The sequence below is a fragment of the Saccopteryx bilineata genome, chromosome X (genome assembly GCF_036850765.1).
Source record: "Saccopteryx bilineata isolate mSacBil1 chromosome X, mSacBil1_pri_phased_curated, whole genome shotgun sequence".
Classification (NCBI taxonomy): domain Eukaryota; kingdom Metazoa; phylum Chordata; class Mammalia; order Chiroptera; family Emballonuridae; genus Saccopteryx; species Saccopteryx bilineata.
Genome location: NC_089502.1, coordinates 67,539,702 through 67,828,059, shown reverse-complemented (window position 1 = coordinate 67,828,059; position 288,358 = coordinate 67,539,702). Strand labels below are relative to the sequence as shown.

The 288,358-nt window shown below is 38.1% G+C and overlaps 1 protein-coding gene and 1 pseudogene across 1 annotated transcript; both read right to left on the bottom strand.

Annotated features, from left to right (window-relative positions):
• Nucleotides 1-54,153: 54,153 nt before the first annotated feature.
• BRWD3 (bromodomain and WD repeat domain containing 3) lies at nt 54,154-186,653 on the bottom strand. The gene is made up of 41 exons (XM_066248791.1): nt 186,413-186,653; nt 186,230-186,288; nt 186,005-186,034; nt 185,529-185,588; nt 171,979-172,129; nt 170,316-170,414; nt 138,958-139,118; nt 137,648-137,869; nt 132,527-132,627; nt 131,948-132,018; nt 130,191-130,291; nt 128,636-128,676; nt 126,302-126,406; nt 125,365-125,518; nt 116,599-116,733; nt 115,442-115,570; nt 114,307-114,532; nt 112,616-112,783; nt 110,766-110,949; nt 108,748-108,841; nt 106,417-106,566; nt 104,895-104,971; nt 104,144-104,312; nt 101,691-101,804; nt 99,368-99,475; nt 97,348-97,472; nt 96,513-96,595; nt 94,860-94,971; nt 93,755-93,816; nt 93,502-93,657; nt 92,427-92,547; nt 91,239-91,364; nt 91,076-91,154; nt 83,859-83,915; nt 82,216-82,356; nt 80,443-80,517; nt 78,609-78,761; nt 77,205-77,368; nt 76,391-76,488; nt 75,666-75,824; nt 54,154-58,128 (listed from the first exon to the last, which is right to left on the bottom strand). The coding sequence occupies exons 1-41, from the start codon at nt 186,441-186,443 to the stop codon at nt 57,377-57,379; spliced, it is 5,403 nt and encodes a 1,800-aa protein (XP_066104888.1). The 5' UTR covers nt 186,444-186,653; the 3' UTR covers nt 54,154-57,376.
• A 98,853-nt stretch (nt 186,654-285,506) lies between these two features.
• LOC136317175 (large ribosomal subunit protein uL23-like) lies at nt 285,507-285,990 on the bottom strand (annotated as a pseudogene).
• Nucleotides 285,991-288,358: the final 2,368 nt, after the last annotated feature.

Here is a 288,358-nt window from a genome sequence, read left to right as displayed (position 1 = left end):
TTTTTAACAGTCCCAACTAGTAGAAACAGGCCAAGGCTGTTTGCCAGGCCAGCATGCAGCAGAAGGTAACGCTCTAAACCCCGGCTCTTGTGGCAACCCTGAGACCAGCAGAGCCACCAGTAGCTTGCTTTAAGTGTGGCAAGCAGGATCATTGGTCCCGCCAGGGCCCCTGCCTGCGGCTTCCCACTGAGCCCTGCCCTGACTGCAAGCAGCCCAGTCACTGGCGGAGCGATTGCCCCTTTGGGCAACAGGTTTTTCCTTAGCGCCTCTACGTGGAGGACAAGCCGCCCGAATGGGAGGCCAATTCAGCCAGGTGGGTGCATTGTTCAATCTCCTAGGACATGGCCTGGACATGAAGAACCCAGGGTATGCTGCAACAAGTGAGTAAGTCCATCTTATTTCTTGTGGACACAGGGGCTACCATCTCTGTTTTGCCATCACACTCTGGACCTCTGATTCCCTCACAGGTCTCAGTTATGGGAGTGGATGGGACCCTTTCCATTCCCCTTCATATGCCACTCCTGGCATACAGTTTTGCCTCAAGCTTGCCTCCTTACAGGACCACTGGCAGTCAGAACCACTGGACTCCATCCATCTCCAACTCACCAAAAGGCTGGACCCTACAAATCCCCTATTACTCCTCTTTTTTTTGAAATCCTTACAAGACAGCATCGGCGAAGTTTCTCAACTCACAGCCACACAGATGTTCCTCCTGACACCCCTCAAAGCCACCACCTTCCGATCTCCCCCTCCCCACGATGCCCCTAATCAGCAGGAAGTAGCCAGACGAATAAACAGCACCCCTTTTCTATTTAACACAAAAGGTCAGAATGTAAGGTCAGTGGATAATGGGGGATGGTCACGTGGGGAACCCAGACCAGTGACCCAGACCCAGGTCCTTTGGCTAGGACCACCCACAACCAAGCAAGCCAAAAGAGGCTTTGCAGGAACCCTTTGGAAAAAGCAACCGTCTGCCAGCCAGTGAGATTTCACTACATCATATTAGCCCGACTTCCCTAAAGGACCCCTTTAAATATCTACCACAAGGTTTAATCCTTGCGACTTCCCTGGCCTCCATCTGGCCTACATCTTTCCTCAGGGCCAGGGAACCTTGCCGGGCAGGGGATGTGTTGTACTCAACAAAGCCTTTTGTTATTCCACACTTCGTGGCTCTGGCCCCTTCTTTCCTTCTCCGCGGGGAAAAATACCTTACAGTGAGTATCTCCTTTTGAATCAGTGATTTGGGATTCTTAGAATATATTCCTAAAACTGGAAAGCTGGGTCAAAAGGCAGTTCTATTTTTAATTTCTTGAGTTAACCCCAATACAGTTCTCCACAGTGGCTGTACCAGTCTGCATTCCCACCTGCAGGAGGGTTCCCTTTTCTCCACACCCTCGTCAGCACATATTATGTGTTGTTTTGTTAATTAGCGCCATTCTGACTGGTGTGAGGTGATATCTCATTGTGGTTTTAATTTGCATTTCTCTGATAATCAGTAATGTTGAATAATTTTTCATATACCTGTTGGCTGTCTGTATGTCCTCTTTGAAGAAGAGTCTATTCAGTTCCTTTGCCCATTTTTAAATTAGATTTTTTACTTTCCTGCTGTTTTTTAAGTTCTTTATAAATTTTGGTTATTAACCCCTTATCAGTTTTATCAACAAACATGTCCTCCCATTGTGTGGGTTGTCTTTTTGTTTTGTTTTATTTTATTTTGTGCAAAAGTTTCTTAGTTAGATATAGTCCCATTTATTTATTTTGTCCTTTATTTCATGTGCCCATGGAGATATAGTGGCAAAAATATTGCTACAAGAGATATCGGAGAGTTTACTGCCTGTGATTTCTAAGAAGATTTTTATGGTTTCAGGACTTACATTTGTCTTTTATCTATTTTGAGGGTTTTTTTGTACATGATGTAAGTTGGTGGTCTTGTTTTATTTTTTTGTGTGTACCTGTTTAATTTTCCCAACACCATTTATTAAAGAAATTGTCTTTACTCCATTGCATACTCCAGCCTCCTTTGTTAAATATCAATTGACCACAAAGGCGTGGGTTTATTTCTGGGTTCTCTGTTCTGTTCCATCGATCTATGTGCCTCTTCTTATGCCAGTACCAAGCTGTCTTGATTACAATGGACTTGTAGTATAACTTGATATCAGGAAATGTGATACCTTCCACATTGTTATTCATTTTCAAGAATGCTGAGGCTATTCAGGTTTCTTTTGGTTCTGTATAAATTTTTGGAATATTTGTTCTAGGTCTATGAAGTATGCCATTGGTATTTTAATACAAATTACACTGAATCTATACATTGCTTTGGGTAGTATGGACATTTTCATGATATTAATTCTTTTTATTCATGAATACACTATATGCTTCCACTTGTCTGTATCTTTCTCGATTTCTTTATTCAATATCATAATTTTTTGAGTATGTCTTTTATCTCCTTGGTCAAATTTATCCGTAGGTAGTTTAGCTTTGTTGTTGTTGTTGCAATAGTGAAGAGGATTGCTTCCTTAATTTCTCTTTCTGACAGATAGTTGTTGGTATTTAAAAATGCCACTGATTTCTTAATATTAATTTTATATTCTACCACCTTGCCTAATTCATTTATCAGGTCTAGTAGTTTTTTTGTCTGAGACTTGAGGGTTTTCTATGTACAGTATCATGTCATCAGCATATAATGACAGTTTTATTTCTTGTTTTCCAATTTGGATGCCATTTATTTATTTATTTATTAAATTATTAAATTTTTATTTATTTATTTTTTTACAGAGACAGAGAGTGAGTCAGAGAGAGGGATAGACAGGGACAGACAGACAGGAACGGAGAGAGATGAGAAGCATCAATCATTAGTTTTCCATTGCAACACCTTAGTTGTTCATTGACTGCTTTCTTATATATGCCTTGACCACGGGCCTTCAGCAGACCGAGTAACCCCTTGCTGGAGCCAGCGACCTTGGGTTCAAGCTGGTGGGCTTTTGCTCAAACCAAATGAGCCCGTGCTCAAGCTGGCAACCTCAGGGTCTTGAACCTGGGTCCTCTGCATCCCAGTCCGATGCTCTATCCATTGTGCCACTGCCTGGCCAGGCTTATTTTATATTTTGTCTGATTGCTGTGGCTAGGACATCCAGAACTATGTTGAATAAGAGTAGTGAAAGTAGGCACCCTTGTCTTGTTCCTGATATTAAGGGGATTGCTTTTAATTTTTGAGGGGGGGAGAGGGAGAGGGAAGAGGGGAGGGGGAGGGGCACAAAGGGAACTAGATAGAAGGTGACAGAGGACAATCTGACTTTGGGTGATGGATATGCAACATAATTGAACGACAAGATAAACTGGACATGTTATCTTTGAATATATGTATCCTGATTTACTGATGTCACCCCATTAAAAAAATAAATAAAAAAAATTAAAAAAAATTTTGCCCATTGAGTATGATGTTAGCTTTTGGTTTGTCATAGATGGCCTTTATTATGTTGAGGTATCTTCCCTGTATTCCCACTTTGCTGAGAGTTTTGATCATATATGGGTGCTGGATTTTATCAAATGCTTTTTCTACATCATTGATATGATCATGTGATTTTTATCCTTCCTTTTGTTTATGTGATGAATCACATTTATTGATTTGCAAATATTGTACTAGCTTTGCCTCCCCAGAATAAATCCCACTTGATTATGATGTATGGTTTATTTTTTATATATTGCTGGATTCAGTTTGCTAATATTTTTTTGAGAATTTTAGCATTTATGTTCATCAGGGATATTGGTCTATAATTTTCTTTTCTTTCTTTGTAGTGTCTTTACCTGGTCTCCTAAAATGAGCTTGGAAGTCTTCCCTCCACTTGAATTTTTTGGAATAACTTGAAAAAAATAGGTATTAGTTCTTTGAATGTATTGTAAAGTTTGCCTGTAAAGCCATTTACTACAGGACTTTTGTTTGCTGGGAGTTTATTGATAACTGTTTGAATTTCATTTGTTGCAATCAGTCTGCTCAGATTTTCTGTTTCTTTCAGATTGAGTTTCAGAAGATGTCATGTGTCTAGGAATTTATTCATTTTACTTAGTTTGTCCAATTTTTTGGCATATAAATCTTCATAGTATTTTCTTATAATACTTTATATTTCTGTGATTTTTAGTTATTTTTTATTTCTAATTTTGTTTGTTTGGGTCCTCTCTTATTTTTTCTTGATGAGTCTGGTTGATGGTTCGTTAATCTTGTTTACCATTTCAAAGGACCAGCTCTTGATTTCATTGACTTTTTGTGGGTTTTTTTTTTTTTTTTAGCTTCTATGTCATTTATTTCTTCTCTGATTTTTAGTGTTTCCTTCCTTCTACTTCTTCTGGGCTTTATTAGTTGTTCTTTTTCTAGGTCTTTTAGGTTCTGGATTACATTGTTTATCTGAGCTTTTTCTTGCTTCTTAAGGTATACCTCTAATGCTATGAATTTTCCTCCCAGGACTGCTTTTGCTGTGACTCATAGTTTCAGGTTTGTTGTATGTTCATTTTCATTTGTTTCAAGAAAAATTTTATTTCTTCCTTTACCCTCTACTTCATGAGTCTCTTGGTCAGGAGCTCAGTATGGGGAAAGTAGCTCCTACTCCAGAGCCCAATCTCTCAGCTACTACTGGATACTCCAATTCTATCTCTCCCCAGTGATATGAAAAGCAAGTTCAGATTTTGTGGGGCCAAGAGTCCCCTCTGCAGAAGTTCTTCCAGCTGGGGAGCCTCTGGTCTCATGGGGGAAGACTGAGAGAGTCCTCCATTGGGACTGACTGTGCCCCCCAGAAAGTGGGTAAGCTCCTCAACCAGTCCCAACAGTAAGCTCCAGGGAAACCTCACTAGGAATGTCTGTACTCCAAGCCTATCTCCCTTCCCCCTATGGAACCTAGCCCAACCAGGCAGGATATCTATGACCTGAGCCAGCCAACTATTAAGCTCCATCCTGTCCAATGTGCACAGGAGCCACTATGCAGGTGCTGACCACAAAGAGTGGAACTCTGGTCTCATCTCTCCAGGCAGAGTAGAACAGAAGCTCCATCTCCACACATGCTGCAGATGGCTTTTCCAGTCTACCTGAATCATTACCAGCTAGAAGCAACTGTCATTGGGACTTGGACGTGAGCTGCAAAGTATAGAATTGTGACAACAATTCCAGTGCCATGTGGACTTTTCCTGGATGTGGACTTTTCCTGGGCTCCTGCTCCTTGTGACAGCTCCTAACGGACTGAACTGGGGTTGGGTTGCATTTGCAGGGATTTGGAATGGTGTTTGTGCCAACTTGGACTTGATGAACATGTTAAAGACACTACTCTTTTATGGATTCTTGCTGTATTGGCCAAGGGTTTGCTTAAAGGCTTTAATCACTGTAAAAAAAATTAGAAGACTGGATAAAGAAGATGTGGCACATATACACCATGGTATACTATTCAGCCATAAGAAATGATGACATTGGATCATTTACAACAAAATGGTGGGATCTTGATAACATTATATGGAATGAAATAAGTAAATCAGAAAAAAACAAGAACTGCATGATTCCATACATTGGTGGGACATAAAAACGAGACTAAGAGATATGGATGAGAGTGTGGTGATTATGGGGGGGGGGGAGGAAAGGTGGAAGAGGGGAAGGGGCACAAAGAAAACTAGATAGAAGGTGAGGGAGGACAATCTGACTTTGGGTGATGGGTATGCAACATAATTGAATGACAAGATAACCTGGACATGTTTTCTTTGAATATATGTACCCTGATATATTGATGTCACCCCATTAAAATTAATAAAAATTTATTTATAAAAAAAGAATGGAACTCGCTTCAGCTGGGCCTGTTGTCCAACGAACCCTGCCTTTGGACACACCACCAGCAAGGGTCATTAGGTCCTGCTCCAATACTCTCTGCTGCTGGCCACTGGATGTGCCTGCCCTAGGCCTCCCAGGAGGGAACCTGGCACAGACTAGTGCAGGATCTTGTCTTTGCCTGGCCCTCTGCAACCTTCTTGGAGCTACAACAATACCAAGGTAGTAGCTGCCTCTGCTGGGCCCAGGTGCACACAGTACTGAAATACCAAGCCACACTCCTAGGCTGGCTTTTACCCCCACTGGCCCTGGGGGAAGGTCAGCAAAAGACTGAGGTTCCCTGAGTTCTGCCTCCTGCAACCTCTGTCTGCTGGCTGTTTGTTGGGCTTGGCCACTGAAAAAACCTGTGGTAGAGTTCAGAGCCTAGGCAGTTCAGGGATTAGGAAGGGTGGTGGGTGTAGCTCCCCTCTCAGGGCCCCAGGTGTCAGTCTGTCCAAACTATTTTCACAGACCTCAGTGGGTTCAGCCACCAGGAATCCAGTGGGTATGGCCTCTGAGACCTATAGTGTGGTCTGCCCACAGTCCTGACAGTTTCTACTGAGTTGGCCATGAGGTGGGAGCACCAGTCATAGACTCAGGAGCATGTGGGGAAAGCTCTGCCCTCAACACCAGAAACTGAGTCACTGATATGCCCCCTGCTTCCTGGCTGACTTCTTAGCAGGGCCCAGTCTCTACAGAATGGGGCAGGAGAGACTCCCAGGAGTTGGGCAGCCACTTTCCCCCAGGCAGATGCCACATGGAGAGGATTTCTCTGCCCAAGAAAGGTGGCAACTGAAGTATTGGAGAGTAACTCAGCACAAGGGTTCCACTGGCCATCCCCCACAGTGTCTCTTCCCAGGCCACCAACTTCACACTCTCCTCACACGACTCTAGTCCTCTCAGCCCTTCTTCCACCAGAGCCCTGCATAAATGGCTGTGAATGAGATATTTTGCACTGGCCCTTTAAGTCGGAGCCTGTGTCTCTGAGAGCACCCATCTCTTTCTCACAAAAACCTCGCCTCTTTCACTGCCACAGTCTGTGTGGGCACCTCTTCCAGGCTCTGGGGTTCTAGGCTAGGGGCTGTGCCTGGGGCTCAGGACCCTCCCCTCTCAGAGAAAACCTCCCCACAGTGAGTCCTTCCAGCCCTCAGTTCCACTTGCTCCTGATAGCCTGGCAGCCCTTTACGCGTCTCCACCCTTCCTGCTGGTCTTGGTATGGCTTCTTCTGTGATCCTTGTCATGGACGCCTCTTCATTTAGTTCAAAGTTGGATTTTTAGGATGAGTATTCTTAAACTGTAATCCAATTTGGCCCCAGGTGGTGGCAGTTGGAACGTCCACCTACTCCGTCGCCATCTTGGAATCAAAAGAAGTCAGTTCTTTCTCTAACTTCTCTGTGAATTTTTTTTTTTCTGAAGCTGGAAACAGGGAGAGACAGTCAGATAGACTCCCGCATGCGCCCGACCGGGATCCACCCGGCACGCCCACCAGGGGGCGACGCTCTGCCCACCAGGGAGCAATGCTCTGCCCATCCTGGGCGTCGCCATGTTGCGACCAGAGCCACTCTAGCACCTGAGGCAGAGGCCACAGAGCCATCCCCAGCGCCCGGGCCATCTTTGCTCCAATGGAGCCTTGGCTGCGGGAGGGGAAGAGAGAGACAGAGAGGAAAGCGCGGCGGAGGGGTGGAGAAGCAAATGTGCGCTTCTCCTGTGTGCCCTGGCTGGGAATCGAACCCGGGTCCTCCGCACGCTAGGCCGACGCTCTACCGCTGAGCCAACCGGCCAGGGCCAACTGTGACATTTTTCAATTAGGGGAGAGATTGATGAGATAAGACCATGGGAAAATAAAGGTAGTTAATCTGTAGAGTATAGAGTTGAATTTGTATTGTCTGTTTTCTTCAGGCTGAGGGAATAGCATGAGCCAGGTAATGGGGGTGAAAAGAGTGGTCCAATCAAGCTAGAGAGTCAGAAGAGCTTAATAAAAATAACTTTAAAATAAGGAACAGTAAGCCCTGGCTGGTTGGCTCAGTGGTAGAGTGTCGGCCCAGCATGCGGAAGTCTGGGGTTTGATTCCCAGCCAGGGCACACAGGAGAGGTGACCATCTGCTTCTCCACCCCTCCCTCTCTCCTTCCTCTCTGTCTCTCTCTTCCCCTCCCGCAGCCAAGGCTCCATTGGAGCAAAGTCAGCTGGGGCACTGAGGATGGCTCCATGGCATCAGCCTCAGGCACTGGAATGGCTCCAATTGCAGTGGAACAATGCCCCAGAGGGGCCAGGCATCGCCCCCAGGTGGGCATGCCTGGTGGATCCTGGTCAGGTGCATGTGGGAGCCTGTCTCCTCCCCCCATTTCTCACTTCAGAAACAAAAGAACAACAACAACAAAAATAACAGTAAAAGCTCTATCAGAAAAAAAAGTCGGTCTCCTTTAGAATATACATATACTTGTTAAATGGACTCCACATTTCTTTCAGCTCCTTTTTAGAGATTTCTTCCCTCCTCTTCCACACATACAATGATACATAAAGGTGCTGGGTATTTAATATGCATTTCATGAGGAATATCACTCTCTAGCTTCAAAGGGAGACTGAAAACTGCTACAAATGAGAATGGTAATAAGTTATAGTTAAAATATGTAGTTGGAACTGATCATTTTTTCTAGGAATACTGTGATTGAAATAAAATACTGGCTGAACTGAAAAGCATTACCAGCTAATATTAAAGAAAATATTTAAAAAGTGAAAGTCCTCTGTGAGTAGTTTTATGGGAAGATAATTATCATATTCTCGTAGGTTCCTGATGCCTTTGTAGGTCCTAAAGAAGAATCAAAACTCACCTGAACTATCATCCGGGTATCTTCTTTTCAAAACTCAAAGATCACTGTCTCTGGGATGTTGACTTCCTTAATCTACCCAGATACCTAAATGCAATAACTTTAAACTCTGCCCTGGGGAAGCCATCAGGGAACTTGTTAGGTATGGCTTTGTTGCTCCCTTTAAAAGACTCAGGCCCCTATGCATTTGGCTGCACCTTAGTACTCCTTTCATCCCTTCCTCCAGATCATACACGTGCACATCCTGACATGGTTTCTCTTTCATGGGCTGTATTCTATGTCCTTCCATTAATAGGTTAATACCCCATGGTATTATAATCTCTTGCCAATCAAGTTAATTCTTTAAATTGTCCTATATGATGTGAAATGTCCAGAGTGAAGTCAGTAAAAGTGATGGCATAAGAAGTTCCAAAAACTCAATTATTGATAAAAATCAATGAAAAATGCAAATATTGCCAGAATTAACTTTTTCAGAACTCTGGAAATTATCCAGAGGCCTGCAGTAATGTAGGGGTTTGTTGGGGGGAGGAATGGAGCTTTATGGCTTTGTTTTTTAATTCTTAATTTTTAGAGCAATTTTAAGTTCACTGCAAAATTCAGTGGAAGGTGCAGAGAGCTCCCATATATCCCCTGCCCCTACACACGCCCAGCCTCCCCCACTATTAACATCTCTTCCAGAGTGATAGGTTTGTTAAACTCACTATACCTACTCTGACATCATCATTACCCAAAGATATAGATTATATTAGAGTTCAATCTTGAAGATGTACATTCTATACATTTAGAAAAAATTTAAATGACATGCTCCTGCCATTAGGGTATCATATATAACAGTTCCACTGTCCTAAAAATCCTCTCTACTGTGCCTATTCATCATCCCTCCCCCAACCACTGGCAAACACAGATGTTTTTGCTGTCCATAGTTTTGTCTTTTCCAGAACGTCATGTAGTTGGGATTTTACAGTATGTAGTCTTTCCAAGTTGTCTTTTTCCACTTAGGAATATGTATTTAATATTCTTCCATGTTCCTTTGTGACTTGATAGCTCATTTTTTATTAATGCTATAATAATATTCCACTGTCTGCATATACCATAGTTTATCCATTCACCTAGTGGAGGATGTATTAATTCTTTCCAAATTTTTGTACTTATGAATAAAACTGCAATAAACATTTGTGTGCAGGATTTTGAGTGACATATATTTTCAAAATATTTGCTTGTTTAGAACTTTTTGTTTAGGAACTACCACTCTGTCTTCCAAACTGGCTGTACTATTTTGTGTTCCTACCAGCAATGGATGAGAATTCTTGTTGCTTCACATCACTGTCAGCATTTGTTGTGTAAGTGTTTTAGAATTTAGCTATTTTAATTGCTGGGTAGCTCAAAGTTGTTTTAATTTGCAATTTTCTAATAACATATGATATTATCTTCTCATTATTATCAGAAAAGATACCTGACACGACTTCAGTCTTCTTAAATTTGTTAAAACTTACGATCTATCGCGGAGCATATTTTGTATGCACTTGAAAATGTGTATTCCACTGCTGTTGAATGGAATGTTCTGTATATATCTTTTTGATCCATTTAGCCTAAAGTTAATTATTTCCTTATTGATTTTCAGTCTGGATGATTTATTTATTGTTGAAAGTGAGTTATTGCAATCCCCTACTATTATTATATTGTCTGTTTTTGCTTTCAGATCTGTTAATGATTGTTTAATATATATAACTGTTTCTATGGAATACTACTCAGCCATAAGAAATGATGACATCGGATCATTTACAGCAAAATGGTGGGATCTTGATAACATTATACGAAGTGAAATAAGTAAATCAGAAAAAAACAGGAACTGCATTATTCCATACGTAGGTGGGACATAAAAGTGAAACTAGGAGACATTGATAAGAGTGTGGTGGTTACGGGGGGGGGGGAGGGAGGAGAGGGAGAGGGAAAGGGGGAGGGGGAGGGGCACAAAGAAAACTAGATAGAAGGTGACAGAGGACGGTCTGACTTTGGGTAATGGGTATGCAACATAAGTGAACGACAAGATAACCTGGAGTTGTTGTCTTTGAATATATGTATCCTGATTTATTGATGTCGCCCCATTAAAAATAAAATTATTATTAAAATATATATATATATAAGTGTTCTAATATTGGTTGTGTATATATTTACAATTGTTCTATCCTCTTGAATTGACCACTTTGCCATCATATAATAACCTTACTTGTTTCTTGTTACAGCTTTTGACTTTAATTCTATTTTGGTTCTTGATCTCTTGTTTTCCACTTGTATGGAATATCTTTTTCTATCCCTTCACTTTCAGCCTATGAGTGCCCTTATAACTGAACTGACTCTCTTGTATACAGCAGTTGGTGCTTGTTTATCCATTCCAGCACTTCATTAATATTAATTTGAGAATTAAAACCATTTACATTTAAAATAATTATTGATAAATAAGGACTTACTATCAGCATTTTCTTGATTATTTTATGTTATTGGTGTTTCGATTTAAATACTTTTTATTGTTTTTTCATTAACAAAATATTATGGCTATAGTTATTTTCAACACTTTTGCATTTTAACCCATATTCTAGAGTTAAAATGAATTTATGTTCTACAATTGTATTATTTTGAATTCAGCTATCAAAATTTACCAGTGAATTTTATATTTCATGTTTTTTTGTTACTAAAAATATTAATTTCCTTTTATTTCAGCTTAAAGAACTTTTTTTTTTTGTACCTTAATTTTTTTTTTTTTATAATTTTATTTTTTTAATGGGGTGACATCAATAAATCAGGATACATATATTCAAAGATAACAAGTCCAGGTTATCTTGTCGTTCAATTATGTTGCATACCCACCACCCAAAGTCAGATTGTCCTCTGTCACCTTCTATCTTGTTTTCTTTGTGCCCCTCCCCACCCCCTATCCCTCTCCCATTCCCCCCTCCCCCCCCGTAACCACCACTCTCTTATCAATGTCTCTTAGTTTCACTATTATGTCCCACCTACGTATGGAATAATACAGTTCCTGTTTTTTTCTGATTTACTTATTTCGCTTCGTATCATGTTATCAAGATCCCACCATTTTGCTGTAAATGTTCCGATGTCATCATTTCTTATGGCTGAGTAGTATTCCATAGTGTATATGTGCCACATCTTCTTTATCCAGTCATCTATTGATGGGCTTTTGGGTTGTTTCCATGTCCTGGCCACTGTGAACAATGCTGCAATAAACATGGGGCTGCATGTGTCTTTACGTATCAATGTTTCTGAGTTTTGGGGATATATACCCAGTAGAGGGATTGCTGGGTCATAAGGTAGTTCTATTTTCAGTTTTTTGAGGAACCACCATACTTTCTTCCATAATGGTTGTACTACTTTACATTCCCACCAACAGTGTATGAGGGTTCCTTTTTCTCCACAGCCTCTCCAACATTTGCTATTACCTGACTTGCTAATAACAGCTAATCGAACAGGTGTGAGGTGGTATCTCATTGCCGTTTTGATTTGCATTTCTCTAATAGCTAAAGAAGATGAGCATCTTTTCATATATCTGTTGGCCATTTGTATTTCTTCCTGGGAGAAGTGTCTATTCATATCCTCTTCCCATTTTTTTATTGGATTGTTTGTTTGTTTGTTGTTGAGTTTTATGAGTTCTTTGTATATTTTGGATATTAGGCCCTTATCTGAGCTGTTGTTTGAAAATATCATTTCCCATTTAGTTGGCTTTCTGTTTATTTTGTTATCAGTTTCCCTTGCTGAGCAAAAACTTCTTAGTCTGATGTAGTCCCATTCATTAATTTTTGCCTTCACTTCTCTTGCCATTGGAGTCAAATTCATAAAATGCTCTTTAAAACCCAGGTCCATGAGTTGAGTACCTATGTCTTCTTCTATGTACTTAATTGTTTCAGGTCTTATGTTTAGATCTTTGATCCATTTTGAGTTAATTTTTGTACAGGGGGAGAGACTGTAGTCCAGTTTCATTCTTTTGCATGTGGCTTTCCAGTTTTCCCAGCACCATTTATTGAAGAGGCTTTCTTTTCTCCATTGTGTGTTGTTGGCCCCTTTATCAAAAATTATTTGACTATATATATGTGGTTTTATTTCTGGACTTTCTATTCTGTTCCATTGGTCTGAGTGTCTATTTTTCTGCCAATACCATGCTGTTTTGATTGTCGTGGCCCTATAATAGAGTTTGAAGTCAGGTATTGTTATGCCCCCAGCTTCATTCTTTTTCTTTAGGATTGCTTTGGCTATTCGGGGTTTTTTATAGTTCCATATAAATCTGATGATTTTTTGCTCTATTTCTTTAAAAAATGTCATTGGAATTTTGATGGGAATTGCATTAAATTTGTATATTGCTTTGGGTAATATAGCCATCTTGATTATATTTATTCTTCCTAGCCAAGAACAAGGTATATTCTTCCATCTCATTATATCTTTTTCGATTTCCCTTAACAATGGTTTATAGTTTTCATTATATAAGTCCTTTACATTCTTTGTTATGTTTATTCCTAAGTATTTTATTTTTTTTGTTGCAATCGTGAAGGGGATTATTCTTTTGAGTTCCTTCTCAGTTGTTTCATTGTTGGCATATAGAAAGGCTATTGACTTCTGTATGTTAATTTTGTATCCTGCGACCTTACTGTATTGGCTTATTGTTTCTAGTAGTCTTTTTGTGGATTCTTTGGGGTTTTCGATGTATAGGATCATATCATCTGCAAAAAGTGATACCTTTACTTCTTCTTTTCCGATATGGATGCCTTTTATTTCTTTGTCTTGTCTGATTGCTCTGGCTAGAACCTCTAGTACCACATTAAATAAGAGTGGAGAGAGTGGACAACCCTGTCTTGTTCCTGATTTAAGGGGGAAAGCCTTCAGTTTAGTGCCATTTAATATGATGTTAGCTGATGGTTTATCATATATGGCCTTTATCATGTTGAGATATTTTCCTTCTATACCCATTTTGTTGAGAGTCTTAAACATAAAATTGTGTTGTATTTTATCGAAAGCCTTTTCTGCGTCTATTGATAAGATCATGTGGTTTTTGTTCTTTGTTTTGTTGATATGGTGTATTACGTTAACCGTTTTACGTATGTTGAACCATCCTTGAGATTCTGGGATGAATCCCACTTGATCATGATGTATTATTTTTTTAATATGTTGTTGTATTCGATTTGCTAGTATTTTGTTTAGTATTTTAGCATCTGTATTCATTAGAGATATTGGTCTGTAGTTTTCTTTTTTTGTGCCATCCTTGCCTGGTTTTGGGATGAGGGTTATGTTGGCCTCATAAAATGTGTTTGGAAGTATTGCTTCTTCTTCAATTTTTTGGAAGACTTTGAGTAGAATAGGAACCAAGTCTTCTTTGAATGTTTGATAAAATTCGCTGGTATAGCCGTCAGGGCCTGGACTTTTATTTTTGGGGAGGTTTTTAATGGTTTTTTCTATTTCTTCTCTACTGATAGGTCTGTTTAGGCTTTCTGCTTCTTCTTGACTCAGTCTAGGAAGGTTGTATTGTTCTAGGAATTTATCCATTTCTTCTAGGTTGTTGAATTTAGTGGCATAAAGTTTTTCATAGTATTCTACAATAATTCTTTGTATATCTACGGTGTCCGTGGTGATTTCTCCTCTTTCATTTTGGATTTTGTTTATATGAGTTCTTTCTCTTTTTTCCTTGGTAAGTCTTGCCAAGGGTTTGTCAATTTTGTTGATCTTTTCAAAGAACCAGCTCCTTGTTCTATTAATTTTTTCTATAGTTTTTCTGTTCTCTAATTCATTTATTTCTGCTCTGATTTTTATTATCTCCTTTCTTCGGCTGGTTTTGGGTTGTCTTTGTTCTTCTTTTTCTAGTTCCTTAAGGTGGGAAGTTAAGTGGTTCACTTGGGCTCTCTCTTGTTAAAGAACTTTTTTTAAGCATTTTTTAATTTTAATTACTGTATCTTCTTTACCTTGCTCCACAACCCTTCCCCCTTCTCATAGATGTCTGTTCTCTGAGTCTGTCTCTATATTGCTTGTTAGTTTATTTTGTTCATTAGATTTCCCATATGAGTGAAATCATATGGTACTTGTTTTCCGACTGGCTTATTTCACTTAGTATAATGCTCTCCAGGTCCATGCACACTGTCGCAAAAAGTAAGATTTTTTTGATGGCTGAGTAGTATTCCATTGTGTAAATGTAGCACAACTTCTTTATCCTTTCATCTACTGATGGGCACTTGGGCTTCTCCCAAATCCCGGCTATTGTAAATAATGCTCCAGTGAACATAGTCTTGCACATATTCTTTGAAATTAATGTTTCATGTTTTGGGGTTTTTTTTAATTTATATATTCCCAGAAGTGAAATTGCTGGGTCATAAAGCAGTTCCATTTTTAATTTTTTTGGTAACTCCATAATGCTTTCTACGGTGATTGCACCAGTCTGCATTACCACCAACAGTGCATGAGGGTTCCCTTTTCTCCACACCTTTGCCAGCATTTGTTTATTGATTTATTGGTGATAGCCATTCTGACAGGTGTCAGGTGATATCTTATTGTGGTTTTAATTCTATTTCACTAATTATTTGTGAAGTTGAGCATCTTTTCATATGTCTATCAGCTATATGTGCATCCTCTTTGGAGAAATGTCTATTCACGTCCTTTTGCTATTTTTAAATAGGGTTGTTAGTTTTCTGGTGTTGACTTTTATAAGTTCTTTATAAATTTTGGATATTAAACTCTTATCAGATATATAATTAGTGTATATGTTCTTATATTCAGTGGGTTGTCTTTTCATTTTATTGATAGTTTCCTTTACTGTGCAAAAGCTTTTTAGCTTGATGCAGTCCCAATTTTTTTACTTTTTATTTTGTTTCCCATACTCGAAGCAATATATCAGAAAAAATATTGCCATGAGAAATGAGTGAGATTTTACTATGTTTTACATTTTCAAATCTAACATTTAAGTCTTTAATCCATTTTGTGATTATTCTGTATAGTGCAAGAATATGGTCCAATTTCAAGTTTTTTTCAATTTTTGCATGTATCTGTCCATTTTTCCTCACTATTTATTGAATAGACTTTCTTACCCATTTTATTTTATTCTTCTTTTGTCAAATATTAATTGATGATAAAGGCATGGGTTTATTTCTAGGCTCTCTATTCTGTTCTATTGATCTATATGTCTGTTTTTACGCCAGTGACATGCTCTTTTGATTACTGTGGCCTTGTAGGATAGTTTGATATCAGGTAGTGTGATTCCTCCAACTTTGTTGTTCCACTTATTTATGAATTCACTTCTTAAAATTCCCCAGCCCTGGCCATAATATCTGGGATATTCTACCCTGAGCTTCAAGGGTGACAGCCACCAGTGCCCCTGCCCTAGATACCCAGCAACTACACAGAACTTGTCCCTCCAACAGAAGAAAATCACTTGTATACTTTTCAAATTACCCATTGGCATACATAAAAACTTTTTATGGTTTCCATTGACACTGGCACCTAAATTACAGAGCTTGCTAGGAACCCCTTTAAATTTAAGTGGAAGACACTCTTTAAATTACAAGGTATGCCTGGCCTGTGGTGACACAGTGGGTAAAGCATCAACCTGGGATGCTCAGGTCACCAGTTTGAAACCCTGGGCTTGCGCGGTCAAGGCACATAGGAGAAGCAACCATTATGAGTTGATGTTTCCCACTCCTAACCTCATTCTCTCTCTCTCTCTCTCTCTCTCTCTCTCTCTCTCTCTCTCTTCTCTTCTCTTTTCTTTATAATAAATAAGTAAAACCTTTAATTAATAAATAAATAACAAGGTATTACAGGTGAGATAGTAGAAGACATTCAACGTTCTTTGTCACTATTAGAACAATTTTTATTAAAAATATTTTAGTGATGAGGACTTCTTTGGTTTTTTTTCTGTTATAGGTATGAATGCCTTGATGCACCACTATGCCATTAGGAACAAATTCAAATTCCTGCACTATCTTGTGGCAGCCCATAGGACTGCCACTGTCCATTAAGGAAGTAAATACCCCTCCCAATATTGACTATGTCAGGTGACTGAAGGATCGTGACCCATAATTCAAGAATTAAGAAAGGCAGAACTCATTACACACATTTCTCCTTTCAGTTCTCATTTTTGTCTAATATTAAAGCTATCTTCTAATGACTGGTGCCTTATAGTTGACTACCAAAATTTAAATGGTCAGGTGTCTCTTGTTAAGGCTCCCACTTCCAACATTGTCCACTTAAGGACACCCAAAGGGTTCCATAGGTTTATCTTGCCATGACAGATCTAATATGTCTTGTTCATTATTGATGTCCAAGGAATCTAAGCCTTAGTCTGCTTTCACTTTCAATTATACCCAATATGTATGTTGTATATGGGCTATCTTAATAACCTGGATATTGCCCACTGCCTTTGCTGGCAAGACCTGGATTCCCTTACAATGTCCCCTTGAACTACCTGGCACCATCTTTATGACACTGTAATCTGGGGCCTGTTGGAGGATGCAGTGCATAAGGCCCCTCATGGCTCATATAGAGCCAACATATATAAACTTAATTTTGTCAGAATACTGATAAAATTAGCTTAAACATAAAGTTATATTATTTATACTTTTAAAAATTTAGGAGCATTAATGTTAGCTTATTCAATAAAAAACCTGTATAAATTCAAAGACACATAACCCAAGTAGAATAAAAATCTATATGATATAATTAACACTGATTATCAGAGAAGACATAGATGTTTTTTTATCTTTTTTTATTTTTTTATTTATTCATTTTAGAGAGGAGAGAGAGAGACAGAGAGGGAGAGAGAGAGGAGAGAGAGACAGAGAGAAGGTGGGGAGGAGCTAGAAGCATCAACTCCCATATGTGCCTTGACCAGGCAAGCCCAGGGTTTGGAACCGGCAACCTCAGCATTTCCAGGTGGACACTTTATCCACTGCGCCACCACAGGTCAGGTGACATAGATGTTTTTATTAAACCAAATTATTATACTAATCTATTTTGCCAAATATTTACCTAATTCATGTGAACCTGGATTCTTAAAATATTTCTGAATTTGGCCCTGGCCGAATAGCTCAGTTGGTTAAAGCATCATCCCAGTACACAGAGGTTGCTTGTTGCATTCATAGTCAGTGCACATACAGGAACAGTTTAATGATTATATATCTCTCTCTCCCTTCTTCTCTCTCTAAAAATCAATAATAATAATAAACATTTATTAGTTTGTTGCTATAAGTTTAATTTTATTTTTTAACACATTGAAACCATTGGAAGTTCAGTGTCCTTATTTTCTGGGAACTTTAGAAATATTTCTTTTATATAAACACTTATTTATCATTAAACCAATCAGAGTAGAACATCTGGAGGTAGGAAAATATTATACACAACACAATGAGAGGTTAAAGCCATTCTGAATTACATACACAGAAACAAACACACACAAAGATAAAAATTATAGAACTTCAACTCCATTTGAGCCCTGGGTCAAGAGTAAACATGACATTAAAAATTTTACCAATCCTCACCAAAAGCCATTCCCTTCTCAGTGGGTAAGAGTCTAACTGATTTGAGCTCAAAATAGATAAATAGGCCTGACCTGTGGTGGTGCAGTGGGATAAAGCGTCGACCTGGAACACTGAGGTCGCCGGTTTGAAACCTTGGGCTTGCCTGGTCAAGGCACATATGGGAGTTGATGCTTCCTGCTCCTCCCCCTTCTCTCTCTCTCTCTGTCTCTCTCTCTCACTCCTCTCTCTCTAAAAAAAATAGATAAATAGAAAAACTGAAAAAGACTAACAAACTACATCCCCTGTCATCTTTCACTTAACAGAAACAGGATTACTATGAACCATTAATTCATTTACAGAGATCTATGAATGGCCAGACAAATAAATCCAGAAGTAACTGGCATCAAAAATGAAGTGAGTGATGTTTTTGGTGGAGTTTTTGGGGTTTGTTTATGTTTTTTTTTTGTATTTTTCTGAAGTTAGAAGTAGGGAGGCAGTCAGACAGACTTTCACATGCACCCAACTGGGATCCACTCGGCATGCCCACCAGGGGGCAATGCTCTGCCAACCAGGGGCATTGCTCCGCAGTGGCCAGAGCCATTCTAGCACCTGAGACAGAGGCCATGGAGCCATCTTCCGCACCTGGGCCAACTTTGCTCCAATGGAACCTTGGTTGCAAGAGAGGAAGAGAGAGACAGAGAGGGAGGAGAGGGAGAAGAGTGGAGAAGCAGATGGGTACTTCTGTGTGCTCTGACTGGGAATCAAAACTGGGACTTCCACACACCAGGCTGATGCTCTACCACTGAGCCAACTGGCCAGGGCAAGTGAGTGATGTTTGACCAGCAGTGGTGTATTGGATAGAGTGTTGACCTGGAAAGCTGAGGTTCCAGGTTCAAAACCCCAAGGTTGCCAGGTAGAGTGCAGGCTTGCCAGTTTGGGTGCAGTGTTGCTGGCTTGAGACCAAGGTCATTGACATGATTCTAAGGTTGCTGGCTTAAAGCCCAGGGTCACTAGCTTGAGCAAGGGGTCACTGGGTTAGCTGGAGCACCCCCCCCAGTCAAAGGACGTATGAGAAGCAATCAATGAATAGCTAATGTGCCACAACTATGAGTTGATGCTTCTCATGTCTCCTCTCTCTGTCTCACTGTCTCTATCTCTTTCTCATCATAAAATAAATAATAACCCCCACAAATTTAGAAAAAAATCAAATCCTTATTGAGTTACCAGTGGAGAATAATCTGGAACTGAGAACCAAGAATTGGACACACCATTGGATACCCCAATTACCAGCCAGAATTAGAGCACAAAGAGCTCTGAGATGCGTAATTACCAGAGTGGAATAAACAGGGATCCATTTGAGTTATGGCACCAAACTGTCAAAGACACTATGCACTGTACAAGACATAATATTATTCAGGCTCTTGCAATAGAAAAAACATATCAAAGAAAAGAAAGGGCATCCTGAGATTAACAGAGGCAGTTAGACAAAGGAGTCATGAAGAGAGTGGACAGTGAGGCTTGTCTGAAGGGTTGAGGGAGATCTCAGAAAACAGCAGCACAGAGTAATCCTTTGTCATTAGCTGTTTAGAACACAAAAGGGTAGGAGTACTTCTTAACTGTCCCTGCTTTCTGGGAACATAGACCTTAGATAAAGTTCAACATTGCCACATGATGCCATGCCAACTTTCTCCTTTTTTTTTTTTTTTGCATTTTTCCGAAGCTGGAAATGGGGAGGCAGTCAGACAGACTCCACATGCGCCTGGCCGGGATCCACCCGGCATTCCCACCAGGGGGAGATGCTCTGCCCCTCTGGAGCGTCACTCTGTTGCATCCAGAGACATTCTAGTGCCTGAGGCAGAGGCCACAGAGCCATCCTCAGCGCCCGGGCCATCTTTGCTCCAATGGAGCCTCAGCTGCGGGAGGGGAAGAGAGAGACAGTGAGGAAGGAGAGGGGGAGGGGTGGAGAAGCAGATGGGTGCTTCTCCTGTGTGCCTTGGCCGGGAATTGAACCCGGAACTCCTGCATGCCAGGTCGATGCTCTACCACTGAGCAAACCGGCCAGGGCCCCAACTCTCTCCTTTTTAAAGGGAGGAAGACACCTGACCAGTGGTGTCACAGTGGATAAAGTGTTGACCTGGGAAGTTGAGATCACTCGTTCAAAACCCTGGGTTTGCCTGGTCAAGGTACTATATGGAAGTTGATGCTACCTGTTCGACCCTCCTTCTCTTTTTCTTTCTCCCTCTCTCTCTTCATTAAAATGAATAGAGTCTTTAAAAAATAAAGCAAGGAGAGAATGGGAGAACATTCTCACAATGCCTCAAAAGAGAGACATTAAAAACCAAACTACTTATATACCCAGAGATGCTAGAGAAACAGACAAAACTATTTCAATTTTTCAAAATGTGTTATTAATATTTCTTTTTCCTATAAGTTCCAGAACTACTTCATAATCTGGAGTGAATATAAATTTAATTAAGAAACGAAACTTGAGCCTGACCAGGCAGTGGCACAGTGGATAGAGCATCAGACTGGAATGCAGAAAACCCAGGTTTGAAACCCCAAGGTCACCAGCTTGAGCGCGGTCTCATCCGGCTTGAGTGGAGGTTCACCAGCTTGAGCACAGGGTTGCTGGCTTGAGCGTGGGATCATAGACATGACCCCACGGTTGCTGGCTTGAGCCCAAAGCTCTCTGGCTTGAAGCCCAAGGTCGCTGGCTTGAGCAAGGGGTCACTCGGTCTGCTGTAGCCCCTTGGTCTAGGCACATATGAGAAAGCAATCAATGAACAACTAAGGTGCCACAATGAAGAATTTATGCTTCTCATCTGTCTCCTTTCCTGATTGTCCCTATCTGTCCCTCTCTCTGACTCTCTCTCTGTCTCTGTCAAAAAAAAAGAAACTTGACAATGATTTACTCACTCTTGTCTGCTCATTTTCTAAAGAATCCACTAGTAAATCTATTTCTTCTAACTGAGCAAATTGATTTCATTATATTTCCCTCAATGAAACCTTTCTTTCAAAAGGTCAATACCTTATACAACCTTAAAGAATGTAATTAGCTCTAAATAAAAGTGAAGTTTTCACTTGGTGATAAATTGTCAATCATACCTCTCAGCTCTGTACATATATTCATGTTATCTTCCAATCAAATATTGTGATAACTGGATCTCTTAAATTGGCCGAATATCTGTAGGGTAATTAAATATGTTGAAACAAAATATATAAAAGCTTAAACAATTTCCCCCGTTTGAAAGAGTTCCCAGAACATATGACAGGAGGATGTGAACATATAAGAAATTAAACAGATATAATCATTATTCTGGCTTACAATTCTTTTCTTTAAAAAAAAAAGTTTATAAAACTCAAATTTGAAACATCATAAAAACAGATCCTAAATGAATGGAAAACAGTCACTCATATGGCTGTATGTCTAGAAAGATTTTGTGGTTTTTTGGTAATTGCAAAAACGAAAGAAAGGAGTAGAGTATTTTCTTAAAGAAAACCATTGTATAAACAAAAGCCATATGTAGTCTTTGAAACATATAAAACTCTGTTTATCAATATATCTACTTTGTACAGTGGCTAGAACAATGTATACATATATGGTTATATAGCTGACTTGTCTTTTTCCCAGTGGTCCCACTGCCTTCTACCAGGATGACCTTTCTTAGACAAAATAGTTTCAGACAGACTTCAAAAGAACACAATAGCCCAGAATCGCAGGTCCAGAACCCAGTTCTCATTAAAATTTGCCTAATCTTAGCGGCTCCTTGACCCATATTTCCTGAGCTAAGTTTAAAATCAAAGGCCTTAGGCACATTAGGTGAATTCTTGGGTTTGTTTCTTTTTTAGAAAATTTATTTGTTGACAGAAGCCTAATGGTTAAAGAAAAGAAGCTTATGCTGAGGCTTAGATGTCATTACACTCTGAAGAATAGGCTTGATGCAGCATAAAGATATATATCAGCATAAAGAATTGGATTTGCTGATGCAGCCAGAGCATATTTAATTGTGCTTTGCAGCTAGTCATGGTACTGCTCAATACAGTGGGTGGAGGGGATACATATCTAATATGGATTCCATCAGGTAGTGATACTTCCCACCAAATGAGGAAGAATAAATGAAAGATATAGCAATCCCACCTGACTCTAGATTCTCCATCCCCACAGCATTTTAACAGCAGAGACAAAAGAATGGTGAGAGGAACTTAGGAAAAGTCACCCACGTTAGAGATTCTCAGAACCAAAGAAGACATGAGCTGTATCCTTGATTAACAAGAAATGGAAGTAACAAAGATTTTGCATAGAGTATTGAAAGAAACAAATGTCTTGAGAAAACCAAATGATTCAAAAATATGTGCTTAAACTTTTAGGAATCACTAAGTATTTTGAAAATAATTTGCAAATTACCTAAACAAGTCTAACACAAATATTTGAGAAATAAGAAATTAGTACATGTAAATGGTTCAGGAATATCAGGGTAAAAAAGATTCCAGACTGGACCAGACATGCATTATTCTCTTTGTTATATAAGCTTCAATTTTTATCAGATCCTTGTTGAGGAGGAACTGGAAGCCCATTTCAGAACTGTTGTAGACTGCAAGTGACAAAAAACCTTTGTAAATTCGAGGCTTAGCAAAAGGCTAAATTCTCCCCCCTCCACCTTCATATTAGCTATGATGCTGAGTATTTGCACCCACTTCACTTGCTTGCTTAAGTTGCTGAAAGCAATTTACATGCCCTTCCTCTCACTCTTGGTTTGTTCAGATGTTGGTTGATTTCACTTATGCATGGTAGTGGGATTCCTGTTTATGCCTTGGGAGAGTTCCTGTTTTAGCCTCAGATGTGTAACTTTGTATCAAGGACTTCCTTGATTTGCATATGGCTATATAATAAAGCAAACTAGGGCTATGGGGCACTCGGATATTGCCATCAGCATCGAAGAGTCCTCGGATGCCATCTTTTTCTCTTAATAAGTCTGTTTTCTTAATTCTGCACCGTTCTCACTCAAAATCCAGAATTAAGAGCCACACTGTTTTGCAGCAAGTGGCACCTGAACAGGGACTTGAATATGAGCAAACTAAACTGAAGGCAGGTGACAGAACTCCCCAAGTGTGCACAGTGAGTAAAGAAAGTATAGTTGGGAGTAAAAAAATTAAGGGACAATTAGGGTCAAAAGACATTTTTGTAAGAATAGTTATGCAGCTAGAATGCTTTTTGCGATATGTTCAAGACGTGTGCCCCTCGTTCCCGGAGTAGGAAATGGTTATTTCTGCTACAAGGGGAGCAAGTAGGTAAAGTTCTGAGAAGGCAGTGGTGTGAGGAGACTATGATAGGAGGAATAAAAGTGGCAGTCTCTCTGGCAGTTGGTGCTGTACTTTGTGGCTTGGGGGCCGAGTAACGTAGGCTGCCTCTGGTTCTCTCTGGCTGCTTAGTCTGCTGCTCAGCTGAAGTTGAGGTAGGGGAGCAGCACAGAACTGCACTCAGTATATGACTAGTGATTAAAATTATACCTATTTCATCTAGTTAGAATAAATTGTAACTAATTCTCACTCAACAGAAAGTTTAAGGTATGCTCTGAAATTTTTTATTGTCTTCATAAAATTTCAAATAAAGAAAATTCAGAGAGACCAAATGGGGGTAGAGTAGGTGAAAGATATACTCACTTCCTCCCAGGACTAAACTCGAATTACAACTAAAGATCAGTAATCCTGAATAACCAACTGGAGACTATCTGAAGAGGAGTCTTATAACCAAAGATTCACAAAAGAAACCACCATCAATACTGGTAGGAAAGGTAGAGACAGGAGAACAGCTGGCCCCAATTCAATGGGTAACTTTGCAAAAGGGATCACGGGGGCTGTTCCTTCAGTTGTCTCCTCAGAGCCACACACCCCAGTATTTCCACACGACTCTACTCTCTCAGCCATCCCTCTGCCGGAGTTCAGGGTAAAATGCTGAGAATGAGATTTTGTGCATTAGCCCTTTAAGAGGGAGCCTGTGTGTCTGCAGTCTCCTGTCTCTTTCAAACAGACAGAAAACTCACTGCTTTTCAAAGCCAGGTGTTATGTGGGTGCTTCTTCCCAGGTCTTGTGCTCTGGGCTAGAGAGTCCAGCTTGGGGTTCAGGACCCACACTTCTCAGGTAGAACCCCTCCTCACAGCTGAGATATCCCTATGGAACCACAGCCACAGCTAGTAGGAGTGGGGCCAGCCTTTTTTACATCTCCATCCTTCCTACCAGTCTCAACGTGGCATCTTCTGTGAATCCTTGGTTATGGACGCCTCTTCATTTAGTCTTCACTTGGTTTTTCAGGACGATTTTTCTTAAATTAGTTGTAACTCCACTTGGGTCCTGGGAGGAGATGAGTGTAAAATGTACCTATTCTGCCATTTTGGATCTTTTAATCCATTTTTGAGTTAATTTTGTATACAGTGTAAAATAGTGGTCCACATTCTTTCTTTTGCATGTGGCTGTCTAGTTTTCCCAACACCATTTATTGAAACAGTCCTTTCCCCTTTGTATACTGTTAACTCCTGTGTCATAAATTGATTGTCTATCTCTGTGTGTGTGTGTGTGTGTGTGTGTGTGTGTGTGTGTGTTTATTTCTGGGCTCTCTATTTTGTTCTATTGATCTATGTGACTGTATTTATGCCACTATCATACAACTCTGATTCTTATAATTTTGTAATATAGTTTGAAATCAGGAAGCATGGTACTTCCAACTTTTTTGTTCTTTCTCATAATTGCTTTGGCTGTTTACAGTATATTTTGGTTTCATACCAGTTTTATATTATTTGTTCCATTTTTATAAAATATGCCATTGGGATTTTTATAGTAATTGCATCAAAACTGTAGATGGCTTAAGGTAGAATATTAATTCTTCCAACCCATGAGCATGAAATACCTTTGCATTTATTTGTGTCTTCTTAAATTTTTTCATCAATACATTGTATCTTATAGTTTTCCATGTACAGTTCTTCTACCTCCTGGGTCAAATTTATTGCTAGTTATTTTATTCTTTTTGAAGCAATTGGAAATGGAGTTGTTGTCTTTTTTTTCCTGATAGTTTATTATTGGTATATAGAGACCCAAGAGATTTTTGTATATTGACTTTATATCCTGCAACTTTAGTAAGTTTGTTTTAGTTCCAAAAGTATTTTTTGTGAAACATTTATGGTTTTCTATATACAGTATCATGCCATCTATAGTGACATTTTCACACTTTCCTTTCTGATTTGGACACCTTTTATTTCTTTTTCCTGACTAATTGCTCTAGCTAGGACTTCGAATATGATGTTGAATAAAAGTGACCTGAGTGGGAATCTTCATGTTGTTTCTGATGTTAAAGAAAAAGCTTTTAGCTTCTCACCATCCAGTATGTTAGCTGTGGGCTTGTCATATATGGCCTTTATTATGTTGTATGTTCCCTCTGTACCCACTAAGTTGAGATTTTTATCATAAGTGGATGTTAAATGCTGCAAAATGTTTTACTGCACCTATTGAGATGATCATATGATTTTTATCTTTCATTTTGTTAATGTGGAATATCACATGGACTGATTTTCAGATGTTGAACCATCTTTATATCCCTAGAATGAGTCCAACTTGGTCGTGTTGTATGATCTTTTTAACATATTTTTAAATTTGGTTTTCTAATATTGTGTTGAGTATTTTTGCATATATGTTTATCAGAGATATTTCCTTGTATTTTCTTTTTGTGTGTGTGACATCCTTTTCTGGTTTTGGTATTGGGGTAATACTGGCTTAATAAAATTACTTCAAGTGATGAACTTTATTTTTAACTATAACTTAGCTCTAGGTTGTCACTCAAACCTTTATAATTGTTCAAGCAGCCTATTTTATTTTTAATGGTTTCCAGTAGTTGAGTGTGCCATGATCTGTTAAGTGTCCCAAAGGGGAGGATCTAAATCAGCCCCTTGATTTAAGGTGATTAGAATCCAGATCATCAGACAGCTACTTACAATATATGCAAACATATACAGTCTTATGGGATGCAGGTATCAGCCCTACCGACCACCAGTGTTAAGCAATCTAGAAGTGTCCCCTAGGTGGTAGCAGTTGCAAAAATTTGGGGTCCAGATGAGTGTATAAACCCGTGTCTTGGACATACCAGTGAGCTGTAGTGAGGCAGGGAGGGGAGTATAAAGATGGAACACACTAGCCTACATTACCTGAGAGTACATTCATAGATGTCTGGACATGAGCCAGACTTGAAGCCTCCTCCTGAGGCCAGAGCTACGACAAAAAAGTCTCTTTCACAAAAAGACTGAAGGTGTATTTCACTTTGTTGTCTGTGCAGTGTCCTTACCTAACATCAGAAACAACATGAAGATTCCCACTCAGGTCACTTTTATTCAACATCATATGGGTATTCTGCAAAGAACTATATATTTTTATGATTGCTACAGTTCCATGGGACCCAGGAACACAAGACACTCCTGTTGGCTACCAGATCCAGGTGAGTCAGGGGCATTCTCTGGGCAATAGTTACAAAATCACAGTGCAAAACTAAAAACAGGGGCACCAGACATGTGTAAAAGTTTTTCATGGGAGGTCCTGGCATTTTGTAGCACAACAGAGGGAAAGAAAAAAGATGGCATCAACCCTCTGAGATCTCTGGGGAAGTTTATAATCAGTCCTCATAGCTTAAGTTATGAAGTTAATAGGCTTCTTGCAAGAGAACACTGAGCTCCTTGATATATGACCTTTTCCGTGCCCTGAATGTGGTAACCATTTATAAACTCTGTATCTGTCATTTACAGCACTGTGGGACCAAACAGTGAAAGCCCCACTGGACACTAAAGCCAGGCAATGTAGAGCTGTCCCCGGGCAGCAGCTACAAAAACTGGAGCACCGATCTGTGTAAAAGCTCCCCTTTGGGAGTTACTTGCATCCTAAAGTGCAGGAGAGGAAGAGAAAAAAGATGGTGTCCAGTAGCTGGAGTAAGCCAAAGGAAAAGTGCCAAGATGGTGCCTACCAGTCTTTTTCATGCAAAGCATACCAGCAAGGCCCCCGAATTGTGTCAAATTAGATGTCTTCCCCTCAATCAATTAAGACAAGCAAATGAGCCTCTTCCACACAAAATTTAGGTGGTCCTTGACTCACTGCTTCCACATTGGGGTGGGTGAGTCTGAGTGTGTGAGCCCTTTAAGGGCCATTTCCCAGATCGCTAGAGTGTTTTGGGTCTCAAGAACATAAACCTTATTGGTTTTTAAAGCTAAATGTTTTGGTGACTTGTTTCTCAGGTGCAAGTCTTCAAAGCTGGGTGTAACCAGTGTGTGGTTTAAACCCTTAACTCCTTAGGGAGAAGTTCCATTTTTTTTAGTTCCCTCCAACCGTGCCAGGGGTGGGATTTATGATGAGATTATGTCCCAGTTTATTACCTTCTTTTATGTAGGACTTCATGGTGTCCCCCCACCCACCCAGAGGACACTGTTCCATATGTGGCTGTAGATTTGTTGTTTTCATAGGAAGAGGTTAGTTCAAGAATCTCTTACTCTGCCATTTTGAACCAGAACCACATTTCTATTTATCTTGCTTTTTTTAAATTTTTGCTTCCAGTATTTATGCATACCTCTTTTATGAGGTTTAGAAAATTTTTAGTCATTATCTTTTCAAATATTACCTCTCTTATACTTTCTTTAATCTTTTCTTCTGGAATAATATAGTAAAGCTTAATATTTGCTCATCAAGGTTATACATTTTTTCAAATTTTTGTTTTCCTTTCTCTGTTGCATTATATGTAATTTTATTAGAATGATCTAGTTTGCTAAGATTTCACTTCTATCTATTTAGCAATGTTGTGCTGTTTAGTACATACATTTATTTTTTAGCAATTAATTTTTTCAATTTATATGTTCCATTTGGTTCTTTCACAAATTTTTCTGGAGATTTTATATATAATTTTGTTGTTTCCTCATTTTTGGATCTCACTCTGTATATCATAAAACAGTTCATACACAGGTATTTTATCATCTTTATCTGACTATTCCAACAACTGAAGGAAATGTTAGAGAATGTAAATCTGTTGTTTGTTTTTTATCTATTGACATTCATAAGGGTTTTCTCCTTGTACACTTGTGACTTTTTATTCTTAGCTCATATTCTATTGTTCTTCATTTATGGGAATCCAAAGAGTTTAAATTGAAAATACAAACAAAGAAAAATAGGCAGAGGACATGCACAGACACTTCTCCCAAGAGGGCATACAAATAGCCAACAGATATATGAAAAGATGCTCATCTTCACTAGCTATTAGGGAAATGCAAACCAAAACTACAATGTGATACCACTTGATACATATTAGAATGGCTATTATCGACATGTATTAGTGTTGGAAAGGTTGTGGAGAAAAAGGAACCCTCATTCACTGCTGGTGAGAATGTAAACCAGTACAACCATTATGGAAGAAAGTGTGATAGTTCCTCAAAAATTAAGAATTGCCATACAACCCAGAAATCCTTCTACTGGGTATCTACCCCTAAAACTCAAAAACATTGGTAGGTAAAGACACATACACCCCCATGTTCATCCCAGTATGATTCCCAGTGGCCAAGACATGGAAACAACCATGGTGTCCCTTGATAGAGGATTGGATAAAGAGGATGTGGCACATATATACAATGGAATACTACTCAGCCATGAGAAATGATGACATGCCTGACCTGTGGTGGCGTAGTGGGATAAAGTGTCGACCAGGAACACTGAGGTCACCAGTTTGAAACCCTGCGCTTGCCTGGTCAAGGCACATATGGGAGTTGATGCTTCCTGCTCCTCCCCATCTCTCTCTCTCTCTCTCTCTCTCTCTCACTCTTTCTCTCTTCCTCTCTCTCTCTCCTCTCTGAAAAAATATTAAATAAAGTCTTTAAAAATGATAAATAAAAAAAGAAATGATGACATATCACCATTTATGACAACATGGATGGACCTTGAGAGTATCATGCTAAGTGAATTAAGTAAAAAAAAGTCAAGAACCAGATGATTTCACTCATATGTGGGATATAAAACTGAAAGCAACAAATGAACAAACAAAAGAAACAAAAACTCATAGACACAGACAACAGTAGGGTGGTTACCAGAGGGAAGAGAGTGGGGGTGCTAACAGTAAAGGGGGACAAATATATGATGAGGAAAGATTTGACTTTGGGTGGTGGGCACACAATGCAATATACAGATTATGCATGATAGAATATGCACTTGAAACCTATATAATTTTATTAACAAATGTCACCCCAATTTAATCAAAAACACTTTTCTCCAGATTTGCTTACTTCTCCGTGTGTTCTAGAGTTAATTATTAACCTGGGACCACATTAGCTCCTTTTTGAGTAGGACTTAAGGTCTACAGCCTTAAATTCAGTTCCCATGCTTTATGCTAATGCAGTTAGTCTCCTGATCTACTTCAGTATTGATAGTGACATATTCCCTCATATTTAAACCATCTTTCTGCTTGCTTTTTACCATATGCTCTGGTTTCAGGAGGGTGTCTCAGAATTTTGTCCTATTTTCTAAGTCCAGCAATACACTAAATATTTGTTTTATTCAAGATATAATTGATGTATTATGAGAAAGTCTCTCAATATATCTACTCCACTATATTACTGTAAATTATTTTAACATTGTTTCTTCAATTCCCTGGAACCTGGCTTTCTGTGCTCACCTTTTATCTGAAATTGCTATCACAAAGATCAGATAAGAGATTCATAAAGCCAAATATAATAGATATTTCTGTCCTTGTCAGCATTTTACCTTCTATCAACCTTTGACTCTCTCTTAGTTTCCTTTGTAAGTTCTTATAACACCTATTCCTTAACTGTTTATGTTCCTTGGGATTTTCACTTTAATCCTTTGCTTTTAAACCCACTAACTTTCTATTATCAATCTGATGTTTCTGTGATTCCAGCTCCCACTTATACATTGAAGACCCCCAAACACTTTGTTTCCTTCCTAGATAAAACCTATATATTCAACCACCTGCTCTACTTGAACATTCCATAAGTTTCCTTATATTCGACATGTAAAAAAAATCCTTTTCTTCTTTTCCAAGTGAGAGGAAGGGAGATAGACAGACTCCCACATATGCCCCAATTGGGATCCACTCAGCAACCCTGCCTGGAGCAGATGCTCTGCCTATCTAGGGCCATGCTTGCAAAGAAGCTATTTTTAACACCTGAGACAGAGGCCCCACAGAACCATCTTTAGAGTCTGAGGGCAATGCCCAAACCAATCTAGCTATGGCTACAGGAGGAGAAGAGAGAATGAGAGAAGAAAGAGAGAGAAGGGGGAGGGTGTGGGTTAGAGAAGCAGGTGGTCGCTTCTCCTGAGTTCTCTGACTGGGAATTGAACCTGGGACTTCCACATGCTGGGCCAAAGCTCTACAACTAAGCCAACTGGCCAGGGCATAAAAATCTAAATGTGTTATCCTGATTTTATACTCTGAACTACATCTTTATTCTGTGTTCTCTATCCAAGCTGTGTAAGTCAGAAACTAGACTGTCATTCACAGGGACTCCCTCTATCCAAGCTTTCACATTCAACAAATCACCAAGTCTGACTGTTTCTACATCTCTGGATCCATCTAATTTTCTGTAGCTTCAATGACACTGTTCTAGCAAAGATAAATAACTCTCATCTCTTGTTTAGAATATGGCGACAGCCTTTTAACTGGTTTCTCTATCTTCTTGAATCCTCCCTTCCCCACCACCCAATCCAGCCTCCATACTATAGTGAGTAATCTTTCTAAATTCTTATCATGCCATTATTTTGCTTAAGCAAAAATTAGCTATTGACTACAGGACAGAGTTCAGTATCTTCCAAGGTCTTTCAAAATCTGGTCTATGCATATTGTCCAGGCTCATCCTTCTGTCATACTACATTCCCCTTTCCTCGCTGCCACAGTACTTAAGGAATACTGAAGAACTTGCATTTTCTCACATGTGATCTCTTAATAGAAGAGCCTTTGTACTTTCTCCCCTCTCTCTATAGCCATTTTACTTGATTTCTCCCATGCTTCTTGGGTAAGGTGTTCCCATAACACCAAGAATTTTTAGTTGTTTATATCATATTGCATTGTACATATCTTCTTAAAGAGTATGAGCTTCTTGAGATTGGCCTATGTCTTATTTATTACAGGACCTAAATATATCAGGCAAATATTTTTGAAGGGGAAAAAGCAGAAATCTAACTTGTATCCTTAGCTTTAAAGGTTTGTCAATTGTGTTGATATTCTCATAGATTCAATTTCTGGTTTCATTAACATACTCGATTGTTTTTCTATCCTCTATTTCCACTCTATTTTTTATTCCCTCCTTTCTGATTGCTTTGGGTTTAGTTTGCTGTTCTTTTTCTAATTTCCTAAGTTAGAGGTTAAGTTATTGATTTGAGAGATTTCTTGCTTTTTTTATATAGGTATTATACCTATAAATTTATCTTTGAGCACTGCCTTTACTCATCTCATAAATTTAAGTGTCATTTTATTTTTATTCATCTCAATGTATTTCCTAATTTCCCTTATGATTTCTTTTTGGAGCTATTGGTTATTAAGAGAGTATAGTTTAAATTCCACATAAATGTAAATATTCCAATTTCCTCCAGGTATTGCTTTCCAATTTCATTCCTCTATAGTGGGAGAACATACTCTGCCTGATTTCAATCCTCTTAAATTTATCAAAACTTCTTTTATGGTTTTGCATAGAGAATATTCTGGAGAATATCCCATGTGCACTTAAAAATGTGTATTTTTGCCCTGGCCAGTTGGCTCAGTGGTAGAGTGTCGGCCTGGCATGCAGGAGTCCTGGGTTCGATTCCCGGCCAGGGCACACAGAAGAAGTGCCCATCTGCTTCTCCACCCCTCCCCCTCTCCTTCCTCTCTGTCTCTCTCTTCCCCTCCCACAGCCAAGGCTCCATTGGAGCAAAGTTGGCTCGGGCGCTGAGGATGGCTCCATGGCCTCTGCCTCAGGCGCTAGAATGGCCCTGGTTGCAACAGAGCAACGCTCTAGGTGGGCAGAGCATCGCACCCTGGTGGGCATGCCGGGTGGATCCTGGTCAGGCGCATGCGGGAATCTATGTGACTGCCTCCCCGTTTGCAGCTTCAGAAAAATACAAAAAAAAAGGTGTATTTTTATGTTATTAGATAGTCGTATGTTAGATTTAGTAGAACCATAGTGTTGTTTAAGCATTTTATATCTTTGTGTTTCTTCCTAGTTATTGTACCCATTGAAAGTAGGATATTGAGTCCCTAAGCATTATTTACTATTTATTCACTTCTGTCACTTTATTGTTATATGGATTTGGGGCTGGCTGTTTCTGTTTATATTTATCTTTCTGAGGGTTTGTTCCTTTTACTATAAAATGAACTTTAATAAGTTTTTATCTTATAGTCTACTTTTGCTTATATTTTCTATAACTTTTCCACCTTTGGCCATCCATGTAGTTTTTGTCCAGCATATATTCCTTTTAACTATATTGTTTAATGCATTCACATTTAATGTTATTTATATAGTTATGTTTACATTTGCCTTTTGTTTTTATTTTTTCATGTCTCATGACTATTTTGTTGGAACTTTATACATTTTAAAGAACATATTGCAATAACTCTGAGTACTGATTTCCCCTACCCAGGGTTTGTTATTGCTATTTGCTTATTTGTTTAGTGATTGGCTGGATTGTTTTAGTGAAGTCTTTCTCCTTTCACAGTGCTAAGTCTAATGTTGCTCCTCAAGGAGGTTCAGCTTGTGATATTCCCACCATTACTCTGGGATGACAGAGGTTTGTGAAGGAGTCTCTTCCTTTTCCCCTGACTTTACCCAGCTGTTAAACTGACTAATTACAGGCTGATTCTTCAATTTTGTTTTCAACAATGCCCTGTGCCATAAATTGCTCTACAAACTACAGTTTCTTGAGGCCCGTGTTTGATATTAGTTCTAATCTTAGGAGGGCTTCTCCCAGATATCTTACTCCCTGATTCTCTCCTACAAATGAGCTTGCCTACAGTTTAGCCCAGGGGTCCCCAAACTACGGCCCGCGACGGCCTTTTACGCGGCCCCAGTTGCACTTACGGGGATTCAGCTGGTTCCCTGATTCATTTCAATTGTAAGCGCTCTGGCGCTTACAATTGAAATAATGCGCCTGCCGCTATACAGGAACTCTCTTTCCTGTATTGCGCTCTGCGCTCACTGTCCTACCTAGATGATCACGTCGCGACGTTGTAGCACGCGACAGTATCTAGGCCCGACAGACTGAAGGCCAAGGCGCCAGGTCCACAGCGCGGCAGCGGCTGCTGCACTAGGTAAGCATATTTTTTATTTTTAATTGGATTTTAAAAATGGACCTACATTGTGGGCAGAGACCTGAACCTGCATGGGAGGCAGAGACCTGGATCTACATGGGGGGCAGAGACCTGGACCTACATGGGAGGCAGAGACCTGGACCTACATGGGAGACAGAGAACTGGACCTACATGAGGGGCAGAAACCTAGATCTACATGGGGGGGCAGAAACCTGGACCTATATGGGGGCAGAGGGCATGGACCTACATAGGGGGCAGAGGGCATGGACCTACATGAGGGGCAGAGGGCATGGACCTACATGGGAGGCAGAGACCTGGATCTACATGAGGGCAGAGACCTGGACCTACATGGGGAGCAGAGGGCATGGACCTACATGGGGGGGGGGCAGAGGGCATGGACCTACATTGTGGGCAGAAACCTGGACCTACATGAAGGGCAGAGAGCATGGGACCTATATGGAGGGGCAGAGAGTATATATATATATATATATATATATATATATATATATATTGGTATTTAACTATTATCAATTTGGAATCCCTAGGAAACAATGACGTCAAGAAGGAGAAAAATTGACTCAGAGTGTATATTCAAAGAACAGTGGACTTATGATTACTTTTTCATGCAGTACAAGGAAAGAGCTGTGTGTTTGATATGTCAGAATATAGTGTCTCCACAGGCAAGAGAAGTGAAAGCAAAAATTAATGAATGGGACTACATCAGACTAAGAAGTTTTTGTTCAGCGAGAGAAATTGATAACAAGATAAACAGACAGCCAACTAATTGGGAAATGATATTTTTAAACAACAGCTCAGATAAGGGCCTAATAGCCAAAATATACAAAGAACTCATAAAACTCAACGACAAACAAACAAACAATCCAATAAAAAAAATGGGAAGAGGATATGAACAGACACTTCTCCCAGGAAGAAATACAAATGGCCAACAGATATATGAAAAGATGCTCATCTTCTTTAGCTATTAGAGAAATGCAAATCAAAACTGCAATGAGATATCACCTCACACCTGTTAGACTAGCTATTATTAACAAGACAGGTAATAGCAAATGTTGGAGAGGTTGTGGAGAAAAAGGAACCCTCATCCACTGTTGGTGGGAATGTAAAGTAGTACAACCATTATGGAAGAAAGTATGGTGGTTCCTCAAAAAACTGAAAATAGAACTACCTTATGACCCAGCAATCCCTCTACTGGGTATATACCCCAAAACCTCAGAAACATTGACTTGTAAAGACACATGCAGCCCCATGTTCATTGCAGCATTGTTCACAGTGGCCAGGACATGGAAACAACCAAAAAGCCCATCAATAGATGACTGGATAAAGAAGATGTGGCACATATACACTATGGAATACTACTCAGCTATAAGAAATGATGACATCGGATCATTTATAGCAAAATGGTGGGATCTTGACAACATTATACGGAGTGAAATAAGTAAATCAGAAAAAACCAGGAACTGCATTTTTCCATACGTAGATGGGACATAAAACTGAGACCAAGAGACATTGACAAGAGTGTGGTGGTTACGGGGGGAGGGGGGAGAGGGAGAGGGAAGGGGGAGGGGGAGGGGCACAAAGAGAACTAGATAGAGGGTGACAGGACAATCTGACTTTGGGTGATGGGTATGCAACATAATTGAACTTTAAGATAACCTGGACATATTACCTTTGAATATATGTATCTTGATTTACTGATGTCACCCCATTAAAAATAAATAAATAAAAAAAAAAAAGAATATAGTGTCTGTGTTCAAAGAGTATAATTTGCGTCGACACTATCAAACTCAAAGATAAATATGATTGGTTGGAGATGTGAGAAAAGATAAAATATTAAAACTGAAAAATTCATTGTCAACTCAGCAAAATACTTTTGTGAAGCAGAAGCAGCTAAATATTTCATCACTGCAAGCAAGTTTTCAAGTTGCCAAGCTAATAGCGTGCGCTGGCAGACCATTCGTGGAGGGAGAATTTGTTAAAGAGTGCCTTATTTCTGTTGCCAAAGAGATGTGTCCAGAAAAGGCAGACTTATTTAGTACAGTTAGTCTTTCAGGATCTACAATAACACGAAGGATTGAAGAAATGGGGGACAATTTGCATCAGCATTTGCAAAACTCTGCGAGAAAACTTTCTTATTTTTCCTTGGCACTTGACGAGAGCAATGATGTTCGTGATTCTGCACAACTTCTAATTTTTATTCGTGGGATGAATGACAATTTCGAAGTCACAGAAGAGCTTGCTGCACTGCAAAGCATCAAAGGAACAACTACGGGAGAGGAAATCTATGAAAAGGTTTCCTAAACTGTGAAGGATTTGGAGCTGGACTGGGCTAAACTATCCAGTGTGTCAACTGATGGTGCGCCTCATATGGTGGGGCCTAAGAAAGGAGTAATTGCTCGCATTAACCTAGAGATGGACAAACGTAACCATTCTCATCCAATAGCCATACACTGCCTCATCCACCAACAAGCGTTATGTAGTAAATCACTGAAGTGGAACTCTGTTATGAAAATTGTGGTACATTGTGTTAACTTCATTAGAACTAATGCACTAAACCACAGGCAATTTCAGGAATTTCTGTCTGAGCTAAATGTGGCCTATGAAGATGTTCTGTACTACACCGAAGTCCGTTGGCTGAGTCGAGGGAGAGTTTTGAGACATTTCTATGACTTACTTCCACAGATTACAGCTTTTATGCTTTCAAACAACAAACAAGTACCAGAGCTCAATGATGCAGAATGGAAATGGCACCTCACCTTTCTGACAGATGTAACAGAGCTACTCAACAGTTTCAATGTGCAACTTCAAGGAAAAGGGAAGCTCATCTGTGATATGCAATCACATGTAAAAGCATTTGAAGTAAAATTAGGCCTCCTTATTAAACAAGTGAAGGAGGAAAATTTCTGCCATCTCCCCTTAACTCAAAATCTGTTAGCAGAAAAACCCTTAATTGCATTCCCAAAAGAAGTATGTGTGGATTCACTGGAAAAGTTGCAAAAGGAGTTCCAATTTAGATTTAAAGAGCTTCATCTCCATGAACAGGACATTCAGCTTTTCCGTAACCCATTTTCTATTGACATTGAAAATATGGATTCAATTTACCAAATGGAACTGGCTGAACTGCAGAATTGTGACTCTCTGAAAGATGCATTCAAGTCAAACAACTTGCCTAATTTCTATGCCTCTCTCTCGTCAGAGACATATCCTAATATCAGGAACCATGCTCTTAAAATGTCAACAATTTTTGGCAGCACTTATGTCTGAACAGACATTTTCTAGGATGAAAAATTTAAAATGTCCAACCCGATCTAGACTAACCGATGAACACTTGCATCATTTGTTGCGGCTAGCAGTGGCAAATATGGAACTGGACATTGACTATCTGATTAGCCAAAAGCAAGCCCATAGTTCCCATTGAAATGTTGGTAAGTTTGTTGATTAAAATTTACTTGTTATTTATTTTAAATATTGTATTTCTTCCTGTTTTGTTTTTTTACTTTAGAATAGGATGTGTGTGGTGTGCATAGTTTTTTAGTCTGGCCCTCCAACGGTCTGAGGGCCAGTGAACTGGCTCCCTGTGTAAAAAGTTTGGGGACCCCTGGTTTAGCCTGTTCCGTGTATCTTTCTCTGACTGTACTTTCTCCACAGTCTCTACACTGTTCTATTTTTGTATTTTTCTGAAGTGAGCAGCAGGGAGGCAGAGACAGACAGACTCCTGCATGTACCTGACCAGGATCCACCCAGCATGCCCACCAGGGGGCAATGCTCTGCCCATTTGGGGCATTGTTCCATTGTGGCCAAAGCCATTCCAGTGCCTGAGGCCTGGTGCCATCCTCAGTGCCTGGGCCAACTTTGCTCCAATGGAGCCCTGGCTGCGAGAGGGGAAGAGAGATAGAGAGGAAGGACAGAGGGAAGGGTGGAGAAGCAGATGGGCGCTTCTCTTGTGTGCCCTGGCTGGGAATCAAACCCAGGACTTCTACACACTGTTCTTAAGAGCACTCTTAGGCCTGTCAAATAGACTTAGTTCCTTTGGCTAAGAAACTAAAAAAAATGTTATGGTCAGTCTGCTTCTTCCCCCTGGAAAAATTTCAGCCAGGGCTCTGAAGCTGGTGGTGGGGACAATGGCAAACTTCTCTCTGAGTGACATCTTCACTCTAGGAGTTCTATACTCAGTGGAGGGAGTGGTGGCAGACTGAGGTTTTCTAGCTTGGAACCATCACACTATAAGCAGGGGTTGACTAGGGTCTGTTTTCCCAGTGCACAGCACCGAAATAGAACCTTCATTCCATGAGAGGGCTGGGTGGAAGAAGGGAGCTCCTTCTGTCACCCTCACTCATTGGGACTTAGCTTTGGTAATGCATAGCTAGGGGAAAGCTAAGAAGTGGTGATGTCCTGCACTACCTGAAAGCCCTTGGCCTGGCAGCTGGGAGGAGAGGAAGCCTGTGCACTCTAAAGTGTGGTCCTGACTCAACCTGGGATAGGGTAGGAAGAGAGCAGCTTTAGTCTTGATTCAAATACCATGGATTCCTCCATAATGTTCATATATTGTCTTGAACAGATTTTGTTTTTCTATCTGCTGTTTGCCTTAGGAGGGCCATTTCCAGAGTTTTAATTTTTTTAAATAGTTTTCACCAGTTACACTGAGAAGTGAGTTAGTGCAGATCCTCATATGTGATGCTAGAAACCTAATTACTTTTTTACACTTCCTAGATTGTAAGCCCCTCCTTAATGAAAACTGAAACTTCCTAGAGCAGCTCATATGGGGACATTTGTCTCTAAATGAATAACTTTAATCAGGAGGATATAGATTTTAATATGATTCTAAGAAAAGTGAGGTTCTAATGGAAGTATGTCTTTGAGATTAGGAGGATACATAAAGAAAAGATACGAAGAAGTTAAAAAGAATAGAATCATAAGGGTCATAGAAATAACTTAGCAGTCAATTTCATCTTGTATAGCTAAAGAGAACTGAAATGAAGGCGGGAGGTGGGGGTGTGGAGAACTTGAACAAAGCCACTTCAGCAGAGCTACAGCTAAAACTAGTCAAACTGGGAAGTGACATGTGCAATAGGTAATCACACAGGTTTTGGAAACTGATCTGAGTATAAATCTTGTCATTGATTAGCAGTGTGATTTTGAGCAAGTTTGTTTTTCTATACCTCAGCAATCTCATGTGTAAAACCAGGCTAATAATATCTTCTCAATAGGGTTTATCTCTCAAGAAAAATTATCACTACCGACATGGCAAATCTGACATTAAATCCCCACCATCACCACCAACCATCCCTTGCAAACCCTGTATCCCCCAAAAGCAAAACTTATGTGGGGCTTCCTGTTTGAGGCTGTTGTGCTTGAAGGCATGACACCCAAACCCTGAAAACCAGGGGATTTTATTCATTAACTCTCCAAACCCATTCCTCTCTGTCCTCTAGTTAAGATGGATCTTAGAAAGATCTCTAAATTCCCGTCAGCTTTTCTTTCTCTCCTTACCTTCCACTATAACCACAGTACCTGACTCCACGTCAGCCTACTTCCGTCTAAAGACAGGGTGTCAAGCATACAGGCCAACCACAACATAAAGCCCCACTCCACATTTCTAACTTTTATTCTCCTAATACAAATAAAGATTATGTAGATAATTAGTTATCCAAATCCGACTTTGCTCTATCTAGCTAGAAAAATAAACTTTCCTAATTTAAAGGCCAAAATAAAGAAGAACTGATTTACTAGAAATTAGGTAGCAAGACCAGAGAAAAAGAGTATACTCTATTTACTGCTCCCTTTCTGTTTGATTTTTCTATCAATCTTTGTTTACAGAAAAACTCAACAGTCTTTCTCATCTGTTATAAACCAACGTTAGTGTTCCTTGGATGATGATTGGAATGAACAGTTGATTAGAAGAGAAAAGATGGCATTGTGAAATATGAATAGGATCAGTGTAAATGCCATGAGCAGAATTCAACTTGGGCAGTCCTAGTGGCTTTTCAAAGCCCATCGCGAAACCCCATTCCGTAAGAATAAAGAGGGGAAATACATAAGTCATTAGTTAAATTACTTGATAAATTTCCTGCTACTAACCACATATACTAGAATTGTTATAAAACTCAAATTACCAGGGGTTCAAATTTAGTTTTATTGTATTTATAGGGTTATTCAAACCCCACCAACTACCATACCACTCCAATGTCTTAATCGGTGGTGGGGGGACCACTCTAAATCATTAAAACGACACCAAAGGATTGGTATATAAAAGTTGAAACAGTAAATACTTTCTTGTTGAAATTATCTTATTTTCCCCGGACATTTTGGATTTGAATCACATTTTTAAAAGGAGGGTGGGTGCAAGGAAGAGTGACTAATTAGACAAGTAAAACTAAGAGGTTGTTCAAAGAATATTAAAAAAAAAAACCCTTCCCAAAACAAGAATCCTAAACTTAAACCCATGGGCTTAATCTGGAGCCCTGTGTCATTCTCTGAGAATTATACCTGTATAATTTTTTTAACCAGTATTAACTTGTCCTAATATGTTCAATTAATAAAATTAAAAACAAAGAACTGCACATGAAACCCAATTAAATTCAGAAGGAAAACAGTTCTAGATTTTATAACTGGCAAGAGAGCATACATAACATATGGAAAGTAGCAATAACTGATAAATTTGGTATCATGCACTGTAAAGCACATTTGTGTACAATATTAGGAGGACTAATCCTCACAAGACAGGAATGAATTCTCTACATTTTTCTTGTGCATTTACTCTTGTGTTAGTTTGCATAAGAAATGTACTTTAGGGTGACGTCACGGAAATGGCGCCGTGAGAAGCGCGTCCGACAGCTCTCCCCTAAATCACAACAAATTTATCAACTAGAAACAGAAAAATTTATCCTCGGAGAATTCCGGAGTTCCACACAAACTGAAAGCAAAAGGACTGTTATCACTTGAATCTGAGAGACGAGGGTGTGGAGGAAGCTACCGCAGCAGCGACGCTCATTCAAGCCGCCAGGGAGTGCGCCTGCGGTGAGTCAGCCCATATACTTGGGAACCGCGAGCTGCCGCGAGCCGCCGCCGCGAGCCCGGTCCGGTTGAGCACCGCTGACGTTCCCAGCGGCCCGCACACTGTGAGTGGGGGTCGCCGGCCACTGGTGCCCAGAGCGCCCCATTCGCGCGTGTGCCTTGGGCATTCCATGCGCCCAGGGCGCCCTGCTGGCCCGCACACCCAGGGGGCTCCATTATCCTGCGCCTGGTGCGGTCCAGCCGCCAGCGGCGGGGCGAGCGGGAGAGGCTTGGGAGATTCTCTCCGTGGGCGGGGCACCTCACCCAGCCATTCAAGCTAACAATCAAGCGTTGGGGGAGGGGCGCGCGCAGGCAGCCTAAAATACCTTCGGAAGCACAGCTGCGACCCAATCACTGAAATTAGCTTAACCCATAAAATCTGTGCACCCTCGGTTCTAATTGATAAGATCTCTCTCAGTTCAGCGATCCAAGACAAGAGGCGTGATATTTTTTAGTGCCTCTCGCTAAAGGGGTGGGGGCAACTTCTGATTGATAGAGCCTCCATATTCAGGGATAAACGCTAACAAGAAGGACTTGGCAGATAATAAGGTCTATACTACACTAGTCGTAAGCAGAGACTAGTGCCTCTTCTTCCCTGCAAAAACAGGCTACAAAGTGTGGAAAGCCTGGGTTGAGAGGTCCAACTAAATGATAGGCGCTGAACAGTCACCTTGACAACAATTGACTCCCACCCCCGCCTGATTACACTGGAGGCCCTGACTCTCAGAGCCTTTCCCAAAGCCTTGCACTGAGTGGGGATAGAGTGGGGATTTCCCAGCTCTTTGAGCCTCTTACTCCCCAGGCAGAAGCAGTTGCAGCCTTATAGCTGGATCACCAGGCTGCTAATTCAGAAAGGGGGGACTAGGAGAGAGAATCCAGGAAAGCAAACTCTCTCATCGTTGGACCCTGCAAACGCCAACAAGCCTTTACTTCCAGCAAGACTAAAGCCAATTATATGACATTGCCATAGAATCCCATCAACTGCAAATCCCTACCTAAGAGTGACACAGGGGCAGAGCCTGGGGTACAGAGTCACCGACTAGGAAGAGGGAGAGAAAAGAAAAAGGAAGAAGTTAACCTCTCAAAATCAAGAAAAACCCACAGACTTTACAACTTGATCCACTAATTTTTGTTGTTGTTGTTGTTGTTTGTTTCTTCTATCTTTTTGCCTTTATTTCCTCCACCTCGGTCCTTCTATTCTCTGCCCATCTTATGCTTCCCCTTTCTTGAACTACACTATCCATGAGTGTTGCATTTTATTTTTCTTCTTCATCCTCACCCTCCTTTAAGGTTATACTCCAAAACACTTAACTCTCACTCTCTCCTCTTTTGTTTCTTTTTGTTTTGTTTTTTTTTTGTCTTGCTTTATTTTGTTTTTTTCTCGTCCTATTTTATTTCTTCCTTTGTTTTTCTCTTTTTCTTATTTTTTCCTTTCTATTCGTTTTTTCTTTTCTCATTTTACTTTCCTCCCATATAATCCTCAATCATGAACAAATTAGTTAATGTGGGACTCAAGGCTTTTTTTTAGCTTTATTTCTCTTTTTTGCTTTTGTTTTTATTTTTATTTTTTCTCTTGTTTGTTTATTTTTGTGGCATTTTGGGTCCTCCCAACCCAAGGTCTCCATTGTATTTAGTCTTCGCTCCACTTAATACAACAGATTTTTACTTATTATTTTTATTTTTTCTTCTTTATTATTCTTTTATGGTCCTTTTTTCTGATTCCCTCTTATCCCTCTCATTATATCTCTTAGTTGACCATCACTTACAAGCAAATCATCTTATGCTTGTCTAAGATTTTCTTCCTTTTTTTTTTTTTTTTGCATTTAGTAGGTCCCTACTCCCTTTTTTTTGCCCCTTGAACTCTTTACCCCAAATCAGGCCCTCCATTATAGGCACGATATTTCCCTGAGGAGGGGAGAGGAGGGAAACAGAAGAGAGAAAAAAAGGGGGAAATAATAAATTATTACTGTTTTTTTTTATTACCCTTTTTTTTTTCTTTTTACTCTTTATTAATTCTAATTAGTGCTATCAATAAGACCACCTTCAGATGCCAATAAGACAGAGGAAATCGAATATTATGGATACAAAAGAAAGAGAGGTAACACAAATAGATGTGGAAAAATCTATGGAGAAAAGACTTAACATATTGGAAGCCTTGGAGCTAAATGACAGAGAATTTAAAATAGAAATCTTAAAAATACTCAGAGATATACAAGAAAACACAGAAAGGCAATATAGGGAGATCAGAAAACAACTCAATGAACACAAAGAATATATTACCAAGGAAATTGAAACTATAAAAACAAATCAAACAGAAATGAAAAACTCAATTCACGAGCTGAAAAACGAGGTAACAAGCTTAGCTAACAGAACAGCCCAGATTGAAGATAGGATTAGTGAAATAGAAGACAAACAACTTGAGGCACAACAGAGAGAAGAAGAAAGAGACTCAAAAATAATAAAAAATGAGAAAGCCCTACAGGAATTGTCTGACTCCATCAGAAAGAATAACATAAGAATAATAGGTATATCAGAGGGAGAAGAGAAAGAAAATGGAATGGAGAATATACTCAAACAAATAATAGACGAGAACTTCCCAAGCCTGTGGAAGGAACTAAAGCCTCAAATTCAAGAAGCAAACAGAACACCAAGTTTTCTTAACCCCAACAAACCCACTCCAAGGCACATCATAATAAAGATGACACAAACCAATGACAAAGAAAAAATTCTCAAGGCAGCCAGGGAAAAGAAGAATACAACATATAAAGGAAGGCCTATTAGATTATCATCAGATTTCTCAGCAGAAACTCTACAAGCTAGAAGAGAGTGGACCCCAATATTTAAAGCCCTGAAAGAGAGGAACTTTCAGCCAAGAATACTATACCCATCAAAGCTATCCTTCAAGTATGAAGGAGATATAAAAACATTCGCAAATACAGAAAAGATGAGAGAATTTATCAACAGAAAGCCCCCACTCCAGGAAATACTAAGGGGGGTTTTCCAACCATATTCAAAGAACAAAAGAAAACAACACCACAAGTAACAGCTCCACCAAGAACACAATAAAACCAAACTGAAACTGTGACAACAAAGGAAAAAAAGGGGGGAGAGGATGGAGATTAACAGTAGCAAAGGATGATGAAGTGCAGAAATACTTATAAGATAGGGTACTACAATGAATATGGTAGGTACCCTTTTCATTACTTAATGGTAACCACCCTTAAAAAAACTACCACAAAAACACTTGACTTAAAAAAGGTAGCAACAGAGGAAAGAAGTATGGAACACAAACAAACAAAAACAAATGATAGAAAAACAAAAGAGAAGAATCAAACTAGATACAAAACTAACAGAAAGCAATTTATAAAATGGCAGTAGGGAACCCACAAGTGTCAATAATTACACTAAATGTAAATGGATTCAACTTACCAATAAAAAGACACAGAGTAGCAGAATGGATTAAAAAAGAAAATCCAACTATATGCTGCCTACAAGAAACACATCTAAGCAACAAGGATAAAAACAAATTCAAAGTGAAAGGCTGGAAAACAATACTCCAAGCAAACAACACCCAAAAAAAAGCAGGTGTAGCAATACTCATATCTAATAATGCTGACTACAAGACAGAAAAAGTACTCAGAGACAAAAATGGTCATTTCATAATGATTAAGGGGAAGTTGAATCAAGAAGACATAACAATCCTTAATATATATGCACCAAACCAAGCAGCACCAAAATATATAAGACAGCTACTTATTGACCTTAAAACAAAAACTAACAAAAATACAATCATACTTGGAGACCTCAATACACCGCTGATGGCTCTAGATCGGTCATCCAAACAGAGAATCAATAAAGATATAGTGGCCTTAAACGAAATACTAGAACACCTGGATATGATAGACATCTACAGGACACTTCATCCCAAAGCGACAGAGTATACATTTTTCTCTAGTGTACATGGAACATTCTCAAGAATTGACCTTATGTTGGGCCACAAAGACAATATCAGCAAATTTAGAAAAATTGAAATTGTACCAAGCATATTTTCTGATCATAAAGCCTTGAAACTAGAATTCAACTGCAAAAAAGAGGGGGAAAAACCCACAAAAATGTGGAAACTAAACAACATACTTCTAAAAAATGAATGGGTCAAAGAAGAAATAAGCGCAGAAATCAAAAGATATATACAGACAAATGAAAATGAAAATACGACATATCAGAATCTCTGGGATGCAGCAAAAGCAGTAATAAGAGGAAAGTTCATATCACTTCAGGCCTATATGAACAAACAAGAGAGAGCCCAAGTAAACCACTTAACTTCACACCTTAAGGAACTAGAAAAAGAAGAACAAAGACAACCCAAAACCAGCCGAAGAAAGGAGATAATAAACATCAGAGCAGAAATAAATGAAATAGAGAACAGAAAAACTATAGAAAAAATCAATAAAACAAGGAGCTGGTTCTTTGAAAAGATCAACAAAATTGACAAACCCTTGGCAAGACTCACCAAGGAAAAAAGACACAGGACTCAAATAAATAAAATCCAAAATGAAAGAGGAGAGATCACCACAGTCATCATAGAAATACAAAGAATTATTGTAGAATACTATGAAAAATTATATGCCACCAAATACAACAATCTAGAAGAAATGGGTAAATTCCTAGAACAATACAACCTTCCTAGACTGAGTCATGAAGAAGCAGAAAGCCTAAACAGACCAATCAGCAGGGAGGAAATAGAAAAAACTATTAAAAATCTCCCCAAAAATAAAAGTCCAGGCCCAGACGGTTATACTAGTGAATTCTATCAAACATTCAAAGAAGACTTGGTTCCTATTCTACTAAAAGTCTTCCAAAAAATTGAAGAAGAAGCAATACTTCCAAACACATTTTATGAGGCCAACATAACCCTCATACCAAAACCTGGCAAGGATGGCACAAAAAAAGAAAACTACAGACCAATATCTCTAATGAATACAGATGCTAAAATACTAAACAAAATACTGGCAAACCGAATACAACAACATATTAAAAAAATAATACATCATGATCAAGTGGGATTCATCCCAGAATCTCAAGGATGGTTCAACATACGCAAAACGGTTAACGTAATACACCATATCAACAAAACAAAGAATAAAAACCACATGATCTTATCAATAGATGCAGAAAAGGCTTTTGATAAAATACAACACAATTTTATGTTTAAGACTCTCAACAAAATGGGTATAGAAGGAAAATATCTCAACATGATAAAGGCCATATATGATAAACCATCAGCCAACATCCTATTAAACGGCATAAAACTGAGGACTTTCTACCTTAAATCAGGAACAAGACAGGGTTGTCCACTCTCTCCACTCTTATTCAACGTGGTGCTAGAAGTTCTGGCCAGAGCAATCAGACAAGACAAAGAAATAAAAGGCATCCATATCAGAAAAGAAGAAGTAAAGCTATCACTTTTTGCTGATGATATGATCCTATACATCGAAAACCCAAAGGACTCCACAAAAAGATTATTAGAAACAATAAACCAATACAGTAAGGTCGCAGGATACAAAATTAACATACAAAAGTCCATAGCCTTTCTATATGCCAACAATGAAATATTAGAAAACGAACTCAAAAAAATAATCCCCTTCACGATTGCAACAAAAAAAATAAAATATCTAGGAATAAACATAACAAAGAATGTAAAGGACCTATATAATGAAAATTACAAAGCATTGTTAAGGGAAATCGAAAAAGATACAATGAGATAGAAAAATATTCCTTGTTCTTGGATAGGAAGAATAAATATAATCAAAATGGCCATATTACCCAAAGCAATATACAAATTTAATGCAATTCCCATCAAAATCCCTATGAGATTTTTTAAAGAAATGGAACAAAAAAATCATCAGATTTATATGGAACTATAAAAAACCCCGAATAGCCAAAACAATCCTAAGGAAAAAGAATGAAGCTCGGGGCATTACAATACCTGACTTTAAACTATATTATAGGGCCACAATAATCAAAACAGCATGGTATTGGCAAAAAAATAGACACTCAGACCAATGGAACAGAATAGAAAGCCCAGAATTAAAACCACATATATATGGTCAAATAATCTTTGATAAAGGGGCCAACAACACACAATGGAGAAAAGAAAGCCTCTTCAACAAATGGTGCTGGGAAAACTGGAAAGCCACATGCAAAAGAATGAAACTCGTCTACAGCCTGTCCCCGTGTACTAAAATTAATTCAAAATGGATCAAAGACCTAAATATAAGACCTGAAACAATAAAGTACATAGAAGAAGACATAGGTACTAAAATCATGGACCTGGGTTTTAAAGAACATTTTATGAACTTGACTCCAATGGCAAGAGAAGTGAAGGCAAAGATAAATGAATGGGACTACATCAGAATTAAAAGTTTTTGCTCAGCAAGAGAAACTGATATCAAAATAAACAGACAGCCAACTATATGGGAACTGATATTTTCAAACGACAGCTCAGATAAGGGCCTAATATCCAAAATTTACAAAGAACTCATAAAACTCAACAACAAACAAACAAACAATCCAATAAAAAAATGGGAAGAGGACATGAACAGACACTTCTCCCAGGAAGAGATACAAATGGCCAACAGATATATGAAAAGATGCTCAGCTTCATTAGTTATTAGAGAAATGCAAATCAAAACTACAATGAGATACCACCTCACTCCTGTTAGATTAGCTATTATCAACAAGACGGGTAATAGCAAATGTTGGAGAGGCTGTGGAGAAAAAGGAACCCTCATTCACTGTTGGTGGGACTGTAAAGTAGTACAACCATTATGGAGGAAAGTATGGTGGTTCCTCAAAAAACTGCAAATAGAACTACCTTATGACCCAGCAATCCCTCTACTGGGTATATACCCCAAAACCTCAGAAACATTGATACGTGAAGACACATGTAGCCCCATGTTCATTGCAGCACTGTTCACAGTGGCCAAGACATGGAAACAACCAAAAAGCCCTTCAATAGAAGACTGGATAAAGAAGATGTGGCACATATACACTATGGAATACTACTCAGCCATAAGAAATGATGACATCAGATCATTTACAGCAAAATGGTGGGATCTTGATAACATTATAAGGAGTGAAATAAGCAAATCAGAAAAAAACAAGAACTACATGATTCCATACATTGGTGGAACATAAAAATGAGACTAAGAGACATGGACAAGAGTGTGGTGGTTACCAAGGGTGGGGGGGAGGGAGGACATGGGAGGGAGGGAGGGAGAGAGTTAGGGGGAGGGGGAGGGGCACAGAGAACTAGATAGAGGGTGACGGAGGACAATCTGACTTTGGGCGAGGGGTTTGCAACATAATTTGATGACAAAATAACCTAGACATGTTTTCTTTGAATATATGTACCCTGATTTATTAATGTCATCCCATTACCATTAATAAAAATTTATTAAAAAAAAAAAAAAGGAAATGTACTTTAAAAGCTCCATTCATTTTTCTACTTCTAAACCCAATACCTTTTAAAATTTTAGCCCCTAACTAGCACCTCCTTAAAGTACTAAGGGTCCTCATTTTAATGATCTTAGCCAGAATCAAAAGAAAATGGGATCTTCAAGATACACATGCATGACTTTGGAGTCTCCATTTCAAGAATGAGGAGGAAAATAGAACCAAACATAAACCCATTAGTAAAATATAAAAACTAAAGCGAGAAGCTTAGAAGCAGCTATTCTGGATGAATCAAGGTTAATCTGTTAACTAGCTGTGTGACCTATGGCAAGTAACTTAAATTCATTGAAACTCACTTTTTCTGACATAAAAAATTACATTTACTGGTGATTGTGAATATGTGGGTTTTGAGTAGGCCTATAAACTGTAAAGCTCTTTTTAAAATTACAGTGCTTATCATATAGAAGGGATTTAATATATTTTGAATAGAGGAATAAGCAAATAAATAAGGCTGGCAAGAAATAAACTCGTCTTCCTTTAGCCATCCGTTATCACTAATATAAAATATATATACAGGCTACAAATTCCTGCTGGCAAATATCTTCTACAGAGATCCTCATATGTATTTAGAGAAAGAAAATAACTAATTATCTCAGACTGTTCTCTCATAATTTGTTTGCATAATTATAAGCAAAGCAAAAACAGATTAGGATTACTTGGTAATATGACTATGAGACTCTCAAGGACATGTATTTTTTGTTCCATAGGATCAGACTAGACAAAATTAACTTTTTTATATATAAAAGGCTTGCTTTAGCCTGACCCATGGTGACACAGTAGATAAAGTGTTGACCTGGAATGTTGTGGTCACTGGTTCGAAACTCTGGGCTTGCCTGGTCAAGGCACATATGAGAAGCAATCAATAAACAACTAAAGCAAAGCAACCAGGAGTGGATACTTCTTGAGCCCCACTCTTCTTTGTAAAAGAAATAAACAAATAAATAAATCTTAAAAAAATAAAATGCTTGCTCTAATTTATAAATTAATATTTAACAAATGGAAACAATTCAGACTCAACAGCATTTCATTATTATTTTAGATGAACAATACATAAATGTAACAAAATATCCCCCTAAAAATGACCTATTATAAAATTTGGGCTTAAAATCGTTTTAATAGAATATTCTTAATTATTTTTGAAAAGGAAAATGAACAAACACCTTAAGACAGTTTTACTGCCTTAAATTATTTAACAGACTACTCAGTATTTGTTACTAACATAAGTTAACATACTTCTATACAAATTCTACTTAGAACTGTAACATGACAACAATCAAATACTTTTGCTTAACCCCTTCACCTTTGAGTTACTCCAATAAATTCATTAAAACTTTTTGAAATATCAAACACAGAAACATAAGCAAAAAGAATAAATTCCAAATAGTAACTTAAATCAGGCAATTTAAAAAGTTTTTATTTTGGGGCCCTGGCCGGTTGGCTCAGTGGTAGAGCGTCAGCCTGGCCTGCAGAAGTCCCGGGTTCGATTCTCGGCCAGGGCACACAGGAGAAGCGCCCATCTGCTTCTCCACCTCTCCCCCTCTCCTTCCTCACTGTCCCTCTCTTCCCCTCCCACAGCCGAGGCTCCATTGGAGCAGGGATGGCCCGGGCGCTGGGGATGGCTCCTTGGCCTCTGCCCCAGGCACTGGAGTGGCTCTGGTCGCGACAGAGCGACGCCCCAGAGGGGCAGAGCATCGCCCCCTGGTGGGCAGAGCGTCGCCCCTGGTGGGCATGCCGGGTGGATCCCGGTCAGGCGCATGCAGGAGTCTGTCTTGACTGTCTCTCCCCGTTTCCAGCTTCAGAAAGATACAAAAAAAGTTTTGATTTTGGCCCTGGCCGGTTGGCTCAGCGGGTAGAGCTTTGGCCTGGCATGTTGAATTCCTGGGTTTAGTCCCCAGTCAGTGCACACAGGAGAGGCTACCATCTGCTTCTCCACCCCTCTCTCTCTTCCCCATACAGCCATGGCTTGATTGGTTAGAGCAAATTGGCCCCCAGGTGCTGAGGATGACTCCATGGAGCCTCCACCTCAGGTGCTAAAAATAGCTTGGTTGCATGCATGACCCCAGATGGGCACAACATGGGCCTCAGATGGGGGTTTCTGGGTGGATCCCAGTCAGGGTCCATGCAGGAGTCTGTGTCTCTATCTTCCCCTCCCTCAGTTGGAAAAGAAGGAAAAAATAGTTTTGATTTCTTTATGCATTTACTAAAAAACATTCTCTGAAGAGAATCATAAAGATGGGATGAGCAGGCAAGCTGATAATACAAAATTTACAGATTAATGAAAGGATATTAGCTTTAAGAAGTTGTGTTTAAAATTTCCCAATATCAAATTTAACTTTGTTAATAAGCAATAACTTAGTTAAAATTACCTATTAAATGTTTGTATCTACATATGAGAGTTAACTTTATTAAGGCAATTGCTAATACAAATATTGATTGACTTACGACCTATGCAAATTACAACCATTTGACTTTATGACCACAATCGCTAGCCACGACTGCTCTGTGTCTGGCAGCACAAGCATTGCCCAGCTGGGCATAGGACACTGTGGACCAGCTTCCGGCAGCACTACCATCCCCGCGTGCACCATTTCAACTGTTATCCCAGACTCGGTACAGCAATTTGTGTTTTTTGTCTTGGATATTTTTCATCAAACCCCTCCCAAGATGTCTACCAAGAGGAAATTGTCTTTGCAAATATTAAACCAGTTGTACTGGTAATGCAGTGTTTTACTTAAACCTGACGAATGTAAAAATAAGAAAACAAAATGGTGTAGAGATTATACAAATGGCATAAAATGAACAAAGAAAATTATGATATATAATAATGAAAGAAAATTATGATCAAATATGACTTAAAGATTTTTATAACATCATTTCACAGTACTGTACATATAGCCTACTCAACTTACGACCAAATCGTGTTACAGCCAGTCTTTTGGAACCAATTGTGGTCATTAAGTCACCCACCGGCTATACTGGTAAAGGAAGATATACTAAAAGTTACAAAGAAAGGAAAGAAAAAAAAATGTTTCCTTACAACTTTGGGAAAACACTGACACCATAAAAAGTTCATTTTATTTAATGTTATATTTTGTTTGCCAGTAATATGTAGCATAAAAAAAAAAACTTTAGGTATTTATATCCTAAGAGAGCAATTGTAAGTGTATGGGCTTGAATATTCCACAAAAAAACAACTCCAGAGGCTCAATATACTTGTTTCAATTTCTTTTGTATATGTTTGGAAAGCAGCTTTGAAATATCAGGGGCATGTAATTGAGAAAGAGAGTAGAGAGCACTTATTTTGTTCTTGCCCTTTTCAGGTAAGGAAAAAAAAAAAGGATCTTCTGAATACTGCTCTGATACGTTACAGAAATTATTTATTTATTCTATTTAAAAAACCTAGCAGATGAAGTCAGAAAACATTAAAGCCTGTCAAGAAAGAATTTTATTGTACACCTTTATATCCTTTCAAGAGGACTATGTTTAATCAGTCATAAAACTAAACACAAAAGCAAACAATAGAGCCCTATCTCAGTCTCCAAATACTGTGAAAATTTGGGCTACTACTTTCATAGGCAGAGGATATAGCAGAAGACAGTGGTGATACTTTTTTTCTAAATACCTTATTTCTTGGTTCTAAATACACAAAACAGACAGTGTGTATGTAAAAAATGCAGTCCAGTCTTTGGTCAACTTACTTGCCTTGAACTGACTGAAGTTCTTGTCATTGGGAAGAAAATTCTGGTTTTATTTATGCACCATACAGGTGCATAAATAGGATGAATGTTGTTAGGGCTTTCATTCAGTTCCTGGTTCAGAAGTTAACTCCCACCTTTTTTCTATTTCTCCTTACTTACCATGAATTAAGTCCCTGTTTATAATATAGTTAAGCCTCTGTGATCAATTATACTATAAATAAAAATGTCAGGGATATAAAATTCAGCCATTAAAATGTATAAGCTATAAAGACATTAGAAATCTATTCACTTCAAAAAGCTATATAAAAAAAATGTTGACTAAAGTCTTTGCAGGCTGTTATTTAATGCACCAAGCACCCATATTTAAAATGTTAACATATTACTTAAAAGTGACTCAGAAGATCTTTATGGACAAAGGCAAAAAAAGTTCTATTTTTCTTTGATAGTAGGAAGTACCTAGTTTCTTATTAAAATACTAAGAATAAAAAATACTACACGACAAAAAAACAAGAACAGACCCAAGAGTTACATGTTATAATCTGTGAAGCTGGCTGGTGAAAAAGGAACTCCCCATTTCTTTCCTCTTGTTAATTTATCTCCAGTGCCTGAGTTAAGGGACAAAGCAGCAAGACTGCAACTGATTCCAAACAACTTGGAATTTTATTGTAAACATCCCATAAAGAATGGCAACAAATTAGTCCAGTTTTTGTCTTTGAAGATAATTGCTTATAATGACTTATAACTGCTAGACAAAACATCTTTTATAAACCAAGCCAGTCTAGTTTACCTTTCTTTACTGAATTTTAGTTTAATGGACATTTTGCCCATATACAACATCACATCAACTATGAACTGCATGATTTTCCATCTTAAAACTTATGGATACTAAGAACAAACAGAAGGTACAGTTTTGTTAATACTTTGGAAGGGATTACAAAAGACAAGGATGATAAGTTACAGGACAAAGAAATAAATTACTGATTGCCATCACCACAGTATTGTTTAAAGAACTAACATTAGTAGTACTGTCTAATGTGTGTCTGTTGACATATGTAAAAATACATTTTCCAACTGGGTTTCTAAATATTTTTGTTTGTGAATTTAAAAGTCAATTATCAATGGTGACTTTAATATGTATCAATAGTTTTATTTGTTTAGAAAATATTTATCATGCTTTTATATGTCAGTCTCATATTTTAGACTTAATTAAGGTAGGAAAAACAAATGGGCATACATATAAATACACACACTTGAACTCTAAACTGCAGGGTTTTCTACTGTGCTTGTCCCATCAATGAATTATAAATTACCAGTCTTGTTCAAGTATTCTAACTTAAGTCAAGTCTTTGCTGCAGAAAGAAGAGTGAGGATAAAAGCAAGCAAGAGAGGAATGAAGGAAAAGGAAACAATCAAGAATAAGACTATTTAACAAATGTCAAGAAACTGAGGGCAATTCACGTTCCAAAAAATACAGCACCATGAAAAAAAAATTCAAATTTACATTAGAATTTCATCAACACTAGGTCAACTTGGTCATTAAAACTTGGTAAAGAAACTTCACTAAGAGCTGAAAAGCAAAAAAGCATGAAAATATTTTCACACTAATTTTTAAAACATGGCTTAAAAGCTACCTTAGAATATTGTCTTTTCAACAGAATTTTCACATAGCTTCATGTACCACAAAAATGTTGGGGATGGGGTTAACATTTAAAACAATAAACCTTCAAATGTCAAAAGTTTCATTCCTTTCCCCAGAACTAAATGGCTGGACATCAAAGTAAATTAAAAATTATACAGATGTAAGTCTCATTTTTGTGAACATGAAAGACTCCAACTTTAAATATTTATATATGTACCAGTTGGTAAATGTGCACAAAATAATTTCCAAGAATATAATCATGTTTAATATAAGGTGTTTAATCCATCACTACCACGAACATACAAATTTTGAAAAATGCTCAAAAGTTTTTATCAAAAAGTGAGAAGCAACATTCACATCTTTTCCTTTAAATCACTGTTATTGTCTGATGACAATCTATACGATTACAAAAAACAACAAAAAAGATAAACCACTCAAATTTACTTCAAATTATCGAAAGGCTGAGTTAAGATATCTGAGCACACAGTTGCACGATTGTGATTTAGGAATTTTACTCTGGGAGAAACAAAGTGCTATAGGAAAGAATTCTAGCACAAGCCTGATCTCTGGTAAGGGAAACAAACAAACAAGAAACAAATGAAGGGCAAATTAAATGGAAAAAAAAAGAGGGACACATGTACACAACAAATTTTAGATTGTTTACCTAAGAGGTATAATGAAATGAATGATCAAGCCAGATATATATATATTACATATATATATTATATATATATATATAATATATATATAATATATATAAGCGCTTTACAACAGAGGCAAAGATTTGGTGACAGTGAACACGGCTGTCTTACATACAGAATATTCTTATTTTTATGTCTGATATAAAGTGTGCCAAGTTGGAAAAGAAAATCTACATACACACACACACGTGCACGCACACACACACACACATAAACCAATTTAGTCACTAGGGTACAGGCTAGTGAATGTTTTAGAGAGCACTGGCTTGCTGGAAGATATACACACAGCAAGCCATAGAAAAAACACACAGTTCAGTTTTCATAAACGTATTCACATGCTAAAATCTTAAAGCTGGGAATTAAAACATTATTAAAATTCATGAGAAATATTACAGTTCACTGACTATTAATATCTAGCATAGGATTAGGCTTATACATCTATCTGTATGCTCTCAGAAACCTAAATATAACAGTGGTTTTTTTTTCCTTAGCAATTCATTTAAGATTTAGACATCTCTTCAACATTCTTAGTTCATCTTCTACTTGCTTTGCTATGGCTGAACCTAGATCTTATTTAGGTTTAAAGAGCCTCTAAAATATTAAAGCGATAAAATATTCAATGTGATACAAATTACATCACATTCACAGGAGTCAGCGTTACAAAAAGAGCAAAGTATAAATTGGGGTGAGGAAGTCCAGATATAAAAGTAAAAATACATCTTCCAAACTTTTATTTTCACAATTATTAAAATAATTTGCATGCAAACAGAAATGATCTGTTTGTTTTGTGATAAATGATGACTATGCTCATCTAACACACCCTGGCGACTAACTCTTTAAATCTTAATAACTGAAATCAACATCACAGCAAAATGCTGTCACTAGAATTTTCACAGTATTTCACTACATATAAAATATGCTTAAAATGTCTTTAGCTTTGTTATTCTAAGTATCTAAACCTAGAAAAATCTTAACATTTGGGGAATAAATGTGGCATTTTTATTTTTCAAAATAAATTATAAATAAAGCTTCAGATAGCTAAAACCACAGATGGCAATTCTTCTATATTTCAAGAGGTCAGCTCTTCATAGAAGAATGTCAACAAAAAATTATCACACTAAAACGATACAAATGAAATTCATTTGGGTATATCCATGAATTTAAGTAACTATGTTACTTTGATTAGGGTAGGCCAAAGTGTTATTGATTTTAGGAAAACACAGGCACAAATTCAGTCTAAATGCCCAAGATGATAATAACCAAAATAGCACATTTTATCAAAAATCAAATATACAGTTTCAAATATGAACATTTCTGAATCTATACTATGGTTAAAAGTGGCAGTCGAGTTACAACCAGAAGTAGTTTTGGTTTAGAGAAAATATAACTACAAAAAAAAATCAACTTGATCTACTCTCCAGTAACAGAATTTAGTGCCGTGAACAGTTCACAACAATACTTTCTTAAAGCCTGAACATTTCTACTGCAAGTGAAAATTGCTGAAAGATGTTAGTCCAAGAATAACCCCCACCTGACCCAACCAAAAAAGCAAAGTTATGTGTGTACGTCCTTCCCCTGCACTTAAGGATTTTCAGATGCACGAAATGATTGAAAGCGTGAGACAAACACATTAAGCTTAAATATCCTGGGATTACTAGGCATACATTAAGAAATTTCATTTATCCCATGAATCTGATCTAAGCGCAAGAGATCTGCTGTTACAAAAACAGAGATCAATACATCCCCCCCACCTCAAAAATCTAAGTATCTAACAAATTAGCGAATTTGTATCCTCTTGAATTGGAGGAGTAAAATTGATCTTGGAACTCAAGCTCAGTCACAGAACCATGTGCACTCTACCGCTGTAAACAAGACCATAAGGGTTAAAAATCTTTTTTTCATCTATAATATAATAACTCAAAATATCAGTGTGCAGTGCAACGAGGTTCTTTTCTGAAAGATTGTAACAGAAGAACCTTTTGGAATGGTATGAGCAGAACCTATTAATGTTGATTCAAAATATTAGCTAGCCAAAACATTCCAACTTAAACTAGGTGTTTTGTTACATTTTGAAATTCAAATGAAAACCAGTCACTCATAGCTGTTAAATAGTAAGTGGTAGCAGAAATATATAAGCAGTTGCCCAAGTCTACCTACATAAATACATTCTAAGAAAAGTCTAATGGAGAGCATACTATACGTATACAAGTTTGTTAATTACAACAATTAACTTGAGTGCCAATATGGTTATTAACAACCTCTCAGCTTATAACTTATGAATATTCATTCCCATCAAGTTTGTTCTGTTTCTTCTTAGTCAGTAATGAATTACAGCATCTATTTTCGTTAACATTTCCAGTAGTTGTAGTTAATAGAGGTAGCTGAGCTACTATTCAAAGACGTTATATTTTTGTGGATGAGGAATTTTCAAATGTTTACGTTATTCTTTTAGCTACACAAGTTCTATTAATGCAATAAAATATAATATGAAAAAGAAAATGGATGCAAGAAACTTTTGCATTTGGCACCTTGTCTAGATTGATACCTCAAGTAATCTTTTTTAATAAAGTTAATGCACACATCAGAATACACCACAAAGATTTGCTACATATTTACAAGGCACCAACCCTTTCTCACCTTTAATGTGAATTAAGCAAATCAATGAAAAGCATATCAAGATCCCCCCACCCCCCCAAAAAAACTGTAGTATAAATATATACTTCAGTTCAGTACAGTTATTGAAAGTTTGGCCTGGGAAGAGTAAAATAATCCAGATCGTTCTTACAATATAGAAACTGTAAACATTTAATAGCTGCCTTTAGGATTGGTGTATTGTGCAAAAGTTATTATTACTGGGTACAGGAATCAAAATGGCAAAAACAAACTATATAAAACTCTGTAAGAAGGTGCTATACTTCTGTGATACAAAAGGAAAAGAGGGATATTCTATTGAGATAAAAATGACATGCTACTCTTAAGAAGCTGAATGCTCCTTTAATGTAGTAAATATGTAGTGTGTCTGGTGTGTGTGTGTGTGTGTTTGTGTGTGTGTGTGCGTGTGCAGAATTTTTTCTCTTTAATTTAAGGCCTAATGAGTAAGGCTTGTTTGAACAAATGCAGTGTGGAGATCAAAAGTCTTGAAACAAATGTGTACTGGCATAATGGAAAAGCACCAATGTGGAAGGAAGCGTAAGTTCCCACACAACTTGCTTTGTAGATTTCCTGGTAAATTCCCTGCAGTAGAAGGCCATTGGATTTTTTAAATTATTCTAAAATTTATTAACTGTTAATAATTCCATCCCATGAGATGGCTCACCCTGGCTTTTTCTGTCATTTTACGCACTCTGCCTGATCTGGATGTACCAAGATTCAGAGGATCTTCAGTGGACACAAAATTGTCATTATCGGAATCATCATTATATAAAACAGTCCTCCTGCCTTGGTTTCTTGTTTTAATTCGAGGCAGTCTACTGAAACGTCCTGAAAACATGGTATCAAATTCGTCATCTGCAATACGTGCACGTTTGGCTCTGGTGGCTCCTCTAGAAGCACCTCTCCCACCTCGGCCTCTCCCTCGCCCTCTGGTGCCACCTCCGCCTCTCCCTCGACCCCCTCGTCCCCTGCCTCCTCGTCCCCTGCCTCCTCTACTCCATCTGCCCCACCTGCCCCACCTGCCCCTTCCTCCCGTGCCTCTCGTCTTCCAGTTTCTTTTGCCATTGGCATACTGCTTTCTGAGTTTTCTTTTAGGCCTGGTTTGTATGAATTTGCTATAGTCATGGTCTCCATCTACATAATCTTGATCTGTTCTGGAAGTTGATTCAGAATCAGAATCAGAACCGCAGGTACTTTCAGAACTTAAACTGGATCCTAACTCTCCACTCTCTGAGGAGGATAAATGTGATTTCTCTTTTGTTTCTTTTTTCTCTTTCTCTTCTCTTCTCATGCTTTCATCCTCTTCCGACGTAAGCAGTTTTCTCTTGATTCCCGTTCGGGGCTCTCTGCCATCACTGTTTGCTAGCGGTCCATCAAGGGAGTGATCTAAATCAAGATGAATGATATTCAAGTTAAAGTTAAGCTTTGACATTAATGAGATGGTTATTCAGGTTCAAAGTAATATAAACAGTCTGTTAAAAAAAGCATTTAGACTCAAAGATGGAGTAAAATCATGGATAGTGTGGGAGTACAAATTTAAATCTATTGGAAATGGAAGATACTAAAGTTCTGATTTTTATCTGATTGCTTTTGGGGGGAGGTGGAGGGATGGTGGGTGGTAAGATGGCTGGGAAGACTGAAAGGCTCCAGTGCCCCAAAGGGGTCTCATAGGATGCCATCTGGGTCCTGCTTCAATAGTGGAAAGGAAGGTCATTGAGCTAAAGCCTGCCAGGCTTACACGCCTCTGCTGTGAGGAAACAGGGACACTGGAAGGTGGGCTTCCCCCTCGCTCCTCTAAGGGAGGGTTCAGTCTCTTCCAGCCCTGCTCCAGCCACCTATGACCTAACCTTGCCCAGAAAGCTGGGGTTTGCCACTGAAGGCTGAAGGTGCCCAGGACTATCGGCCCCATCTACGACACTGTGGACGAGCCTAGGGTATTTCTTCTAAGAAGCAGGTAAACTGATCTCATTTGCACAAGGGCCACTTAACTATGTTTTGCCTGAATAGTCAGGTTTTTAATTCTTCCCTCAAAGATCTCTGTTGTGGGTGTTGATAGTCCTATGTTCTGCTGCTCTGCTTAATATATAGTGTTTCCTTTATCCCTCCTATCTCAATGCCCCACTCATATTTCAGGCTGGGACCTACTCCTAATTTAGAGCTCTCTTTCCCCCTTTTGCCAACTTCTATTATGAATCTACCTTTGCCACCCAGCTTAGTGTATCCCAAGGTTCTCTTTACCATGCCACAGTCGCAGAGCTCCAGGGAAAAACAACCTGGTCTCATCTCTTCAGGCAGAGGAGAACAGAAGCTCCATATCCACGCATGCTGCAAATGGCTTTTCCAGTCTACCTGAATCATTACCATCTAGAAGCAGCAGTCATTGGGACTTGGACATGAGCTGCAAAGTATAGAATTGTGACAACAATTCCAGTGCCATGTGGACTTTTCCTGGCTGTGGACTTTTCCTGGACTCCTGCTCCCTGTGACAGCTCCTAACAGACTGAACTGTGGTTGGGATGCATTTTTCAGGGATTTGGCATGGTGATGGGGCCAACTTGGACTTGGTGAACATGTTAAGGACACTACTCTTTTATGGATTCTTGCTGTATTGGCCAAGAGTTTGCTTAAAGGCTTTTAATCACTGTAAAAAAAAATAGAAGACTGGATAAAGAAGATGGGGCACATATACACCATGGTATACTATTCAGCTAGAAGAAATGATGACATCAGATCACTTACAGCAGAATGGTGGAATCTTGATAACAGTATGCGGAGTGAAATAAGCAAATCAGAAAAAAACAAGAACTGCAGGATTCCATACATTGGTGGGACATAAAAGCGAGACTAAGAGACATGGACAGGAGTGTGGTGGTTATGGGGGGTGGGGGGAGGGAAGGAGGGAGAGGAGGAGGGGGAAGGGGAGGGGTACAAAGAAAACTGGATAGAGGGTGACGGAGGATGATCTCTCTTTGGGTGATGGGTATGCAACAGAACTAAATGACAAGATAACCTGGAAATGTTTTCTTTGAATATATGTACCCTGATTTATTGATGTCACCCCATTAAAATAAAAATTTATTTATAAAAAAAAAGATGGCTGGGCAGAAATTGAAGGGCATGAAGTCTCGAAAGAATTATCTGGGAACATGTATCAGAATTTCATTCACTCATTGAATAAATATTTACTGATTATCTACTACAGGGGTCCCCAAACTTTTTATACAGGGGGCCACTTCACTGACCCTCAGACCGCTGGACGGCCGGACTATAAAAAAACTATGAACAAATCCCTATGCATACTGTACATATCTTATTTTAAAGTAAAAAAAAAAAACAAAAACAAAGCTGGAACAAATACAATATTTAAAATAAAGAACAAGTAAATTTAAATCAACAAACTGACCAGTATTTCAATGGCAACTATGCTCCTCTCACTGACCACCAATGAAAGAGGTGCCCCTTCCGGAAGTGCGGCGGGGGCCAGATAAACGGCCTCAGGAGGCCGCATGTGGCCTGCGGGCCATAGTTTGGGGACCCCTGATCTACTATGAGCCTTGCTTGGAGCTTGAAATATGGCAATTATTAGACAAAGTCCTTACTCTTTCAATTTATACTTTAGTAGGGAAAGAGTGCTAGACAATTCAGTGAAAAGTTAAATAATATAATTTTTAAGGAATAGTACATGTTAAAAATAAAAGAGTGTAAAAAAGAGTGTGGATGTATGTTTGGGGGGTATTTTGTATAGCGAAGACTTTTCGGCAGAGGTAGTACCTAAGAAAATAACTGAATGAAGTTAGATCTGGGGAAAGAACATTCCATCAGAGAGAGAAATCCAATGAAACTAGCATGGAAGAGAAAAATGTAGTAGTGACTCCCAGTGAAGGGCTGAAGAATGACAGGATCTGATTTATGTTTTTAAGAGTGCTATGGTTGCCGTATAGAGAGCAGTTTATAGAAGGGGAAGATTGGAAGAGATCAGTTGTGAGTCTATTGCAATAGTGTAGGTAACACATGATGAGGAATGTGACAATAGAGGTAACAAGAAATGTTGGATTTGAACCCTTTTTTTTACTTGAGAGGAGGGGAGATAGTGAGGCAGTCTCCCACATGCTTCCCAACTGGGATCTACCCGGCAACCACATCTGGGGCTGATGCTTGAGAACCGAGCTATTTTTAGTGCCTGAGGCTGATGCTCAGACCAACCGAGCCACTGGCTGTGGAAGGGGAGGAAAGAGATAAGGGGGAGAGAAGCAGATGCTTGCTTCTCCTGTGTGCCATGACAGGGAATTGAACCTGAGACATCAATATGCTGGGCCAATGCTCTATCCATTCAGCCACTGGCCAGGGTCAGATTTGAAATATTTCCTTCTAGCAGTGTCACCAGAATCAACATTTATTTTTAACATTCCAACTGACAGAAATAGCTGCTGGGTTGGATGTTGGGTGTTAAACTAATAATGAAGGTCAACTACTAGGTTTTATAGCCTGCAATTTTATGAATGTAGAGATATTTCTGCTAAGTTGAGAACACTAAAGGAGGAATAGGTTTGGGCGAGCTTGGTAATAAAATAAAGATTCCAGTTTCACTAAACACTACTAGAAACATAAGATATTAAAAAAAAGAAAAAGAAGAAATGCTGGTGGATATACCATTTTAGAGGCTCAGGGGAAACTCAGATAGAGTTAGAGATATAATTTTGGAAAACTTCAGTAAAGAGATGAAACTTAATGTCAAGATAACTGAGAGCTGGGGACCTGAACATGGCAGTGGAGTAGGAAGATGCACAGACTCCCAGCTCACACCACCAAACTGGATTACAAATTAATTTAGGAACAATTAGTGTGAAAAACCAACTCTGGACAAGAACAGCTCTCAAAAACCAAGTAGCAAAGAAGGAGCCACACTGAGCCTGGAAGGGAGCACCGAGGAGTGGTGAGTCTCCCCTGCTTACAGGAACAAAGAGGATGTGAGGCTGAGAGCCCAGAAGGGCTCTCAATGCAAGGAAAAGAGTAGTAAATATCGCCCACAGCGAGATTGCCTGGGGACCTGGGAAGAGGTGTGTTGAAAGGGTTGGCTTATCTACCAAAAGGAAAGGGGGGAGAGAAAAAGACAGACAGTGACTGGCAGAGCAATGCATGGGAGGACCTGAGAAGCTGACTCATCCAGTGCTGGAGGCAGCCACAGCTGAGGGAGGGGTTGATCCTTCCACATAACACAAGACAAGTGGTTCCCGGTCACCCATCTCAAGACATCTCTCCAGCTCCAATCAGTGCAAGAAGACACAGCTAAAAACAAGGAGCGGGGAGGAGGGGTAGTAACTCAGGTCTCCATGGAGATCTGAGATACACATCCCCCTACTGAAGCAGAGAAAGCACCAAGACCCCAGAGAGAGTAACTGGCAGATAAGGCTTTCAGAGTCACAGGTTATACCCACCACATTCCTGGATACAGTTTCAAATAAGCCCCCTGCTGAGATCAGTAAACAAAACTACCACCAAGACAACTGAGAAAAAAACAAACACATCAAAACTTCAAAGCAGCTCTACTAGAAAAGCCAAACCTGACAATGGATTACAAACAACAGCCAATGCCAACCCAAGAGGACCTAGAAATAACACAACTGAAAACTGGAGGCAGACAACACCAAATTTAGACTCAACCAGCCCTACAGACAACACACGCAAACACACAGACATAATGAGAAGACAGAGAAGTGAAATCCAAATGAAACCATAAGAGAAATATCCAGAAAAGGAACTGAGTGATATGGAAATTACCAAACTGCCAGATGCAGAGTTTAGAATAATGATTGTTAGGATGCTTAGGGATCTTAGAACAACAATGGATGGTCATTACAAACACCTAAATAAAGAGATAGCAAGTATAAAAAAGGACATTGAAATATTAAAAATAACCAGTCAGAGGTAACAAATACAATATCAGAAATGAAGACCACAGTGGAAGGAATTAAAGCAGGATGGGTGAAGCTGAGGATTGAATCAGCGAGTTAGAGGACAAGATGAACAAAGGCATGGAAGCAGAGCAGAAAAAAGAAAAGAGACTCAAAAAGTCTGAGGAAACTCTGAGATCTCTGTGACAACATGAAGAGAAATAACATCCGCATCATAGAGGTTCCTGAAGAAGAAGAGAAAGATAAAGGGATAGAGACTTTATTCAATCAAATCATAGCTGAAAACTTCCCTAAATTGATGTAAGGAAGGGTCTCACAAGTTCAAGAAGCACAAATAACTCCATTAAAGAGAAACCCAAAGAGACCTACACCAAGAAACACATTTAAAATACCAAAGCTAAGCGATAAAGAGAAAATATTAAAAGCTGCTAGAGAAAAGAAGGCTATCACCTACAAAGGAGCCCCCATAAGGATGACATCACACTTCTCAACAGAAACACTTGAGGCCAGAAGGGAATGGCAAGAAATAGTCAAAGTAATGCAGAACAAGAGCCTACAACCAAGACTACTCTATCCAGCAAGGCTATCATTTAAAATTGAAGGAGAAATAAAGTTTCCCAGACAAAAAAAAAAAAAAAAAACTCAAGGAATTCATTACAACCAAACCAATGCTGCAGGAAACGTTAAGGGGCCTGTTGGAAACAGAACAAAGGGGGAAAAGAATATAGCAAAAGAGGAATACAGCTTTGACGAATAAAATGGCAATAAACAACTACATATCAATAATAACCTTAAATGTAAATGGATTAAATGATCCAATCAAAAGACATAGGGTAGCTGCTTGGATAAGAAAACAGGACCCATACATATGCTGTCTACAAGAGATACACCTTAAAACAAAAGATACACACAGACTGAAGGCAAAAGAATGAAAAAAAATTCATGCAAATGGAAATGAAAAAAAATCTGGGGTAGCAATACTTATATCACACAAAATGGACTTTAAAACAAAGACTATAGTAAGAGATAAGGAAGGTCACTACATAATGATAAAGAAAGCAATCCAACAGGAAGATATAACCATCATAAATATCTACGCAGCTAATATAGGAGCAATGAAGTATATAAAGCAGACCTTGATGGATATAAAGGGTGAAATCAACAGCAATACTATAATAGTAGGATATTTCAATACCCCACTAAAATCACTAGATAGATGCTCAAGAAAGAAAATTAACAAAGAAACATCAGACTTAAAGGACACACTAGATCAACTCGATTTAATAGATATCTTTAGAACCTTTCACTCTAAGGCACAAGAATATACATTCTTTTCAAGTGCCCATGGTACATTCTCTAGGACAGACCACATGTTATGACACAAAAGCGGTCTCAACAAATTTAAGAAGATTGAAATCATATCAAGCATTTTCTCTGATCACAATGGCATGAAACTAGAAATCAACCACAACAGAAAAACTGAAAAATACGCAACACATGGAAAATAAATAGCATGTTATTATATAAGAAATGGGTTAACAATGAAATCAAAGAAGAAATAAAAAAAATCCTAGAAACGAATGATAATGAACATATAAGATCTCAAAATTTATGGCACACAGCAAAAGCAGTCCTCAGAGGGAAGTTCATAGCACTACAGGCATTCCTTAAGAGGCTTGAAAAAGTTCAAATAAACAACCTAACCCTTCATCTAAAAGAACTAGAAAAAGAACAGCAAGTAAAGCCCAGAGGTAGCAAAAGGAAGGAAATAATAAAGATCAGAGCTGAAATAAATGACATAGAAACAAAAGAAACAATACGGAGGATCAATGAAACCAAGAGCTGGTTCTTTGAAAGGGTAAACAAGATCGACTAACCTTTAAAAAGACTCACCAAGAAAAGAAGAGAGAGGACTCAAATAAAATTAGAAATGAGAGTGGAGAAATAACAACTGACACAACAGAAATACAAAATACTGTAAGAAAATACTATGAAGAACTGTATGCCAAAAAAGTAGACAACCTAGATGAAATGGACAAATTCCTTGAAACATATAATCTTCCAAAAATTAATCTGAAAGAATCAGAAAACCTAAATAGGCAGATTACAACAAATGAGATCAAAACAGTTATCAAAAAATTCCCAACAGGCCCTGGCCAGTTGGCTCAGCAGTAGAACGTCGGCCTGGTGTATAGGAGTCCCGGGTTTGATTCCCGGCCTGGGCACACAGGAGAAGCGCCCATCTGCTTCTCCACCCCTCCCCGTCTCCTTCCTCTCTGCCTCTCTCTTCCTCTCCCGCAGCCGAGGCTCCATTGGAGCAAAGATGGCCTGGGCACTGAGGATGGCTCTGTGGCCTCTGCCTCAGGCAACAGAATGGCTCTGGATGCAACAGAGCGACGCCCCAGAGGGGCAGAGCATCACCCCCTGGTGGGCATGCCAGGTGGATCCCGGTCGGGCGCATGCGGGAGTCTGTCTGACTGCCTCCTCGTTTTCAGCTTCAGAAAAATGAAAAAGAAAAAAAATTCCCAACAAAGAAATGTCCTGGGCCTGATGGCTTCAAAAGTGAATTCTATCATATATTCAAAGAAGAACTAAGTCCTATCCTTCTCAAGCTATTTCAAAAAATTCAAGAGGAAGGAAGACTTCAAAACTCCTTTTATGAGGCAAGCAAAATTCTGATTCCAAAACCAGGCAAAGACAACACAAAGAAAGAAAATTATAGGCCAATATCCCTGATGAATTTAGATGCTAAAATCCTCAACAAAATATTAGCAAACCGGATTAAGCAATACATGAAAAATATTATACATCATGATCAAGTGGGTTTTATTCTGGGGAGGTTAGGATGGTACAACACTTATAAATCAATTAATGTGACTCACCACATAAACAAAAGGAAGGAAAAAAACCCCGTCATAATTTCAATAGATGCAGAAAAAGCATTTGATAAAATCCAGCACCCATTTATGATCAAAACACTTAGCAAAGTGGGAATACAGGGAACATACCTCAACATGATAAAGGCCATCTATGACAAACCCACAGCCAACATCATACTCAATGGGCAAAAATTAAAAGCAATTCCCCTAAAATCGGGAACAAGGCAGGGGCGCCCCCTTTCACCACTCTTATACAACATAGTAATGGAAGTCCTAGCTAGAGCAATCAGACAAGAAGAAGAAATAAAAGGCATCCAAATTGGAAAAGAAGAAGTAAAACTATCATTTGCAGATTATATGATACTGTATATAGAACACCCTAAAGTCTCAGTCAAAAAACTACTGGACCTAATAAGCAAATTAAGCAAGGTGGCAGGATATAAAATTAATACACAGAAATCAGAGGCATTTTATACATGAACAATGAACTGTCAGAAAGAGAAATTAAGGAAACAATCCCCTTCAATATTGCAAAAAAAATAAATAAAGTACCTAGGAGTAAATTTAACCAAGGAGGTTAAAGACTTGTACTCAGAAAATTATAAAACATTGATAAAAGAAATCAGAGAAGATACAAACAAGTGGAAGCATATACCGTGCTCATGGTTAGGAAGAATAAACATAATTAAAGTATCTATATTATCCAAATCAATTTATTAATTCAATGCAATACCAATTAAAATACCAATGACATACTTCAAAGATATAGAACACATAATCCAAAAATTTATATGGAGCCAAAAAAAAAACAAAACATGAATAGCCTCAGCAATCTTGAAAAAGGAGAATAAAGTGGGAGGTATCACACTTCCTGATATCAAGTTATACCACAAGGCAGCTTGGTACTGGCATAAGAATAGGCATATAGATCAATGGAACAGAACAGAGAACCCAGAAATAAACCCACATCTTTATGGACAATTGATATTTGACAAAGGAGGTAAGAGCATACAGTAGAGTAAAGACAGTGCCTTTATCAAATGGTATTGGGAAAACTGGACAGTTACCTGCAAAAAAATGAAACTAGACCACCAACTTACACCACTCACGAAAATAAACTCAAAATGGATAAAAGACTTATATGTAAATCGTGAAACCATAAGTATCCTAGAAGAAAACATAGGCAGTAAGCTCTCTGACATCTCTCGCAGCAATATATTTGCTGATTTATCCCCACAGGCAAATGAAATAAAAGACAGGATAAACAAATGGGACTATATCAAACTAAAAAGCTTTTGCACAGCTAAAGACAATATGAACAGAATAAAAACACAAACCACACAATGGGAGAACATATTCGACAATACATCTGATATGGGTTAATAACCAAAATTTATAAAGAACTTGTAAAACTCAACACCAGGAAGACAAACAATCCAATCCAAAAATGGGCACAAGAAATGAACAGACACTTATCCAAAGAGGACATACAGATGGCCGATAGACAAATGAAAAAATGTTCAACATCACTAATCATTAGAGAAATGCAAATTAAAACCACAATGAGCCTCACCAGGCGGTTGCACAGTGGATAGCGCATCAGACTGGGATGCAGAGGACCCAGGTTCGAGACCTCAAGGTCTCCCGCTTGAGCGCGGGTTCATCTGGTTTGAGCAAAAGCTCACCAGCTTGGACCCAAGATCGCTGGCTCAATCAAGGGGTTACTCAGTCTGCTGAAGGCCCACAGTCATGGCACATATGAGAAAGCAATCAATGAACAACTAAGGTCTTGCAATAACAAAAAAAACCAAACTGATGATGGATGCTTCTCATCTCTCTCCATTCCTGTCTGTCTGACCCTGTCTATCCCTCTCTCTGACTCTCTCTCTGTCCCTGTAAGAGAGGGAAAAAAAAAACCACAATGAGATACCACCTCACACCAGTCAGAATGGCGCTCATTAACAAAACAACACAGGATAGGTGCTGGCGAGGATTTGGAGTAAGGGGAACCCTCCTGCACTGCTGGTGGGAATGCAGACTGGTGCAGCCGCTGTGGAAAACAGTATGGAGATTCCTCAAAAAATTAGAAATGAAACTGTCCTTTGACCCAGTTATTCCACTTATAGCAATATATCCCAAGGACACCATATCACCGACTGAAAAAAAGAAATGCACTCCCATGTTTATGGCAGCACTGTTCACAATAGCATAGATATGGAAACAGCCCAAGTGTCCATCAGTGGACGAGTGGATTAAAAAGTTGTCCTACAGGCTTGGCCGGTTGGCTCAGTGGTAGAGCATCGGCCTGGCGTGCAGAAGTCCCAGGTTTGATTCCCAGCCAGAGCACACAGGAGAAGCGTCCATCTGCTTCTCCACCCCTCCCCCCTCTCCTTCCTCTCTGTCTCTCTCTTCCCCTCCTGCAGCCAGGCTCCACTGGAGCAAAGATGGCCCGGGCGCTGGGGATGACTCCTCAGCCTCTGCCCCAGGCGCTAGAGTGGCTCTGGTCGCATCAGAGTGACGCCCCGGAGGGGCAGAGCATCGCCCCCTGATGGGCAGAGTGTCGCCCCCTGGTGGGCGTGCCGGGTGGATCCCGGTCGGGCGCATGCGGTAGTCTGACTGTCTCTCCCCGTTTCCAGCTTCAGAAAAATACAGAAAAAAAAAAAAAGTTGTCCTACATTTATACAATGGAATACTATGTGGTCATGAAAAAGAAGGAAATATTACCTTTTGCAACAACATGGATGGACCTCAAAACTATTATGTTGAGTGAAATAAGCCAGCAGAGAAAGAAAAATATCATATGACCTCACTCATTTGAGGAATCCAACGAATAATGAGAACTGAGGAACAAAATTGAGATAGAGGAGGGATCAAAGGGACCAGAGGAAAAGAGGACAGAGGGAAAGGGGATGATTGGATGGAAGGGAAGGGGGGAGGGTGCTGTAAGGAGGGGGGCAAGGGAGATATGGAGGGGAATATGGGGGAGGGGGATGCATTCGGGGTGACCCTAGAATCTATGTAAACACAATTAATTAAATAAAAAAAAATAAAAATAAATAAAGATAATTCTTTTTGAAAAGTAAATAAAAAAGATAACTGAGAGCTCATTGAGAAGCAAATAAAGCAAGAGAGGGTGGCTGATTGATTGAGACTTGGGATATTTCAACATTTGAACATAAAGAACAGGCAAAGATTACTAACTGAAAAGGAATAGCCAGTAACGTAGGAGGGAAACAGGAGAGTATATTGTAAATAGTGAAAAAAGCAAAGCCTGGGATTGTATGGTAACCACCACTATCAATCAGATCAGTGTAATAATCTTGGTGTTATGGGCTAAATCGCATTACCCCCAAAATTACATATACTGAAGCCTTAACCACCAATGTGACTTTGTTTGGAGATAGTTTTTAATTAAAGTGAAGTCACAAGGGTGGGTCCTAATGAATTAGGGCTGGTGTCCTTAAAAAAGGAAGAAACATTCCCTCAAAGATCTCTGTTGTATACAAAAAAAAAAAAAAATCTCTGTTGTGGGTGTTGATAGTCCTATGTTCTGCTGCTCTGCTTAATATATAGTGTTTCCTTTATCCCTCCTATCTCAATGCCCCACTCATATTTCAGGCTGGGACCTACTCCTAATTTAGAGCTCTCTTTCCCCCTTTTGCCAACTTCTATTATGAATCTACCTTTGCCACCCAGCTTAGTGTATCCCAAGGTTCTCTTTACCATGCCACAGTCGCAGAGCTCCAGGGAAAAGCTACCTGGTCTCATCTCTTCAGGCAGAGGAGAACAGAAGCTCCATATCCACGCATGCTGCAAATGGTTTTTCCAGTCTACCTGAATCATTACCAGCTAGAAGCAGCGGTCACTGGGACTTGGACATGAGCTGCAAAGTATAGAATGGTGACAACAATTCCAGTGCCATGCAGACTTTTCCTGGATGTGGACTTTTCCTGGACTCCTGCTCCCTGTGACAGCTCCTAAGAGACTGAACTGTGGTTGGGTTGCATTTTTCAGGGATTTGACATGGTGATGGGGCCAACTTGGACTTGGTGAACATGTTAAGGACACTACTCTTTTATGGATTCTTGCTGTATTGGCCAAGAGTTTGCTTAAAGGCTTTTAATCACTGTAAAAAAAATAGAAGGCTGGATAAAGAAGATGGGGCACATATACACCATGGTATACTATTCAGCTAGAAGAAATGATGATATCGGATCACTTACAGCAGATTGGTGGAATCTTGATAACAGTATGCGGAGTGAAATAAGCAAATCAGAAAAAAACAAGAACTGCAGGATTCCATACATTGGTGGGACATAAAAGTGAGACTAAGAGACATGGACAGGAGTGTGGTGGTTACGGGGGGTGGGGGGAGGGACGGAGGGAAGGGGGAGGAGGAGGGGTACAAAGAAAACTGTATAGAGGGTGACGGAGGACGATCTCTCTTTGGGTGATGGGTATGCAACAGAACTAAATGACAAAATAACCTGGAAATGTTTTCTTTGAATATATGTACCCTGATTTATTGATGTCACCCCATTTAAATAAAAATTTATTTATTAAAAAAAAAAGGAAGAAACACCACCAGTGATCATTCTCTCTCTCCCTGTCTGGGGATGCACAGAGAAAAATGACGCAGCAAGAAGGTGGCCATCAGCAAGCCAGCAAGAGAGCCTTCACCACGCACCAACCCTGCTGGCACCTTGATCTTGGCCTTTGAACCTCTAGAACTGTGAGAAAATAAACATCTCTTTTAAGTATATGAAAGGTGCTTAACATCTTTAACCATCAGGGAAAGGCAAAACAAAACCAGTCAGATACCGACTCACACCTGTTACGATGGCTAGTTTCAAAAATATATATATATATATTACATATAAAACAAGTGTTGCTATAAAAGATGTGGCAAAAAGAGAACCCTCATACACGTTTAGTGAGAATGTAAATTAGCACAGTCATGAAAATCAGTATGGAAATGCCTCAAAAAATTAAAAATACAACTATCAGGTAATCCCTCAATTCTCTTTGTGTATATGTCTAAAGGAACTGAAATCAGGATCTTGAAGAAATCTGTACTCCCTTGTTCACTGCAGCATTATTCATACTAGCTAAGGTATGACAACAACATATATATATATATGGGGATGATAGGATATATATATATATATGTATATGTATATGTATATATATATGTGTATATATATAATGAGATATTACTCAGCGTTAAAAAAGAAAACATGGATGGAGCTGGAGGACATCATGCTAAGTATGTCAAATAAGCAAGACACAGAAAAAGAAATATTGTATGATATCACTTACATGTGCAACAAAAACACATTTCAGTTAATGACAAGCTGCATATATCATGGTGTTCCCAGAACCCTGTAATGGAGCTGAGAAAACTGCCATCTGTCACCCACTGATATTGTAGCCATAGAAATGTCATAGTGCAACTCAGGACTCCCGTTTCCATGATGATGCTGTGTAAACAAACCTACTGCAGGGCCATTTGTATAAAAGTATAGCATGTACAATTATGTACAGTGCATAATACTCAAGAATGATAATAAATGATTATGTTACTGGTTTTTTTATTTACTAATTATGCTTTTTATTATTATTTTATAATGTACTTTTTTTGCTTAAAATAAGTTTGCCAAAGAACCATATGCCATGTTAAAGCGGCAGCAGCCTCATGCAACTCGTGCTCACTGTGTTTATTGATTGCATTATTTTCTCGTGTTTGATTTCATCTTGTGTGCTTTTGTACAGTAATGTGCTGTCTAGGCCTGTAGCCTGTGTCACATAGCTTAGGTGTGTAGTAGGCTATACCATCTAGGTTTGTATAAGTAAGCTCTATGATGTTCACATGACAAAAATCAGCTAAAGACATGTTCTGAGAACATAACCCTGCCATTAAGCGCATAGAAGCAGACAGTAAGATGGTAGTTGTCATGGGCTGGGGGTGGAAAAAGGGGGACCCAGAGGCAGATTTAATTAACAGTGGGCGCACCAGACGCGTGCCCTGGGCCACGACTTCTGAAGGGCCCCACAAAACCCCAACTTAAAACTTTTTTTCTAATGACACCAAGTTTGGTTTCATATGTGCAATTTTAACATTAATAGTACATAATATTTTTATTTATTTAAAAATATGGTTAACATGTATTTTTAGTTTCCCTCTCTCTTTTTTTTTAAGGGGCCCAATATTTTCTACTGCACCTGGGGCCTCAACCGACTTTAATTCACCTCTGTGGGTAGAGGATGTTCAAAGGGAACAAAGATTCAGTTATCCAGCATAAATAAGTTCTAGATATCTAATGTACAGCATGGTGATGATAGTTAACAATACTATATTGTATACTTGAAATTTACTAGTAGGATAGATCTTAAGTCTTCTCAATGCATACACAGTAATCATGTAGAGGCGATATATATTAGTTTGATTGTGGCGACCATTTCACAGTGTATGCATATATTGAAACATCAAGTTGTACACTTTAACTATACAATTTTTATAGCAATGATATCTCAATGAAGTTACTAAAAATAAATATCTGTTGCTTAAGCCACGTACTCTGTGGTGTCTTGGTATGACAGCCCAAGCTGATTTATACACTAGGTGCTAGCAATAGAAATTATAGATAAAAGATTTAAGTAGTAGTGGTCCTGGTCAGAGAGCTCAGTTAGTTAGAGTCCTGTCCTAATATGCCACAGGTTCAGGTTCAATCCCCACTCAGAGCACATACAAGAATCAACCAATGAATGCACAAATAAGTGGAACAACAAATAAATGTTTCTCTCTCTCTGTCTCTCTTCCACTGTAAAATCATTCCGTCAATAAAAAAAAATTAACTGGTATTAAATAGGTGTAGAAGTCACAAAACTTAGCAACTGACTAGATATAAGGAATAAAAGGAAATAAGTAAATCAGAAAAAACCAAGAACTGCATGATTCCATACATTGGTGGGACATAAAAATGAGACTAAGAGACATGGACAAGAGTGTAGAGGTTATAGGGGGGGAGGGAAGGAGGAAGAGGGGAAGGGGGAGGGGGAGGGGCACAAAGAAAACTAGATAGAAGGTGACGGAGGACAATTTGACTTTGGGTGATGGGTATGCAACATAATTGAATGACAAGATAACCTGGACATGTTTTATTTGAATATATGTACCCTGATTTATTGATGTCACCTCATTAACATTAATAAAAATTTATTTATTAAAAAAAGCAATAAAAGGAGAATCAAAGAACACTGTAAAATTATAAATTGGATGACTAGTAAAATAGTGGTACCATCAACTAAAATAGTGAGTGCAAGAAAAGAAGCAAGCTTGAAACTGATGAATGATAAGCACCCAAAGGAAATTTTTTTAGAAAGCACTCAGAGCCCTGGCTGGTTGACTCAGCAGTAGAGCGTCAGCATGGCGTGCAGGGGACCTGGGTTTGATTCCCGGCCAGGGCACATAGGAGAAGCACCCATTTGCTTCTCCACCCCCCTCTTCCTCTCTGTCTCTCTCTTCCCCTCCCGCAGCTAAGGCTCCATTGGAGCAAAGATGGCCCGGGCGCTGGGGATGGCTCCTTGGCCTCTTCCCCAGGCGCTAGAGTGGCTCTGGTCGCGGCAGAGCAACGCCCCGGAGGGGCAGAGCATCGCCCCCTGGTGGGCAGAGCGGCGCCCCTGGTGGGCGTGCCGGGTGGATCCCGGTCGGGCGCATGCGGGAGTCTATCTGACTGTCTCTCCTCCCTGTTTCCAGCTTCAGAAAAATACAAAAAAAAAAAAAGTTAAAAAAAAAAAAAGAAAGCACTCAGATATGAGACTGGTAGAACAGATGTTAGGGCTAAATATATGAATTTGGAGAGTCATCAGCATGAAGATAATTGATGTAGCTATTATTTGTAATAACAAAATGCCAAAACAAAAAACAAAAACAAAGAAACAGAGAATATACTAATATTGGATAAAACAATATATTAGATAAGTGGTACTACAGAAGTCAGGCAGGAAAGTTGCTAGAGCGAGTAGTCAATAGCATGGAATGATACACATAGATTCAGGGAATAGAGGCCAAGAAAAAGATAGTGGCTGATTATTGGAGATTACTGATTAGTGAAGAGAGAACAATTTGTGTAGGGTGTGTGTGGGGGGGGGGCAGAAGCCAGAATATAAAGGGTAAAGGAATGTTTAGATGGAAAAGAAAATTAAGGCAGGAAACATAATCTACTCTTTCTAAAATCTTGTTAATAAAGGAAAGGGCAAAATGAGAAGAAAGCAGCACAAGTATGAAACGTGCTGCTGGAGCAGAAGAGGGAGGAAAGATAAAAACTGAGTAAAATAAATGCAATAATTATCTTAAAGTAATCAGATATGTAAAAATATTTCTGACATAACCAATATAAAATATATCTTTAGAAAGTCTATTTTTGAGTTATCTGATACTTCAATAACAATGGATTAGCTATTTAATCTTTCATTAAAACATATAAAATAAGCCTGACCAGGTGGTGGCGCAGTAGATAGAGTGTGGACTGGGATGTGGAGGACCCAGGTTTGAGGACCCAGGTTTGAGACCCCGAGGTCGCCAACTTGAGTGTGGGTTCATCTGGTTTAAGCAAAGCTCACCAGCTTGGACCTAAGGTCACTGGCTTGAGCAAGGGGTTACTCAGTCTGCTGTAGCCCCACGGTCAAGGCACATATGAGAAAGCAATCAGTGAACAACTAAGGTGTCACAATGAAAAAACTAATGATTGATGCTTCTCATCTCTCTCCGTTCCTGTCTGTCTGTTTCTATCTATCCCTCTCTCTGACTCTCTCTCTGTCCCTGTAAAAAAAAGAAAAAAGAAAGAAAAGAAAATTATATACTCTAGTAAAGATATTTGCAAAGCCCTGGCCGGTTGGCTCAGCAGTAGAGCGTCGGCCTAGCGTGCGGAGGACCCGGGTTCGATTCCCGGCCAGGGCACACAGGAGAAGCGCCCATTTGCTTCTCCACCCCTCCGCCGTGCTTTCCTCTCTGTCTCTCTCTTCCCCTCCCGCAGCCAAGGCTCCATTGGAGCAAAGATGGCCCGGGCGCTGGGGATGGCTCTGTGGCCTCTACCTCAGGCGCTAGAGTGGCTCTGGTCACAACATGGCGACACCCAGGATGGGCAGAGCATCGCCCCCTGGTGGGCAGAGCGTCGCCCCTGGTGGGCGTGCCGGGTGGATCCCGGTCGGGCGCATGCGGGAGTCTGTCTGACTGTCTCTCCCTGTTTCCAGCTTCAGAAAAATGAAAAAAAAAAAAAAGATATTTGCAAAAACATAGTAATTATTCTTGACAAACTTCAAACAGATGAACACATTAGAAGTTTCTCTGAATATGTTCAAGGTCCATAACACAGAGCTAAGTAAACAAAGAAAGTCTACATAACCGTAACATTCAAGTATTTACAACCGATGCCCCCTGACATTGTCAGTACAAAAGAAAATGCATGTGATGATGAATTATTAGGTCAGTGATTTCTTTTAAAAAGTAGTGAAAATTTTTCTACAAATAATAGTTATATGGAAGCTTTGGTTGAATGGAAAGGGTTGTTCTGAGAATTCCTGAGAAACAGGAAGAACACATTCTGAAAACCACTGAATTATTAAGACAACACTGAGGGAAGAGAATATCTTAGTCATATAACTAGGAAAGCAAAAGAAGGTGGTAGCTATAGGTATTGACCAAAAAGATAGCCCATTTGTCCACCAAAATCCTTTTTAAAAATTGGGGTAGGCTTTGAAAAAATTAGCACTATTTAAAGATGAATTTGGAATTTTTTCTGCCTTTTTTATCAATGTGGTTTAATATACAAAATTCTTTAATGTGTCTAATAGTCTGGTTTTTATGTGCTTGGGGAAAGAGCTCTTCATTTAGTTGTCTTTCCTATTCATTTTTCATTTCATTTAAAAAGACTAAAATATGTCTGGAAATAATACTGGGAAGTCTGATTACAGCCTATTCCTAGTTAAGGATATGAAACCCTGAGTCTAAAGTGACAATATTGACACCCTCATTACCTCTACGGACATGCTAAGTTTTACTACCTAAAGACACCAGCTTTTACATAATCCATCTGCCATTATAAAGGAACAAAGATTAAACACCATTTCTTACCTTGTTTAATTGGCAAAACTCGATTCCGAAATGATTTGGCTTTCCCTGGCTCATGACTCGTTCCACTTCGGCCATATCCACTGAAGCTCGCTGAAGAAAATGGGCCATCGGCCTCATCATCAAGTAAATAGAGTGAAAGCCCTTCTGCAGCATCTGAAACTTATAGTTAAAAACTGCAATGTTAACATAATTATCAGGTTTGCAGTAAAGTTATAAAACAACCTGTTTTTCAAACTCTACCTCACTTTAGTTATTCTACTCCAACCTCACCTTTGTGTATTGTTTGAACGAAATATGAATATTTTAAGAACAAATGTTTGGTTACATCATTAAGATTTCAAGGACAGGATGTCAGAAAAACGTGTCTAAGGAAACCACTTCCATATATAATAAATCTGCAATTTTTCCATGGCAAATACAATGTAGAGAGTGCTGAGCTATTAGAGATGTTAAAAATCATAAAGTTACAGAATTTTAAAACTAAGAGACTTTAAAATTAATATAGTTTTATAACATCTTCATTTAAAATATAAAGACACTTAACCTCGTGGCCTAATGTCTAACCGAGGACCATCAAACTGGAGAAAATTTGGAATAAAACACAACTTTTCTACATCAAAATCTATTATTCTTTGTACTATATATAAATCACGCTGCCTGTTCTATATCCTTAATATCAGTCACACACTGAAACATACAAAACCAAAAACAGAAGACATATTTACCAGGAGACGAGAAAGGAGAGCTGTTCCTGGCATAAGACATTGAGGTATTCTGGTCATTTTTAGGCTGCAACTTCATTTGTTTCTGTTTCCCTTTTGGACTACAAGTAAAAATGTGTAATGATGAAGATTTTTTCTATTAGCCACATATTATGATATACATGATACAAACTACTTAAGGTGAGAAAAAAATGCCTGATAATTTAAGTAAAAGATTTCAAATTGGCAATATAAAAAGTTTAGTTCAAAGCACTAAAGGTTTTTGCTATAACAAAATCCACATAAGCAGAGCTTTTGGTTACTACCTCCATCTTTACACAGGTGCAACATATGTTTAAAAAAATCTCTTGTGGCCCTGGCCGGTTGGCTCAGTGGTAGAGCATAGGCCTGGCGTGCAGGAGTCCTGGGTTCGATTCCAGGCCAGGGCAAACAGGAGAAGCGCCCATCTGCTTCTCCACCCCTCCCCCTCTCCTTCCTCTCTGTCTCTCTCTTCCCTTCCAGCAGCCAAGGCTCCACTGGAGCAAAGTTGGCCCAGGAGTTGAGGATGGCTCTGTGACCTCTGCCTCAGGCGCTAGAATGGCTCTGGATGCAACAGAGCGATGCCCTAGATGGGCAGAGCATCGCCCCCTGGTGGGTGTGCCGGGTGGATCCCGGTCAGGCGTATGTGGGAGTCTGACTGCCTCCCCGTTTCCAACTTCAGGAAAAAAAAATCTCTTGTATCATAGGATCCCCTAAAACTATTCAATAAGCATTAAGAAATAAAGTCAAATACACAATATGCTTTGAAAACATAAAATACTATGTCAATGTAATATACCTAGGAGCTCTGCTACTGGATAATGAACTGCTGCTGCTTCTTAGACGTTTTCTGTACCGTGGCCGTCTCCTCTTCTGACCCTGGATTGCTGACTTATATTCAGAGATGATGTTTTTAATATGACTTTCAAATAAGGCAGATAATCGCAGCGTCATGCTATAGATCTGAAAAAGTAGAAATTAGTCTTGTTGAGCAAAAAAATAAAAGGTATAAATATGCCTGAACTGTTATCTCAGCATCATCATACAAAATACTTGTGTTCTGTCATATACTCGAAAAATTCAACCTGAAAAATTAAAACAAGATACCATTTTTAACTAAAAATTAATAAAGAATTTTAAAAGATAATATACAATGTTGGGAGGCTAGGGGAAAAAAATTCCAATCCACTGCCAGTAGGTTTTTTAACTGCAACAATTCTAAAGGACAGCTTATAATAGGTATGAAAAATCTTAAAAATATACACAAGGATTGGCTAATAATTTCACTTCTGGGACTTTATCCTAATGAAATATCAGAGACTTACACACACAAAACACTTATATTCAAGCATGTTAAAGATGCTAGCCACAGCTTTATTCATGAAAAGTGAAAAATTAGAAACAACCTAGAAACACTAGAAACAAAAGCTGAGAATCAAAATTTGCAGCACTAGGGATACTTGTGAAATAACATAAAAACACCATAGAATAAAATACAATGAAGATATTAAATGGACATATTTTAAAGAGTAATAATGACATAGGAAAAGGCTCATAATATCTTAAGTTTAAAAAGATTTCAAAGTATAAAACTTACTGTTTTAAAGAATACATAAACCTATGTAAGTATTAGGGTAGGAAATAAATCAAATGTGAAAACATTATGCCTACAGAAATTGACAAAAATTCATTTTATGAGCTGAAAGCAGCCATATTATAAACCCAGTGTGCAACTTATTTAAAAGTTAATCAGATAACAGTGATTATAAAACCCCAAAATTATTATCACTACTTTTTTTTTCTCAAGTTCTGACAAAACATAGAAAAAGTATTAAATGTCAGTATGCAGTTACAACTTCCGAATATGGCTCACTATTCATTATGATAAAGGGAACAAAAACATGCAGAATTAATCCAACTATTTTATAGAAATTTATACTGTAAACCACTTTTATTTATAAAATTATTTATTGGACATACTAAAAGGTACTCAAATTACTAGCATAGGTGTTTAATTTCAGAATGACTCTGCTAAATGTATCATTATGCATGCCTAATAAACTGTTAGAGAAATGCTGAGAATCAAACTTCAGTAGGAATGTCAGAATTGTAGTACACATCTATTTAGCAATTTTAAAACTTGTGAAAGAAAAAGCTGCTTGATAAATAACAGATTAATCCACCTAATATAGGTTTTTCATACCCTTGACTTTTTGTTAGAGGTATAAGCTTTAGAGTTGCTGAATATTTGGCGAACATCCTTATAAAATTCCAGAGGACTACCATAGTTTCCCGCTTCCAAAGTTTCTTTCACAGTGCTGAAGTCCATAGGAGTGTCTATAACACCTTGATAATCCTACAAAGAAGAATGTGTTATTAAATACATAGACTGGGTAACAATACTACATTATTAATAAAGTCACCATGAAATAAAGAGTACTTTCCTATATGCAAACTGCCTCCCCCCAACCACAATACACTTAACAGAGCTCTTTTGTTGGCTCAGAAAAACCAACAGGGCAGTATGAGAGGGCCTTAGCCCTCACCTGCAATCCATAACCATATGACTCTCTCAAGAACCAGAAAAGAAAATCTGTGGCTACTGGCTTCATCCCTACAGAGTCCATAATGTGAAATTGCATTTCTTGCTTAAAGTCTGAAGTAACCTCCAAGTCCCTGTCAAAATGCTCAATGAAAGCAGAAGATGGGATGATTCGCATATAATTAAATAGTTCCCTGTCACAACTCAGCTACATGTTTCCAAGAAGTTCTTGGCTGTAAGGACATTCTACCAAAGATGTCATTAATTGAAGGTCAAAGTCAATGTCTGTGCCTCTCTCCTATCATTTTGATTTTAATAAATTTGACACTTTTTTTTTCATCTAAGGTCTTTTTATATATTCAGAGTTAGTTTGATTTTGATTGAGGAGGGATAAGATTTTATTTTAACCCAAATCTTGCAAGTCCAGTTAAGATATTTCTAGGGTTACTCTATGAAAGTGCATCCGAATTGTTTATATCCCTATATATACCACAGCCATCAATGAATAAACATATTCTGGACTAAAATACACTGTCAGTATTAGATCCCTCATATTGTTTAAGAATTAAAATCTGCACATTTCTCTCAAAGGAGTAGCCAAACAAACGGAAGAGGGGCAGAGGAAGGACATACAGGAAACTATTTTTCAGTGTTTGAGAAAATACAATTGCTCTTAACGACTTTTTAAATTTTTTTTTTTCTGAAGCTGGAAACGGGGAGAGACAGTCAGACAGACTCCCGCATGCGCCTGACCGGGATCCACCCGGCACGCCCACCGGGGGGTGATGCTCTGCCCCTCCGGGGCGTCGCTCTGTCGCGACCAGAGCCACTCTAGCACCTGGGGCAGAGGCCAAGGAGCCATCCCCAGTGCCCAGGCCATCTTTGCTCCAATGGAGCCTCGCTGCAGAAGGGGAGGAGAGAGACAGAGAGGAAGGAGAGGGGGAGGGGTGGAGAAGCAGATGGGTGCTTCTCCTGTGTGCCCTGGCCGGGAATAGAACACGGGACTTCTGCATGCCAGGCCGACGCTCTACCACTGAGCCAACCGGCCAGGGCCAACGACTTTTAAAATTTTTACTTAAATCATAAAATTGAAAGTATATTCTAACATAGCATGGCTTATGGAAATAAAAATTTTCATAGAATAAAAAGTTGGAACTTTGTATAGTATGATGAATCCGAGTGGGAATAATCAGCTGCAATATAGACACACTTTTATTGTGTAATTGATGTGTTCTACTCTGCCACAGTAGCTTTAGATCTATGGAAATAAGTAAACATCTACCTCCTACACAGATGGTATGAAGAACTCTCTTGAGAACATGTGCTGATATAAAAAAATAACCAAAAAAAAATCCAACAAAGGTAAAAAGGGAGTGAACAAAATTAGCAAACAGCTTTGCAAATTCTACAAGCATGACTTATAGAATGGAGATTTTTAAAAGTAAAACAACATAAAAATAGCCAGTCTATGTTTTTAAGAGATTACTAGGCCTACCTCAGAAAGAGATGGATCTTGTTGTCTTTCCGGAACAACTGACTCTGACGGTTCCCCCTCTTGTTCTTGGTGACCCTATTAGGATAAAGAAGATATATTGTGTTTCTAGATCATCACTACAAAATATCAAAAATTTCAATACAATTATTATTTAAGGATCAAAGATCCATAAATAGGAAGAATGTTTTTACTGACTGTAAAGATGAAGGAAAACTACATTCACTATTCTCCTCTGCTATGAAAACATAAGACTAATATATTACCCAAACTCCCTACAAATATAATCTTGTTCATTATTTGAATATTTCCCAACTTTAACCTGTATAAGCAGAGAATACTGATGATTACTAATTCAGAGGATAGTCTGATGTATATCTGAAATACTGCTGTACCTTTTCTCGGAGTAAGTTAAAATAGATTTGCTATCTATACTAAAAGGTTATTTACTGTATAAATAGACAACACTATTAGAAAAGAAATCCTATAATTGAAGTTCTCAGGCTCTAACTTTGAGGAAAAGTAATTTGGTATGTTGTTCACTGTAAGTGATTATATAGAATAACATTTAAATTTTAACATAAATTATTAACATAAGGTTGACATATGTCACCAAAGGTCTACAACAGGGGCCAGGAACCTTTTTGGCTCAGAGAGCCATGAATGCCACATATTTTAAAATGTAATTCCGTGAGAGCCATACAACGACCTGTGTATGTTATACATTATCCAATAAAAATTTGGTGTTGTCCCGGAAGACAGCTGTGATTGGCTCCAGCCACCCGCAACCATGAACATGAGCAGTAGGAAATGAATGGATTGTAATACATGAGAATGTTTTATATTTTTAACATTATTTTTTTTTTCATTTTTCTGAAGCTGGAAACAGGGAGAGACAGACAGACTCCCGCATGCACTCGACCGGGATCCACCCGGCACGCCCACCATGGGGCGACGCTCTGCCCACCAGGGGGTGATGCTCTGCCCATCCTGGGCGTCGCCATGTTGCGACCAGAGCCACTCTAGCACCTGAGGCAGAGGCCACAGAGCCATCCCCAGCGCCCGGGCCATCTTTGCTCCAATGGAGCCTTGGCTGTGGGAGGGGAAGAGAGAGACAGAGAGGAAGGTGCGGCAGAGGGGTGGAGAAGCAAATGGGCGCTTCTCCTGTGTGCCCTGGCCGGTAATTGAACCCGGGTCCTCCTCACGCTAGGCCGACAATCTACTGCTGAGCCAACCGGCCAGGGCTTAACGTTATTTTTTTTTTATTAAAGATTTGTCTGCGAGCCAGGTGCAGCCATCAAAAGAGCCACATCTGGCTCACGAGCCATAGGTTCCCGATCCCTGGTCTACAATGTGTAAAAGTATATTAGAAGTTAGTAAAATATATTAAATAAATATACAAAATAAAAGCAGGGAGATATTGCAAAGATATTTATTTTTTATTTTTAAATTAAATGTACTAAGGTGACATTTGTTAATTATACAGGTTCTATAACAGATCATCAGCAAAGGTATTTAGATTCAAATTTGGTTTACTAATGTATAATTCACACACAAAATACATGACAGGCATTTCAATAAGTCATGACAGATCACACAACCCAGACCCAGTTTCACAATTCAAAGATACACAAACAAAGAAGGAGGGAGAAGGAAAGAAGAGGGAGGAAAAAAGAAGGTATATGAAGGAAGGAAAAAAGTGGCTCTTAACTAGATCTTAGCAGACATTTATGGGAAATTACATAATGACAATTATTTAAACAAATGTACACTTACTGGGTAAGGAAGATGGTCAGCGGGCTGCCGAAATGGCTCTGAGTCTTCTCGTTCATAGATGAGACTCAGCAGTTCTTTGCATTGTTTCCTCCAGGCATCAGGATTATACTTTACAGACTGTCTTCTGCCTCTGCATTTGACCTGTGGGTTTTAATGGAATTATATCTAAAAGCTCTTTCCTTCACTCTTCCTTGATTTTTATACTGTTTTTCTTTTTTTAAAAAATACTTATTTATTTATTCATTTTTTAGAGGGGAGAGGGGGGGAAGAGGGAGAGAGAAAGAGAGAAGTGGGGGAGGAGCAGAAAGCATCAACTCCCATATGTGCCTTGACTGGGCAAGCCCAGGATTTCGAACCGGTGACCTCAATATTTCCAGGTCGACGTTTTATCCACTGTGCCACCACAGGTCAGGTTATACTGTTTTTCTAATGTTAACATACCTATGTAAGATACAGCAGCTGCTATTTAAAAGTTTCTTAGTTTAGAGTAGATATCACTCTCCGCAGAAAAATATAAACAAATACCATATTTTTCACTCCATAAGACGCACTTTTTTTCCCCAAAAAGTGGAGGAGAAAATGCCTGTGCATCTTATGGAGTAAAAAATATGGGATTTTATTAAATATTTTAACACACCATTTGGTTCAGAATATTTTTTTTCTTATTTTCCTCCTTAAAACCCTGGGTGCGTCTTATGGAGCGAAAAATATGGTAAATACTAGATATTACATTCATAAAAATAGTAAGTACTATTATGAACTTTCTTCATTTTAAGAAAATTGGGACCTCAAATAAACACAGGGCAACAAATTATTTTTCCCTCCATAAGGTTAAAAAAAATAATGCCTTAATAATTGCTTGGAATTAAGTGTACCTAACTAAGGCACCATAATCTCATTATCTTCTCAAAATAACACTTCAAATACATGTACGAATATATGTCAATCTTTGGGGTCATGATAAATGCTGGCCTTTACCATTTGATGCCTTTTTTATATGATCTCTTTCAGTATTTCAAAGGAAAATTTCCCTTCATATAGAACAAATATTTGCCTAATCATTATAGAGGGAAAGAGAGCAGCACAGTGTCAACATTACACACCTGAGCCTGCTACCTTTAGTGTGGCTTGCTTGCACAGTTGGTCTGTGACTAGCATCTGGGAACTTGGCACTTGAACTGTTTCCAAAATAAAGGTGGTCTACTCTATCTACACTCTTTGTATATATAATGCGATCTGTGCTGAACACCTGGTTTCTGATACTTTCCTGCTTTCTGGGACTCTGGAATCTTGGCATGTGCCAGTCAGATGGTGTCTACATAACCAGCTCCCAATAAATTCTTTAGGGACCAAGTCTCTAATAAGATACATGTTGCTGCATTTTCATGAAGAGCGTACTCTGTGTGGCCCTCCAAGGAGGGAGAGAGCATAAAGAAGCCTGCATATGGATTCTTCCAGGCTTTGTATCTTCCCCCTGTGATCGAGCTGTACAATCTTACTATGTCACTGCAATAAAACTCAGCGAGTAACAATTACATATACTGAGTACCGAGAGTCTTCAAAATTTTCAGATGTATGTAATTGGCCTTAGAGATTAATGACAAAAGAAGCCAGAAGATTTTTCTTATCATTTATTCACTCACCCTTCTTCCAGATGAAGTACCAGGTCCATCTGAATCCAAATCAACCATTTCTATATCCTAAAATTAAAAGAGAAGACAGATGAGATAGTAAATTACATTCAAAGTCTTAAAAATTAGATCAACATTTACAAAGAAATGGCAAACACTATTGGAGCAGCAGCAGAACGAAGGCTGGAGGGAGACTCACTCCAAACACAGTGTGCTGAATACAAGCTGATAAATACACTGGGAGAAAAGTAAACAGGGTTCTTCCTTAAGTCAGAACAGGAAATAAGGGGGAAAGGATAGTGGATGGGTATCTAAACTTGTACCTAAATGTTAGCATCTGAACAAAACTTTCTCTACATGACACACTAAATTAATACAAATATTGATCAACTTACGACCTATGCAATTTATGAACATTCGACTTTACGACCACAATAGCTAGCCACGACTGCTCTGCATCTGGCAGCACAAGCATTGCCCAGCTGGGCGTACGACAGTGCAGACCAGCTTCTGGCAGCACTACCATCTCCGTGTGCACCATTTCAACTGTTATCCCAGACTCGGTACAGCAACTTGTGTTTTGTGTCTTGGATATTTTTCATTAAACCCCTCCCAAGATGTCTACCAAGAGGAAATTGTCTTTGCAAATATTAAACCAGTTATACTGGTAATGCAGTGTGTTACTTAAACCTGACGAATGTAAAAATAAGAAACAAAATGGTATAGAGATGATACAAATGGCATAAAATGAATAAAGAAAATTATGATATATAACAATAATAAAAGAAAATTATGATCAAATATGACTTAAAGATTTTTATAACATCATTTCACAGTACTGTACATATAGCCTACTCAACTTATGACCAAATCGTGTTACGACCGGTCTGTCAGAACCAATCGTGATTGTAAAGTCGAACACTAGCTGTATATGATAACCATTAATTAATAAGGATTGATCTTTTGATATTTCAAAAAATTCATTTCTTTTTCTATAAAGAAAAGATGAATGTGCATTAAGTATCTAGGGTGTGACTAAGTATCTTTCTGAGGGGTAGTTTTCCATTACACATAGGCAAGGCTCACACACCACTGTTCACCTGGTGACAGTAAAACACATAGATAATGCCTATGAGGATGGAAAAAAAAAAGTAGCTCATGAGCTATTGGCATCCTTTCCTAAAAGTTGTTGAATTACCATTTTACTTTAATTTTCTGTTATCAATGAAAGAGTACTAATCTGAGAGTAATATTTGTTCATGATAAAAACTCTGAACAAACTAGGTATGGAGGAGTAAATGTACTTCAACAAAATAAAGGCCATGCATGACAAGGCCACATCATGGTCAACAGTTAAATACCAAAAGTATTTCCTCTAAGATCAGAAGCAGGGTAAGGATGCCCATTCTAGCCACTTTTATTTAACACAGTACTGGAAGTCCTATCAAGAGCAAATTAAATTAGGGCCTGACCAGGCAGTGGTGCAGTGGATAGAGTGTCAGACTGGGATGTGGATGACCCAGGTTCGAGATCCTGAGGTCACCAGCTTGAGCACGGGCTAATCTGGTTTGAGCAAGGCTCACTGGTTTTAGCCCAAGGTCCCTAGCTCAAGCAAGGGATCACTTGGTCTGCTGTAGCCCCTCAGTCAAAGCACATATGAGAAAGCAATCTATGAACAACTAAGGAGCCACAACAAAGAATTGATGTTTCTCATCTTTCTCCCTTCCTGTCTGTCTATCCCTATCTGACTCTCTCTCTGACTCTGTCTCTGTCACAAAAAAGAGCAAATTAGGCAAGAAAAGCAAAAGGAATCAACATCAAAAATGAAAACGTAAAACTGCCTTTATTAGCAGATAAGATATTACATATATGAACCCTAAAGAGTGTACCAAGAAACTGTTAGAATAAATTAAATCAGTAAAGCTGCAGGACACAAAATCATACAAAGACAAGTTGTGCTTCTGGACACTAACAGCAAAATTAAGAAAATAACCCCATCTATAATTGCATCAAATAGAATAAAATATCTAGAAGAAATCTGAACCAAATATCTGTATACTGAATAGTATAAGACATAGATGAAAGAAATCAAAGAAAATGCAAGTAAATAAATGGAAAGATACTTTGTGCTCATGGACTATAAGAATTAAAATTCCTATACTATCCAAACCAATCCATAGATCCAATGCAACCCCTATCAAATTGCAATGACATTTTTTCACAGAATTAAAACAACAACAACAAATTATAAAATTTGTATGGAACCACAAAAGACTCCTAATAGCCAAAGCAATCTTGAGGCAGAAAAATAAAGGTATAGGCATCATAGTTCCTGATTTTAAACTATATTACAAAGCTACAGTAATCAAAACATTATGTTATTGACAAAAGAAAAACACACACATAGATCAATGTAACAGAATAGAGAGCAAAGAAATAAAGCCACACATATATAGTGAGTTAATTTATAACAAAGGAGCCAAGAATATACAATGGAGTTGTAAAACCGTAAAAATCCTAGAAGAAAACTTAGGCAGTAATAAAATCTCAGACATCTCTTATAGCAATATTTTGCAGATATATCTCCTTTGACAAGGGAAAGAAACAAACAAAAAACAAATGGGATTACATTAAATTAAAAAGCTTTTGCACAGCAAAAGAAACCATCAGCAAAATGAAAAGGGGACACAGCGAATGGGAGAACGTATTTGCCAATAAGACATCTGGTAAGGGGTCAATTTCTAAAATATATATAGAATTTATACAACTCAACACAAAGAAGACAAACAACCCAATTATAAAATTAGCAAAAGAACTGAATAGACAGTCCTCCAAAGAGGAAATATATAGGGCCAATAAGACATGAAAAAATACTCAATGTCACTAAACATCAGAGATATGCAAATTAAAACCACAATGACTTATCACATCATTCCAGTCATAATGGCTATTATCAATAAATAAACAAACAAGTGCTGGTAAGGATGTGGCAAAAAGGATGTGCACTGCTGGTGGGAATGCAGACTGATGCAGCCACTGTGGAAAACAGTATGAAGTTGCCTCAGAAAGTTAAAAATGGCACTGTCCTTTGACACATAGATCTTACTTCTGGGAATATATGCAAATAATTCCAAAACACTAATTTGAAAAAAATATATATGCACCCCTGTGTTCACTGCAGCATTGGTTCTGATAGTCAAGATCTGGAAACAGCCCCAAGTGCCCATCAGTCAATGAACGGATAAAAAAGCTATGCTGCGAAGATGTGGCACATATACACTATGGAATACTACTCAGCCATAAGAAATGATGACATCGGATCATTTACAGCAAAATGGTGGGATCTTGATAACATGATACGAAGTGAAATAAGTAAATCAGAAAAAAACAGGAACTGCATTATTCCATACGTAGGTGGGACATAAAAGTGAAACTAAGAGACATTGATAAGAGTGTGGTGGTTACAGGGGGGAGGGGGGAAAGGGAGAGGGAAAGGGGGAGGGGGAGGGGCACAAAGAAAACTAGATAGAAGGTGACAGAGGACAATCTGACTTTGGGTGATGGGTATGCAACATAACTGAACGACAAGATAACCTGGACTTGTTATCTTTGAATATATGTATCCTGATTTATTGATGTCGCCCCATTAAAAAAATAAAATTATTTATAAAAAAATAAAAGCTATGCTGCATGTACACAGTGGAAGACTACTCAGCTGTAAAAGTGAAGGAAACCTTACCCTTACAACAGCATGGATGGACCTGGAGATTATTATGCTAAATGAAATAAACCAGGCAGGGAAAGACAAATACCATATAATCTCACTTATATGTAGAATCTAATAAGCAAAATAAACCGATGAACAAAATAGAAACAGAGGCAAAGATACATGGAACACACTGACCACTGTTAGAAGGGTGGGGGCTTGAGAGGCCAGATGAAAGAAGGTGAAGGAATTTAGTAAAAAAAAATGACACATACATACACATATATAAAACACATAGACACAGAAAACAGTGAGGTTATTGCCAGAGAAAAGGGGGTGGAGGTAGGTAGAGGTGGGTAAAGTGGTAGGAAATGGGGATGGAAAGAGAATTTGCTTGGGGTTGTGGGTGCATGATGCAGTGTGCAGATGTTTTATTGAGTTGTACACTGAAATCTGTACAGTTTTGTGTACCTATGTCACCCCAATAAATTAAATTTGAAAATTAATAAATCTAGATAAAAATGAAAAGGCAACCTACTTAAAGGGAGAAATATATACAAATCATACATATCACAAAGGGTTAATATAAAAAATGTATTTTAGAAATGCATACACTCCAATAGCAATAAACAAACAAACAAAAATAACAACAACAAAAAAATAAATGCCCAAACAATTCAATTAAAAAATGTGCCAAGGAACTGAATAGACATTTTTCCAAAGACATCAGGGAGTGCAAATCAAAATGGTCACCAGGTCTATGAAAAGATGCTCAAATCATCAGGGAATGCAAATCAAAATCACAATGAGCTATCACCTCTTCCCTCTTCGAACGTCTAGCATCAGAAACAAAAGAGATAACAAGGGCTAGAAGGGATGTGGAGAGAAGGAAACCCTGATGCACTGCTGGTGGGAACTAAATTGGTATAGCTTCTACAGAACACACTATGGAGGTGCCTCAAAACCTTAAAAATAAAACTACCATATAATTCAGCAATCCCACTTCTGAGTGTGTATTTATAAAAGAAATACAAACAGAATACAGAAGAGATAAAACTGTATTCCCATGTTTGCAGCAGCATCATTCGCAATAGCTGATATGAAAACAAACTATGTTTATGTAAACAGGTGACTGGATAAGGAAGGTGTGATTGATATGTGTATACACACACACACACACACACAATGGACTATTATTCAGCCTTGAGAAAAAAAGTAATCTTGTCTTTTGTGACAACACTGATGGACCTTGACGGCACTATGTTAAGTGAAATAAGCCAGACAAAAAAAGACAAGTACTGCCAAGAGCTGGGTGAAAGGGGGAAAAGGGTGAGGTTGGTAAAAGTGTACAAACTTCCAGCTGTAAGATGAATAAGGTTGAGAATCTAAAGATCTAAAGTAAAACGTGATGACTATAGTATAGTTGATAACACTGTATTGTATAATTAAACTTTTCTAAGACAGTAAAAGTTAAATGTTCTCATAAAAAAAGGTAAGAGTTGTTGAATTATCTTGTACTTTTATTTTCTAGTCTAACCCAAGTAGTGCTTACTCTGAAGAGAAATTCTTGCACCATAAAACCCTGAGTCAAATAAGCTTATATGAAAGGTCAAAGAAAATTACAGGAATAGGAATAATAAATTAAATAACATTTAATTCCAATAATACAACATTTTATAGTCAGATATACTTTCATTAAAGGGTAAAAGAACAATGAAGATTTACCATTGTGAAGATTAAGAATAAAGACAATATAAACAGGTGACATATCTCTGTACAATAGTCACTATAATAGAATCTAGCAAATTTGAGTCACTCATCCATGGGATGAATTGTCTTCCACTAAAGATTTTTGAATTACCACTTTCTATTATTATTTGAGTCTTTTTTAAAGAAATAAAAAAGTTATTAATTGATTTTGGAGAGAAATGAGTAGAGGTGAGAGGGTGAGAGAGAGAAAGAGAGAAAGAGAGAGAGAAACATCACTTTGTTTCTGTGTCCTGATAGCACATTGAAGCGGCAGCCTTTGTATATCAGAAAGATGCAACCGAGCTAACTGGCCAGTGCTGTTTCAGCCTCTTACCTTCGTTTTTGCTTTTCTCCAGCCACAAATGCCTTATGTACATTAGGGATATGGCTGGGTGAGGAAATCAGACGTGAAGGATTGCTGACAATACCAATTTTATATCATTAAAAAAAAATGGGCCAGACCAGGTGGTGGCACAGTGGACAGAGCATCAGACTGGGATGCAGAGGACCCAGATTCCAAACCCCAAGGTTGCTGGCTTGAGCAAAGGGTCACTCACTTTGCTGTAGCCCCCCTCCCTGGTCAAGGCACATATGAGAAAGCAAACAATGAACAATTAAGGTGCTGCAACAAAAAATTGATGCTTCTCATCTCTCTTCCTTCCTGTCTGTCTATCCCTAACTGTTCCTCTCTCGTGCTCTGTCACAAAAAAAAAAAAAAAATTGGTTCATGTTAGCAAATTTCCATGGAAACCAAATAGCAATTCCATAAAACTACTAAAAATATTTTGAAAACTGAAAATTTAAAATACGTTAATATTTCACATATTTGTGTAGAAAATTAATCTCTCTTAAAATTTCCCTCAACCAACCATTCTTTTAAAATACTTTGTACTTTATCCTGTTCTTAAGGGCTCTAATCTTTTTTTTTTTTTTCAGTGAGAGGAGGGGAGGCTGAGACAGACTGTCTAATGTGCTGGACCAGGATCCACACAACAAGCCCACTAATTTTCAACCTTTGTTTCTCACGTACTCATAAACTAATTACTAAAGAAAAAGGGGTCCTGACCTCTTCTTCTTTAGTAACTAATTTATTTGTGCCATGAGATGAAAATGGTTGTATTCAGTCAGGGGCATTGACCTTAGTAATTAGTGTGTGTTTGTGCCATGAAAAAAAAAGGTTGAAAATCACTGCACTAGGGGATGATGCTCTGCCCATCTAGGGCGTTGCTCCATTGCTCAGCCAGAGACCATGGAACCATCCTCAGTGGCCAGGGCCAACTCGCTACAACCGAGCCATGGCTGCACAAGAGGAAGACAGAGAGAGAGAGAGAGAGAGAGAGAGCGCAAGAGAGAGAGAGAGAGAGAGAGAGAGAGAGAGAGAGGAGAGGGGGAGGAGTGAACAAGCAGATGGGCACTTCTCCTGTGTGTTCTGATTGGGAATCGAACCCGGGACATTCACACACCAGGCTGACGCTCTACCACTGAGCCAACTGGCAGGGCCTAAAGGCTCTAATCTAAAAAATCTTGATTTCTCATCACTTAAACCCACTGAGTCAAACAGGATGACTGGACACCTTGTCTGATTGAATACTGTAACGCTACTACATTTTTGGTAGATGCCATCTAAATACAGGTTAAATAGTTTTATATAAAAAGATGTGGATGTTTCACCAGCTTTTAGAAATTAGCTTCATTGCTTATAACACCTACATGTAATACTTATTGCAGTTCAAATAACAAAAAAGGAGTATACGACCACTAATGCAAGTCTTACCTCCTCTGCATCAGTACTGTTTAGTTCTTCTGCTTTAATTTTATTATAAGTATCCAGTATATCAGTACAGCTCTGGTCCCTAAGAAATATAAGTCAAAATAAACTTCAATACATGTTATAAAATCTGAAGACAGTTTCTGTGTAAAATAAAAGTGGTTCTTACCCAATAAATCGAAGTAAGACATCAGTTACAATTTTGGCTGCTTTTACTATAGGACTGTCTGGCTCATTGAAAGTCCTGGCATTATGTTCAATGTAGCGTACCTCCCACATTAGTGCTGATATTCTCCTATGAAATACAAAATACCTTCTGTTACACTGGAAACTAATACTGAATATAAACTGTAATTTGAAAAATAAATAGAAATTTAAAAAAATAAATAGAAATTAAAAATAACTTGTTATTCTAGAAATAGACAACATAGAACTAGGCACTTAATCATGATATGTCAAAGGTGTTCCAATATTTCTATGTAACCCATATGCGTGTGACAAGTGTGAACTATTTGAAGTACAAGCAAGGATTTAGAATTACTGGACTGCATATAAAAACCTGGAAGAGAACTGACCTGGGACATCATTGATAAATAAGAGATTTGACCAAAAAGAAATAAATACAAACAAACTGCTTAAAGTGAACAGGATATTTAGTTTTCCGGGCAAGAGATAGGAAAAGCAAGAAAAAAGTAAAACAGGTTACAGAAAAGAACAGACTTTTATCTACTTACTTTTATGATATATATTATTGAATAAATTATCAGTAATGTTACACAATACACCCAGCTGACTGTAACCAGTTCAGGGAACAGCTGTGGTCGGGACAGAAAGGACTCGAGGGTGATAGTGGTTCCAAAAGTGGCCCTCGACCACTTTCCTTCCCACAATCACTTCAGTCCCGACTAAAACCAAGAAAAAAAGAATAAGCTGGCTCTTTCTATATACATTACAAGGCTGGCAATTAAACCTAATCAACTGCTGCTTAATTCTGAAACAGGGGATTTGAACACGCTCAAAGTCTCTGTAGCACCTTAATCATGACGAAACCACAAAGTGCTTAATCTGCCTTTAATAAACTCGAGGTAACTAGTTTTTATTTCACATGTGATTTCTATTACTCATAACTGTTTCCCTGGATTTCATTCCTTTCATACCCCTTCTTATACTAAAAGAGTGAGAATCTACTGAATAAAAGGAAATTACTGTTCTAAATGTTTACAAGGAATCTTGGAGTGGCTCTTTTGAATGATTATTTATACTATGAAAATGTATATCTCACTGTATCATTATACAAAGAGCAAAGCAAAAGATGTAAAACTATAAACTTTATAGTAAATAATAAAACTAATCAGACCTGTAAAAGCGATTTTCAAGTCTCCGTCTGATGGTGTTGAGGTCAGTTGGATATGCGACTACAGTACAATACAATGGATAGGCACTGAGATCCACCGGAACAGCAAAGGGGCTGGCAAAATCTACAACATTCCCGAAATCAAGGAAGGGAGTTATCAAGACCATTAACATTTCATGCCAACAAACAAAACTCACATATAAACAAGAGGGGCCAATGTACTACATTTCTGAAATGATGATCATTCAATTATGCAAATATTCATCAAATAGTGCTATAATATTATGTTTATTTGGACAAGACTCATGCATGACAGTGGTTCAAATCAGGTAAAATAAGACAAAATTAAAGGTGAACTGTAACTTTGAATTGATGTCTTTTCTGGCTAACTGCCAAATGTCTCAAGTAATATGTCTTAGAAAATATAATTAGGTATATGAGTAAAATATATTACCCACTGTCTTTACAAAAAAAACCAAAGTCAGGCTTACATACCAACAAGTCAAAATGATTCAAGAAAATAAAAGATATATTTTACCTGCCTTAACTACTACAAGCCACCAGAGAAATGAAAATGTTTAACAGTCATTACTTTGGCCAAGCATATAAAAATATTATTAAAACTGGAATCACTGCGACAGAGACAGAGAGAGACACAGAGAAGGGGACAAATAGGGACAGGCAGATAGGAAGGGAGAGAGATGAGAAGCATCAATTCTTCATTGCAGCACCTTAGTTATTCATTGATTGCTTTCTCAAATGTGCCATGACCTGGGGCTACAGGAGACCAAGTGACCCCTTGCTCAAGCCAGAGACCATAGGCTCAAGCTGATGAGCCCACGCTCAAACCAGGTGAGCCCACGCTCAAGCTAGCGACCTCAGGGTTTCGAACCTGGGTCCTCCGCATCCCAGTCCGACTCTCTATCCACTGTGCCACCGCCTGGTCAGGCAGGAATAACTGTGACTCTTGAGTTAGAAATGTATAGTGAAAAAATACATTTTCTATTGTGAAACTTAAAATTCTGCTGGTTTTCCTTGTTCCCTGCCGTCCTCCCAATATTCCATCTGTTCACCATACCGAGGGAAAGCAGGTGGCTGATGCCCTGAATAACGCGTTCACACTCCTCATCTCTGCAATGAGCGCCCCACTCCCCCTCCTGGGGCTTGTACAGCAAAGCAGTAAGCTCCTCCTGGGACACAGGCACACCAGCACCCACTTCATCTGGAAAGGCAGCTGTGCGGGAGAAGAACAGAAACGTTTAGTTTCCAATAGCATGGATTGCCATTTTTCTTTTAGAAAGATTAGAATTCATGTTGAAGAGCATATTTACTTCCTTCTGGAATTGGCTCCATATCCCAGGGGCTCATCTTTTCTCGCTCATTATTGTCCCAGCTATTAAGAAAAATCACAAGATACAAATCAAATTTACATGATACTTATTTTTATAGAAGAGCATGTTTTACATGACTTCTTGGGGATAGAAATTTGGGAAAGGGCAATACAGTTTGCCTTAAGTACAATTTTGCTTACATACAAACAATAAACCTCTAATAGAGAAAACATGGTCTACCAATATGAATCACAGAGAGCAATAAGATTATTCTTAGTTTTACTTGGTGTTTTAATAATTCCAATCAAGGACATATTCAATGTTAAGCCAGGGTACAGAATAAGGATATCTCTTTGGAAATTCCTTTCAGGTTAAAAAAGTGATTTCCTAGATCACTTATTTCTGTGATAATCTACATTATCCTAACAGCTTTACCCTTTAAGTACAAAAAAACATTCATGTATGCCCTCCCTCAAAGGGTTAACAAAATACTACTCAAAGGGTTAAGTATTATAAAGATCTCCAAAATGATATTATTCCGTTTTGAATGGCAATATGAAGACTAAAGTTAATATTTACAGAATAAACATTTGTTCTCTCATTCCAGACAAAAATTTTTATTAATTAGGAATATTATAACTCTGGGATTTCATGAAGAACTAAAGAAAATGTAATAGAAAAATATACATCCAACATAAAAGTCACTTCTGCCTAGAATTCACACCATTAAATATAAGACTAGGTACTAATATTCATTGCTATATTCTCACTGTAGCAATTACTTTAAACACTGAATTAATTTCTGTATTAAAAATGAACTCATAGTCATAATTCTTGTCTAAAATAGAATTACAAAAAAATACAGGCATCGGGGAGGTAGAAGTAAGTCTTCAGTTCCCGCTTTGTGTTAACAGTACCCCTTACCTGTTTTAGCATACTGGACCAAAAGGTTTCTCACTACATTTCTATGATTGCTTTCTTACAGTTATGGGTCTTGTCACATTAGGGAAGTCAGACAAAAAGGCATTATTCTGGTAGGGTTGACAAAAAGTCTATATAACACTTCAGTATTATAACAGGCAGAAAGGACCATAACTGTACTTACTGAACACTGTAACACTGGAAAGAACTATCCGGGTATTCTGGCTGGAAAGGCTGCTGACTCTCCACAGTCCCAAACCACCAGGCATCGTCTATTATACTGCGGAATCTATCACCTGTAATGGTTTTAGAAATTCTTACAAGGATGCTCTTGAGAATAATAGCCCTGATCCCACTCTAAATTGCTATTTTTTGTTGAATACAAAAGTAGCATTGTAAGTAGCATTGTTCAAGATTTCAATTCGAGTTTTCAAGATCAGAGAATTTTACATTTTACCCTCTTCAAAGATTTTGAGGGCCCTGGCCGCTTGGCTCAGTGGTAGAGCGTTGGCCTGGCGTGCAGAAGTCCCAGGTTCGATTCCCCGCCAGGGCACACAGGAGAAGCGCCCATCTGCTTCTCCACCCCTCCCCCTCTCCTTCCTCTCTGTCTCTCTCTTCCCCTCCCGCAGCCGAGGCTCCAGTGGAGCAAAGATGGCCCCGGGCGCTGGGGATGGCTCCTTGGCCTCTGCCTCAGGCACTAGAGTGGCTCTGGTTGCAACAGAGAGACGCCCGGGAGGGGCAGAGCATCGCCCCCTGGTGGGCAGAGCGTCACCCCCTGGTGGGCGTGCCGGGTGGATCCCAGTAGGGCACATGCGGGAGTCTGTCTGACTGTCTCTCCCCGTTTCCGGCTTCAGAAAAATACAGAAAAAAAAAAAAAGATTTTGATTTCCAGACACTACTTATTTTTCTGAAGTAAATCACACTTGTCCAAGTTTTTTAAAATAACTGCTCCCACACATAATTTAACTTTTATCAATTACCTGAAATCATCATTAGGCATACTACTTCTTGCACTGTACCCTCTGTTAATACAGTTGTTTCTTCTCTTGTTTGCTTTTTGCCATGAAAAATCACTTCATACTAGTTTTCTGTTCTAAATGGCTAAGAATCACAAAATCAAAGTACTGTGCATAAAGATATTTCTTCCAAATAAGAAAGGATAATTTAAAAGTACTATGGCAAACATTTACATAGTGCTTACTCTGTGTCATGTACCATTTTGAATGCTTTCTCCATATTAACCCATTTATTGTTTACATCAACCTTATAGATGTGGCCTCATGTGATTTCCACTTTAATGATAATGGAAGTGAGGCATATGGAGAGGAGCCCAAATATTAATTACTCTATTTTAGGACAAACTGATATTTGATAATTTTATTTTTAATTCAGATTTGTATTCTAATAGATTAGATACTTGCAGATGATTTAGAGCAGTGTTTTGCAACCGCAGGTACGCCAGAAATTTCATGTGCTCTGTGAAAGAGTTAACCACCCTGATGCTGTATGAGGATTATAGGCCCAGTGATCTTAGTCAAATTTGCTTATGTTCAGTGTGATTTCTGCCTTAGAAGTCCCTGAAATAATTCTATTTTCACCAGTCCCCAAGTAAAAAAAGTTGAAAACCATTGGTTTAGAGGCTATATAACATGCAATGTGCATGCAATCACCTAAATGTAACTGAGAAAAAAAAATAATTTAATTTTTCTAATTTGGCTAACAGCTTTTTTCCAGCTACAGGTTAAACTAGTTTCTTTCTGTTACATCAGAATTAAAAAAAAATTATTTAGTCTATCTCAAACTTGAAATAGTTATTAAGTATAATTTCTATACTTACCAATCTGCCAATTCCTTTCTTTGGCTTCATTATAAAACTGATGTAGCACAAGGAAATCAATGACATCTGGCATGTCATGATACCTGTACAGAAAGCACAGGTACGAATCAATATATAGATATAATAGTGTATATTACTTACGAACTACTAAGAATATACGCTTAAGTGAAGTCATTAAGCAAAATGTAAACCTTGATTTGAGGTCCCTACAAATGCCTTTACTTATATTCCATCTAATTTGATGTGTTGGGAAATGTCCTGCCTACTGCTATATCACTTTAATGTTATCAAGATGTCAAAGAACACTCTTAAAGTTTAATAGACGTTATTTTTACTAAGGACTTCTTACAGTAAAGTATGAATTAATGTTATTTCATCTCCTTAGATTTCAAACTCAACTTTAAAAAATGTGTCATTCACACATTTTATTAACAGAAATAAAAGCAACCAGCATGTTTCAAGCATACTGTTAGGTACTTAGAAAGGCTTTCCTTTCATTCCTCACAGAAATTCTGAGGAAGATACTAACATTTCCACTTTACAAATGAAGGCATAAATTCATAGACTTAACTTCTTCATGAACATGGACATACACACAAACATTACGTTAAAATACACACACACATTAATAGCTATATATACATATGGCTGTTAAGTAAAAAAAAAAAAATTAAACATAAACCTTGGTCTGTCAAACTCTAAAGTCTACAGTGCCCTAGTGTTTTCTCTCTCATCAGGTCTTGTATTCTGCAGAATACAAAATAGGGAGTAATAAACACACACACACTCTTCCTCCCTTTCTCTCTGTCTCTCTTAGACACATAGAGATACTCACTTAATGGAAAAAGACTCTCCAGTCATTTTGCCTGAAATAGGGTCCAGAAATGCAAGCTTCAAGCAGCAGAGTGTAGGTGGTCCAACCTCATACTTGATTCCTACAATCTTAACAAACTCTTGTTCCTATTTATGAGAATATAAAAAAACTATTACTTTCAATATAAATGTCTAATATTTATATATTACTTATTATTGGAACAGCTTAAAAATTATCTGAATAACCACTACACTTAAGCACTCCACTAAGTGTTAAAGATAATAAGACATGGCTCTTGACCCTTACTAACAGGTTATAGTTTAGTGCAGGGCTCTAAACCAAGGATAAGCAGCATAATCCCCTTTGGAATTTTTTGTCATTTCATGTTTCTAAACCCTATTTCTATAGAATAAAATTCAGCTGGTCTGGGGCACAGCTCAGTCATATAATTCCTTAAGGTACTAGGGTGCTCTACCTGGGCAAGAATCACTCCTCTAGTGGAAATACTGCATGTAAATAATGCAAGTGTACATGTACATATATGTTTGGGGAAATAATATACATTTTTGAACACCTACAATATTATTTTATAACACCACCCTTATGATTATTAGCCACTTTTTTTTTTACTTTTTGGTGACAGAGACAGAGAGAGGGACAGATAGGGACAGACAGACAGAAACGGAGAGAGATGAGAAGCATTAACTCACAGTAGTGGCACCTTAGTTGTTCATTGACTGCTTTCTCATATGTGCCTTGACTGGGGGGCTACAGCAGAGCAGGTGACCCTTTACTCAAGCTAGCAACCTTGGGCTCAAGCTGGTGAGCTGTGCTCAAATTAGATGAGCCGACATCCAAACAAGCGACCTTGGGGCTTTGAATCTGGGTCCTCTGTGTCCAGTCCAACACTCTATCCACTGCACCACTGCCTGGTCAGTCATTAGTCACTCTTAAGAGATGACAAAACTGAGCCTCATGGGTAAAGTGATTTGCTTAAATTCTATACTATTACACAGCAGAACTGGGATTGAAATTCAGGCCTAATTCCAAAGCCTAGGGTTTTGTACCACACAAATGCTGACTCCTCCGATTTCCTAGAACCACAGAGTTACAATTTAAAATAAGAAATCATGTTTTATTCATTCCCCTAATTCTAAAACAATCAAACAAATAAAAACTCAACTTTCACCTAATTCAAAATAGCAGCGCCCCTATCTCCCAGGAGATGATTATGTAAAGCTTACTTGATAAGATACTTTAGCTTCTCATAACCTTAACACAATTTTTTACAAGTGTTTACATCTTTATTTCAGTAAATGTACACATCCTCTCTTGTATCCTTCCTGTTGATCATCCTCTTACAACCTTTCATTTACCTGAAAAAACCACTGTGAAATAGGCCTTTAATCTCTTGCTTTCAGAGTAAAAAACAAACAAAAAAACCAGAACACATGTATATTAACTGACAAATGATGGTGTATGTATTCTTTTATCTGTCTGTATTAATATATGTATGAATGAATAAACACATATTCTTAGGCAGATAATCCTCTAAAAATCTATATATCTATTTTACTCAATACAATGTTGCTACATAGTTACTATATAAAAAAAAAAACCCATAAAGAACCACAAAGTTCTGAGCTTCTTGGAATTTTGTGATATTTACTATATTCAGAGCCGCCAATGCCTCTGTTTGTAGTCCACACATGTCCTTTGCTAACAGAACCTCCAGAATGTACAAAGCATCTGAGGAGAATAATTACACCACGGAACTACTGCTTTGCTCCAATTACAGAATGGTATACAATGAAGCTTGAAGGAAATTAGGTCAAATAATCAAGATAACAGGTGGCATACAAACTTTGGGGATCAAAAGATGACCCATAACACTCAGCTAGATAAGAGTATATAATAATTCCCTTGTCTTGGACATACAATCAACAGTAATATATGCATGCAACTGAGAAAAAAACCTGTGGGCAAGTAACTTCTTTCCCAAGCTACTTCAATTGCATAGCTAATGAAGTTGACAACTTACCCTGAGATCCATTTTATTCCATGGCTGTTTTTGTAAATTAACACTGTATATTTTTGATTTCCTTACAGCCCGCACATAAGCTTCGTGTCCTTGTCTAAAATAGATAAGCTAAAACAAAAAAAATGACAGGTATTAAACAGCAATATTGTATTTAACAACTCTATACATCCCATTATACCAAGGGGTCGAGAACCTATGGTTTGCAAGCCAGATGTGGCTGTTTTGATGGCTGCACCTGACTCGCAGACAAATCTATAATAAAAAAATAATAATGTTAAATATATAAAACATTCTCATGTATTATAATCCATTCATTTCCTACTGCTCATGTTCATGGTTGCGGGTGGCTGGAGCCAATCACAGCTGTCCTCCGGGACAACACCAAATTTTTATTGGATAATGCCTAAGGTACACGGGTCGTGTTATGGCTCTCACTGAATTACATTTTAAATTATGTGGCATTCATGACTCTCTCAGCCAAAAACATTCCCGACCCCTGGCACTATACACTCCCCTACAGATGTCCTCTGCCATTTACAACAAACATAATTATAATTTTTAAAAAGTTGTACAATAAATGTACTTGTCACCATCAAATAATGTTCATTTAGTACCCAACTGTAAGCATGTTTTTAAAAAATCCTTTACTATGTATTTATTCCTATACTGAACAAATAGAGAACAGTTGCATCAGATCATAAGAGTGCACATAACCTTATTTTGTTTTATAAAGTCTTCTAAAATTAATTCAAAATTATCCCCTTAGACTCCATAAAACAGGCAATAAAAAAGCAATCATAGTTATAAAATACCTCTCATAAGCTTTTTTTTTTAAATTCCATTGATTTGTGAAGGAAAGAGAGGAAAAGGAGGACACAGAAATAGAGACATAGAGAGAGAGAAGCATCAACTCCTCGCTCCACTCAGTTGTTCCATTTAGTGTGCTCTCATTGGTCACTTCTGGTATGTGCCCTGCCCCAGAATCAAACCTGCAACCTCAGCACTCTGAAATGATGCTCTTTTCACTGAGACACCCAGCAAGAGCTAAGTATTTTTTTTAATACAGCATTCATCAAAGCATGCTCTACTAAAATAACCATACAAATAAACATTACTCAAAAATCTAATGGCTACAAGAGACACTTGTGAAAAAATACATTTTAATAATATCAAAAGATAATCAGCAAGCAATAGCTTATTCATAAGATTACTTGATAGCCATCTCTGGTACAAGATATCAATAACAGGCAGTGATAGAAAGATAGAAATTTTTATTGGTTCCATATTTTTGAAAAATATGCAATGTTTTGTTCCTTCTTTTATTACAATGACAATATTGCATTCCTACTATGAGTCTTAAATTGAAAACTGTGAGTCACCATTTAATCACTCAAAAATAATTAGGCCCTGGCCGGTTGGCTCAGTGGTAGAGCGTGGGCCTGGCATGCAGAAGTCCCGGGTTTGATTCCCGGCCAGGGCACACAGGAGAGGCGCCCATCTGCCTCTCCACCCCTCCCCCTCTCCTTCCTCTCTGTCTCTCTATTCTCCTCCCGCAGTGAGGCTCCATTGGAGCAAAGATGGCCCGGGCACTGGGGATGGCTCCTTGGCCTCTGCCCCAGGCACTAGAAGTGACTCTGGTCACGACAGAGCAATGCCCCGGAGGGGCAGAGCATCGTCCCCTGGTGGGCAGAGCGTCGCCCCCTGGTGGGCATGCCAGGTAGATCCCGGTCGGGCGCATGCGGGAGTCTGTCTGACTGTCTCTCCCCGTTTCCAGCTTCATAAAAATACAAAAAAAAAAAAAATTAGTTACTGTATCAGACTACACATGCCAATCAGAGCTCAAACATTATGTTACCATAATTTTCATAATAAAATTATATTATCCAATCATAGTTTTGGTAGGAAGGCATTGTTTGTGAAATGACATAGCCCTAATCATCAGAAAAAATAACTAGTTTCTAGTATATTTTCTAAGTTGAGAATGAACTTCTTTTAAAAAAAAATCAGAACTTGAATTAAGACTCAAAATATCACTTAATTCTACTAAGCTGCAATTAAGATAAAAATACAGACAGTTATTGTCATAATTTCACAAGCCAATCAATGTTCGCGGAGCATCCTCTCTACTGAAGGCTCTGTGGATACTGAAGGATACAGAGGTCAAGATTCAGTCACTGTGCGCAAGAAATATATAATTGATCAGAGCAGCTAAGACAGTGTACACATATTTATAATATAATTGAGAATATGAATGTCATAAGACTAATTAAAGTGAGTACTCTTGAGGTTCTAAGAGAAAAAGGTTGTAACAGGTAATAACTACCTCATCTCCCATCTGTGGGACAAATGGGGATCGTCGGGGAATAGTATCCAAGATCCACTGAGGGGCAAACCATTCTTCATTGGGCTCACCTGCCATAGAAACCAGTCCTCCTTTCTAAAATATAGTTCACAAATACATAAACAGTAAGTATAGGAATGAAATAAAAATTAACAAGCAGAGTATGTTAACATTAGGTTTTAACCTATTTTAAACATTTCCTGTACCAATTAATTATACACAATCTGTATGCCAATAAAATATTCAAGTGAGTTCTTGACATGTTTAGTTTTTTCTGACAGAAGAACAGGACACTATAAACATAGTGTTACCTTAATAAATTTAAGAAAAACTTAAAAAATAAAGAAAAAAGGTACATAAACTTTTTTTAAATAAAGCTACCATTGTTTTAAGACTTGCTTTTTATGGTAGAAAGAAAAATACATGACATACTATCAAAAATCACAAATTTTACTCTTCATGTCTCTAGACCAGTGGTTCTCAACCTGTGGGTCGCGACCCCGGTGGGGGTCGAACAACCAAAACACAGGGGTCACCTAAAGCCATCGGAAATACATTATTTTATTTAAAAATGTATTGTATAATAAATATGTATTTTCCGATGGCTTTAGGCGACCCCTGTGTTTTAGTCATTCGACCCCCGCCAGGGTCGCGACCCACAGGTTGAAAACCGCTGCTCTAGACTAACACATGAATCCAAAAACAAGCCACACAATAACTCTTTTACCAATAAAATGATGACAACAAAAAGCTAATTCTGTCTACTAAAGAAATGGGTTACAGAATGTCTACATAATAAATGTTTAAATTAATATTCAAGAAACTATTCAAAGAACTATGTGAATTCTTTATAACATATAAATGCTATTGTAGTGGGGAAAAGAACAAGGTGAAATTAAAGCCATATAAAAAACTGAAGAGCTCTACTCAACTTATCATACCCTTTCATTTTATAAGTCAAAAATGTATTGATGCCTGATTAGTAATGGTGCAGTGTATAGAGCGTTGACCTGGGATGCTGAGGTCCCAGGTTCAATACCCTAAGGAGGTCGCTGGCTTAAGAGTGGGATCATTGACATGACCCCATGGTCACTTATTGAGCCCACGGTTGCTGGCTTGGGCAAAGGGTCACTGGCTTGGCTGGAGGCCCCCAGCCAAGGCACATATGAGAAACAAATAATGAGGAACTAAAGTGAAGCAACTATGAGTCGATACTTCTCACAAGCCCATCTTCTCTCTCTATAAAATCAATAAATAAAATCTTTAAAAATATGTATAGAAAAAAAAACTGGTGACATGATACAAATAACACTTTTATACTTCATTGCTTATTATTTAAAGCTCTACTGCATTTTAAGAAACAATCATGAATATATTTTAACTTAGTAACAATTAAAATAATGAAGATATTCTAGGCTCTATTTTTTTTTTTTTTGTATTTTTCCAAAGCCAGAAATGGGGAGGCAGTCAGACAGACTCCCACATGCACCCGACTGGGATCCAACCGGCACGCCCACCAGGGGGTGATGCTCTGCCCCTCCGGGGCATCGCTCTGTTGCGACCAGAGCCACTCTAGAGCCTGAGGCAGAGGCCACAGAACCATCCTCAGTGCCCGGACCAACTTTGCTCCAATGGAGCCTTGGCTGCGGGAGGGGAAGAGAGAGACAGAGAGGAAGGAGAGGGGGAGGGATGGAGAAGCAGATGGGTGCTTCTCCTGTGTGCCCTGCCTGGGAATTGAACCCAGGACTCCTGTACGCCAGGCCAACACTCTACCACTGAGCCAACCAGCTAGGGCCAGGCTCTACTTTTGATAACAAAAAAATTTAAAATTCTTTCCATTTTATACTCATTTAAAATAATCTTTCTTTCTTTCTTTCTTTCTTTCTTTCTTTCTTTCTTTCTTTCTTTCTTTCTTTCTTTCTTTCTCTCTCCCTCTTTCTTTCTTTCTTTCTTTCTTTCTTTCTTTCTTTCTTTCTTTCTTTCTTTTTTTTTTGCAACAGAGAGAGAGGGACAGACAGACAGGAAAGGAGATGAGAAGCATCAATTCTTCATTGTGACACCTTAGTAGTTCATTGATTGCTTTCACATATGCCCTGATGGGGTGGGGGGGGCGAGGGCTACAGCAGAGTTAGTGACACTTTGCTTAAGCACCTTGCTTAAGGCAGGGACTGAACCTTGGGCTCAAGCCAGTGACCTTAGGCTTCAAGCTGATGAGCCTGCACTCAGGCCGGTCACCTCGGGGTTTTGAACCTGGGTCCTCTGGGTCCCAGTCTGATGCTCTATTCACTGTGCCATCACCTGGTCAGGCTAAAATAATTTTTCTTACTTAGTTTCTCAGATAAAATGTTTTCTTTAGAGAAAAGTCAAGTATTGATGTTAAATATTCATGTTCCAAAGGTAATAACAGCAAGATTAACCTGTACAAATTTACAGACCTTCTTTCTAGTCTGTTTAGGTTTCTTGTGCCTTTCTTCAAGTGACTTCAAATTCTCTTCTTCAGAGCTGCTATATATTTTCCGTGTTGCCTGTCTGGTTTGTCTTTTTGGAGGTTGCAAATTTATTCCAGCATCAGCTGTCCAATCAGAATATTCACTTGATGAATCACTGTAAGTAAATCAAAATGATGAATAAGTCTAAAAAAGGAATAGTTTTGCCTTATAGTTGAAAGATAATCATTTTATAATCATACAGTATTATAAGTGACATGGTTTGATTCCACTCTAATTGAAGAGAAAAAAATATCAGTATAAATTTTGATCGTCACCTAAGTGATTTTAATGAAAAGATTCTTGGATAAATTATAACTAAGTTTCCCATAACAGAATTTAAAATAAAAAATTCAAGTCTGAATTCCAAACACTTAATTAAAAAAGATGATTCTTTTCACTGGGAATGATTAAACATAGTTGTTTTAAATGGAAATAAATAACTTCAGCCTGCCAAAATGTAGAACCTCAGATTTACAAAGGATCTTATTTTGCAGATGAGGGAACCAAAGCCCCTAGTAACCCGCCCAAAAAGACATTGGGTAGGCAGGATAAAACGGTGGGTCCTCAGGCTTCCAATCCAGGACTCTTTCTACTATAAAAGACTATTTTAGTTCTAGTCTTACCAAATGCCTACAAGAATATAATCATACATTAGAACCATCAAATAATTTTGACCAGTCAAAACCATGAAAGCTACCTGGAAGAACTTTCACTTTGCCATTCAACAACAGGATCCTCTACAGAAGCATCACTTGTGCCAACCGTTTCATCCTCCTGAAAAAAAGAGCCAGCAATTGAGACACGTGGTTTTTAAATGGCATATTATTGATGAGCACACACTACTTGTTTTATAACAAATTTTGTATCCCTCCAAAAAATTGCTCTAGTCAAAATGTAGATAATCACTTTCTGCATTTATCTGTGACTCACAATTAAGGTTACCAGGTATTTAAAATTATCTTTCATTATTTGAAAGACTGAATAGACTCTTTATGACTCTCAAATATAACCCTCTTAAATGTGGTGGCGATGTGGATAGAGCATAGGCCTGCGACGCTGAGGACCCAGGTTTGAAATTCTGAAGTCACCGGCTTGAGCAAGGGGTCACTGGTTCAGCTGAAGCCCCCGGTCAAAGTACATATAAGAAGCAATCAGTAAACAACTAAGGTGCTGCAACTATAAATCAATGCTTCTAACTCTCTGCCTTCTTGACTGTCTGTCCCTCTCTCTTTCTCTCTCTCTCTCTCAAAAAAAAAAAGCACTACAAAATTCTACCATGTTAATATACTTATCCTTCATAAAAAATTAATTTTTCATTATATAAAATCTCAAACATACCAAACTAGAGGGAATAGACAAATGTTGTTTTATCTATTTCCTCACCAACTCCCTCATATCCCAACGGTTATTTTAAAGTAAGTCTGGACCAAAAGCATTTTAACTATAAATATTTATTAAGATTAGGATTCTTTTTAAAAACACAAGCACAATACTATTATTACATTAAAAGGGCAACATTAATTATTTTATACATGATCATTCTTTCCAGATCAAGATTTTCATGTGTGAGGAGGAAAGGAACATCATTGATAAGAGTTAAAATTTTGTAAGTAGTAGGACAATGAGGTACTATACACTGTCAATACATAATCGAGCCTTCGTTATTTATATAATGACTACAGTTAAGAGAACAAAAGGAAAGGACTGGAGAAGAGAATAACATGAAGAAAATAACTGTTATATTTTTTTATTTAATGAACAAGGTAGGTCTGAGAAATATCATCACTTACTAATAATGTCCATGATTGGTGAAGTCAACAATAACAGAAAATGTGTACATTCTGCTGATGACACAGCCAAGCAGCTCTGGGGCTGTATAACTAGTATTCACTATTTATATTCCACTTCTTTCCATTTCTAGGCACATTTCGCCTCACCTTTTCCTCACTGTCCCAAAGCCAAACACTGTCCTTTTGCTGCCATGTTTGATATCCTCAACCAAGACAGTATCTTAGGCACAAATCAGAAAAGATAGCTAAAATAATCAATATAATCTTCAAATTTGTCTATGGTATGCCTTATTAATTAATAATCTTCTTAAAAGAAAATAATTAAAATAATTTTGTATTAAAGAAGTAACCCTTCAAAGTAAACCCAAAGTGAAAGTACTAACTGGAAAACAAAACAAACATTGCATTGACTAAAAGCAGGTAGCTCACCTCCGAGGAGCTGTCTGAATCTTCCTGTACACTTGCATTGTGACACGGTACTTGTGAATTATGCTCTATGTTGGACCGAGTTTGGTAAGTATGCTGACGCTTACGCTGTGTCCTTCTTAAAGACCGCCCACAGCTAGGCTGATAATCATTCTGTAAAACAGATTTTTAAAAAATGAAAGCCTGACTGAAAATACATAAATGGAGATATATAAAGCAAATAAAATGGGTGGGGGTGATAAGGGAGTAGAGGTAAAGAAGAAAAATAAATATCCCCAAATAAAATTAAGACATAAATATATTTATACTAAATATTTAACCCGATTTCCATTAATATTAATTACTTTCTTATTTTGAAAATTTTGTGATCAATTTAAAAACAGTACTGAAAGTTTGGGCTGCAAGAATTTGCTCAATCAGAATTTACATTACTCACTATTTATTACAGGATGAAGCAAGATATTGATGTCATATCTATATACAAGTAATTTTAATATAACATGTAATTCTTCAGTTCTATGCTAAACTACATTTAGGCCCTGGCTGGTTAGCTCTGGTAGAGCATCGGCCTGGCATGTGGAAGTCCCAGGTTTGATTCCTGGCCAGGGCACACAGGAGAGGCACCCATCTGCTTCTCCACCCTTTACTCTCTCCTTTCTTTCTATCTCGCTCTTCCCCTCCTGCAGCCAAGGCTCCACAGGAGCAAAGTTGGCCCAGGCACTGAGAATCGCTCCATGGCCTCCTCAGGCGCTAGAATGGCTCTGATTGCGGCAGAGCGACGTCCCAGATGGGCAGAACATCGCCCCCTGGTGGACATGCCAGGCGGATCCCAGTCGGGCTCATGCAGGAGCTTGTTTGACTGCCTCCCTACTTCTCACTTCAGAAAAATACAAAGTCAGCTAAAATGTAAAATAAAACTATTTTATTCTAATCTTTATAAATATAAAATATTACTGATATGCCATGTCAAAGCTATAACCCTGCTATTCCATCAGGACTAAACATATTTATAAGTTTTATAAAATAGTATAGAAGGCCAGTTTCTTATATTTAGATATTTCTCATTCTCTATAAATAAAAATGTTTTATAGACCCAACTAACTCTACTAGTCTCAGACAAGTCTGAGATTTGACAAATGAACTTAGCAAGAGAAAAGAATATAAATTATGGATGAGTCACTCAAACCTCTGAGAAAATAATCTTATCAGAGAACAGCAAATAAGCTAACAAGATCTTAAAATGATCTAAGACTTCTTAGAGATATTTTTATAATAGTTACCCAAATTGTGTACTATATCGATACTTAAAAAAAAAAAGAACACGTAAAAAAAGAACAAAGCAGCCCTGGCCGGTTGGCTCAGTGGTGGAGCGTCGGCCTGGCGTGCGGAGGTCCCGGGTTCGATTCCCGGCCAGGGCACACAGGAGAGGTGCCCATCTGCTTCTCCACCCCTCCCCCTCTCCTTCCTCTCTGTCTCTCTCTTCCCCTCCAGCAGCCGGGGCTCCATTGGAGCAGGGATGGCTCCTTGGCCTCTGCCCCGAGGCGCTGGAGTGGCTCTGGTCATGGCAGGGCGACGCCCTGGAGGGGCAGAGCGTCGCCCCCTGGTGGGCGTGCTGGGTGGATCCCGGTCCGGCGCATGCGGGGGTCTGTCTGACTGTCTCTCCCTGTTTCTAGCTTCAGAAAAATGCAAAAGGAAAAAAAAACAAAAACAAAAAAAACAAGAACAAAGCATCCATTGCATAGATTTCTTTAATAAAATTGGAATTATCATCTGCATAGGGTAGGTGTCAGTAAACGTTCCTATAAAGGGCCAGGGTATATATCTTTGGCTTTACATGTTATATGACCTCTGTTGAAACTACTTGGCTTTCCACAGTGTGAAAGCAGCCATAGATAATATATAAATGAATGAGTATGGCTGGGTTCCAATAAAATTTTATTAACAAGTACAGGCAGTAGTCCAGATTTATCCCATGGGCAGTAGTAGTTTGCCAACCTTTGCCCTAGGATACCTGAGCATTTGTTTTACATTATGATTGGTGATCAGGCAGTCCTTTTAAAGTTCTTCTTTAAACATATAAAAATGGTATTTTAATACAAATAACCTATACCTACAAAGATGATATGTTCTAGATTTTTTAGGACAATCCTGACTTAGTATAATTTTATCCTTATTAATAACCATATATCTCAATTCGGAGTTCAAAAAATAAGTTCCTTATATGCAAATATCTTTCAAAATAGTCCCTTAATACATAACTACACCTTTCAAAAACCTAGGATCTGTACATATTAGAAAGTAGTGTATCCCAAAGGACTGTAAAACTAAACTCACCCTTTGGGTAGCATAAGATGGCTTTTTCTTCTTTTCAACTGTATAAAGACTGATTTCTATGTCACCTTTTGCAGTTCTACATTCTTCTTGAACCCTAATAAAAAAAAGGTCAAAGTAACAAAAAACCATCAAAAAGCAAACTGACAGATTAAGCCAGATAACGAAAATACTTCAAATTGTAAATTTTTCCATTTTAACCATTTTCCTGTGTACAATTCAGTAGTATTAACAACATTTACAATGTTGTATAACCATCACCAATATTTCCAAAACTTGTTCATCAATCCAAACATAAACTCTGTAACCATTAAGCAATAACTCTCTATTTCTCCTTTCATCAGGCCTGTTAACCTCTAATCCATTTCATGTATCTACAAATTTGTCTATTCTAGATATTTAAGTTGAATCATATGTTATTTGTCCTCTTGTGTCTGGCTTATTTCACTTAGCATAATGTCCTCAATGTTGTAGAAGGAATCAGAACTTCATTCCTTTTTCATGGCTCAATAATATACTGTACGTATACATATACATATATTTTACAAATGTCTGATTTGTTGATAGTCACTTGAGTTATTGCTACTGTTTAGATACTCTGAATAAATGCTGCAATGAACACTGCCATGCAATGTTTATTTGAGTCCCTCCTTTAATTCTAATTTTAATATTTAATAAACAATTATTTCAAATTGCTCTATTGCCAGAGGGTAGCATTCAGTTTATAATTTTCACTATGTCTCCTTTTTTCTTAGCCATCCTCAGTGCCCAGGCCAACTTTGCTCCAATGGAGCCTTGGCTGCGGGAGGAAAAGAGCGAGACAGAAAGAAGGGAGAGAGGAAAGTTTGGAGAAGCAGATGAGTGCTTCTCCTCTGTATCCTGGGTGAGAATTGAACCCAGGACTTCCACACGCTGGACTGATGCTCTACCACTGAGCCAGCTAGCCAAGGCTATAAAATAAATGTTACATGTTCCCGTCAATGTCCTTTCTCTTTTAAAAATCTACTTCTGGTAGCTATGTATTATATGGAGTTGGTATTATAGCAAATGTTAGAGTTTACATAAATGATAGGGATTCTTCTTTTATTTTTACATCGATTGATGTAGTTGCTGTGGCAAACAGTATGGAGTTTCCTCAAAAAAGTAAAAACGGAATTTCCTTATAACCCAGCAATTCAACTTCTGGGAATATATGCGAAGAAACCCAAAACACTCATTCAGAAGAATATATGCACCTCATGTTCATTGCAACGTTATTTACAAAAACCAAAATTTAGAAGAGCCCAACATTCCCAGCAGTAGATTAGTAGATAAAAAAGCTGTGCTACATTTACACAATAGAATACTACTCAACTGTTTTAAAAAAAGGGAAGTTTACCCTTTGCAATATGATGGATGAACTTGTAAAATATTATGTTAAGTGAAATAGCTCAATCAGAGAAAGACAAATACCATATGATTTTAATTACATGTGAAATCTAATGAACATAAAGGACAGGTATTCTATGTTTGAAATTTATCCTAACAAAACCCTTTCATCTTCCAAATAAGTGTACTTAAATGACATTTAAATACACCCTAAGCACTTGGGTCTATAATATATCTATTTGCACTTCCAAACCACTCCAATATCAAGTTGATAGCATTCTCATAATCACTGATGAATTTTGGATCCATATATCACTGACATATTTAATTATACATGATCTCATGTTTTTAGTTAATAGTATTTATATTTTTATAATCTAACCTACACTATAAACTCATGGCAGACAAAGGTTATGATTTTCATTTTTCATTATTCAACACAAAGCTAAACAAATTCAAAACAATCATTAAATAATTGTTACAGAATAAACTATCTGAAATAATGTTGAAAAATTAATGCACAACTTAGCTAGATTAAAAAAAAACTACTTTAGTTATTAGGCTAACAAAGAATATTTTGATTTACTTACCAAAAACAATCAAAAACAAACAGGGCTCCTTATTTTCTTTTGAATGTTACCTTATTGACTCACCTACTAACTCCAAGATTTAGTTCATTTACTACCACTCTTCTGCTCCATGCCATGAGATCTCGTTCAGTGGCTATCTGGCTCCGAAGAGCATTGTTATGCATTTGACGGACACCTTCAATTTGACCACTACGTCGAAGCCCAATATTTGGAGAAGATGGCATGTCCATATTTGGACTTCTCCGAGCTAAAACAAAAACACAGAAACTTTTCCAGATCAGGGCTCTAAATAGGAGATTCCACACAATACTTCTGGACAACATTGACATCTCTTTGTTGTAAATTTTCTGGGTTTTTATAGTTTCATAAATGACGCAGGCATTTAATAAATGTATTTAAAAAGTATATTTGGACCTGGCCAGTTGGCTCAGCGGTAGAGCGTCAGCCTGGCGTGCGGGGGACCCGGGTTCGATTCCCGGTCAGGGCACATAGGAGAAGCGCCTATCTGCTTCTCCACCCCCTCCCCTCCTTCCTCTCTGTCTCTCTCTTCCCCTCCCGCAGCCAAGGCTCCATTGGAGCAAAGATGGCCCAGGCGCTGGGGATGGCTCCTTGGCCTCTGCCCCAGGCGCTAGAGTGGCTCTGGTAGCGGCAGAGCAACGCCCCGGAGGGGCAGAGCATCGCCCCCTGGTGGGCGTGCCGGGTGGATCCCGGTCGGGCGCATGCGGGGAGTCTGTCTGACTGTCTCTCCCCATTTCCAGCTTTGGAAAAAAAAAATAATAAAAATAAATAAATAAAAAGTATATTTAACACAATTCTTTAGACTCTCAAATGCCTATTATCTATCTATTTGTACTAGCTCAGAAAGCAGCTTCTTAATCTAAATTCTATATTTAGGCCATCAAACAACTCTTAATAAAGCTTCAATAAGGTTTTCAATAATAATAAACCAAAAATGGAAACTGAAATAGTCAACTGGTAAAATACACACCAGAAAACTCAAAACAAATGAACACTGCAAACAGAACTGGATGGGGTCTCTATGACTAAATGGCATTTTAGATTAATTCAAAGACACCTAGTAAAAGTAGTTGCTTCTTTTGAGCAGTTTCAGTTACATATGGTCAGCCATGGTCTGAAAATATTAAATGGAAAAATTCCAGAAATAAATAATTCATAACTTTTGAATTTGCATGATTCTAAGTGGTATGATGAAACCTTGAACTGGCCCATTCTGTCCCTGTGGGGCAGGAATCATCCCTTAGTTCAACTTATCCATGCTGTATATATTGCCCACCAGTCAGTCACTTATGGACTGTCTAGGCTATTAGATCAGTTATCAGAGAGAGAGAGATCATAATCATGTATCTTTTATTATGGTATACTGTTATAGTTACTCTATTTTATTAGTTGTTATTAATCTCTTGCTGTGCCTAATTTATAACTTAAAAATTATCATATGTATATATATATATATATATATATATATATATATATATATATATACAGGAAAAAGAAAACAGTATATATATCAGTACTATCTGCAGTTTTAAGTTTTAGGCATCCACTGAGGATCTTGCAACCTATCATGTGCAGATTGGGGGCAGGACAACTACTGCATGTTAAAATTCTTAAAAGATGCTAAGTATTTGAGCCACAAATGATAATGAGATTATGGCACCATAATATATCTGTCATTATAATAGTAAATTAATAAAAATATTTTTCTGTAACTGAAAAAATATTTAAAAATAGGTATCACCTGTTATAACACTCCCCCCAAAAAACACCCCAAAGCTTTTTATATACAAGCCTAAATGCTTCTCACATGCAATTACTTGCTATAAGTAAAATAATTAAAACACATTTAACATACTTTTGCAAATGTACACACACACACACACACACACACTTACCACCATTTGCAGAATATGATCTATTAGCTGGAAAATGTGGAACATCTTCTTCATTAATCAATCTCAGATCTTGTTCTCGCTGTAGCTCCCTGATTATTCCATCAAGAATGCTTTCATCTTGGTCACTGGTTTGTTGCCCAATTACCTGCTCTACCACTTCACCATCACCTGATGAGACCAAAGATATAAAGCCACATTTATATCCTAAATAGAGTAAAAACAAGCTTAATATAGAAATTTCTAGACAATTTAAAAAACAGGATTAATATGAGAACAAAACATGTGTCAAACACTTTTAAAAGACTTTAAAAATTCTTGGTATGTCACCTTGACTTAACCAATGTCCCCAAATTAGACATTGCTGTGAAAGTTTTCTCATCTTAAAGAATAATTACTAAATTAGTAATTTAAAAATAAATTCTACCTATTGAATATTCTAAGCTAAAAGTTGGGAGCAGAGATTTGAGTAAGGTTTAAGGAAGTTCAACCACAGATACCTAAAATGTTTTGCATCTTTCATTCATGAGAATTTCCTTTGTGAACGAAATCAAATTGTGGTCTTTCCAATACTGTCTTTTTTGATAACACCTTTTATTTCTATGATCTTTTTCTTTCGTAAGTACATTTTAGAACTGTTTTCAATTTATCCTCTAATCAGATTAAATGGTACCTAATAGAGTAGCGATGTGATGATCGAATCTTACAGGAAATTAAGTGTGATGAATTACAGATTTTTTCTTATTTAGATATTTTAGTTTTGTTCCCTAGTTAATTTTCATGCTTCTCCTCCTTGTTTAAGAAATAGCATTTCATCAAAGTAACCATTAATACTGGGTAACACCATTTCATTATTTTACAAATTTTTATAAGAAACATCATAAAAAGACATGCAACATTTCATTCTATACAGGTCAATTCAACTCTGAATGCCCTGGCAAGAAATCATTTGCAAGTCAATAACTTACTAGCTTCTATCTGGAAGAAAGCCTACATGTAACAAAGATATGAAGGCATTCTGGTGTGGGATGGCGGGGGCAGGGTGGAAAAAGCAGTATACATAAGTAAATATGCTAATCAGAAGAATTGCTTTGATAGAGTTTATTTCAATGTTTTATTCTACTATTCACCCATTATGCTTCATAACTGTTTCAACATTCTCTAAGATTGAGCGTTATTTAAGCACTTACAATCTGTCTCCCCAACACTCAATACCTTTTTGCTTTTCGAACATGAGAATAGGTAAATAGCCTTTTTCCAGTATGCGGTTCTAAAATATACTCTTCTTAGGTCCATTAATTATGGATTCTCAAATAACAATACTATAAGCAGTGCAATTTCATCTATTATAAAAGCTTGACACATTCAAGTTAGCACTTGTAACCATTACTATTATAGAAGTTAACAGTATAAACAACAGGGTCATACATAGGTTCAAGACACTGAGAAAGCAGGTCATTCTCTGCTTAAACATATTCTTGTTTGTCCTAACACTTTTATCTGTGTCTAGGTGAGATAAGCAATGTAAAAGTACTCTGTGGTAAGGTAAAGAGTACGAAGCAACTGAAATTTAATAGCAGTAGAATATATTATAATCTGCCAGACAGTTTCATAGGGGGCATATATCATAGAAAGAACAGCAGCAAGTATAATATTTTGCAAATATTTGAAATTTAATTTTGGAGATAACATACCATTAGCCACATATCCCAGCTGTGGTATAAGTTGTTCATCCTTACAATTTTCCCGTCCTGGTACTAGCCTTTGGAATTTTGTGGGATGAGGATTTCCATCGACATCCACCAAGAATGGGGGAGGCATGAGGTGAGGAGCTTGTTGGGTTTGTTCATCTAATACATAGTTGTTGGCATCACGGATAAGAGGTCGATAATCCGTGTGGAAGAACATCTGATCTGGAATCTTTATGACAGATGTTTAATATTTATGCCCACAAGGAATTTATAGATAAGTATTTATTTTCATTCCCAGACCACATGCATTTTTCAAATCAGACAATTTTTGCATTCTTTTTTATTCTTCCATGGCCATATGTTTCATCCAGGTAGACATGAATCACCTAGAGTGTAATCTCATCTTTTTTTCACAAAATCCTACAATCGGTATTACCTTCTGTTCCTAAATCATATTTCTCCAATTAGGATAAGAAGTAAAGCAACAACACAGTAGATAAAATTAGGTATTTTTATTTAAGTTGCAAAAATCATATAAACCTTTATAACTATTTTTCTTGCTTTTCCTTCCAATAAAGAGAGATGGAGTAAAATATTAACAATGAAGAGGTAAATATCAGTTGCCTAAAGACACTCATGGGTAATAGAAGTATTGAGCTGAACTTAGTGATTATGAATTCTCTCCCAACTATTTCAAATTCACAGCTAATAAAATTTAAGGAACTGATGAAATCATTCTCCAAAGTATTTTAATAAGATCAATAACAGATAAAGCAGCCAAGCAAGAAAATAAACACTCGATCACCAGCTTTTTATTCCCAATTTATGGTAAGTACAGGATGTAATCTAATAAAGTTGCCCTCCTATTATACCTGAAAGGTAGTATAGAGAATATGTTCCAAGTAAAAGGATTTCCTATTGAATTTCTCTATCTACATCATGCTATACATATCTTAATTACTATTAAGTGTTATATTCTGGTAGTGATAAAAAATTTTAACAAGAAAGGTGATTTTGTTATTTTATTATACCTAGTAACACATAATAACCCTTATTAACTAAAGACTTCAAAGAAAAATTATAAATTATGCAACCTAAAATTGAAGGTTTATAAGAAAAATTAAATATACTAACTAACCTTTTCGTAGTATTTACTGCATCCAAAACCAAAAAGCAGCAAATGCCCATGAGAATCTGTGCAGGCAAAATGATTTCCATCTGGTGAAAATTTACAATCAAACACTGCACCATGGCCTTGGCCTTCAATCTGAAATTTAGAAGAGTCATTTTAAGTCATCTTAAGAGGTAATTTTCAAATAATAGGTAGGCAATAGCTCCTGCTTGCTAATATCTTGAATTATGTGATGCAGAATTCCAATGTACTCTCTGATTTTTGTAGCCAGAACTCTAATGAAACAGTAAGCTCTAAAAAAAAACTAGGGAGAATAAAAATGCAATGAATGGTATCAAACATCACTAGCACTGTCATATTTCAAGAAGTACTAAACGAGTGACTAAGGAGACTTAAAAAAGATCTGAATATAACCAAATTTAAAAAAAGGCACTATCTCAGCAAAGTCTAAATATTATCTTCACAGCTTAAATTGTAATGCAAGTAAGCCTTAAAGTAACCATCCTTAAATTAAAGCATACAAATCAATTTTATTAACAAAAGATATCAATGCTCTGGATCTGTATGAAGCCTTATGAAAGGGAGCTCAAAGCCAGCACTTTAGAAATGTTTAGTCAGAACTGTTCAGAAAGGGGTACTGAAGATGAATGAGTAGTCCCATCATCACAGAAAGGTGCTCTACTAGGAGAAGAGATATCTCACTAGATTTTTACATGTTTTTTATGAAATATATAGTAACAGTATTTAGATTTCCAGTTTCACATTTGTCAAACAACTCCTTGATTACTAATAAGTCATATGATGTTCACCAGAGGCAGATTAAATACAGTCAACCGTTGTGATTCATAAATTAGGATGATAGTTTAAACATTAACCTTTTTGTGAGTTTGGTTAGTGTTAGCTCCAAAAGCTTTGTAAATTTGAATTTCTAGAATTTAGGTCTGGGACCAGTATTTGAAAAATGCTCACATCAAGATAACAGAGTCACCCTGAAAGGTATAGTTTTCTGCTGGCTTTACACTCAGGTCTTGAGTCATTCTCTGTTGCTGTGTAGATTTAAAAACAGATCACAAGAGGTTCTTTGGAACTAGGTATACTTGAATTACCAAGTTGTTATAAAAGAGAAGCCAGTTTTATATGAACTTAGCCCAATTTTTTCTTACCATGTTAAAATAATTCCGAATTTTGGTCCCCTGGTCAAGGTCCCAAATAAAGATGTTCCCATCATGGCCTGCTGAAAGTATGATCCTGTGATCAAATGGATGTGCTTCCAAAACAAATACTTCATCGTCATGGCCCTGTGATACAACCAATATTAAACATCAAAATAACCCCAAGTATCTGGTTTATTTGTTCAAAAGTTCTTGGGAGTGTGCCATCAATTTGATTCAGATTAATTCATACGCACCAACTTAACAGCATTTACAACATGGACACTACAATAAAAAGTAAGATTTCCTTCTATATTCAAGTGCTGATTTCATGAAGTATTCAATAGGCAGAAAACCTGAAAAAGTGTTTTAATAATATAGTTCACAACAGTTATAGTTCATTAGCTGGGCCCCTGAAGTAGAACTGATATTTCTAGGACTCTGTTATTTTTAAAAGAACACAGAAAATGTGACAAAGAGAATCACTCATTAATACCCAGTTATGCCATAGTGATAACAAACCTTCATTGTTCTTCATCCAGCAGTCTCTATTACTGGTTTTCAAATTGTATTTTAGGAAGTCCCCATCATACACTCAAACAACAAAATATAGTAGCTCTGCCCTTTATCCACTTTATAATTAAAACGTTCATTTAGTATACTCTCTGAAAAATGGGTTTGCTTCTAAAATTTTTGAAAACCAATGTGCTATGTATATGTTTCCCTTCTAATAAATCAATCATTAGCAGTATATAGAGATCTTAGATCAGAGACTTGCAAACAAACCTGCAGGCCAAATCCAGCTCCCAGATGTTTTTGTGCAGACAGCTTTGCAAGCTAATACTGGTTTTACATTTTTAAAAATGTTGTAAAAAGCAAAAACAGGAATATGCAACAGAGATGTTATATGGCCTGCAAAGGCTAAAATATTTACTATCTGGCCTCTAAAAGAAAAGAGTTTATCAATATCCGATTTAAACCATTGTTGATTTTCCTTAATTCCTGATTAGAGAGTACCATGATTCATAACAGGCGACAAGTCTTAGAAAAGAACATAGGACATACTGTAGTCACACTTCTCTTAGTAAAACATCAACACATCACACATCAGGAGCTCCTAAAAATTACTAGAATATTTTGAAAAAAAAAGTGCATCTTATTCCAAATCATTGTATAAAAAAAGAATATCCTGCCATATTACCATTATAAATAAAAATACAGCTTATTTAAAAATAACTGCAGATTGGCTCAAAAGGTGAAGTGTTAAAATGAAGAGGTAAAATCTTACTACAATATATATTGTTACAACTGAAAATTTACCAAAACACATTTCCCAGTAACTACTAAAAATTTTATTTCTTTGTTATAACAAAAATCTCTTCCTGAATAATTGATTTAACAAATACTTTCTCCGGTTCCAAACAGGTAAACAATAAAATTATTTTGTTAAACTCTAATGATACAACCACCTCTATGTAAAATGGGAAAAACAGGCTTTTAAATAGGGGATTTCATATTTTGGTTATATGCCTTAGGATAGGAAATAGTTATCGGATCATAGGGAACAAAACTTAGTCAAATTTAGTCATATCTTAAGATTTATCATTGGTTCTATTTTTATTTATTAAGCACATCACTATTTCTACCATTGCAATACAGATCCAAACTACTGTCATGACTCATCCTACCCTCAACTCCTATAGTACATACCAAAAGTCATTTTTATGTCCATTCCAATCTATTCTCCCTATTCTGTTATCTGAATTATATGGTATTTATCAAAAACAATAATTTACACACCATTCTTATGCTTTTAAACTCTTTAATGTTTCCTATTAGTCTTAGGACAAATCTCATAGGAGACCTTAAATGGTTTGCCCTTGTCCATTTTTCCAGACCTGGCTGATAACATTCTGTTTCTGCTTTCTGTGCTCTAGCCAAAAACTTCTTTCTGTCAACTCCCTTCTACTGCAGAACCTTTGTACATGCCTTTCCTTATTTCTGTAAGGATGTTACAACCTCATCACATATATACCTTATCAAATATTTATCGATTCCCTCACCATGTTGAGAAAGAAAATAAAAAAGGAAATATAGGATAGTGATAAACACTATGAAAAAAATAAAGCAAAATAAAGCCACTCTAGAGTGTTTGATCAAAGATGACCTTGTTAAAAAGGTGACATTTAGGCTGAAACCTGGGTAATTTCTATTTACCTTTCAAAGTTTAACTCAAACTTCACTTCCTGCCTGATCTGGCTGTGGTACAGTAGACAGAGTGTCGGATTGGGATGCAGAGGTCTCAGGTTCAAAACTCTGAGGTCACCAGCTTGAGCACAGGCTCACTAGCCTAATGTGGGATGAGACATGACCCTATGTTCATTGGCTTGAGCCCAAAGGTCACTGGCTAGAAGCCCAAGGTCGCTGGCTCAAGCAAGGGGTCACTTTCTCTGCGATAGCCCCCCACCCAGGTCAAGGCACATATGAGAATGTGTGAGAAGCAATCAATGAACTAAGAAGCTGCCACAAAGATCTGATGATACTTAATTCTCTCCCTTCCTGTCTATCTGTTCCTCTTTCTGTCTCTGTCACACACATACACACACACACCAAACAAAAACAAAACACACAACAAAAAACTGTACTTCCTTGGAAAATTTTCTTTGACCCTCCCAAACCAGGTTTTATCACCCTGTTAGAAACTTGCATTTTATTTTGCACATTTCTTTCTTAGCATTTATTTGATTATTTTTTTTCTCCTAGTAGGCTAAAAGCTCATTTATTCCTAACTCCTAACTCCGTGGGTGGCACACAGGAGATCCTCAATAAGTATTTGATGAATGGAATAACTTTAAAATTGTTAACAGAGGACTTCAGCCCAAGATGGCAACAGCTAAAAATGGTACTCGAATCCTTTTACAACATATCAAAACTACAACTAAAATACAGACCAATCAAAATTCAGAACCATCTTAAATCTGGTTGAATTGAAGTCCTTAAACTTGGGATTTAAAGAATAAGCCACATTGAGACTGTCCAATAGGAGGGGCAGAGATGCAGAATGGACTTGTCCCACATGAGCATGTGATGGCTTAAAATCAGGAGGGATAGCTCAGCTATGGAGGTCTCCCATGAGGAGTAAGGGGTCCCAATGCCATGGGTAAAGCTGGGAGAAGTAGCCACTTTCTGTATAACACATAGAAACAAAAACAAGAAAGAAGCCAAAAAGCAGAGGCAAAGAAATATGTCCCAAACAAAAGAACAAGAAAAATCTCTAGAAAAAGAACTAAACAAAGCACAAGGAAGCAATTTACCAGATATAGAGTTCAAAACAATGATTATAAGAATAATCAAAGAACTTAGTGAAAATTTCAAAAAAAATAATAAGCATAAAAGGGATATAGAAATAATAAAAAAGAACCAGTCAGAAATGAAGGACACACTAAATGAAATAAAGAATAATTTACAAGGAATTGATAGTAGCATCAATCTGAAAATCAAATCAGAGTTGGAATATAAGGAAGCAAAAAGTGCCCTATCAGAATGGCTAAAAGAAAAAAGAATCCAAAAAAAAATGAAATAAGTAAGTGTAAGAAGTCTCTGGGACAATTTCAGGCATACCAACATTTGCATTATGGGGGTGCTGAAAGGAGAAAATGACAGAAAACTTCCCTAAACTGATGAAGGAATTAGACAAGTTCAGGAAGTGCAGAGTCCCAAAAAAGATGAACCCAAAAAAGGCCCCCACCAAGAAGCAGCATAATTAAAATGCAAAAAAGTTAAAGACAAAGAGAGAATGTTTAAAACAGCAAGAGAAAATCAGTTGCCTACAAGGGAGCTCCCATAACTATCAGCTGATTTCTCAATACAAACTTTGCAGGCCTGAAGGGAGTGCAAGAAATATTCAAAGTGATGAAAAGTACCTACAACCAAGATTACTCTACCCAGCAAAGATATAATTTAGAATTGAAGGACACATAAAGAACTTCCCAGACATGAAAAAGCTAAAAGAGTTCATCACCACCAAATCCGTGTCACAAAAATTTTAAAGAATCTTTGTTAAGATGAAGAAAAAAAATCTAAAAATATAAACAATAAAATGGCAATAAATACATATCTATCAACAATTGAATCTAAAAAACAAAATGAACAAACAAGCAAAACAGAAACATACTCATAGATACAGAAAACAGTTTGACAGATGACAGATAGAAAGGGGATTAGGGGTGGTTGAAACAGGTGAAGGGATTAAGATATGCAGACTAACTCTTGCAGAAGGCACAGGGATGTTGAGTACAGTATAGAAAATATATTCAATGGTGTTCTAATAACCATGTGTGGCATCAGATGGGTGTACGACTTATCAAAATGAGCATAGCTTAGCAAGTTATATAATGTCTGATCACTGGACTGTACACCTGAAAATAATATGATGTATATCAACTGTAAATGAAAAATAAAAAAATGATTTAAAAAAATGTTAACACAGAAAATAAAAGCTTTTACTAACTCTAAGTAAATTCAACTGCTATAAAGACTAAAAAGTAATGTTCTAAAATTTCTTCAGTAAAATTCACTGAAAACAGATGACCCATAAGTCAGTCCATGAAAAGAGTGCAACTAAATAGAATGCTAAATTAAAGTACTTATTAAGACAGAACTTTACATGGATTTAAAAACCAATGGCTAAAACACAGCCTTTAAAATTGTGATTTTTAGACAAATAGGGTTGTGCTATGTAATAATGCAGCTCCTAGGCACATGTGGTTATTAAGCATTTGAAATGTAGCTACTCTGAATTGAGGTATTTTCTAAGTGTAAAACAAACAAGACTTCAAGGATTTAATGTAAAAAAAGAATGCAAAATATTTCATCAATATTTTTGTATTAATCACATATGTAAATAAAAATATTTTGGATATGCTAGGTAAAAAATATTTAATATATTATCAAAATTAATTTCACCTGTTCCACTTTATTTTTTATTGTGGTTACTAGAAAAATTAATATTCTATATGCAGCTTAAAAATTATATTTCTATTAGAACATGCTGACAGAGACAAACATTTCCCAATAAAGAGTCAGGCAGCCTGACTAAGCGGTGGCACAGTGGATAGAGCATTGGACTGGGACACAGAGGACCCACGTTTGAGACCCCGAGGTCGCCAGCTTGAGGCGAAAGTCACTGACTTGAGCAGGGGGTCACTAGGTCTGATGCAGCCCTCCGGTCAAGGCACATATGAGAAAGCAATCAATGAGCAACTAAGGTGCCACAACAAAGAATTGATGGTTCTCATCTCTCTCCCTTCCTATCTGTCTGTCCCTATCTGTCCCTCTGTCACCATAAAAAAATCAAGTAAACAGTAAAGGATTTTACATACATATTAATAAAAACTTATATCAGGGAATAGAGAAAACCACAATGAGGTAAGTATTGGTTTAAAGCAGGGGTAGTCAACCTTTTTATACCTACCACCCACTTTTGTATCTCTGTTAATAGTAAAATTTTCTAACCGCCCACTGGTTCCACAGTAATGGTGATTTATAAAGTAGGGAAGTAACTTTACTTTATAAAATTTATAAAGCAGAGTTACAGCAAGTTAAAGCATATAATAATAAGTACTTACCAAGTACTTTATGTTCGATTTTCGCTAAGTGTGGCAGAATAAATCTTTATAAAACAACTTACTATAGGCCTGACCTGTGGTGGCGCAGTGGATAAAGCGTCGACCTGGAAATGCTGAGGTCGCCGGTTCAAAACCCTGGGCTTGCCTGGTCAAGGCACATAGGGGAGTTGATGCTTCCAGCTCCTCCCCCCTTCTCTCTCTCTGTCTCTCTCTCCTCTCTCTCTCTCTCTCTCTCTCCACTCTAAAAATGAATAAATAAATAATTTAAAAAATGAAAAAAATAAAACTTACTATAGTTAAATCTATCTTTTTATTTATACTTTGGTTGCTCCACTACCGCCCGCCATGAAAGCTGGAACGCCCACTAGTGGGCGGTAGGGGCCAGGTTGACTACCACAGGTTTAAAGATAAAAGGAAAAATCTAAAATTCCACTAAGCACAGTGTTAGGGTTTTATTTAGGAAAGAGGACTTGGGAAGTATACGAAAGGTAAATTGTAAATCTACCCATAATTAAACCAATCTTTAGAAACCTCAGAGACCTTAGAAAAGATTATCTCACAAAGGAGTCCAATACAGATGGAAGCATTATATGCTGCAAAGTAAACTGAGTTTACTTTGTTTACTTGGTTTCTAGTCACTACCAGTTACTACTGTATAAACCAGTGGTTCTCAAAGTGTGCGCCCTGGCATACTGGTGTGCCCTAGAATATTTCCAGGTGCACCCTATGGTATTCCAGAGAAATGTGTACCTGTTGGGGACCAAAAAACCAATAGGGTTTTTGGAGTTTAGATTTTTGGGGGACAGAGGTGTGGAGGAATTGGCTGAAAGCTGACAGTCTGCCCAACCCCCTACCTCACTTGCCTGATTAGGTTGCAAAGGGCTGTGAAGCTGTGGTGCTGGATTGTTTACACTACCCTCCATGTTCCCCGGAGAGACTGGAGGCAAGTTTCTTCTATCCTTTGTTTGGTGTCAAGTTAAGATGATATGTATGGTGGAGGTTTTCTGCACTCAACACAATGAAGAGTAAAAAGAAAGGAACTCTTTAATGTATCGACGAGGAAATGAGAGTTTGCCTTTCAAATACATGCCCAAACATTGAAGAAATCACTAGGACACATCAGGCTCGTGTTTCTCATAAACACAAGAATGAAAAAAACAACACATTTGCACCGGGACGTGCGGAATTTACTAAATCTTACTAAGAATGTGTCTATACATATAAAAAGATCACTTTTTTGTTTTTATTTTTAACCCCTTTTTTAATTCTAAAAAGCATAACTCAAAAAATGTGACATAAAAATGCTTTTAATGTCAGAATAAATTTAATTTTGTTGTATTTATTTTGTTTAATTACTATAAAAGCACGCTTGGACTGTATATTATTTTTCTTTAATATTTGACTTAATTATTATAACATAATTCTCAGAAATTTGTATATAGTGTGCCTACAATTATTTGTAGGATTTTAAATGTGCTCTGGCTTCAGAAAGTTTGAGAACCACTGGTAAATCATCACTTTTAACCTTTTTTCATCCCATAGCACACATAAACTACTAAAATTATGCGGCACACCAGAAAACATATATTATACTTTTTGCCGATCTGACAAAAAAATAGTTTCAATTTATTTACACTGGATAGCTATTGTGTTGGCTGTTGTTACTTTTTTATTTAGAGGGAAAAGTGTCCCTGATTAAATTGTCAGGTATTGCATGTTTTAAAAATTTGTGTGGCATACCAGTGTGCTGAGGCACATTGGTTGAAAACTTCTGGTATAAAACGTAGGCCAATCACGTGACCCTTCCCTTAAATTTCTTACAAATCAATAATTGAATTTAACTTGAAGTCAACCTATACCATGATAAACTGACAAGTCTTCACTACAGCCATGCAATTTCAGTTATTAATCCTATCAACTTTTCGTACCACAAATATGCAGCTTTTTACTATGACATATACATTTGTGCTTTTTCTGTTTTTTATTGTTTGTTTTTGTATTTTTCTGAAGTGAGAAGCAGGGGAGAGGCAGAGAGACAGATTCCCGCATGCGCCTGACCGGGATCCACCCGGCATGCTCACTAGAGGGCAATGCTCTGACCATCTGGGGTGCTGCTCCACTGCAATCAGAACCATTCTAGCATTTGAGGTGGAGGCCATGGAGCCATCCTCAGCCCTCAGGCCAACTGTGCTCCAATGGAGCCTTGGCTGTAGGAGGGGAACAGAAACATATAGAGAAAGGAGAAGGAGAAGGGTGGAGAAGCAGATGGGCGCTTCTCCTGTGTACCCTGGCCAGGAATCGAACACAGGACATCCACATGCCAGGCCGATGCTCTACCACTGAGCCAGCCAGCCAGGGCCGACATATATATTTGTTAAAAGAGGAAAGTACACTTGACCTGTGGTGGCACAGTGGATCAAGCATCGACCTGAAATGCTGAGGTTGCTGGTTCTAAACCCTAGGCTTGCCCGGTCAAAGTGCATATGAGAGTTGATGCTTCCTGCTCCTCCCCCCTTCTCTTGCTCTCTCTCTCTCTCTCTCTCTGTCTTTCTTCTCTAAAATGAATAAATAAATAATAATAATTAAAAGAGGGAAATAGGTATATCTTTTTCTCCAAACTTCTTTCTGTTACCTCTATTTTTTTGTATAAACTAATCTATGAAGGTAAAACAGACAAGATATCCTTGTCAAAATAAACTAAGTTCTATCCCTAAAACAGTAACAAGAAAATCTCCCAACTCACCCTGGCCAGATAGCTCGGTTGGTTAGAACATCGTCCTGATACACAAATGTTGCTTGTTCAAACCCCGCTCAGGGCACATGCAGAAACAGATCAATGTTTCTGTCTCTCTCCTTTCCTCTTTCTCTAAAATAATTAAATCTTGAAAAAATGTCCCAACTCATGCTAAAATGAAAATAACTCACATACCTTTGACTGCATACAATAATATAACAAATTAATAAATACTAGATCTGAAAAGGATCTTGAAAATTTTCTTAACTGCTTTTAGCAACTATACCATGTATCATCACTATTTTGCACTTCTGCAAGGGATAGTTAAGTGATAAAAAGTAAACTACAATTTAAGTTTCCTATCTTCTAGAATGTCCTTTTGGAACATTTTATTTATTCTAAAAATAGAATACTTACAGATAAAGTATGAAGAAGTTGCCCTGTGACTGAATTCCATACTTTCAAAAGGAAATTGTTCACTGCAGTAATAATGGTGGTGTCATAGCGATCCCAGGCTACCATAGTCACCTTAAGTTTAGTGACTTTATCTTCTCCAGATGGCAAGTTATTCCTAAACAAAATAATTTGCAGTATTCATACACCATAAAATTTTAACAAAAGTGCAACTATAATAGTAAATTATGTCAAAAATTTCCCCAAGGTGACACAAATTTTAGATCTAAAAATCCTAAACTATACTTTTAAGTACTGATGAAATAAAAGAATAAAAATACATACATAGGGCAATACTAATAGCTTATTTTAGGCTGAAAAAAAGGACACAAAATGGCAAAGTTTTAACAGTAATTTACACAAGAACAACAACAACAAACAGAAAACGGGGAAAAAAACAGGGCCATACACTAAAGAGGTAATTATATATCTTCAAAACAACAGATGCTGATTAAATATACTTATATCATTGTGTAGGAAGGCTAACAAAAAGGGAACTTATAAAGTTATCCTTTGCAAGTTAGAGAAATAAAAATTTGATGACATATAATAGGGAGAATCTGTATAAAATAAACAGTATTGTGTGTGTGTGTGTGTGTGTCTCTATAGAGAGAGAGAGGAAACTAAGGCAGAGAATGACTCTGGGCAATAGTAGAAGACAGTGATCACAAGAGTTCAGAATTTTAAATGAGTCAGCAATGTTTCTATCATCTAGTATGTCAATTAGCAGCAAAAGGCAATTTATTCAGAAACTAAGTACAGATGCAAAGTTAACACCCACCAATTAACTCTGAACTATTTATTAATCTAAAAAATTTTATTTTCATTATTAAGTATAATTCAATAATAAAAGATACTATACCTTCTGAGAACCACAGAAATATCTAACATCCACTCTTACCCAGTCATTTTGGTAGCCATATCTAGCACTATACTCTTCCATTCTTGTTGCTGATACTGCCATATTCTTGCTGTTCCATCTCTACTGCCACTAACAAATCTTAAACTGCAAAGAAACAGTAAAAATATTCTTATTACTTGTTTCCAAGAAGAAATAACCTTCTTGCTAATCATAAAAGTAATATTTTAATCCACACACACCACTGGAGAGAACAAAAATAGTATTTTTTTTAAAGATGAAAAAGCATTTATTCTATTATTCACAAAAGTGGTTATAGTCATAATAGGCCAAAAAGTGGTACAGCCTAGATGTCCATCAGTTGCTAAATAGATAAATAAATTGTGGTACATTCATACAATAAAGTATCATTCATCAAAAAAAGGAATGAATGACACATGCTGCAACATGGATGAATACTGAAATATTATGGCAAGTGAAAGAAGTCAGTCACAAAAGATTCCAATTACATGAAATGTCCAGAATGGGTAAATCTATAGACAAAAAGAGAATGGCTTTCCAGAGCTGAGTATAGGATATAAAACAAATGGGGATTGAGAGCTAGAAGGTATGAGGTTTCTTTTTGAGGGGATGAAAATGTTCTAACATTGATTGTGGTGAGTGTTGTACAACTCTATGAATATATTAAAAACCATTAAATTTTTCATGTGGATTATAACTCAAAAAGCTGTTATAAAAATATATTCATTCATCAATAATTCCATCAAAGTATATACTTTTCTACTTTTGAAGACTTTATTAAAGAAATACCTATAGCCTGACCAGGTGGTGGCACAGTGATAGAGCGTCGGACTGGGACGCAGAGGATCCAGGATCGAGACCCCGAGGTCGCCAGCTTTAGTGCAGGCTTGTCTGGTTTGAGCAAAAGCTCACCAGCTTGGACCCAAGGTCGTTGGCTTCAAGCAAGGGGTTACTCGGTCTGCTATAGCCCCACGGTCAAGGTACATATGAGAAAGCAATCAATGAGCAACTAAGGTGTCTCAATGAAAAACTAATGATTGATGCTTCTTATCTCTCTCCGCTCCTGTAATTCTGTCCCTATCTATACCTCTCTCTGATTCTCTGTCTCCATAAAAATAAATAAATAAATAAATAAATAAAAATTAAAAAATAAGAAAAAGGCAAACAAATAAATTCAGATTCTTCTAGCATGAGAAAGTTGTACTTATATAAAATTTCAAGTGTATACTAAATGTAGTACAGTAAATCAACCTTAAAAATCATTTGAATATTTTTTTCATGCTAATACAGATATTCTTTGTAGACCATCATTATTTACTCTTGCATTTAAGAAAGATGAACAAACATCGTAGTAATTACCTACTCTCCTAAAATATTTAAAAATAAAACAGGATCATCTATATGAAGTCCTTAGGGAAATACATAGGTACAAATTATGCTAAGTGTTATATTTTTAATCTATTCTTGGTTAATTTTTAGTCCAGGGAAGATTATCACCTTTTCCAGATCAGACATTTGAGAGGGTACAAGAATACCTGTATGTAATTTCTCTGTTTCAAAGACATAGTAAATATGTGTCATATGAGTAGTAGACACAATTAGTGATACAGATGTTCAGTAGGACACAGGATAGCTAAAATCTGGAGCAGTCAGGAAAGGTCTCAGGTAGGGCCATAAACCTTAAAAGACAAAACTTAGAGAAGAAGAGGAGAAATGGAGGTAAGAAGAGTGGAAGAGAGGAGGATTTGGAAGAAAGAAGTGAAGAGGGGGTAGTTGATGATATTTCTGGGTAAGAATGGTGTAAGGTGAAGTATAAGCAAAAGAATGGATGAGAAAGTATATGTAGAATTTAACAAAAAATGATTAAATCAGTTAGGGTGGATCTAAGGATGTACAGGGGAACAGTAGATGAATTCAGAATGTACATCTAAGTAAGTCAAACTGTAGAGAGTTCTGAATATCAGGCTAAGATATTTGACTTCTATTCCATAGAATAAGAAATAACACTAAAATTATCTGAAGAGAGCAACAGTGATCTGGCAGAAATAGGATGTATTTAGAAGGGAGAAGAAAATTGATGGTAATGGGTCATACAACGGAATCTTGACAGATGATAACAGAAATGGCAAAAGCAAAAAAGAATAATTTAGAAAAAACTGATAGCCTATGACTACTACTTGAACAGGAGTTTACAGATGAAGTAAGGATGTCATCAAAGATAGACAAGGGCTTTCAGCGTAAGTGACCAGATAGAAATAAAATATGTAGAGCAGAAGTAGCTACTTGGAAAGGAATGGAGATAAATTATATCCAACATCTACTTACAAAGTTATGTACTAGACACTATATAGTTACCTGTCTCCATTGTTACAGAACTGAACAGCAACAACTTTGTCCTAAGACATAAAACAACAGATTTTCATTAGAATTAATTTATTTGTAAAACAAATAAAACACTCTTTCCCTCAAATTCACATACTAAAGCACCATGAAGTACATTGTTTATTGTTAAAATTTTCTTTAAAAACTCAAATTTTCTTTTAAACAATAAATGAAGGTTGAAACACTGCATTAACTAAGGAGGAAAACTCATCTGCAGTAATTTGAGACAAACCAGACATAAGCAAACCTGTTTCTAAACCATAATCTCAAGAGATAGATAGAGAGTACAAAATAGGTTTGAAGTTTATTATGGCCTTCATAATGAGACAGCAGAGTAAGCTAAAATACCACCTTAAGATGACTGATTTGAAACTAGTTGAAATTTCCCACTTAACTCTTTTTGAAATTTCAGAAAAGGAAATCGGTAATTTCCTGTTTCTCACATGGTTTATTTAATTATTTTTCAATGGAGTCACCTGACAGGTATTATATACTGCTCACAAAAATTAAGGTATATTTCAAAATGAATATGAAATGATAAAATATCCTCTAATTTTTGTGGGCTGTTAATTTAGATACGGCTATTGAATCTTCTTTTAAGATAATGTACATTTTTAGATAATGTACATTGTAGTAATGAGAAGGTTAAAGTATAAGCCAAAATAGGCATTTTCCTTCGCTTTATTTCTTGATAATAAATATAAAATCATATAAAATGTACCATCAAATATTGTATAGTTTCAAAAAACATTCATTCAAACTTAATTTTTAAAAAGTTCAGATAGTAAATACCTTTGTACTTAATTATTTTTCATCTTTAAAATTATTCAACTGTCTATGTTCAGAGGTGGCTGTGATTCACACTGCTTCAGGACTCCACTGTATTTATCTGACATATTCTAGATTCTCACTACCAGTTGCAATAATTGGTTTCAGATGTTCTCAAAGGACATCTTATTTCCAATGACTAATAACCACCACCAGTTTCAACAGGGAATGTTTCAAGTTTCCTGACATTTTTACTTAGCTGGGCTCCTGCAAAAATATTTTTTCTTTTTATTTGCCCCCTTGATTTTTCCCATTTACTTGTCATCAACTTCAAGCACTCTGAAAACAATCAAATTAAGATCAACAAGCTAAATTCACTAAAAATTATTTTCTCCTAAGGCATATTTAATGTATTTTAGTAAGTATACAGACATTAAAGTAACAAATAGCTTATATGATCAATAAAATGCAGCAGGTAAAAAGAGGATTTTCATAAACTATAACTGTAATACATATGTTTTTTCCTTTTTCCATATACTCAAATATAAACTATCTTAAATATTATAACCATATTAAACCCCAAACTTCACATTGGTCATTTTAAAGGGACATGTTACCATATAGGTAACACCTACCTATATTAAACTAGCACCTACCTATATTAAACTAGAGTAAAGACCAGATAAGAAATAAAACCAACTTTCCAGGGTCTCTGAAAAACAAAGCAACATAGTTAAGTTTTTTTCTTTTTTTTTCTTACCGTATGTGACTCTAATTCAGCAATTTTCTCAGGAGTCTCAGAACCCAAGTAATATATTCTAATCACATGGTCAGTGCTACCTGTTGTAATGAACATTCCACCTGGAGGATTAAAAAAAAAAACATTGCACCAAGGAACTCAAATAACCCTCTGGTTGCTTTTTTAGTTATATATAATATATTAACTTTTTTTTTTGACAGAGACAGATAGAGACAGACAGACAGGAAGGAAGAGATGAGAAGCATCAACTCTTTGTTGCAGTTCCTTAGTTGTTCATTGTTTTCTCATATGTGCCTTGACCAGAGGGGCTAGAACAAAGCGAGTGACCCCTTGCTAAAGCCAGCGATCTTGGGTTCAAGCTGGTGAGCCATGCTCAAACCAAATGAGACCATGCTCAAACCAGTGACCCCATACTCAAGCTGGTGAGCCCGTGCCCAAGACGGCAACCTCAGGGTTTCAAACTTGGGTCCTCTGTGTCCCAGTCCGATGCTCTATCGACTGCACCACTGCCTGGTCAGGCTAGATACTAACTTATATTAATAAAAATGGTTTTAAGAAGCACAAAGTTGCCTTGGCCAGTTGGCTCAGTGGTAGAGCGTTGGCCCAGCATATGGACATCTCAGGTTTGATTCCTAGTCAGAGCACACAGGAGAAGTGACCATTTGCTTCTCCACTCCTCTTCCTCTCCTTTCTCTCTCCCTGTCTCTCTCTTCCCCTCCTGCAGCCATGGCTCAGTTGGAGCAACTTGGCCCTGGGCACCGAGAATGGCTCCATGGCCTTGCTTCATGTGCTAAAATAGCTTGATTGTTGAGCAACTGAGCAACAGCCCCAGATGGACAGAGCATCACCCTGTAGGATGCTGCTGGGTGGATCCCAGTCGGGGTGCATGTGAGAGTCTGTCTCTCTGCCTCCCTGCTTCTCATTAAAAAAAAACCCACAAAGTTATCTTCTAATGGTTATAGATATACATTTCAGCAAAAAAAAAAGTAAACTTCAAGAAAAAAATAAATATTTAAAATACAACTATCCCTTTAACCCAATAAAAATACACCAACTATTAACTAAATACAGGACACTGGATCATAAACATTAATGGTCACAGCCTCAAATAATTCTTTATATTTAATATAAAAATATGTTCCAAAATTATTTATAAAAATGACATATCTACAATTCACTCTATACTACATTGGCTATAGTGGTGTTAAGTGCAAAAATGCATACATTTTTAGGATGATGAAAAAACTCTGGAGATAGGTGGTGGTGGTCATGTATACAAAATTACATACATAATGCCACAGAACTGTACACTTTACATTGATTATTATAATGGTAAATTTTATATTTTACCAATATGAAAAAAGAAAAAAAGATTAACTAGTGTGCAATTCTTAGCAGCAGAAAAACTCCATTAACACACTGCAAAACTGTCTTCTTTATGGAGCCAAACTACATGTTTTCTGAAAAGTCAGGGAAGGATTTTAGTGTTGAATTAGGGGTGAAAAGGCTTTGTTTCTACCAACTGAATTCTGCATTTATAAAACCATATTACTTTAAGTAAGAGAAGGAAAACTCAAAAGCTATCACAAGTTAGAATCTTATGGACTCCATCTATTACAAAATACGGTTCACATTTTTGGTGTGATCCCATTAACATGCAAGCATATGCATTTTTTTGCACATAAGAAAAAATACATCTTTTGTAAATGGATCATTTAATATTTGGGGCACTCAGAATATTCAATTTTCACACATACCAGAACTGAAAGATGAACAAGATATCTGAACTCCCGGTCTGGATCTCTCAGTAAATTTAACTGGGCGATCTCTAAGAGAAAAGAAATATTCTTTCTTTTTTACAATGTTCATTTAATGTGCAAGAACCTTAGCACACTGGATTTTGACAGATTTATCATCAACATTATAGAATCCACAAAACTGAAGTGGTCAATAAGCATTAATCTCATCATTCACGTTAAAAATTCATTCAGCTTTCAAAATATACTTTATGATATCAGTTTTATTATTACAGCTTTATAAACCAACTACTGTGTTACTATTACTGCTACAACTTCAGAGCCTTCTTATCAGGATAAGACATCAAACAAATACTACCAAATTTTGGCGTATAAGTTAGTCTCTTCAACATTGCATTCATCAAATTTTCTTCTAAAACATCTAATATCCACTTGAAGTAGGTATGAATGTGTGTCCACATACATGCACACATACATTTATCTACTTAAATACATGGGCGATTAAGAATCTTTCAAAGTAATAAAAAATATCAATGTACTTGACTTTTTACAAAATTTCTAACCCAACTGTAAATTTACCTAAACTTCATTGTTTTTACATGCCATTGCCAGAAACAGATTGTTCCATCAGCACCAGTAGAAGTGAGGTATCTGGTTGTGCCTTTAGTTGATGGACAAAACTAAAAAAAAAAAAAAAGAAAAAAAGAAAAAGAAAAAGAAAAAAAAAGAAAAAATGTAATTCAATTAGAAAGCGTTTATGCTCAAACTTATTTTAAACATAGCATGTTCCAAAATTATAATCACTTTAAACAAATATACCTTAAATAAATTCATTTAATAATTTCAGCTTCAAGAAAGTATTTAAATAACCTAGATTAATGAATATCCTACAAAAATATATTTTAAAAACTGAAGAAAAAAGTCAGTCATTAAATTCAGGATAAGATATTTTAGTTCTAAAAATAATTATTTATAGATTATTCAACATCTCTAAGTTTATTACTTCAATACTCTTAATGAAGAAAACAACTGACAAGGACATGACCAGTTAAACCATTACAAATCTGCTAAATATATGCTTATTTAGCAATAATTATGGGATTTTTAGATCCATATGAATAGGCCATCAGAAATAAATTTATAATCAGTGATTAGTTAGCTAACAGCTAAGTACTTGAGTTTTAATATTTTGCTTTAAACTGTAACTTCAATGAAGTAAAAGATCTATTTAGTCCTTTTAAAATTTAAATAATTTCCATTTGCTTTGATGTATTCATCAAACTATGAATACATCATTCATATAAACTATGTCATATCTCTGGTGGTATGTATCATTGTGGAAAAAAATAGATTAAAACACTATATTTAAGTTGCTAATTTAAAGGATGACTTCTACCCTGGATGGACCATGAATGATCCTTATTTAAGATTCTGAAGATCTAATTCTCAGTATTTCACATGTCCTCAGGGAAAAAACAAAAACAAAATACACACACAAAGGGAAGAGCCACTTGGCTCATGATTCCTGGGACACAGGAGAAAAGTAAAAGAATCAAACCAGTCTCTAGCATGCCTTTGCGTTTTAAAAATCCCAAACAGAGATTAAATAAACACCTGTCGTTGAAATGAAAATGAAGGGTCAAGATGCATAGAGTTTAAATAAATTCTGAACTCACATTAAAAAATGCTCATTAGAGATATTAGAAGTCATTTATTTAGTTTTCTTGTTCGGAAACACAGAACTTCAAATATCTAGAGTTTAAATCATACAAAAATGATTAATATTATCCATTAATAGCTGGTGCACAGTAAAGAAAGCCATACTCAAGTAGTATGCTTATATTTTCACTTCTGAGATAGAAAAGGTTGCATTAGAAAGTTTAATCCACAGTGTAAAGTTAAATCCATAGTGTATAGTAAGACTTTACAAATTACAGCCCACATGCCAAATCCAGCTTGCTGCCTGTTTCTATAAAGTTTTATTGGAACATATGACCTTACACCAGTGGTTCTCAAACTTTTTGAAGTCAGGGCACATTTAAAATCTTACAAATAATTGTAGGTACAAAATATACAAATTTCTGAAAAATATGTTATAATAAATTTTTTTCATTTGGTTTTTTATGTTATAATAATTAAGTCAAATATTAAAGAAAAAATATAAAGTCCAAGCGTGCTTTTATGATAATTAAACAAAATAAATACGACAAAATAAAATTTATTCTGACATTAAAAAACATTTTTATGTTACATTTCTTTGAGTTATACTTTTTAAAATTCATAAAAAAGAGAAGTTAAAAAATAAAAAAAAACAACAAAAAAGTGATCTTTATATACATATAGATACATTCTTAGTAAGATTTAGTAAATTCCGCACGTCCCGGCACAAATGTGTTAAGTTTTTTTTTCATTCTTGTGTTTATGAGAAACATGAGCCTGATGTGTCTTAGCGATTTCTTCAATGTTTGGGCATATATCTGAAAGGCAAACTCTCATTTCCCCATCAATACATTGAAGAATTCCTCTCTTTTTACTCTTCATTGTGTTGAGTGCAGAAAACCTCCACCATACACATCATCTGAACTTGACACCAAACAAAGGATAGAAGAAACTTGCCTCCAGTCTCTCCAGGGAACATGGAGGGTAGTGTAAACAATACAGCACCACAGCTTAACAACCCTTTGCAACCTAATCAGGCAAGTGAGGTGGGGGGTTGGGCAGATTGTCAGCTTACAGCCAATTCCTCCATGCCTCTGTACCCCAAAAATCTAAACTCCAAAAACCCAGTTGGATTTTTGGTCCCCAACAGGCACATATTTCTCTGGAATACCATAGGGCGCACCTGGAAATCTTCTAGGGCGCACACTTTGAGGACCACTGCCTTACACTGTCTATGTCTGCTTTTCTAATGCAATAACAGTTAAGCAGTTACAACAGAGATCATATGGCCTACAAAACCTAAAATATTTGCTACCTGGCCAATAAATTTGTTGATCTCTGATATATAGGAAAGAGACAATTAAATATGAAATACTGTCATTTTTATTATGCTTGAAGAAACGCTAAAACCTTTATAATTTCCATTATATTTAAACTGCTTCATGCCTCACAAAGGGTGATACAGTCCTTTAATGTACCTTAACTGGACTTTTAAAATAAGAAATTATGTTAGAGATTATACAAATAGTGATAATATGTGCATTTCTAAATACAAGTTAATGAAGTTATTGAAGAATATTTAAGAAATATAGCAAAACAGAATAAAAGCTATTTATAAATCAAACTACCCAAAATAAACTACTATTAACATCATCTCATTTTATCTAATGTTTTTTTAAAATAAGAAACAGAAAAAATAATACATCACAATGTTAATATTCATAGTCAATTAGCAAATAATAAACAAAGCACATAGAATGCATGTTAAATGGTGATCATTATTATGGAAAAAATGAAACTAAGGGGGGGATACAGAATGGTGGTGAAGGACAGTTTATAACTTTAGAGTAATGAGGTAGTCAGTGAGGGTCTCCCTGAGAATGTGACATCTGCACAAAGTCTTTAGAAATTGAGAAACCATGTGAATATCCAAGGAAGACTATTCTAGAGCTAGGAAAACAGTAGGAGCAAAGGATCCTAGGAGTGCAGACAGAGAGGTTGAGAAAAGCAGAGTGTATGTAGTAGCTAAAGCAGAATGAAAAAAGGAAACAAGTAGAAAGAGGTGAGGTAGGTCAGACAGCGAGGGGCTGAGAATGCAAGTAAGGTCCTGTGGGTCACAAAAATACTGTGGCTTTGTGCTCTGGTCAAGATGGCAACATAGCTAAATGTGACACTCATATTCTCTCACAAGCACCTCAAAATTACAATTTAAGTAAATACAGAACAACTATAATTCTGAACTGCCTGAAATCTAGATGAACAAAGTCCTAAAACAAGGATATAAAGAAGAAGCCACATTGAGACTGGCAGGAGGGGCGGAGATGCGGAACAGGCTGGTCCCACACCCACCTGTGGTGGATAAAAATCGAGAGAAATATTTTGGGAGCAGAGGTCTCCTCAGAGCAGTGAGGAGCCCCAGCCCCATACCAGTCCCACACTCCAGTGCCAAGAAGAAAAGTCCCCATTACTTCTAGCTGTAGAAATAAACTCATAGACACAGACAACAGTGGGGTGATTACTAGTGGGAAAGAGGGGTGGGGGAGGTAAAACAGGGTAAAAGGGGGAGAAATAGTGATGGAAGGAGACTTGACTTGGAGTGGTAAACATATAATACAATATACAAATAAGATATTATAAAATTGTACACCTGAAACCGATATAATTTTAGTAACTAACCAACATCACCCCAATAAAGTCAAGCAATGCCACTTCTGGAAATATATCCTACAAAGCCTGAAACACTAATTCCAAAGAATATATGCACCCCAGTGTTCATTGCAGTGTATTTACAACAGCCATGATCTGCAAACAGCCCAAGTGGCCATCAGTAGACAAGTGGATAAAAATGCTATGGCACATTTACACACTAGTGTATTATGTGGCCATAAAAAAAGAAAAAGGGAAATCTCACCATTTTCAACAATATGTATGAATGGACCTGGAGAGCATTGTGCTAAGAGAAATAAGCCAGGCAGAGAAAGACAAGCGCGGTAGGGTTTCACTCATTTGTGGAATCTAATGAACAAAATGAACTAACACGCAACATAGAAAACAACTCGTACAAGGGGAGCAGGCTGACAGCTGTCAGGGGTGATGGGGGGCGAGCAGGAGGGCACAGCAAAGGGAGCCAAGGGTAGAGCTTAAAGGGCAAAATAATAAAAAACCTCAAGCACACAGACATCAGTCTTTTGATTTCTAGGAGTGGGGGAATTGGGGGGGGGTATGGTCACATAAATGGCAATGGAGAAAGATTTGACTTTTGGGGTGCACACACAATATGATGTACAGAGCTGTGTTGTGGAATTGGGCACCTGAAACCTGTATAATTATGTTAACCAGTGTCAGCCTAATAAGTCCAATAATCCGTCAATCAATAAATAAGACCTTTTTGGAAAGGTTCCAGATTCCTCTATTTTGTTCTCAAGACAAAGCAGAGGACAAAATTTCAGCCTAGTTTGATTAAATAAAAGTTCTTTTGGGGATATACAGGACTTTCAGTATCAGCATCTGATAAAATCATTATAGGATCATTTATTTAAAAGAAATCAATATAATTAATGTTTGTGAAATATCAAGCTGAAAGAGGAAACCATTGAAATTTAGAATAAAAATTTCCCTAACATTAAACTACTTTCTGTCTTTTTCTCTGACTGGAAAGTATCTTGGATTAAATGTTAACACAAATTATGCCAGTATTCAAGTTAGAACCTGTTTATATCTAGACTAACAGGTATTAATATTGCTCCTCAAAGCATTTACAAGCTTCTCCCTTCTTCATAAACATGAGCAAGGCAAAGAAGATGTCTCACACAGTATTTTAAAAACCTTTTCAGTGGCCTTTTTACTTATTTGTAAGGGAATAGATTTACATGTTACAGGAACTTTAAAAAAGATCTGTCTACAGTATTGAAACAAAGCCCTTGAGAGGTCAACATTTTTCTATTGGCCATTCTTTATAATATTATGTACACAGTGTAAGCAAAACAAGATCATTCTCATCCTATCACATTATGAGAGAGGTTATCCTTCCATTTTTCTCACCTGTATGGAAGTAATAGAAGCTGAATGCCCCTGAAGGACTGCGACTGGTGCACAAGTTCGAAGACACCAAACTCTTACAACTTTATCACAGCTGCCTGCGGCAATGAGAGTGTTTTCGTAGTTAACAGCCATGTCAGAAATCTCAGCAGAGTGCCCTCGAAGTGTAGCAAGAAGGCGTCCATCTTCTGTGGCCCAAATTTTCACCAAACAGTCATCTGAACCCTATTGGAACGTCAAAGGACAGATTGACAATGAAGCAGAGATTTCCCCTTCCCCAAAAGCCAGAGAGACAAAAGGGAAGAGTTTATTAAGTTACTTTTAAGCCTTTACTTTTTAGTCTCTTCTCTCCACATAATATGGATTCAGTTGCAAATATAAATAATGATTAAATGACAGCCCCAACAAGGCACTGTGCAAACTGACAATGGTGTTTATGAAGCGCTCCTCAAAACTACCAATCCTGACAATTCAAAAAAATTTAGCTCACATTTAAGTGATTTAACATTAAGTGTCTCTGCGATTCGTTCTTTCCTTAGGCTGGACAGCCTTTTTTCTTAATTGTTTGAATATTTTATTATAAATACTTCAAAATTTAATCTAAAGTCGAGTATTTCTCAGTAAACCTGAGGCTTTTTCATGATAATCTCTGGGAAAAAATAAGTTGAACTTAAGAATTTCAAAAAAGCTTTACAAATAGTAAGAAGCAATTCTACTGCAATATGGAAAATAAATTACTTAATAATGATCAGTTTATATCACGATGGACATCATCATCCTCAGGTGGTATGTTTGAAGTAATGAAAATGTCAATTGAAGAGTCTCTAAAGAACTCCAAGGAGTTACAACTTCTTAAAATATAAACCACTTCCTTATGTGTAGCATAGGAATTTAAAAAGAAAATGATGCCATTACCTATACTTCTATTGTAGTTTAGTACTGAAGACATGAGACTAAGTCTTCTCTTGAAAATATTAGTGTGCTAAATTTTGTACTCAAAATCATACAATGTGATCTGGTTAATGAAAACCCAAATTTAAAAATAATTAGTCCTAAAATCAAAGAAAGATATACACAATAACTGCAATCTTCATTACTAACTGGGTAGTACAGTTCAATTATTTGACCATAAGGATGATATAATCATTAATGAAGCAAAACTGACCAGTTGCATTAAGTGACAAATGGAAAAGGCATATTAATAAATGTTTGATGGAGCTCCAGTAGTGCAATCGGTTAGCTCACGGCACTTATAAATGTTTGCTAAAACAATAACCTGTAATATGGTACACTATTATAAATTTTAAACTCACTGTAAAAATTCTTCTCCCGCTTCGATCAAATGCTACACAATAGACGGATGACAAGTGCCCCAGAATTCTCTTATGCATCTTAATGTGCTGATAAGCAGATGAAGGGAAAATATGGCTGAAGCGACTGCATCCTGTTAATTGTCTGGCAGAGGTGATATTCACTGGAAAACATAAGATAGGAAGTTCACTTCTTAAAACCTAAAAGTGAAATCTGCTTCATAAAGTTGAATCGTGAACATTAAGATGAGGTAAAACAGAATACACATACCCCAGCAATTCTACTCTGTGAGAAGTCTAAACTCCATTATACACTTCATGATTTTATGAGCTCAAGTTTACTACCGCAAAGCGCTAAGACTTCTTTTAAATCCCAAAAGTCTGACTTTCTGTTTTCCTTACTATGGTTTCTCAAGCACATTCACATTTTGACTTTCAAGGTACACAATAGCCAAAGAGACTATCACTGTATTTATTTTTTTAAATACACAAATCTCAACATTTGACCAACTGTTCATTGAGAGCACAAAATAGAGAGTATGGAGGAGTAGTAATAGGAAAGTCATCTTGCCCCACTTTTCAAAGCAAGCACAGGAGACTGTATATATTACCCAGCCAGATGATGAAGTTTTAAGTATTTTTTTCAAGTCATCCAAAATGTGTTAGGTGAGTCTTTCCTCTCAGTCTCCCCATCTGAGGTAAATCTTACTAAAACATGAAGAAATTTTAGAATAAAAACTGTATTTGATTAAGTATCTATAATGCACCTTAAAAATTATATAGGAAATTTTTCCTGTCCTCACATCCATCCACTCTGTGTACAGCTGTCCCTAAAAATTCAACAGCAATATAAGACGATCAATATATTGAAAAGAGAAAGGAAGCTATGACACCACATTTGTTCTCAGTAACAAACAATTCTTTCTAGGCTTGTTTATAGATTCTCTCCTTGAGGCTTCATCTCCTCTGTTCATCTTAGATCCTGTCTCCATTTTGTTGGGTTTTTGTTTCTGCCTTGTAGTTAATTTTCTTAAAAAGGAGCCAGAATAAAACATAAGTCTGTACAATTCACTTTCAAATACCACCTGATTTTTAGAGAGAGATAGGGAAGTGGGGGGGGGGGGACAGGAACGTTGATCTGTTCTTGTATGTGCCTTGACCAGAGATCAAACCAGCAACCTCTGTGCTTCAGTACAATGCTCTGACCAACTGAGCCATCCGGCCAGGGCCCACCTGGATGATTTTCACTTTCCTCCAATATCTCGATACCCATGTAAGGATTTACAAGCACTCACTTGCTCTGATTCTTCCAGTCTTCCTTTATACATACACTCAAAAAATATTTAACATCCCACACATATTTTAATCAAAACACAAGATCCCTACAAGTTCAAAGTCACCTTGAAGCAAGGTGACATTTCACTATAGTACAACTGATAATAGTTTTATGTTGAAGGAAGGCAAAATTAAGGCAAGAATTGAGTTGTAGCTGGGTCAGTACAATGAGAACCATGTGACAAAAACAAACAAACAAACAAAAACAAAACCTTTCAACATTTCAATCTAAGAGCAATGAAGTCTTTTTTAGGGCAGATCCATTGCCATTTTAAATAGACAAAATTACAAAAAGTGAATAATCAAAATAATTTTGAATGCATATCACAAGAATGTGAGATCTGAGTATTTATGTGACACTAAGAGTTACATGCTGACTAAATAATGGTTGGAAATCTGTAAGCATCATTACCAGGTAAGATCATTTCTTTTCGGCACCTAGCTGTTCCCCGCCCTGTACTCTAAAACTTTCCAGGATGCTAAATTGGAACAGCATGCACCATAGCTTGGGGGTTCTAGCAATCAATCTCCCTTCTTCAATCAGACATTTCTTACCACTTTTAGTTCCTTGAAACAATCAACCATTACTTCTGCTTTGCGTTTTTCTATACATACTTTGCAAGTAGATACAAAAGAAGCCATGTTACTTTCAAGCAGCGATTCTCAACCTCAAAACTACTGGTACCTTTGGCCTAGTTATTCCTCATGATTGAAGATTATCTCTATTTTGTAGAGTTTTCAACAGCATCTCTGGCCTCTAACCCTAGTTACTAGTAACACCACCACCACCACCACCTAGTCATGACAAAGCAAAAATATCTCCAAACACCGCCAAACAGCTCCTGGGGAGAAGAGGTTACTGTATTTGGTTGAAAACCACTGCTTGAATTGTGAAAATAAAAACAATTTTAGCACAAAGAAAAAAAGTCAAAAAAGCAACTTTGAGAAGAGGAGCAGAGATAGAAGGAGAAAAAACCAGTGAAAGAGAGGAGAAGTAAATATCTACCAGAAACCAAGTCGTTCATCCAAAAGATACTGAGTTTCTAAATGACCAAAGGAACATATATAATCTTATAAACAAAATATAATTGACCCCCATTAAGCATTAATACCTCAGGCCCAAACAGTTAAATTTATGAAAAGTTATTAAAATTGTATGCCTTTCTACAGTATGTAAAAATTAGCTTTCATCCTAGCAGGGTGGCTCAATGGATAAAGCATCGACCCTACACAAGAGGTCTCAGGTTTACCCCTCACTAAAGGCACATAGAAGAAGTAATCAACGAGTTCACAATTAAATGGACCAACTAAGTAAAACAATGAGTTGCTGCTTCTCTCTCTCCCCTTCCCTCTCTCTCCCTTCCTCTGTCTTGCTCTTAAATCAATAGAAAAAAAAATTTTAAATAGCTTTCACTTTTTAAGACTCCTTTAGAGAAAACTAATAATTATGTCAAAAGAAAAAAAACCTGAAAATATTTGCAGCCAATATGAAAAAGTCTTAATGTTTTAAAACATATAAAACTAACCATCTCTAAGAACAGCATCAAGATCTAATAGATGATTTACGATTAAGGAAATTAACAAATAAGTCACAATATAGGAAATACAAATAATAAACTGAGTCACTGAAAACATTCAATTTTTTGCCAAGTATAAAAAGAAATTTAAATGAAAAAAACAAGGTAAAAATTTAAAACCCAATAAATTAGCCTTTAAAAAATTTCTAAACCCTGATGCCAGCAATTACTGCTTGACACTAGTGTATACCTACATTCCTGGATGCACTATAAAGTGATATAATCCACACAGAAAATAATTTTGGCAACAGACTTCAGGATTCATGAAAATATGCACACCTATTGCCCGAGTCCTGGGATTCTATTCTAGGGACATGACTGATTAGCAAAAAAGAGTTACATTTACAAAATGTTGAACAGAGTGTTATTCATAATTATAACCTAAGCCCAACAACAGGGCAATGGTTAATTAAATGACAGATTATGCTGTGGACTATTCTGTAGGAATTATTAATTACAATACAAAAACCAGAGCAGCACTGAAGCAAAAAATATAAAATACAAACTTGTAAGTATACTTGACCTAAATTATGTAAAAATATGCATGCATACATAAATAAAGACTACAACAAAATAAGAGAAATTAAACCAACTGCTTTGTGATAAAAGGACAGGGACATTTAAAAAAATTTCACTTAATGTTCAACAGTATATTTTTATCTTAAACGCATGTTTTCGATTAGGTTATTTAGTCATCACTAGCAGTGATTCAAAAAAATTTTAATAGAAGGTATGACGCATATTTGACAGAATCAGAATTGAATATTCCTTCTTTCCTATCTCAGTAATTTTTTTGTTTATTCATCTAGAACAGGGCTCAGGAACCTTTTTGGCTGAGAGAGCCATGAACACCACATATTTTAAAATGTAATTCCGTGAGAGCCATACAATGACCGGTGACATTAGGCATTATCCAATAAAAATGTGGTGTTGTCCCGGAGGATAGCTGTGATTGGCTCCAGCCACCCGCAATCATGAACATGAGCGGTAGGAAATGAATGGATAGTAATACATGAGACTGTTTTATATTTTTAACGTTATTATTTTCTTTATTAAAGATTTGTCTGTGAGCTAGATGCAGCCATCAAAAGAGCCACTTCTGGCTCACGAGCCATAGGTTCTGGAGCCCTGATCTAGAACCTGAGATGATAATACATTTTTCTTAGTCATTTAGTACCATCAACAGGCCTATGGCTCTATACACTAAGGAATCTGTCAACAATGTCGGATTTTCCATGTATTCTGTATTTAACCACTCTTTTCCAGTTATTCTGTTTCTTGTTTTTCCTACAAATCTACAGAGCACTTTATCAGGAATGTTTCCCTCAGCTGTTAATGACTGATGACATAAATATACATTATAGAGTTCACTTTTTATCAACCCTTCAGTATTTTACTAGAAAAAAGTGGATCTCGTTCTTCTAGCATAAACATTATATAGCTCCTTTGGGGGAGAAAGACACTCAAATCATTATTCCTTTTCTCAAAATGAAAGGAAACACACACACTATTATCATTGTGTTGTATCTGAACATCTCTATCAAATATACTATTTGAGTGACTTGTTTCTTCTATTATAAACATAATGCAAATTTATTAATAAGCAATTTAATTTTCATGCCAATATAGTAAAATGAAGTATTAATGAGAAACCACAAATAAAAAAAATCCCACAATCTTATGCTGATATATATATATATACTATAATGTCAGTACTGCATTGTCATTAGTAAACTTTCTAAAATCTACAGTGCTTATGTAGTAAGTTTTAGTATATATAAGTAATTACCTTGATTATATATTTAAGTGTCTCAAAACACTGTAACAGATAAGTAATGTTATTTCAGCCTCATTTACTAAGAAATCGAGCCCCGCAAAGCCACACAGTAATATGGCAATACAATTTTAAAAATAACAGTTAAAACAGAGCAACCAATCAAAATACTTTTATAGTCAACCAAATGCCTGCTTCTCCATCTATTATGGTTAAGGATTTAGCAATTTTTGAAAAACAGTTATGACAGCATTCTTGTTTGGAGGTTCTAGCACCGGGGGGTGGGGTGGGGTGGGGTAGCTACTAGTATAGCCTTGACCAAGAAATGGTCTACTCCTCTATCTGGGAAGATCGTCCTCTTCCACTGATCACGCAGCTCCAGGTTCAAGAGGGACGCAAATGGAGCAGTGAGGGAAGAAGAGGTCACCCACCTAGCCAACTAGATCAGCCCAATCATACCTGGTGATCAATTGGGTGAGATGTCACAGTGAGATTGTCCTCACATTCTATGACACCATTCTATCTGGGGAGCTGCGTCAGTTATGGTCTAATAATCAACTGTAGAGCATTTTCTCTTGAGTAGTGATGTAAACATGACAACTTTGTTTTGAAATATTTTAAGGACTTTTTTTTTCCTTTTTTTGTGGCAGAGACAGAAAGTCAGAGAGAGAGACAGATAGGGACAGACAGACAGGAAGGGAGAGAGATGAGAAACATCAATTCTTCATTGCGGTTCCTTAGTTGTCCATTGATTGATTTCTCATATGTGCCTTCCCTGTGGGGCTACAGCAGACCGAGTGACCCCTTGCTTGAGCAGGGACCTTGGGCTCAAGCTGGTGAGCCCTGCTCAAACCCGATGAGCCCGCACTCAAGCTGGCAACCTCGGGGTCTCAAACCCGGGTCCTCCATGTCCCAGTCTGACACTCTATCCACTGCGCCACCACCTGGTCAGGCTGAAATAGTTTAAGAACTTTAATTATGAGACAAGCATCTTTGATGTCACAATACATTACTTTCAGTAATGTTAACAAATCCAACTGGTAGACAAATTAATGAAATGTATATACGTATGTTACAAAAATATTCTATTCAGAATCATGTCTCCTAAATATTTTTTTTACAATTTCGTAGAATAAGCTTCTATACTGTCCTCTAACAAAAGTTAACCAAAACACTTAAAGAACCAAGTAAGAACAGGAAAGAACTTACTGTGTATACTTTACAAATTTATTAAGTCATAGAGATCAATACACAACTATCAATGAAATGATTGCTTTTTTTCCTTTAAAATATGTTTGTTGACCACCTACTATGAGCTAGGCAGTGTGATAGATACTGGAAATACAGCTCATAAACAAGTGAAACAAAATCTCTGTCGTTATATAATGTACATTACAAAGGGCAAAGCTTTCATCATTTATCTGATTTCAGGAATTAATAAGATACTTTAATGTGGAAAAATGATCTACAGATACGTGTACAGTTCTTAAAATGTTTTTCTAATAATTGATTCTGATATTGTGCCAAGTTTGAGAATGACCAACTCCAGTCCAACATTCCGTCCTCCCAAGTTATGCTTTCTATAATATATCTGGCAAATGGTCATTCATCATGTGCCTAAACACTTTGAGTAAAGAGAAGATTACCATTTTTCAAAAATGAACAATTAATACGTCGAGCTGCACTAATTTTGGCTAGACTATACCCTTAACTGAGCTAAATCTCTCTGCCTATAACTTTCAAGAGTCATACAGGTTCTCCTCTTGGGAGGTACACTTAAAAAAAAAAAGTAAAATCCCTTTGTTACTTGGTAACCCACAAAATATTTAAAGATAGCTATCATTTGTGCCTTGTCTTCTTTCAACATGTGAGGTCCCCGCTATATTACTCTCACAGCCATAATTTACAAATACTTCTCTTTCCTATCATCCCCTATAGGAAAACATCCTTTCTCCATAAACACTACTCTGACTGCTTTTCTGTAAGGTCATTAGTTCATCAATTTCTAAGCCTCTTAAAATAACAAGAACTGAGAAATATATTCCAATGGTCTGATTAGAACAGAGTACAGTGGATTATTTCCAACTGCACTTTTATCAATGCAATTAAATTGCCTAGGACAAATTAGTTTTCTAAAGCAGCTGTCTTATATTATCCATTATTATCTATTAAAGAGGAAATAAAGTTAGTTGGCACTATTTCATTGTAAACACTTCTAAGTTCCCAGTGATTACTTCTTTCTTTTCTAAGAGTACACAAACCACCTGTTCAATAAACCTGTCTAATTTTCTGCCTAGGGTTAAAGCTAAATTCACCAGTCTATATTTTCTAAAATCTCTTCTTTTTTCCCTTTTGTATACTTGTACATTCTCCTGTTCACTCTGATGACAGACAAATTACCTGCCAGTAAGAATTATTTCAGTATACCAGAATTTAACTTATTTGGGCCTCTGATAGTAGCAAGTCACTTGTGTATCTTGAGTTTTCTTTTCTTTGACCATACTTCTTCCACCCTTTATAGTTTAGAGATTCTTCTCTTTCACAGAGAAGCAAAGCATGGTTATCTCTAGCTCTCACATTGTAGCTATGAATTTATAACATCTATTCCTATTCAGTGAATCTATAGGTTTCTTCCCCATATGCTAATTAGAAATTTAAAGGTGTTTTGAGGTATTCCTGTATGGGCGAAACCATATGAAATTGTTGATATTTGCCGATTTTCGACATACAAAACTAGTTACCATAAATGTCTCAACATAATAGCTGTAATTGGGATGAGGAAGGGATGGGGAGATATCAAGCATTAGTTTGACATAGATATTCTGTTCTTTACCTCTCATTAAAAAGCATCACCCATAATGAACACTCTGTAGTAAAGTTCCATGTATATTTCTCACTCCATTCATCTTTACCCTCTATTTTCCTTATTATAACCACATTTTGTTCTACAGACTTCTAAATACATGTAACATTAACATGCACCACTGTTCTCCTCACTTTCTTATCAGTTCTGTTTACTTAGGACTAAGTATAGGTATTCACATTTTAAGCACTAAAATTCCTAGTTCACTTTGTTGTATTATACCTATTTTTTTTGTTAGCAAAACTGTGAAATGCTTTTTATTGTGCTTTCCATTAAAAAGCCTACAGTATATAAAATAATCAATATTATCAGAACTCTGTCTTGTCTATAACTTCCTACTGTATATAGCCAGTTCATTACTTTGGCTTTGTTTTTAGGCAAAATACAGGGTTATAAAAAGAGTTATTTAGCCTGACCAGGTAGTGGTGCAGTGGGTAGAATGTCAGACTGGGATGCGGAGGACCCAGGTTTGAAACCCCAAGGTCGCTGGCTTGAGCGACCAGCTTGAGCGCAGTGTCACTGACTTGAGAGTGGGACCATAACACGATCCCATGGTTGCTGGCTTGAAGCCCAAGGTAACTGGCTTGAGCAAGAGGTCACTTACTCTGCTGGAGCCCCCTGGTCAAGGCACATATGAGAAAGCAATCAATGAACACCTAAGGAGCCACAACGAAGAACTGATGCTTCTCATCTCTCTCCCTTCCTGCCTGTCTGTCCCTATCTGTCCCTCTCTCTGTCTCTGTCAAAAAAAAAAAGAAAGAGTTATTTAGTGCTTCTGCAGATTATATAATAACATATAAGGTAATTTCTGTCTTGTTTTTCTATTATTACTATTGTTATTATTAAAAAACAGTAAAAAGAAGAGAATATAAGGTCACAGTTATCCCACAAGAAGTCTCAGATGTTATCAAGACTATAATAAAGAATAAATTAGTTATTAAGAAAGATTCTTTTGAAATTTTTTCTATAAACTTTTTAAATGCTATTGAATTACCCTCAGAAATTAAGAAAAACTGAAGTCATTGAAAAAAAGGCACAGAAAAATGTCATAATTTAAGTGTATAATATTCTACTATATGATGATATTAACATACCATTTCACAAACCCAAATTCTATTTTTTTGCAATTACAGTATGGGTCACTGTAACCCAAATTAATAAAGTGCAAATTAGATTGTGACTTTGTTCATAAAGTCTTCAGTAGCTTTGCTTTCATTACTCTGTGTCATCTGAATTTACTATAAGGATGTACTTATTTTCTTGTCTCACTTTCTTCTTCCTTGTCTTCTCCATTAATGATCCATCCATTTATTTTATAGGGGGAAAAAACTACTAATAACCTGTTAAAATCCTAGTGTTAGAAAAAAGCATGTTTATGATAAAAGATTATTGAGTATGGTACAAGAAATTTACTATCTTAACTTAAAAGCATACTATTAGACCCTCAAATATAAAATGGTGATAAAACCTAAACAAACATATAAGAATGAATGACAAGCCTGACCGGGCGGTGGTGCAGTGGATAGAGCATTGGACTGGGATGAGGAAGACCCAGGTTCAAGACCCTGAGGTCGCCAGCTTGAGCACGGGCTCATCTGGTTTGAGCAAAGCTCACCAGCTTGGACCCAAGGTCGCTGGCTCGAGCAAGGGGTTACTTGGTCTGCTGTAGCCCCACAGTCAAAGCACATATGAGAAAGCAATAAATGAATAACTAAGGTGTAGCAACGAAAAACTAATGATTGATGCTTCTCATCTCTCTTCATTCCTGTCTGTCTGTCCCTGTCTATCCCTCTCTCTGACTCTCTCTCTCTCTGTAAAAAAAAAAAGAATAACAAGAACACAACAATAAATTCAAATCAAAGAATTATTAGGGGTAGTTGTACTAAGAAAACTATTTGTATGTCAGCTTAGTTCAACACCACCTCTGGCTGGGTAGCTGACCTGGTTAGAGCGTTATCCCCATATGCCAAAAGCGTGGGTCCAATTCCCGGTCAGGGCACAGACAAGAGTCAACCAAGGAATGCATAAATAAGTGTAACAATAAATCAATCTCTCTCTCTCTCTCTCTCTCTGTCTCTCTCTCCCTCCCTCTCTCAATTCCTCTCTAAGATCAATAAATACATAAAATTTTGAAAAAAAATAGTTCAACACCAAACAGTTTGTTCTGTTAAGTTCAGTCAATGTTATCAAAAAGCCTAGGTCAATAAAAGAGAAGAAATAGAAATATCACTGCAAATGCATAACTTCTGTGAAAAATACTTCAAAGCACATTCCCTTCTATTTTCCTCCTACATGAAAGCTAGAACATTATTTGACGAATAAAAGATCAGGAAGCCTATACTGCAACATAGTGAAACAAGTACATAACCAGTACAGAGAACATTTTAAAATAGTAAAGAATTTAAAAATTGGAGAAAATAGAAAACTGGTAACAAGATAGTAAATATTTGTTATTTTATACCAAATTTAAATCATATATGCTTAACAAAGAAAAATTGACTTAGATTTCTAAAGTAATTTAAGAATCCTCATTTATTAATCTATTTGAAAATCTCATTTTAGAATTAAAATAAATATTTCTTACAAACTCTCATACTCCATATGCTTTCTTACTAGGACCAACAGCTGAATTCAAATTTAAAGTGCATTAGAGGAGCGATATCAGGATTATGGCTAATGAGTCTTCTCTTGCCTTTAATTATCAACCAAATGAACATTCACAGCCAAACAAAGTGCCTATGCACATTACACCAAGACATCAGGGAGATATCTACTCACCTGTGCACCCAAAAGTGTGTAGACAGGACTTCAGTGGGCGCAGGTCCATGGGAGTGCGTGAGCCTGCCCCACCCCACACCCTGATTGCAGGGTGCAGTTGGGGAACAGGCCCTGGAGAGTACAAAACTCAGGGGTACCCACACTTAATAGATACTTTGGGAGCCCCAGCCTGCCTGAGGGGAGAATCAAGCATGCCATCAGAATGGGAAAGAGATAAATTTGGGTGTAGAGGAGAGGAACTTGTCAGGGCGGCATCTTCCCCAGGGCAACACTGTAAGGAGGCTGAGGTTTGGCAGCTCCATCAGCGCCCCCACAAGCAGAGGAAATGAAAAGCAGCAAGCTCTACCATGGAAGAGGTGTAAATCAAAAGTCTTGAGTGACTGGCTGGCTGCCGCAACTGTGCAGGTTGTGGCTGGAGGGGCTGTTCCTCTCAGGTAGCATACAGATTTCTGAGGATAAATCTCCTCCATTGGGGGAAGGGAGAGGAAAGGAAGGAAGCAGATAAAAATATAGAATGGCATTGAATGAACACGATTCCTGCTTTCTGCTTTGAAAATTCAGAAGGAGGTCCAGTCATGGATCTTTGGGAGTTCCCCATTAGAGGATCTCCCTACTGGCCAGTGGGTACCCACAAAGCCCCGAGTGCTAAGCTCACCCCCCAAGCACTCTGCTGACAGTTCCATGTGCACACTACTGGTACATCAGGGTGAGCCAGCTCCAGAAGAAGAAACCAAACACGAGAAACCATACTTGAGCTATTGTGCCACCTTTTGGAAAAGTTTCTAAGAGCCAGCCTGTTGAATCATAAGAACCAAAGATGACACAAAGCCTTAATAAAGGATGTATCTGATACTTCAAATGCCAAAGCTGAAGTGCATACCTTCAAACACTATGGAAAATTACGGAAACATGGTACCACAAAAAGAAAATGGTAATTCTCCAGTAACTGAACTCAAAAAAGCACAGAATACTGCAATCTAACAGATAAAAAGTTCAAAATAGCCATTATGAAGAAACTCAACGAGCTCCAAGAAAACTCAGGAAGACAATGCACTGAATTCAGGCATAAAATTAATGAACAGAAAAAATTCTTTACCAAAGAGGTGCAAATTATAGGAAAGTACCAAACAACTTCTGGATCTGAGAAATTCAAAGATTTAAAAATGCAAGAATGCCTGACCTGTGGTGGCGCAGTGGATAAAGCGTCGACCTGGAAATGCTGAGGTCGCCGGTTCGAAACCCTGGGCTTGCCTGGTCAAGGCACATATGGGAGTTGATGCTTCCAGCTCCTCCCCCCTTCTCTCTCTCCTCTCTCTCTCTCCCTCTCTGTCTCTCTCTCTCCCCTTCTCTCTCCTCTCTATAATGAATAAAAAAAATTAAAAATGCAGGAAAGATCACTGGTAACAGGACAGAGCAGAAGAAAAAAGAATAAGCAATTTTGAGGGTAGGGATATAGAAATAATTCAATTAGGAAAGAAGACAGAACTAAGAATTTAAAATGGAAAAGATGCTATCAGAGCTACTGGATTTGATCATAAAGGTAAATATAAAAACAATTGGTGTACCAGAGGATAAGAGAGAAAAAAAAGGGGATAGAGAGGTTATGTAAAACCTTAATAACTGAGAACCTCCTAATTCCAGGAAAGGACTTGAACATACCAGTCCATGAAGCTAACAGAACACCCTATTATATTACTGCAAAAAGACCTTCTACAGGACACAATATAACAAAACTGGCAAAAATCAATGATAAAGAATCTTACAACCTGGACATGTTTTCTTTGAACATATGGACCCTGATTTATTGATGTCACCCTAGTAAAATTAATTTAAAAAAAAACTTAAACACAACAAGGAAAAAAATTAAGTAACCTACAAAGAAACTCCATTAGGCTATCAACAGAAACTCTTTATGCCAAGTAAGTGCAGAATGACATATAGTGTTGAAAGACCAAAAAAACAACAACAAAAAAAAAACCCAAAAAACAACAACGGCCAAGAATACTTTATTCAGCAAAACTATCCTTTAAATATAAAGGAAAAAAGAAGGCTTTTCCAGACAAACAAAAGCTGAGAGAATTCACCACCACTAAACCTGCCTTGCAAGAAATACTGGAAGTTCCTCACGCTGAACTGAAAAGATGCTAATAACCTACATGAAAACATAGTAAAGCACACAACACTGTGGTAAAGGTGAAAACAGAAATAGAAAACTGTAATTCCATATTAGAATGGTGTTTTAACCTATAGTCTATATATATTCAACAGAATCCCTACGAAAATTCCAAAGCCATAATTCTAGACATAGAAAAAAAATCCTAAAATTTTTATGAAACCAGAAAAGACACCAAGTAGCCAAAACAATCCTGAGAAAGCTTGTAGTTATCACAATTCCTGATTTTAAACTATAAAGCTATAACAAAAACAGTATGGTACTGTATAAAAAGAAACACTTGGGCCAAATAAAAGATAGCATTGAAGTCTCCCACTTGCTCTTGTGAGTACCAAGTTATTATTTGATACAAAAGGGAACACCATGCAGACATGTGTTTTGGTGGCGGGAGCAGAGACAAAGGACACAATACTAACCCTGTGGGAAAATTAAAGGGCCAGGCAAGTAGCTCAACAGAAAATAGAAGAGTTCGTTCTGGCTTTACCAATTCCCTATTTTTTTTTGACAAAAATGACAGTAAAAAGGCAGCATAGTATTGAGGAAAACAATGACCTAGCTCCTTCTTTTTTTTTTTTTTTAAATTTATTTATTTATTCATTTTAGAGAGGAGAGGGAGAGACAGGGAGAGAGAGAGAGAGAGAGAAGGGGGGAGGAGCTGGAAGCATCAACTCCCATATGTGCCTTGACCAGGCAAGCCCAGGGTTTTGAACTGGTGACCTCAGCATTTCCAGGTCGACGCTTTATCCACTGCGCCACCACAGGTCAGGCATAAATTTTTTTTTAATTTATTTATTTCCTTCTTTATCTATAAAATCTGCTAACATAGGCATAATACCACCTCTTTCCCAAAAATTAAGTGAGGTGAACTTTATAGCCCATCTAGCAGAGAAGACTTAGTTCCTGCGAAGCTCAGCTCCTTTTCTTCCTTTTTCTCTCCTCTCTGGGCTCTCACTGCACTCACATTCCAAAACGGGACAGAGTAAGAAGGGGGAAATGTTTCATATTAAATTGGACTCTGATGGATAGTTATCTCTGTTAAAAAAAATGCTTAGACATAAACAAAAATATCACACTGTGCTGACCAGAGTAGACAAAAAAATTCCCCTGTGGTATATTAAAACATTTATTTAACACTTTTATGTGTCAGGCATTGTGCTAAGCACGTCATATGTTTAACTTACTTAACCCTATGAAGTGAGTACGATTAATATCCCCTTTTTAAAGACATGAAAACTGGGACATACAGGTTAAATAATTTATCCAAGACTGCAAGCTAGTAAATGGCAGAGCCAATATTCAAACCCAGGCAATTAGAAAACGGGTTAAGATGTAAATAGACATTTCATCAAAGAGGATAAACACATAGTAAATAGGCACACAGAAATCTGATCAACTTAAGTAGTCACCAGGGAAATGCAAATTAAAACCACAATGATATATCATAGTAAACATAAAGAGCTAAAATAAAACACCATAACAACACCAAATGCTGATAAAGATGTAGAAAAACTGTATCACACTTATAACTTGCTGCTGTGAATGTAAAATACTACAGCCACTCTGAAAAATAGTCCAGCAGCTTAAAACAACAACAAAAAACTAAACATGCAATTAGCAAAGGACCCACCATTGTATTCTTGAGCTTTTATTCCAGAAAAACAAAAGCTTATGTTCACACACACACCAGAAAACACAAACACACACACAACCTATCTGTAAATGTTCACAGAAACTTTATTTGTAATTATCAAAAGCTAGAATCAATCTAGATGTCCTCCAACTGGTAAATGGTCAAACAAACTGTGGTATATCCATACCATGGAATATCACTCAGCAATAAAAAGAAATGAATATTAATGCACGCAACAAGTTGGATGACTGTCCAGTGAATTATGCTGAGTGAAAGAGACATATATTATGATACCATTTACATAACATTCTTTTTTTTTTTTTTACAGAGACAGAGAGTCAGAGGGATATACAGGGACAGACAGACAGGAATGGAGAGATGAGAAGCATCAATCATTATTTTTTTGTTGCGCATTGCGACACCTTAGTTGTTCATTGATTGCTTTCTCATATGTGCCTTGACCATGTCCTTCAGCAGACTGAGTGACCCCTTGCTCGAGCCAACGACCTTGGGTCCAAGCAGGTGAGCTTTTTTTTTTGGTCAAACCAGATAAGCCTGTGCTCAAGCTGGCGACCTTGGGGTCTTGAACCTGGGTCCTCGGCATCCCAGTCCAATGCTCTATCCACTGCGCCATCGCCTGGTCAGGCTACATAACATTCTTGAATACAGATTTATAGTTGACAAGAGTGTGGGAGTAGGTCAGGCAGGAGGTAGGTGGTTGTGGTTATATAAGATCAACGTGAGGGATCCTTGTGATAAAATTCTATTTTAACTGTGGAGGTGGATGCATAGGTGATAAAATTATATAACTACACATTCACATTCAAATGACTGTATAAGTAAAACTGAGAACATCTGATGAAACTATAGCCAGTCTACTGAGTCTTATATTTGAATCAAACTTCTGCTAGTTTACCACCTTGGAGCCTTTGCTTAAGCTATTCCTTTAGCTTTATGCCTACCTCTGCCATCTTAGCCTATCAATACCTTGATCTTTGAATTCACAGCCTAAAACCATCTTCGATTCCATGAAATCTTTATCAATCATGTCAGCCAAAAATAAACTCTCCTGCTTGTCAAGGACCCTTTATTAGTTGTGCCTATCTCTGATGTAGGATTATAAGCACTTTAAGGAGATTAATGTCTAATGCATCATGCACTGACCCAGCTTAGTCCCTTGGAAGGAAAAAACATTCATGTATTTATTTTTTTTAATTTTTTTTTATTTTTTGTATTTTTCTGAAGCTGGAAATGGGGAGAGACAGTCAGACAGACTCCCACATGCGCCCGACCGGGATCCACCCGGCACACCCACCAGGGGCGATGCTCTGCCCCTCCAGGGCATCGCTTTGCCACGACCAGTGCCACTCTAGCGCCTGGGGCAGAGGCCAAGGAGCCATCCCTAGCACCCGGGCCATCCTTGCTCCAATGGAGCCTCGGCTGCAGGAGGGGAAGAGAGAGACAGAGAGGAAGGAGAGGGGGAGGGGTGGAGAAGCAGTTGGGCACTTCTCCTGTGTGCCCTGGCCGGGAATCGAACCCGGGACCCCTGCACGCCAGGCCGATGCTCTACCACTGAGCCAACCGGCCAGGGCCCATTTATGTATTTATTTAAATAATCTGGGCCCACCTTTTCCAGAATATCCAACCATAATTCTTACTCCTCCAGGGCATAAACTTTCCACTTGAAATAAGACAAGCCTTCTTTATGGCCTACTCAGATATCCTATCACAGGGAATGCTCCACCCTTCAAATCTCATCTTAAGTGTTATTTATTCCTTAAAATATTTCTTTGTTTCTTTTATTAATCAGTTTCACCTCTCCTTTCTGGATGTTCACTATATTTAGTATTTCACTTAAATCACTTAGTTCATGTCAACTATAGATCAAATGTTTGTGCCAGCCCCCAATTCATATGTTGAAAACAGAATGTCCAACTTATTGGTATTAGGTGTGTTACCTTTAGGGAAGTGGTTAGTTCATGAGGACAGAGGCCTCATGAATAGAATTAGTACCTTTATAAAAGAGGCTTGAGAGCCCTGGCTAGGTAGCTAGGTTTAAGAGTACTCTAAAACGTCCAGATCAGAATTGTTAGACCACTAGTCTACCCCATTCGTTATTTACAGTGGAGAAAAATCTGTTTGTATTAAAATTATTTTACTATGGTATCAAACTTTGAACTGGTATCAGAAAATGTTTCTAGGCTAAAAAGAACCCAAACAAACAAATAACATACAGAAAAGCCTTTAAATACAAGTAATAACAAATTGCTGCATGCTAACAACATGCTTTTATAAGATTTATAAGACTACGTGTTAAAAGAATCAAAACTTATCCAGGATTGCAATAGTGAATATCAGCCAGGGCTGAAAAAGAAAAAAGTGGTCTTGCAGCTAATGAGTCTGGGAGGACAGACAAGATAAAGTTGGCTCTAAAGTTAACAAGAAACATTGCTTTTCCCAAGGTCATGCAGTAGTTATAAAATATCATAACGACACTCTGCTCGAGTGATTCTTGCTTTCTTACCAATAATGCCCCAGTCTTGCTTTGCTAGCTTCACTTATTACCAGAGGATGATACCAAATTCCTAAATCACCCTACTTCATTTCAGTACCCAATCCCTAGTTAATCCCCACTCTTCTCAATCTGCCTCAGAAGCAGCCACCAATCCAGAACTAATACTGATTTCCTTCAAATCCTCCTTAGAATTCACCACTGGTAAATAAACCAAAACTGGCATTGCTTTATCAAGAGGATGGGCATTAAAACATCAATTTTTCCTAATACTGCTGCATGAATATAATGCTCTCGAAATAGCAGAAAGTATACTTTAGAAATATGAATTGGTAGAACTTAATCATAATTATTTGCCACACATGCTAACAATTATTTTTCACCTGGAGGTTTTTCAAAAAATAAGAAATTGTCATAAAAAAAGACCCTTCCCTCCTCCCTCTTATCTAGAAGCCTTTCAAGGTTCCTTAGGAGTGTATGCTTTCACTATGAGTCAATTAATCTGACTGTCAGACTAGCAGCTCGATCCTGGTGGTCGCTGACAAAGCTTTAAAAAGGTAACCGAGTTTTGAATTTCCCTACAGGCTCCAGTTCACTACTGACAAAATCCCACCTCCCCTCAAAAAAGAAATAACTTCTGAGCCTAAACCATAAAAATCACTAAACACAAGAGACTTTCACTGATAAGAAAGATGAATAACTCACAGAATTCTACTGATTATATCACAGGAAATATCTGATCAGCAATGTTAAAAGTTATACTATTTAACCAAAGCCAGGTAATTAACACATTGCTGGGAGGAAGAGTGTATATATATCATCTGAGCTCCAGATAAAACCAGAAGTGTACAAACTGGTGATATATCTTTTTTTTTTTTTTTTTTTTTTACAGGGACAGAGAGAGAGTCAGAGAGAGGGATAGATAGGGACAGACAGACAGGAACGGAGAGAGATGAGAAGCATCAATCATCAATTTTTTGTTGCAAAACCTTAGTTGTTCATTGATTGCTTTCTCATATGTGCCTTGACTGCAGGCCTTCAGCAGACCGAGTAACCCCTTGCTCGAGCCAGCGACCTTGGGTCCAAGCTGGTGAGCTTTTGATCAAGCCAGATGAACCTGCACTCAAGCTGGTGACCTCGGGGTCTCAAACCTGAGTTCTCTGCATCCCAGTCCGATGCTCTATCCACTGTGCCACCGCCTGGTCAGGCGTGATATATCTTTTAATAAAAATGAGTCACAAGCCCTGGCCGGTTGGCTCAGCGGTAGAGCGTCGGCCTAGCGTGCGGAGGACCCGGGTTCGATTCCCGGCCAGGGCACACAGGAGAAGCGCCCATTTGCTTCTCCACCCCTCCACCGTGCTTTCCTCTCTGTCTCTCTCTTCCCCTCCCGCAGCCAAGGCTCCATTGGAGCAAAGATGGCCCGGGCGCTGGGGATGGCTCTGTGGCCTCTGCCTCAGGCGCTAGAGTGGCTCTGGTCACAACATGGCGACGCCCAGGATGGGCAGAGCATCACCCCCTGGTGGGCAGAGCATCGCCCCAGGTGGGCGTGCCGGGTGGATCCCGGTCGGGCGCATGCGGGAGTCTGTCTAACTGTCTCTCCCTGTTTCCAGCTTCAGAAAAATGAGAAAAAAAAAAAAAAAGAGTCACATAACTTTTGAGCAATTTTATCTGTCACTTATAATCTAATCATATGCTCTACATACTGTTCATGAAATCCTTGTGTAATTTCCCAATTTTTAATGGTTAAACTTTAATACAGATTATATAAAAATGTAATAATCCCAATTCTAATATAAACTGCATTGAAAAATAACATGAATTGCCTGACCAGATGGTAGTACAGTGGATAGAGCATCCGACTGGGATGCAGAGAACCCAGGTTCGAGACCCCGAGGTCGCCAGCTTGAGTGCGGGCTCATCTGGTTTGAGCAAAAGCCCACCAGCTTGAACCCAAGGTCGCTGGCTCCAGCAAGGGGTTACTCGGTTTGCTGAAGGCCTGAGGTCAAGGCACATATGAGAAAGCAATCAATGAACAACTAAGGTGTTGCAATGCGCAATGAAAAACTAATGATTGATGCTTCTCATCTCTCTATGTTCCTGTCTGTCTGTCCCTATCTATCCCTCTCTCTGACTCACTCTCTGTCTCTGTAAAAAAAAAATATGTAAAATTAAAAAGAAAAAAAAATAACATGAATTGTTTTGACCACAGGTCAAGCTAACTTCATATTCATAGACACCATTCAACAACTCAGAGAATTTAAAAGTGTCTCATTACCAATAAAATGCTTTGGAAAATAGCAGGTCTACCTATTTTAAAGAGTAACCTCAACCCTGGATGGGTTGCTCAGTTGGCTAGTGTCATCACGATAGGTCAACGCTGTGGGTCCAAACCCCATTCAGGGCACATACAGGAATCAACCAATGAATGTATAAATAAGTGGGACAACAAATTGATCTCTCTCTCTCTCTCTCTTTCTCTCTCTGAAATCAGTCAAGAAATAATAAATAATAGTAACCTCAAACGAACTTTGCTAGACCAGCCTTATAAAGGGAACAAAGGACAAAGGACATTATTACTAAAAATAATGTTTTAGTACGATGCTTACAGGATCAATAAGAAATGTTTAAAATTCACTAAACAACTTCAAAACAATAAAGCAGTTTTCAACTTCGAAGAACTAGTAGCTATACACCTACCTCAAAGATAAACCTCAGGAATAAGGGGGTAGTGTAGAGAATGAAGCAGGAAGAGGGGTGCTTGCAGCAGAAGCTTAAGATTGAGTTAAAAACAATACCAGGCTCAGCCAATAACTGTTAACCAAATAATAGTCTTAGGGCTTTATGTACATAAGACAGAAAAGACTATTGTTCAAGGCTCAGTCTTCTTACACCACATCGATCATCATCAATATCACATTTACATAGGAAGTTTTTCAGAAAACAAGCTTTACTTAAAGAGGGTTAAAATAATCTTGTATTAGTCTTCTCTTTCACTAAAAAGTCACTTGGTTAACATTTATTTTTATTTTCATTGTAATCAGAAAATAGAATAACTCTGTTCAAAATGCAGTTGTCTTATAAGTAGAGAACAATAATAGACTGAGAAAAAACACTCTGTGTCAAGAACATTGTAAAGTGACTCATGAAATTCAGTGTCAATTCTAGATTTATGATGATTAGTTGTGCTTTTTGTGTCAAGCTTGGCTCAGGGTTTCCCCCAAAAAGTTCTAACAATGAAACAAAGTATTATAAAGTCTTGAAAGAAGCCAGAGAGAGCAGAAATGAATGTTAATAAAACCTGAAAACTAATAAAAGCACAAGACATCAGAATTATTTGTTTCATGGATTTGATGCTACTATGGATCAAAATAATGTTTCTGAAATCTAACTACAAAGAAGAACAGCTTTACAGCCTGTAAGGCTGATACAATTCCCACCCCATAAACTCATCCACTATACAATTTAAAAAAGAAAAAAAGAAAATAAAATAAATAAAAAAGAGTACAGTGGTCCCCCATCTATCGCCAGGGTTAGGTTCCAGAACTCCCCATGAGAGACGAAAATCCACAAAGTAGCAACCTTATACTTATTTTATTTATATATATTTTAAGGCTTTATAAACCCTCCCCACACTCATAAATCTTTCCCACATTGACATTAACTTTTCCCACACTTATAAACACTTCCTATGCTTATTTTACTGCAAAAATAATTAAAATAATAAATATATAAAAATACCTATATACTGCAAAATCCCAAAATATAGCAAAAAAAAAAAAAAAAACAACCCACAATACAGGGAGACCACAAAAAGTGAAATGTGACATGGAGAGGGACTACTGTATTAATTCATGCAGGCTACTACCCTGACCCTGTAGCTCAGATGGTTAGAATGTCATCGCAATAAGCCAAGGTGACATGTTCGATCCCTAGTCAGGACACACACAAGAATCAACCAATGAATGCATAAAGAAATGTAACAACAAATTGAACTCACTCTCTCCTCTCCTCACTTCTTCTTTCTCTAAAATCAATAATTTTTTTAAGTTACAAAATATTTTTTAAAAAGGTATTAAGTCCTGCAGCTTATTGATATGCACAGTCATTGACTGTCTTATTGCTAAGATAATATTAAATGAGATATGGCAAAAAACAAAACAAAAAAAAAAACCCACCACAATATTTCTAATTCCATTCAGCCTTTCAGGGAAGTTTGCTTAGTATAATTTGAGAATAAATAACCTAAATTTTTATTTTTCTTTGTTCTTTCAACCATTTAACCTGATTTGATTATTATATAGATATTTTAGATTGCCTTTTCTTCTGACTAAATAAATCTAGAGTTGTTTTGCATCTTCCCTCTGTAAACTGTAAATATAAACTATTTCTATAAGGTACAGAGTAAAATGCAAAAAACAAATACTGAAATATTATTTTTGAATACTTTCATATATGTTGAAATCAAAAGGTAAAGGAATGACAAAGAGTCTACGGCCATACCACCCTGAACGCGCCCGATCTCGTCTGTTCTCGAAAGCTAAGCAGGGTCGGGCCTGGTTAGTACTTGGATGGGAGGAATGACAAAGAATAACGAGGAAAGGGAAAATAATATTCATAATAGAATTAAACAGAAATTCTTAATTATGTCTTACATGATGATAGTAAGACTCATAATAAAATCTGTTTTCTTTCAAATTGATAAATTAAAATTATTATTCCTGATATTAATACAATATTGATTCCAGAAATGGACACAAGGGGCTAGAAACTCATGAGCTGTATAAAACCATGTAAATGCCTTTAAGAGGGATGATTCAATTTCCATGTGGCAGCAACCATAGCACTTCCATTCATTTAAGATTTAATGAGCACTTACAATGTAGCACATACAAACGATTGTGAGTTAATATTCCAGTTCTAATTACTTGCAGGTGTGACAACAATCCCTTGCTCCTCTACAAATACATAAATGTAATGACTTTAGATGCATCTTGTTTCATGCATAATTATGTAAGCACAAAAAGGAGGAAGGTGGTAAGTGGAGGGAAGTGAAGTACACAATAGCAAGTAAGCCCCGGAAAAACTGTGATGGGCAAGAAATAAGAAATGACATAAAATTAGGGAGGATGACAAATATTCCTGGCAAAAACTGATTCACCTCAACCGAATGAACAGTTTAAATTAGATTATTTCCTTCATATCTGAATTTATATATTAACAAATTCCCACCTCTAAGTGAATTCTGTATTGAAGTGTGACATAATAACCCATACAACGGTCAATAAGTCAAGAGCCAATAAGTGCTAAATGGAAGCTTATGGCAACATATGAATATTAATTTGACTACAGATTTAACACAAGCCTCCTGAGCTGTATACAGCATAAATTATAGGCCTACAATGTAAATTATAGGATGTTGCTATATGTCAAATGTACTGAAGATAAAGGGAAAATAGCTTTAACAACAGAGCTTTACAACATCATGCCCTTGACTTAGTTAAGAAAAATAAGCATGTAAATTTGTTCCTTGGGTATAATGTCAATCGCAAACTAAAATGAATAGCCATTCTGCTGCCATTCTTTTGGATAATTTTATAAAAAATTGTTTAGAATATAATTAGCTTTCTTGAAACTTCTACCATGATGGATAATAATTATAAACTATTGATAGTTCTTGCAAATATTCACTTCAGTCATGAAATAGTTTTAAAATTACTTCTAACAAACTAGCTTAGGAGCAGAATTGTGTCAATGTGAAATTTTATTTTCAAAGTTTAGTATAACTACTACAAAGTTTCCAAAACAAACACTAATATTTAAAAGAATAAAGAAATGATAATACTTAGTGATTATGGTGCAAGATCTCAAACAATATTACAAATATATGTAAATATGCTCCAGGATTTCTTTTAGTGGTATTAGGTATTAATACTGTTTTGAATTTAGTGCATTTTCTTCCTCTAATGAACCAAAGTGGTACAATGAAAACTCAATCTGATTAGTCAAGCATATAGCTAACGAAATGGCATGACTGAAGAAAAAGAAAAAAGAAATAGCATGACTGGGGCTTTGACCTGTAATAATGTTAACAGGCATCTTTGTTCTTGCCCTATAGGAATTTGGAAGTTAAACTTAAGTACGCATATATTTCAAGTACTAAGGTAGTCTGAAGAACGGAATCTGGGAATTAACTCCCAAATTCCATCGCTGTGCTCCCTCGCCTCCACTTCATTAAATTACTAAGAAACACTGTTGATTAACTACAGAAAGGATAGGAACATTTGAATAAATAACTCAATACTGTGTAGAGTCCAGATAAGGTCAGAATTTTATTGTTTGGGGCCAAAGACAAATGTAAAACTTTCATTGGAAGAAAGTAGCACAATGTGATCTTTAAAATGAGTTACAAAATCAGGAGAAAAATCTAAAGGTAGTTTCTAAGGACAAACAGTGAAAACAGTCAAAGTTAAATTTATAAAATGAATCATTAGTCAATAGATATTACCAAATTATATTTTATCTATTCATTACCTAGAGAGCTGTTTACTAATTCCTGTATTATTCTAGATGGGCTCCGTCCCATACAGTAGTTATAGCTATGTGGTTATTCATATCAAATTACTCAAGCTTCCAAAAATGAAAAATTATTTCCTCAGATTCAATAGCCACATGTGTCTAGAGGCTACTGTTTTGGAGGTCAGATCACATGAAAGAACATCTACATTATCGCAAATTTCTATTAGGTGGCACTATTCTGCATAAAAGCGAGACTGAGAGGCATGAACAGGAGTGTGGTGGCTAAGGGGGGTGGGGGGAGGGAAGGAGGGAGAGAGGGAGGGGAGGGGGAGAGGTACAGAGAGAACTGGATGGAGGGTGGCAGAGGACGATCTCTCTTTGGGTGATGGGTATGCAACATAACTAAATGACAAGATAACCTGGAAATGTTTTCTTTGAATGTATGTACCCTGATTTATTGATGTCACCCCATTAAAAAAAAATTTATTTATTTAAAAAAAAAAAAAAGAAAAAGAAAAAGAAATAAAAAGGTCTATTTATTTAAAAAAAAAATACACTTAAAATGAGCCCCAGAAAAAAAACTGGTATAATGTCAAATATACTGGATAAAATAAATGAGACATAGATTTATGTTTTAAAAAATTGACACAAAGTAGGAATGGAAGGAAACATCCTCAAAGTGATAAAGGACATCTACAATAATGAATGGAGAAAAATGGCCTGCTCTTCCCCAAAGATCAGGAACCAGCCTCACACCTTCTATTCACCATTGTGCTTGAGGCAGGCACTTCAATAACACAAGTACACTTGAAAGCTATATAATCTTATTATCCAATATATCCCTTATGCATTTAATAAAAAGAAAAAAAATTAAAAAGGCAAATAAAAAAGAAAGAAAAAGAACTATAAAGTAGACAAGATTAGAAAGAAAAAAAATAGTACCTGTCTTCATTTGTAGACAACACAATCATCTACGAAGAGAACCCAAAGAATCTCAAAACACAAGAAAACAAGATAAAGCAAAACAAACAAACAAAAAAACCCATCCCTTATTAAATCTGGATAATGATTTCAGCAAGGCTGATAATAAAAGAAAAAGAAATAAAAACCTTGTTTCAGTTTACATCAACAAACAACTGCACATTGAAATGATAAAATACACAACTTAAAATAGCATAAAAAAACATGAAATCCTTAGAGAAAAACTTCACAATAGATATGCAAGACCTGTATACTGTACTGAAAACTATAAAATACTGCTGTGAGAAACTAAAGACCAACTAAACAATGAAGAATTGTACTATGTTCCTGGATTGGAAGGTTCATGTTAAAATGTTAATTTTCCCCAAATTGATCTGTAGATTCAATATAATCCCAAGTAAAATCTCAGTTGCTTTTTTTGGGTAGAAATTGAGAGGATCATTCTAAAACTACATTGCAGGGGGGTGAGTGGAGACAGAAGGGGCTGGAGGGGGCATAATGGTGATGAAAAATCATTTGACTTGAGGTGTTAAACACACAATACAATTGATGTATTGAGAGATGATGTATTGTAGAATTGTATATGTAAAACCTATATAATTTCATTAACCAATATCACCATAATAAATTCAATAAAAATTAAAATAAGAAATAAAAATAAAAATAAAATTATACATTACAGGTAGGAATATAAAATAGGTTTGTCATTTTCAAAATGATTTAGCAGTTTTTTAAAAAGTTAAACCTCTACTTACTGTGTGATCTAAATCTTAATACCTAGATATTTACCCAAGAGAAATGAAAACAGACACTCATGCCCAAACCTGTACAAAAATGTTTATAGCAGCTTTATTTATAATAGCCAATATCTGAAACTACCCAAATGTCTAAGAATTGATGAATGGACAAGCAGACTGTGGAATATTCATACAGTGGAATACTATATACTTGGTAATAAAAAGAAATGTTTATAAAAATTCCTTTAAAAAGTATGATACATGAAATGTGCATGGATTTTAAAAAAAATAGGTCTAAGTAATATTAGACATGAAAGTTTATATACTGTATAATTTCACTTAGATTTAAAAAGAAGGCAAAAGTACAATGACAAAGATTTCTGGGAGTTAAGGGAGGAGTATGGGACTGAATGCAATGAGACCTGAAGAAAATTTAGGGGTGATAGAAATGTTCTACATTGTTATTATGCTGGTAGCTATTATTTGAATTATACTGCAATATACTTGACTTAATAAATAAAAAGAATGTGTCTAATCCTCAATCTTTGCAGCTCCTTAAGTGTGTATCTATTATATCAAGGAAGTATGGTGACATCTGACCATTAAATGGTTTAGAAATAGACCGCCTAAAGCAAGCAGTATAACTCATGCCAGTCACTTACCTCTATGGGCTTTGGGTTTTTCTGCTGTAAATCAGGGTTTACAACCAAGCTTCCCAAAACTCTGTGCCCAGAAAACTTTCAGAATGTTACAGGTACTCTTGGAAAAGGATTTCCATGTCAGGTTAGAAAATGCTCCTCATAGGTAATTTACAATGCCACTTTAGCATATGAAACACTCTGAGTAGACCTACATACATTCATTTTTTTTCTTTTTTCTTTCTTTTTGAGAGAAAGTGACAAACACAGACAGGGAGAGAGATGAAAAGCATCAACTTGTCATTGTGGCACTTTAGTTGCTCACAGATTGCTTCTCATACATGCCTTGATGGGGAGGGGGGCTCCAGCCGAGCCAGTGACCCCTTGCTCAAGCCAGTGACCTTTGGGCTCAACCCAGCGACCATGGGGTCATGTCTATGATCCCACGCTCAAGCTGGCAACTTGGGGTTTCAAACCAGGGTTCTCAGCATCCCAGGCCGAGGCTCTATCCAGTCTGCCACCACCTGGTCAGGCATTTTTTTCATATTCTTTAAACTCAGTGTCTCTCACATTTACTTGACCATATATCTCTTTTATCAAGAAGTAGTGTTATTAAAGTTCTTTATACTTCTTACATTTCTTTGACAGACTTCCAAGATATACCTTCTTGTTTAATTTTATTTACCATGGAGAACTATAAGACTGATTTTAAAGTAGCTGTGGATAACAGTACCCCACAATGAAAAAACTGTCTCAAGTCAAAATGTTAAAAGACCTCATATTTATCTTGCTTAGCTTCCTAGCCAAGTCTGCTGCATTTTCATCATGTTATGCATTCTAAGTCTTGGCTAGTATACAATAGTTCCCCCTTATATACAGTTTTGCTTTCTAGTTTCAGTTACCTATGTCAACCATGGTCTGAAAATATCAAATGGAAAATTCCAGAAACAATTTATTTTATTTATTTTTTAACAGAATCTTTTTTTTTTTAATGGAGACAGAGAGAGTCAGAGAGAGGAATAGACAGGGACAGACAGACAGGAACGGAGAGAGATGAGAAGCATCAATCATTAGTTTTTCATTGCATGTTGCAACACCTTAGTTGTTCATTGATTGCTTTCTCATATGTGCCTTGGCCGCGGGCCTTCAGCAGACTGAGTAACCTCTTGCTCGAGCCAGCGACCTTGGGCTCAAGTTGGTGAGCTTTTGCTCAAATTAGATAAACCCGCGCTCAAGCTGGCGACCTCGGGGTCTCAAACCTGGGTCCTTTTGCATCCCAGTCCGACACTCCATCCACTACACCACCGCCTAGTCAGGCTCCAGAAACAATTTATAAGTTTTAAATCAAGTGCTGCTTGAGAAACTTGATAATCTCTCACTGTCCTGCCCAATCCCACCCAGGACACAGATCATTACTTTTTCCAGCGTATACACACACACTGTATACACTTGCCTGCCCCTTAGTAATTTAGTAGGGTCTAGGTTATCAGATTGACTGTCCTGGAATCATAGTACTTGTATTCAAGTAACCCTACTTTACTTAAAAATGACCCCAGGCCCTGGCCAGTTGGCTCAGCGGTAGAGCGTCGGCCTGCGCACGGGGGACCCGGGTTCGATTCCCGGCCAGGGCACATAGGAGAAGCGCCCATTTGCTTCTCCACCCCCCTCCTTCCTCTCTGTCTCTCTCTTCCCCTCCCGCAGCCAAGGCTCCACTGGAGCAAAGATGGCCCGTGCGTTGGGGATGGCTCCTTGGCCTCTGCCCCAGGCGCTAGAGTGGCTCTGGTCGCAGCAGAGCGACGCCCCGGAGGGGCAGAGCATCGCCCCTGGTGGGCGTGCTGGGTGGATCCCGGTCGGGCGCATGCAGGAGTCTGACTGTCTCTCCCCTTTTCCAGCTTCAGAAAAATACAAAAAAAAAATGACCCCAAAACAAGAGTAGTAATGCTAGCAATTCATATATGCCAAAGAGAAACCATATATTGCTTCCTTTAATTAAAAGCTACGTAACTATAAGAAAAACACAGTATGTATGCAGATACATATATACACACACATATATGGTTCAATGCTATCTGCAGTTTCAGGCATGTATTGGAAATCTTCGAAGGTATCCCACATGGACAACAGGGGACTAATGTACTATATAAAAATATATATTGACTGAATTACCTCTGTTGTAATAGCTCCTTCCCAAATAACATGGTAGATTTAAGGCTGTGAAAGCATTTCCTGACCAGTGGTGGCACAGTTGATAGAGTTTCACCTGGGACACTGAGGTCCCAGGATTAAAACCCCAAGGTCTCCAGCTTGAGCACAGGATCACCAGATTGACTGCAGGATCATGGACATGATCCCAAGGTTGCAGGCTTGAGCCCAAAAGCTGCTGCCTTGAGTATGGGGCCACTGGCTTGGTTTGAGCCCCCCACAGTCAAGACACATATGAGAAAGCAATCAATGAACAACCAGAGAACACAGAAAAAGGCCATGTGAAGATGGAGGCAGAGACTGAAATGATGCAGCTATACAACAAGGAATACCAGAATTACCAGGAGCCACCACAAGAAGCTGGAAGAGGCAAGAAAAGATCTTCCCCTCGAGCCTTGGAAGAAAACACAGCCCTGTTAACACTTAATTTCAGACTTCTAGTCTCTAGAACTATGAGACAATTAACTACCGTTGTTTCAAGCCACACAATTTTTGGAAATTTCTTTAGGAAACTAATATATCACCCAACTGTGGTCAACCAGGCTGGGTCTACCACATTCTCACAGACGGCGGGGAGGGAAGTCTTTCGTGATGGGTGGTCCTGCCCTCATGGAGCTCCTGGTCTAGGAGCCTTTCCTGGTCTTCAAGGACCACACAGGACAAGCACACCCAACCCAGGTACCACCTAGGTCCATCCCCCACCCCATGTCGACACACACCATTAACTGCCTACCCAGCTGGTGAAGGATGTGTGGGTTTTCTATTTATTTATTTATTTATTCATTCATTTTTTAGAGAGGAGACAGAGTGAGAGAGAGAGAGAAAAAAAGAGGAGGAGCAGGAAGCATCAACTTCCATACGTGCCTTGACCAGGCAGGCCCAGGTTTTGAACCGGTGACCTCAGCATTCCAGGCTGACAGTTTACCCAGTGAGCCACCACAGGTCAGGCGTGGGTTTTCTAGAAGACTAGTTAAAGGAAAAAATGGGTCCCTCTATGTGAGAAGGTCTAGGCAAGCAAATGTAGTAGTTGAAGACAAAGGCTTTGGTGTCCTTCCATTTTAAAAGTTGGTTTGTTTGTTTTTTACAGAGACAGAGAGAGAGTCAGAGAGATGGATAAACAGATAGGAATGGAGAGAGATGAGAAGCATCAATCATCAGTTTTTCATTGAGAGATCTTAGTTGTTCATTGATTGCTTTCTCATATGTGCCTTGACTGTGGGCCTTCAGCAGACTGAGTATCCCCTTGCTCAAACCAGATGAGCCCACGCTCAAGCTGGTGACCTCGAGGTCTCAAACCTCGGTCTTTCGCATCCCAGTCCGACACTCTATCCACTGCGCCACCGCCTGGTCAGGCTCCATTTTAAAAGTTTTAATTACACCCATTCCAGTCTGATCTGTGGTGGTGCAGTGAAGAAAGCGTCAACCTTGAACACTGAGGTTGCTGGTTCGAAACCCTGGGCTTGCCTGGTCATGGTACATATGAGAAGCAACTACGAGTTGACACTTTCTAATCCCCACCCCCTTCACTCTCTCCTCTCTCTAAAATCAATAAATAAAATTTTTAAAAAATTAAAAAATAAAATAATTACACCCATCCCAAAGGTAGAAAGAACAAATGACAACAGTAATAAAAGAACTCAGGATATAAATCCCAGCTCTGCCACTTACTTGCTGTGTGACCCTGAGCAAGTTATTAAAAAAAAAATCAATGAATGAGCAAACACAGTGATGTAAGTACGAGCTGATGTTTCTCATCCCTTCCTCAAAAAAAAAAAAAAAAAGATTTTGAAAGCATCAATGCCAGGGACAATAAAATTTCTTAGCAATTAATATAAGAATAAAAAAGTGACCTAAGTCGGAATGTAAAGTGTATGTTCTACAAAACAAAACCAACAGAGTTTTTTTATATGTATGAGTAGTTAAAATTATTTTTCGAAAAGAAAGAATGGAGAAACATTGAAAGCCTAACACTCTAAAGGCTGTTCTTTGGCACCTCACATGGGACCACTGAAGAAAGTATAAAGCATTGGAAATAATATTGACAATGTGGCTAACAATATAAAATTTCTGCCATAAATAATAAAATCTATCCCAATTAAATTGAATAAATTATAAATAAATTTTAAGAAAAAAAGTGAATACTGGAATGTAAAAAAAGCTACCCTTGAAAATGAAAAAAGTTTAAAACACCACGTCCAATTAGACTATTTTTCCCAGTAATTTCCAGGTAATGAAAGAGTATTATTAGCAATATACATCAAAATATCCAATTTACTTTAATAAACCTTATGAATCTTTATCACTGATTTGTCTAAATACATTTTAAAATTATTTCTAGCCTAAATTTATTCAATCTCTCAGGGTAAATAAGTTCTATAAGCTATATTCCTTTAAAAAAGTATTTTTACTTTTTAATTTGAATTTAAGAAATATTAAGGCACTGTATAAAATAATTTTCTAAAAGAGTGAAAAAAAATAGGGAAGCAGAGTGACAGTTACTCATCTAGATGCTTGGTTTTGCACCTTCTATAACAGTTAACTAACTTTATTATAAATGGTGCTATAACTAGATCTGCTTGAGAATCTTCTTTTTTTTAATTTTATTAATTTATTTTAGAGAGGTGAGAGAAAGGGGGGGGGGAGAAAGAGAGGAGGAGGGAAGGAACAAGAAGCATCAACTCCCATATGTGCCTTGACCAAGGAAACCTGGGGTTTCGAACTGGTGACCTCAGCATTCCAAGTGGACACTTTACCCACTGTGCCACCAAAGGTCAGGCAAGAACCTTCACTAATATGTTTTATAGTAATGCCAGAGAAAACTCAGAACTATTCTAAATGGGACATGTGAATTTAATAAAATGGAAGTGTTAAACGTTATTTCTTATATTAATAAAGACAAAATTTATAACAGTAATGGCAGCAAGGAGATATAAGCAGTAGGTACTTTTGTTTCCTTCTGAAAGCTGTATTTAAATAGTCATGTAAAATCTTTGAGCTCATCACATAGATATGTAAGTAGACATCCATATGGTTAAAAATACCTGTAGTATATAAAAATCGAAGGATGGGAGGGAGGTAGGGAGGGTTGATTAAATTTGCTTTAGGTAAAAATGTTTTTAAAAATTAGAACCCACCATTAAACTCTTCAAGAATGCAAGCAGTTTGTTTGTACTTCAAATTTAATTCTAGCCTGACCAGGCAGTGGCACAGAGGACAGAGCGTCAGACTGGGATGTGGAGGACCCAGGTTCGAGACCCCGAGGTCACCAGCTTGAGTGAGGTCACCAGCTTGAGTGCAGGCTCATCTGGTTTGAGCAAGGCTCACCAGCTTGGACCCAAGGTCGCTGGCTCGAGCAAGGGGTTACTCGGTCTGCTGAAGACCCATGGTCAAGGCATATATGAGAAAGCAATCAATGAACAACTAAGGTGCTGCAATGAAGAATTGATGCTTCTCATCTCTCTCTGTTCCTGTCTGTCTGTCCCTATCTCCCTCTCTCTGACTCTCTCTGTCTCAATAAATAAATAAATAAATAAATAAATAAATAAATAAATAAATAAATTCTAGTACCTATTTTTGACTTCATAATGAGATCAGAAAGCAACATATCAAGAATATGTTTACATAACTGAAGTGGACATTACTTACCCACATTTGGGGGTTTCACATAGTTCACAGGTAGCTCTGGAGGTCTGCCTCTATGCAGAGCTGCGAAAGCAGACCCATTCCATAGTGTACTCTTGCAGTCTATACAAAAAGATTCAAATGTTAGGGCTTAGGTTCCAGAATCCCCTCCTCTGCAATAGGAAAATCTACAAAGTAGCAACCTTATGTTTATTTTATTATTTTTATATATTTTAAGGCTTTATAAACCCTCCCCACTCTTATAAACCTTTCTCACACTATTAACCTTTCTCACACTCTCTTTATATTGTTTTCAATTTCTTAGGCTAGAAAATGCTTATTTTAACACAAAAATAATTAAAATAATATATAAAAATACCTGTATACTGCAAAATTCTGTGATATAGCGAAAAATCCACGATTAAAAATTAGATAATTGAAAAATACGCGACAGAGTGAAACCACGAAAAGTGAACCGCAATATGACGAGGGATGACTGTATTCCTAATTCAACTTTGAAACAAAAATATTCTACCACTTTCTTAAATGCTTCCAAATTAATTGAAAATAGAAATTTCCTTAAATTACAAAATAAGATGTTTAAACACTGGTATCATTTATTCAACTACTTATACTTGTAAATTAGGATTTTTAAAAAACATCATGCAGCCTTGCCAGTTGGCTCAGCAGTAGAGCATCAGCCCACCACATGGAAGTACCGGGTTTGATTCCTGGCCAGGACACACAGGAGAAGAGCCCATCTGCTTCTCTACCCTTCCCCCTCTCCTTCCTCTTTATTTCTCTCTTTCCCTCCCGCAGCCAAGGCCCCACTGGAGCAAAGTTGGCTCAGGCACTGAGGATGGCTCCATGACCTCCACCTCAGGCACTAGAATGGCTCTGGCTGCAAGGGAGCCAATGTCCCAGATGGGCAGAGCATAAACCCCTGGTGGACATGCTGGGTAGATCTTGGTCCGGCGTATGCGGGAGTCTGTCTGTATGCCTCCCCGCTTCTAACTTCGGAAAAATACAAAAATTAAAAAAAAAACACAAAAAAACATGATGCTAATAAAACAAAAATAAATTTGTTGCTAGAACTGAAATATTCGTTACACTAAGAGGAAATCTTAACACCTAATTTCACATTACTAGTTTATATATTTTATATATTGGGATTCCATGTAAAAATTTGAGAAAAGTCTATAAAAGGCTGAAATACTGGAGGAGAGAAACTGCTATTCAACAGTTACTTACGGGTTGATATTTTGTTTAAATATTTTCAATTCTAGTTTTACATATCATTATTTTCATTTACTTGTTATATAATATTCATGTGATCAGGATGATATTAAGACTCATAAAGACTGAGAACATTAAAATGTAATTTATGCTGTACTAATAGAGCAGGAATCTTTTGAGATCTCTATTTCATGGAATTATAAAGATTTTATATCCTTTGCTTGTATGGTATTAATTGTTTTACAAAAAAGAGGAGCTCCTTTTAGGCCTTAAACATTTACTTGTACACTAAGAAAATAAAACAATATTGGTAAAATAAGAAAACCTAGAAGAAAAAAAAAGAAAAGAAAAAACCTAGAAGAAAAACAGTATTTAGAAAAGTATGGAAACATTTACTTAATATAAAAATATGCTGGTCTCTACTCCTTCATCGAAGAACTGAAAATCTTACCTTTGGCATCCCGTAACAGAGATTGCCGACCAACACCTAGCAAAGTCTGTACCCCAGGAACACTCTGAGGGATCTCCTTATCTAATAAGGGACCAATCCGCTCACAAATTTTAAGGAGGTAGTCCGGAGGAATGTGTGCATTGGCTGCCACCTAAAAAGCATAAATAAAACACAGGAAAATAAACTTCTTTAAAAACATTAATTGGTTCCATTACCAAACTGTCCCATCAAGAAGCCAAGTACAGTTTTAAAACACAAAATCAGTAAAATGTTTTAAGTACACTGCTCACAAAAATTAAGGGATATTTTATAGCTTCATATTCATTTTGAAATATCCCCTAATTTTTGTGAGCAGTATAGTTACTATGTCAACCAACTTTAAGATATAGCTACAAGTATCTAACACGTTTAAATAATATGACATTTAAAGGACATGACACTCTTAGCTTACTTTTAAATACCTTTATTAAGTAATTTGCTTAGCTGTTAATCTTATGAAATAAGGCCTACCAAACAGCAAAAGTGAGTATGCCTAAAATCAAAGAAGTACAAAGATGGGTGAAGTGTACCATACTTGATATATTCAGTACTAATGAACTGGTCAAGAATCTAAGGATTTAGATTCTATTTAAATGATAAAAATATAAACAAAGGTATTACTTTCATCAAAATTAATCTCTATAGAAAACACACTTAATAAAGCAGAATTGTTTTTCCTAAAATAGCTAGTTTACAAAAGAACATCAAATGATCTTATAAACACCATGCTCTAAACAACTAAGTTGTGTACTTTAATTTCATTGCAATGTCAATGGTTTTTAAAACACACAAGTAAATTTCTGGAGCTACTTAAGATGTTACTGAGACAATAAAACATAACTATTTTTCATTTTTTAAAATCTAAGCTAATGTTCAAGTTCCTGATGTATTTCAAAAAATAATTTTGTAAATCATCCCTAGTGATCACCAGAAGACAAAAGGTATGTTTGATAAATATATGATCACTGAATCATGAATGAATAAAAACCAAAGTAAAATCTTTTTTTTTTTATTCATTTTAGAGAGGAGAGAGAAAGGGAGAGACAGAGACAGAGAGGGAGAGAGAGACAGAGAGAAGGTAGGGAGGAGCTGGAAGCATCAACTCCCATATGTGCCTTGACCAGGCAAGCCCAGGGTTTTGAACCGGCGACCTCAGCATTTCCAGGTCAACGCTTTATCCACTGCGCCACCACAGGTCAGGCCAAAGTAAAATCTTGCAATGTAAAGCCTATTATAAGCAATATTATATAATTTAATAAAGAAAAACCATTAAATTCTCTTATCAGGGTGTCTTTCTGTTTTCTTAGGAAACAGGTCAATGGTCCACAATCTAACATGCATTCAGAATTCCTGGAATAATTAATTCCATTGTGATTTTCAAAATGACTTCCTGCCTGACCAGGCGGTGGTGCAGTGGACAGAGCATCAGCCTGGGTTGCTGAGGACTCAGTTGTGTAAGCTCGAGGCTGCCAGCTTGAGCCCTGGGCTCATATGACTTGAACATGAGCTCACGAGCTTGAGTGAGGGGTTACTGGCTTGAGCATGGGGTCATAGCCATGATCCCACGGTTGCTGGCTTGAGCTCAAATGTCTCTGGCTAGAAACCTAAGGTCACTGGCTTAAGCAAGGGGTCACTCACTCTGATGAAGCCCCCTGGTCAAGGCACATAAGAGAAAGCAATCAATGAACAACTAAGGTGTGCAACTATGAGTTGATGCTTCTCATCTCTCTCCCTTCCTGTTTGTCTGTCCCAGTCTTTCTCTCTCTCCTCTCTCTCTCTCTCAAAAAAAAAAAATTTTTTTTTCTGCGCACTATCTTTGTAAGTCCCTGCAAAACAACTATTTTCATCTACCCAAATAACTGAGGCCTAAGCAACTGGCATGATGCTCAGGAATGGCAACTTAGCATGATTATTTTAAATATACATCTATTAGGTTTATCTTCTGGGCTGGGACAAAGGATCAAGTACATTCTTTCATTAATTTCTCATTATCTCTGGTTTTGTTTTCCAAGAAAATAACTGCACAGTTCCAACACTTCGGCAGCAGTTGGAAGGGAACCAGGGACAAATGGGAAGGAACAGTCCTGTCAGTCATCATGGCAAAAGCTGGAAAGGGATAGCTTTCTGTCAGACAAAAGCACTAGCAGAAGCTATGGTTCCTTTTCTGATGCCCCATCACCACACATACACAGAGGCCACAGGTGGATGCCGTATCCAAACTTCCATCAACCAGGCTCACACTGTTCACCCACCTAGGTGATTCCCTGAGCTCTCACCTCAATAGCTTGCGGGCCCAACCAAGCCATTTTCAGTGGCTTTTCCATATAGATGGCCTCTCTTGGTTCATGCTTTGTACTTCCCTAAAAATCTCTCAAACAGGCTGCATCTGGCCTCTGCATACCCTGTGTGCCCCTTGTTAAGTGGCCCTAGGCCTGGAACTAGTGTCTGCGGCCTTAGTTCATAGCTTAGAATCTCACAGGCACCACAAATCCCAGCACAAGCAGCAGTCATCTGTACATTGCCCTGTAGCTTGCTCCAAGTGGCACCAGGCACAGCACAGGCAGTGGCTGACCTTGTACCTCCCAGGAGGTCCCAGAACCAGTGTACCTGTTGGACAAGTTCAGACCATGAACATGTCTGAGTACAATCCTACTACCTCCAAGCAACACACTCAGGAGGCAGGACTCAGAGAGCACCAAAGCCCCACTTAAGCAAGTCCTGCTCCACAAGGTTAACTCCTGCACAGCAGCTCATCTGCTATAGTTGCAGCTAGTTCACAAAGTTGATCAGCCTGGAGAGTCAGTCCCTCTCAGTGATGCCAATAGCAAATAAGGCTCAACCACAACAGGCAGTGCATACAACTACACAGGTGTGTACCTGGAGCACCCAGCTCAGTTGACTGGGAAGGCTGTGTCACTGGGTCCTACAGGACACCTACTAAAAAAGTCCTCTCTACCAAGTATGGGAGATGTATCTAATACATAGAAACAAACACAGGGAACCAGCCAATAAACAGAGACAAAAAAATACCTCCCAAATGGAAGAACAGGAGAAATCTCCAGAAAAATAACTAAACAAAATAGAGGGAAGTAATCTATCAGATACAGAGTTCAAAACAATGGTTACAAGAATCCTCAAGCCTGACTGGGCAGTGGCGCAGTGGACAGAGCATTGGACTGGGATGTGGATGACCCAGGTTCGAGACCCCGAGGTCGCCAGCTTGAGCGTGGGCTCATCTGGTTTGAGCAAAAGCTCACCAGCTTGGACCCAAGGTCGCTGGCTTGAGCAAGGGGTTACTCAGTCTGCTGTAGCCCCATGGTCAAGGCACATATGAGAAAGCAATCAATGAACAACTAAGGTGTCACAACAAAAAAGTAATGATTGATGCTTACCATCTCTCTCTCTGTTCATGTCTGTCTGTCCCTATCTATCCCTGTCTCTGACTCTCTCTGTCTCTGAAAAAAAAAAGAGCGCTCAAGAAACTTAGTGATAACTTCAAAAAAAAATAATAAGCATAAAAAGGTCATAGAAACCACAGAAAAGAACCAGTCAGAAATGAAGGATACACTAACTGAAATGAAGAATAATTTACAAGGAATCAATAGTAGAGTACATCAAGCTGAGAACAAAATCAGAAATTTGGAATATAAGGAGGCAAAAAAACACCTAATCAGAACAACTAAAAGAGAAAAGAATCCCCTTCCCCCAATAAAAAGAAGCTTAAGAAGCCTCTGGAACAACTTCAGGCTTACCAACATTTGCATCATGGGGATGCCAGAAAGAGAAGAGAGAGAGCAAGAATTGAAAATCTATTTGAAAAACTAATGTGGAAAACTTTCCTAACTGGGTGAAGGAAAAAGACATACAAGTCCAGGAAGCACAGAAAGTCCAAAACAAGATGAATCCAAAGAGGCCCACACCAAGACACATCACAATTAAAAGGCAAAAGCAGCAAGAGAAAAGCAGTCCACTGCCTACAAGGGAGCTCGTATAAGATTCAGCTGATTTCTCAACAAACTTTGCAGGCCAGAAGAAAGTGGCCAGAAATATTCAAAGTGATTAAAAGGACCCACAACCAAGATTACTCTACCTAGCAAAGCTATCACCTAGAATTGAAGGACATATAAAGAGCTTCCCAGACAAGAAAAAGCTAAAGGAGTTCATCATCACCAAACCAGTATTACATAAAATGTTACATAAGGACTTTTTTAAGAAGAAATAAAAATATGAACAATAAAATGCAATAAATACATATCTATTAACAAGTACACCTGAAAAACAAAATAAAGCCTTGGCTAGTTGGCTCAGTGAATAGTGTTGGCCAGGCACCTGGTTGTTGTAGATGTAATGTACAACATAGTGAAGATACGCAATAATATTCTAATATCTATGTATGGTATCAGATGGGTACAAGATTTATCAGGATGATCATTTAGTAAGTTATATAATGTCTAATCACTGGGTTGTACACTGAAAATAATATAACATTGTATGATTAATTAAATAAAAATGATTTTAAAAAAGTAATAAAATGTTTATTAATACATCAGCAATAATTTTAAAAAACAATCATTAACTAAGCAACTAAAACAAGCTTTTTCTACTTCCCAATTCTCCTGTTGAAGATTTATATTATAAACTATTCAATAAACTTCACAGGTTTAACTTTCAACCTGTACAACAGAAAATTGCTCAATTCCTAAGTGTATTGTTCTAAAATCAATAAAAATTTGATTATGAAACAGTACTACAGAAACATAGATTCTATAAACACAATGGCAATAACTTTTCAGTTTGAACCTGCTAGCTTCTCCTTTAAACAATATTAGCAAGTTACCAAACTATATCACCCCAGTTCTTGCAATAATAGTTTTTTTCTAAATCAAACTTCAGGACTTATAAGTGATACCTAATATTAACTTTAATCTATTTGCATTATTAAAGCTGGAACTTTTAAAAGGTGATCCTTTTAGGCATAGTAACTCTTAACTACCCTTCCTAGAATTATATAGGAATATAATATAAAATAAAATATGAAAAGTATGCATTAAACATTCTATGAAATTTGTGGTTTAATATTATAATCCACACTTTTGTATTAAAGCTCAAATACTCCATTTCCAGTTATTTAACCTCATTTCTCTCTCTGTGCTATAATGGCCAACAAGTAACAAACAAGCACAGTGAGATCTGCAGAAGAAAAGAATTCTCTAAAATAAAGTTCAAGAGTGTAATACAAACTTCTGTAGTATCCTGTAAAACTTCTCCAAGAAGTTAAATTATAGAATCTTTGAATTGGAAGGATCCTTAAACATAATCAAACTAAATCCACATCTTACAATAGGAAACAGAGATACAGAGAAATGAAGTTCGTTGGCCACAATGAGTGGACAGGAGTCTGGTCTCCATGTCCGCTGCTCTTTCTATTACTGTCCTATTAAGGCAGTTGAAAACTTATGAAGATAACACAAAGACTATAAAAAAATAAAACTATAAATTTTAATAAACTGAAAGAAATTAAATGGAGCCTAAATTATAAACCTACATAAGAAGAGCAAATCTAACAACTGAATTAGCACCCTTCTGATAACAGAGGACCAGAGAGAGCTCACTGAGATGATCCCACTCATCATACTTGATTAACAGGAATCCAGCGGGGTGCTAATAAAATGCAAAAGGTAACTACAAATATTGATCGACTTATGACCTATGCAACTTACAAACATTCGACTTTACGACCACAATCGCTAGCCACGACTGCTCCGTGTCTGGCAGCGCAAGCATTACCCAGCTGGGCGTACAACAGTGTGGACCAGCTTCTGGCAGCACTACCATCTCCGCGTGCACCATTTCAACTGTTATCCCAGACTCAGTACAGCAATTTGTGTTTTGTGTCTTGGATATTTTTCATCAAACCCCTCCCAAGGTGTCTGCCAAGAGGAAATTGTCTTTACAAATATTAAACCAGTTGTACTGGTAATGCAGTGTGTTACTTAAACCTGACGAATGTAAAAATAGGAAACAAAATGGTGTAGAGATGATACAAATGGCATAAAATGAACAAAGAAAATCATGATATATAACAATAATGAAAGAAAATGATAAAATATGACTTAAAGATTTTTATAACATCATTTCACAGTACTGTACATATAGCCTACTCAACTTACGACCAAATCGTGTTACGACTGGTCTGTCGGAACCAAATGTGGTAATAAGTCGAGCACTAGCTGTACCTAATATTGGGGGTGAGGGCATGTCTGCACGAAAAGCTACATTTGAAATACAAATTTTCAGATGGCTATGATATTTTTATATTGGCTTTTAGAAATAGAAACAGATGAGCAGCTCTAATAAACAAATAAAACAATTATTTGTGTGTTTTATTTCCTAACTAAGATCATGACTACAAAGGTAAAATAAAGAATCAAATTGGGACCATATGCTGAAGAAATAGAATGCAGCATTTATCTAATATTGTAATTTGGGTGGGGGGAGCAGATAGAAAAAGTTCATGTAAGCCATTAATCATATGCTTATTTTTAAATTAAGGACATAAAACAAAACAGATTTTGAAAAATATATCAAGATTTTACATATACCAATATTAGTACATTAGCATGGCATGTTGAAGTCTGAGAGTCTGAATTTTTCAGGTTCTAAAATTTACTAGCTGTTACTCCTTCTGGCCATGTGGTATAGTAGAAAAGACTTAGTAAATTATTCTAGCATCTCCAGTTTCTACCTCTGTGACCTGTGAGGATACTCAATCTCTAAGCCTAAACTTCATCTGTAAAACAGGAGAGTAAAGAAAACCACCTCACAGGACCTGGTAAAAACAAAAACAGGACCATTTACTCATGCACTCATTCATTCATTCACTTAAAGTATAGGGATACAACAGAAAGATTAAAATGCTGCCTAAGGTGACCCATAGTCCCAGTGGGGGAAACAAACTCGCATATAGAAATAAATCAAAGCTACAAGTGCCCAGAGGTTAGTACAGAGAGCTAAGGAAGCAAAGAAGCACAGTGCCAATTTTGGCCTGGGATAGGGGAGAATTCATGTCTAATTTAACACTTGAAGGCTAAGTAAAAGTCCACAAGACAGACAAAGGGAAGATAGGGCATTCCAGACAGAAAAATGCACTCCCACTCAGTGAACTCAAAGCATGGCATATACTATATCCTCAATGCTTAAGATGCCCTTCCATAATGTTAAGCTAAAAAAAAAAGTGTACATAAAATAATCAACTAATGAATGCACAAATATGTGGAACAAGTCCATGTTTCTCTCTCCTTCCTTCCTCTATCTCTATAAACATAATAATAATAACAACAACACTCTCCTTAGGTTCTCTCTATGGAACATACCTCCACCCCTCACCCCTTTCCCCAGGTGCATTCTTTTTGCCTCTTTCTCCTTAGCTCCTAAGGCCCTTCCTTCACCTCAGTAACTTGTTTCCTGGGCAGATTTATTCTACAGCTCACTTCTACCTTTGTGACTTTCTAAATAAACTTTCTTTTATAGTTTAAGTCTTGTCTCTGAAGTCCTTCTTTGCCAGAATTCAAGTACGAAGTTTGCTGAACGGAGGTCCTACTAAAAAAAAAAAAAAAAAAGGCACCTACAAAGTATCATGTGATTTTGAAGAAAAAAAAGTTGTACCAAAAAAAAAGACTAGAATAAAACATTAAAATTTTTTCTACAATGGCATATCTAAAATGTAAAACAAACAAAAATAAAATAAACCAATACACAAACATTAAATTGCCTTAAAATTACTATATGCTCACAAAAATTAAGGGTATTTTATAGCTTCATATTCATTTTGAAAGTATCCCCTAATTTTTGTGAGCAGTATATTTTGCTCTACCAAAAAATTATTTACTAACCAATCAATAATAAGTATCAGCCTGACCAGGGAGTGGCGCAGTGGATAGAGCGTCAGACTGGGATGCCGAGGACCCAGGTTCAAGAACCCGAGGTCTCCAGCTTGAGCGCGGGCTCATCTGCTTCGAGCAGAAGCTCACCAGCTTGGACCCAAGGTCGCTGGCTCGAGCAAGGGATTACTTGGTCTGATGAAGGCCTGAGGTCAAGGCACATTTGAGAAAGCAATCAATGAACTACTAAGATGTCGCAATGTGCAATGAAAAACTAAAAATTGATGCTTCTTATCTCTCTGTTCCTGTCTGTCTGTCCCTGTCTATCCCTCTCTCTGAATCTCTGTCTCTGTAAAAAAAAAATAATAATAATAATAATAATAATAATAAGTATCAGTAAAGAATGAGAATACACAAATGATACTAATTTCAAATTTGGCAAAGGTGTTTTCAGGACAATATTTTATAAAGGAACATTCACCCCAACAGCAACAACTCTCATCATTTTCTTCTTTTATTTTTTATGATTTTATTTGTTGATTTTACAGAGAGGTGGGTGGAATGAGAGGTTTCAACGTATAGGTTCTTCACTTTAGTTGTTTATTGCTTGCTAGTTGTATGTGCCTTGACCAGGCAAGCCCAGAGTTTTGAACTGCCACCCTTAGTGTTCCAGGTCAAGGGTCAATCCACTGCTCCACCCCAGGCCAGGCTCTCATCATTTTCTTTATATCATCTCATTTGTGCTAAGATACCAGTTTTCCTAGGACTAATGATAAATCTCCCAAAGGATTTTAATTATCTAAGGTATGTACCTAGAACCCTAGCGTGTGTGTGTGTGTGGGGGGGGAAGGCCAAGGATGAATCGAGACAAATAGCTTCAGTCAATGTATTACAGAAAGAATGACCACGTGGCTCAAGCAAATCAGTAGTAAAGAAGACTAGTTTTCAGCCCCTGGTTGGTGGTTGGGTGGTTGGGTATCTGGGTAGTTGGTTGGAGCATTGTCCCAATAATTAAGGTTGCAGGTTCGATTCCAGTCAGGACACATACAAGAATCAACCAATGAATGCATAAGTAAGTAGAATGACTAACCAATGTTTCTTTTTCTTTCTCTCTCTAAAATCAGTGTTTTTTTTTTTAAAAAAAAAAGAATACTAGTTTTCAGACATTCATTGCTCTCTGCCATAATACCTATGAGTTAGCATTATATTCACACTGAGCTTGAGCAATACATGCTTTCTGGTTTCCCAAGATGCATTCTGTTCTTCCTAACGATGGCTGTGTATCCACACAACAGTTAATAAATCACACATGCTTAAATTGCTTCCACACTGAGGGATGCAATAACTACGCTACCAGCACTCAAAGATACTTTTCTAACAGACAATGTAAGTTATTACTAGTAATTAAAGAACAAGAGCTGGGTAAGGTAAGAAATAGAGAAAACAGGTATCCAAATGTGGTGTTTTAAAACGATGAGTATAAATGAGATGTGAAAACACTTTTAAACTTAAATACGTTATATGCAGATATAAGTTCTTATAATGACTTCTCATTATAGATACATGTATTCTTTTTAAAGATAGTAGTGAACATACAATCTTGATGAAAGTTTTTGAAGAGCATACAATTGCTTCAAGTTATTTGTATATAAAATAAAGGTAATACAATCTATGTCATTTCAAATGTAAACATTAATTGGTACTTTCAATCGTATAGATGGTAATATTGAACAAATATAAAAATATATACCACATCTAAAGATAACTATGCCTTTGGGCAGTATTATGATATGAGTACCCTTAAAATGATTAAAAATCTTAAAATTGACTTTGAAAAGTTTCCAAGTCAGCATTTTAGTATATGAATGTGTATATTAACAAAAATTGCTTATTTAAACACATGCGTCCCCCTCATTACTCTGTCCTCCCCAATAAAGCCCCATGGAGGAAGTAATAAAATATCCAACAATTCAACAGGGTCACCACAAATGAAAGAACATCTGTAATTATTTAAATTACCTACCTTAAGATGAATTGTAAGAAGCAAATCTAATTCTATTATGTTGTAAATAAGTCAAGCAGATATGAAGAAAAAGACCCAGATCAAACTTCAGAAACAATCACGATCACTTCCAAATCTCCTTGTAACATTAATTAAAATTCTTAAAATTAACTTAGAATGTTTTATTTTGGATGCCATATTCAAAAACCATACAGTTTAACATAAACTGACTAACATTTCATGCACTGACATGTTTTAAAAGCATTTCAGGTCTGGATATATCAATACTTGCTTGCCAGTAATTAACAAAAGAGTACCTTCCCTTATAGTCCAAATTTTAATTAAAACATTAAATCAGATTGAAAAACTAAAAAGGAGGACTTTCTAGAATATGTAATAGGGACAGGAGTTAGCAACTTATTATCTTAATATTCTTCTGAATAAATCAAGTTAAGCAGTACAGACAATTTCAGCAAAAGTATGCACATGGATAGAAAGGCAGGATTTTTTAAACATGTAGTATATACATAGATGTTCAACCCCAATTCAGTATTTTGAATATTTGTGTATAGTCCTTCACCTCTTCATTACGCATTTGTATTCTTTCTTTTTATACCTCCTTACATCTTAAATGTGAAGTGTTGTTATATAATTTAACATACCAGATTGTACTACTTATTAATACTGTTAAGTACATATATGACTATACTACTCATTAATATTTTGCCCTAAATTCCAATCCAAAATATGTAGGTAAATCAAAGATCATACTGTATAAATCTATTGTTCTAATACCATTTTTAAAAATACCTACCCCATGCAGCATTTGAGATCTTGTTTCCCGGCATATGTAGTCAGTTTGGCTCAAAGAAACTCATAAAAGTTCTCAAAAAAAATAAATACTACCTCAAGGGAGAAAAAAAATCCATCTCTTCCATAATGAAGCTACTCAAAATCAGAGGTCAAATGTGTAATAATTTAAATCAACAATACAACTGCTGAATCTAGAATCAATTTAACACTACCCACTCAATTCTCTGCCACTACACTTCTTTTCCTTCTATTCAAAATCTCACTCAGCCCTGTCTCTTCTTCTATTACAAAGAAATCTATAGACAGAGAGCAAGACATTTGCTAAAATAAGACCATAGTATCAAAATGGAATATTCCTAGAAAAAGTGGATCCCGGCATGGAAAAATAAAACCTAAGTGTTCAAATATAAAAATTAAATTAAAAACAAGACTATTTAACTATAAACAATGTTCAAACAATAGAAGAAATTATGTGTATACAAAAATAAAAATATGAAACCACGTAAAATGATAAAAGTGAAAATCAAGTCTAGGTAGGGATATACAAATGGATTAACAATTAAAAAAATAACTGGTTAAAGTTTAAGCTTCATTAACAATGGAAAAAAGCTAATTAAATCAGCTAGGAACTACTTTCACCAATTAAGGCTACCAAAAGATGTAAAAAAAAATTAAAAATTCACTGTTAAGTACCTAGATGGTGAAACTATAAATTAGGATAATCTATTTTCCAGGAAGTAATCTTAGAATATATATAACTAGAGCTATAAAAATAATGCGACCCTTTGACCTAATAACTCCACTTTAAAAGTACAGCCCAGGAAAAAAACTCAGAGAAAAGAAAAGAAGAAAAAAAAAAGCAGAAAGACGAGTTAACTATGCAAATATATTAGTGAAAAACTGGAAGTAACTAAAGTGATCAACTGGAAGTTAAGTTCTAATCACAGCAGCTTAAATACAAATGAATATCTTATTATTATTAAAATAATGAGTAGTCAAATACAGATAAGCATATGTATAAGTGTTAAGGAAGAAAATATAAAGCATAAAATGGACATTGATTACAACTACTTAAAATATGTCTTTACAATATAAGAAAAGGAAATCCAATAGACTGGGCTTTTCGTGTGTGTGTGTGTGTGTGTGTGTGTGTGTGTGTGTGTGTTAGGAGACCCTCTATTTTTAATAATTTTGGTGTTCATTTACTTTCTGTTACTGTTAAGTTAACCTTTAAACAACTTTTTCCTTTTAAGTCTTTTCTACTTACTTAAAATGACCCACTTAGAGAAAAAAGTAAACAAAAACATTTTAAACACACCTAAGTACAAAACTCCATCTTCAACACCACATTAGTCATTAAATGTTAAAATATATATTGGTAGGCACTGTTGTTGCCCTTTTTTAGCAGCACTTAAATTCAATAAAAAGTCTGAGTACTAATTAAACTAATAATAATATATATATAGTTATATATATATATATAGTTTTTAAAAACTATATATATATATATATATATATATATATATATATATAGTTTTTAAAAAAATAATTTTTGTCCACCTGTGAATTTTTTACTATGAGAACAGATGGTGGAGTTTATCCTTATCACAATCATTGTACCATTTTCTGTGATTTGCGAAAAATAAGAAAAATAGCAGATTTGGTAATCATTACTGTGGCCTCATTATTGTAATTTAATACAAAGAGAAATGCCAAATTAACACCAAAGCAATTAAAATACTGTCTTATTGCAAACAAATTTTAAATCATTTTATTTATATTTAGAATCTACCATACCCCTCCAACTTTTTAAAACTTTGTTCGATTTTTCCCCATTTGAGTTTTATTTGAAAGATGGCTCAATTTAGATTTTTAGTAACATCACACTTTCATTTTTTTCATTTCTTTCTAATTCACTGGGCCAGTGGCTAATACAATAAAACAGCCTCCCCAAAATAAAAAAGATCACTTTTTTTGTGTGTATCAATGCTAAACAGAAGGTACATTTACACTATAAATTATATCTGTAGGAAAAACAACAGTTAATCTAATGCCTTTGGCCCTTTACTGAAGTACGTTCTATTTTAGAATCTGGCCATTGTTGTCTCCTTGTAAGCCTAAAATCCTGTTTCATCAATTCTCAAAAGGTCACAATCTATAGCTGTTATTTAATATTGTGCACAAATTCGATTTAATCATGATTTGATGAGCTGTTTTATAAAATTTGAGATATACGATTGTTTTTATTCAGTACTCGAAATTTTGGAATTCGCTCAATACTCCCTATTTTTAATTGTCGTTTTTCTCAATCCGGGTCCGTCAACTCCCCTCCAGAGCCCCCTCCCTCGTCCCCCACCCCCCAAAAAGACTGAGCCTGGCCTCAGTTCCCGTATTTCGTGCCAGGACCAACCAGAAACCCGTTTTCTTCCACTAATCCGGAACTCCGTGCTGTTACCAATGCTGCTATTGGCCAGCGTCAGCCCATGGTACGTGCCCCAAGATAACCCCCTGGTTTCTCTCCCTTTTCCCCCTACAATGGGTCTTCCCGATGTTTGCTACATATTCCTCATCCACATTACCGCATCTCTGATAACCAAGTCACGTTCTACAAAGTTCTCGGGTGTTAACAAGCGAGGCCAAGGGGAGGGCAAGATAGGCTTTCTCCGACTCGGGAGGGGGGAAGGGGCAGCCGCTCCTCAGCTCCACACGGAGCTCGAGAGCCTCGCAGGCTGAGGGGTCGAGGGCGGGCTAGGGGAAGCAGATGGGGAGGGAGCAGAGAAAGAGTTGGGGTAAGTTGCAATGAAAACTTTCCTCACCAGATCCTCAAAGCTTCTCCGATGCTCCTTCCCCTCCCAGTCTAAGCGGCGCGGGATCAGCTGGGGGCCGGAGAAAAGAAAGGAGGGGGGCAAACGATCAAGGCCAAGCCTCTGCTCCCCATCAGCCCGAATCCGCCCGGGTCCCGGTCCTCAACCCTTCGGCGTCTTGATTTCTCTCGGCCGTGGAGCTCTGACTCCAGAGCTAGACTAGTCGTGTGTGTGTGGGGGGGGGGGGGGGGCGAAGGAGAGGAAACGCTGAAAAACCGCCTCCCACAGGCATAAAGAGGGGGCGAGCTGAGACCCCAGCGACACCCACCCCTTTTGAGGGAAGCAGCCGGTTCACCCCAGTGACAACAGCTCTGAGTGCCCAGATTCCAGCCTCCCAGTGGGCCCCTGCCCTCCGTCCCAGCGCCGCACTCCCGCCCGCCAGCCCCCCCCCCCAGCCCTCCCCACCTCTCCCCGAGGGGGCTCCGTACCTGATGCTCTTCGAGCTCCTGCACTAGCACCTGAGCAAAAGGGAAAGACGGATGTGAGGAGCCGCTTGGCCCAGCGGTCCCTTCCTCCCTCCCTGCTTCAAACAGTCGCTGATGGCAGGACTAGTACAGGCCGGCCATTCCTTCGGCCGAACCGCGCACCCCGCTGCCTCGACTTCCCCTTCGGGACCATTCCCCACGACTCCCACATCTCCTTCTCCCTCTCACCTGAGCGGATTTGTTGCAGGGTCCGGACTGCAAGAATCTAGCGATCAGGTAATACAGCTCTAAGAAAGAGGGGGGCAGAGGTTAAGAGGGAGGCAAAGAAGAGAAATAGAAGCTGTTTCAAAGGATACTGACATCCGTCGCGCTAAGCCCCCATCCCCTTGGCCCTTCCACACAGCTACCCACCGGCTTCGATCTGTGTAGGTGCCGCCGCCATCCTTTTCCCAACGGAGTTTGGGGGCTTCGATCCGGAGGGGCGAGCAGTGGCGGGTGGGGGCGCTTCCTCTATTGTACTGAAGCCCCCATGTCCTGGAGTCCCGCCGTATCCGCTGCACTCTTCGTCCTAGTTTCGGTCTCTCTCGGATTCATCGCATCACGTTTCGACCCATAGATATTCTAGCCCTAGAGCTGAGGAGGCGGAGGAGGAAGGAGAGGGAGAGAGAGAAGAAGAGGGAGGAGTCCAAGTGGCGGAGGGGTGGGCGGGGGTAAAGGGGGTGGAGAGAGGGGAAGGTAAAAACTGTGAGAGGGACCTGCAGCGCCGATGTTTCGCCGCCAGAGGCACCAAGGGAGCAGCCTGGCCTCGATTCTCCCAGATGGCCAATGGTTGCCTAGCTACTGCTCCCGGAAGGAGGGGGAGGTGCTAGCTGGGGGCTGACGCTCTATCAGCCCCTGTAGAACTCTATGGTGCCGTTCTCTTCACTGGTCCCTACAATCGGTTGCCTTTCCTGTGCGGGCACTCGGACCCTTTCCGTTGGAGGAGGTTTCCCTGTGGTGTGATCATGAGAAACACGTGAGGCGCTGGCTTGACTCAGCGGCTTTTTTTTTTTTTTTTCGTTTTCCCCACAGAACCGAGGAGGTTTTGTTTTTTGTTTGTTTTTTTTTGTTTTGTCTCTACTCCCTGGAAAGGAGGCTAGCCGCTAAAGGATCTTGTTTCTAAGGAAGGAAAAGGAGCCCCTACTTCATCATTTCTCTTTAAAACGATTTTGTATCAGATGAAAGTGCTGTACTTATCAGTCCAGAGTGCAGGGCTCATATTGTTATACAGGAAGACCAGTTCTGAAAATGTCCCCCGATTCTGGTAAATATTGCAGGAGGAGTTTGCTGTCACACACAAAGCATTTTATTCTGTTACCTCATGAAAGTTCCACATGTGCTTCCATCTCTCCCATTGCTGTAGGATAAATTTTAATTGTGTATTCAAATACTGCCAGAGCATTTTATATTAACCATGGATTTGCATGTATGCAAGGTAGTATTGTACAGGTTTTTGGCAACATTTGGTAATATATAACCCCATACACTTAGTACAGTACCGACCTGCAGTGTTTGGTTTATTGAAATCTTAAATGTTCAAAGTATTTGTACAGTGATTGACACACATAGTGTAAAGCCAGTAGCCTCAGCTACCATCACAGCCTCACAGCCGCCTGGCCTGTGCAGGTTCGAATTTGATTCAGATGGTAATGAACCGATTGAGCCAAGAATTGGTGGGCCATTACCTTTAATCCTAGCTTGCACCCAGCAGGTGAGAAATACACACAATGGGAAAACATTTCCCTTTCCATTCAGGGCTCTCAAAGCCACTGACTTATCTGAGTTTCCTAGAATCAAAGGTTTCTAGCTCACCAGCCTTATTCACCTCTGTTCCCCATCTCCTTCTCTCTGCACAAACTCTGCACCAACTGGCTTCTCACTCAGCACTCTTCCATCTGCCTCTTCTCTCCTCCACATGGCCTTTCTCTACTCTCCTCTCTAATGCTAATCTCAGGAACCAAGAGAAAGCAAGCTACCAGTCTGCCCCATTTTACAGTGTAGAAACCAAAACCTTTAATCCAGTATACAAACAAGGAAGTCTCTGACACAAAGTCACTTATCTGAGATATAATGGGATTCCTCATGACAGTGCACCACCCCACATCATGTAACAGTCAAGGATGTGGGGAAAAGCTTAGTCTTAAAACTAAGCCTTAGGCTATAACCACCCTGCCTGCTTACAGCCTGTCCCCCATACCCAATGCAAACTATAAGCGACCAAACATATATTTACAAACTTATTTGACCAACACATAGTAAACTGGTTCTCCTTACCTACTTTCCCTTCATATTCTGTTCCCACCTCAAGCCTTGTCCAAAAGAAGTAATTAATAGAAACGGAACCAGATGACACCAGAAATACTGTTTAAACTGCATGTACTGTTTACATTGAAACATTGAAGTTCAGCCATGGCTGGATAGCTCAGTTGGTTAGAGCATCCTCTGGAAGCCCAGAGATTGTCTGTTCCATTCCTGGTCAGGGCACATAGGGAAACAGATTCCTCTCTCTCTTTCTCTCTCTCTCTCCCTCTCCCTCTTCTCCTCCCCTTCTCCCTCCCTCCCTCTCTTGCTAAAAATCAATAAATAAAAATTTTAAAAATAAATATTCAAATTTGAAGGTTAACCTTATTACGTTTAGGGTTGGAGTCTTAGGAATTTGCTTTCCTCACTCGGAGCTCAGCTATTGACCACAGTGAACCTAGAATGACAATATGCTGATACAAACTTAATGTAGATCAGTTAGTTCTCACTCTGGTCATGTTTTTACCCCTCAAAAAGAGATAACCACACACAAGGTACTTGTGATATGATAGAGCTGTCTTTGGTCATTATGGTAATAGTACTTGATAAAGCAAATATCATTCAAGTGAATAAATTAGATATTGGAAAGATACATAATCCCTTAGACAACTCATTACAGTTTAGCAAAACACCAGATTGAATTCTTTTATAGTTCAAGTGTAATATATATAACATTTAACATCAAGCCATTACCATATGCTAAGAACTCTTCCTTATTCAGTCTTTATAATGACCCTAGGAGTAGGTTCTTTTGTTATCCCATTTTACAGATGATAAAAAATGACTATATGACTTTGGACAACTCAAATTCTGTAAACCTTATTTCTCATCTGTAAAATGTGAGTAAGACTTCTTGTCATGCCCACTTCATAGGAATTGCTGCAAAAGTTATGTGAATTTATTTGTGTTATATAGCAAAATTTATAGATCATTGGTATTTGGTATTCCAATGACTGCTTCAGGGTCAATCTGAGTGCAGTCCAGAAAGAAAAGTCACACAGTTATTTTAATAGAGAAGGTTTAAAATACAGACTGATTAATAAGAATAGGAGATTGGAATAATGAAGGATTACCTAGTAAGGAGTAAAGAGAATTCTAAAGAATATAAGAATAACAGATATAAGATAAACTATAACACCAGATAGACCACTACCCCTAAAGCTAAAATAGAATATTCGAACCCCTATTCTATAACCATGGCTAAAATCCAGACCTGGTTGGAGGTGGTAACCAGCGGAGATTCGTTCAATGAGAAAAAAGGTGCTGTCATAGCTTGAAGGCAGAATACTGGACCTCCACCCGTTGGAACTTCCCAGAAACCTACCCTCTGGAATCAGCCCTCTAGGGGTGCCTAGAAAGTATGTATGTTCACAGTGAACTTGGTCACCAGAGGCAATTTACTACAAAGCCATCAGAGGGAGCATGCTGGTGGAAGCTGCTGGGTGCTACCCAAACCAACCCACCATGCACTGCAGGAGATAGGCACTGGAGAAAGCTGCACAAGCTGTAGAAGCAGCCTACCCAGTAAGCTCACCAGAGACAAGAAGCAAAACACTCTATTGCTGCACTGTTTTTCCAGTTACCTCTGCTGACATATGTAAATCACCCAGATTCACTTTCACAGAACATTGAATAAGGGAGAATTTGGAGATGACAAGCAATGTCAATAAATTGGCACAACATTTCTGCTGTTCTCTTGACTGTAATGACTAGGTTGTTAAAAGTTATAAAAATGTGTAAACAATATAAGAAGTGTTTATTTCTTGTTCAGGATAAACTTAATGCTGACAAAGAATTGCTTTTTTGCAATTAAAATCACTAGTCTTAACCTTGTCGCAAAGAGCATAATTGCGAGGGGAAGAAAAACTACAGAAAATAAAGCAAATGTGGATTTACACAGAAAAAAAATATCTAGAATGTTTACTTGATAGGTAAATTGGCCTCTTAGGGCTACTATAACAAAGTACAGCAAACTGGGTGACTTAAAATGACAGTAATATGTTCTGTCACATTTTTCTGGAGGCTAGAAGCCCCAAATCAAAGTGTTGCCAGGGTCACACTCCCTCAAAATTTCTGCTGGAAAATAATTCTTTTAGAGGTAATGTATATATTTTATAAACCACAAAAGGAAGGAAATGGGGTAGACTTATATAGTAGTAACATTTCTATATCTCAGCAGAATTAAGTTAGTATTAATCTTAAACTGATTATGATGAGTTAGTGTACAAAATAAGCTCCAGAACAGCCACTAAAGAAACAACTCACAAAATATAGAGAAAAAATCATTAAAGGAATATAAATGCTGCCTTGGAAAAGATTCACTTAATGCAAAAAAAGACAGTAAAGAAGGAATAGAGGAGCAAGAAGGGCTACACACACATTTAAAAAAAAACAAAAAAAAAAACAAACCTGCCCTGGCCGGTTGGCTCAGCGGTAGAGCGTCGGCCTAGCGTGCGGAGGACCCGGGTTCGATTCCCGGCCAGGGCACACAGGAGAAGCGCCCATTTGCTTCTCCACCCCTCCGCCGTGCTTTCCTCTCTGTCTCTCTCTTCCCCTCCCGCAGCCAAGGCTCCATTGGAGCAAAGATGGCCCGGGCGCTGGGGATGGCTCCTTGGCCTCTGCCCCAGGCGCTAGAGTGGCTCTGGTCGCAACATGGCGACGCCCAGGATGGGCAGAGCATTGCCCCCTGGTGGGCAGAGCGTCGCCCCTGGTGGGCGTGCCGGGTGGACCCCAGTCGGGCGCATGCGGGAGTCTGTCTGACTGTCTCTCCCTGTTTCCAGCTTCAGAAAAATGAAAAAAAAAAAAAAACCCAAAAGTAATATGACACAACTATTGGTGGGAATGTAAATTTCCACTATGGAAAAACAGTATGGGTGTTACTTAAAATTTTGTAAATAGAACTACCTTGTTACCCAGAAATCTCACAGCCAGGTATATGTTTAAGAAAAAGGAAATCACTGTCTTACGCAGATATCTGCACCTCCATGTTTACATCAGCATTATTCACAGTTGCCAAGACATGAAAACAACCTAATTGTCTATCCATGGATGAATGGATAAAGAAAATATACATATATCAACACAATGATATATTATTTGGCCTTAAAAAATCCTTCTATTTGCAGCTACATGGATGAAACTTGAGGGCATTTTGCTAAAAGGTGTAAGGCATAGAGAGAAAGACAAATACTGTATGATGTTGCTTATATATGGAATCTAAAAAAGCCAAACTCATAAGAACAGTAAAGCGGTGGTTGCCAAGGGCAGCAGAGTGAGGAAATGAAAAGATGTTGGTCAAAAGATTACAAATTTCTTGTTTTAAGGGAAATGTGTTCTGGGAATCTAATAGTTGTTACTTTGTTAAATTATTATTTATTAAGTAGAGCCTCAGGATGTTGGATGGTGAGCCTCAGTTCAACAAATGTCCATAAGGTAATTGGTATAAAGAAGTTTATTACTCATAAGTTCTGGGGGAGGTGCACAGCATGTCTCAAGGGGCAATGTAGGAAGGTCAAGGCATTATACAGGCTGAGAGAGCAGCAGGTCCTGGGACAAATGACTTTATTAGGGTCCAAGTCTGGAATGCTTTGGGGTTATTGGGCTTAAGCTGGATTAGTCAATTCAAACCAAAACGAGCAGGTGTTTGGTCAGCTTTGCAGGGGTTTTGTCTAAGGTGTACACAAGGGAAAAACCCTGGGAGTCAGTGGAGACTGCTTATCACAAAAGCCTTGAGAGAGTCATATTAGGAACTTATATTTACTTGTGACTCTGCAGAATGTTATCTAGGGCAATGGCTCCTGGAAGGAGCTAGTGTCAGTTCAAGGGCACTGCAGGCCACTTGTCTATTCAAAATGGATGCCAACACAGCATTGTTGTGGATGGAGTAGTTTAGCTAAACTATCAACACTAATGTACAGCATGGTGATTATAGTTAACAATAATGTATTGTACACCTGAAAGTTGCTACGACAGTACATCTTAAATGTTCTTAACAACGAAATAGAATTATGTGAGGTGAAGGATGTGAAAACTAACTTTGTATGATAATCATTTCAGAATATACATTTTTATCAAATCATTACATTGTATACCTTAAACTTATATAATGTTATGTGTCAATTATATCTCAGTAAATCTGGAGGAAGAGTAAAATGACATATGTAAAGTAAAATATATCAACAACCCATTAACTATGAATGAATTAATCCAATGGGGGGGGAAATATCCAACTATATGCAGTCTATAAGTAAAACACTTCTGATTCAAAGATATAAATAGATTAAAATTAAATGAATGGAAATATATATACCATGCAGACAACAACCAAAGAAAGCTGGAGTATCCTACTAATAGTAGAAGAAATAAAATTTTAAAAACCAAAATGTGCCTGACCAGGCAGTGGCGCAGTGGATAGAGCGTCAGACTGGAATGCGGAAGGACCCAGGTTCGAGATCCCGAGGTCGCCAGCTTGAGCAAAAAGCTCACCAGCTTGGACCCAAGGCCCTTGTCCAGCAAGGGGTTACTCAGTCTGCTGTCGGTCAAGGCACATATGAGAGCAATCAATGAACAACTAAGGTGTCAGAACGAAAAACTGATGATTGATGCTTCTCATCTCTCTCCATTCCTGTCTGTCTGTCCCTATCTATCCCTCTCTCTGACTCTGTCTGTCCCTGTAAATAAATAAAATAAAAAAAAATAAAACCAAAATGTTATTAGAATTAAAATGAGTATTTTATGATAGAAGTCTCAATACATCAGGAAGAACTATAACAATTATAAGCATGTATGTACTTAATAGCAGAGTACCAAAATATGTGAAGTAAAAACTGACAGTAATGAAGGTAGAAACAGACAATTCAAAGAGAATAGCTGGGAAATTCAATACACTATTTTCAGTAATGGATGAAACAACTGGGCAAAAGATCAATAAGGAAACAGAAGACTTGAACAATACTATAATAAAACTAGACCTAATAGATATTTACAGATACTATACCCAACAATAGCATAGTATACATTCTTCTCGAATACACATGGGCCTGACCAGGTGGTGGCACAGTGGATAGAGTGTCGGCCTGGGTTGCAGAGGACCCAGATTCAAGACCCCGAGGTTGCCAGCTTGAGTGTGGGCTCATCTGGTTTGAGCAAAACTCACGAGCTTGGAGCAAGGTCGCTGGCTTAAAGGAGGGGTCACTCAGTCTGCTGTAGCCCCATGGTTACGGCATATATGAGAAAGCAATCAATGAACAACTAAGGTGCTGCAAAGAAAAATTGATGCTTCTCATCTCTCTGCCTTCCTATCTGTCCCTATCTATCCCAATGTTGTAGTAATATAAGGTTATAGTAATTAAATATATAGAAATATAAAAATATGGAAGATATATAAAAGTAATTACAAGAATACTAAAAATAATTATTAAAATTAAATAAAATTATTTAATTGCCATTGGGATAGGAATTAATATAGTGGCTTAGTGCCATAACTCTGTAATGTGATAAACAGACTCTGACTTTCAAGCAGAGCCCAGTTAGTATGTGTGTGAAGTTATACTCAGATAAGAAGTAGCTTGGTATTATTTACATTAACTTTGTAAATTAATGAAAGTAAGAACATTTTAAAAAGTGGTTGAATGTAAACATTTCAGTTGATTGACATAAAGGGGATTCCCTGCGAGGAACTCCCAGAAAGGTGGTTTGAGGTGATAATCCTGTAGATTGACACCTGTTAAAAGGCATTGGCCAGAAAGGGTACTAAAGCTGAGGGCCTCCTACTGCAGTAGTCTCCCAGACTCCAAAGTTGATGTGGACTGTCTCCACGCCACTCTGAGCTCTGACCAAAGCCAGCTGAGAGGAGCACGCCGACGGGGCCCCCGTAAGCTGTACCCAGGCATGCCAAAAGGATTTGTGAGTAATAAATTGTCTGTGTGATTATTGCAACTAATTTGTGTGTTGGTCGTGTCTTCCTCTGGTGACACTTAACAGTAGTATCCTCATAGCTGCCTCAAGAGTAGTCTCGAAGAGGCTGCCAGCCCTGCTGATAAGCAGGAGAGTCCCCACTGCACGGAGAAGTTGAATCAGAGACACCTGATCGACATAGAGCTTGGGCTCTACTGGGACACCCTCTCTCTGTCTCTGTCCAAAAAAAAAAACAAACAAAAAAAAACAACACATGGAACATTCTTTACAATAGACTATATTCTAGAACAAAACAAAACTTGATCGTTTTAAAAGAATATAAATGATACAAGTTATATTGTCTTATAACAGTGGAATTAAATTAAAAGTCAATAACAAAGAAAATTGGGAAACTTACAAATATTTGGAAATTGAACAGCACATTCTTAAATAACCAAAGAAGAAATCAAAGGAAAAATTTAAAATACTTTTAATTAATTACAATGAAGACAATATAAAACTTATGAATGTATCTAAACAGTGCTTAGAAATTTAAAGGTGTAACTGCCTATATTAAAAAGAAAAGCTCCAAAATCAATAATGTAAACTTTCACCATAATACACCACAAAAATAAGAGCAAATGAGATAGCTGTGCCTGTAGAGTAGCCACTTTCTGTCTCACTGCTTTACTAAAAAACTCACTTTCGCTTTAAACTCTTTAAAAAAAACTGTGGATGCAAGAGGGGGCACATACTAAACCTGAAAAGTGCAGGGGAGGCCTACATGGCAGCCTTATAAACTCAAAGGCCTAAAGTAACCACACAGAATGGTCTGAAATGAAAACTTTCTAACTAAAGCAGTTCATGGCCGGTAGTCCTGTCCCAGGGTGGTATTTTTCCCTAACAAAGCTCAATGTTTACCTTAACTGAGCCTGTCTATTGTCTCGTTTGCATCTACAATAATATACCTTTGAAATGTAAAAATAACATGCCTTTTGAAATGTAAGAGTAATCTTTTCTAGACCCCTCAGGCACAGCCAGCTCACAGAGCCCACAAATCCTCTCATTGTTATTATTATCACGCTGTTAAGTATCTTCTACCTACCTATGTAAAAGAAGTATGTGTCTATCTATACCTTTTACTTTTTACCCAATCACAGATTTCCCTGTTTTGCTTTCACCAGCTTCCCTAATCTATGGCCAAGGATTTCATGTAACCCCTTTACACCTTCTCCTGTGATTCTGACGTATAAAATAAGTGGTGAAACTGCTATTTTCTCATTCCATTGACATTTTTGCTTCCTGACAATTATCTTCAGTTTGGCTCAAATAAACTCAAGTTACTAAAATCATGAATGAAAGACAAGACATGAATTACTACTGTGCTCACAGAAACAAAAGGTAATAAAAAAATTTTCCAACAACTAAAACTGAGGTCCACTTGGTAAATTCTAGCAAACATTTAAAGATTTAATGGCAAAATAATAATAATAATTGTTGGAATCCATGGGAGTCCGAAAAGACCAGAGTAACAGGCTTTATTGAAAGAAAGAAAGGAACCCTGCCGGGCACTTCTCCAGGGGAGACGGGCGGGCACCGGTTACAGATTATGAGATGAATTTTACTGTGGTTTTAGGATTTCAGCTTTCCGAAATGCTCCTTCTTGGGCAGTTGATCAGCTTTCTGGAACTTTTCTGCCTCAGGGGCGATTATCCAGTAGGTAAGGGTGAGGTCAGGCAGCCAGGTGGGACAACCAAAGAGCAGTTGGAAGTTCTGGTAAATTCATATATCTATCATTTCTCAACTCTGTGGTATGATAAAAAGGAAAAGAGGTGGGGGAAGGAGCAGGAGTCTCCAAACTTTTTACACAGGGGGCCAGTTCACTATCCCTCAGACCATTGGAGGGCTGCCAAATACAGTGGTCCTCTCACTGACCACCAATGAAAGAGGTGCCCCTTCCAGAAGTGCAGTGGGGGCTGGATAAATGGCCTCAGGGGGCTTCATTGAGGCCCGCGGGCCGTAGTTTGGGGACGCCTGGTAGGGTTTAGGAAGGAGGTTTGTCTTGGACCGGCCATCTTCTGGAGCTACTTCCTGCTGTTATCCCTATATTGTGGATATCCCTATTGGGGACCTCCTTCATGAACCTCTCCCTGGGGTAGATGGAGTAGGGATGTAAAAGCATTTGTTTGTAGGTAATCCTGGAGATTTCTCTCATTCAAGCCTGTAGGAACTTGATAAAGAAAGGGGCAAGCATTGAAATTAGACACAAAATTAGGATTGGTCCTATAATTGAGAGAAAGGCCACATGGAGGAGAGGTGTAGCAGCCAAGATGGCAGAGTGCTGAAGGAGAAGCCAGTTTGTGCAGAGAGAAGGAGATGGGGAACAGAGGTAAATAAGGCTGGTGAGGTAGGAAAACTATGATTATAGGAAACTCAGATAAGTCAATGGATTTGGGAGCCCTGAATGGAAAGGAAAGTGTTTTCTCACTGTGTGTATTTCTTGCCCACTGGGTGTAAGCTAGGATAAAGATGATGGCCCATCAGTTCATGGCTCCGTTGTTTCATTACCGTCTGTCCGAATCTAATACGAACCTGCATGGGCCAGGTGGCTGTGATGGTGGCCCTGGCTACTGGCTTTACAACCTGCATGTGAATGGCCACAGTGGTGGCCCTAGCCATACAAGACCCTATCTCTTTTAGCTGCAGGGCTGAAATTGCTGAAAATTAAGTGCAGAACCTCATCCAGTGACTTCATAAATTACAATGGAAGTTGAACTCTCAGCTTTGACGGATAGCTAATATTAAAATGAGGGCAGGGCTTATAAAAAAATGAGATCCAATAAGCTGGGATAAGAACCTGTGGAAAGACCTTGATGGAGCTGGGGACATTGGACCCCTAAATTTAAATTAATCTTCTTTACCAGAAGAGATCTCTTCACCACTGGTAGAAAGTGACCTCCTCGACCACCATGGAAACAGCTTTCCTATCTTCCATGGCAGCAACATCTCCACCCTGATTGGTATCTCCCATAGCAGCAGTATCAACTTTTCTTTTTTGTTGTAGTTTCTTTGTGCTTTTTCAAAAATTTTAAAGAATATTATATTATTTTATTTTTTAATTTTTTATTAATTTTAATGGGGTGACATCAATAAATCACGGTACATATGTTCAAAGAAAACATCTCCAGGTTATCTTGTCATTCAATTATGTTGCATACCCATCACCCAAAGTCAGATTGTTCTCCATCAACTTCTATCTGGTATTCTTTGTGCCCCTCACCCTCCCCATACCCCTCTCCCTCCCGCTTCTCCACCCCCCCCCATAACCACCACACTCTTGTCCATGTCTCTTAGTCACGTTTTTATGTCCCACCTATGTATGGAATCATGCAGTTCTTAGTTTTTTTCTGATTTACTTATTTCATTCCGTATGATGTTATCAAGATCCATCCATTTTGTTGTAAATGATCCCATGTCATTATTTCTTACACCTGAGTAGTATTCCATAGTGTATATGTACCACATCTTTTTTTTTTTTTTTAATTTTTTTTTTTTTATAATTTTATTTTTTTAATGGGGTGACATCAATAAATCAGGATATATATATTCAAAGATAACAAGTCCAGGTTATCTTGTCGTTCAATTATGTTGCATACCCACCACCCAAAGTCAGATTGTCCTCTGTCACCTTCTATCTTGTTTTCTTTGTGCCCCTCCCACACCCTATCCCTCTCCCATTCCCCCCTCCCCCCCCGTAACCACCACACTCTTATCAATGTCTCTTAGTTTCACTATTATGTCCCACCTACGTATGGAATAATACAGTTCCTGTTTTTTTCTGATTTACTTATTTCGCTTCGTATCATGTTATCAAGATCCCACCATTTTGCTGTAAATGTTCCGATGTCATCATTTCTTATGGCTGAGTAGTATTCCATAGTGTATATGTGCCACATCTTCTTTATCCAGTCATCTATTGATGGGCTTTTTGGTTGTTTCCATGTCCTGGCCACTGTGAACAATGCTGCAATAAACATGGGGCTGCATGTGTCTTTACGTATCAATGTTTCTGAGTTTTGGGGATATATACCCAGTAGAGGGATTGCTGGGTCATAAGGTAGTTCTATTTTCAGTTTTTTGAGGAACCACCATACTTTCTTCCATAATGGTTGTACTACTTTACATTCCCACCAACAGTGTATGAGGGTTCCTTTTTCTCCACAGCCTCTCCAACATTTGCTATTACCTGACTTGCTAATAACAGCTAATCGAACAGGTGTGAGGTGGTATCTCATTGCCGTTTTGATTTGCATTTCTCTAATAGCTAAAGAAGATGAGCATCTTTTCATATATCTGTTGGCCATTTGTATTTCTTCCTGGGAGAAGTGTCTATTCATATCCTCTTCCCATTTTTTTATTGGATTGTTTGTTTGTTTGTTGTTGAGTTTTATGAGTTCTTTGTATATTTTGGATATTAGGCCCTTATCTGAGCTGTTGTTTGAAAATATCATTTCCCATTTAGTTGGCTTTCTGTTTATTTTGTTATCAGTTTCCCTTGCTGAGCAAAAACTTCTTAGTCTGATGTAGTCCCATTCATTAATTTTTGCCTTCACTTCTCTTGCCATTGGAGTCAAATTCATAAAATGCTCTTTAAAACCCAGGTCCATGAGTTGAGTACCTATGTCTTCTTCTATGTACTTAATTGTTTCAGGTCTTATGTTTAGATCTTTGATCCATTTTGAGTTAATTTTTGTACAGGGGGAGAGACTGTAGTCCAGTTTCATTCTTTTGCATGTGGCTTTCCAGTTTTCCCAGCACCATTTATTGAAGAGGCTTTCTTTTCTCCATTGTGTGTTGTTGGCCCCTTTATCAAAAATTATTTGACTATATATATGTGGTTTTATTTCTGGACTTTCTATTCTGTTCCATTGGTCTGAGTGTCTATTTTTCTGCCAATACCATGCTGTTTTGATTGTCGTGGTCCTATAATAGAGTTTGAAGTCAGGTATTGTTATGCCCCCAGCTTCATTCTTTTTCTTTAGGATTGCTTTGGCTATTCGGGGTTTTTTATAGTTCCATATAAATCTGATGATTTTTTGCTCTATTTCTTTAAAAAATGTCATTGGAATTTTGATGGGAATTGCATTAAATTTGTATATTGCTTTGGGTAATATAGCCATCTTGATTATATTTATTCTTCCTAGCCAAGAACAAGGTATATTCTTCCATCTCATTATATCTTTTTCGATTTCCCTTAACAATGGTTTATAGTTTTCATTATATAAGTCCTTTACATTCTTTGTTATGTTTATTCCTAAGTATTTTATTTTTTTTGTTGCAATCGTGAAGGGGATTATTCTTTTGAGTTCCTTCTCAGTTGTTTCATTGTTGGCATATAGAAAGGCTATTGACTTCTGTATGTTAATTTTGTATCCTGCGACCTTACTGTATTGGCTTATTGTTTCTAGTAGTCTTTTTGTGGATTCTTTGGGGTTTTCGATGTATAGGATCATATCATCTGCAAAAAGTGATACCTTTACTTCTTCTTTTCCGATATGGATGCCTTTTATTTCTTTGTCTTGTCTGATTGCTCTGGCTAGAACCTCTAGTACCACATTAAATAAGAGTGGAGAGAGTGGACAACCCTGTCTTGTTCCTGATTTAAGGGGGAAAGCCTTCAGTTTAGTGCCATTTAATATGATGTTAGCTGATGGTTTATCATATATGGCCTTTATCATGTTGAGATATTTTCCTTCTATACCCATTTTGTTGAGAGTCTTAAACATAAAATTGTGTTGTATTTTATCGAAAGCCTTTTCTGCATCTATTGATAAGATCATGTGGTTTTTGTTCTTTGTTTTGTTGATATGGTGTATTACATTAACCGTTTTACGTATGTTGAACCATCCTTGAGATTCTGGGATGAATCCCACTTGATCATGATGTATTATTTTTTTAATATGTTGTTGTATTCGATTTGCTAGTATTTTGTTTAGTATTTTAGCATCTGTATTCATTAGAGATATTGGTCTGTAGTTTTCTTTTTTTGTGCCATCCTTGCCTGGTTTTGGTATGAGGGTTATGTTGGCCTCATAAAATGTGTTTGGAAGTATTGCTTCTTCTTCAATTTTTTGGAAGACTTTGAGTAGAATAGGAACCAAGTCTTCTTTGAATGTTTGATAAAATTCGCTGGTATAGCCGTCAGGGCCTGGACTTTTATTTTTGGGGAGGTTTTTAATGGTTTTTTCTATTTCTTCTCTACTGATAGGTCTGTTTAGGCTTTCTGCTTCTTCTTGACTCAGTCTAGGAAGGTTGTATTTTTCTAGGAATTTATCCATTTCTTCTAGGTTGTTGAATTTAGTGGCATAAAGTTTTTCATAGTATTCTACAATAATTCTTTGTATATCTACGGTGTCCGTGGTGATTTCTCCTCTTTCATTTTGGATTTTGTTTATATGAGTTCTTTCTCTTTTTTCCTTGGTAAGTCTTGCCAAGGGTTTGTCAATTTTGTTGATCTTTTCAAAGAACCAGCTCCTTGTTCTATTAATTTTTTCTATAGTTTTTCTGTTCTCTAATTCATTTATTTCTGCTCTGATTTTTATTATCTCCTTTCTTCGGCTGGTTTTGGGTTGTCTTTGTTCTTCTTTTTCTAGTTCCTTAAGGTGGGAAGTTAAGTGGTTCACTTGGGCTCTCTCTTATTTGTTCATATATGCCTGAAGCGATATGAACTTCCCTCTTATCACTGCTTTTGCTGCATCCCATAGATTCTGATATGTCGTATTGTCATTTTCATTAGTCTGTATATATCTTTTGATCTCTGCACTTATTTCTTCTTTGACCCATTCATTTTTTAAAAGTATGTTGTTTAGTTTCCACATTTTTGTGGGATTTTTTTCCTCTTTTTTGCAGTTGAATTCTAGTTTCAAGGCTTTATGATCAGAAAATATGCTTGGTACAACTTCAATTTTTCTGAATTTGCTGATATTGTTTTTGTGGCCCAACATATGGTCAATTCTTGAGAATGATCCATGTACACTGGAGAAAAATGTATACTCAGTCACTTTGGGATGAAATGTCCTGTAGATTTCTATCATATCCAGGTGCTCTAGTGTTTTGTTTAAGGCCACTATGTCTTTGTTGATTCTCTGTTTGGATGACCGATCTAGAGCCGTCAGCGGTGTATTGAGGTCTCCAAGTATGATTGTATTTTTGTCAGTTTTTGTTTTAAGATCAATAAGTAGCTGTCTTATATATTTTGGTGCTCCTTGGTTTGGTGCATATATATTAAGAATTGTTATGTCTTCTTGATTCAGTGTCCCCTTAGCCATTATGAAATGGCCATTTTTGTCTCTAAGTACTTTTCCTGTCTTGTAGTCAGCATTATCCGATATGAGTATTGCTACACCTGTTTTTTTTGGATGTTATTTGCTTGGAGTATTGTTTTCCAGCCTTTCACTTTGAATTTGTTTTTATCCTTGTTACTTAGATGAGTTTCCTGTAGGCAGCATACAGTTGGATTTTCTTTTTTAATCCATTCTGCTACTCTGTGCCTTTTTATTGGTGAGTTTAATCCATTTACATTTAGTGTAATTATTGATACTTGTGAGTTCCCTATTGCCATTTTATATCTTGCTTTCTGTTAGTTTTGTGTCTTGTTTGATCCTTCTCTTTTGTTTTTCTATCTTTTGTTTTTATTTGGTTGTATTCCATACATCTTTCCTCTGTTGCTATCTTTTTTATCTCATGTGCTTCTGTGGTGGTTTTTTCAATGGTGGTTACCTTTGAGTAATGAAAAGGGTCCCTACCCTGTTCATTGTAGCGAACTATTTTGTGAGTACTTTTGCACTCCATCGTCCTTTGCTACTGTTAATCTCCGTCTTCTCCCCCTCTTTCTTTTTGTTGTTGTCACAGTTTAAATTTGGTTTTATTGTGTTCTTCTTGGAGCTTTTACTTGTGGCTCTGTTTTTTTTTGTTCTTTGTATCTGATTGGAGAACCCCCTTTAGTAATTCCTGGAGTGGGGGTTTTCTGATGATAAATTCCCTCATCTTTTCTGTATCTGTGAATGTTTTTATTTCTCCTTCGTATTTGAAGGATAGCTTTGATGGGTATAGTATTCGTGGCTGAAAGTTCCTCTCTTTCAGGACTTTAAATATTGGGGTCCACTCTCTTCTAGCTTGTAGAGTTTCTGCTGAGAAATCTGATGATAATCTAATGGGCCTTCCTTTATATGTTGTATTCTTCTTTTCCCTGGCTGCCTTGAGAATTTTTTCTTTGCTGTTGGTTTGTGTCAATTTCATTATGATATGCCTTGGAGTAGGTTTGTTGGGGTTAAGAAAACTTGGAGTTCTGTTTGCTTCTTGAACTTGAGGCTTTAGTTCTTTCCACAGGCTTGGGAAGTTCTCATCAATTATTTGTTTAAGTATGTTCTCCATTCCATTTTCTCTCTCTTCTCCCTCTGATATACCTATTATTCTTATGTTATTCTTTTTGATGGAGTCAGATAATTCTTGTAGGGCTATCTCATTTTTTTTAATTTTTGAGTCTCTTTCTTCTTCTCTCTGTTGTGCCTCAAGTTGCTTGTCTTCTATTTCACTATTCCTCTCTTCTATCTGACCTGTTCTATTAGCTAAGCTTGTTACTTCATTTTTCAGCTCGTGAATTGAGTTTTTCATCTCTGTTTGATTTGTTTTTATAGTTTCAATTTCCTTGGACATATATTCTTTGTGTTCATGGAGTTGTTTTCTGAGCTCCCTATATTGCCTTTCTGTGTTTTCTTGTATATCTCGGAGGATTTTTAGGATTTCTATCTTGAATTCTCTGTCATTTAGCTCCAAGGTTTCCAATATATTAAATTTTTTCTCCATAGATTTTTCCTCATCTAGCTGTGTTACCTCTCTTTCTTTTGTATCCATGATATTCGATTTTCTCTTCCTTAATGGCATCTGAGGGTGGTTTTGTTGATAGTATTAATGAGATTTAATAAAGAATAAAAAGTTAAAAAAAATAAAAAAATAACAAATCGAAAAGAGTTGTTTTTTTTTTAAAAAAATTAATAATGAAATAAAGAAAAATAAAATAAAATAAAATTTTTTTTTAAAAAAGGAAATTATTCCCCCCCTCTTTTTTTTCTCTCCTCTCCTCTCCCCTCTTTCTTGAGAAAATCTTGTGGTGGACTGTGAGTTATAACAAACAATGCCTGTGATGGAGGGCCTGAATTGGGGAAAAGTAATAAAGGGGCAAAAAAGAGAGAAAGAAAAAAAAGAAAAAAAAAGGAAAAAAAAAAAAAAAGAAAAAAGAAAAAAAAAAGAGCGTATGGACCCACAAAAAGCAAATAAGGAAAAAATTTGGGTCAAGAATAAAATGATTTGCTTTTAGGTGTTGGTTTTCTAAGAGTTATGATGAGAGGAATAAGAGGAAAATGGAAAAATGGGGGGACAAATTAAAAACTTTCTATTGTATTTAGTGGAACAAGAACTAGATAATATGGAGAGCCAGGGATGGGAGCACTGCTAGTGAGTTAAAAAGGTGAAGTAAAAACCCCCCAAAATGCCACAAACATAGGTTTGAGTCCCAGATAAGATAATTTGTTTGTTATTGAGGTTTGAATGAGAGGAGATGTAAAGGAGAAAGGAAGAAACTAATATAGAGGGAGAAAAGAAAGAGAGAGAGAGAAAAAAAGAGGGAACCACTAAAAGAAGAAAAAAGAAAGGAGAGAGAGAGAGAGAGTTAAGGGTTTTGGAGTGCAACCCTCATAGAGAGAAAGGAAGAGAAGAGAAATGATAATGGGAGATGTAACACTTATGGGTAGTGTAGTTCAAGGAGAGGAGAGAGTAAGACCGGTAGAGAGTTAATCGGCCAAATTGGAGGAGGAAAAAAAAGTCTCAAGAATGAAGATAAGAGAAACAAACGAACAAATATAATAAAATGGGATAGGTTATAAAGTCTGCAGATTATTCTTGATTTTGAGAGGTTATCTTCTTGCTTTTTCTTTTCTCTCCCTCTTCCTGGTCGGTGACTCTGTACCCCGGGTTCTGCCCCTTTGGCACGCTCAGGTAGAGGTTTGCAGTTGATAAGTGTCTATGGCAATGTCATGTATTGGCTTTATTCTCGTTGGGAGTCGAGGCTCATTAGCATTTATAGGCTCCGACAGTGAGAGAGTCCGTGTTCCTGGAGCCTTTCTCCTAGTCTTTCCTTCCTCAATTAGTAGCCTGATAGTCCAGCTATGGGGTTGCTGCTGCCTCTGCCTGGATAGTAAGAGGCTCAAATTGCTGGCAACTCCCCACTCTATTTCCACTCAGCACAGGGCTCTGGGTAAGGCTCAGTCAGTCAGAGCTGCTAGCATAATCAGGCGGGCTTTCCGCCCACTCGAAGACCTCTGGCTCTGCCACTCTATCCGGTAACACAAGCGGGCGCCCACTTCCGGGGCGCTTGGAGGAAACTCTCACTCACTGTCTGCAACCAGGATATCCGGCCAGCAGTCTCACGCTCTGAGTGAAACCCCCTACCGCAGGGAAAAGTTGCAGCGTTGGAATTGAGTCTCGCTCCGTCCCCGTGTGCGGCTTTTGCAAGGCGCTGGGGCGGCCCGAGATTCTGCTTTGGCCCACACAAAGGCCCCTGACTCTGCCCCTCTGTGCGATAACACGGGCGCGCACTGCCGAGGCACTCGGAGGAATCGCTCACTCCTTATCTGCGCGCGCAAACCAGGATATGAGGCCGGCCGCGGTTCCCTCTGAGTGAAACCTCCGCCAGCACGGAAAATCTCCACCGTTGGGATTAGTTCTCACTCCCTCCCGTGCGTGGCTTTCCCAGGGCGCTGGGGCTGCCCAGAGACTCTGCCCTCAGCCCACAGAAAGGCCTCTGACCCTGCCTCTCCGTGGGGCAACACGGGCACCCACTTCCGCGGCTTAGGAAGAAATCTCTCTTCCACTAACTGCACACCGACCAGGAGACCGGGTAAAATGGCCGCTCCGCTTGTCTTTCTTTGTTTGGGTTTGGCGCGAGTGTTAGCTTGTATTGCCCGGGTTGCCACAGGATCAGATTTTCCTCGGCTTGGATCTCTGAGCCTCAGCCTGGTTCGGCCGTTTTTGCTGCGGCGGCCTGGATCTATTCACCCCCTTTGCCCGCCTCAGTTTCTATATTCACAGTTACCAGAGAAAGCCGCCCTGTTTAGGTTAGTGAGGAAGGCGGAGCATTTCTTACTCCCTATTTCCTTCGGGGTTTGGTTATATATTTAGCCAATTTTTCACTCAATCATACCTTTGGGTGTATTGCGAAGAATCTGGAAGCTCCAAGTATAAGTTTTTCTGTTTCTGGTTGAAGATCTTGTTGAGTTTTGGGGGAGATTTATCGGTATCGCTTCCTACTCCGCCATTACTCTGACGTCATCTCCCTGTACCACATCTTTATCCAGTCATCTATCAAAGGTTTTTTGGTTGTTTCCATGTCTTTGCCACTGTGAACAATGCTGCAATTAACATGGGGCTACATGTGTCTTTACATATCAATGTCTCTGAGTTTTGGGGGTATATACCCAGTAGAGCAGAGGTCCTCAAACTTTTTACACAGGGGGCCAGTTCACTGTCCCTCACACCATTGGAGGGCTGGACTATAAAAAAAAAAAACTATGAACAAATCCCTATGCACACTGCACATATCTTATTTTAAAGTAAAAAAAAGGAACAAATACAATATTTAAAATAAAGAACAAGTAAATTTAAATCAACAAACTGACCAGTATTTCAGTGGGAACTATGCTCCTCTCACTGACCACCAATGAAAGAGGTGCCCCTTCCGGAAGTGCGGTGGGGCCGGATAAATGGCCTCAGGGGGCCACTTGTGGCCCGCGGGTCATAGTTTGGGGACCCCTGCAGTAGAGGGATTGCTGGGTCATATGGTAGTTCTATTTTCAGTTTTCTGAGAAACAACCATACTTTCTTCCATAATGGTTGTATTATTGATACTTTACATTCTCACCAACAGTGGATGAAAGTTTCTTTTTCTCCACACCCTTTCCAAAAATTGCTATTACCTGTCTTGTTAATAATAGCTAATCTAACAGGAGTAAGGAGGTATCTCATTGCAGTTTTGATTTGCATTTCTCTAATAACTAATGAATATTAACATCTTTTCATATATCTGTTGGCCATTTGTATTTCTTCCTGGGAGAAGTGTCTGTTCATATCCTCTTCCCATTTTTTTATTGGATTGTTTGTTTGTTTGTTGTTGAGTTTTATGAGTTCTTTGTATATTTTGGATATTAGGCCCTTATTTGAGCTGTTGTTTGAAAATATCATTTTCTATTTAGTTGGCTGTCTGTTTACTTTCTTGTCAGTTTCTCTTGCTGAGCAAAAACTTCTTAGTCTAATGTAGTCCCATTCATTGATCTTTGCCTTCACTTCCCTTGCCTTTGGAGTCAAATTCATAAAATGCTCTTTAAAACCAAGGTCCATGAGTTTAGAACCTATGTCTTCTTCTATGTACTTTATTGTTTCAGATTTTATATTTAGGTCTTTGATCCATTTTGAATTAATTTTAGTACAAGGGGACAAACTGTAGTCGAGTTTCATTCTTTTGCATGTGGCTTTCCAGTTTTCCCAGCACCATTTGTTGAAGAGGCTTTCTTTTCTCCATTGTGTGTTGTTGGCCCCTTTATCAAAACTTATTTGATCATATATATGTGGTTTTATTTCTGGGCTTTCTACTCTTTTTCATTGGTCTGAGTGTATATTTTTCTGCCAATACCATGCTGTTTAGATTGTCGTGGCTCTATAATATAGTTTGAAGTCAGGTATTGTAATGCCCCCACCTTTGTTTTTCTTCTTTAAAATTGCTTTGGCTATTCGAGGTTTTTTATAGTTCCATATAAATCTGATGATTTTTTTGTTCCATTTCTTTAAAAATGTCATTGGAATTTTGATGAGAATTGCATTAAATTTGTATAATGCTTTGGGTAATACGGCCATCTTGATTATATTTATTCTTCCTAACCAAGAACAAGGAATATTCTTCCATCTCATTGTATCTTTTTTGATTTCCCTTAACTATGGTTTGTAGTTTTCATTATTTAAGTACTTTACATTCTTTGTTATGTTTATTCCTAGGTATTTTTGTTGTTGTTGTTACAATCGTGAAGGGGATTATTCTTTTGAGTTCATTCTCAAATATTGCATTGTTGGCATATAAAAAGGCTATGGACTTTTGTATATTAATTTTGTAACCTGCAAACTTACTGGATTGGCTTATTGTTTCTAGTAGTCTTTTTGTAGATTCTTTGGGGTTTCCGATGTATAGGATCATATCAGCTGCAAAAAGTGATACCTTTACTTCTTCTTTTCTGATATGGATGCCTTTTATTTCTTTGTCTTGTCTGATTGCTCTGGCTACAACATCTAGCACCACATTAAATAAGAGTGGAGAGAGTGGACAACCCTGTCTTGTTCCTGATTTAAGGGGAAAAGCCTTCAGTTTTGTGCCATTTAATATGATGTTAGCTGATGGTTTATCATATATGACCTTTATCATGTTAAGATATTTTCCTTCTATACCCATTTTGTTGAGTGTCTTAAACATAAAATTGTGTTGTATTTTATCGAATGCTTTTTCTGCATCTATTGATAAGATCATGTGATTTTTGTTCTTTGTTTTCTTGATATGGTGTATTACATTAACCGTTTTACATATGTTGAACCATCCTTGAGATTCTGGGATGAATCCCACTTGATCGTGATGTATTATTTTTTTTAATATGTTGTTGTATTCGATTTGCTAGTATTTGTTTAGTATTTAACATCTGTATTCATTCGAGATATTGGTCTGTAGTTTTCTTTTTTTGTGCTGTCTTTGCCCGGTTTTGGTATGAGGGTTATTTTGTCCTCATAAAATGTGTTTGGAAGTATTGCTTCTTCTTCAATTTTTTGGAAGACTTTGAGTAGAATAGAAACCAAGCCTTCTTTGAATGTTTGATAGAATTCGCTTGTATAACCATCTGGGCCTGGACTTTTATTTTTGGGGAGGTTTTTAATAGTTTTTTCTATTTCTTCCCTACTCATTGGTCTGTTTAGGCTTTTTGCTTCTTCTTGACTCAGTCTAGGAAGGTTGAATTGTTCTAGGAATTTATCCATTTCTTCTAGATTGTTGAATTTAGTGGCATAAAGTTTTTCATAATATTCTACAATAATTCTTTGTATATCTATGATGTCCATGGTGATTTCTCCTCTTTTGTTTTGGATTTTGTTTGTATGAGTTCTTTCTCTTTTTTCCTTGGTAAAGCTTGCAAGGGTTTGTCAACTTTATTCATCTTTTTAAGAACCAGCTCCTTGTTCTATTAATATTTCCATAGTTTTTCTCTTCTCTATTTCATTTATTTCTGCTCTGATTTTTATTATCTCCTTTCTTCTGTTGGTTTTGGGTTGTCTTTGTTCTTCTTTTTCCAGTTCCTTAAGGTGTGAAGTTAAGTGGTTCACTTGGGCTCTCTCTTGTTTGTTCATATAGGCCAGAAGTGATATAAACTTCCCTCTTATCACTGCTTTTGCTGCATCCCATATATTCTGATATGTCATATTGTCATTTTCATTTGTCTGTATATATCTTTTGATCTCTGTGCTTATATCTTCTTTGACCCACTCATTTTTTATTTATTTTTTATTATTATTTTTTTTGGTTTTGGTACCTAGGGAGAATTTTTTTATTAATTTTTAATTTATTTATTGAATTTAATGCAGTGACATTGATAAATCAGGGTACATATGTTGAGAGAAAACATCTCCAGATTATTTTGACATTTGATTGTGCTGTATACCCCTCCCCGAAAGTCAAATTCTCTTCTGTCACCTTCTATCTGGTTTTCTATGTGCCCCTCCCCTCCCCCAACCCCGCTCTCTTTCCTTGCCCCATCTACCCTCCCCCCTCCCCCCACCCCCGTTGCCATCACATTCTTGTTCATGTCTCTGAGTCTCATTTTTATGTCCCATCTATGTATCGATTCATATAGTTCTTAGTTTTTTTTCTGATTTACTTAGTTCACTCCGTATAATGTTATCAAGGTCCATCCACGTTATTGTAAATGATCCGATGTCATCATTTCTTATGGCTGAGTAGTATTCCATAGTATATATGTACCAAAGCTTTTTTATCCACTCATCCTCTGATGGACACTTGGGCTGTTTCCAGATCCTCACTATTGTGAAAAATGCTGCCACAAACATGGGGGTGCATTTCTCCTTTTGGAGCGGTTCTATGGTGTTCTTGGGGTATATTCCTAAAAGTGGGATAGCTGGGTCAAAAGGCAGTTCTATTTTTAGTTTTTTGAGGCATCTCCATACTGTTTTCCACAGTGGCTGCACCAGTCTGCATTCCCACCAGCAGTGCAGGAGGGTTCCCTTTTCTCCACATCCTCGCCAGCACTTATTCTGTGTTGTTTTGTTGATGAGAACAATTCAGGCTAGTGTGAGGTGATATCTCATTGTGGTTTTGATTTGCATTTCTCCAATGATTAGTGATGTTGAGCATTTTTTCATATGCCTATTGGCCATCTGTATGTCCTCTTTGGAGAAGTGTCTATTCATCTCTTTTGCCCATTTTTGGATTGGATTGTTTGTCTTCCTGGTATTGAGATTTACAAGTTCTTTATAAATTTTGGTTATTAAACCCTTATAAGACGTATTGTCAAATATGTTCTCCCATTGCGTAATTTGTCTTTTTATTTTGTTCTTGTTGTCTTTAGCTGTGCAAAAGCTTTTTAGTTTGATATAGTCCCATTTGTTTATCCTGTCTTTTATTTCACTTGCCCGTGCAGATAACTCAGCAAATATATAGCTCCGAGAGATATCGGAGAGCTTACTGCCTATGTTTTCTTCTAAGATGCTTATGGTTTCATGGCCTACATTTAAGTCTTTTGTCCATTTTGAGTTTATTTTTGTGAGTGGTGTAAGTTGGTGATCTAGTTTCATTTTTTTGCAGGTAGCTGTCCAATTTTTCCAATACCATTTTTTAAAGAGGCTGTCTTTACTCCATTGTATTTCCCTACCTCCTTTGTCAAATATCAGTTGTCCATAGAGCTGTGGGTTTATTTCTGGGTTCTCTGTTCTGTTCCATTGATCTATATGCCTGTTCTTATGCCAGTACCAGGCTGTTTTGAGTACAATGGCCTTGTAGTATAACTTGATATCAGGAAGTGTGATACCTCCCACTTTATTCTTCTTTTTTAAGATTGCTGAGGCTATTCGTGTTCTTTTTTGGTTCCATATATATTTTTGGAATTTGTGATCTATATCTTTGAAGTAAGTCATTGGTATTTTAATTGGTATTACATTGAATTTATAGATTGCTTTGGGTAATATTGACATTTTAATGATGTTTATTCTTCCTAAGCATGAGCATAGTATATGCTTCCACTTGTTTGTATCTTCCTTGATTTCTTTTATCAATGCTTTGTAATTTTCCGAGTACAAGTCTTTAGTATCCTTGGTTAAGTTTACTTCTAGGTACTTTATTTTTTTGGTTGTAATTGTGAAGGGGTTGTTTCCTTAATTTCTCTTTCTAACTGTTCATTGTTGGTGTATAAAGATGCCTCGAATTTCTGAGTATTGATTTGATATCCTGCCACTTTCCTGAATTCATTTATCAAGTCCAGTAGTTTTTTGACTGAGACTTTAGGTTTTTCTATATACAATATCATATCATATGCAAATAATGATAGTTTTACTTCTTCTTTTCCAACTTCAATGCCTTTTATTTCTTCCTCTTGTCTGATTGCTGTGGCTAGGAGTTCCAGGACTATGTTAAATAAGAGCGGTGAAAGGGGGCACCCCTGCCTTGTTCCTGATCTCAAGGTATTCCTTTTAATTTTTGCCCGTTGAGTATGATGTTGGCTGTGGGTTTCTCATAGATGGCTTTTATCATGTTGAGATATGTTCCCTGTACTCCTACTTTGCTGAGAGTTTTGATCATGAATGGGTACTGGATTTTATCAAATGCCTTTTCTGCATCTATTGAAATTATATGGTTTTTCTCCTTCTTTTTGTTTATGTGATGAATCACATTGATTGATTTACGAATATTGTACCAGCCTTGCCTCCTCAGAATAAATCCCACTTGACCATGGTGTATGATTTTTTCCATATATTGTTAGATCCAGTTTGCTAATATTTTGTTGAGGATTGTAGCATCTATATTCATCAGGGATATTGGCCTATAATTTTTTTTCTTTGTGTTGTCTTTGCCTGGTTTTGGAATAAGAATTATGCTCGCCTCATAAAAGGAGCTTGGAAATCTTCCTACCTCTTGAATTTTTTGAAATAGTTTGAGAAGGATAGGAGTTAGTTCTTCTTTGATTATTTGTTAGAATTCAGTTGTGAAGCCATCAGGCTTAGGACTTTTCTTTGTTGGGAGTTTTTTGATACCTGTTTCGATCTCATTTGGTGTAATCAGTCTGTTTAGGTTTTCTGATTCTTCCAGATTGATATTTGGAAGAGTGTATGTCTCAAGGAATTTGTCCATTTCATCTAGGTTGTCTAGTTTTTTGGCGTACGGTTCTTCATAGTATTTTCTTACAATATTTTGTATTTCTATTGTGTCAGTAGTTATTTCTCCACTCTCATTTCTAATTTTATTTATTTGAGTCCTATCTCTATTTTTTTTTTGGTGAGTCTAGTTAAAGGTTCATCAGTCTTGTTTACCTTTTCAAAGAACCAGCTCCTAGTTTCATTGATCCACTGTTTTGTTTCTTTAGTCTCTATGTCATTTATTTCTTCTTTGATCTTTATTATTTCCTTCCTTCTACTACATTTGGGCTTTACTTGCTGTTCTTTTTGTAGTTCTTTTAGATGCAGGGTTAAGTTGTTTATTTGAGCTTTTTCTAGCTTCTTAAGGTGTGCCTGTCGTGCTATGAACTTCCCTCTTAGTACTGCTTTTGCTGTGTCCCATAAATTTTGAGTTGTTGTATGCTCATTGTCATTCGTTTCTAGAAATTTTTTTTATTTCTTTTTTGATCTCATTTTTAATCTGTTCATTATTTAATAACCTGCTATTTCGTTTCCATGTGTTTGAGAATTTTTGAGCTTTCTGTTGTGGTTCATTTCCAGTTTCATGCCGTTGTGATCAGAGAAAGTGCTTGATTTTATTTCAGTCTTTTTAAATTTGATGAGAGCACTTTTGTGCCCTAACATGTGGTCTATCCTAGAGAATGTACCATGAGCACTTGAAAAGAATGTATATTCTGCTGTTTTAGGGTGAAAGGTTCTGAAGATATTTATTAAATTGAGTTGATCTAGTGTGTGCAATAAGTCTGATGTTTCTTTGTTAATTTTCTTTCTTATGGATCTATCTAGTGATGTTAGTGGAGTGTTGAAATCCCCTACTATTATAGTATTGCTGTTGATCTTGCCCTTTAAATCCATCAAAGTCTGCTTTATATATTTAGGTGCTCCTATATTAGGTGCATAAATATTTATAATAGTTATATCTTCCTGTTGGATTACTCTCTTTATCATTATGTAGTGGCCTTCTTTATCTCTTACTATATCCTTTGTTTTAAAGTCCAATTTGTCTGATATAAGTATTGCTACCCCAGCTTTTTTTTCATTTCCATTTGCATGAAATATTTTTTTCCATCCTTTTACCTTCAATCTATGTGTATCTTTTGTTCTAAGGTGTGTCTCTTGTAGACAGCATATGTATGTGTCCTGTTGTCTTATCCATGCAGCTACCCTATGTATTTTAATTGGATCATTTAATCTATTTACTTTTATGGTTATTATTGATATGTAGTTGTTTATTGCCATTTTATTTAAAGCTGTATTCCTTTTTTGCTATATTCTTTTCCCACTTTGATCTGTTTACAACAGCCCCTTAATATTTCCTGCAGCATTGGTTTGGTTGTAATGAATTCCTTGAGTTGTTTTTATTCTGGGAAGCTTTTTATTTCTCCTTCGATTTTAAATGATAGCTTTGCTGGATAAAGTAGTCTTGGTTGTAGGTTCTTGTTCTGCATTACTTTGAATATTTATTGCCATTCCATTCTGTCCTCAAGTGTTTCTGTTGAGAAGTCGGATGTCATCCTTATGGGGCTCCTTTGTAGGTGATAGCTTCTTTTTCTCTCGCACCTTTTAATATTTTCTCTTTATCGCTTAGCTTTGGTATTTTAATTTTGATGTGTCTTGGTGTAGGTTTCTTTGTGTTTCTCTTTAATGGAGTCCTCTGTGCTTCTTGAACTTGTGAGAGTTTCTCCTGCATTAATTTAGGGAAATTTTCAGCTATGATATGATTGAACAAAGTCTATATCCCTTGTTCTTTCTCTTGTTCTTCAGGAACCCCTATGATGCAGATGTTATTTCTCTTTATGTTGTCACAGAGCTCTCAAAGAGTTTCCTCAGACTTTTTGAGTCTCTTTTTTTTTCTCTGTTTTCATGCCCTCATTCTAGTTGTCCTCCAACTCGCTGATTCAATCCTCAGCTCCATCTATCCTGTTTTCAATTGCTTCCATTGTGATCTTTATTTCTGATATTGTATTTGTCATCTCTGACTGATTCTTTTTTATACTTCCTATTTCTTTATTTAGGTGTTTATGATGACCATCCATTGTTGTTCTAATATCCCTAAGCATCCTTACAATCATTATTTTGAACTCTGCATCTGGAAGTTAGATTATTTCCATATCACTCAGTTCATCTCCTGAAGGTATCTCTTGTGGTTTCATTTGGAATGCACTTTTTTGTCTTCTCATTGTATTTGGGTGTTTTATTTGTAGAGTTGGTTGAGTCTAGGTTTGGTGTTGTCTGCCTCCAGTTTTCAGTTGTGTTATTTCTAGGTCTTCTTGGGTTGGTATCAGCTATTTTTTGTAATCCACTTTCAGATTTGGGAAGCTTTGGAGTCTTGATTTGTTTGTTTTCTTAACAGGTGATAGTCTTGTTTTATTGATCTCAGCAGGGGGCTTACTTGAAACTGTATCCAGGAATGTGATCGGTGTAACCTGAGACTCTGAAGGCCTCTTTAGCCAACTAATCTCTCTGGGGGCAGGGTGTTTTCTCAGCTTCAGTCAGGGGAGGTGTATCTCAGATCTCCATGGAGATATGAGTTACTGCCCCTCCTCCCCACTTCTTGTTTTCAGCTCTTTCTTGTTGTGCTGATTGGAGCTGGAAAGATGTCCAGAGATCTCTGATCCAGAAGCAGTTCAGTACTGTTTTGTGGAAGGTTCAGTCCCTCCTCCAGCTATGACCGCCTCCACCACGGATGAGCCAGCTTTTTTAGTTCATCTCCTGCATTCCTAGCCCCTCACAGTCCCGCTGTCTGTCCTTTCCACTTGGGATATAAGCTGGTCTTTTCAACACACCTTGCTCCCTGTTCACCAGGCAAGTGGATGTGAGCAGTATTTTCTGTTCTTTTCCCTGGGGTGCAATCCACTCTTGGCTCTCAGCCTCTCCCTCCCCTCCGTTCCTGTAAATGGGAGATTCAGGTGCTCCCTACCAGGTTTGTTGTGGCTTCTTCTTTGCTCCTTGGTTTTTGAGAGCTGTTCTTGTAGTCCAGAGTTGGTTTCACACGCTAATTTTTCCTGTGTTGATTTGTATTCCAGTTTGGTGGTGAGAGCTGGGAGTCTGTGTGTCCGCCTACTCCACTGCCATCTTCTCCACCCCTATGGGGCTTGCCTTGGGTGACCAGTGATGAGGTCCCCACAGCCAGAGTCTTCAAGTTCCTGTGGAGGCTTTAACGGGGTTCAGTCACGGTCATGGCCCAGACCGCTCTCGTATGCACATGCACACCTGGCTCCCTCAGGCGGCATCCCCGAGACTACTGACCAACTCATTTTTTAAATGTATGTTGCTTAGATTCTACATTTGTGTGTGAGGGGGTGTTTCCTCTTTTTTGCAGCTGATTTCTAGTTTCACGGCTTTATTTTATTTTTTTTAATTTTTTTTATTTTTACAGAGACAGAGAGAGAGAGTCAGAGGGATAGACAGGGACAGACAGACAGGAATGGAGACAGATGAGAAGCATCAATCATTAGTTTTTCGTTGCGCATTGCAATTTCTTAGTTGTTCATTGATTGCTTTCTTATATGTGCCTTGACTGCGGGCCTTCAGCAGACCGAGTAACCCCTTGCTGGAGCCAGCGACCCTGGGTCCAAGCTGGTGAGTTTTTGCTCAAGTCAGATGAGCCCATGCTCAAGCTGGCGACCTCGGGGTCTCGAACCTGGGTCTTTCAACATCCCAGTCGGATGCTCTATCCACTGCGCAACCGCCTGGTCAGGCAGTTTCACGGCTTTATGATCAGAAAATATGCTTGGTAGAACTTTGATTTTTCTGAATTTGCTGATGTTGTTTTTGTGGTCCAACATATGGTCAATTGTTGAGAATGATCCATGTACACTGGAGAAAAATGTATACTCTGTCACTTTGGGATGAAATGTCCTGTAGATATCTATCATATCCAGGTGCTCTAGTGTTTTGTTTAAGGCCAATATATCTTTATTGATTTTCTTTTTGGATAACCGATCTAGAGCCGTCAGTGGTGTATTGAGGTCTCCAAGTATGATTGTATTTTTGTCAGTTTTTGTTTTAAGGTCAATAAGTAGCTGTGTTATATATTTTGGTACTCCTTGGTTTGGTGTATATATATTAAGAATTGTTATGTCTTCTTAATTGAGCATCCCCTTCATCATTATGGAATGACCATTTTTGTCTCTGAGAACTTTTGCTGTCTTGTACTCAGCATTATCAGATATGAGTATTGCTACACCTGCTTTTTTTATGTTATTTACTTGGAGTATTGTTTTCCAGCCTTTCACTTTAAATTTGTTTGTATCCTTGTTGCTTGGATGTGTTTCTTGTAGGCAGCATACAGTTGGATTTTCTTTTTTAATCCATTCTGCTACTCTGTATCTTTTTATTGGTGAGTTTAATCCATTTACGTTTAGTGTAATTATTGACACTTGTGGGTTCCCTATTGCCATTTTATAACTTGCTTTCTGTTAGTTTTGTATCTAGTTTGATTCTTCTCTTTTGTTTTTTTATCATTTGTTTTTGTTTGGTTGTAATCCATACTTCTTTCCTCTATTACTACCTTTTTAAAGTCATGTGCTTCTGTGGTGGTTTTTTTCAGAGGTGATTAACATTAAGTAATGAAAAGGGCACCTACCATGTTCATTGTAATACACAATCTTATGAGTGCTTCTGCACTCCATCATCCTTTGCTTCTGTTAATCTCCATCCTCTCCCCCCCTGTTTTTTTTTTTTTTTGGCACAGTTTAAATTTGGTTTTATTGTTTTCATGGTAGAGCTTTTCATTGTGCTTTTGTTTTGTTTTGTTCTTTTTATCTGGTTGGAAAACCCCCTTTAGTGGGGGTTTTCTGATGATACATTCTCTCATCTTTTCTGTATCTGTGAATGTTTTTATTTCTCCTTCATATTTGAAGGATATCTTTGATGGGTATAGTATTCTTGGCTGGAAGTTCCTCTCTTTCAGAACTTTAAATATTGGGGTCCACTCTCTTCTAACTTGTAGAGTTTCTGCTGAGAAATTCGATGATAATCTAATAGACCTTCCTTTATATGTTGTATTCTTCTTTTCCCTGGCTGTCTTGATAATTTTTTCTTTGTCGTTGGTTTGTACCAATTTCATTAAAATGTGCCTTGGAGTAGGTTTGTTGGGGTTAAGAAAACTCGGTGTTCTGTTTGCTTCTTGAATTTGAGCCTTTAGTTCTTTCCACCGTCTTGGGAAGTTCTTGTCTATTATTTGTTTGAATATGTTCTCCATTCTATTTTCTCTCTCTTCTCCTTCTGATATACTTATTCCTACATTAATTTTTTGATGGAGTCAGACAATTCCTATAGGTCTTTCTCATTTTAAAAAATTTTTGAGTCTCTCTTTTTTTCTCTCTGTTGTGCCTCAAGTTGCTATTCTTCTATGTCACTCATCCTTTCTTCTATTTGGCCTATTCTATTAGCTAAGCTTCTTACCTCATTTTTCAGTTCATGAATTGAGTTTTTCATCTTTGATTTGTTTTCATAGTTTCAATTTCCTTGGTATTATATTCTTTGTGTTCGTTGAGTAGTTTTTGAGCTCCCTAAATTACCTTTCTGTGTTTTTTTTTGTATATCTCTGAGTATTTTTAGGATTTTTATTTTAAATTCTCTGTCATTTAACTAAATGTTTCCAATCTATTAAATTTTTTCCATAGATTTTTCCTCATCTATCTGTGCTACATCTCTGTCTTTTTTATCCATGATATTTGATTTCCTTTTCCTTAATGGTATCTGAGGGTGGTGTTGTTAATAACACTAATGAGAATTAATAAAAATAAAAAGTAATAAAACCCCCCAAAATCCCAAAAAGTAAAAAAAATTTTTTTCCCTTTTCTTCTTTCCTCCTTGAGAGAAATACCACGAAAAACTGTGAATTATATTGTTATAAGTGCAACAAAAACCACCTATAATGGAGGGCCTGAGTTGGCGAGAAGTGATAACGGGGCAAGAAAGGAGGTAGGGACCCACAAAATGCAAAAAAGTAAAAAATTTGGATCAAGAATAAAATGATTTGCTTGTAAAGGATGATCGACTGAGAGATATAATGAAAGTGATAAGAGGGAAAGAGGAAAAAGAAAAAAAACTACTGTATTAAGTGGAACAAAAACTAGATAGAATGGAGAGCTGTGGTTGGGGGAATGCTAATGAGTTAAAAATTGAAGTAAAAAGCACCCAAAATGCCACAAATAAAAAATTTGAGTCCCAAATATAATAATTTTTTCATGAGTGAGTATTGAATAATAGCAAAAGTAAAGGAGAAATGAAGAAACTAAGAGAGAGGGAGAAAAAAGAAAAAGGGAAAAAAGGAAAAAGAAGAAGAAAGTGTTAAGGGGTTTGGAGTGTAACTCTCATAGAGAGTAAGAAAGAAGAAAAGAAAAAAATGGGAAATGTAACATTTATGGGTAATGTAGTTCAAGATGAAGAGAAAAGAATAAGATAAGCAGAGAATAAAAGGACCAAGGTGGAAGAAAAAAAATAATAAAGGCAAGATGATGAAAGAAAAAAAAATGTGGAAAACGTTATAAAGTCTATTTATTTTTCTTGATTTTGAGAGGTTATCTTCTTCCTTTTTCTTTCCTCTCCTTCTTTCTGATTGGTTGCTCTGTACCCCAGGCTCTACCTCTGTGGCACACATAGGTAGAGATTTGCAGTTGATGAATCTCTATGGCGATGTCAAATACCAGGCTTCAGTCTCATTGGTAGTTGGGGCTTGTTAGCATTTGCAGGCTGCAACAATGGGAGAATCTGTTTTTCCAGAGCCTCTCTCCTAGTCTCTCCTTCCTGAATTAGCAGCCTGATGATCCAACTATGAGGTTGCCACTCCCTCTGCCTGGAAAGTAAGAGGCTCAAAGAGCTGGCTAATCCCCACTCTATCCCCATTCAGCACAGGGCTCTGGGTAAGGCTCTGTCAGTCAGAGAACCAGCGTAATGAGGCAGGGCTGGGAGCTAATTGCTCTAAAGGAGTCTTTCTATGATCCTCCAGGCATGTCCAGTATGCCTTAGCACTCTGTGGAATCACTTTCCCCAGGCCTTTTGCACTTTGTTACCTGTTTTGGCTGGGAAGAAGATGCTCTAGTTGCTGCCTGCAGAACAGGAGGTCTTAAAATCTGCCAAGTCCCTCTTTTTAATGTACAGCTCTGAGTATGAAAGCTCTGCCAATCAGAGCCACCAGCTTAAGCAGGTAAGGTGGTGTGTTGACTTCTGTTCAGTTCCCCATGTATATCTAGTTAAATTTGCCTTAGCATTCCATGGGATTTTTTTCTGCAGGCTTCTTCCTTGTTAAAAAACCTACAGCCTATCCTAAGTTCTGCAGTGTTCTCTGAGGTTTGTTCCATAGGAATGTGTTTTTCACCCTGTATCTGCTGACAGGAAGTTGCCCCCGCCCTACATGATAGCAAGAGGCACTAAAAAATATCACGTCTCTTGTCTTAGATCGCTGATCTGAGAGAGACCTTGTCAATTAGAGCCGCACAAGTCAGTTGGGAGGTGAGCAGACTGTGTCTTAAGCTAATTTCAGTGATTGGATCTGCAGATCTGCTCCAGAGACAGTCTGCAAGCTGCTTGCATGCCCGTCCCACTAGCACTTTTGTATTTTTTCTTTCCCAGGATGTTAGCCTGAATGGCTGGGTGAGGTACCCCACCTGCCCAGAGAGGTCCGGTTGTAAGGAAGTTCATTTTCATGCACTCCCTGCACCAGGGAGCAGGAATTACACTGAGACTCTGATTGCAGTCCACACAGAGACTTCTGACCCTGCCCTTCTTTTCGGGAACACGAGCGCTCATGCCTGGGGCACTAGGAGGAACCTCTCGCACACTATCCACACTCGCCGACCAGGATATTGGGGATAACGGCAGCCACCGCTCACCTGCCTTTGCCTGGGCAGCACGGGCATTAGTTCATGTGGGCTGAGATGCTGCATGCACACTCTTTCCTCGCCTGGACATCTGTGCCTTAGCCTGGTTCCCTCCATACCCTCAGCCCCCACTCTCTCTCAGTTCCAAGTGAAAGCAGCCTTTGCTCAGGTTAGTGAGGAAGGTAGAGGGTTTTGTTCTCCATCTGATTTCCTGTAGGGTTGATTATATATTTAGTCAATTATTTGCTCAATCATACCTTTGTGTTCAGTGTGTGGAACTTCCAGATGCTCCAAGGATAGATTTTTCTGTCACTGGTTGTAGAACTTGTTAAAATTTTGGGGGAGAGGTATCAAGAGTGCTCCTCATGGTGCCATTTCTCTGATGTCACTTGTTATCAACTTTTCCATTCAGCTAAGGCAGGAATCAGGAACCTATGGCTCATGAGCCAGATGTGGCTCTTTTTTTTTTTCTTATAATTGTTCCATGTTATTTATTGTTATTAATCTTTTACTGTGCCTATTTTTTTATAATAAATAAATTTTTATTTAAATGGTGTGACATCAATAAATTGGGGTACACATATTCAAAGAAAACATTTCCAGGTTACCCTGTCATTTAGTTCTGTTGCATACCCATCACCCAAAGAGAGATCATCCTCCATCACCCTCCATCCAGTTCTCTCTGTACCCTTCCACTCCCCCATCCCTCCATCCCTCCCCCCACCCCCTGTAACCACCACACTCCTGTCCATGTCTCTTAGTCTCACATTTATGTCCCACCAATGTATGGAATCCTGAAGTTCTTATTTTTTTCTGATTCGCTTATTTCACTCCGTATAATGTTATCAAGATTCCACCAATCTGCTGAAAGTGATCTGATGTCATCATTTCTTCAAGCTGACTAGTATACCATGGTGTATATGTGCCCCATCTTCTTTATCCAGCCTTCTATTTTTTTTTTACAGTGATTAAAAGCCTTTAAGCAAACTCTTGGCCAATACAGCAAGAATCCATAAAAGAGTAGTGTCCTTAACATGTTCACCAAGTCCAAGTTGGCCCCATCACCATGTCAAATCCCTGAAAAATGCAACCCAACCACAGTTCAGTCTGTTAGGATCTGTCAAAGGAAGCAGGAGTCCAGGAAAAGTCCACATCCAGGAAAAGTCTGCATGGCACTGGAATTGTCACCATTCTATACTTTGCAGCTCATGTCCAAGTCCCAGTGACTGCTGCTTCTAGCTGGTAATGATTCAGGTAGACTGGAGAAGCCATTTGCAGCATGCATGGATATGGAGCTTCTGTTCTCCTCTGCCTGGAGAGATGAAACCAGGTAGCTTTTCCCTGGAGCTCTGCAACTGTGGCATGATGAAGAGAACCTTGGGATACACTAAGCTGGGTGGCAAAGGTAGATTCATAATAGAAGTTGGCAAAAGGGGGAAAGAGAGCTCTAAATTAGGAGTAGGTCCCAGCCTGAAATATGAGTGGGGCATTGAGATAGGAGGGATAAAGGAAACACTATATATTAAGCAAAGCAGCAGAACATAGGACTATCAACACCCACAACAGAGATCTTTGAGGGAAGAATAAAAGACCTGACTATTCAGGCAAAACATAGTTAAGTGGCCCTTGTGCAAATGAGATCAGTTTACCTGCTTCTTGGAAGAAATACCCTGGGCTCGTCCACAGTGTCATAGATGGGGCCGACGGCCCTGGGCACCTTCAGCCTTCAGTGGAAAACCCCAGCTTTCAGTGCAAGGGTAGGCCATAGGTGGCTGGAGCAGGGCTGGAAGAGGCTGAACCCTCCCTTAGAGGAATGAGGGGGAAGCCTACCTTCCAGTGTCCCTGTTTTCTCACAGTAGAGGCATGTAAGCTTGGCAGGCTTTAGCTCAATGACCTTCCTTTCCACTATTGAAGCAGGACCCAGATGTCATCCTAGGAGACCCCTTTGGGGCGCTGGAGCCTTTAAGGGCATATCCTAAAAGCTGGTAGTTCCCCTGATCTCTATTGAGCTTTTTCTGCCTCTAGGTATCTTAAGAGCCATGCTCAGAAGATCTCGCTGAGGGGTTTGAGGATCCCCATCGGCCTATATAAATCTTTTCCATATATCTGGAGCTATTTGGAAAAAGACAAAACAGTGTTATTAGCTGGATCTAATAAAGAAGGTAGTAGTTTGCAGGCAAAAAAGATTTGGTGTCTCCTGTTCATCAACATTCAAAAGAAACGTAAAAAAAAATTATTTTTTTAAGTAAAAAGCATGATATGGTAGACTCATCAGAGTTCCAGGATATGACTACCCCGTTTTGAATTGTTTTTTTTTTAATTGACCTTAAAATGTTTGCTGAGTACACTTTAATAATACCTTAACTTTAAAGATTGTAAGCATGACAAAATACAGTAAATGCTTTTGCTCCATATGCAGGAGCATTTTCAGTTAAGCCAGTTTAGGAAATCCAATAATAAAACAATGCATACAGACCATGAGCTATAGCATGCTTAGCAGCCTCTCCTATTCTGACAGAGGTTACTATAGATCCGGAATATGAAGCCATTGTAATGTGGACATATGACTGTTTGCCAAATGAAGGTATATGAGTAACATCCATTTGCCAAAGTTGTCCTGGTAGGGGTCCTTGAGGGTTAACTCCAAATAAGGGGGCAGTATAGGACCCCTTGGACAGGATTTCCCAATCTGCCGTGCTGCTTCCCGAGAAAGTTGAAACTGTTTACACCAGGCTGCAGCGTTCTGGTGACGAATAGTATGAGACTGACTTGCTCAGTCTGTCATGGTTGCTCCATATAATTTTCTTTTGGGTAGCTTGATCAACAAGGGCATTCCTAGGCCCTGGCTGGTTGGCTCAGTGGTAGAGCATTGGCCTGGTGTGCAGGATTCCTGGGCCAGAGCACACAGGAGAAGCGCCCATCTACTTCTCCACCCCTCCCCCTGTCCCTCCTCTCCGTCTCTCTCCTCCCCTCCCACAGCCAAGGCTCCACCAGAGCAAAGCCATCCCGGGCACTAAGTATGACCCCATAGCCTCTGCCTCAGTTGTTAGAATGGCTCTGGTTGCAACAGAGCAACACCCCAGATGGGCAGAGCATTCCCCCCTGGTAGTCATGCCAGGTGGATCCCGGTCAGGCACATGCGAGAGTCTGTCTAACTGCCTCCCCATTTCCATCTTCAGAAAAATACAAAAAATAAATAAATAAAAGAAAAAATATAACAACAACAACAACAAAAAAGAAAAGAGTAAAAAAAAAGGCATTCCTTTGTATTAAAGCTCCAGGGAGGATGGAGTGAGCTTGAGTATGTCCTATGAAACATGGAGCTCTATGTTGACATATAAGTCTTTGAAGAAGGAGGAACTGCTGAAATAGTTCATCAGCATTTGTCCCTAAGACAGCAGTCTTTATAGTGGAAACATCATAGGTAAATATTTTCTGTCTGTCTATAGATTAAAGGGGGAATATGGCAAATGCTAAAAAGCCATGATCTTTGTGCCCCTCCCCTCCCCCAACCTCCCTCCCTCTCCTCCCCCCACCCTGTAACCCCAACCCTGTTGTCCATGTCTTTGAGTCTCATCTTTATGTCCCACCTATGTATGGAATCATATAGTTCTTAGTTTTTTCTGAATTACTTCTTTCGCTCAGTATAATGTTATCAAGGCCCATCCATGTTGTTGTAAAAGATCCTATGTCATCATTTCTTATGGCTGAATAGTATTCCATAGTATATATATACCAAAGCTTTTCCGTCCACTCGTCCTCTGATGGACACTTGGGCTGTTTCCAGAACTTTGCTGTTGTGAACAATGCTGCCATAAACATGGGGGTGCATTTCTTCTTTTCAAACAGTGCTATGGTGTTCTTGGGGTATATTCCTAACAGTGGTATAGCTGGGTCAAAAGGCAGATCGATTTTTAATTTCTTGAGGAATCTCCATACTGTTTTCCACAGTGGCTGCACCAGTCTGCATTCCCACCAGCAGTTCAGGAGGGTTCCCTTTTCTCCACATCCTTGCCAGCACTTATTCTGTGTTGTTTTATTGATGAGAGCCATTCTGACTGGTATGAGATGATATCTCATTGTGGTTTTAATTTGCATTTCTATAATCATTAGTGATGTTGAACATTTTTTCATATGTCTTTTGGCCATCTGTGTCCTCTTTGGAGAAGTGTCTATTCATTTCTTTTGCCTATTTTTGGATTGGATTGTTTGTCTTTCTGGTATTAAGTTTTACAAGTTCTTTATAAATTTTGGTAATAAACCCCTTATCAGACGCAATGTCAAATATATTCTCCCATTGTGCATTTTGTCTTTTTATTCTGTTCTTATTGTCTTTAGCTGTGCAGAAGCTTTTTAGTTTGATAAAGTCCCATTTGTTTATCCTGTCTTTTATTTCACTTGCCTGTGGAGACAAATCAGCAAATATATTGCTGTGAGAGATGTCAGAGAGCTTACTGCCTGTTTTCTTCTAAGATGCTTATGGTTTCACGGCTTACATTTAAGTCTTTTATCCATTTTGAGTTTATTTTTGTGAGTGGTGTAAGTTGGTGGTCTAGTTTCATTTTTTTGCAGGTAGCTGTCCAATTTTCCCAACACCATTTGTTGAAGAGGCTATCTTTACTCCATTGTATTTCCTTACCTCCTTTGTCAAATATCAGCTGTCCATAGAGCTGTGGGTTTATTTCTAGGTTCTCAGTTCTGTTCCATTGATCTATGTGCCTCTTCTTATGCCAGTACCATGCTGTTTTGAGTACAATGGCCTTATAATATAACTTGATATCTGGAAGTGTGATCCCTCCTGCTTTATTCTTCCTTTTCAAGATTGCTGAGGCTATTCGTGTTCTCTTTTGGTTCCATATAAATTTTTGGAATATGTGTTCTATATCTTTGAAGTAAGTCATTGCTATTTTAATCAGTATTGCATTAAATTTATAAATTGCTTTGGGTAATATAGACATTTTAATAATGTTTATTCTTTCTAACCATGAGCACGGTATGTGCCTCCACTTATTTGTATCTTCTCTGATTTCTTTTATCAATGTTTTATAATTTTCTGAGTACAAGTCTTTAATCTCCTTGGTTAGATTTATTCCTAGGTACTTTATTTTTTTGGTTGCAATGGTAAAGGGGATTGATTCCTTGATTTCTCTTTCTGATAGTTCATTATTAGTGTATAAAAATGCCTCTGATTTCTGAGTATTGATTTGATATCCTGCCACATTGCCGAATTCATTTATCAGGTTTAGTAGTTTTTTGACTGAGACTTTAGGGTTTTTTATGTACAATATCATATCATCTGCAAATAATGATAGTTTTACTTCTTCTTTTCCAATTTGGATGCCTTTTATTTCTTTTTCTTGTCTGATTGCTGTGGCTAGGACTTCCAGAACTATGTTGAATAAGAGTGGTGACAGGGTGCACCCCTCCCTTGTTCCTGATCTTAAGGGATTGCTTTTAATTTTTGCCCATTGAGTATGATGTTGGCTGTGGGTTTCTCATAGATGGCCTTTATCATGTTGAGTTATGTTCCCTGTATTCCCACTTTGCTGAGAGTTTTGATCATGAATGGGTGCTGAATTTTATCAAATGCTTTTTCTGCATCTATTGAAATTATCATGTGGTTTTTCTCCTTTCTTTTGTTTATGTGATGAATCACATTGATTGATTTGCGAATATTGTACCAGCCTTGCCTCCCAAGAATAAATCCCACTTGATCATGATGTATGATTTTTTTCATATATTGCTGGATCCGGTTTACTAATATTTTGTTGAGGATTTTTGCATCTAAGTTCATCAGGGATATTGGCCTATAATTTTCTTTTTTTGTGTTGTCTTTGCCTGGTTTTGGAATCAGAATTATGCTCGCCTCATAAAAGGAGTTTGGAAGTCTTCCTTCCTCTTGAATTTTTAAAATAGCTTGAGAAGAATAGGAGTTAGTTCTTCTTTGAATATTTGGTAGAATTCACTTGTGAAGCCATCAGGCCCAGGACTTTTCTTTTTTGGGAGTTTTTTGATAGCTGTTTCAATCTCATTTATTGTAATTGGTCTGTTTAGGTTTTCTGATTCTTCCAGATTGATATTTGGAAGAGTGTATGTTTCAAGGAATTTGTCCATTTCATCTAGGTTGTCTAGTTTTTTGGCGTACAGTTCTTCATAGTATTTTCTTACAATATTTTGTATTTCTATTGTGTCAGTAGTTATTTCTCCACTCTCATTTCTAATTTTATTTATTTGAGTCCTCTCTCTTTTTTTCTTGATGGGTCTCGTTAAAGGTTCATCGATCTTGTTTACCTTTTCAAAGAACCAGCTCCTGGTTTCATTGATCCTCTGTATTGTTTCTTTAGCCTGTATGTCATTTATTTCTGCTCTGATCTTTATTATTTCCTTTCTTCTACTAGCTCTGGGCTTTACTTGCTGTTCTTTTTCTAGTTCTTTTAGATGCAGGGTTAAGTTGTTTATTTGAGTTTTTTCTAGCTTCTTGAGGTATGCATGTAATGCTATAAACTTCCCTCTCAGGACTGCTTTTGCTGTGTCCCATAAATTTTGAGTTGATGTATGCTGATTATCGTTTGTTTCTAGGAATTTTTAAATTTCTTCTTTGATCTCAATGTTAACCCATTCGTTATTTAATAACATGCTATTTAGTTTCCAAGTGTTTAAATGTTTTTCAATTTTTCTATTGTGGTTGATTTTTAGTTTAATGCCATTGTGATCAGAGAAAGTGCTCGATATGATTTCAATCTTCTTAAATTTGTTGAGACCACTTTTGTGCCCTAACATGTGGTTTATTCTAGAGAATGTACCATGAGCGCTTGAAAAGAATGTATATTCTGCTGTTTTAGGGTGAAAGGTTCTGAAGATATCTATTAAATCGAGTTGATCTAATATGTCCTTTAAGTCTGCTGTTTCTTTGTTAATTTTCTTTCTTGAGGATCTATCTAATGATGTTAATGGGGTATTGAAATCCCCTACTATTATAGTATTGCTGTTGATCTCGCCCTTTAAGTCTATCAAAGTCTGCTTTATGTATTTAGGTGCTCCTATATTAGGTGCATAGATATTTATGATGGTTATATCTTCCTTTTGGATTGCTCCCTTTATCATTATGTAGTGACCTTCTTTATCTCTAACTATGGTCTTTGTTTTAAAGTCCATTTTGTCTGATATAAGTATTGCTCCCCCAGCTTTTTTTTCATTTCCATTTGCATGAAATGTTTTTTTCCATCCTTTTATCTTCAGTCTGTGTGCATCTTTTGATTTAAGGTGTGTCTTGTAGACAGCATATGTATGGGTCCTGTTTTCTTATCCACACAGCTACCCTATGTCTCTTGATCGGATCGTTTAATCCATTAACATTTAAGGTTATTAGTGATATTTAATTGTTTATTGTCATTTTTTTTCTTTAAAACTGTATTCCTCTTTTGTTGTATTCTTTTTTTCCTTTGATCTGTTTACAACAGGTCCCTTAGCATTTCTTGCAGCCTTGGTTTGGTTGCAGTGTATTCCTTGAGGTTTTTTTTTTTTTTTTGTCTTTAAAGCGTTTTATTTCTCCTTCAATTTTAAATGATAGCTTTGCTGGATAAAGTAGTCTTGGTTGTAGGTTCTTGTTCTGCATTACTTTGAATATTTCTTGCCATTCCCTTCTGGCCTCAAGTGTTTCTGTTGAGAAGTCAGAAGTCATCCTTATGGGGGCTCCTTTGTAGGTGATAGTTTTTTTTCTCTAGCAGCTTTTAATATTTTCTTTTTATCACTTAGCTATGGTATTTTAATTATGATGTGTCTTGGTGTTGGTTTCTTTGGGTTTCTCCTTAATGGAGTTCTCTGTGCTTCCTGAACATGTGAAATGTTTTGCTGCCTTAATTGGGGGAAGTTTTCTGCTATGATTTGGTTGAACAAAGTCTCTATCCCTTGTTCTTTCTCTTCTTCTTCAGGAACCCCTATGATGCCGATGTTGTTTCTCTTCATGTTGTCACAGAGCTCTCTTAGATTTTCCTCAGACTTTTTGAGTCTCTTTTCTTTTTTCTGCTCTGCTTCCATGCCTTCATTTATCGTGTCCTCTAACTCGCTGATTTGATTCTCTGCTTCATCCATCCTGCTTTTAATTCCTTCTATTGTATCCTTTATTTCAGATATTGTATTTGTCATTTCTGACTGATTCTTTTTTGTTATTTCAATGTCCTTTTTCATATTTGTTATCTCTTTATTTAGGTTTTCATAATGGCCATCTATGGTTGTTCTAATATGTTTGAGCATCCTAACAATCATTATTTTAAACTCTGCATCTGGTAATCTGGTTATATCTGATTCACTTAGGTCCTTTTCTGGGGATTTCTCTTGGTTTATTTGTGTTGTATTTCTCTGCCTCCGCATTTTCTCTGCACGGGAGTGGCTGTGATCATGCGCTCGGGTGTACAAGCATTAGTGGCCTTGGCCTTTGCCCCGCCCCCATGTGTGACGTTATGCTTGGTACTGAGGGCACTGGCGAGCACCTTTGCTCATCTGCGGGTCTCCGCCTGTTTCCGGGATTTCGCCCTGCCCTTGCAGGAGGAGCCCGCTCAAGGAACGGCTGCTAGCCTTTGCTCTACCACCTGGCAGGAATGCATGCCCAAGCTCAGCTCAGTAGTGGAACTCCACCTCTTCTGGGCTTTTGGCTCTGCCCCCGCGGGAGGAGCCGGCTACCAAGTCAAACCGCAAGCCTGGGTTGCACAGGCGGGGCAAGGCTGTGCTCCTCTGCCCTTGCCCCGGGGCTTGTCTCCACCCTTTCTGGTGTTCCCGCCCTTTTCCTGCAGGCTGGATTACAGGCTGCCGGCAGCTGAGTTTGACCGCTTTTGCTTGCCCCCTTCCCCCAGCCAGGCAAGATTGAGCTCACACCTGAGCCCAGTGGTGGCCAGCTGGCTTTCGCCCCTGCCAGCAGGACTGCACTTTTGTCTCCCACTGCCGCTGGCCCTCCAGCGAGCCCTCAGTTGTGTGAGTGGGGGCGTTGCAGCTCGGACCCTAAGACTCACTGCTGTAGACCCAAAAGCTCCCTCCTTCTATGCCACTCTGCTCTGAGTGCTGCGGGGGAGCTTGTTTGGCTGCTCTCCTGCTTCCGTTTGCTGGTATTGCTGTTTCCGGCGGAAATATTCACTTCAGCTTTGGGAGTGACTCATCCCAGGGGTTAGGGTAGCTATCTCCCAAAATATTTCTCCCTGTGCCTCCTAGATTATACTCTTTTCCTGTTACTCTTGTCCTCTCCTCTCTCCCGCCATCCCCAGAAGCCCCGGGTGAGTGTTTGTGAGAGAGATGTTCTGCGCGGTTCCTTTAAGAAGGATCCTGGGCCTGAGAAATCAGACTCTTTCTCACAAACAGTATCCTGACTTATTTCCAGCTAAATACTGTCCTTACACCTCTTCTGGGCTCTGGGTCTGCAGGCTGGGGCTTTGTTCCTGGGGCTCAGGACCCTTCCCCCTCTGCTAAACTCACTTCCCACCACGTGAGTCTCTCCCTGCTGCTGTTCGCTCCAGGGAGCTGGGCAGCCCTCTCCGCGTTTCCGCTTTTCCTACCAGTCTCGGTGTGGCTTCTTCAGTGTTCCTTGGTTGAAGAGTCCTCTTAGTTTAGTCCAAAGTTGGTTTTTCCAGATGATAGTTCTAAAAATTAGTTTGTATTCCACTTTGGTTCTTGGAGATAGATGTTGGTACGGTTGGTACGTCTGCCTACTCCAGCGCCATCTTGTCTTCTCAGATGTGGCTCTTTTGATGGCTGCATCTGGCTAGCAGACAAATCTTTAATAAAAAAATAATAATGTTAAAAATATAAAACATTTTCATGTATTATAATCCATTCATTTCCTACTGCTCATGTTCATGGTTGCGGGTGGCTGGAGCCAATCACAGCTGTCCTCTGGGATAACACCAAATTTTAATTGGATAATGCGTAATGTGCACGGGTCATTGTATGGCTCTCATGGAATTACATTTTAAAATATGTGGCGTTCATGGCTCTCTCATCCAAAAAGTTTCCCGACCCCTGTGCTAAGGGATTAAGTATCCTTGCCCAAGGAAATTGTAAAAGCCTCCTCCCTTGAGGCAGTTGCCATGCAAGACAATGGTAATTCTCCTTAGGACTCAACTCCACCCCATTTGCTTCCAGACTAATAACTGGACTCAAGACCTCGTAGGCCCCTAAAGCCAAGATGCAATGTGTGCCCCATGAGAAAATGTGTTTACACCAAAATAAAAACTTGAGTTTTTGAATTTATAATGAGAAGTCAAGAGAAAATATGTTCCGTGGATATAAGAGGTATGGATGATGGTAGAAGGTACATAAAGTGGGATCAGGTCATGGAGTCTTTAAGCAGAAATTCTGTATTTAGTATTTCAGCTCAGAGAGTTAGAAAGGGCTCTGTTTGTTTGGTTGTTGTTTGGTAGGATTAAAAAGTACCCAGCATGAATGAATTGAAAATGCTGGGCATGCTTTAGGTTAATGTAGAAGGAGGGATACAAAGGCTTAAGGAGATTGAAATATTGGAGTGGCTTTTTAATTTAAGACCCACTCACTCAAATTGGGGGAGTTAAGAAGACATACTTTGAACAAGTACTATGTGGCACACATTTTGTAAGGAAACCAAAGCACCCTTGAAGAGCTTTTGGGCCTGATCAGGTGTTTGCACAGTGGATAGAGCATCAGACTTGGATGCAGAGGACCCAGGTTCGAGACCACAAGGTCACCGGCTTGAGCACAGGCTCATCTAGTTTGAGCAAAGCTCACCAGCTTGGACTCAAGGTCGCTGCCTTGAGCAAGGGGTTACTTGGTCTGCTGAAGGCCCAAGGTCAAGGCACATATGATAAAGCAATCAATGAACAATTAAGGTGTTGCAACAAAAAACTAATGATTGATGCTTCTCATCTCTCTCCGTTCCTGTCTATCCCTATCTATCCCTCTCTATCACTCTTTCTCTCTCTGTCTCTGTAAAAAAAAAAGAGCTCTTTGGTATCTGTTTATTGTAGGCTGGAACTGTAGTCACCACTGGGAAATCCAAATGAATGAGAGTAATTGGATCCCCAGGTGGCAGAAACCAAGTTGTGGCCTCAGCCATCAGTGAAAATGTGGGCATGGTTACCGTAATAAACAGTAGAGTTAAAGCAGAAATAATAAAAGTATTACAAGTCCAGACCTATAGCATTGGCTAATTGATCATGGTGTTCCTAGAAGTGAAAGAGATAGGAAGCCTACTAAATTCTTGCATAAAACTTCTAGGTCAAGTGAACCTTAGTCTAACCTGAATTATAATAACAAAGTGTTGCAGTCCCTCAATGAAGTCCTAGACTTGAGCAATTTACATATACAGAAACTCCTGAATGAAGAAGAGGCCACATCCCCTCCAAAGAAGAGCCTAATACACTATTAGTCTTTCTCTCAGTGTTTCCCAAAGGGACCTATGGCCTTTTACCAAGGTAACTGTGTATTGGGGGAAAGGAAATAATTAGGCATTTTAGGGACTACTGGGCTCTGGCTCTGAGCAGAGATTGGTTTTAGGAGACCCCAAATGTTACTGAGACCATCCAGTCAGAGTAGGAACTTATGGAAGTCAGATGAGCAATAGAGTTTTAGTTTGGGTCTATTTCACAATGGGATCAGTGGGTCCCCGAAATTGTCCTGTGTTTTCCACCCCAAGTTCCAGAAAACATAATTGGAATAGACATACTTAGCATCTGGTAGAATCCTTACACTGGTTCCCTTTCCTATGGAGTGTTGGGCAGATAAAATGTATTATGCTCACTTTGTTACAAAAGGCGCTCTTGGTTCCTGAGATTATCATTAGAAGAGAGAGCAGAGGAGAGCAGAGAAAGGCCACGTGGAGGAGGCCAGGAGAAGCAGCCAAGATGGTGGAGTGCTGAGTGAGATGCCAGTTTGTGTAGAGTTTGTATTTGGGATAAGGAAGGAGATGGGGAACAGAGGTGAATAAGTCTGGTGAGCTAGAAACCTTTGATTCTAGGAAACTCGGATAAGTCAGTGGCTTTGTGAGCACTGAATGTGACTGGGTTTTGGAGCCCAGTGTGTATTTTTACTTGCCCCCCGGGTGCAAGCTAGGATTAAAGATAATGGCCCACCAGTTTGTGGCTCTGTTGTTTCTTTACCGACTGTCGGAATCCAATGTGAACCTGCATGGGCCGGGCTGCTGTGATAGTTGCCCTGGCTGTGGCTACTGGCTTTACATGGAGTAAAGGGTGTTTATTACGTAAAAAGCCAAATGGAAGTCTTACCAGTGGCAATGCAGTGGATAGAGCATCATGGGACACCGAGGTCTTATGTTCAGAACCCCAAGGTCATTGCCTTGAGCATGGATCACTGGCTCAATTGAGCCTCCCAGTCAGGGCACATATGAGAAGCAATCAGTGAACAATTATGAACTGATGCTTCACTATCTGTCTGTTGGGAAGATAAAATATATTATGCTCACTTTGTTAAAGATGGCACTGCTCATGTGGAAGTCCGTCACCCAGGTGATATTAATGTGTGTTGCGGGAGAGCTGTGGGCAGGTAGGATCTTTGTAGCCTGGGGGTTGGTTTTGGGACTAAGCCTTTCCCACTCTTTTTGATGTGGGGTGGTGCAATCTCATCATGCCTCAGATAAATGACTTTGTCAGATAAATAGGGAAAATAGAGACTTCCTTATTTTATTTATTGGATTAAAGGTTTTGATTTCTGCACTACAAAGTGGGGCAGACTGGGAGCTTGCTCTCTCTTGGTTCCTGAGATTAGCATTAGAGCAAAGAGCAGGTTGGAGAGCACAGTAAGGCCACATGGAGGAGAGGAAAGGCAGCCAAGGTGGCAGAGTGCTGGAACAGAAGCCAGTTAGTGCAGAGTTTGTGTAGAGAGAAGGAGATGGGGAACAAAGGAGAATGAGGCTGGTGAGGTAGACACCTTTCATTCTAGGATATTCGGATAACTCAGTAGCTTTGTGAGCACTGAATGAGTAGGTTTTGGAGCCCAGTGTGTGTTTTGACTTGCGCGCTGGGTACAAACTAAGATTAAAGATAATGGCCAGCCAGTTCATGGCTCTGTTGTTTCATTACTGTCTGTCCGAATCTAATGCGAACCTGCATGGGCCAGGCAGCTGTGATGGTGGCCATGGATACTGGCTTTATACCGTCTCTCTCAAAATAAATAAATAAATAAATAAATAAATAAATAAATAAATAAATAAATAAATAACATTAAAAAAAAGCCAAATGGAAGCTGTAAAGCCAGGAGCCACCATCGTGGCCATTCACATGCAGGCTCGCATTGGATTCGGACAGTCGGTAAAGAAACAGCGGAGCCAAAAACTGGTGGGCCATAGTCTTTAATTCTAGCTTGCTCCTGGCGGGCAAGTAAAAATACACACTGGGCTCCAAAACCCAGTCACATTCAGTGCTCACAAAGCCACCGACTTATCCGAGTTTCCTAGAATCAAAGGTTTCTAGCTCACCAGACTTATTCACCTCTGTTCCCCATCTCCTTCCTTATCCCAGATACAAACTCTACACAAACTGGCATCTCACTCAGCACTCCACCATCTTGGCTGCTTCTCCTGGCCTCCTCCACGTGGCCTTTTTCTGCTCTCCTCTGCTCTCCCTTCTAATGATAATCTCAGGAACCAAGAGCACCAGCCCCCACTTCGACCCCATTTTATAGTGTAGAAATCCAAACTCTTAATCTAATATACAAAACAGGGAAGTCTCTAATACAAAATCACTTCTCTGAGGCATGATTGGATTGTACTGCCCTACATCAAAAAGGGTGGGAAGGCTTAATCCCAAAACCAAGCCCCAGGCTACAAGGATTCTCAACACACATTAATTTCACCTGGGCGATGGCCTCCATCTTTAACAAAGTGAGCATAATACATTTTATCTGCCCAACAATCCACCACTATGCTCACTTTACTACCCACAATCTATACCACCGGCATCCCTGTGCAAGGAAATTAGAACATTACACAAATTACAACAGCAAAAATAATACAGTTTCAACAATTACAAAGGTACACTTCACCAGTCTCTGAGCACTTTCCCCAAAGCGCAAAATGTCCTCGCTTTCTTTCTAGCCATGGGGAAAGCTTCCTGGGGCGGAGGAGTGCTTCCAGCAAAGCCACACCCCCACCCCCATCAGGGTATTTCATATTGTCCAAAATCCGTAATCCGTAAATCCATCCAACAAAGGAGCCAATGCCCACTCCGGTCGTAGTCCAGGAGATCAGTCCAAGCACATGGGGCATCAGCCACCCCCCTCATTTCTGCCATCCTGGCAGGTCTTACACTGTCCCAAAGAGGGGCACGTGGAAATGGCAGTCAGCATTACCATCTCTGCTCCGGAGAGCATGATAGCGTTCAACCAAGTGTCCCAAAATCACAGACCTACCAGAGCCGTAGTAGGTGCTGCTTCCAGCTGGGCTTTAATCTTACGGAGACTGTGGATTGCAACTCCAGCCCGATTCTCCTCATCCTCCAAAGAGGAACTAGAAACACCAGCTCCTGCTGCCGGGCTCAAACCCCGGGCTGCTGCCGCCTTCTGCTCCGCAGACCTTGCAGCTCCGGACTCGGCTTCAGCCTCAGCCTCAGCCTCAGCCCTGGTCTCAGCCTCAGCCTCAGCCCTGGCCTCCAGCTGCTGCTGGCTCTCCGCAACATCCAGGGCAAGCTGCAACTCACGAACCTTTGAATCCTCCTCCAGTGCTTCCTCCAGCTCCAGGGTCAGCATCGGTTTCTCCTGCATTTGCTCCAGCTCCTTCTGCTGCTCGGTTTGCAGGTCCCAGGCAGCCTCTTCCACAGAGCTCTCAGTTTCCTCACGCATGGCTGTAAAAGTCAGCCAGCCTAAAATCCCCAAAAGGACAGCCCTGGGGAACCCTAACACTAGCCAGTCCTCTACTCCACCGCTCAAAGGCTCCTTGCCGATCTGTATCGAATCCTGCCGACTATGCCAAATGTAAGGCCAGGAGCTGCCATCGTGGCCATTCACATGCAGGCTCACATTGGATTCGGACAGTCGGCAAAGAAACAGCGGAGCCAAAAACTGGTGGGCCATAGTCTTTAATTCTAGCTTGCACCCAGTGGGCAAGTAATAATACACACTGGGCTCCAAAACCCAGTCACATTCAGTGCTCACAAAGCCACTGACTTATCCGAGTTTCCTAGAATCAAAGGTTTCTAGCTCACCAGACTTATTCACCTCTGTTCCTCATCTCCTTCCTTATCCCAGATATAAACTCTACACAAACTGGCATCTCACTCAGCACTCCACCATCTTGGCTGCTTCTCCTGGCCTCCTCCACGTGGCCTTTTTCTGCTCTCCTCTGCTCTCCCTTCTAATGATAATCTCAGGAACCAAGAGCACCAGCCCCCACTTCGTCCCCATTTTATAGTGTAGAAATCCAAACTCTTAATCCAATATACAAAATGGGGAGGTCTCTAATACAAAGTCACTTCTCTGAGGCATGATTGGATTGTACCGCCCTACATCAAAAAAGGTGGGAAAGGCTTAATCCCAAAACCAAGCCCCAGGCTACAAGGATTCTCAACACACATTAATTTCACCTGGGCGACGGCCTCCATCTTTAACAAAGTGAGCATAATACATTTTATCTGTCCAACGGAAGCCATTTTAAAACTTCCTCTTCCAAGGAAAATAGTAAACCAAAGCAATGATGCAGTGGCCAGATAGTTCATTTGGTTAGAGCAGTGGTAGTCAACGTGGTCCCAACCACCCACTAGTGGGCATTCCAGCTTTCATGGTGGGCGGTAGTGGAGCAACCAGAGTATAAATAAAAAGATAGATTTAACTATAGTAAGTTATTTTATAAAGATTTATTCTGCCAAATTTAGCGAAAATTTGAATAAAGTACTTGGTAAGTAATTATTATTATATGCTTTAAATTGCTGTAACTCTGCTTTATAAATTTTATAAAGTACAATTACTTCTTTACTTTATAAATCACCATTACTGTGGAACCAGTGGGTGGTTAGAAAATTTTACTACTAACAGAGATACAAAAGTGGGCAGTAGGTATAAAAAGGTTGACTACCCCTGAGTTATAGCATCATTGGAAATTGCAGAGGTTGCTGGTTTGATCCCCTGTTAGGGCACAGACGGGAAGAGATTGATGCTACTCTCTCTCTGTCTCTCTCTCTGTCTCTCTCTGTCTCTCTCTCTCTCTCTGTGAGGCCGGGAGCCACCATCATGGCCATTCACATACAGGTTCCCATTGGATTCAGGCAGATGATAAAGAAATGGCAGAGTCGGAGGATGGTGGGCCATTCTGTTTATTGGTGTCTCACCAAGACAGGCAAGCCACAAGAGAAGACAAGGGAAAAGCAGAAAACTTGCTTTTCCCATGAAGGGCAAGGGATCAGGGAGGCCCCTGCAATGGTGACAGCAGGAACAAATAGAGAGCAAGCTCCTGGTCTGCCCCACTTTATAGTATAGAAATCAAAACCTTTGATCCAATATACAAACAAGGAAGTCTCTGACAAAAATTCACTTATTTGAGGCATAATGTGACTCCTCATGAGAGTGCACCACCCTACATCATGCAACAGTCAAGGGTGTAGGGAAAAACTTAGTCTAAAAACTAAGCCTTAGGCTATAACAACCCGGCCTGCTTACAGCCTTTCTCCCAAACCCAATACAAACTATAAGCGAGCAAACATTTATATCATATTTACAAACTTATTTGACCAACATTCCACACCTTTTGCGCGCTTCACAATCTAAACCACAGGTATCTTCCATGCTGTGCAAGGAGTGGGATATATTACATAAACAGAAACAGTATCAGCTACAGCAATAAGATTAACAAAAGCTGTGGGCGAAATGAGAGATCTGTCAGCAGCACCTAGAGAGGCAAATCTTTTCCCTCTGGCAGAATACAGGCCAGAATTTTGTCTGCAGACAGCACCGTAGCTGGTACCAGAGGCTGCCCTGAGCGGACATACCAAATCTTATTGGCCAATACACCAGCATCTGCTGGTTCTATGTGTAGTAAAATAGGAGAACTCGTTATTGGCCATAAAGAAATTACAAAGGTGCCCTTCATAGTGCTGTCCCCCTGAGCACTCAAGGGATAATACACTTCTACCTAAGGTGGCCAGGTGCTGGTTGCCCAAGGAGTTAACTGGAGGTCCACCTCTATCCCCTTCCCCCATGGTGCCAACAAGGCCACCCATCTCAAATGGGGGGCCTGTACAGTCCAGGGCCAAGTCCATCGAAGCCATTGGCATTTAAGAAGGGCTGTTGGGCAGGCAAGAGCATGTTGCCCTGCTGTCCAAAACCTGGCTTGAGTAAAATGTCCTTGGTGCATATCTGCCACTGAATGGGGGCAGCTGCCAGATGCAGGAGGGCTGCCATGGGAGCTGGGCTCCCCCATCGAGGTCGCTCATTCAAAATCCAGAGTACTGTCCATAAGTGGTGTGTCAATTCAGTAAGAGAGCCGGTGCCCCCCTCCTGTCACAGTCCCTGCTTTAAGAGTCCATTATACCGCTCAATGATATCAGCAGCCTGGGGGTGGTAGGGAACATGGTACTTCCAGTCCACCCCCAGCTCTTGAGCCCATTGCCTCACCATTGAACCAGTGAAGTGGGTACCATTGTCACTTTCAAGGACCAGTGGTCACCCATATGCAGCACTCAGGTGGTCCAGAGCCTGTATGACTGCCCTCTGGTCAGGTTTATGGGCGGGGTAAGCAGCAAGCAGACTGGTGGCAGTATCTATACAAGTGACTGCATACTGGTGCCCTTCTGACTTTGGTAAGGGTCCAATGATGTCTATCTGCCATCGTGACAGTGGAACACGACCCCTCTGGATCTGTCCAGGTGACACCAGTGGTCTCTGAGGGTGCTCCTTGGAACATACTGCACATTGCTCACAGGCTGCAAGTACCTCTGCATAGGACACAGGCAAGTTCCAAGCCTTAACTGTAGCCCACATAGGTTTCTGTTCCACATGGAGCAGGTGCCAGTGGAGCCACTGCGCCACATCACCTGCAGGTGCAGTCTCCAACCATCGCACCCTTGCCAACGTATCTGCCTCATCATTCCTAGGATGGGCTAGAGGGGCATGCCCCATGACATGATATACTGTCACTTGCTTCTGGTGTCCTATTTCCCATAAGTCCTGCCACATGGCCTGACCCCATAGTGGACGGTGCATTACCATCCACTGGTTAATGTGCCAAGTAGCAATCCAAAGGGTCAGTCCACGATAGACAGCCCAACTGTCAGTACAGATCACCAGAGGTGAAGGTTCATTATGGGCAACTAGCCAAACAGCTCTTAATTCTGCCCATTGGCTGCTTTGGCCTATACCCATGTCCATCCAAATAGTCTCAGTGGCCTGATGGAAGGCTGTGGCTGTCCATTTGGCAGGTTGGCCCCTGCTGGAACCATCAGTATACCAGGCATCCTCGGGGATGGGCACTCGCCCCTCCTGGTAGGGACTGACTTCAGGTTCAGCCTCCTGATCCCCAGCTGCACCTGACTCTAAGGTCGCATAGGTGACTGGACCCAAGACTTCCTGAAGTTCTGCCCTCAATGGGCTGGTGCTAAGAACACAGCATTGTTGCAGGTAGGCACCTCACTTGGCTAGGATGGACATTTGGGCCATACCACTACATGGTTTGGTTGCCCAATTTCTCACCCATCCTGCAATAGAGTATGTTGTCTTGACTGTAACTGGTGTTGTGGTTGTAATACTCTCAGTGTCCAGGAGGGTAGCATACACAGCTGCCAGCTGCTTCTCCACTAATGAGTAATGAACTTCAGCACCTTTCCACAATTGGGACCAAAACCCAATAGGTTGCCATAAGCGCTCTGTCCGTTCCACAAGCCCAATCCAAACCCCTCCGAGGTTACATGAACATCCAGCTCACAGGGCCTGGCAGGATCAAACACATTTAAGGCCTATGCCACCTTGACAGCTCTCTTAGCTGCTGCAAATGAACCTTGTACCTGCTCAGTCCAATCCCAATGAACTCCCTTCCAAATAAGGTTGTACAAGGGGCATAGTAACTGAGCCAAATGGGGTATAAATGCTCGACAATACCCCAACAAACCTAAGAATTCCTGTAACTGTTTTACCTTAATGGGCACAGGGTATGCTTGGATCTTATCTATAACTGTGTCAGGGATAACTTTTGTTTTACCCAAACAGACAACTCCCAAGAATTTAACAGATAACCCAGGTCTTTGTAATTTGTTCTCGTTGACTGCCCAGTCACATGCTGTCAAATGTGATAGCAGGGTAGGGACTGCTTGCTCCAATTCTGGAAGAGAATCACTAGTTAGCATAATATCATCAATATAATGATACATGCAAACTGCCTCTGGTTTAGCCAGGTTCCATTTAGCCAGGTCAGCAGCCACCAGCCCATGGCACAAAGTGGGGCTATGCAAATAGCCCTGGGGTAACACTATAAAGGTCGATTGTCTCCCTTCCCAACTGAAGGCAAATTGGTCTTGACTCTCCAGCTATATCAATAGAGAAAAAAAACATTGGCCAAGTCTGCCACAAAATGGTATGTCTCCAACTCATGGCTTAGCCAATCCATCATGTTAGCTATAGAGGGTACAGCAGCGTGCAAAGAAGTAACAACTTTATCAAGTTCTCTGTAATCTACTGTCATTCTCCAGGTTCCATCTGATTTATGCACAGGCCATACTGGGGAGTTGTAAGGACTGTGTGCTTGACGGATGATCCTCACCTTTTCTAGTTCGAGGATTGTCCCTGTGACTTCTTCATAACCACCTGGCAGGTGGTACTGCTTGGAGTTAGTCACACGCCAAGGGATGGGTAATTGCAAAGGGGAATGTGATGTGTGTCCCCGCAACACTGCCTTCACAATACTGATCCGCAGCCGGAACTCCCTGGCTGTAGTTTCCAACCACAGTCCTTGCAAGACATCTACCCCCAAAATATATTCAGGAATAGGAGATACATACACTTTATATGGCTTACGAGGCAGTCTTCCTTTCCCCAATGGAATAGTTATTGGCTTCTCTTGAACAGTTTGGCCCCCATAACTGTCAATGGCCACTGGGGTCCCAGCAAATAGCTCTGGGTTCCCATAGAGGAGGGAACATTCTGCACCTGTATCCACCAAGGCCAACACCCATTGTACATTGGAAGGGGAACAGTGGATAGCCAGTTCCATGTGTGGCCTCCAGTCCCCGCCCATTCCCTTTAGAGGGGTCCCTCAGCCCTTTTCCTATTCAAACTAGTACAATGGGTCTTGGGAGTTCTCCTCTCCCTCGGCTGTCTCCATCATATAATCTTGTAACCGAGCTGCCCACACACCAAACGTTTTATTGGTAGTTACTGGGTCTTTTGTCTCAGTGGCTGCAACTTCTGTTCTGGTTTAAGCTGCCACCAAAGCTCCAAAAGAATTTTATTAGACTGGCCATCCAATTTCCCCTTATCTGCTCCAGCCGCAATCAAATCTACCCACATCTGTGTTCGGGTAACCTTTATAGGCCCATTTCCCTTGTTAGTTGGGGAGGGGGGAACATAGGCAGCAACCCTCACTACTTTATGATCCCGAGCAGCCTCCAGCTCTCCCAAATCTGCTACCATCTGTGTAACTGCACTGATGGGCTGCCCCACATAGGGGCCCAATATAGCCACAAGTGACCCAAAAAAGGCTGACGGGGCGCAAACAAGGACAAATTCCCTCATTTTTGCCGTAAACACTTCCTCGTCTGGCCCACGGGACCCAGGGTTGAAAACAGCATTCTTCATACCTAGTTCCCGAAGGACCTTTACTAACTCACTGTAGCACTGCCAACGACTCATTGCCTCTGGCAATTCTCCAGCATTCTGCCAGACTATACAAATGGCAGCCATCACCCATTCTAATAAGGTATGGCCTCCTGGGTTGCCATGGCAGTTCTGAAGACGCTGCCTCAAGGAGGAGTGTGTGGTAATGGTGGCCAATTTCTTCATCTCTGTTCCAGAGAGCATGATGCCATTCACCCCTATATCCCATAATCTTGGTAACCAGACTACCAGGGATTCAGTAGGTTTCTGCCTAAATTGTGCCCCCAACTCCATCAGCTCTACCTGGATATAGGGCCATACCACAGAATGTTCCATTACCTGGGTAGGAGGCTGTGGCTGCCCCTGAGGGACTCTTTGTTGCTGGGTTTTTACCTTCTTAGCGACCACTGGTCGGGTTCTCAGTGTGCATATGGCAGCTTCAGCCTGAGCCTTCTCATACTCAGAAGAAGAGTTGCAAGTGCCTGCTCCCACTGACTCAAAGCCAATCCACCAGCACGGATGCTGCTGCTCCTTTGATAACTGTTTAGGCTCCTGTGGCTGCTGGCTTTTGGCCAGAAGCTGAGACTCAAGCTCTTGAATCTACAGTTGTTTCTCCATCAACTGCTGGTGCAAACGTTCAGCTTCCAGGGCAAACTGCAACTCACGAACCTGTGAGTGAACCTTCTTCAGTGTTTTCTCCAATTCCAGCCTTTTCTGCCATTTGATTTGCAATTCATACTGAAGCTTTTGACCTCGGACAGCTTCTTGCACAGAACTCCTGGTTTCTTCTTGAGTAAAATACACATAGCCCACGGCCCCTAAAAGGACAGCCATGGGGAGCCAGAGCAGCAACCAGTCCTCTACCCCACCCCTCAAGGGTGGTGACCCCATACCAATCTCCGAATCCTGCTGCAAATTACGCCAGTTGTAAGGCCAGGAGCCACCATCATGGCCATTCACATGCAGGTTCCCACTGGCTTTGGGCATACGGTAAAGAAATGGTGGAGTCAGAGGATGGTGGGCCATTCTGTTTATTGGTGTCTCACCAAGACCGGCAAGCCACAAGAGAAGACAAGGGAAAAGCAGAAAACCAGCTTTTCCCATGCAGGGCAACAGATCAGGGAGGCCCCTGCAATGGTGATAGCAGGAACAAAGAGAGAGCAACAGGCTCCTGGTCTGCCCCACTTTATAGTATAGAAATCAAAACCTTTAATTCAATATACAAACAAAGAAGTCTCTGATACAAAGTCACTTATCTGAGGCATAATGTGATTCCTCATGAGAGTGCACCACCCTACATCATGCAATCAGTCAAGGGTGTGGGGAAAAGCTTAGTCTTAAAACTAAGCTTTAGGCCAGTGGTAGTCAACCTGGTCCCTACAACCCACTAGTGAGCATTCCAGCTTTCATGGTGGGTGGTAGTGGAGCAACTGAAGTATAAATAAAAAGATAGATTTTTAACTACATAAGTTGTTTTATAAATATTTATAAATCACCATTACTGTGGAACCGGTGGGCAGTTAGAAAATTTTGCTACTAAGAGAGATACAAAAGTGGGCAGTAGGTATAAAAAGGTTGACTACCCTACATTAGGCAATAACGACCTGGCCTGCTTACAGCCTGTCCCCCACACTCAATACAAAGTATAAGCGAGCAAATATATATATATATATATATATATATGAACTTATTTGACCAACACTCTCTATCTTACTCACTTGCTAAAATCAATAAATGAAAATTATTTTAAAAACTAACAAAAACAAAGAGCAGCTGGCAGTGGCAGCTCATCCCGGGCTTAACCCCTGAACCTGTCTCCAAGGCCCCATTATTTTCTGACTTTCCAGTGAAGTAACAGCAGACCCCTCCCTCCCACCTGTGTCGCTTTTGCACTGTAACTTTTACTTCTCAATGAGTTCACACAGCCCATTTTGGACCACTTCTTTCCTATAACATGTCTAGAGAGCCAAAGCAGCCATGCCTAAGCTCTCTCTCTCTCTCTCTCTCTCTCTCTCTTTTTAAATAAACTCCAAAGTGATCACCTCAATAAATCTAGTACCCATCTGACACCAAACATATTTATTACAATATTATTGACTATATTCTTTTTTTAAAAAATATTTATTTATTTAATTTTTTTCCTTTTTTTACAGAGACAGAGAGAGTCAGAGAAAGGGATAGATACGGACAGACAGGAACGGAGGGAGATGAGAAGCATCAATCATCAGTTTTTCCTTGCAACATCTTACTTGTTCGTTGATTGCTTTTTCATATGTGCCTTGACCGTGGGCCTTCAGCAGACCAAGTAACCCCTTGCTCCAGCCAACGAGCTTGGGTCCAAGCTGGTGAGCTTTGCTCAAACCAGATGAGCCTGTGCTTAAGCTGGTGACCTCGGGTCTTGAACCTGGGTCCTCTGCATCCTAGTCCGAGGCTCTATCCACTGCACCACCGCCTGGTCAGGCTGACTATATTCTTTATGCTGTATTTTACATTCCCATGACTATTTTTATAAGTGCCAATTTATACTTCTTTTTTTTTTTATTTTTCTGAAGCTGGAAACAGGGAGAGACAGTCAGACAGACTCCCACATGCGCCCGACCGGGATCCACCCGGCACGCCCACCAGGGGCGACGCTCTGCCCACCAGGGGGCGATGCTCTGCCCATCCTGGGCATCGCCATGTTGCGACCAGAGCCACTCTAGCACCTGGGGCAGAGGCCACAGAGCCATCCCCAGCGCCCGGACCATCTTTGCTCCAATGGAGCCTTGGCTGCGGGAGGGGAAGAGAGAGACAGAGGAAAGCGCGGCGGAGGTGTGGAGAAGCAAATGGGTGCTTCTCCTGTGTGCCCTGGCCGGGAATCGAACCCCGGTCCTCTGCACGCTAGGCCGACGCTCTACTGCTGAGCCAACCGGCCAGGGCCAATTTATACTTCTTAATCCCTTCATCTTTTCACACATCCTCCTAGTCACCGCTATCTTATTTCTTTTGCTTAATTATATACCTTATTATCTCCACACTAAGATGAAAAAATACTAAGGATAGTGAAGTCCTTGTCTTATTCTAGTCTCAAATGAGAATGCTTTCACTTTTTTAAATTAAGCATGATGTTGACTTTGAGATATATAGTGGTAGAATATACATAACATAAAACTTACCATTTTTACCATTTTTTAGTGTATGGCTCAGTGACATTAAGTACATTCACATTGTTGTGCCACCATCACCACTATCAGTTTTCAGAAACTTTTTATTATTGGGTATAGTGGTTCTTTTGTTTTGTTTTGTTTCTATTAATTTACTATGGTTACATAAATTCTAGTGTCCCCCAAATACCTTCTCCCCTCCCTCGGGTTCCCCAGTACATCCCCCCATCCCTCTCTTTGTAACACCCTCCCCCTTCCCTCCAGGACTTGCTTTTCTGCTCTCATTCCATCCTATAACCCTATCATCCCCTTTCCCTCAGTCTGCTTTCCTTCTGGATCCTTTGATCCCACCTCTGTCTCTATTCCGCTCCTCAGTTCACATTGTTCATCGAATTCCTCAAATGTTTGAGGTCATATAATATTTTTCTTTCTATACCTGGCTTATTTCACTTAACATAATAGTTTCCAGGTCCATCCATGTTGTTTCAAAAAGTAATATTTTCCTCTTTTTCATGGCTTCATAGTATTCCATTGTGTATATGTAGCACTGATTTTTAATTCACTCGACCACTGTCAGACACCTGAGCTGTTTCCAGCTCTTGGCTATTATAAACAATGCTGCCATAAACATGGGGGTGCATTTCTCTTTTTGAATCGTTGATGTAGTGTTCTTGGGATATATTCCTAAAAGTGGGAAGGCTGGGTCAAAAAGCAAATCGATTTTTAATTTTTTGAGGAATCTCCATAATGGCTTCCACAGTGGCTGCATCAATCTGCATTCCTAACAGCAGTGTAGGAGGGTTCTCTTTTCTCCACATCCTCGCCAGCACTTATTCTGTGTCGTTTTGTTGATGAACGCCATTCTGACTGGTGTGAGGTGATATCTGATTGTGATTTTATTTTGCATTTCTCTAATGATTAGTGATATTGAGTATTTTTTTCCAATATGCCATTTTTGGCCAATATGCCTATTGGCCATCTGTATGGCCATTTGGAGAAATGTCCATTCATTTCTTTTGCCCATTTTTTGATTGAATTGTTTATCTTCCTGGTGTTCAGTTTTACAAATTCTTTATAAATTTTGATTATTAACCTCTTATCTGATGTATTGTCGAATACGTTCTCCCATTGTGTGGTTTGCCTTTTTATTTTGTTCATATTGTCTTTAGCTGTGCAAAAGCTTTTTAGTTTGATATAGTCCAACTTGTTTATCCTGTCTTTTTATTTTTTTTATTAATTTTAATGAGCTGACATTGATAAATCAGGGTACATATGTTCAGAGAAAATATCTCTAGGTTATTTTGACATTTGATTATGCTGCATTCCCATCAACCAAAGTCCAATTGTCTTCCGTCACCTTCTAACTGGTTTTCTTTGTGCCCCTCCCCTCCCCCAACCCCCCTCCCTCTACTCCCCCCCACCCCGTAACCGCCACACTCTTCTCCATGTCTCTGAGTCTCATTTTTATGTCCCACCTATGTATAGAATCATATAGTTCATGGTTATTTCTGATTTATTTATTATACTCAGTATAGTGTTATCAAGGTCCACCCATGTTGTTGTAAATCATCCAATGTCATCATTTCTTATGGCTGAGTAGTATTCCATAGTATATATGTACCAAAGTTTTTTAATCCACTCGTCCACTGAAGGACACTTGGTGCTGTTTCCCGATCTTCGCTATTGTAAACAATGCTGCCATAAACATGGGGGTGCATTTCTTCTTTTCAAACAGTGCTATGGTGTTCTTAGGGTATATTCCTAAAAGTGGTATAGCTGGGTCAAAAGGTAGTCCAATTTTTAATTTCTTGAGGAATCTCCATATTGTTTTCCACAGTGGCTGCACCAGTCTGCATTCCCACCAGCAGTTCAGGAGGGTTCCCTTTTCTCCACATCCTTGCCAGCACTTATTCTGTGTTGTTTTGTTGATGAGCGCCATTCTGACTTGTGTGAGGTGATATTTGATTGTGGTTTTACTTTGCATTTCTCTAAAGATTAGTGATGTTGAGCATTTTTTAATATGCTTATTGGCCATCTGTATGTCCTCTTTGAAGAAGTGTCTATTCATTTGTTTTGACCATTTTTTGATTGGACCGTTTGTCTTCTGGGTATTGAGTTTTACAAGTTCTTTATAAATTTTGGTTATTAACCCCTTATCAGACATATTGTCAAATATATTCTCCCACTGTGTAGTTTGTCTTTTTATTCTGTTCTTATTGTCTTTAGCTGTGCAGAAGCCTTTTAGTTTGATAAAGTCCCATTTGTTTATCCTGTCTTTTATTTCACTTGCCTGTGGAGATAAATCAGCAAATATATAGCTGTGAGAGATGTCAGAGAGCTTACTGCCTATGTTTTCTTCTAAGATGTGTATGGTTTTTACGGCTTACATTTAAGTCTTTTATCCATTTCGAGTATATTTTTGTGAATGGTGTAAGTTTGTGGTCTAGTTTCCTTTTTTTTGCAGGTAGCTGTCCAATTTTCCCAACACCATTTGTTGAAGAGGCTGTCTTTACTCCATTGTATGCTCTTACTTCCTTTGTCAAATATCAGTTGTCCATAAAAGTGTGGGTTTATTTCTGGGTTCTCAGTTCTGTTCCATTGATCTATATGCCTGTTCTTATGCCAGTACCAGGCTGTTTTGAGTACAATGGCCTTATAGTATAACTTGATATTCAGAAGTGTGATACCTCCTGCTTTATTCTTTCTTTTTAAGATTGCTGAGGCTATTCATGTTCTCTTTTGGTTCCATATAAATTTTTGGAATATGTGTTCTATATCTTTGAAGTAAGTCATTGGTATTTTAATCGGTATTGCATTGAATTTATAAATTGCTTTGGGTAATATAAACATTTTAATGATGTTTATTCTTCCTAACCATGAGCTCGGTATATGCTTCCACTTGTTTGTATCTTCCCTGATTTCTTTTATCAGTGTTTTATAATTTTCCGAGTACACATCTTTAATCTCCCCGGTTAAATTTATTTCTAGGTTCTTTAATTTTTTGGTTGCAATGCTAAAGGGGATTGCTTCCTTAATTTCTTTTTCTGAGAGTTCATTGTTAGTGTATAAAAATGCCTCTAATTTCTGAGTATTAATTTTATATCCTGCCACATTGCTGAATTCATTTATCAGGTCTAGTAGTTTTTTGACTGAGACTTTAGGGCTTTCTATATACAATATCATATCATCTGCAAATAATGGTAATTTTACTTCTTCTTTTATAATTTGGATGCCTTTTATTTTTTTTCTTGTCTGATTGCTGTGGCTAGGATTTCCAGAACTATGTTGAATAAGATTGGTCAAAGGGGGCACCCCTGCCTTGTTTCTGACCTTAAGGGATTGCTTTTAATTTTTGCCCATTGAGTATGATGTTGGCTGTGGGTTTGTCATAGATGGCCTTTATCATGTTGAGGTATGTTCCCTGTATTCCCACTTTGCTGAGAGTTTTGATCATGAATGGGTGCTGGATTTTATCAAATGCTTTTTCTGCATCTATTGAAATTGTCATGTGGTTTTTCTCCTTTCTTTTTTTTATGTGATAAATCACATTGATTGATTTCCAAATATTGTACCAGCTTTGCCTCCCCAGAAAAAAATCCTACTTAATCATGGTGTATGATTTTTTTCATATATTGCTGAATCCAGTTTGCTAATATTTTGTTGAGGATTTTAGCATCTAAATTCATCAGGGATATTGGCCTATAATTTTCTTTCTTTTTGTTGTCTTTGCCTGGTTTTGGAATCAGAATTATACTCGCCTCATAAAAGGAGTTTGGAAATCGTCCTTCCTCTCGAATTTTTGAAATAGCATGAGAAGGATAGGAGTTAGTTATTCTTTGAATATTTGGTAGAATTCACTTGTGAAGCCATCAGGCCCAGGACTTTTCTTTCTTGAGAGTTTTTTGATAACTGTTTCAATCTCATTTGTTGTAATTGGTCTGTTTAGGTTTTCTGATTCGTCCAGATTAATTTTTGGAGGATTACATATTTCAAGGAATTTGTCCATTTCATTAAGGTTGTCTAGTTTTTAGGTGTACAGTTCTTCATAGTATTTTCTTACAATATTCTGTATTTCTGTTGTGTCAGTTGTTATTTCTCCACTCTCATTTCTAATTTTATTTATTTCATTCCTCTCTTTTTTTCTTGGTGAGTCTGGTTAAAGGTTCATCGATCTTGTTTACCGTTTCAAAGAACCAGCTTCTGTTTTGATTGATCTTCTATATTGTTTCTTTAGCTTCTATGTCATTTATTTCTGCTCTAATCTTTATTATTTCCTTCCTTCTACTACCTCTGGGCTTTACTCGCTCTTCTTTTTCTAGTTCTTTTAGAAGCAGGATCAAGTTGTTTATTTGAGCTTTTTCTAGCTTCTTGAGGTATGTCTGTAGTGCTCTGAACTTCCCTCTCAGGACTGCATTTGCTATGTCCCATAAATTTTGAGTAGATGTATACTCGTTATCATTCATTTCTAGAATTTTTTTAATTTTTTCTTTGATCTCATTGTTAACTCATTCGTTATTTAATAATATGCTATTTAGTTTCCTAGTATTTGAATACTTTTCAGTTTTTTTGTTGTGGTTGATTTCTAGTTGCATGCCATTGTGATCAGAGAAAATGCTCGATATGATTTCAATCTTCTTAAATTTTCTGAGACCGCTTTTTTGCCCTAACATGTGGTCTATCCTAGAGAATGTACCATGAGCACTTGAAAAGTATGTATATTCTGCTGCTTTAGGGCAAAAGGTTCTGAAGATATCTATTAAATCGAGTTGATCTAGTATGACCTTTAAGTCTGCTGTTTCTTTGTTAATTTCTTTCTTGAGGATCTATCTAGTGATGTTAGTGGGGTATTGAAATCCCCTACTATTATAGTATTGGTGTTGATCTCATCCTTTAAATCCATCAAAGTCTGCTTTATATATTTAGGTGCTCCTATATGAGGTGTGTAGATATTTATAATAGTTATATCTTTCTGTTGGATTGCTCCCTTTATCATTATATAGTGGCCTTCTTTATATCTTACAATATTCTTTGTTTTAAAGTCCATTTTATCTGATATAAGTATTGCTACCCCAGCTTTTTATTCATTTCCATTTGCATGAAAATTTTTTTCCATCCTTTTACCTTCAACCTATGTGCATCTTTTGTTTTAAGGTGTGTCTCTTGTAGACAGCATATGTACAGGTCCTATTTTCTTATCCATGCAGCTACCCTATGTCTTTTGATTGGATCATTTAACCATTTACATTTAAGGTTATTATTGACATGTACTTGTTTATTGCCATTTTATTCTTTACAGCTGTATTCCTCTTTTGCTATATTGTTTTCCCACTTTGATCTGTTTACAACATGCCCCTTAACATTTCCTGCAGCATTGGTTTGGTTGTAATGAATTCCTTGAGTTTTTTTTTTTTGTCTGTGAAACTTTTTATTTCTCCTTCAATTTTAAATGATAGCCTTGCTGGATAAAGTAGTCTTGGTTGTAGGCTCTTGTTATGCATTACTTTGAATATTTCTTGCCATTCCCTTCTGGCTTCAAGTGTTTTTGTTGAGAAGTCAGAAGTTATTCTTATGGAGGCTCCTTTGTAGGTGATAGCATTTTTTTCTCCAGTAGCTTTTAATATTTTCTCTTTATTACTTAGCTTTGGTATTTTAATTATGATGTCTTGGTGTAAATTTCTTTGCGATTCTCTTTAATGAAGTTCTCTGTGCTTCTTAAACTTGTGAGGCATTTTCTTGCCTTAATTGAGAGAAGTTTTCAGCCATGATATGTTTGAACAAGGTCTCTATCCCTTGTTCTTTCTCTTGTTCTTCAGGAACCCCTATGATGCAGATGTTATTTCTCTTCATGTTTTCACAGAGCTCTCTTAGAGTTTCCTCAGACTTTTTGAGTCTCTTTTCTTTTTTCTGCTCTGCTTCCATGCCTTCATTTATCTTGTCCTTTATTTTATTATTATTTTTTTTGGTATTTTTCTGAAGCTGGAAATGGGGGGGGCAGTCAGACAGACTCCTGCATGTACCCGACCAGGATCCACCCGGCACGCCCACCAGGGGGCGATGCTCTGCCCATCTGGGGCGTTGCTCTGTCGCAACCAGAGCCACTCTAGCACCTGGGGCTGAGGCGAAGGAGCTATCCCCAGCGCCCAGGCCATCTTTTGCTCCAATGGAGCCTCGGCTGCGGGAGGGGAAGAGAGAGACAGAGAGGAAGGAGAGGGGGAGGGGTGGAGAAGCAGATGGGCGCCTCTCTTATGTGCCCTGGCCAGGAATTGAACCCGGGACTTCCGCATGCCAGGCCGACGCTCTACCGCTGAGCCAACCGGCCAGGGGATCTTGTCCTTTAACTCGCTGATTCGATTCTTAGCTTCATCCATCCTGCTTTTAATTCCTTCAATTTTGTTCTTTCTTTCTGATATTGTATTTGTCATTTCTGACTGATTCTTTTTTATTATTTCTATGTCCTTTTTCATATTTGCTATCTCTTTATTTCGGTGTTCATAATGACCATCTATTGTTATTCTAATATCTTTGATCATCCTAACAATTGTTATTTTAACTCTGCATCTGGTAATTTGGTTATATCTGACTCATTCAGGTCCTTTTTTGGGGATTTCTCTCGATTCATTTGTGTTGCATTTCTCTGCCTTCTCATTTTGTCTGTGTAAAAGAAGGTTTTGGTCACTGGAGTCCACTGGGTATGGCCTATGTTCCCTAGGTATGGTCTGTCTGCAGGCCCGCTACCCTTCAGCTGTTGATGCCTAGGGCGTTCCAGTATGGCATTGTCGGTGCCTGCCCTCTGGGGCTGTTGCTGTGGTTTCTGCCTCTCCTTCACGGGAGTGGTTGTGATCATGTGCTCGGGTGTACAAGCCTTGGTGGCCTTGACCTTCACCCCGCCCCCATGGGTGGCATTATGTTCAGCCCTGAAGGCAGGTATTGGCTCCTTTTGCTCAGCTGCTGGTCTCTGCCTGTTTCCGGGCTTTCGCTCTGCCCTTGCAGGAGCCAACTCGTGGGATCACTGCAAGCCTTGGCTTCACAGGCCAGGTGGGACCGCACACCCATGCTCAGTTGAGAGACTCCACCTGTTCTAGGCTTTTGGCTCCACCCCCACAGGAGGACCTGGCTCCCAAGTAAGGCCACAAGCCTTGGTTCCACAGGCAGGGCAGGGCTGTGCTCCTGTGCCCTTGCTCAAGGTCAGGTCTCTTCCCCTTCCAGGGCTCCTGCCCTTCCCCCGCAGGCTGATTGCAGGCAGCCTGCAGCTGGACTTGACCACTTTTGCATGACCCGTCTTCCCCAGCTGGGCAAGACTGAGCTCACTCCTGGGCCTCAGTGGTGGCCAGCCGGCTTCCGCACTTGCAGACAGAACCACACTTCTCCGTTCCACCACTGCCCGCCCTCAGGCGAGCCGTCAGGTGTGTGGGCGGGGGCGCTGCAGCTCAGACCCTAAGACTCACTACTGTAGTTCCAAAAGCTCCCTCCTTCTAAGTGACTCTGCTCTGAGTGCCATGGGACAGCTTGTTTGGCTGGTGTCCTGCTTCCCTTTGCTGGTATTGCTGTTTCCAGGGGAAATATTCAGTTCAGATTTGGGGAGTGACTTGTCCCAGAGGTTAGGGTGACTGTCTCTCAAAATGTTTCTCCCTGTGCCCCCTAGATTACTCTCTCTTCCTGCTACTTCAGTCCTCTCCTCTCTCCCTATCCCCCAGAGCCTCGGGTGAGTGGTTATTAGAGAGGTTTTCTGTGTGGTCCCTTTAAGAAGAATCCTGGGTCTGAGAAATCAGTCTCTTTCTCACAAACAGTATCCTGACTTGTTTCCAGCTAAATACTGTCCATACGCCTTTTCTAGGCTTTGGGGCTGCAGGATGGGCCTTTGTTCCTGGGACTCAGGACCCTCCCCTCTCTGCTAAAGTCACTTCCCACCACGTGAGTCTCTCCCGGCTGCCTTTCGCTCCAGGGAGCTGGGCAGCCATCTCCGCGTTTCCGCTTTTCCTACCAGTCTCATTGTGCCTTCTTCAGTGTTCCTTGGTTGAAGAGTCCTCTTAGTTTAGTCGAAAGTTGGTTTTTCCAGATCATGGCTTTTAAAATTAGTTTGTAATCCACTTTCATTCTGGGAGGTGGAAGTTGTTATGTCTGCCTGCTCCATCACCATCTTGTCTTCTCTCTATCTTGTCTCTTATTTTCTTTGCCCGAGGAGATAAATCAGCAAATATATTGTTGCGAGAGATGTCGGAGAGCTTACTGCTTATGTTTTCTTCTAAGATTCTTATGGATTCATGACTTACATTTAAGTCTTTTATCCATTTTGAGTTTAGTTTTGTGAATGGTGTGAGCTGGTGGTCTAGTTTCATTTTTTTGCAGGTAGCTGTCCAATTTTCCCAACACCATTTGTTAAAGAGACTATCTTTTCTCCATTGTATGCTTTTACCACCTTTGTCAAATATCAATTGTTCATAAAGGTGTGGGTTTATTTCTGGGTTCTCTGTTCTGTTCCATTGATCTATAAGCTTGTTCTTATGCCAGTACCAGGCTGTTTTGAGTAAAATGGCCTTGTAGTATAACTTGATATCAGGAAGTGTGATACTACCAACTTTATTCTTCTTTTTCAAGATTGCTGAAGCTATTCGTGTTCTTTTTTTGTTCCATATCAATTTTTGGAATATTAATTCTATATCTTTGAAGTATGTCCTCAATATTTTCATAGGAATTGCACTGAATTTATAAATTGCTTTGGGTAATATGGACATTGTAGTGATGTTTTTTCTTCCTAGCCATGAACACGGTATATGCTTCCACTTGTTTGTATCTTTCTTGATTTCTTTTATCAATGTTTTATAATTTTCCAAGTACAAGTCTTTAACCTTCTTGGTAAAATTTACTCCTAGGTATTTTATTTTTTGTTGTTGCAATAGTGAAGGGGATTGTTCTCTTAATTTCTCTTTTGGAGAGATTATTGTTTGTGTATAAAAATGCTTCTGATATCTGAATATTAATTTTATATTGACACCTTGCTGAATTGCTTTATCAAGATCAGTAGTTTTTAAATTTCAGCTTTAAGGTTTTCTATGTACAGTATCATATCATCAGCAAATAATGATATTTTTACTTTTTCTTTTACAATTTGGATGCCTTTTATTTCTTCTTCTTGTCTAATTGCTGTGGCTAGGACTTCCAGAACTATATTGAATAAGAGTGGTAAAAGAGGGCACCCTTGACTTGTTCCTGATCTTAAGGGGATTACTTTAAACTTTTGCCCATTGAGTATGATGTTGGCTGTGGACCTGTCATAGATGGCCTTTATCATATTGAGGTATGTTCCCTGTATTTCCACTTTTCTGAGAGTTTTGATCATTAATGGTGCTGGATTTTATTAAATGCTTTCTCTGCATCTATTGATATTATCATGTGGTTTTTTTTCCTTCCTTTTGTTTATGTGATGAATCACATTGATTTGCAAATATTGTATCAGCTTGCCTCCCCAAAATAAATTTCACTTATCATGATGTATGATTTTTTTCATGTATTGCTGGATCTGGTTTGCTAATATTTTGTTGAGGATTTTAGCATCTAAATTCATCAGGGATTTTGGCCTATAGTTTTCTTTCTTTGTGTTTTCTTTGCTTGGTTTTGTTACCAGAATTATGCTCGCCTCATAAAAGAAGCTTGGAAGTTTTCCCTCCTTTTGAATTTTTTGAAATAACTTAAGAAGGATAAGAGTTCATTCTTCTTTGAATCTTTGGTAGAATTCGCCTGTGAAGCCATTCGGCTCAAGGCTTTTGTTTGTTGGGAGTTTTTTGGTAACTGTTTTGATCTCATTTGTTGTAATTAGTCTCTTTAGGTTTTCTGAGTCTTCCAGATTGATTTTTGAAAGATTCTATGTTTCAAGGAATTTCTCCATTTTACCGAGGTTTCCTAATTTTTTGGCATACAGTTCTTCATAGTATTTTCTTACAATTCTTTGTATTTCTGTTGTGTCCGTTGTTACTTCTCCACCTTCATTTCTAATTTTATTTATTTGAGTCCTTATTCTTTTTTTCTTGGTGAGCCTGCCTAGGGATTCATAGATCTTGTTTACTTTTTCAAAGAACCAACTCTTGGTTTCATTGATCCTCTGTATTGTTTCTTTAGTCTCTATGTCATTTATTTCTGCTCTAATCTCTATTATTTCATTCCTTCTACTTCCTCTAGGTTTTACTTGCTGTTCTTTTTCTATTTATTTTATTTGCAGGATTAAGTTGTTTATTTGAACTTTTTCTTAGCTTCCTAAGGTTTGCCTATAATGCTATGATCTTCCCTCTCAGGACTGCTTTTGCTGTGTCTCACAGATTTTGAGGTGTTGTATGCTCATTTTCATTTCTTTCAAGGAAATTTTTTATTTTTTCCTTGATCTCATTGTTGCTCCATTTGTTATTTAATAACATGCTGTTTACGTTCTAAGTGTTTGAGTGTTTTTCAGTTTTTCTATTGCAGTTGATTTCTAGTTTTATGCCATTGTGGTCAAAGAAAATGCTTGATATGGTTTCAATCTTCTTAAGTTCGTTGACACTCATTTTATGCCCTAATATGTGGTCTATCTTAGAGAATGTACCATGCGCACTTGAAAAAAAATGTATATTCTGCTGCTTTAGGCTGAAAGGTCCTGAAGATATCTATTAAATCTAGGTGATCTAGTGTGTCCCTTAATTGTGCTGTTTCTTTGTTAATTTTCTTTCTTGATGATGTTAGTGCGGTATTTTAATCCCTTACTATTATAGTATTGCTGTTTATCTCACCCTTTATGTCCATCAAAATCTGCTTTATATATTTAGTTGCTTCTATATTAGGTGCATAGATATTTATAATGGTTATCTCTTCCTGTTGGATTGCTTCCTTTATCATTATGTAGTGACCTTCTTTATCCCTTGCTATAGTTTTTGTTTTAAAGTCCATTTTGTCAGATATAAGTATTGCTACCCCAGCTTTATTTTCATTTCCATTTTCATGAAATATTTTTTTCCATCCTTTTATTTTCAGTCTATGTGTACCTTTTGTTTTGAAGTGGGTCTCCTGTAGACAGCATATGTATGGGTCCTGTTTTCTTATCACACAGCTACACTATGTCTTTTGATTGGTGCATTTAGTCCTTTTACATTTAAGGTTATTATTGATATGTAATTGTTCATTGCCATTTTTTCTTTAAATCTGTATTTCTCTTTTACCGTACATATATGTGTGTTTCCCCACTTTGTTCTGTGTACAGCAGGCCCCCTAACATTTCTTGCAGCATTGTTTTGGTTGTGATAAGTTCCTTGAAGGTTTTTTTTTTTTTTTTTGTCTGGGAAGCTTTATATATCTCCTTCAGTTTTAAACAATAGTCTTACTGGATAAAGAAGTCTTGGTTGTAGGTTGTTGTTCTGCATTACTTTGAATATTTCTTGCCAATTCTTTTTGGCCTCATGTTTCTGTTGAGAAGTTGGATGTCATCCTTATGGGGGGCTCCTTTGTAAATAATTGACTAATTTTTCTCTTACAGCTTTTAATATTCTTTCTTTATCTCTTAGCTTTGGTATTTTTATTATGATATGTCTTGGTGTGGGTCTCTTTGGGTTCTTTTTTAATGGGATTGTCTCTGCTTCTTGAACTTGTGTGATTCTTTCCTGTAACAATTTAGGGTAATTTTCAGCTAAAATTTCTTCAAAGAGCTTCTCTAGTCCTTGTTCTTTCCCTTCTCCTTCAGGAACCCCTATTATGCAGATATTGTTTCTCTTCACGTTGTCACAGAGCTCTTTTAGAGTTTCCTCAGCCTTTTTAATCCTCCAGCCTGCTTTTAATTCTTTCTAGTGTAGTCTTCATTTGTGATATTGTGTTTGTCATTTCTGTCTGCTTCTTCTTAATGATTTCTGTATCCTTTTTGATGCTTACAATTTCTTTATTTTGGTGTTCATTAAGTCCATCCATTATGGCTTTTAGATCTTTAAGCATCCTAACAATCGTTGCTTTATACTCTGCATCTGGTAATTTGATTACTTCTGATTCATCCAGGACTTTTTCTGAGGATTTATCTTGTTGAAGCATATGACTTATGCTTCTCTGCCTTTCCATTTCCTCTGTTTTCCAGTTGTGTTCTCCTTTCCTAGTAGAGCTGCTTTGAAGTCTTGATTTGTTTGTTTTGCTCTCAGTTTTCTTAATCTCTCTCTTATTGCTTCTTCTACCCTAAGGTTTTCCTTTGTTGCATTGCCCCCAGCTGTATTAAATGTACTATCAAAGGCATCTCAATTGCCTGACCTGTGATGGCTCAGTGGACAAAGCGTCCATCTGGAGTGCTAAGGTTGCTGGTTTGGAACCCTGGGGTTGCCCGGTCAAGGCACATATGGGAGTTGATGCTTCCTGCTCCTCCCTCTTCTCTCTCTCTCTACTCCTCTACTTTCTGAAATGAATAAATAAAGTCTTTAAAAAAGAAAAAAAGAAAAAAAAACCTAAAACAATCATCTTGAGGGAAGCAAATAAATAAATAAAATGGTGATTAGTGTCATCATCAAGAATTGAAAGTTGTAGGCTTGGTAATTCCCAACCCATCCCCATTGAACTCTCCTATTTGTCTTGTGCAGAAAACGAATGGATCTTGGAGAACAACAGTGAATAATGGTAAGCTTAATCAGGTGTCAACTGCAAATGAAGCTGCTATAACAGATATGGTTTTGTTGCTTAAGCAAATTAAAACATCCCTATGTACTTGGTATGCAACTATTGATATAGCAATGCCTTTTTCTCCATCTTTGTTCATAAGGTCCATCAGGAAGATTTTGCTTTTACCTGACAAAGCCAGTAATCCACAACATAGATTTCCACTCACCAAAGCTGATCAGATTACAACCACAACTGAGTTGCCCAATCTGCCAGCAACAGAGACCAACACTCAGCCTCTAATAGGAGACCCTTTCCTGGAATGATCAACCAGCTACTAGGTGGCAAAGGAATTACATCGTACCTCTTCTATTATAGAAGGGATAACATTTTGTACTTATTCAATAACCAAAAATCTATTTCTCTGGATATAGATTTTCTTTTCCTGCATGCAATGCTTCAGCCAAAACTATATCCCTGACATTTCAGAATACTTTATCCACCATTATGGTGTACTGCACAACATTGCTTCTGATGGAGGAATTCACTTAATAATAAAATAAATGCAGCAATGAATGCACGCTATGGAATTCACTGTTTTTTTTGTTTTATTTTTGTTTTGGGTTTTTTTTGTTTGTTTATTATTTTTTGCATTTTTCTGAAATGAGAAGCAGGACGACAGAGAGACAGACTTCCACATGTGCCCGAAGAGGGTCCACCTGGCAAGCCCACTAGGGGGCGATGCTCTGCCAATCTGGGTCATTGCTTCATTTCTACCGAAGCCATTCTAGCACCTGAGGTGGAGGCCATGGAGCTATCCTCAGTGCCTGGGCCAACTTTGCTCCAATGGAGCTGTGGCTGTGGGAGGGGAAGAGAGAGAGAGAGAGAAAGGAGAGGGGGAAGGGTAGAGAAGCAAATGGGTTTTTTTCCTGTTGCCCTGTTCAGGAATTGAACATGGGACTTCCACATGCCAGGCCAATGCTCTACCACTAATTCAATTGGCCAGGGTGGAATTTACTGGTTTAACCATGTTTCCTGCTATTCTAAAGCATCTGGCTTGATTAAATGGTGAAATGCCTTTCAAAGACTCAGTTACAGGTGAAGTGGCAATACTTTGCAGAGTTTAGGCTGTATTCCCCTGAAGGCTTTATATTGCTCTGAATCAGTGTCAAGTATATGGTACTGTTTTTCCCATAGCTAGGATTAATGAATCCAGGAGTTAAGATGTAAAAATAGGAGTGGTACAACTCACTCTTACTCCTAGTGGCCCAATAGGCCACTTTTTATTACTGTTACCACGACTTTAGGTTATGTTGGCCTAGAAGTCTTAGTACCAGATGGAAGAATGATCAGAAAAATACAATAATAATAATAATAATAATAATAATAATAATAAACTAAAGATAGAAAATAACTTCTTAAACTTGGAAAATGCATCTTTGAAATACCCTATAACTAACATTGTAATAATGAGAGAAAAACTGATCTTAAACATTACAGATGTTGGGTAATATGCACAACCAAGAATGTTTATTTTTACTGCTTTTATTCTTTTCTTTTTATCACTTCTATTAAACATTTTTCTTCAGGTTACAAAAAATAAAATGAAATGTATCCTGTTTGAAAAATTAATGTATATCACTCTCAATTTATAGATGGCGTACTTTTTTATATAGAAAATCCTAAATGATTCATTAAAAATCACTAATGATAATTAATGAGTTTTGGAGTATAAAATATCAATGCACAAAAACCTTTTCTATTATATACACTTTTAGTGAACAATATGAAAATAAAATTTCAAAAATAATTATATTTATAATAGCATCAGAAATGATAAAAAACTTGGAAATAAACTTAGCTAATGACATGTAAGACTTGTACACTGACATCTACAAAACATTTTAAATGTAATTAATGAAGATAAAAAAACAGACATTCAATGTTTATGTATCAGAAGACTCACTATTTTAAGATTGCAACATTCTTCACATTGATGTACAGATTTAATACAACCTCAGATGGCTTTCTGAGGGGGCAAAAATTGGCAAACTGTTCCTAAAATTAATTTGGAATAAAAAACGGACCAGAATAACCAGAACACTTTAATAAGAGCATGTAGAGAAATTCTTCATAAGCTAAAACAATAGTCAAAAGAAAAATAGTGATAATATAAAAAATAAAACAATTACTAGTGCTTTAAGTTTAAAAGAAACAGTGAAAAAGTGAAAAAGAAGTGTTGATAACTTGGATGGTGCAACAAAATCCAAAAAAGAAAAGGAAACTTTGTTAGGTAGTACAATAAGGAGTATTTAAAACTTTTTAAAAATACTTTATTCATTTTAAACATAAAGGGAAAAGAGAGAGAGAGGTAGAGAGAGAAGAGGGAGGAGTAGGAAGCATCAACTCCTATATGGGCATTGACCAGGCAAGGCTGGGGATTCAAACCAGTGACCTCATTATTCCAGGTCAACGCTTTATCGACTTCGCCACCACAGGTCAGGCCAGAATCAAGTATTAAACTTAATTTCACTGTAGAACCTGATAGTGAATTATCATCATGGCTCTTGTGAGTAGTATGTCTTGAAATTTTGTCCAATGATGTAATAAAACCTCCCAGACTTACACATCATTTGCATTCATATTATATTGATCTTATTGAGAAGCTACTGAATTTTTTTGAAATATTAGATTACCAAATGAAAAGTAAAGAATTCAAATAAAAAATGGTGAATAGTGCCTGACCAGGCGGTGGCACAGTGGATAGAGCGTTGGACTGGGATGTGGAAGAACCCAGGTTCGAGACCCCAAGGTCGCCAGCTTGAGCATGGGCTCATCTGGCTTGAGCAAAACTCACCAGCTTGGACCCAGGGTCGCTGGCTCCAGCAAGGGGTTACGCAGTCTGCTGAAGGCCCGCAGTCAAGGCACATATGAGAAAGCAATCAATGAACAACTAAGAAGTCACAACGCGCAATGAAAAACTAATGATCGATGCTTCTCATCTGTCTCCATTCCTGTCTGTCTGTCCCTGTCTATCCCGCTGACTCCTTCTCTGTCTCTGTAAAAAAATAAATAAATAAAAATTTTCAAAAAGGTGACTAGTGATAAATTACTGTTTTGAGCATCTTATGTAGCTGCCCACTGAATAACAAAAATGAGAAAAAGAAACATTCGTTATTGGTGAAGAATTAGTAAAGTTTTACATCTTAGATATCACTCAGGGAATTTTGGGTTCTCAAGCCACACAAAAACTTGAGGCTTATACCACTTTTGAACAATACCGCTCAGAAAAGAGCTGTTGATATGGCCAGTGATATTGAAGAGCCAAGTATAGAGGGTATAGAGAAATCAACATGTTTTGTGTTTAACTTGATTAATCAACTAATGTAAATAACCATGTTATTCTATTTTGCTTCCTGAGGTATATTTATTGACTATAGACTTTATGGAAGAAGAACTTCTCTGTTGTCTTAATCTACCTGGCTGGACCGCTAATTCAGAGATATTTAATGTTTTTGTTTTTATTCACAGAGACAGAGCGAGAGTCAGAGAAAGGAATAGATAGGGACAGACAGACAGGAACGGAGAGAGATGAGAAGCATCAATCATCAGTTTTTCGTTGAGGCACCTTAGTTGTTTATTGATTGCTTTCTCATATGTGCCTTTACTGGGGGCTACAGCAGACTGAGTAACCCCTTGCTCAAGCCAGCGACCTTGGGTCCAAGCTGGTGAGCTTTGCTCAAACCAGATGAGCTTGTGCTCAAGCTGGCGACCTCGCGGTCTCGAACCTGGGTCCTCCACATCCCAGTCCAACGCTCTATCCACTGCGCCACCACCTGGTCAGACAGAGATATTTAATGTTTTTAATGAGTACTTCCAAGTGGAGGGCATAGACTGGGGAAAGTGTGTTGGAGTGTATATGGATGGTTCTGTGAACATGATTGGACATCATTTAGGGGTAGGTGCAAAAATAAAGGATGTTGCACATCCAGAAATGTTGTCCAGACATTGTATAATTCACTAGCAGCATTTTATTGTCAAGAAACTTTCCCATAATTGAACACAGCGATGAATGACGCAGTAAAGATTGTTAATGATATTTATAGTTGGGATTTTAACTCTAGACTATTCCCCAACACTGTGAAAACATGGATTCACAACACCAACATCTCTCAAGAAGAATGGTTCTTTCATGTCTTTTTGAGCTGAGAGCAGAGAAACTGTTTCTGCAAGAGCAAAACTCTGCATTTGTGGAGCCTCTTCAATGAACTAAATATTTCTCTTCAGGGATTTAACACAAACATTACATTAAGAAATAAGATGAATACATTCAAAAAGAAACTTATTCTTTGGGAAAGTCACATACAGGAAGAAGATGTAGAAATATTTCCACTTTACCAAGACTTCTTGATTGCTGTAGACATCAAATGGAAATTCATGTTTAATATAGTAAGTGAACATTTAAGAGAGTTAGTTCAAAAGTTTGACTATTTTTATCCTGAAATTGAGGATTATTGCAAAGGTAACCTCTGGATTAATAATCAATTCCTGATTCCTAACAGTGAAACCAAATGGATAGCAATGCAGTGCTTCCTCTCTTGGTAACAACACTTCACCCTTGGTTATTAAGTATTCGTGCAGATTTAGCACTAGCTTTACTTAAATTAAATATTGCTCTCTAGAAATTTCAGTTGTATCCTATTTTTTTACTGTTCATCTTGTTATTTTATAGAATTTCCATTTTATAGTATTATAATTAAAATATAATGCACAAAATACTAATAACGTTTTTTATTTCTGCCTTAGCAGTCCCTGAAATAATTCTCTTATCTTCACCAGTCCCCAAGTGTAAACATGTTGAAAACCACTGATATGTGGCCTTTATTATGTTGAGGTATTTTCATTCTATACCCAATTTTATTGAGTGTTTTAATCATAAATGAATATTGTGTCTTATTCAAAGCTTTTTCTGCATCTATTGATAAAGAACTTTCCCTTACATTTCCTCTAGATGGTGCTCCACAACAAACAATCCCTTTATAGTCTTGTAGGTATTAAGAAATAGTCTTAGTCAGGAAAACACACCCCTTTGTCTCCAAATTACGTATTATATGTTAACTATATCACAATTTATAGTATACTGGCACTATAAAGTATAGATATATTTTCTTGTGTTTTAAAATTTTATTTAATAGAGCACAAAGCAGCCTCTGTAAGGAATAATGCCATCTATTACACAGTATACCAATTGCATTTTTCGTATCTGTGTTATGGCAGCTAGTCATTAACTGGTGTTAGATTTTAAGTATCCTGCTGATTTGATAGACAGTAGGTACATCATTTGTAAAATTGAGCTTTAAAAAACATAGGACATCTCAAGTAAAATTTTCTTCATATATATTCCACCAATGTGTAATAAATATTATAAAGGCTATTTTTTTTACCTATACATTACATATATTTCTTGTTGTAATATTTATTACTTAACAGAATTATTAAAACTTCAATTAATACAGAAGATACATCCTAGACCAAATCTGTTTTTGGAAGGTTTTTTTGTTTTGTTTTGTTTTTTCCTTAATGGTGCCCTGACTGGGGATTAAACCTACAATCTTAGTGTATTGGGATTACACTCTAACCTTCCAGAGCTGACCACATTTTTTGAGGTGTATATTTTTTTTAGTGAGAGAGAGAGAGAGACAGACAGACAGACAGACAGGAAAGGAGAGAGATGAGAAGCATCAACTCATTTGTTGTGGCACTTTAGTTGTTCATTGTTTGCTTCTCATATGTGCCTTGACTGGGGGGTTACAGCCAATTCAGTGACCCCTTCTTTAAGGCAGTGACCTTGGGCTTCAAGCCAGTGACTTTTGGGCTTAAGCCAACAACAGGTCAGGCTTGACTTGTATTTTTTAAAAATCATAAATGGTACCTGACCTGTGGTGACACAGTGGATAAAGCATCGACCTGGAACATTGAGGTAGCTGGTTCGAAACCCTGGACTTGCCTGGTCAAGGCCCATATGGGAGTTGATTCTTCCTGCTCTTCTCCTCTCTCTTTCTCTCTCTCTTGCTCCCCTCTATAAAAATGAATAAAAATAAAAAGTCTTTAAAAAATAAAAAATGATAAATATCTTTCAATTTTTAAAAAATCAACTATTGCATTTAATATCTTTATTCTTAAATATCCTAACATTCTTTAGTTCTGTAGTCTGTTCAAGGAACTAATTATCTTTGCAGCTGTAATCCCCTACTCTTTTTCTGTTTCTGACTTTAACCCTGAAGGTCAATGATGCCAATTCCTTTATGTCTCAATATATTGAGAGTACCAACTTGAAAAAATAGTTGAGCTATCTTTGAAGATTTTGTGAATGGTTTTTTTCTTTCTTTCTTTCTTTCTTTCTTTCTTTCTTTCTTTCTTTCTTTCTTTCTTTCTTTCTTTCTTTCTTTCTTTCTTTCTTTCTTTCTTTCTTTTTTTTTTTTTTGTATTTTTCTGAAGCTGGCGGGGAGAGACAGTCAGACAGACTCCTGCATGCGCCCGACCGGGATCCACCCGGCACGCCCACCAGGGGGGATGCTCTGCTCACCAGGGGGCGATGCTCTGCCCCTCCGGGGCATCGCTCTGCCGCGACCAGAGCCACTCTAGCGCCTGGGGCAGAGGCCAAGGAGCCATCCCCAGCGCCCGGGCCATCTTTGCTCCAATGGAGCCTTGGCTGCGGGAGAGGAAGAGACAGAGAGGAAGGAGGGGGGGGGGGTAGAGAAGCAAATGGGCGCTTCTCCTATGTACCCTGGCCGGGAATCGAACCTGGGTCCCCCGCACGCCAGGCTGACGCTCTACCGCCGAGCCAACCGGCCACGGCATGAATGGTTTTATTGGATAAAATTTGTATTTAGCTGTCATTTTAAAAGAGTTGCTCACTAAACAAATGTTTAAATGTAACCAACATTTAATATTTTATTTTTTGTGTGCATCAATTGTTAGTACTGAAAATCTTATATATAATATAATTAACTTCTCAATAGCAAATTCCATAATACCTATTTTTCAAAACAGATGAAACATCTCACCAATGGGCAAAGGTCAGAAATGAATTTGGTATATTTAGCATTTGATATTTCTGAGGCTCTTCTTTCTTTTTTTTTTTTTTTTTCATTTTTCTGAAGCTGGAAACAGGGAGAGACAGTCAGACAGACTCCCGCATGCGCCGGACCGGGATCCACCCGGCACGCCCACCAGGGGCGATGCTCTGCCCACCAGGGGGCGATGCTCTGCCCATCCTGGGCGTCACCATGTTGCGACCAGAGCCACTCTAGCACCTGAGGCAGAGGCCACAGAGCCATCCCCAGCGCCCGGGCCATCTTTGCTCCAATGGAGCCTTGGCTGCGGGAGGGGAAGAGAGAGACAGAGAGGAAAGCACGGCGGAGGGGTGGAGAAGCAAATGGGCACTTCTCCTGTGTGCCCTGGCCGGGAATCGAACCCAGGTCTTCCGCACGCTAGGCCGACGCTCTACCGTTGAGCCAACCGGCCAGGGCTGAGGCTCTTATTTCTTAAAATGCTGTTAAGTTCATGATAATACTTAAAAATTTTACACTGTACATTTTATTTTGAGTTAAACACATATATGTGAGAGAATGCTTTTGTCCATTAAAAATCACGCATACACATGATGTATTATAGAATTGCACACCTGAAATCTATATAACTTTATTAATAAATGTCACCCTAATAAGAATTAAAAACAGCCACTATCAAAACTAGAATTTTCTAATGGTTATCTCACAATATCATTTAGTCAAAGAACACCCTTTAATTTGTGGTGTGATTTCACTTTGGGAGAGCAACAAAAGCATCAGAATTTTAATATTCTCAGAATATTAGAAAGCAATTTGGGGCCAATTATACCACTAATTTATCTACTTTTTTTACTTTTATCAATGATATTATTATTTTATTTTATATTTTTTTACAGAGACAGAGAAGGAGTCAGAGAGAGGGATAGATAGGGACAGAAAGATAGGAACAGAGAGAGATGAGCAGCATCAATCATTAGATTTTCGTTGCTGTACCTTAGTTGTTCATTGATTGCTTTCTCTTATGTGCCTTGACCGTAGGGCTACAGCAGACCAAGTAAACCCTTGCTCGAGCCAGCGACCTTGGGTCCAAGCTGGTGAGCTTTGCTCAGACCAGATGAGCCCGCGCTCAAGCTGGTGACCTCAGGGTCTTGAACCTGGGCCTCCCGAATCCCAGTCTGACGCTCATCCACTGTGCCACTGCCTGGTCAGGCATTAATGATATTATTAAACTTGGCAAAATGAATGAAATCATTCATTTCATTTTGATATTATTAAACTTGGCAAAAATCATTGATGTTTCATTCCTGAGTCATGGCTATTTAAATTGACTACCATCTTGAATATATTGAAATTGGATTTAAAAAATATAGAGCATAAAATTTAAATGTTTAAAAATATTTAAGTTTTTTTTATATTAGCAATTTGTTTGATGGACTTATTATCCATTCCTGGTAGGTAATACTATTTTTAAAATCGAAAGAGCTTCACAATAATAAAAGTTCACTGGACTGGCAATCTAGAGACAAATTCTGGGCTTGGTTCCGCTGTACATGTTAGACCACAGCTGTGTATTCATGGGCAATTAATTAATCTAATCCCTCTATTTTTCTTTTCAAGCCTGGACGACCACAAAGCTTAAAACACTAAACAAATGCAAGGTTTTGTTATTATAGAAAAATATTCACCCTACTTATCTCCTCATGAACACAAAGCATGCAAAAATGGACCTACCTTGGCCACCACAAGCAGAAAAACTGCTTTTCTTTTACAAACTCCGGCTTAAATTGTGCGTCTGCTCTATGTGAATTGATAACCTCTCTGCAGGAGTTGGCACCTTTTCAGGTTGCTCCAGCAGTCGCCACATTAAGCACTGAAGGGTGACAGCTGCATAATTGGAGAACTACCTAAACATAGATACTTTTAGCCTTCCACCTCCAAAAAGGAGTTATGTAGCTCTATTTTCATTTATGTTGCGCATGTACATTGACATACTCAGAAGCAGAGAACAGGAGAAGGAGGAAGAGGAAAACATGATCAAAAACTTTGTTTTACACAGACTCACAGAATTTCACATTGGAAGGTACTTTAAATGTCATCTTATATAATCACTCATACTTTTCCTTCATTTTATTTCAGCACATGCAGGCCTGAGGAGATTTTCTTCCGTGTTTTATATATTGCCTAAGGACCAAAAAGAAAGAGTATGTGAGACTTCACAGACATAAGTGAAAACAGATTCTATGCATGGACTTTCTAAGTTGTGTAGCCATATCACAAATTAATCCTAGTAGCTTAAAATATAAACACAATTACCATGACATTATAGCTCATAAAAACAAATGGGTGAAACATAGAAGTAAATGAATAAAATGGTATAAAATTTGGACCCCAGAGAATCACTGCAGTTGGTGTTTTATTAATTTTGGAACTGTTTCAGTTATCTGTTGCTTTGTAACAAACCATAAAACTTAGAACCTTAAACAGCCATTTGTCTCAGGTGCCTCTGGGTTGGGATTTTGACAAGACTATATTCAAAATATTGGGGCTGGGGCTGCTGTCATCTCAGGACTCGACTGGGGGAGAATTTGCTTTCAGTCTCTCTCACGTGGTTTTTGGTAGGTTTCAAGTTGTCACTGGGTTATTCGTTAGAGATTTCAGTTAATAGTCATGTGAGCCTCTCCGCAGCACTGCTCACAACATGATAGGTAGCTTCTTTCTGAACAAGTGAGCTAGATTGAAGAGAGGGTACACAAGATGGGAGCCACAATTTCTTCGTGACCTAATTTTGGAAGTGACATCCCATCTCTTTTCTGATCTCTTGTTAGTTAGAAGTAAGTTATTAAATTTAGCATACACAGAAAACCAGAAGGTTGCACACAAGGAAATTGATACCAGCCAATGAGGATGATTAAAGGCCTTCTTCGAAGCTGCTTATCATAGTATCTTTTGAATTCCTTTATTTTATTTTAAAAGTTTTTATTTATTAATTTTAGAGAGACAAGAAGGTAGAGAGAGAGAGAGAGAGAGAAACATTGATCTGTTTCTGTATGTGCCCTCATTGGGTATCCAACTGGCAACCTCTGTTTATCGGACAACACTCTAGTGAACTGAGCTATCTAAGCAGGCCTTGAGTTTTTTAATTTCAAATGAGAAAGGCAAACACTTTGAAAATGTTTTACTAAAACTAATACAACCTAGTAAATTCTAGTATATCCACAATATTGGAAATGAGAATATTCAAATTGTTTAACTGAATATTTATATTTTTGATATTAACCATATAATTTGTATAGATTATTAAAATTAAAATAATGAGACTTTCAATTTCAGCTAAGATGTAGTAACTTCAATCTTCACTAGACCTCCCTTTTTCAATGCAAAAGAGTTTATCATAACACAACAAATACATAAAAATTGAAATGAGTTAGATAGGTTAGGGAAATTTGCACTGGAGGAATGACAGGTGGTGAGTTAATGATGTGGTATGAGGCAGTGCTCATGGACACCCTGCTCTCCTCTCCTCTCATCTTACCAGTGTGCATCTGAATTTCCAGCTTCCATCCAGCCGCAACAAGGTGATACAAATCAGTGCTGTGCTTTTGCCAGGGAGGTGTCAGCAAAGCTAAACAGGAAGCTGAATTTCCACTCCCAGCTGGACCTGCACACTAGATTCAATGAGGACGATAAATAAAACTCAGTTTCAGAATTTCTAAAACGAAGAAGCAGGACAATTACTACTTAAATAAGAAAAGGCAATCAACAAACAATAACATCAAAATTACACATAGAAATGCTTGACAAGGATTTTAAAAGCATTGAAAAATGCTTCAATGGGCAATTACAACTGAACCTTTAACATGTGTTTTAACCATGTGATTACACTTATATGTGGAATTTTTTCCAATAAAAATACAGTTAAAAATTAATGTAGAGTTAACCCTGTAGATCCCTGGGTTTTGCATTCGTGGATTAAACAAACAGCGGATATGAAGGGTCCACTGTATGCATTTTCTTATGCCATTTTAAATAAGGGACTTAAGCATCCATGAAGTTTGATATTCACAGGATACAAGAACCAATCCCCTGTGGATACAGAGGGCGACTTCAGTTTTTGAAAAGTCAAAAGCTATAAGCAGTGTTTTGACTGCACAGGGGTTGGTGTCTCTAACCCCTACATTGTTCAAGGGTACAAATATATTTGAAAGAAATAAAAAATGGAGTTACACCAAAGAAATAGAAGATATAAAGAATCAAATGGACGTTTTAGAAAATTAAATTTAACAGTGTGACATTGATCCACGGGAATATATAAGTTTCAGGTAAACATTTCTATAGTATTTGAATAGTTGATTATGTTGTATACCCACTACCAAAAGTGAAATCATTTTCTGTCACCTTATATTTGTCCATCTTTATGTCCTTCCTCCAGCCCTCTCCTCCCCCTCCCCCACATCTCTTTCCCCCTGGTAACCACTGCACTCTTATCTCTGAATTAGAAATTTTAAAACTGAAAGATACAATAACTAAATTTTAAAAATGCATAGCCTTAATAGCAGAGTGAATATAACAGAGGAAGGACTTAGAGGAATTAGTCTACTTGAAGATAGAACAATAGAATTTACCAAGTTTGAACAATATAAAGAAAATAGATTTAAAAATGTGAAAGCAGTGACCTATGGGGAAAACATGGAAGATCTAACATTTGTATCATTGGAGTCCCAGAAAAAGAGGAAAGACTGTGGTATAGAAAATTACTAGAGGAATTATAGAAATGAAGAAAATATTAGTGGTTGCCAGGAATTAGGAATGCAAGGAGGAACAAAGTGGGATTGATATGACTATAAAAGAATAACATGAAGTATATTTGTAGTAAGAGAATAATTTTGTATCTCAGTCTTGGTAATGACTATGCACATTTACACATGTTAAAGTTGCAAACACACACATACACACATGAATACATGTAAAACTGATGCATCTAAAAAAGATTAGTGGAGTGCACAAATATTAATTTCCCGGTTTTGATTACACTATAATTACCTTGGGGGCAACTGATTAAAGGGTGCATTGGATGTCTCTGTATTAATTTCAAAACTTCCTGTGAATCTATAATTACTTAAAATTTAAAAGTTAAGAACAATCTGCTTAGCATACTGGAACTAACTTATGATTGGAACAAAAAACTTAAACATTAAAAACAAAGCTTTTTTGGGAGAAGGAAACTGACACAAAGCTGCATATCAAAAAAAATATGTGAGATTGCCTGAATTAATGATTTATGACATTGTTAGAAAACTGATTCTGCAGCAGTAGACTGTCGACTCAGCATGTGGAAGTCCCAGGCTCGATTCTTGTTCAGGGCACACAAGGCCCATCTTCTTCTCCACACTTCTCCCTCTCCTTTCTCTCTATCGCTCTCTTCTCTTTCCACAGCTACGGCTCCATTGGAGCAAAGTTGGCCTGGGTGCTGAGGATGGCTCCATGGCCTCCACCTCAGGTACTAGAATGGCTCTGGTTGCAGCGGAGCAATGTCCCAGATGGGCAGAGCATCGCTTCTTGGTGGGCATGCCGGGTGGATCCAGTTGGGTGCATGAGGAAGTCTTTCTCTCTGCCTCCCCACTTCTCACTTCAGAAAAATACAAAAAAAAAGAAGAAAAATACAAAAAAAAACCCTGATTCTGAAATTCCTATTTTTATTTTTGTTTATTTTCATTATTTATGTACATATATGATAGTGAATAATTTTGCCACATACTATGTATGTTGTATTGGGCATATTGCTGAAACTCTAAACATCTTGGCATCTTAACATTTTTTTTTAATAAATTTTTATTAATGGTAATGGGATGACATTAATAATTCAGGGTACATATATTCAAAGAAAACATGTCTAGGTTATTTTGTCATCAAATTATGTTGCAAACCCCTCGCCCAAAGTCAGATTGTCCTCCGTCACCCTCTATCTAGTTCTCTGTGCCCCTCCCCCTCCCCCTAACTCTCTCCCTCCCATGTCCTCCCTCCCCCCCCACCCTTGGTAACCACCACACTCTTGTCCATGTCTCTTAGTCTCATTTTTATGTTCCACCAATGTATGGAATCATGTAGTTCTTGTTTTTTTCTGATTTACTTATTTCACTCCTTATAATGTTATCAAGATCCCACCATTTTGCTGTAAATGAACTGATGTCATCATTTCTTATGGCTGAGTAGTATTCCATAGTGTATATGTGCCACATCTTCTTTATCCAGTCTTCTATTGAAGGGCTTTTTGGTTGTTTCCATGTCTTGGCCACTGTGAACAGTGCTGCAATGAACATGGGGCTACATGTGTCTTCACGTATCAATGTTTCTGAGGTTTTGGAGTGTATACCCAGTAGAGGGATTGCTGGGTCATAAGGTAGTTCTATTTGCAGTTTTTTGAGGAACCACCATACTTTCCTCCATAATGGTTGTACTACTTTACAGTCCCACCAACAGTGAATGAGGGTTCCTTTTTCTCCACAGCCTCTCCAACATTTGCTATTACCCGTCTTGTTGATAATAGCTAATCTAACAGGAGTGAGGTGGTATCTCATTGTAGTTTTGATTTGCATTTCTCTAATAACTAATGAAGCTGAGCATCTTTTCATATATCTGTTGGCCATTTGTATCTCTTCCTGGGAGGAGTGTCTGTTCATGTCCTCTTCCCATTTTTTTATTGGATTGTTTGTTTGTTTGTTGTTGAGTTTTATGAGTTCTTTGTAAATTTTGGATATTAGGCCCTTATCTGAGCTGTCGTTTGAAAATATCAGTTCCCATATAGTTGGCTGTCTGTTTATTTTGATATCAGTTTCTCTTGCTGAGCAAAAACTTTTAATTCTGATGTAGTCCCATTCATTTATCTTTGCCTTCACTTCTCTTGCCATTGGAGTCAAGTTCATAAAATGTTCTTTAAAACCCAGGTCCATGATTTTAGTACCTATGTCTTCTTCTATGTACTTTATTGTTTCAGGTCTTATATTTAGGTCTTTGATCCATTTTGAATTAATTTTAGTACACGGCATCTTAACATTTTTATCAATGAAAAAATAGTATCTATTTCACAGTTATTTTGAGCATTAAATAATTTATTATTTTTTTAATTTATTTATTGTGTTTACATAGATTCTAGTACCCCCCTGAATGCATCCCCCCCCATATTCCCCTCAACATTTCCCTTACCCTCCTCCCACTAGCTCCCTCCCCTCTTCCCTTCAAGTTTAATTCCATTCCTCACAGTTCACATTGTTCTTTGGATTCCTCAAATGGGTGAGGTCATATGATATTTTTCTTTCTCTGCCTTGCTTATTTCACTTAACATAATAGTTTCCAGGTCCATCCATGTTGTTGCAAAAGGTAATATTTCCTTCTTTTTCATGGCCCCATAGTATTCCATTGTATATATGTACCACTGCTTTTTAATCCACTCGTCCACTGACAGACACTTGGGCTGTTTCCACATCTTCGCTATTGTGAACAATGCTGCCATAAACATGAGGGTGCATTTCTTTTTTTGAATCAGTGATATAGTATTCTTAGGATATATTCCTATAAGTGGGATGGCTGGGTCAAAACGCAGTTTCATATTTAATTTTTGGAGGATCTCCATATTGTTTTCCACAGTGGCTGCACCACTCTGCATTCCCAGCAGCAGTGCAGGAGGGTTCCCCTTTCTCCACATCCTCACCAGCACCTATCGTGTGTTGTTCTGTTAACAAGTTCCATTTAGACTGGTGTGAGGTCATATATCACTATTTGCAGATATGATACTGTACATAGAAAACCCTAAAGTCTCAGTCAAAAAGCTACTGGGCCTGATAAATGAATTCAGCAAGGTGGCAGAACATAAAATTAGGCAGTAAGCTCACCGACATCTATCGCAGCAATATATTTGCTGATTTATCTCCACGGGCAAGTGAAATAAAAGACAGGATAGACAAATGGGACTATATCAAACTAAAAAGCTTTTGTACAGCTAAAGACAATATGAACAGAATAAAAAGACAAACCACACAATGGAAGAACATATTCAACAATACGTCTGATAAGGGGTTGGTAACCAAAATTTATAAAGAACTTGTAAAACTCAACACCAGGAAGACAAACAATCCAATCAAAAAATGGATAAAAGAAATGAATAGACACTTCTCCAAAGAGGACATACAGATGGCCAATAGACAGATGAAAAAATGTTCAACATCACTAGTCATTAGAGAAATGCAAATTAAAACCACAATGAAAGCATTAAATAATTTATGTGGAATGTTTTCAGAGAGCTAAATTCAGGTAAAACATTTAATAAAATTAAGTACAATTAAAAATAAATGTTAAGAGAGCATCATGTTTTCCCTTGCATTGGTTGTCAAGAATTTTGGAATAAAATTTTATACAAACTTTGCAGAATTAAATACAATAAAATACACAGTACTAAAACTCTTTAACAAACATAATTGAGGTTATTCTAGTGCATTACGATGAATCAGACATCATTACAGAGCATAGAAATTAGGAATTTTTCATTGACCCAAATCACATTTCTTTGAAAATACATTCTTTTTAAAAATATAACTCTGATTTAATATTGTTTACTGGTATGTCTTTTTTTTTTTTTATGTAACTAGTACATGAAGTACTTTCTACTTAATTAAGCCTACTTGTAATTTGACTTGATTAAGCATATTTATTCCATCACTGCAATTTCCTCTTTATTCTCTTTCTTATATAAGTAAACATTTCGTTGGTGACATTGAAAAGCCAAGTAATTATAAAATTCTATACTATCTCTTTTGAATCTCTATTATCCAACAAAGTGAGATGTTATCTTCATAAACAATTTATTTATTTATTTATTTATTTTTAGCTACAGAGAGGGGGCTGGACAGACAGGAAGAGACAAGAAGGGAGAGAGATAAGAAGCATCAATTCTTTGTTGCAGCACCTTAGTCGTTCATTGATTCCTTTTTCATATGTGCCTTGACTGGGGGTGGTCCAGCCAAGCCAGTGACCCCTTGCTCAAGCTAGTGACCTTGGGCTCAAGCTAGAGACCTTTGGGCTCAAGCCAGTAACCATAGGGTCAGGTCTATGAACCCACACTCAAACCAGAGACCCCACACTCAAGCTGGTGAACCTGTACTCAAGCCTAATGAGCCTGCACTCAACCCAACGACCTCAGAGTCTTCTGCATCCCAGGCCAATGTTCTATTTACTAAGCCACTGTCTGGCTAGGCATAAACATTTTGCTTTTGAATGAGAGAAGGGGAGATAGTGAGACAGACTCCTGCATGTACCAGACTTCCAGATCAACCAGACAACCCCCATCTGGATCCAATGCTCTAATCAAGTGAACTATATTTAGCACCTGAAGCTGTCATGCTGGGACCAGCCGAGCTATCCACAGTTCCTGAGACAATGTTCGAACCAATCAAGTCACTGGCTACAGGAGGAGAAGAGAGAGAGAAGGGGGAGAGGGTTGGGGAGAGAAGCAGATAGTCACTTCTCTTCTGTGACACAACAGGGAATTGAACCCAAGATGTTCTTATGCTGGGCAGACACTGTATCCATTGAGCATACTGGACATGGTCCATAAACATTTTCTTTCAGACAAACATTTTTACTGTCTTAAGAGATATGTTTATATTTTGTTGAAGATGTTGAAAAAGGTTTCGATTAGAACAAAATGCCAATGTCTCTGATTATCAAATATATATTTATCTCCTGGCCCATGCCTTATTTGCAGCCCAGTAAGTTTATTTTAAATAACTATATAGAATAATCCATCTGTGAAAATATTTATACAAGTTTGTGTTGTGTTAGGATTTTATTTTTAAACGTGCATAGAACTTTAAAACTACCATATAATATCTGTTTTATCACGTGCCAAAACCTAGTAAGGCTTTTTTTTTTTTTTTTTGTATTTTTCTGAAGTTGGAAACGGGGAGAGATAGTCAGACAGACTCCCGCATGCGCCCCACCGGGATTCACCCGGCACGCCCACCAGGGGGGTGATGCTCTGCCCACCAAGGGGCGATGCTCTGCTCCTCCGGGGGGTCGCTCTATCGCGACCAGAACCACTCTAGCGCCTGGGGCAGAGGCCAAGGAGCCATCCCCAAAGCCTAGGCCATCTTTGCTCCAATGGAGCCTCGGCTGCGGGAGGGGAAGAGAGAGACAGAGAGAAAGGAGAGGAGGAGGGGTGGAGAAGCAAATGGGCACTTCTCCTGTGTGCCCTGGCCGGGAATCGAACCCGGGACTTCCACACGCCAGGCCGACGCTCTACCACTGAGCCAACCTGCCAGGGCCCCTAGTAAGGCTTTTAAATGCATTATCTCATTAAATCTTCACATTGTCCTATAAGTTAAGACCAATTTTTATCCCTGTTTACTGATAAAAATATTGAAACTAATAAATATGTTAGAGCCAGAATTCAAACTAGGTCTTTCTGATTCGTGCATTTAACTACCACGTAATACTGATTTCCACATTCATGTAAATGTTTGTCTACAGCATGGAGTAGTCAAACTCCACTTGGTTTGTTTCTGTAATGGTTATTTGCTGTGCTACTCATGCCGTGGCTATGCTATGGCTAGGAGTTTGTTTACTTTTTTAATTCCTCAATTTGTGACTGGTTACATATTGTGTAACTTTCCCAGTATTCATGCTTACTCTCTAGCAGGTTTTTTTTTCCATTTAGAATACAATTCAATGTCTAGAGTTTATATGAAAATTTCTGTCCAAATATATTTATTTTTCTGTATTCATAATCAAAATTCCACACAACAGCCAAAATTAATATGTAAACTTAAAAAAAACTTTGAAAAATCTGGATGTTTTTAAACATCTAGATATTTGATGCTGTTTAGCCAAACATCTGGAGATTTGACTGAATTTTTCAACTTTCAACCAGATGCCTGGCAATGTGCAAATAAAGCCTGAGGCTGATCAGGTTTAGAACTTTTAAGAAGGCTTACTTTAGTACAATCTGCTCTCCTTCAATTTCAGTCTAAAAAATCTAAATGAGAATATATCAGAAGTTTATAATTTCTACTTAAACTACCTGTAGGATTTTGTTCCTTTTCTTGTAAAAATTAAATCAAAGTAATTATCAGTCTGATTGTGTTTATTGTATCAAAACATCCTGTGGACATAACATTTCTATTCTATGAATAGCCAATTTATTTTAAACGCTTTTATATACTTTAATTACAAAGAAACTCTTCTTCATAAATTAGCATTAATTATATAATTGCTAAAGTAAAATACAAGTATTGAAATTATACTTCACCAAATTTAAATATTTATTTACTTATTGACTTTAATGGGTGTCATTGGTTAATAAAATTATATAGGTTTTAAGTGTACATGATCTGTATGCTGTAGTGTTGGTTCACCTTACAAAGTCTAGTGTCCTCTCTCACCATTTATCTCCTGGTTACCCTTTTCTGCAAACCCCGACCCCCTTTCACCAGTCAGAGCAGATTACTGTTTTTGTCTCTCTTCCTTTATCTCCAAATATTTATTGTATAAAACAATAAATATTTTTTAATGAAACTACCTTTTGAACCAGCAATATCATCTCTGAGAATATACCCAAAGAACCTTGAAACACTGAATCAAAAAATATGTGCACCCCTATGTTTATTGCAGTGTCATTTGCAATAACCAAGATTTGGAAACAACCCAAGTGTTCATCAGTAGATGAATATATTAAAAAACAGTAGTACATTTACACAAAGTAATAATATTCAGCTGTAATAAAAGAAAAAAAATTACCCTTTGTGACATCATGAATGGACCTAAAGGTGAAATAAACCAGGCAGAGAAACACCAATACCATATGATTTCACTTGTATGTGTAATATAATGAAAAAAATAAACAAACAAAATAGAAACAACTATAGATACAGAGAACAGACAGCTTCCAGAGAAGAAGGTGTTGGGGTGTTGGGTGAAACAGGTGAAGGGATTGAGCAAAAGAAAACTCATAGACACAGACAATAGTATTGAACCCTCAATTTTGCCTATTGGAATAATGCTCTAACCAACTGAGCTAACCAACCAGGGCCAGTAGTTTCATTTTGAACCTTTTGAGGAAGCTCCATACTATTTTTCACAGTGGCCACACCAATCTTCATTCCCATCAACAGTGCCTGAGGGTTCCTTTTTCTCCACACCCTGGACAGAATTTGTCATTTATAGGTTTATTGATAATACCATGCTGAGAAGTGTGAGAAGATATATATTTTTATGGAATTTATTGGGGTGACATTGGTTAATAAAATTATATAGGTTTCAGGTGCATGATTCTACAATACATCCTCTGCATATTGCATAGCGTGTTTGCCACCCAAAGTCAAGTTTCCTTCCATTACCATCTGTTCCCCCCTCTACCTTCCTTCATCACTCCTATCCCATTTTTTCTCCTGCAGTATCCACACTCTTCCTTGTGTCTACAGATTTATTTTTCCTTGATAACCCCTTCTCCTTTTCATCCCCCAAACCTTCCTCACTCTTAAAGTACCAGTCTGTTCTTTGTATGAGTCTGCTCCTATTTTGTTTGTTCATTTATTTAGTTCATTCAATTCAACATAAAGGTGAAATCATATGATACTTGTCTTTCTCTGGTTTATTTCACTTAGTATCATAATCTCCAGGTCCATCCATGCTGTTGCAAAAAGTAAGGTTTCTATTTCCTTTTTTTATGGCTAAGAACTATTTCACTGTGTAAATGTAGCACAGCTTTTTTTATCCACTGATCCATTGATGAACCCTGGGCAGCTTTCAAATCTTGGCTATTGTAAATAATGTCATATGAACAGAAGGGTACATATATTCTTTTGATTTTGTGTTTTAAGTCTCTTTGCATATATTCCCAGAAGTGGAATTCCTGGGTTATCAGGCAGTTCCATTTTTAATTTTTTGAAGTAATTCATACTGCTTTCCATAGTGGCAATATCAGTCTGCATTCCCACCAACACTGCATGAGGGTCTCCTTTTTTGACATCCTCAGCAACACTTGTTATTTGTTGATTTATTGACGGCAGTCATCCTATAGGGGTTGGAAACCTATGGCTCATGAGCCAGATGTGGCTCTTTGGATGGCTGCATCTGGCTCACAGACAAATCTTTAATAAAAAATAATAACATTAAATATAAAACATTCTCATGTATTACAATCCATTCATTTCCTACTGCTCATATTCATGTTGTGGGTGGCTAGAGCCAATCATAGCTGTCCTCCGGGACAACACCAATTTTTTTTTAAAATTTATTTATTCATTTTAGAGAGGAGATGGAGAGACAGAGGGAGAGAGTGGAGAGAGACAGAGAGAGAGAAGGGGGGGAGGAACTGGAAGCATCAACTTCCATATGTGCCTTGACCAGGCAAGCCCAGGGTTTCGAACCAGTGACCTCAGCATTTCCAGGTCAACGCTTTTACCCATTGCGCCACCACAGGTTAGGCAACACCAATTTTTTATTGAATAATGCATAATATACATGGATCCTTGTGTGGCTCTCATGGAATTACATTTTAAAATATGTGGCGTTCATGGCTCTCTCAGCCAAAATGTTTCCCAACCCCTGTTCTAGCAGGTGTGAGGTGATATTGTGGTTCTAATTTACATTTCTCTGATGATTACTGACATTGAACATTTTTTATATGTCTGTTGTCCATCTGTATGTCTTCTTTGGAGAAGGGTCTATTTAGGTCCTTTTCCTATTTTTTAATGGGTTTGTTTATTATTATTATTTTGATGTTGAATTGTTTGAGTTATTTATAAATTTTAGATATTAACCCTTTATCAAGTATATAACTGACAAAAACATTCTCTCATTCAGTAGACTGTCTTTTCATTTGTTGATGATTTATTTTGTTGTGCAAAAACTTTTTAATTTGAAATACAGTGTGTTCGTAAAGTCATGGTGCACTTTTGACCGGTCACAGGAAAGCAACAAAAGACGATAGAAATGTGAAATCTGCACCAAATAAAAGGAAAACTCTCCCAGTTTTACACCTATTCAGTGTAGTTCGATGTGGGCTTATGCACAGGTTTTTCAGGGCTCCTTAGTTAGCTATCCCGTGTAGCCTCTACAGACTTGTCACTGACTAATGACCTACCACAACGGGGTTTCTCCACCAAACTGACAGTTTCCTTCAACTGCTTATTCCACTGAGTAATGTTATTCCTATGTGGTGGTGCTTCGTTATAAATGCGCCTATATTCACGTTGCACTTTGGTCACGGATTCGAATTTTGCGAACCACAGAACACACTGAACTTTCCTCTGTACCGTGCACATCTCGACTGGCATGGCCATGGGCTGCTCCGCTGTATACACGGTGTTACTTCATCATCTGCGCATGTGCACATGCTACCACATCAACCTACAGAAACTGGGAGGGTTTTCCTTTTATTTGGTGCAGATTTCACATTTCTGTCATATTTGTTGCTTTCCTGTGACCGGTCAAAAGTGTACCATTACTTTACAGACACATTGTAATTCCATTTGTTTAATTTTTCTTTTGTTTACTTGCTGGAGGATAGATCAGAAAAAATATGGTGCTTCAATGGTGGTGGTACAGTAGATAGAGTGTCAACCTGGGATGCTGAAATCCCAGGTTCTAAACCCTGAGGTTGCCAGATTGAGTGTGAGTTCATCTGGCTTGAGCACATGCTCACCAGTTTGAACCCAGGGTCACCAGCTTGAATTTGGAATCATGGACATGATCGCATGGTTGCTAACTTGAGCCCAAAGGTCACTGGCTTGAAACCCAAGGTCACTGGCTTGAACCTAACATCACTGTCTTGAGCAAGGGGTCACTGACTCTGCTGGAGCCCCCCCATTCAAGGCATGTATGAGAAGCAATCAATGAACAACTAAAGTGCCACAACTACAAGTTGATGTTTCTCATTTCTCTCCCTTCCTCTCTCTTTTCCTTTCTTTCACTAAAAAAATAAAGCCTCTTCACAAATGGTGCTGGGGAAACTGGAAAGCCACATGCAAAAGAATGAAACTCGACTACAGTTTGTCCCCTTGTACTAAAATTAATTCAAAATGGATCAAAGACCTAAATATAAGACCTGAAACAATAAATTACATAGAGAAAAACATAGGTACTAAACTCTTGGATCTTGGTTATAAAGAGCACTTTATGAATTTGACTCCAAAGGCAAGGGAAGTGAAGGCAAAGATAAATGATTGGGACCACATCAAACTAAGAAGCATGAGAAACTGACAACAAAACAGACAGCCAACTAAATGGGAGATGATATTTTTAAACAACAGCATAGATAAGGGTCTAATATCCAAAATATGCAAAAAACTCATAAAACTGAACAACAAACAAACAAACAATCCAATAAAAATGGGAAGAAGACATGAACAGACACTTCTCCCAGGAAGAAATACAAATGGCCAACAGATATATGAAAAGATGCTCATCTTCATTAGCTATTAGAGAAATACAAATCAAAACTACAATAAGATACCACCTCACTCCTGTTAGATTAGCTATTATCAACAAGACAGGTAATAACAAATGTTGAAAAGGCTGTGGAGATAAAATAACCCTCATCCACTGTTGGTGGGAATGTAAAGTAGTACAACCAGTATGGAAGAAAGTATGGTGGTTCCTCAAAAAATTAAAAATAGAACTACCATATGACCCAGCAATCCCTCTACTGGGTATATACCCCCTAAATTCAAAAACATTGGTACGTAAAGACACATGCAGCCCCATGTTCATTGCAGCATTGTTCACAGTGGCCAAGACATGGAAAAACCAAAAAGCCCTTCAATAGATGACTGGATAAAGAAGATGTGGTACATATATGCTATGAATACTACTCAACCATAAGAAATGATGACATGAAATCATTTACAACACAGATCGTCTTTGATAACATTATGCTGAGTGATATAAGTAAATCAGAAAAAAACTAAGAACTATATGATTCCATATGTAGGTGGGACATAAAAATGAGACTCAGAGACATGGACAAGAATGTGGTGGTTACCAGGGTGTGGGGGAGGGCATCGAGCGGGGGGAGGGAGGGTCACAAAGATAACCAGATAGAAGGTGATGGAAGACAATTTGACTTTGGGTGATGGGTATGCAACATAATCAAATGTCAAAATAACCTGGAGATATTTTCTCCGAACATATGTACCCTGATTTATCAATGCCACCCCATTAAAATTAATAAAAAATATTGTTGATCTTGTGGTCTCCAAAAACACTATTAAGCACAGTATAAAATAATATACCAATAGAAGTAATCACTTGCATAGGTCTTTATAATTTACAAAAGGATTTTACTTTCAATATTTCACTTGATATTTTTATGACATTAAATGTACAAAACAGAATACTAAAATGAAGCCGCTTTTCCAACTTATGAAAAGTGACTTCAGATTCAAAATTATTTTTTACTTCAATGCCCATAATCACTCTGTTGCCTATGAATAATAAATACATTAGCCACATAGTGAAAAAGTAGAGATTACTTACATTATATGAAAGTTATAGAAAATAATCTTAACTCTGATACAGCACTATAGGTACACAGATGTTATCACTGAGAGGGACTGGTAGAAGGATACATGAGACCTTGCTATACAATTTATTGCAAATGCATGTGAATCTGCAATTACCTCAAAATAAAAAAAGGTTTTAAGAAAGTGATCTTTCAATTATATTTGACAATTGTTTATTTCTTTGTTTGTTTATAGGTAAAAACAATTAAAACTCCTGGCCTCGAGTTTACTTTTTTAGTATATATTGTTATAATTGCTCTATTTTATTAGTTACTGTTATTAATTTCTTACTTGCTTAATTTAATTATCACATTTTTTGTTTAATTACAGTTTACCCTCAATATTATTTTTGTACTGTTTAAGATGCACAGCATAGTGATTAGACCATCATATATTTTACAAAATAATACCTTCAATATTTTTAGTATTCACTTGGCACCATACATAGTTATCGCAATATTCTTGACTATATATCCTATGCTGTACTTTAAAGTTTTGTGATTATTTTTCTTTTTTTTTTTTTTAATTTTTTTTTATTTATTCATTTCAGAGAGGAGAGGGAGAGACACAGAGAGAGAAGGGGGGGAGGGGCTGGAAGCATCAACTCCCACATGTGCCCTGACCAGGCAAGCCCAGGGTTTCGAACCAGCAACCTCAGCATTTCCAGGTCGACGCCCCATCCACTGCACCACCACAGGTCAGGCGATTATTTTTCAATTATCAGCTTGGGAGACAAGTATCATTTCTCAGGCACTGATAATTCTATCTCAAGTGTTTAAATTGACTGAAAACTTTTTTTTCTTCCAAAAATGGAATTCTTAATGTTAAATTACCCAAAATAATTATTTGTGACTTAAAATTTCTACTCTCAGTATTATTCAATTATACAGTAGTGTTACCTACTATAGTCAACATGTTTTCCATTAGATTTTCAGCCTTTTATATTATAGCTAAATTTAGTACCTTTGACCTTCTCTATTTCCCCAACTACCCAGCCCATCATCCAACCACTTCTACTCTCTGTTTCTATGTTTTACTTTTTAAATTCAACATATAAGTGATATGAGGTATTTGTCTTTCTCAGTATTGTTTTACTTAGCATGATATCCTCAAGGTCTTTTTGAGTTGTAGAAAATGGAAGAGTTTTAAAGTTTCTCATGGCCAAATAATATTTATTGTATGTATATATATACCACATCTTCTTTATCCATTAATCTATTAATGGACATTTAGGCTCTTTCCATATCTTGGCTATTGTAAATTATGATATATATCTGTTGACCATTTGTATTTCTTCCAGGGAGAAAATGAGACTAAGGGACATGGAAAAGAGTGTGGTGGTTATGGGGGGGAGGGGGGAGGAGAGGGAGGGAGAGGGGAAGGGTAAAGGGGAGGGCACAAAGAAAACCAGATAGAAGGTGACCGAGGACAATCTGACTTTGGGTGATGGGTATGCAACATAATTGAATGACAAGATAACCTGGACATGTTTTCTTTGAATATATGTACCCTTATTTATTGATGTCACCCCATTAAAATTAATAAAAATTTATTTAACAATAAATAAATAAATAAAATTAAGCAAAGAAAAAAAATCATGATGTAAAAAATATTGAAGTTCAGATATCTTTTCAGTATACAGTTTTTATTACATTTGGTTAAATATCCAGAAGTGGGATTGCTGGATTATATGGTAGTTCCATTTTTAATTTGTGATGAATCTCCATACTATTATCCACAGCACCTGTGCCAAGATACATTCCCATCAATCGTGAACAAGGGTTGTCTTTTCTCCAAATACTTTCTAATACCTGTTATCTTTTGCCATTTAAATATTATTAGTTTATCAAGGTGACATTGGTTAATTAAATTATATAGGTTTCAAGTGTACAATTCTATAATTTATTATAACTATACTGTATTGTGTGTTCACTATTCAAAGTCAAGTCTTCTTCTGTCGCCATGTATTTGACCCAATTGACTTTAACTTGAGAAGTTACTTTGTAATGACAGACTACTAATTTCTAACTCTTGTCTTTTGATGATAGCTATTCTAACAAGTGATATTTCATTGTAGTTTTGATTTGCATTTCTTTGATGATCAGTGTTATCGAGTACTTTTTAGTGTATCTATTCAAAATTGTATTTTTTTTAAACTTTTTTAATGATTTAAGAGAGAAGTGCAGGGAGGGAGAGAGAGAGAGTAAGGAAGAGAAAGTGTGAAGCACTAACTTGTTTCACTTAGTTGTTTCATATAGTTGTGCACTCATTGATTGCTTCTCATGTGTGCCCTGAAGTGGGGGTTTTTGAACCCATGACCTCTAGCACACTGGATGGACGCTTTATCTGCTGAGCCACTGGGCCAGGGTGAAATTGTATGTCTTATTTGGAAAATTGTCTATTTAGGTTTTCTGTTCATTTTTAAATCAAGTTGTTTGTTTTGATATTGAGTTGTATGTGTTTTTTATATATTTTGGACACTAACCCTTTATGAGATATATGCTATGTAAATATTTTCTTCCATTCTGTGGATTAACTTTTCTTTTTGTTGATGGTTTCCTTTGCTATAAGAGAGCTTTTTAGTTTGATGTAGTCTATCTTGTTTATTTTTGCTTTTATTGCCTTTGCTTTTTGTGTCAACCCCCCCCCAAAATTATTGCCAATACCAATGTCTAGGAGCTTACCCTTTATGTTTTTGTGTAAGAATTTTATGGTTTGAGGTCTTGTATCCAAGTATTAAATTTATTTGAGTTGATTTCTTTGTATTTTGTAAGTTAGGGTTTTGCGATATGTTTTGTACCTAAAAATATTTTGAAATTTCTCAGAAAGTAAACTCACAAATGCTGTCTTTTAAATTATTTTTTGTATAAAGAGATGGACTAGATGTAATTAAGTTTATATGATATGTTACTATCTAACAGTTACATGAGTGTTGTCAAATCAAGGCACATGCTCAGCTTTCTCTAGATTAATATTGTATAGGTAAAACTTTATTAATATTAGTATTTTAGAAATTATGTGCTTCTTGGGAAGTCCTTGGACATTCATCAGTACCTTCATTTTCTGTACTATGTTTTAACCTTCAGAAAAACACTGAAATAGTACTTAAACTTCTGTTGAGTTATCTTATATTTATTCAAGTCCTGAAAGAGTTTTGTCTGATTATAGACAACAAAAGGGTAGAATATTATTTAAAACATTTACTTGGTCTCAATCTTGTTTCTTTATTTCTCTTTTTTATTCTTTTCCAAGTGAGAGGAGGGGAAATAGACTCCTGCATGTGCCCAACTGGAATCCAGCGTGCAACTCCCAGTCTAGGGCCAATGCTTTGCTCATCTGGAGCCATGCTTGCAACTGAGCTATTTTCAGCACCTGAGTTGGAGGCTCTATGGAGCCATAGTCAGTGCTCAGGGCTGAAGAGCTTGAACCAATCAAACCATGGCTGTGGGAGGGAAAGATAGAGTGTAGAAAAGTGAGAGAAAGGGAAGGGGGAGAGGTAGAGAAGCAGATGATCACTTCTTCTGTGCGCTCTGACCAGGAATTGAACCCAGGACATCTACACACCAGGCCAACACTCTAACACTGAGCCAACTGGCCAGAATCTCAATCTTATTTCTTAATGTGAATCTGGGATTGGGATCTTCTTCTAGGATAATGGTTTTCAACTGAGGATTCAGATCAATTATGTTTGGTATTTTCACAATTTATTTAGTATGTTATAATTCAGGATTATAGTGTTATATCTGAAAAAAATTTTTCTCTGCAAAAAAAAATGCATCCTTTTCTACAAATCTGATACAGCATTTCCTGCATTTTTTGAAAGTAAATTCACTAATTATATTTCTAGGTTTATTTTTTATTTTTTAATTTAATTTAATTTTTTTAGTGAGAGGAGGGGAAGCAGAATGACAGACTCCTGCATGGGCCCTTACTGGGATCCACCTGGCAAGCTCCCTACCAGGAGATGTTGTGCCTTTCTAGGGATGTTGCTTTGAATGCAATATAAAATAAAAAGCAACAAATTAACTAACAAAACTAACAAAAAGAAACTCATAGTTACAGGCAAAAGTATGGTGTTTACCAAAAGAGAAGGGGGAAGAAGGGACATGGGGGGAGGCAAATTGGGTAAAGAAGGTCAAATATATGGTAATGGAAATAAACTAAACTTTGGGTGGTGAGCATGCAATATAGACTATACCCATAATGGTGAACCTTTTTATAAAAACCTCCCATTTTTGCAGTGCTGGTCAACCTGGTCCCTCTAGCCCACTAGTGGGTGTTCCAGTTTCATGGTGGGCAGTAGCAGAGCAACCAAACCAGCGCTGCAATTAGACCACCATGAAAGCTGGAATGCCCACTACTGTGAGTGGGAGGGACCGGGTTGACCAACACTGCAAAAGTGGACGGTTTTTATAAAAAGGTTCACCATCACAGACTATACAGATATTAAATAATAACGGTGTACACTTGAGATTTATATATTGCTATTAACCAATGCTACCTCAATACATTTAATTAAAAAATAAGCTGGACTCTTGGTTAATAGATTCCCATGGCACCTTTTAAACAACTTTAAAATTATATCAGTGGGTTTAGTAAAGATTTCCAGAACTCTTTAGTTGAAAAGAAAAGCACATGGGTTCATGACACTACTAACTCAACCTTCAGAGGGATAAAAATTAACTACATAGTACTGAATTAAGTAATGAAAAATGATTGTGAATTACTAGAAAATCACTGTGAAGAATGAGAAAGAGTGCTGGATAGATAAATATGAAAGGATTGTCAAATTAAGAGTCATGAAAAACACTTTTGTGGTAGCAATGATCTCCATAATTATTTTAGTTTGTCTAATTGCTTTGTGGGTAAGACCTAGATAGGAAGATAGTTGAATCGATCCAAGATTAGTTTAGAATCACAGTAGCCTTAGAAGAAAGATAACGAGGAAATGAAGTTGAAAGAGTTGGTAAGAAAGTGACTGACTTCATGTTTTATCAATTTCTTACTTTCATCCCCACCACTGATTATTTTAAAACAAATCTAAGAAGCATATATCACCCATAAATATATTTTATTATTTCTTTCTGAAAGATAAAAACTATAATTAACATATCAAATTGCTGTTGTCACACCTAAAAATAAGTAATTTTTATTGAATTTATTGGGGTGATATTTATTAAAATTGTACAGGTTTCAGGTGTAGAATTCTATAACACACCATCTGTATATTGTATTGTGTGTTCACCGCCCCAAGTCAACAAGTCTCCTTCCCTCATCATTTTTCTCCCTTTACCCTCTTCTGCTGTTCCCCATCCCCCCTATTGTCTGTATCTGAGTTTTTTTTCTTTGCTTAATCCCTTGACCTTTTTCACCCAGCCTCCCAAGCCCAATCTCCTATGATAGCTGTCAGTCTTTTATCTGTGAGTCTGTTTTTATTTTGTTAGTTAAATTTATTTTCTTCATTTGATTCCACATGTAAGTAAAATCATATGGTACTTGTTGTTCTCTGAGTGGCTTATTTCATGTAGCATAATACTATCCAGGGTCATCCATGCTATTGAAAAAGGTAAGATTTCCTTCTTAAAATTATGAAATATGGAGTGTCAAATTTCCAATTATTTTATAGATATTATAATACACTTGTAGCAGCTGTTTGTTTGAATTAGGATATAAACAATGCCCGCATTGTTAGGACTGCTTGATATATCTCCTGTCTCTTTTACTTAAAACAAATTTTTTACAGTGTACTTTTTTATATTTAGATTTAACCAGCTGGACTCAGTTTAGATGATCCCAATCTTGCTGGTAACATCTAAAGCATCATAGTCAGGGACTAGTCAAACATATCCCTTCTTCTTTCAATCAGGCTTGATCAAGGTTTTGACACTTGGCCACTTCAATGTCTTAGAGCTTTTTCACAGCCTATTTGATCTGGTGCTTGTTGGCCTTGACATTTACAATGGACACAAGTGTACTGTTGTTTTTTATTTTCTTCATGGCTGACTTTACAGTCAGAGGTAACATGATAATGACATTGTGGTCAGGCTTGTTTCTCCTGGGGTGCCTTTCTGAGAATATTTAAGTTACCTTTAGAGCTGTAGTGTTTTCTGAGTCAGATGGTGGGTGACCTGTGAATCTTTCTTTTTTTGTGTGTCTGTGGACACCTGTCAGCACTGTTTTCTTTGCCTTCAAAGCTTTTGCTTTGGCTTTGGTTTCAGGAGAGGCGGGAGTTTCCTTTTTTGCCTTTGGCGCCATCTTTGTGAAAAGGATTATCTCTTGTCTCTTTTAAGTGGTAGATTTCTGCTCCATTTTATTTTCTCTTGCAGTTTATTTATATGAGGAAAGTAGGTAATTTGTCTCATAGTATTTCCTAAGGTCTGGATTTGAATGATTGCATTCCAGAAGTATCATTTACTATGTTCCTCCGCCTTCTGTATTTCCAGTAAATAGATAGTTGAACCTTAAAGCTTGATCAATTTCAGGTTTAAGTTTGGGGGAAGAAGGAATACTTCAGAGGTTGCGGCATTTTTCCATCTGGCACATACGTTGTACATCTGGCTGTCTCTTTATGAGACATTAGCCACTGTTAAAATGTTAAATGCTTAGAACCATTAATTAGAGTTGCAAAATTGTAACAGTTTTTCTTCATATATTATCTGTAATACTTTTATAAAGAGAAACTTCACCACATCTATTTGGTACCATGAGATGCATTTTATTTAGTAGAGACAGGAAAAATATGATTCTTTTTTTTTTAAGTGAAAAGAGAGGAGATGGAGAAACAGAGTCCCGCGTGTGCCTCTAGCAGATCCACCAGGCAACCGTCGTCTGGGACTGATGCTTTAATCAACTGGGCTACTTTCAGTGCCTGGAGACAACACTCAAACCAATTGAATCACTGACTGCGCGAGAGGAAGAGAGAGAGAAGGGGGAGAGTAAAAGAAGAGAAGCAGATGGTTGTTTCTCTTGTGTGCCCTGACCAGGGATCGAACTTGGTACATCCGCACACTGAACTGACACTCTATCCACTGAGCAAACTGGCCAGGGATTTCTTTTATTTACCAACTTTCAAAATGAATCTGTTTACAAGCAGCTTTCAGTGGTGAGTAATTCATAACTTTTTAACTTTCAGTATGATCTAATAGATTAATGTGTTTTAATACATGACAATTATTATCCTTATAGGTAATCGAATTATCCCTCTTTGACCTGTGGGTGTCTGTTCAAGTTGACTCCTGAATTTTTTTTTAACATAGTGCCCAGAAGTTTAAAAATAGCTTCCTTATTTCTTGTATGACAAGATGTTCCAGGCTCATCTTGTACATTTCCTACCCCAAACCTTGAATTTCTCCAAGTAACACGGCTTCATTGTAGAGAGAAATGGTTTTCTCAAGACCACAATCTGGGTACTATAAGTGCTCCTTGTTCTTGAGTTGGTTGTTATTTCTAGGTTTTTTTTTTTTTTTTTTTTTACAGAGGCAGAGATAGACAGGGACAGACAGACAGGAACGGAGAGAGATGAGAAGCATCAATCATCAGTTTCTCGTTGCGCGTTGCGACTTCTTAGTTGTTCATTGATTGCTTTCTCACATGTGCCTTGACCGTGGGCCTTCAGCAGACCGAGTAACCCCTTGCTTGAGCCAGCGACCTTGGGTCCAAGCTGGTGAGCTCTTTGCTCAAGCCAGATGAGCCCGCGCTCAAGCTGGCGACCTCGGGGTCTCGAACCTGGGTCCTTCCGCATCCCAGTCCGATGCTCTATCCACTGCGCCACCACCTGGTCAGGCTATTTCTAGGTATTTTTAGTGGACAGAACTAGGAATCTATCTTAAAGATTAAATATTTCATGAGTTCATACCGATACTTAAAATTCAAATCCCAGACCATGGGTTTTAAACTAACCTCTTTGATCTTACATCTGTATCTCTTTTCTTCAATGTTGAAAATCCTAATTTTCAGTCTCTAGAAATGATAAAATTAAAAGCTCTTTGCTTCTTTTCCTATGATTGATTGTTCATTTCTCTAGTCTGTTTTTTAAGGGTGGTTGGTTTCTTTCTTCTCTACTTCTAAACACACACACATACACACACACATACGTGTTAACCATTTGTTGGTGATATGTTAAAAACATTTTTTCATTTGCCTTTATTCTTTGTTTACACTGTTTTTTTATCATGTTAAATCTCAAAATAAATATAATAAAATTATTTATCTTTTCATTTATTGCCTCTGGATATTAAATCATAGTTAAGAAAGAGTTCCTTATTAATAGATTATAATATAATTTACTCATATGCCTGACCTGTGGTTGCACAGTGGATAGTGTCAACCTTGAATGCTGAGGTCACCGGTTTGAGACCATGGGCTTGCCCGGTCAAGGCACATACAAGAAGCAACTACGAGTTGCTTCTCACTCCTGCTCTTTTCTCTTTCTCTCTCTCCTCTCTCTAAAATTCAATAATTTTCTTTTTTTTTTTGCGACACAGACGTAGGGAGAGACAGAGAGAAGGACAGATAGGGACAAACAGGAAGGGAGAGAGATAAGAAACATCAAGTCTTCTTTGTGGCACCTTAGTTATTTATTGATTGCTTTCTCATATGTGCCTTGACCGAGGGGCTGCAGCAGGGTGTGTGACCC

What these genes read in the sequence shown, in the direction of transcription:
- BRWD3 (XM_066248791.1), bottom strand. Translation starts at nt 186,443, where the DNA reads ATGGCGGCGGCACCTACACAGATCGAAGCCG. An exon ending in CTTCTATTACTTCCATACAG is followed by an intron (nt 132,628 to 137,647) that starts GTGAGAAAAATG and finishes TTTTTTTTTTAG; the next exon opens with TTTTGTCCATCAACTAAAGG. An exon ending in AGAAAGGAATTGGCAGATTG is followed by an intron (nt 94,972 to 96,512) that starts GTAAGTATAGAA and finishes AAACCATTACAG; the next exon opens with GTGATAGATTCCGCAGTATA.